Here is a 278,554-nt window from a genome sequence, read left to right on the forward strand (position 1 = left end):
GGTGGTTCGGGCATCTGACAAGGATGCCTCCTGGGTGAGGTGTTCCGGGCATGTCCCACCGGGAGGAGGCCCTGGGGATGACCCAGGACACGCTGGAGAGATTATATTTCTTGGCTGGCCTAAGAACGCCTTGGTGTTCCCCAGGATAAGCTGGAGGAGGTGGCTGAGGAGAGGGAGGTCTGGGCTTCTCTGCTTGGGCTGCTGCCCCCGCAACCCGGTCCCGGATAAAGTGGAAGATGAATGGATCATTTTAGAGGAGAGGGTGACTTTGCCTATAAACATAAAAGTGTGTACAGTCAGGAGTTAAAGAGGGGCTTTATCAGGTGGGGAACTTTAAAATCGGTTGTAATGGCTCAGTGTGGGAAAAGAATCATATGTCACAATAATTTCTACTGAGAGCTCGAGTAGATTTTCTTAGTTTACAGGCTGTGATGAGCTGACCTACCGCTCTCTGTGCATGTACACAACTTAATTCAGCCAGATGTGAGCAGATGCTTCATGTGTTGTCCTGGCTGATTTCCATCCTCTACACTGACAGTACACCGTTTATGTTGGGTTTTTTCTAGAACATATAAAGTTGGTATGAAGTCAATGGATCTAAGCATCATCAGCTAAAATCTATATGAATCTCTGCTACTGTTCATGTAACCTAACTCTGTTCTTTACTTTAAGCATCACAGTACAGCAAACTAACCTGTTTATACTGCACTAACCTCCTGAGGATTTTCATGCAGCCTTTAGATAACACATCAGTCTACCTCAGTTTGTTTTGCAGCAGATTTCACAACATAAAAAACAGACCCAATCTTGATTTATAAACATGAGGACTTAGAGCTTACTTAGTGCCTTACTTATGTAAGCTTAGCTTAAATTTTCTAGTTAATCAAACACCACTGATCAGTCCTTATCTTTAAATCTAACCTCCTCTTCCTCTCCTGCCGCCTTTCTTATCTTTCTCCATCTCTGACTGAAGTTAGTTCTCTGTCTTTTCTCTCCCTGTGAAATACAGCAGCTAGACCTTCAGCTAGCAACACACTGAGACAAACCACACAGTTTATGTGTTTTCTGATGTTTGTTGATTTCTATGTCGCACATAGAATTGTAACATTTGAAATTACACTTGAAACAAGTAATCAGAAAAAACACTACTCAAGTACAGATACCTGAAAACTGCACTTAAGATCAGTAAATATTTGTAATTCATTACTTCCCACCTCTGTTCCTTGGTTGGTTACAAGTGGTTATTTGAGTTACTATTTCCTTATTGTCAACTCAAAGCAGTCTGGCCATTCTCCACTGAGGGTCTTTTTCCAGTACTTAAAACACCTCTCCTCCCCACTCTGATGCTTGGTATCAACTTCAGCAGGTGATCTTAACCATGTCTGCACACCTAAATCCATTGGGTTGCTGCTATGTGTTTGGCTGATGTTAATGAGCACTTGTACAACTGTGAATATCAAAATGTAGTTTTAATGACACAGGAGAGCTTTGATAGGTGCATCTGATTTTCTTTTTTTCAAAGCTCTCAACAATAACGATGTAGAACAAAATATAAATCATACAAGCAACAGTACAAATTCTCAGAAAGTACATAAGTAATAAGTAAATAAAAACTATATAATAAACCTTTCAGTCAGAGGTGAAGCTGATACATGTATCTGTGTACAGCTTTAACACTGCAAGGTTTTTTGGACCCCAGGAAGAATAATGCTGAGTTTAACTAATATGATTACATGTACATTTTCCACGAAGGTTTGAAAAACGTTAAATTTAATGGAATCTGGTCAAATGAAATTTACCTGATTGGTAAGTTTATACCAGGCATACCAATCCTTTGATTTTCTATATTTCAGGTTTTTGTTTTGTTTTTAGCCTAATAAACTAACCACATATGCCGTGCTGCCACGAAGCGGTCAAACGGCATGATTGCAAAAAAAATCCGCTCACATTCTATTGGTTAATTAAACGTGACGTAACCCGGTAAAAACGGAAGTGTTGACGAAGTAACTGACAGCTTTTGTTTTCTGTTCCTTCAATAGGCAAGTGTGGCTCTTTTACTTGGTAGTTTTAACAGGTAAGCTTTGTGTTACTTCTCCGCAATTTTATGTAATGACAGTGCAGCATTACAAGATGTTTATAGGCACACTGCGAAGGCAGCGATGTCATAAAAGAGAGACACGACAGTCAACCAGCACTGAACTGGAGTAATCCTGTAGAAGTAAAGATGCTGATAAAATGATATCTCGCAGTGGGGCTTTAAAACCAAAGTCACCGAACATTTTCAGAGGTTTTGACTGTTTAGTGCTGTTTATTTTTTCTGTGTTGACGAACTTTACAACCTCGAAATAACTTCCTGGACCCGTTTCGTTAAGGTCGGGGTTGCCAGGTGCAACAGTGACACTGCTCGTCACTAGTTCACTGGAAGCTGTTTCCTTTCCACTCAGCTGTGTGTGTCTCCTCACAGCTACAGATATGAGCGACCTTCCCGTGAACCCTCTGGTTCTGATTGGTATCGGGTCCAGTTTTGCCTTCTCCGGCCTGTTTTATCACCTGTACAAAGAGAAGAAGAGAGAGTTGAAAGCGCTAAAGGCAAGTGACATGTCTGCTGTAAACCTTAAATACAGTCTGACCTTTATCATTCAAGTCAATCTTCTCCATTTTTAGGAAATCCCTGTTTTCAGACCAGATGAAGATTTGGTCAGGGTGCTTAATGCCACTCCCCACAGGCGGCTCCAGTATGTTGCTGTTGAAGGTAGAAATATGTCAACACACTGAATGAGCTCAGTCCTGGAGAGAGAGTTTTAAGAAGACTAATGATTTCCTACATGTCTGGTTTAAGGTCAGGTCCAGGCAGACGGGGAGCCTCTGACCAGCCAGTTCATCCCACGATGCTACGGTGTGATTCAGAAGATTGTTACAGTGGAGCATTGGAAATACTGGGACTCCACTGCTGCGAAATGGTGAATACCACTAAATAATACACCACAAATGTCTTTTTATTAATCTTCTGCTCTGAGAATGCATTCTCTTACAGGAACACCCGGATAGGGTGCAAAAAAGAGAGCAACAACTCTGTGCCCTTCAGTCTGATCAGCCCAGACGCCTACATCTCTGATGCAAGTGTGAGGGTGCACAACCCTTTAGAGGCCTCCGGCTGCTTTCTGGAAAGGGTTTATTACAAAATCAGAAATGCTGAGGAGGACCTTGTGAACTCATTGCTGCAAACCGTGGGTGGGGAGAAACCAGTGTCGAAGGAGGAGACGGAGGAAATGCTGCGCGTGGAGACCACCATGACGGGGTTCGGCGAGGTGGTGCTGGAGCGAGGCCAGGTGATGAGGCTACAGGCCCCAAAGGGTGGCCGCAAATACATCCTGGTGCCCACTGACCACAATAGCTTTTTGGACAGCCACAGGTCGTCAGCCGCCATGTGGAAGGCGCTGTCTGCCTTTACTGGGATAACTGGAACTGTAGTTCTGGCCTGTGTCATTCGTAGCTTGATGGATAAGCGAGACGAACGATCAAATTAGGGCAGAAGACGAAGGGTTTGGTGCAGGTTTTACTGGTTGCTAAAGTTGTGTCACAGCCTTTTCAATGCCTTTGGTGTTCTTTCATAGATTCTTTAAGAAACTCTCAGTGCTGACATAATTCTCTTGCATATTTTGAGTAGTTACAACGCTCACGGGCCGTTTCCTGTCATGTTCCAAGGCAAGCTTAGGGATTTCCAATCATGACCATGGGGGTGAAAAATTAGACACACTGGTGCGAATTAAACTTTTCTTAATACACATAAACAAAACTGTAAATGTAACATCAGTAAAACAAAAAGAAGCCAAATTCATACTAGTTCTGCATTTTAAAATGCATTGGTTTTATATTTTGAAGTATTTTGTCCCTCCCAGCCACCGTACTGAGCTGGATACTTCACAGATCTGCTAAATGAAAATTGTAATAAGTGTTCTCTAAGTTAATTAGATAAAGATTCAGTTCAGAAGTGTGTAAACATGCTTAAAGAGGAGTTAAAGACTGGTTTGGTTAAAGGCAGGCTGAAACCTGTGCGCTACTGTGAATTTTTTGCTTTTTGTGACGTTTCATGTAACATTATCTTAATCAAAACTGACGTTTTATTTTTGTTATAAAATTGTATTTTTCTAATTAATTGAGATTAAATTAAGTGTAATTTTACTCTTGGGTTGTTAACACACACACTATACATTCAAGCTGTTATTTATAATGATTGCAGTTTATGCTTTACTTTTACTGTTGGTGCATTCCTTATGCAAACTCTGTCCACTCCTGACCATGAACTCATTCCACCTCCACCATAAAGAGGCTTCAAGTATCTATAATACAGCTTATGGTCAAAAGTAAAGAAGTGTATCCTTCCATGCATCTTCTACATCCTTGCACAGAGCAGCCAAGATAAGAAGGAAGCATGTTCGCATAAAGAGAAGCGTTCTCTGAATCTGCCCAGAGAATTAATGAAATGTTTCATTTTCGTCAAATGTTGACAGATGAGACAGGAAGGCTTGAAATCTTATTATACTACAGTCTCCTAGCTCTTGGATACTTTCCTTCTGTTCTGTTTTTAAAGTGAACAATCAGTTTCATTAAATAAAAAAAATGACACAGTTGTCTGTTAAAACTTTTATTCCAAGCAGACCACAGGTCCTTTATTTGGATATTGACATTCACACCAGCCTTTACACGGCGTGGCATAATGTGATTAAAATATGTCCCCTTCAGCTACGCAGAGCACGTCCAGATGGTAACTAGATGCAGAAGCGTAAGAGTTCACCTTGTCATAACTTAAACTGCTCATCATTACTCTCCATCCTCCTCCGAAGACTCCTCAGCCTCTTCCAACCACTGGATGAACTTCTGCAGCTGTTTGAGATAAATAGATAAATTGTTGTTAGAAACCATGAAACTGCTGCAGAGGCCGTGAATGTAAAGCTATACTCAGGCTCAAATGTGAGTACATGAGGAAAGAATATATATAGCAGTTTATAGGCTGTTTCTCAAACATACGTACAGCACCCTTTTTTCTGTTTTCTATCCAGATGATCCCACACGGCTTCAATAATGTTAGATCTGGGCTCTGGGAAGGCCAGCCCATCATAATGATAGTGTTTCACTACATGTTTTTGTATCCAGGTGTGTTTTTACTGCTTTGGTCGTGTATTTGGGATCATTATCATGGTGAAAGATGAAGTTGTTGCCAATCAGATGCTACTGTATTAGGAATCAAATCTGAGAGTATTTTGACAAGATCCCCAACACCACTGGGAGCAATGCATCTCCAAACCATGAATGAGCCTCCACACTGTAATACAGATGGTTGCAGACACTGTTGTACCTCCATACATACTGTCAACAACGTGAACCAGAAAGTTTCAAATTTGCATTCATCAGTCTGTAAGATCTGTCACCAATAATTTTCAGAGCACTTCTTGTGTAATTTGGCAAACCTCAGACTTGTCTCCCTGTTTCACTTCCTTAAGAGTGGCTTCTTGACAGCCACTTTCCTACTGACAGTTTCCTATGAGGCTTCATGAACAGTAGATGGATCGACTAAAGGTTCTCTCAGTCACATCTTTGCAGGATATATATATAAATTTAAAATTGGTTCTTTGGTCTGCTATGTGTAAACAGCACTGGTTTATAGTTAGATGCCTTCACAGGTCATAGGTTGGTGTTAAGTGGCTTAACAGACAAAACGAATTCCTCTGAAAAAGATCAGTTACAAGGACTGGACTAAAAGTGAGTGAAAAAGAAGCCAATGTCCAAAGAAAAACTGAAAGAGTTTCAGAAAGCCTGGAGAATTAAAATATTACAGGAATGTCTGGGCCTCTTGGAAACAAAATATAAAAAAAATGGGGGGTAGCTCGACTGTACATTTGCACAGTACTGTAATTCCTTTCTTTACATATACATACATTTACACTAAACCTGTTCATAATGTGAATACTGAGCTTAAACTTTGTTGCTGCTCTGTGCTGTCTCCTGTAGTTCACACTGTACTTACCCCTTGGTTTTTGCGGAGCTGTCTGCTTTTGTCACTGGTGGCTCCCTGAGAGAACCAGCGCAGTATCATTTCCTCCTCCAAGATTTCCAGCTCGTACATATTCATGAGGACCTGAGTTACAAACAAAGCAGCATATTCATCCTCATCCTAACAGGCTGGATAAAGACACAGCAAACAATTCAAACCATTGATTTTAACAATGCAGTTTTGCACGTATAAGTGCTCATTGCTCCTGACCTTGACCATAGCAGCCCAGTGGCTCTCCTGCTCCAGGAAGTGTTCCTCAAAGGCAGACAGGCAGTCTAGATGGTCCTGTGCTCTCTTCACATAATTCTTAAACACTGGCGCCCATTTCTTCAATAGCTGACAGCAGCACAAAGAAAAAGAAAAAAAGAAATGGAAAATAATTAAGTTTTTTGGGTTTTTTCTGAGCTTCTGTTTTGTCATATTAAAAGTAATAGACTTGTATCTTATTCACCGGCAGAAGCAGAGTAACGTATTGTGAAGGGGTGAGATGTGTGCCCTGCTGCTGGAAAGGGTACTCCAGTACCACTCGGGTTAAAATCTGCATCACCTCTTTCAGACTGATATTGTAGGCATACCTGGAAAAGGGAGGTTGGAGGGGGATTGGGAAATGTCAAACTAAGCAACAATCACTGCAAAGACGAGCAACACAGGTGTGAGTCAGTTCCCCCTTACTTTAGAGAGTTGATCTCAAGTACGAGGTTGTCACAGCTGATGTTCTCCTCCAAACCTCTCTGCAGGGTCCCGAGCACCTCCATGTGGAAGACTACATAAGAGAAAAAAACATGTATTAGTATTATTATTCGTTTTGCAGTTTGTGTTGTCATTTTCGGGCCAGGAGGGGGCAGTATGAGAGTTCCACATGCAGGCTAGCTAAATGAGACATGCCCTCTCACCTTTGACATCGTCCATCTCAGGGGAAGGAATCACCGGGTCATCGGGGTCATCAGTGTCGCTGTCTTCACTGTCACTCTCAGGGTCTGGATTCAACACCAAGCCTGGGAACACACAAAAACAAGCATGTTGGGACTTCAGCTGAAGCATCATGGGAAATGCCAGTTCCATGACAATGAACTGCTGCTCTACCCCAGAGACACTGCGACAGCTCCTCTTCCTCTGTGTCATCCAGACTGCTGGCCTTCCAGATGTAGCCTTTTCCTTCTGCTCCAACTTCTGCAGGATTGAAAACTGGAAGACAGGAGAACATTCACATCAAGCAGCTTGATAACATATAAACTGATCTAATACAGACTTAATACACACCTTTCTGTTTGGTTTTGTCCGATCTTTGGCCAACCTCAGCATCATCACTGAGGAATTCATCGTCATCCTCCTCTTCCTCCTCTGGATGGTGCATAGACACCACGGTGCCTTCTGGTAGAGAGATGTTTGGTCCAATTACCACCTGTAAAACAGTTCATAGAAACATTCAAATACGCAGATACTGCAAATCTGACTTTATATCTGATGACGTTTTACAAGACGATCACTGAATGCACGTCCCTGATTTCATGCATTGAACTAAGCGCGTGTACAAATAGCTATATATTTGTACTACTACTGTGGGTAATTACTTTTGCAGCAGGAAGGTGCAAAGGAGCAACAGCCAGCAGACTGTAAGCCAAATCTGAAACCCTGTTTCCAGTTTGATTAAGACTAGTAAAATCATTCTCTTTTAGCGTAAATCAAAGCTACTTTTGGACATAAAAAAAAGAACACAGAAGACTAAATATGAAGGACACAGGCAACCAACTGATTGGCTGAACTTTGCACAGATGCTAAAACCAAAATCCTTCTATCAGTATTGCTCAATATCTGACATAGTGTGGCATTGCAGTGGATATATGTCAGATTATTTTTTGCCCAGATTTGTGGCATCTCTACTAGACTCCAGAGGGTCACAGCTACTACACTAAATCCAGTTAAGAACCAGATATTTGCTGCGGTTATATTTCTGCAATAACAAGCCATTTTAGATCCTTTCACAGTTTTTGAAATCTGCTTATGTTTTCTCTAAAAAGGAGCAAAGAAATGTCAAGAAAAATGGAAAATTTGCCAGTCAAAATGCAATATCTTTAAACGCCTTTAAAATGCAACATCAATTTGCCACCAGACAGAGTTTGCTTTGCAATCGGATATAAAAGATGATGTGGAGCTTACATCATATGCTAGAACACACTGTTTCTTAAGAGTCACGCCCTCTTTGACCTCAGCCTTGTTGCAGATGACAGACTGGATGATCTCCACATTACTGGCAATGTGAACATGATTCCAGATGTAGGCATGATCCAGGACTACATTGTCACCTATTGCAGTGAACCAATAAAAAAAGAAAAATGTTAACTACACTTCTATAACTTAAAAATTGAAGCACTGAGTTTGAGTGGTGCTGGCCAGAGAGCTCACCTATGATGCAGTTGTCACCGATGACACTGTTCGAGATGTAACAGTTGGCACCGATGCTGGTATCACAGCCGATAAGAACGTTCTCCTCCATCTGGCTGCCATGGCCCAGGCTGACACCAGATGCCCTGTAGACATTGTGGCGAGAGTATGTGCAGCTATGTCCCTCCTGGTCTGTGAAGTTGGCTTCGGGGGTCAGGGGATAGACCCACCGCCGCACAAGGTCAGACGACACTGAGTCATACATTAGAAGGTTCGACACTCGGACACCATATCCGTCCTGTGTGACATGCACATGGATCTGGTTGCCCAGAATCTAAACAAAGAAAATGAACAAGGGTCAGAAATGCTCTAAATATTTTTTGTGGCATTATTCAAATTTCAGCATAATAATGCTTCCATAGTACCTCTTCATTGACCAAAAGCCCTCTAACAAAGTCATCTCTAGTTTGGTAGTCAAAATTGTCAGTGAAAAGCTCAGCAACCTGAAAAAATGACATCAAAAACAACAATGTTACTGCAGCCAACAATGACAGTTAAATATTTCCCCTGTGTGGACCAAAACCAACCTGCGGGGAGCAGATACTGATGTGGCTGTCCAGGAGGTCATGTCTGATTTCAAATTCCTCACTTCCACTGTGGAAAATATTCTGCAAGTACGACAAAGACTCAAAAAGTCAATCGAACCCCAAAATGCATCAAAGATATAACAGACTGCCAAAGATACAACTGTTTACCATTGGAAACTGTAGCTTCTTGAGCCCTTGTGTCTTCTGATAGTGTAAAATCTGCTGGCTCTTGCTGTCCACTGCCACAATGACGTCGTCTTCCTCACAACGAGACCTGTGACCCGGCGACGATTCTTTAAAGATCATGGTCATCACTGAGATGTTCTTGTCCATCTTTCGGCGATGCCTTAAGTGCACAAAAACACAGCCTTGTGGAAACACTTAGATCAACACCATTTCTCATGTAGAAAAAGGCTGGCCGGTGGACTTTTACCTGTGCTCCTGCAGAGCCTGGCTGATATCAATATTGGATACCACATCTCCGTAAACCAATATAAAGTCTGAGCGCACCAGGGACTTTGCATCAACATCCCGTAGCACATCCCCAAGGGAGCGGTACAGGTCCGAAGTAATGATGTGGACTGTGTTTGGAGAACTGGGTCGACACCACTTTGATTTCCTGTCAGACACAATATTCATAAGTTTTAATACAATAAGCTTCAGAAAACAAAAGCTCACACACACAGTAGCAGGGAAACTCACTGCAAGTGCGCCTTGATTTTACTGGCCATCCAGCAGCAGAATACAAATGTTTCCTGCACTCCAGTAGAAGTGAGGAACTCCAAGGTGTAGTCGATCATGGCAACGTTACCCAGCGGCAGCAGCGCCTGTCATCAATGAAAATCTGACAGTTAAGTGGAGCTAAACAATCCCGAGACTCGCGTGATTCTCTCATTTTAGCAACTACTGTACAGACAGCAACAAGCACGAGTTCAAATTTTGTTTGATTAAATGCTTTCATCATCCGTATGAGTGATGCCCTGTCACTGTTTACAGCATGGACACAAGCTAGCCTCCATTAGCATTTTGGTTAGCTTAGCTCACTGCCTACCCGCGGCTGGTCTTTGGTCACTGGGAAAAACCTCCGGTTGAAGCTGTCAGCGACTAAAACCGCCTGCAGCGGCTGTTCCTCTTCCTCCTGGTCTCCTGCACCTTTTCTACATGAAAGACCAGACGCCGACCGACTTTGTTTCCCCCCCTTACTAGCCATGTTTGACTCCCAGGTAGTAAGTACCAAACGCTTTCGTCAGACACAGCTACGGCAGCTGTAGCGGGACAATTCTGTGGTAGACAATCCCCGCGAGAGCGCGTGTGTGAAGAAAATTACAGTTTAATTTTCGTGGGTCACATACACATGTGGCCGCACATGTATGAATAACGCATGTATGATAACAGTGCCAAACAGCAAAGTTGAAACAACACCACTTCTATATATATATATATATATATATATATATATATATATATATATATATATATATATATATATATATATATATATATTTCCTTACTGATTTCACTCAGGCCTGTCCACGGTGCTCACCGCTTCTCGCCCTAAGGTAGCAGAGTTCCGTTGATGGAACCAGATGTGCAGCCTACCAGTTCCAGATGCAGTAATGCACCCTCATAGACCTGATTGGAAAATCAGGTTTGTGAACTGAGTACTGATGTTTTCTTTTCCAAAAAGAACTTCGAAATCTCGATTAGTCTGACCACAAAACAGTTTTTTTTTTCACTATGTCTCACTCAATTTCAAAAGAGCTGTGGCCGCAAGAAGATGATCGCATTTTCACCTGAGTTTGTGGATGGCAGTGATTTCCATGACAGAATCATGCCTGTTTTTAATGCAGTGCCACTGGCTCAGAGTGCAGTCCCACAATTCTCTGTTTCTTGATATTATGTGTTGTAGATGATTCAAAGCCATTGGGATGAAAATTATTATGAAACTGTTTCACAATTTATAGTTTTTTTTTTTTTTACATAGTGGTGAACCTCTGCCCACCTTTACTTGAGAAGCTTTGCCCCTCTAAGATGCTCTTTTTATTTCCAGTCCTGTTAATGACCTGTTCCCAGCTAACTTAATTAGTTCCAAAATGTTCCTCTACCCGTTTCTTTTCAGTGCCACCTACTTTTCCAGTCTTTTGTTGTCCTCATGCCTACCCTTTTTTGAGACATGCTGCGGTCATCAAATTTAAAACCTTATTTTTGTCTTATAATGGCACATCCTCTCAGTTTAAACATTTCATATGTTCTCTGTGTTCTGTGAATAAAATGTGGGTTTATGCAGTTTTCAAATCAGTGCATTCTGTGTTTAATTACATTTCACACAGCGTCCTGTTTTATTAACTAATTTGGTGTGGTTATAGATTTTAAAAGAGATTACAAAATATTCATCTGGTGTAAATGAAATCCACGCTCGAGCTGCTGAAATTTTTTAAATTACATAAAAGAAAAATGTGACCTCCATGTGGAACATGGAATCTCAGTACACTCATACAATCAGCTCCTGTTAATGTTTTATTAATTTTATGATACTGGCACTGGAAGGCTAAGTACAGCAGTTTATTTCAGCTTCAAAGGAAATTTTCATTCAATACTAAAAGGAAAGACAGATGTGTGAGTTATAAAAGCACACTGTAAAATAAATAAAGGAAGGTATTATTTGTCTTTTTATTGATGGCCTTTACATCTCTGATGTGCTTGCTGAAGTTTATGGGCTCTTCATACAACTTGTGGCTTTACATAAATGCAGTATTGGATATTGGAAAAACATCATTTGCAAAAACTGTGGTGCATGGACTCTTTTTCTCTAAACTCCTATATTTTGTGTTGGACCACAAATCGCACTGTCAATATGAATAATGCTTAAATGACACGTATGTAGTCCAGAAATAGTAATTTAAATAGTAATTCATTTTTAAAATAATGATGATCTTTACCATATCTTCTCACAGAACATGTGAACAACCTGTTTTACTTTAACAGAAACAAAAACATCTGGCTCCTGCCATCCAGACATTTAAACAGGAACCATCATTCGCTGTTCTGTCAAAGCTCGACAGTTTGTCACACCGTTCTCTCTAAGCCTTCTTAAAAGGCATTACGCCGACAGGTGTTTGGTTATCTTCTTGGTATGCTCCAACACCAAGTCGTATTGCAGGGTCTTGGACTTCCAGGACTCCGGGATTCCCTCAAGTCCGACCTAGAAAAATGAGAACAGAACATTTCATAAATCAAACTTAAAATATGTGCACGTGAATATATTAGATTAGCAGACAGCCCCACCTGAGCCCCAAGACAGGCTCCTATGAAGGATCCTCTGCTGCAGGTGCATCCCCCGCAGCTCATGGTGTCTCTGACAGCCGTCTCATAGCGAGTGGCTGTCAGGACTCCGTGCAGCGCGGCTTGGAACGCACCGGGCAAACCTGAAACATCAGAGGCAGATGTGAATGGCATGAAGGCATTTTTCCTGGTTTGTCTCACAGCTATCCAAATTACACATACCGCTTTTTTACCACGTTACTGTTAAGGACTACACTGATGGCAGAGGTTGAAGGAGCTTATCAAAGATACCTCATGCATTTGTGAAGACAGAGGGGATCAGCTCTTGCGGAGTTTTGGATAAATTCTCCTTCACCTGGTGGATGTGTCCTGAAATCAGGCAGAGAGGGTGCAGTAGTGAGTCACACATAAGATAAGATATTAACTAAAATACTAAACATAACTCTCTGCATATCTCTTTATCCTATAATCGTTATGTCGCATTGGAACTGAACCTTCAGAGAATAAGGTAAAATAAACTCTTTGATCACATGAGTCGGTCTCATGACTTTAACACAGGGAAGGAAATATGCTGCTGGCCTCACGTACCGATGACTGCTTTGTCTAAATCTTGAGGCTGCTTTCTGTTTGGGTCATTCAGCTGATTGAGCACCGCGTCCAAGGCTTTTGGATCTGGACCATTCAGGATGAAATGTTCCAGAAACCTGGGAAAAGAAGTCAGTGTGGAGCATTTCCGTTTTATGTTTTTCTTTATACATCTTTGTAGAACAGTATTAAATATGTGTTCTGATTTTGCCTCACTACAGAGAAAGGTGTAATCAACCATGCAGCCAAACTGGAATGATCTTTAGAGACACTCAGCTTTCATGTGGCTGATCAGTTTATTAAAATGTGAAATGTGTTCTCTTCCCTATTTTTATACTCTCTGCTCCAAATACTTCTTATTATGCCCAATTTTAATTACCAGATCTAATAGTCTATTGTGGTTTCCAGGTTAAAAACTAAGTTTTATTATTAACCCTTAAATAGCCAATTCTAATCCAACATGTGTAAATAAGTGAAACTGGTGTGCTGGAAGATGTCCTGACCTCGCTGCTGCTAGAGTCTCTGCCACACATTCATCATTGTTCTGGGTGACACGGATGGCCTGTTCCACCTTCTCCAGCATATCGGGCTGTCCTGCATAAAAAGCCACTATAGGAGCCAGTTTGGCTATTCCATCAATCTGACAGTCGTTCTCACAACCTGAAGGAAACCAGCACATATTTAGGTTAGAGATGTTTGTCTTCATAACGTCAAACTGTGAATAATTTCAGAAGCTTTACCCGTCTCCTCTTTGCCTGCATCCACATTCTTCAGGAAGCTCTTTAAACTTGCATGTCTCCACGGCCCATCGATAGGCAGCTGAGGTCTTGGCCCTGCAGAAGTCCAAATTGCATATTTTGTCAAAAAGGTAACGGACCTCAGGGATATCTCCAAGATTTCTCTTACCTCCCCTCTCTCTGTAAGGATCATTGACGGGCGTGTCATACTCTGATCCTGGCCCAAAAACTTTCAGTGTGCGCTGCTTCAGGTCATCAATGTTTAGACCTGGTCAGAGAGATCAGGCATCTTAGACAGTGTGTGAAAATTCCCTACACACTGCACGAACTGAGTCCCTGCATGTAGACTATGTGGCTCTAGAGTAATGCGTAATATTTCTTTGAGGACAGCCCACTTTCTTCTATTTTCCTTATATCACTTGTACAGATATGAGGCAATTTCATGTGTCCAGTTCTAGTTAATCCCTTTATGTTGGACCAAGTGCTACTTCTGGTAGAATTTAAAGCAAATCCATCCATGAATTTATCAATAATTCTACTGACAAACAGAAAAAACAAACTGAATCAACTGCATAACTTCGCTTGCTGTAGATAGTAGTAATCTGAAACCTACTATGACCTATAGAAATGTAAGTTTAGTTTAATTTTAGGGATAAAGTCAGCAGCACTACCTCCACATTCAGACAGGGACTCCAGCAGGACATATGCCTGGTCTCCATAGCAACTCTGCTTGCCAGTCTCCCTCCTGTAAAAAGGGTTAGCGGACTCAGGGTGGAATTCTGGGTTTGGATTCAGAGCCAGGATCCCCTTTAACTTCTGGAGGTCGTACACCCAGTGGAGAGGCTGTGCTGCAAGAGACAAGATAATTACACTCTGAACCTTGACATTACTCAAAACCTAAGGAGATGTGTTTAAAAAAAAAAAAAGGACTGAAAATCCACTTCTACTTGTACAACCTGAAGATCTGAGTACTCAACTCAAACCAGGAAGCTCTCAGCTCAGCTGAAAGATACCTGCTAACCTTATGGCAGCTCAAAAGTTATAGTCTTGACAGATTTGACAGGCGACAGAGTTTATCAGTCTCTCACATTGTTGTGGAAGAAATCTGGCCCACTCTTCTTTACAAAATTGATTTAGTTCATTGATGTCTGTTTTCATTTATGCACAGTTCTCTTAAGGTCCCATAATCGAATTGCAATCAGGGTGAGGTCTGGACTTTGACAGGCCCATCGCAACACGTGGATTCTTTTATTTTTCCAGCGATTTTTTTTTTTTTTTTTTTAAAGAGATTTGCTGCTGTCCTTGGATCATTGTCTTGTTGCATGATCCAATTTTGAGGTGCCTGAGGTGCTCACACTTGTGATGATCAATTAATCAGGTGCACCACTAAACTAACCCTGCCATGGAAGTAGTATGGTGATATTGAGTGTTTCACAGAACAGCATTTTAGTCCCCTATAAAAACTGTCTTTCCAGTTATTAAACACAAGCATGATTACTTTCATAGATCATCAATGTAAAACAAGTGTGACACTATTAATACCTGCAGCATCTGCCACTGCTGATCCCGTGATGGCTCCTATTGCCCTGTTTGCCAGAGCTGAAGCCATCTGCAAAAATGTACAAAGAATTAAATACATTTAAAAAAAAAGAAATTTTAAATGAAATGAACAGTTAATTTCATTATTTTGGCAGAGTGGACTGTTTAAATTTTCTTAAAATTAACATTTTCTGTTTCCCGCTTTAGTAATGTGGCTAAAAATTATTTTCTATTGCTCACTATTTTATAATGACAAACCATTAATCCGGTATTCAAAAGCTTAAGCTTTGAGCAAACATAAGAGAGTTAGTGACAGTGACAGGGCATTTCTCTTATTATATTTCCCAGCAGTCGGTTTTCTACTGTAACAAAACTCTCCAGCTGATAAGCGGTCATATCGATTTCATCTGCGCTCGACTACCTTTCCTAATCACCTGACAAATCGAGCACAGCTTGGCGGAGCTTTCACCAACTTGTAGCCTGCTAAATGATTAGAAGCTTGGTAGCTACTCACAGAAATATAGCACTTGCTGTTTGTACTCGTTCAAGCTACAGCTAGCAACCACGACAGCAGAGTGCTAGCTAACATACTCTTAGCTAGCATAAACTAGCGAGTTGCTGAGGCATAAATAAAGTTCATAAAGAAAAGTCTGACCTTAGCCTGCGTTATATGTAGCCCACAGCGTACCGTAATTCGTTTAAAACCTTTTACACCAGCAGTACGAGCACCAGCACCACAACACACTTTGATTCTGAAACTTGTTACGAAAGCTTCGGCACCGCCCACAATGAAATGTCTCAATTACCCGGGCCCTCCTCCGGCGAGGAGAGGAACTGTGGTCCTGCATGAGGAAGTCAGAAGTAAAAGAGAAGAGTGTGAGGGTGATGAAAGACATGAATGATGACAGCAAGACAGTAGTGAGGTCTGTGGTAGCAGCTACTGGTAGAAGGTTTAGGCATGATGTGTCATTACATAAGGTGCCCTGAGCCCCTTCTTGTTTGCAGTGGTGATGGACAGATTCCTGGTCTGGCAGGAGTCTTGATAGTCTATGATGAGAAGAAGCATGAAGGTCAATAAAAACCAGACAGAATATGTGTATTTTGTGGTTTTAATGCTTAAAAAAACATTAATTCACCAGCTTATATAAATGAAGATGGATAACTGAAATTCATAATGACAATTCATAATGGTCTTTTTGCATTTAATGATAGTTTTTCAATGTGCTTTTCACTGTTAGCAGAGCCAATGTTGTGTCAAAAAGGGATTGCTGTCCAAAAAGTGATTTACAGTATTTAAAGGTATCAAGTATTAGTCTTGGAAGAACACAGCTCTTTACCATTAGGCTTCCTGCTGTTGTGTAATGAAAAATTCTGGGTGCAAGTGTAACCCAGGTTATGTTCCTAAGTATGAGTTTGTGATCATTTGGCAGGCATTGAACGCATCACAGTGCTGTGAGCATAGGAGCCTAATGGTGTGTTCTTCCAAGCTAGCTGACTTACTACTGGTGTAAAAGGTTTTAAACAAATTACAGTGCTATATATCTGTGTGTAGCTACCGAGCTTCTAATCATTTAGCATTATACAGTCATTGAGTTATACCCAGGCAAAAAATGTGTTCTCATTTGTGCCCAAGATGAATGTTCACTGCTGTTTAAAACGCATTTAAATCGTTCTTATAGTACTTCTTGGGATGATACATGTAATGTTCAAAATCCACATCCACTGAACATGGATCCCAGTTGAAATTAATTTCAGAGTGCAATATGATTCAAAGTGAAACGAATCATCTGCTTTATATGAGCAAGTTCCAGTAAATGACACTTTCATTTATGTACCTATTTTGAAAGAGTTGATTTTCAAAAATGCAGAAGTTTCACAACACATGAATAAACCAGCTACTGTATGTGATGGCAGATGTTAGCGACATCAACCATTAGTCTCAAAATCCAATGGCGCACTGCAAATTTAAGTTAACTGTCAACACAGGTGCACTGCACTGTGAGCTATTCCAAACTGCTACAAACCTTCCAGGGCACAAGAAAGATTGAGGGGACTGGCAGTAATTAGTATTAACAACAAAGTTGGCCATCACATTTCTTGTAATGATGTAATAAATGATTTTGCCTCTAGAGCAAGGGAAAGCTCTAAGCTGGGAAACAAAGGTGTTAAGATGGAGTGTTGAGGAAAAACAAAAAAGTCAAATGTTTGGAGTCCAATCATTCATTTTGAAATGTAGTTCTTCCTATTTTTAGCCAAGTGTTTACACATTTTTACAGTTTTCAGAACAAATTATTCAACTTTGGATTTGATTTATAAATCCCTTGTTTCACCTACCTCTATTAATTTACAATATTTAAACATTTCTCTGATATTTTTTATTTTATTTAATACTTTGTTTTGTAGATTTTCATTTATTTTCACTTACAACATATTAACTAGGTAATGTTTTATTTAAGGAGTTTTTGTTGTATTTCTATTTTTTGTAGTACTTCATTGTTGCACATTACTCTTACAGTTTATTTAAAACTAGAAATAATAAAGCAGTTGAGGTGTTTCAGCCTGTGACATTCAGTATCTGTTGGTGCTTCAGCTGTTTGAATAAGTGTAAGTCAACGCCAGGCCACGCTTCCAGCTGAGTCTTTAAGTAGTGTGTAACACCATGAATGAGGAACAGTAAATGTCAATAACTGATCAAGAGTAAGTTTTTCTTAGTCTTTCAATGAAACACATGGACAGGCACCTAGGATTAAATCTTTTGATTCGTCATCCACAGCTCTCATCATGAATGACTTCTCCTGTAACACAGAGCGCTTCAACACTTTCATCACTTCTGACAACAAGAGATTTCTGTGTGTAAAACCAGGCAGTTATGCAATTGCTCAGAAATGATCTGTCCATAGACAAGGACGCAGGTGCCCACCTATGACCTGGTTTATTAATACTAAGCTAAAGAAGAAATGATCTCACTGTAGTTCTCACAGCTCAGGACAAGCAGACACCTGATGACTACTGAATGGAACTAAAACAAGAATTCATAATTATGTTTGTCTATGTTTGATAAAACTCTGCATATGCAGTCAGGAGACTGATGACCTGTGAAATGAGCTGTTAGAAATGTGCAGATATGTGTAAACATTATATGTAGCAAAACTTCTGACCTACAGGAAATGATGACATCGGATATGATGGCTGCTATAAAACAAAAAATCATTCATATGATAAAAATGAACAAGTTGTGTTTCCAACTTTAAAACATCTTAGTGTCTGCTGCACTTTAATTCAAGAGTAATCTCATTAAATGTATGAGAACATTTAATCACATGGCCCCATAACAGCTGGGATGGCTCCAACCTTGAAATGAACAAGCAGAAGGAAGTTGATGGATGGATAATCCAATGGGGAACATTAAAGACCCTCTCACCAGCTTTCATTTATTAAATTTGTATTTACTGAACGATTTCTGCTGTGTATTTGCATTGATACTCAGACAACAACTCACATGTCCTCTTTCTGTTTGTGGTGCATGATTCAGGCAAACACATATTACATATATAGATTGTTATGCTATGACACAGTTTCACATTTAATGCTCTATGATAATGATGAGGTCCAGTTTAATAGTACTGCTAGTGTCTAATGAAATGAATTGAACACATGTGATTTTGGGGTCCAGCAAAGTGAATATTTTTCACTGTGGATAAAATACATGGAAAGGTTTAATGAGTCATCAGCTACTTCACTACAAAGATGATGTGATTAAAGGTTCTCATACATTTAATGAGATTCATCTTGAATTAAAGTGCAGCAGACACTAAGATGTTTTAAAGTTGGAAACACAACTTGTTCATTTTTATCATATGGATGATTTTTTGTTTTATAGCAGCCATGATATCCGATGTCGTCATTTCCTGTAGGTCAGAAGTTTTGCTACATATAATGTTTACACATATCTGAACATTTCTAACAGCTCATTTCACAGGTCATCAGTCTCCTGACTGCATATGCAGAGTTTTATCATCATGTGTTCATGAGAGACAAACATAATTATGAATTCTGAACATTATGAAAACTGTTACTTCAGTTTGTTTCTGGTTTGTTGTAAGGAAAAGAATTCTGCCAGTGGAACAACTAAATTTACTTGCAAAGTTATAAAATTAGAGAATGATTCATCATAACCAAGAATTGAGTTCAAACCTCACTTGTCACCAGTTACTTGTGCAATCATGCCATAGACAAGGTGTTCATTCAATGACACTTTCATAGCACTGTTTTCTAATACCCAACATCATCAGCAAACGGAGTGAGTATTTTGTCAGCGCCATGTTTCTTTGTATTTTGGGAATGAAGCAAAGAAATGAGATGAATGTTCATCAACGAGGAATTCAGACTTGGTGGTAAATTGCACACATCCAGACATCCAAGCTTCTGGAGGCTTTGTCAAGACCCTAGGGGGATTTGATGTTTCAAAGTCCTCATAAAAAACTTAAATTTGCAGTGCGCCATTGGATTTTGAGACTAATGGTTGATGTCTGTAACATCTGCCGTCACATAAAGCCTCACACATTGCTGGTTTATTCATGTGTTGTGAAACTTCTGCATTTTTGAAAATCAACTCTAAAGTTTTTAAAAAGAGGTACATAAATGAAAATGTCATTTACTGAAACTTGCTCGTATAAAGCAGATGATTCACTTCTCTTTGAATCATATCACACCCAAATGAATTTCAACTGGGATCCATGTTCAGTAACACCTGACTGATGTGCGTTTTGAACATTACATGTATCATCCCCAGAAGTACTATGAGAACAATTTAAATGCGTTCTAAAACCTGCAATAACCTTAAACAGCAGTGAACCTTCATCTTGGGCACAAATGAGAACACATTTTTTGCCTGGGTATAACTCAATGACTGTATAATGCTAAATGATTAGAAGCTCGGTAGCTACACACAGATACATAGCACTGTAATTTGTTTAAAACCTTTTACACCAGCAGTACGAGCAGCACCACGACACACTTTGATTCTGAAACTTGTTACGAAAGCTTCGGCACCGCCCACAATGAAATGTCTCAATTACCCGGGCCCTCCTCCTGCGGACTGAGTGGAGATTATGTGGAGATTGCAAAAATGAAATAAAACATTTCTTTTTAGTGTAACAGTAATAATTGTGCTGCATATTTTAATACTCTATAGAGATTTGATGTTTGCTTCGAGACTGTGGCTGTAGAAGTATAGAGAAGGTCAGAAGGAGTTGCACTGTGTCATTGTGGATTCAGAGAAAGCGTATGAGAGGAACTGTGGTCCTGCATGAGGAAGTCAGAAGTAGAAGAGAAGAATGTGAGGGTGATGAAAGACACGAATGATGACAGCAAGACAATAGTGAGGTCTGTGGTAGCAGCTACTGACAGAAAGTTCAGCCACGATGTGTCATTACATAAGGTGCCCTGAGCCCCTTCTTGTTTGCAGTGGTGATGGACAAATGAGGAAATGAGGATCACAGGTTAAAGGTGAGTTTGGGGCAGATGATCTGCTGAGGTGACCTCTAACAGTCACAGGCAAAAGAAAGAGATTAAATATTCTTACGGTTTGAGGAATCTATCCAGAAACTGGAAGCTGCAGACTCTACAGTACACAATCTGTAGTTACAGTAGATCAGAGAGTGCCATCTCCTGGCCAGCAGCGGTAACTGCTGCAGACATGAAGAAACTGGATGAACGTCATTCTCCCTCTGTCAAAATATTACATTATTCGTATTAGAAATGTTCTATTACAAATTAGCCTGCAATCATGGGTATAAATGCAAAATAGCAAATAGTAATTCAGAAAAAGAAAAAAACACCAGCTAGCTATTGTTTGGACTGCAAACAAATAAACAACAAGTAAAAGTCTTTATTTAACCAGGTTCCAGGAGACCAGCACAGAACAGAAGAAGCTTAATTATTTAGCAGTATGCCTAAAGTCCACGAGACAGTGTATTATACACACTGTATACATCAGTTCTACAGTAGATAAACTAGAAGTTTCAAAACTTACAAGTTATAAGCTTTTGATTGCATATGTGTGTCATAAAATGAATAGTCGTATGAATTTAACAGTCTTGCATGTGTCCTGTCCATCAAAGGATAAATGATCTATAAAATAGAGGACTAAATGATAGCAAATTGGTTTTGCTTTTTCGAGCATACCTTAATCCAGGATTGGGCAATTCATTTTCCCAAGGGGCTACATAAGAAACTGGAACACACAGGCACAGCACCACAGTTCCAGTTTCTCATGTGGCCTCCTGGGAAAATTAATGTTCCAACCCTGCCTTAATCAGTGCTGGCACAGTGCATGCTCTTATCACCATTGTCAATAAAAGACTGAATGTGATATCACTGACTGAATTATGGCCAGAGGAGTGAGATGCTGAAAGCAGAGGTGCAGAGTTTGTGGATGAAGAACTTAATGACAGTTATGTGCTGTGAAGCAAAGTAGTTTGTAGGCTGAGTTGACACTAGTAACCATAGGCATACAGCACATTTTATGCCTCTGTTCACAGGTGTGGATGTGGAGTAGGGCCCACAAAATTAGTTGAGATCTAAGCAGGGCACCTGCTTAGATCTCAACTTAATGTGCTCAAACATTAGACGCACCCATTGCGCTTCTCATTCAATCAAGCCACGCATGCTCGAGCTGACTGTCACTTTTTCACGTTTAAGGCTATTAATGTAATCAGGACTTCAAACTGTTATGCAAGCTGTCGCTGCATGGTTTGCAAAGGAAGCACACTTGAAACCAACCCTCGCATATCCTTTTATTAGGTGTTTACAGTAACACAGCTGACCACAGTTCAGCTCCATGTTCTACAGTTAAGCCACACGCAGACGCGCATGGTGCACCTTTTAAGCCGTTTGCTTAGACAAAAAAAAATGTCTGCGTTAATGCTGTAAGCTTGCATGTCTTGTTACAGAAAAGAAGGGGTGTGTTGAGAGCTGGATGAAGTATTACGATAGCCTGTATTTATTTATAGCTTACCTCTTCCCTTTCAATTCGTAAAGTAATATGACAGGCAACCATCTCAAGCATACATGCAAACGCTGCACAGGACACATGTGTTCAGTGTGTATCAGGGTCAGATTCACAAGGATTCCAATAAAGCTTCCACATGCATGCCCAGCCCCTGTAAAACATTATGTTTCACTTTCTTCTTGAGTCAGGGCTAAGTGACCCCTGTGCTCCTCAGCAAGTGCACCGCCCTCTCCTTTCCTCATCTCCTCTCCTCTCTCTCACTCCAGCTTCATGTCCCCGAGTGACCCAGCTTCACATTCTAGCACTGCACGGGTGCCAGCAGAAGCAAATTAGACACCAGCACCCCCTCCTGATATGTACTTCTCTGTCCTACATCCATTATTTTTAGCTGGGATCCAAGCCTTCATCTTCACTTAATAAGGGAAAAGAATCCCTCATATTTGTACCCACCCCTAAATCCATCATATCAAAGTTCTTCATCACAAAACGGACACACTCACACACCTATGTCCTATTCTATATGATGCCTTCTCTCTTTGCTCACACACCTCCTTCCATCTCCACAGCTGTCTGTGTATGTTCTGTGTTGCATGCAGAGAGCAGGTTGGTCATCTCCCCCTCACTCCACCCTCTTTCACTGGTTCCTAACATACACTCAAGCACGCACACACACACAGAAAGCTGTCACCCCAGCCCTGCCTCATCTTCTCCATGCTTAATTACGTGCCACATAGGACCACGGTCACACCTATGTCAGACTAAGCCCAACCCCTCTTGCACCCTGAGCCCACTGCCAGTTGCCCATGTGGGGTTTTTAATAAGGTGGATGCAGGAGGCTGTCTTGCTCTCTTCTGGGTGACGCGGATTGGAAGGGGTTCTCCATACTTTCACCAAACTTTTTTTTTCAATATTTTTCGCCCCTTTCATTTACTTTCTGAAACTGTAAATACATCCACATTAGAGAGGAGTCATGAAGTGGACCTGGGTGCTTGTAGTAGTCTTGCTGTCCTTTGGGAGCATTTCACTGGGCAAGGAGAGCTTGGACTTCCCTGAGTACGATGGCAAGGACCGCGTTCACGACCTCAACGCCAAGAACTATAAGTCCGTGATGAAGAAGTATGACATTATGGTGGTGTACTACCATGACCATCCCGGATCCAGCCGCGCCGCCCAGAGACAGTTCGATATCGAGGAGTTGGCCCTTGAGGTGGGTTAAGATAAGAACTGTGGATAGATGGTGATGAGGAAGCTGTAATATTGGTATTTTATTCATGAGCACATAGATGCTTTCAGCATATTTAACTGCGGTTTTAAAAAAATGGACTGAATAAACTCATCTCCTGTCAGTGACTTGCAAAGAGGAAGTTATTATGGAGAACAGGAGATAAGGCGGTAGAAAATAGCTTTGCTGGATTGAGAAATGCTGAGAAGTGAAGTCCCAAAAATGTGTCACAAGCCTACGGTGTGTCGTCATGTCGACCACCCCGAGGCAAAGAGCTGAGCTGTGAGGACCCAAGGTATCATTTATTTTGGCAAAGGCTGAGCCTGTGTAGAGGATGTGTGTCTGTTTGTGTGCGTCTTTGTGTGATACTGTGTGTGAGGCGAGCAGTTGATGCACTTAACACTCCCTCATCTGATTGCTCATCAGGCCTCACGCCAGCCTGGTTCACATTCCCATAAAAACACACTACATCCCTTTCCACACAAACCTTTCCACTTGTTTACTGTAAGTAAACAACTGTAAGTAAACAAGTGAAAACCACATTCCATTTTCCAAGAAAAGTTCAATTTATCACTTCAAGCAGCTGACTCCATGTTTGCAGACATGCTGATTATTTATACAGAGAGCAAAATTCATTTTTACACTATAACGATCACAGACACAATGCAGAAGTAAGAGGTGCCCAGAGAGCATTTGAAGACACACTTGATATTGTTTAAAGAAGCAGTTATTTGAGAACTGCACTGAACATTGCAGTTCTGAGAAACCAGGTTGATTTCTGATTTATGGCCTGCACTAGATCACGTAGCAACAGTATTTTATGGCATTTGGCATGGCTAATGTACAGTGTAATGTCAAGGCTGCTACCCCATATGCTTGTTGCATTATTGTAATTTGCAAGCCTGGTTTGTTGACTCCTGTTTAAATTTTTTTTATTTTTATGACAACTCTAGGCCAAAAAGGATCATATAAGGAACTCTCAACAGCCCCTAAAAATAAAAATTGTGACAAATATTCTGACTTTGCCTAAACAAATATAGCAGAAATTGTGTGCAACGGATCTCATCAGTAACCAAATCTCATGTGAACAAGACAAAGGAAAAAGGATGAAGGGCTAAAAAAAAACTAGTAATAAATAGCAGTAATGAGGAAAATATTAATAACAAATCAGACAGAGAGAGCAGGAGAGTGAGAGATACGAGAGAGGCTGCTCTCCTTGGCGAATCACATCAAGACCCTCTGGTGTCTGCGTATAGGGCACTGTTGCTCAGCCTTGGGGCTCCAGGCCAGCGCTTGAGATACTGGCTCCAGTAGTGCCAGCTCAGCTCTGCGCTGTGATTGACACATGCAGTACTGTACTTGTCAGCGGATCCCAGAGTATTGAGCATCATTGCCATCTCACCAAAATAGTCCCTGGGGCTGGTGTGGCTTCTGGTGCTATATTTATCCTGAGCTGCTTTTGTGGTGGGTTGAGCTCCGATGGCTTGTGTTTCTCCTTCTGAATGTATTTTGATTTACATTTAATGAAGCTTTATTTATAGTAAGAGGCAACTGCAAAAGGTGCAAACATTTCAGAGGTCAAGGAGCCCTGTGGGGGTTAGTGAAAGTCAAATGAAACATGACATTGTGATGGTGATAATTAAGTGCTTTCGTCCATGCCATTTGAACTTGGTTGATTTTGTTATTAAAGTGACCTCTCAGGTCTGTTACGAATGCTTTGTCAAGGGAAGCGCTGTAGACCAATGTAAGGAAAAGCACCTGCATTCTCCAGACAGATTGCAGGTGCTTTTACACTTCAACACTGAATGGCACACATGAAGGTGTACATGTCTTTCTTTGTTACTCTGCTCATCAAAATGAGCAGATACAGTCAGGTGCTGCACCAGCTGAATATCACTACAGTTCGTAACATCTCAGCCAAGAACAAAAACTGAAAGAAATGTACAGCTGCAGTGCACGCAGACATGAAGCTATGAAATCCCACCCCAGATACTGAGCCTGCTGGTTTAACTTTACATGTAGTTGGGGAGGTTCAATTACTCTGAGCAAATGATCTCATCCATGTCACATCAAATACACATTCAGAACACCCAAGTTCCAAAAACAACTTTGCAGGTTTCAGACTAGGAGGAGCAGGCAGACATAGTTTGCTTTTGCTTTACATACTTTAACTGAAAGACATTTGCAAAAACAATTTATCTGGGTAAAAATAATGTGCTTTATTCAAATGGACATTTGGTGAAATTCACTACTAGGTACTACCAAAAAAATGTATACACATATATTTTTTGGGGAGGCTAAATATGTTTATAGACTAAATATAGCCTGTAAATATATGCCACAAAGTAAATGTGATATATACAACCATGAAGCATTAATCCATTTGCCTGTAAGAAGTTTTATTTTAGTCTGTGTAAATGCCAAAAGGGCACAGTCTGCAAAAAAGGTATAGTGCAATGAAGGGAATAAGTCTGTATGATGTGTAACTTAAAACTAAGCTGCAAATTTTAAACTATTTCACTGTGCCCCACTCATCCAAAACTCCAGTCAGGTTAAAAGAAATTCAGAGAATTATCTGCACAACAAACTGCAGGACAGCCTGGTTGGGCTAACTATTTATGCCAGTAAAGCAGCTGCTCAAGATTTCTGACACCAGTGTACATGTATGTGTGTGTGTGTGTGTGTGTGTGTGTGTGTGTGTGTGTGTGTGTGTGTGTGTGTGTGTCTGCAAGAGTTTGTGTGCACTGTTTACCCTTCAAATGCACTGAGACAGCTCTCAAACAACTTCCTCAATGCAGCTGAGCTGCAAGTGTGATGCTGTCATTGGTGGACCCAACTGTCAGTCACAAGGTTCAAGTTTCATACAGATTTAGAAAGTGCATAAGCGGCGCTCTGAAAAGCAGGCTTTTATGGTAATGAAACTACTGAGTGAGACAACTTTGTCAAAAGGTGTAAATAATAGTGTAGGGGTGTAATGGTGTAGCCTTCCAAATGAGTAAAACACACTATCCCACCACCCCACCCTTTTTTGTGTTGAACTAATAAATTGTTTAATTATTTATGTGCAATGTTTTACAGCTTGCAGCCCAGGTCCTGGATGAGTTTGAAGATGAAGATATTGGAGTTGGTCTCATTGATGCAAAGCACGACAAGGCTGTTGCAAAGAAATTAGGTAAATACAGCTGCAGGCAGTTGGTACATGGCTTATTGTGCAAAAGTCAGACTAGCCAAACAATCACAGTTAAGTTACTGTAACAGAAGTTAGCTAAAATATAATCTGAGCTAACCTGTTCAAAAGCCGCATGATTAAACACAAAATGTTCTTTCCCCTTAGGCCTTGACGAGTCTGACAGCATCTTCGTCTTCACAGACGATGAAGTCATAGAATATGATGGCGAGCTTGCAGCTGACACTCTTGTGGAGTTCATCTATGATGTTCGTGAGGATATAATCTCCCAGTTAATAGCCTGCCTTATTTTAGCAATAAAATCTCTAAATACTGATTTTTCTTCCTTTGAAGATGACCCACAGAGCTTTATTCCAGTTTATTCTCCTCTCTGTCATCTCTGTTGTCTCTCCCTTTTCTCCTTTTCCACAGGTTCTCGAGGACCCTGTGGAAATAATTGACAATAGTAAGGAACTAAAAGGCTTTAAAAACATCGAAGAGGACATCAAATTGGTGGGCTACTTTAAGAGTCACAAGTCAGAACGTAAGAATCCTGTGATACTGTAATGTCATGATAGCCTGTATTGTTTTTAGATAATTCCACATCAAGCAAATTAAACAGCATCCTAACTCTAGGATAATTATCAGAATGTTTTCATTGCAGTTGCTACTATTTGATTTAAGTGAGCACACAAAAACACCAGTAATGATGAGAACAAGAAGTCTACATTCTTAGATATTTCATACATATAGCAATCTACTGAAACAACTTGATGGATGCCTTTAAATTTCAGATTTTGAGGCTTATGCTGATGCTGCTGAAGAGTTCCATCCACACATCCTGTTCTATGCCACATTCAGTCCCAAGGTGAGTAATCAAAGTAAGTTACTTGAGGCTACTATGTGATTAGTCTAGTTTCAGCTTTCAGCACAACTGGTAAAGCTAAAGTCTTTTGAGCACTACGGATATGGGGATTGTTTTTGTAAGGATGATCAGACTCAAAAATTTAACTCAAACATAGAAACATTAAAATGAATTTCTTGAAAACTGTATATTTGCTTGCATGTTTTAATTATCTGAAAACATTTTATTTTAAAAAGTGGCAGAGGGCCCAAGATTGAACTCTGAGGCACTCCATATTTTATGTATCCAGTTTTTATGTGCAAATATAAATACAAAAGCTTTCTAAAAAAAAAATCTGAAAAATATTTTAAACAAGAATTTTAGATTGCTCCTCCCCTTTTTTTCCTCCCCATCCCCAGCTGCCTCCCTCTTCCCGCTCCAACACACCCACCCACACAAGTAGGGCATTGGGGTGCGGGCGTGTCACCAGGGTGCAGGGGAGGCATTCCCCCCCCCCCGTCCCCTCCCCGTCCCCTTCTGGCCACCTGTGCCTCAGAGCCGGCGGGCACGCCACTGCAGCCTCCTCTGGCTTCTGCTCCGTGGCTACTGGGTGACCCCTCATCTGGGGCTCTCCTCAGCTCTCCCCAGGAGGGTGGCACGGATGCCCCTCCGGTGGTCCTCCTTGGGCTCTCGCACTCTGGGGCCTCTGGATGTCTGGGGCCTGGATCTCCTCCATGCCTGCTTCATGCCCTGGGGGACAGGGCTATAGATCTCTACATCCTCTAGCACAGCGTTCCCCAACCTTTTTTGCGCCACGGATCGGTTTATGCCCGACAATATTTTCACGGACCGGCCTTTAGGGTGTCGCAGATAAATACAACTAAATAAAACTAGTACCGGTAAAAAAGAAGATTTATTCATAACACACGTGAAAAGACCCAGGAAAACCGAGTTAACGATAAAAATGATAACAAAATAACGCTGAAAACCGATAAAAACCCTGAAAACCATACATTTAACACCTGAGCCTCAACTCTCGCGGCCCGGTACCAAACGACTCACGGACCAGTACCGGTCCAAGGCCCGGGGGTTGGGGACCGCTGCTCTAGCAGACCATTACATGGGGAAACCTTTTGAATACAGTCATGTCTGTCCCGTCTGTAACAACTGAAAATAAAATAAAATAAATAATAACAACAAAGATTGATCAAATGGACCAATGTGGCAAGGCCGTGATGATCCATTTGGCAAAGTAAATCCATTGGGTATCCTTGTTGGTCTTCAGACAACAATTCTGACGGCTAAAGAACCAAATGGGACAGGCAAAAAAAAAAAAAAAAAAAATTTTAGATGGCAAAGGGCAGCCCTAGTGGAGCCCATCACCCACCGGGAACGAGTCCGACTTATTGCTGGCAATGCGAACCAAGCTCTTGCGACGGTCGTATAGGGATCGAATGGCCTGTAGCAATGCGCCAGACACCCCATACTCCCGCAACACCTCCCACAGGACACCCCGAGGGACACGGTCGAATGCCTTCTCCAAGTCCACAAAACACATGTACACTGGTTGGGCAAACTCAAGTATCCTTCAGAGGATAAAGAGCTGGTCCAGTGTTCCTCAACCAGGACGTAAAACCGCATTGTTCCTCCTGTATCCGAGGTTCGACTAACGGACGAACTCTCCTCTCCAGCACCCTGACTGAGACTTTCCCAGGGAGGCTGAGGAGTGTGATCCCCCTGTAGTTGGAACACACCCTCCAGTCCCCCTTCTTAAAGATGGGGACCACCACCCCGGTCTGCCAGTCCAGGGATACTGCCCCTGATCTCCACGCAACATTGTAGAGGTGTGTCAACCAGGACAGCCCTACAACGTCCAGAGCCTTCAGGAACTCGGGCGGACCTCATCAACACCAGGGGCTCTGCCACCAAGGAGTTGTTTAACTGCCTCAGTGACCTCGCCTCCGGAAATTGGCGGATCATCCCCCTCATCCCCAGACTCCGCCTCTTCCTCGGAAGACGTGTCAGTGGGATTAAGGAGGTCCTCGAAGTATTCCTTCCACCGCCTGACAATTTTCTCAATCAAAGTCAGCAGCGCTCCGCCAGCACTATACACAGTGCAGGTAGAGCACCGCTTTCCCCTCCTGAGATGCCTGACGGTTTGCCAGAATCTCTTCGAGGTAGTCCGAAAGTCTTTTTCCATGGCCTCTCCGAACTCCTCCCACACCCGAGTTTTTGCTTCAGCCACTGCCCGAGCCGCATTCCGCTTGGCCTTTCGATACCTGTCAGCTGCCTCCGGAGTCACACAGGCTGACCAAGCCCGATAGGACTCCTTCTTCAGCCTGGTGGCTCCCTTCACCTCTGGTGTCCACCATTTGGTTCGGGGATTAACACCACGGCAGGCACCAACCACCTTGCGGCTGCAGCTCAATGCAGCAGCTTCAGCAATGGAGATGCTGAACATGGTCCATTCGGACTCAATGTCCCCAGTCTCCCTCGGAATGCTGTTGAAGCTCTGCCGGAGGTGTGCGTTGAAGATCTCGCGGACTGGGGCCTCTGCTAGACGTTCCCAGCACACCCTCACTACACGTTTAGGTGCACCAGGTCTGTCCAGCGTCCTCCCCAGGGAGGTCTGGGCCTCTCTGCTTAAGCTGCTGCCCCCGCGACCCAGCCCCGGATAAAGCAGATGAAGATGGATGGATGGATGGAAGAATTTTAGATGCATCTTACATTGCATTGTTTTGAAGATTAAAGTTATGGTTACATTATTATTTGTCCATCATGTGATCATCACGCAAGAAATAAAAACACTGTGTGATTACCAGTATTTGTGAAGCCATTGGATCAGGGGGCGAGCCTTTCCAAGGTATCCTTAATCAATTCATTCAAGTTAGTGAGGCCTAAGTGATCTTTCTTATATCTAAATATCAGACAGATCTTCCACTAAGATGTTAAGTATATGTTAAGTAAAGCATTTTACACTGTTGTTTCTCTTCCACCCATTGTACACTCACAGATCAGTGGTGGTGAAAAGTGCAGAGTAAGGTACTAGCTGAACTGCTAAATGGAGTGACTTAGGCTTGCAGTGTTTTGCTCAAGTACATTTTAACATATGGATTGAAACATCAACCCTGCAATTAGTCACAAACCTTGGCTAACTTACTAAACACAAATATATATTAATAACACTTTCATTTTTCTTAAGCAAAAACAAATAATAAATAATACACCATTAATATATCCTTTATGGTCAGATGAGGGTTTGAGTTCTTTGGCCCTGTCTTACAGGTCGCCAAGGCTCTGGACCTGAAGCTCAATGAGGTGGACTTCTATGAACCATTTATGGATGAACCAGTTGTTGTCCCAGGAAAACCTTACTCTGAGAAGGAACTGGTGAAATTCATTGAAGATCACGACAGGTAAGTCCTATTTTTGCCACATTAGAAGGATCTCGAGAGGTACAAGCTTCATGATCTGAGTTCCAAGTAAAGGGCATTAAGATTTGAGTAATCTTTGCTTGTTAGACCAACCCTGAGGAAGCTGCAGCCCCACAACATGTACGAGATCTGGGTGAGAAATTATAAACTTGAATTATATTTCCTAGACATAACTTTAATAAGATTGTAACCTAATGTTTTACAGTTTCCCTGAAATTCCGGCCTTTTTTCCCACAGGAAGATGATGTTGATGGTGAACATATTATTGCCTTTGCAGAGGAGTCTGACCCAGGTAAAGGAATCTTAAATGAAGTATAAAAACATATCTATGAGCATCTGTAATGACAGTTGTTTCTGATCATCCTGTAATGCTGTTTAGTTTTTGTTATTTAGATAGCTGTTTAGCTTAGACTGCGATGTACTTTTCCACTACTCAGATGGTTTCGAGTTCCTGGAGATTCTAAAGCAAGTTGCCGAGGATAACACTGACAACCCCGACCTCAGCATTGTCTGGATCGACCCTGATGACTTCCCTCTGGTAACAATATGAAGCAGTGTAATATGCTCTTTAGAAACAAGAGGCTGTGAGGCACTCTGCACAGTTTTACTGATAGCAGTTGGGTTGATAACAGCAACTAATCTTTTGCTTACTTTCCCCTGCAGCTCCTGCCACACTGGGAAAAGACTTTTGGAATTGACCTGTCGCACCCACAGATTGGTGTTGTTGAAGCTGATGATGTAAGTAATATTTTGAGTATGACCTTATTACCAAATTCAAAACATTTCTTTGTATTGTTCCTCTGATGTACTGTTATACATTCTGTTTATAGTTCAATTCAATTCAGATTGAATTCAGATTTCTTTATACAGCACCAAATCACAATAACTGTTGCCTATTATTAAAGGTGCTTTATATTGTAAGTTAACGACCCTACAGTAATATAGAGAAAACCCCATCAAACCACCCCCTATGAGCAAGCACTTGGCAACAGTGGGAAGAAAAAAACTCCCTTTTAACAGGAAGAAACTTCCAACACCACCAGGGTAGGGGAAGGGCAGCCATCTGCCATGACCAATGAGGAGAGATGAGTTATTAATTATTACATTTGTTCATTTTCAATTTAATATTTTTATTCTTAGGCTACGTCCACACGTACCCGGGTATTTTTGAAAACGCAGATTTTTCTATGCGTTTGCACCTTTCGTCCACACATAAGCTGCGTTTTTGGTCACTGAAAATGGAGATTTTTAAAAACTCCGGCCTGGGTGGATATTTTTGAAAACTCAGTTTTTGCATTTACGTGTGGACAACAAAAACGGAGAAAACGCAGAAAACGCAGCGTCAAAGGTGTGCGCCTTTTTTGACGTCACACTGTGCGCCACGTTATTGTTTCGGTGAAATGAATTTCTACAATACTGTTACTGTTAATTCTACTCTCTGCAGTGTTTAAATGCTTACATATACACACACAGTTACTGTCCCTCCACACAAACGACTCGGTTCTGCTTCTATACCCCAGCTTTGTTTACTATTTCCCACCGAGGCTTCTAGACTTCTGATTGGCCAACATTTCTACACGGTTAGGAATATATCGCCACCTGTTGCTTTCCTTCATTTCTGCATTTACTTGTGGACGGGATTATTTTTTAAAACGAAAACAGAAAATCTCAGTTTTCAAAAATACCCGTGTACGTGTGGACGTAACCTTAGACTCTAGATCATCCTTATGTCAGATACACTTTACTTTCTCAGTTAATGGTGTATCTGATACAAGCTATTTTAGTTTCATTTTTGGAAAAGTTAGTATTTATTAAACCTTTTGACATTAAAAAAATGTATCAACTTATTGCTTTATAATGTTTATTAACGTTTTTTGGGAGAAAATTACAATGATGATGAAGAAGTCTCAAAAATTTTCAAAAACTCACGTATCAAATAAGCTGCACTTGGCATTAAGGCCACCAACTTAAGCTTGCTTTGTTTGGCTCTCACAAAGAGAAAGACCTGAGAGCCAGTGGGAGGGGTTGTGGTCAGAGTCAGTGGTATCTGTCTCAGATAACCAAATAAGCTCTCTTTGACATCACACAGAGCCAAGACTAGAAAGAAATGTCTGAAACTGAGGGTTTGGAGCAGTATGAAGCTGGGATTTTGGCTTACATGGATTACAACGGTCATTTTTATTGTTAGTGTCCACTGTGGCACACCAATGCTAGACCTGACCACATAGTTCACTCAGTACACTTTTTATTAGGTTGGTGGTTCTTTCTGCACACGGCCACAGCTTTTCAGTTGTGTCCCACATACACACAGCAACCCCACCCTCAGGTCCCGGCACTTGTCATGCAGAGGAGGCGTGATGAACTGATGGAGCTCTGGTGTGTCAGCCTCCCCTGCAGCCGCACCACAAACCACGCCCAGCCACATCCACTAATGTAACAGCTTACACTTGACAGAAATAAGGGAGGCATATGGCCATGGTTCATTCAAGTTTAGGCTCATCGTGTCTTTAAAGGTACCCTGAACCTTCACCTTTTCAGAGAATCCACAACAGAGCAGTTACTGTTGGTTTTTTGCCCCCAGGCTGACAGCGTGTGGCTGGACATGGATGACGGTGAGGACCTGCCCTCTGCAGATGAGCTGGAGGACTGGCTCGAGGATGTTCTGTCAGATGAAATCGATCCTGATGACGATGATGACGACGATGACGACGATGACGACGATGATGACGACGATGATGACGACGATGATGACGACGATGATGACGACGATGACGACGACGACGATGATGATGACGATGATGATGACGACGATGATGATGATGACGACGATGATGATGACGACGATGATGACGACGACGACGACGATGATGATGACGACGACGACGATGATGATGACGATGATGATGACGACGACGATGATGACGACGATGACGATGACGACGATGACGATGACGATGACGACGACGATGACGATGACGATTATTAAACAATTAAGTCATAAATTACTTTTCAAGTCTGACCAATGCAGTTTCAAGACTCAGCGTCACTAACTCTGTCATATCATCCTTTCTTGAAACCAGTTATCATGTTGATATCTCATCTTCTCATCACCCTCCCTCTGCATCACATCAGAACATTATTCCAGTAATCATTTGACCCTCTCACCTCCATATCCTCTAATGCTCCATGTAACAAAGTACTAAGAAGCCACAGTGCCTTTATCCCCACATGTAAAAATAAAAAAAAATGATTTGAAACCTTGCAATCTACTTCTATTGATTTTTATACTATTAAAGTGTTTATTTTCCTAATACTGGAAGGGTTGCATTGTTTTATGCATTATGTCTGAATCCATCTGTGGAGTCTGTTGCCGTCTGAATGTGTATTATTTATGTTCACTTAGTTTCTTGTTTTCCCCACAACCGAAACGACTGAGGTCAGATCCTAGGGTGCTAACAAGCTTTTGTTACAGGTCTTGAATATCACCAGCCTACTCTGTAAAATCAATGTAATGCTGTACACTGAATGTGCTGTACATCATATGGATGTTTTCTACGATGATGAAATATGACAACAGCCATATTCTATTTTTGTAACAAGAGGAATTTAACGTACTGTGAAGTCTTAAATAAATGACAGCTTGGACGGAAACCTCACTACTGTATAGTTTTTAAAGATGTGTATGTGTGTGTGCATGTGTGAAATATACACGATAGCAAGTCATGAATTCTCATCCTCATCATGAAAACAATCTGAGGAGTTCTTCATCTCATCAAGTGTGCTTAGACTAAATAGGTACAAAGAAATCACTTTCAGCACTTAAAGCTACAGTGTTAAAATATTACTAAAGAAGATACAGTTTTGATACTTGCCACTTCATTAGGTAAACTTCAATGTTGCCAGGATAGCATCATGCAGTTGCTGCAGATTTGTTGACTGCACATCCATGATCCAAATCTACCACTCCTCTACATTGCAGAGGTGCTCTACTGCAGCGGTCCCCAACCTTTTTTTGCACCACGTTTATGCCCGACAATATTTTCACGGAACGGCCTTTAAGGTGTCGCGGATAAATACAACAAAATAAAACTAGTACCGGTACCGAAAAAAGAAGATTTATTCATAACACATGTGAAAAGACCCAGGAAAACCAAGTTAACGATAAAAACGATAACAAAATAACGCTGAAAACCGATAAAAACCCTGAAAACCATACATTTCAAACCTGAGCCTCAACTCTCACGGCCCGGTACCAAACGACTCACGGACTGGTACCGGTCCGAAACCCAGGGGTTGGGGACCGCTGCTTTACTGTACTGAAATTTAGTGACTGTGGCCATTTGAGTACAATGAACTCACTGTCATGTTTAAAGAACCAGTTTGAAATGACCTGAGCTTTGTGACATGGCACATTATTCTTGAAGCAACCTTCAGATGAGTACACTGTGGTCATAATATGGTTACCACCAATACTCAGCTAGGTTGTCGTGTTTAAATGATTCTCAGCTGGTACCAAGGGGCAGAAAATTTGCCATGATGATACTAGACCTCCCTCTCCCCAGCCACCTCCTCCAGCTTGTCCAGCCGAGAGATATAATCTCACCAGTGTACCCTGGGTCTGCCCAGGACACACTGGTGGTGGGACATGCCCAGAACACCTCACGCAGGAGGCACCCAGGAGGCATCCTTATCAGATGCCCGAACCACCTCAATTGGCTCCTTTTGATGTGGAGGAGCAGCGGCTCTACTCTGAGCCCTTCCTCGATGGCCGAACCTCTCACCCTATCTCTAAGGGAGAGGCCAGCCACCCTTCGGAGCAAGCTCATTTCTGCCTTCGAACGGCCTGTAGCAATGGGCCAGACACCGCATACTACCGAAGCACCTCTCACAGGACACTCCGAGGGACACGGTCGAATATCTTCTTCAAGTCCACAAAACGCATGTACACTGGTCGGGCAATCTCCCATGCACCCTCAAGTATCCTTGAGAGAACAAAGAGCTGGTTCATTGTTCCACAACCAGGACGAAAACCGCATTGTTCCTCCTGTATCCGAGGTTCGACTAACGGATGGATTCTCCTCTCCAGCACCCTGGCTGAGACTTTCCCAGAGAGGCTGAGGATTGTGATCCCTGTATAGTTGGAACACACACTCCAGTCTCCCTTCTTAAAGCTGGTAACCACCACCTGGTCTTCCAATCCAGAGGTACCGACCCTGATCTCGTGTTCAGATCCGAGAGGTCGTTCCTTCCAATCACACCCCTCCAGCTCTCACTGTCATTGCCCACATGAGCATTGAAGTCTCCCAGTAGGACAACAGAGTCCCCGGGCGGAGCACCCTCAAGCACCCTGACCGGGGACTCCAAGAAGGCTGGGTACTCTGAACGGTCACTCGGAGCATAAGCGCAGATGAGAGTCAGGACCCATTCCCCGACCCCAAAGGCACAGGGAACAAATCCTAATAGGAAACAAACCCCAGTGTACAGTCAGTAAGCCGAGGGGATACTAGGATACCCAGCACCTCCAGACTGAGATAGAGTCCCTCCCCTCTCCAGGAGACTGGTTCCAGAGCCCAAGCAGTGTATTGAGGTGACCCCAACTATATCTAGTGGGTACCTCTCGACCTCACGCTCTAACTCGGGCTCCTTCCCCACCAGAGAAGTGACATTCCATGTCCCAATTGCTAGTCTTGGTACCTGGGGATCGCTCTGCCAGGGCCTCCGCTTCTGGCCACTGCCCACCAGACAATGCACCCGACCCCTACGCCGCCTCCTGCGGGTGTTGGGCGCCCGCAGGAGGATGGACCCACAGCCCGAAAAAGGGAGATGAATACTCTCGGGCACCCTCCCCAGGCCCAGCTCCAGGTCGGGGCCCCCGTAAACCCTATCCCAGGCGGCATGAACTGTTCCTTTGATGTTCTACTCATGGGGGTCTTCTGAATCACTCCTTGTCTGGTCCCTCACCCAGGACCAGGACACAGCCCCTGGGATCCCTGGGACACACAAACTCCTCCACCACGATAAGGTAGTGATTTACAGAGGTGGGATAGAAAAATATTTTGGGGGAATTCAAAGGGTTTAGGGGATTAAATTTTCTTTGAGGATTTTCAGCTTGATTCCCTGTGGGAATATTAGAGGTCAAGCTACTGAAAAGATATCTCCAGTGATGAAGAGGTAGACTTGATAAGTTAAATATTGATGGACTCTATTTTGCCCCCTTCTGTTTTGTATTTCCTGTGTGCTTCTGTGCAGAGTCAGTGTGAACTTGAAAAAGCTTTCCTTCAAGAATGAAAACATAGCGTTACTCTGGGATGGTGGCTGTACTAAAAGATAAAACCAGAGTGAATTATGTTTATCATGAGCACTAATTACGCTGTGGCAGCAAACCAGAAACATTGCCATAATATTTTCATACTCCAGCCTACCTGTTTGTGCAAGTGCACAAGGTCTTTAAGAGCATACACCCTGTGTATCCTGTTTTGACTGGTGGGAGGGATAAAGGTGGGACAGAAAAATTACATTTTTGTTTATATGAGAGTCCTGGGTGTGTCTAAAAGCTGTAATAAAACTCTGATTTCAGTTTATTTCTGAAATTCCTCTTACAGGAACACCATGAAGAGCCACTTTAAAACTATAAGCTCTAAGCCACAATGTTATAACCACCTACCAATCAATGTTAAGGTCACTAAAGTGCAGTGAATCCTTTGGACCAGGCTTATTTTATCACATCATTATGGATAGTCACTTTATTAAACACCATCAAAAAGAAGAAGCAAGAAGGTTGGACATATAATATAGAATTAAAAAGAATGAGAGGAATACAGATATAGGAATACAGAATAGATATACCAGGGGAAGATTGCAGTATTTTCACATTACATCCGCAAAAAAGGCAGATGCTCAGATATTTTTAGGGGAAATTGCATATTACAGTTTTCCCCAATTGTTTACACACTTTCCTGAAAGAATGCCTCGTATTGTCAGAGCTCCACACAGAAATAAAAAAAACACACACACAAAACGGGCAAAACCCTTCAATTCTCCTGTAAATGAAACGCTACATTCAAAACGATATAATTTCTTGTCAAAATGGCATTTTGTTTTCAAATGACACACACAAACATCACATGAATAGACATTTATTAGAACCAACTGAACACTGATGTGCTTAATGTAAAACACTATGACCATTCTTCTACCAGTCATCATAATGACTTGCTGTAAGCCTTTTTTTTTGTTCAGAGTATGATTACTGTACAGTGCTGTAATTTATACAGTGCTGAGAGTATGCATCAATTGTGGGATTGTGTGGGACTTACTTGCATATAGTTGCATCGCAATTCTTTGACTCTTTCTGAATTGCGTTCAAATGGCACCCTGGTTGATCCTCAGATTATTTCTGTGCAAGAGATGGTCCAGTGTTGATAAGTTGACCCTATCAATATTTTGAAATATGTTGTTGTCTTCTATTATTTTTCTTTATATTTGTTATGAGGTTTTTTCTAGAAACCATGTTTATCATTTCAGTCTCCTGTTCAGGAGACCACCTCATGTTGGTAAGCTTTCAACTCTGCAATAAAAACAGTATACTGTAAAATACTGCAGCGTGACGTCAACTCCAAAGCCCTATTACTGTACTTGTACTTCAAACACAATGGCTACGACATGTAACTGATGCACTAATCCCCTGAACCAATTCTGCTACACTGCAAGCACGATTCCTACTTTTTTAAAACACACTTAAAAAAAACCAGAAAATACCGTAAAGTATGTGGGAAATGTACTCCTACTTTGTATTCCTACATAGTAGTGTGTAAACAATTGGGAAAAACTAACATAGATTATAGAAGTAGGGCTTCGACAGTAACCACGCTAATCCACAAGGTGGCGGTAATGCACCTTAAAGGTCTTTGCCGGCTGCCAATTAGCAAACTGAAAGAAGAGGAAGGCCATTCCTTTGGCCACTCCTCCCCCACTAGTAGACACACCTCTTCCCTCTGCAAACCATGTGGCTATACGGTTGGTAAATAAATACTTCTTCTAAATTTTAACTTCCTTTACGGTGTGAACTTCTGCACGGCAGGAACAGGCAGCATGTCGACGGTGGTCGTGAGCCTCCAGGCGCAGGTGGAGTCGGTGCTAGGCTCGCTGGTTAAAGCGGCCTCGGTGGAGTTAATCAAACTGTTCGAGAGCAGATACCGAGCATCCGAGGTGGACCTGGGCCGCGGTGAGGACGGGAAGGGAAGTGAAACCTCGGATGTTTTATCGAGCGGGGACACAAAACGGAGCATCGGAGTGCAAGTGGGCGACAGCGCGGAGGAGCCGTCGCTGCTTCATGGTTCGTGTTTCTGAGGCTTTAAACGTCGTTACTTCCTGTTTGTGTTCACAGCTCTGCTGCAGCTCCTGGTACACGAGTGGGGCTTTTAGCTCCAGTAAAAAAATAAATAAAAACATGTTTGAAAGTTATTCCAACAGAGTTCTGTGACGTCGATAAAGAAATAGTTTGATGCATGTTTGCATATCACCAAGCAATCTTGCACGAAGCTGAAGTGTAGTTGCCAGCGTTAACCCTCCCCCTCCTCTACTCCGTAGGGCTCACTTTTGTCTCGGATAGCGATTATGTGAGGGAGTGCAAGGAGGTGGTGATGGAGGGTTGCCTCATTCCGCCAGAAATCCTCTTGGCTGAAGATAATGGGCCTGCTGACCCCGAGTGGTCATCCCTGAAGGATCCGGTCAGTAAGAATTTACAGGGGCTGTAAATCACCTGTGGAATGAAGAACAGGCACTTTATGAAGCCTGGTCTGCTTTTCTCTGTTGCCCGTTTTTTTTATTACTGCGATGCTTCAGGTGCGGTATGCATTGCACTAGTCATGATGCATGCATGCAAATGTGTCTTGTTCCTTCTTTGGTCAGGTTGTGGATACGGTGGAGTTGAGCGTCCTTGGAGCAGAGTCTCCATCTGACTGTGGTGCTCAGACAGAAGTTGATTTGCATGGTAAGAACTTTGTGTTATGCTGACACAGTGGAAGCATGAACACATTATGCATGCTAGACACACACCATGCATACTACATTAAAAAAGTCAGCGTACAATTGATCTGGTTGCATAACTCATTTGTTTTGTTTTGCTTTTTGTTGTTTTCTTTTATCTTGAAAAGGGGCAAGGTACATGAGGCTAGCATCTGAATGTGCGAGGACCCGAAAATTCTGTAAAATAATTCATAAATAATTGATGCAAAGTAGAATGGGCAGTATTCTGATCTACCCTGTGCACAGTTCTGTTTGGAAATGATCCATTCATCATAAGCAATAGGATTAAGTTATTGAAGTTATTTTTTGTAACTTCTTTCATATTCCCTCCACACATCATAGCAACTCTCCCATGCATAATAGGAGAGTTGCTTTGATGCTACTTTCCAATGGACAGTGCCTGCAGGTACATATACACACATACCAGATACAGTGGGGCAAAAAAGTATTTAGTCAGCCACCGATTGTGCAAGTTCCCCCACTTAAAATGATGACAGAGGTCAGTAATTTGCACCAGAGGTACACTTCAACTGTGAGAGACAGAATGTGAAAAAAAAATCCATGAATCCACATGGTAGGATTTGTAAAGAATTTATTCGTAAATTAGGGTGGAAAATAAGTATTTGGTCACCTCAAACATGGAAAATCTCTGGCTCTCACAGACCTGTAACGTCTTCTGTAAGAAGCTTTTCTGTCCCCCACTCGTTACCTGTATGAATGGCACCTGTTTGAACTCATCATCTGTATAAAAGACACCTGTCCACAGCCTCAAACAGTCAGACTCCAAACTCCGCCATGGCCAAGACCAAAGAGCTTTGGAAGGACACCAGGAAAAGTATTGTAGACCTGCACCAGACTGGGAAGAGTGAATCTACAATAGGCAAGCAGCTTGGTGTGAAAAAATCAACTGTGGGAGCAATCATCAGAAAATGGAAGACATACAAGACCACTGATAATCTCCCTCGATCTGGGGCTCCACGCAAGATCTCATCCCGTGGGGTCAAAATGATCATGAGAACGGTGAGCAAAGATCCCAGAACCACACGGGGGGACCTGGTGAATGACCTGCAGAGAGCTGGGACCAAAGTAACAAAGGTCACCATCAGTAACACACTACAACGGCAGGGAATCAAATCCCGCAGTGCCAGACGTGTTCCGCTGCTGAAGCCAGTGCATGTCCAGGCCCGTCTGAAGTTTGCCAGAGAGCACATGGATGATACAGCAGAGGATTGGGAGAATGTCATGTGGTCAGATGAAACCAAAGTAGAACTTTTTGGTATAAACTCAACTCGTCGTGTTTGGAGGAAGAAGAATACTGAGTTGCATCCCAAGAACACCATACCTACTGTGAAGCATGGGGGTGGAAACATCATGCTATGGGGCTGTTTTTCTGCCAAGGGGACAGGACGACTGATCCGTGTTAAGGACAGAATGAATGGGGCCATGTATCGTGAGATTTTGAGCCAAAACCTGCTTCCATCAGTGAGAACTTTGAAGATGAAACGAGGCTGGGTCTTCCAACATGACAATGATCCAAAACACACCGCCCGGGCAACAAAGGAGTGGCTCCGTAAGAAACATTTGAAAGTCCTGGAGTGGCCTAGCCAGTCTCCAGACCTCAACCCCATAGAAAATCTGTGGCGGGAGTTGAAAGTCCGTGTTGCTCGGCGACAGCCCCAAAACATCACTGCTCTCGAGAAGATCTGCATGGAGGAATGGGCCAAAATACCAGCTACTGTGTGTGCAAACCTGGTAAAGACCTATAGTAAACGTTTGACCTCTGTTATTGCCAACAAAGGTTATGTTACAAAGTATTGAGTTGTATTTCTGTTATTGACCAAATACTTATTTTCCACCCTGATTTACGAATAAATTCTTTACAAATCCTACCATGTGGATTCATGGATTTTTTTTTTCTTTTCACATTCTGTCTCTCACAGTTGAAGTGTACCTCTGGTGCAAATTACTGACCTCTGTCATCATTTTAGGTGGGGGAACTTGCACAATCGGTGGCTGACTAAATACTTTTTTGCCCCACTGTAAATACTATGACGAGTACCTGGATTTCTGTCTGATGTTAAGTGTCATCAGTAAAGCTGTGGCTTTTTGCTCCCTCAGACCAGTAAACCACAACATTGAGAAACCTGTGTGTTCCTCTATGATGCAGGATGTGTATCGCACGCAAATATCGATTTTTAGCATCACGCGATAGTTTAATAATGTGGTGGAGCAAGTAGGCTTAGGCTAAATGCTTTTTTTATACACAGAGTAGCAATACAAAAGTTTGACTCAATTTTATTTATACAGCGCCAAATCACAACAACAGTCTCCTCAAGGTGCTTTATATTGTAAGGTAGACCCTACAGTAATACAACAGTGTATCATGAGAGTGTGCTGTGCTAACACTTGGAAACACTTTGTTGTGTTGCTGCCGTGTCGTGCTAACAGCAGCGATACTTGACCATTTCACTTCACAGCTACATGAATTAGCAAGAACACTAGCTCCGCTCGTCACTCACAGCACTCTGTCACCTGTCTTTAATAATTACCGTGGTTAAAGATTGTTAAATTTCAGAACGTTGTGCTTCCATCATTACACTCCCATGAAGCACATCGTGCACTCACTCATGTGATGCAAGAATTCGGACGGGGTAGAGCTGCAAAGTTTGAGTGCCAGTGTCACGCTGTTGCATTTTGTGAGCATTTTTACATTTTATGGTTTCAAATAATGTCAAATTCTTCAGTTGTGGGGATTATTTAACATACATACAAACATACAAAAACAAGGTGAGGACACGTGTAATGACAGTGTTTTAAATACCGTATCTGCCCCTGTTATTTGATGGCTCCTCTTCTATTATTTTGCATGCATAGCATCCACTGAGAGACAGAGACATTTTGTAAGAGAGTGAAGGGGTTTGGGAAGCTTCATGAAAGGATGGTGAAAATGTTCAGTGTCATTAAAGATGTATGTGATCTGTTTCAGTCTCCACAGAGACGTCAGCTGATCAGAAGCTTCTTGTAATTCAGCCTGACACGAACAACTCTGCTTCTGGGGAGAAGGTGAAGTTTGTTTGCCCGCTGATCCTTAAGCTGGAGTCTCCAACACCCAAAGTTGATCAATCGGAGAAGCCTGCTCAAGCCGAGCCTCAGCAGGCCAGTGTCAGCACAGCTAAAGGCACTGCCTACAGTCCATCCCCATCTGATGGCGCTGCGACTCCTGCACACACTGGAGTGTGGGAGTGGGTCCACGCTCAGAAGGAAGCAAAGAACCATCTCCAGATGAAATTGAAACTCACATCTCCAGATCCAAAGCTGCTGCGTCCCTGCGCAGTGCAGCTGGTAAATGTTCTCACGTTGCCTGAATCAGACATTCAGGGCGACGCTGCCAAAGCTCACAGCGTTGACCTCAAAAACGGTTGGCCTGTGCCAAAAGATCTCCGCCGTCATCAAGGTCTTCACACTGGCCATCGCCTGTGCTGCTTCACCAGATGCGCAAATGACATATGGCGCCTCCAAACGGTCATCAGTCGCTCCCGAGATGGATACTCTTGCAGCATCTGCGGGAAAACATTCAGCCGGAGGAAGATCCTCCGGCGGCACAAGCGCTTCCATACCGGAGAAAAGCCGTACTCGTGTTCTGCGTGCTCTAAAACGTTCGCCCTGCGAAAGAGTCTCCGCCGCCACTCGAGGTTCCACACGGGGGAGAGGCCGCACACCTGCACGCAGTGCGGTAAAAGCTTTCGGCTGCGAGACAACCTAAAAGCGCACTTGAGGTTTCACTCCGGAGAGAAGCCTTTCAGCTGTGCCACGTGCGGCAAGACGTTCAGGATCATGAGGAATCTAGAGAAGCACAAAGTGAACCACTGTGAGCTCTTCGTTCCTTCATTCAGAACGATCGCCGGCTTAAAGCTGTAGGAACAGCTGTGAGCAGCCACACGGATGTCTACCTCACACTGAAGACACTATAAACAGAAGCTGTCCCGAGAAACTTAAAGAAGAGAAGTGAAAGTCATAAGATTGCTTATGTTGATTGTTTATTTGGAGTTGTCCTAAAATAACTGGGGTTGTAATTGGATCTTAGGAGCTTGAGAAAAGAAGGCAGCTGGACTTCTTTAGGTTTGGAAAGACGTTTCGCATCCAAGAAGATGTCCCGGGTATTGACACCATAGTCGCTGACGTGGGACATTAAGGGTGAAACCACCTCCCAGGGCCAATAACCCCAATATGGTTTACCTGAGGCTCTCCACCTTCTTGTTTTTGAAACCAAAGCATCTTTCTAAACTTAAAGAAGTTCAGCTGCCTTCTTTTTTTTTCTTCTGTCCCACCTCCTATGACGACCAATGACCTGAATGACTGCCATTTTTTGGGGGGGAGTTGTACTACAAAATTTTTTTTTTTGGGGGGGGTTCTGCTGTAATTTGTGTGTTTAGTTCATGCCATAGTTTTTGTGATTGTGGGTTATTAATGGGGCTGCAAGACTGCGACTACTACACATGTTTTGGCATTAAACCTCCTGAGAAACGCACAATCAAATTGCAGGGAAACCCACCCGCCACTGCACAGTTAACCAGCTTACAAATGCTCTGGTGCTCCTTGGAGATGGAGATGTTATAAATGTCTTGAAACACAGCATTAATGGGTAGACCTGAGATATCTGGTGGTTGTCTGTATTGGAAAGCCTACGGTTCTCCACCTCTCAACATTTCATGTTAAATGATGTGCTTTTATACACTCTTATCTTTTATAGATTTGTTTTTCAAGTCTTTGTTTTTGTTTTAATTAACACTTATGTCACTTATTACTGACTCTTTGACTTTGTAGCACGTTACGATTATTCGCCGTCTGTAGATGTCTTGCTCTCCATGACCTGTATGTTTCATGGTGACTTTATAAGTTAAAACGTAACAAATATGCTCTCGTCTTCATTTAAGGGACGGGGGGTTTTTTTGTTTTTTTTTTTAACTACATGTGCATTGAATAACATCTTGTTTTCAGTGTTTTTAATAACTTTTTCTGATGAACATTTGTCTCTTGTATCAATAAAAAAAAATTTTTTTAAAGTTTATTTTGTGTGTGAAGATCAAAGCATTCAAACCAATGTAAATACAAAATGCAGCTTTTAATGCTGATTTCATTTATTATTGGGAAAGGCGGCTATTTAAACCCACTTTATGAAAAACTAATTGCCCCATAAACCTAATAACTAGTTGTTCCACTCTGGGCAGCAAGAACTGCAATCAAGCCTTTGTGATAGCAGGCAATGAGGTTTTTAGATGGCAGTGAAAGAACTCTTGTTTGTATAATTAATTTAATTCAGCCACATTGGAGGAGTTTTGAGTATGAAGAGCCTGCAAACTGATGCTTTTTAATATTTGGGTCATTCAGAGGTGGACTTGCTAGGGGCGATCGTGGCTCAAAAGTTGGGAGTTCGCGTTGTAATCGGAAGGTTGCCGGTTCAAGCCCCAGCTTGGACAGTCGGTCGTTGTGTCCTTGGGCAAGACACTTCACCCGTTGCCTACTGGTGGTGGTCAGTGGTGCCAGTGTCCAGGAGCCTCGCCTCTGTCAGTGCCCCCCAGGGTGGCTGTGGCTACAATGTAGCTGCCATCACCAGTGTGTGAATGTGTGAATGACAGGTTGTGTAAAGCGCTTTGGGGTCTTTAGGGACTAGAAAAGCGCTATACAAATACAGGCCATTTTTTTTGTTGATGTGTTTTCCTGGTAGAGAGCAGATATTATTGTTCCAAAGCAAAGCAGCCCCAGACCGTCACACTACCACCACCATGTTTGGTATGATGTTATCTTTATGATGTCCTGTGCTGGTTTTATGCTAGATGTAAAGGGACTTAAACCTTCCAAAAACTCTTGTCAGTCCACAGAATTTTTTGCTGTTGACAGATGTAAGACGATACTTTGTGTTCTTTTCAGTCAGCAGTGGTTTTCTCCTTGGAGCTCTCCAATGGATGCCATTTTTGCCTTGTCTGTTTCTTATTATTGCATCGTGATCACTGACCTGCACTGATACTGTAATTCTCTCATCACCCACAATCAGTCATGACACATGGTCGCCCCTCCCTGAGCCTGGATCTGCTGGAGGTTTCTTCCTGTTAAATTCAAGTTTTTCTTTCCCACTGTTGCCAAGTGCCTGCTCATAGGGTTGTTTTTTTATTTATTTATTGTTGAGGTCTCTATTATCTGAGGGTCTTACAATATAAAGTGCCTTAAGGTGACCTGTGATTTGGCAGTACATAAATAGAATAGAATGGAGCTCAATGAAAGTGAGGTTTGCAGTTCTTTTTGTGTTTTTTGTGACCACCTGGAAAAGTCATTGATGTGTTTTTGGAGTAATTTTGGAGTCCAAGTTTTCTCCATTTGTGGATGTCTCTCACCCTGATTCACTGGAGTCCCAAAGCATTAGAAACCGCTTTGTAACCCTTTCCAGACTTATTGTCACTGAGTTGGCTTCTCAGAAAAAAAAAAAAAAAATAAAAAGTGTGAAATTTCTTTTTCCACCGCATCTTATCTCAGTTATAAGACACTTTTCGGTCGCAGGGTTATTACTCGGAGAGGTTATCTGCGTGTTTAACCGGCATGTTCTCTACAGAGTTCCTCTGAAAACAACTGAAGTTTTCCTGACAGCGGAGGACAAGCGCTGACATGAAAACTGGACGAGCAGAACAAAGTGGAGGAAGGACATGGCTTTCAAAGAGAGCACCAGGACCCTGCCCTTCAGTATTATATACTCCCTTTTATTAATCAGTTAGAGATAACGTGAAATTACCGATGACCACTATTTGAGTTCATTCAGAGGGTTTAGTTAGTAAAATGTACCATTTTCTTTATTTTCTTGTTCGTGCTTTTTTTCTAAGTGTCGGTAATTAACTGAGTCAGCACAACTGACTGACGCTTTTAGTTTGACTGGGTTGATTATCTGAAAAGTGTAAAAACACAATGGTAAGTTAGGGATAAGTACGCACAGTACCTGGAAATCTTTGACTGACAGTTTAAAATCTAGCACCGACATTAACAGAGTGTGACTCGGTATTTTAAAAAATAAGGCTACGTTGACGCAACCGGAAACACGTAACGAATAGTCCACGTAAGCCCCGCCCACCAGGAAGTATGAAACATAACACTGAGGTGCTTTCACTTTTAGCAATGTATGTAGCGAAGACAGAAAACGAATAATCCCGACAAGCCTCCGACACCTTTTGGATAACGAGGTAGGCATTAAATCTTCGAGTGCCTTCATGCTGAGGTTGATGGTTTATTCAAAGCAAACTCAACAGGAAGTGTTTAGACCCACAGTAGTGTGATGCTGGAAAAAGTTTGCATGTCACGCCTTCCTTCTTGCTCTTTCCACGCTCGCTGTCACTCGTATTTTTTATTTTCAGAGATGGAAGATGCAGAGGAAAGCCGGATGGAGGAGATGCTCATGTGTCCAGTGTGCCAGGACATATTCAAGGATCCTCGGCAGCTGCCCTGTGGACACAGCATGTGTATGACATGCCTGGAAGGCCTGATGGATCACTCCTCAGACGTCCCATTCAAGTGTCCAGACTGCAGGGCGCATTTTGGTCAGGTTGTTACTGTGCAGAAGAGCTACGCGCTGGCCAGCATCGCAGAGGACTTCAGGCTGAGCAGGAGGACCAGGGTGCCCACTAGATGCACTTTTTAGAATCTCAAATCTGTTTGGCAGTCTTAAAAAGTGTAAACAACTCTGCGGGACTGCAATACATCATTCTTCATGTCAATATCTGACATTTTCTCCCCAGGAAAAGCAGACAAAATGTGTGTACTGCGACTACTGCCCAGAGAAAAACATCTTGGCTGTCAAGACATGTACAAAGTGTGAGGTGTCGCTGTGCAAAGAGCACGTCAAGGACCACCAGAAGCTGCCAGTGTTCACTGGGCACCCTCTGGTGGGACCGCTGAGCGACCTCGCAGAGAGGAGGTGCCCACAGCATGAGGATGAGGTGCTGAGGTACTACTGCAAGTCATCCAGACGCTACATCTGCAGCATTTGCACACTGGAGGGCAAGCAGCTTAATGTGGCCACTGAGACCTCCACTGTCCTACGGAGACAACTTACCGTGAGTTTAATAACCATCTTGGACTCAATGTTGCACAATCAGGTTATCTTGATTCATTCATTGACCTCTTAAAATCCACCTGGTCACGGGCAACCAGTCTAGGGTTAGGGGTAGGATCATTTCAGCTGTACTGCTAAAATGAATGTATGAGACTAACAACTTCATATCTGCAAATATATCTGTTTAATATGTGAGTAAAACAAAATGAAAATCTGAATCGCAGCCTAAGACTGATTGCTATTTATAGATGTTAAGGCAATTTAAGGTAATATTGTGTGTGCATTTGACAGGAATACATGGACCAGCACTTTAAAACGCTCATGGATCAAATCACAGAATCCAGCAACACTGTAAGAAAACTGCAAGAAGACATTCATCATAACGTGAGTCCTGTTTCCTGACATCTTAATATCTCATTTCAAGGTGTTTACAGTTTGTTCCTGTGGCTAATGTCCTTTTCTTTGAACCCAGAAACAGAAAATGAACTCCATCAACGGTGTCACCATAGTCCTGCTCTTACTCTGGTTCATAGTTCTCTATTACGGTAATAGAACCCCGAGCCCCTTGTTCTTGTGTTTCTTTTGTGTCTATGTGTAAACTCACTCACGTCTGCCTTTTCTTTCTTTCAACCAGCCTACAACTTCTCTGTGGAGAACCAGACGCTGACAGAAGCGCTGGACGAGCAACAGAACCGCGTGCATGACATCTATTCCACGATCGCAGGTAAGGAGGGTTCAAGTGTCCATTTCACTGATGGAGTTATGCAGTGCAAATCTTTCTTTGTCAGCCCTGCATTGTTTGCTGGGTGCTAATCTAGACGCTACCCCTGCTTCCAGTCTTTATACTAAGCCAGGCTAACGTTCTTCTGAGTCTTTTTTATGTATCACACAGCAGCTTTCATATCCATCTCCTGGCAAGATAGTGAATACCGTATTTCTTAAAGTCAAAATGTTCATGTCTGTGTGGTAATGCAGGGCTGAACAAACCTTTTATCTGCTTTTTTGTAAACTATAATTACTAAACTCTAATTCTGTTCCACTCAGAAGTCTGAATAACATTTATGTATCCCTCCATAGAAAGTTTGGTTTATCATTCCATGAAAAGCTACAGACCTAAAGAAACAGAAGATCAAGGTAGGACTGGCATGAGGTTATTTTTTTTGGTAGCATTTGCGTGTGTGTGATTCTGTCTGTTAAGCTTGATAGCTTGAAAAGTTTTGAATGAATTCTGGTAAAGCTTTGCAGGGGTGTACAATTTGTTTGGCTTACATCCATCAAGGTTTTCAGGGTCAACTGATTTAATGGATGAAAACTGACAAAACGTGTTATAACTTAGAAACTGTTTTAAAATGTGGTGTGTATTCTCAAGATATATAAAGTACCATATAATGATTTAAAGTCATTCAATTCAGTTTCACTTATATGGTGCAAAATCACAACACCTGTCACATTTGACCTCTGACCTCACTTTTACATTTGCACTGTATTGCTTGTGTTGAGACAACTGTGAGTGTGGCAGAATTAGGAGAAACAAGAATATTGAGATTGAGTGATTGAAAGTAAGACTGCAACATTTATTGAACGGAAAACAAGATTGAGAATTAGGAAAAGCGCAGGTAGGTCATCTGGTGACCTCCTAATGGTTAGCTACGGTAGCTTTAGCTACAAAGCTAAGGTAATTGCTTTAAAGTCTTAATAGACTTTGATTTTGTCTTATTTGTTCTGTAAAGTGTTTTGAAAGGCACTTCTAAATAAAATGTATTATTATTATTTTAAAACTGGGGTAGCAACAAAACACTGTATGTAAATGTACTTATAGTCGTGTGTCTGTTTGTCAGGAGCTCTCATGTTGGACCTCAACACTGTCAATCACGTTCTTGGAGTGTCTGCTGATCTCAAAACAGCTGAGAGAGTGAACGCAAAGCTGGATTATCCCAACAGTAACAGCCGTTTCGATGAAGCCCCGCAGGTCCTCTCCTCCCAGTGCTTCTCCTCTGGTGTCCATGTCTGGGAGGTGGAGGCTGAGGGGCACTGGGACATTGCTGTATCCTACAAGAGCATCCAACGAAAGTGCAAGGAAACCAGCGCCTTCGGAAACAACACAGAGTCCTGGAGTCTTGTGCACAAAGGCAAAGGGAACCTGTTTGCCTGCCATAACAAAACCAAAACTCCTGTATCTCGTGCCTTGCAGAGCAGCCGAATAGCAGTGGTGGTTAATTTCGAGGAGGGCAGCATCTCATTCAGTGCTGTAGATTCCACCGTCACACAGCTGCATGAATTCAAGGCTGAACTGAGTCAGCCAGTGTGTCTGGGTTTGGGGCTTCATCACGTGGATCCACCCAGCCGAGTGTCCATTGTCAAAGCTTCCTGAATAATACCGCACACTGTCCCAACATTCAGACAACACTGTGTGCACACTGCCTCAAGTTCAGTGGCCTGAACCAAAGAGAAGATGCTTCAAAGCCAAATCACACCTCAGGAATTTATTTTTATATTGTGAAGCTTTATATGACATGCAAAGTGTGTTAAATACTTGATTTTCTGGTTGTAGATACTTATTTTTAATATAAATCTTCTTACAAGTCTTGAATAGCTTCCAGATATACAAATTGTAAGAATTTTAACATCTGACAATTCATCGTGCCACTTTTGCAACAAATATGCACCTTAACCCCGTCAGTTTTATTTAAGTACTGGATTATCGCTATATTTAAAAATACACTAAATTAAAGCAAAAATAGCTGCAAGAATATGATTTAAAACCTTTGAACTGATTACTTGTAAAATGCAGTTTGATCCATATCTGAGAGATATATGGGAACCAGAATAGATGACTTCTGAGACAACTGCAAGAAATCCATAAGTTTCGATCTCAGCTTTCCTTCTCTTCACGTCAAACGTGAGCTGACACATTTGACGTGGCTGAACATGCACGATGAAGAGTTTGCAGCTTTTTTGAGAAAATGAGCTCAGAACAACCTGAATCTGTAACCTTTTCTGAATAAAAGCCATGACAGGATAACTGTGAAAGCCAAAATGTAGTTTTGTCTCGGCACAATTAGATCAGAGTGAAAAGTCAATAAATTCACTTGGCATTTAAAGATTTGCCAACACAAGCTAGAACAGTCAAGTTAGGGCAACAGCACCAAAAACTGCATGTGTGTCTAAGTCAGCTGTGTATTTTTGCCTGCTCCCTTTAGGGGTCGCCACAGCAGATCACCTGCCTCCATCTCACCCTTTCCCTAGCATCCTTACCTGCCACACCACATCCATGAAGCTCCTCTGAGGTCTTCCTCTTTTCCTCCTGCCCTGCAGCCATGGTGTGTAATTTACAAGCAGGAGAGTTAAAAAGCCTTTGTAAGCTGGCATTGGGGGAAAAGATGGACAGAAACAGAAGTTTGAGCAATTTGTCTCATTTATTAACAAAACATGGAGGTTGAGCATTCTTGAACAACTGTCTGATTATTTTTGAAGAAAAAGGCAACAATCAGTCTGGCAGGCCTCCGTACAAAACAGGTTATTACAGTGATACAAACGTTCTCTGCTAACAAAACAAGAGTCCATTCAGTTACAGTTTCTCTCTCTTCATACAAAAGGAATTAACACTTAAAAATGCCAAACCATTGATTTTAAACCTTGATGTAGAAAATCAGTGAGCACCGAACGAGTTGCTTTTGTCCTCTTTTGATCGTCAACAACTTGTAATAAACAACTAGAAACTAAGAGAGAGAATATTATTGTCTTGATCATATCTCACACTAGCTGCCGTAAGGCCCCTTGGTGCCTCACTAAAAATGGCACACATACTCATATCATTACACATTTATCTACACTGCATACATGCCTTTAGTAACAAGGTTAACACTACTGGGCTGTTCCATTACAGCAATACCAGCTGTCCTGAAAAACAACTGTGTTTCGTGTACAAATCGTGAAATGTATTTCTCTAACGCACCAGTTCTGCATCCACCCTACAGCTATCAACACATTCCTTGCGAAAACGAAGAAGTCTGTTGATGTGATGGACCGCAGCAGCTGTGTTACTTCACTGTTCCCATGTTCTGATTCTTTATGGAGCACCACGCCCTAAATACATCTCTGAAAGACAGAAAATATCATGTAAAAGAAAGTTTCTCTACATGTTGCTGAAAACAAAACAACTTCAGCTTTCACCTCTACACACCTGCAGTGAGTGGCCACACATTCATTACTGCAGTATTCTTTGTCCCAGTCTTCACTCTCTACTGCTGGGTTGTTGCAGCCTGCCCTTACGCACACAGTCTTCACTGCAGCGGTGTCCCGCGACGCACTCACCTCCATCTCCTGAAGAAAAAAGGGATTAATATCAGCAGATTTTACACAAGTCTAGGTTTGCCGCAGCTGTTTTTTCTCCATGTTACAATATGTTAAAATCAGAAGTGAGAATATATCTTTAATTTTGTTAGTTTTATTAAGAAAACTCTTGTGTCAAAGTCAGCAAACTCGCTGATATACACTACCAGTCAAAAGTTCTCATTTAATGGTTTTTCTTTCTTTTCATGACTATTTACATTGTACATTCTCTCTGAAGGCATCAAAAACTATGAATGAACACATAGGATGCTGTGGTAGCCATGCTGGTCTAGTTTTGAATAAATCCCCAACAAAGCACCCCCACACCATCACACCTCCTCCTCCATGCTTCACAGTGGAAACCATGAAGTATGGAGACCATCCATTCACCTTTTCTGTATCGTGGGCAGAACCAATGATCTCAGATTTGGACTCATCAGACCAAAGCACAGATTCCCACTGGTCAAATGCCCATCCCTTGTGTTTCTTGGCCCAAACAAATCCCGTCTGCTTGTTGCTTTTCCTTAATAGTGGTTTCTTAGCAGCTGTCTGATCATAAAGGCCTGATTTGCGCAGTCTCCTCTGAACAGTTGATGTAGAGATGTGCCTGCTACTGGAGCTCTGTGTGCCATTTATCTGGGCTCTAATCTGAGGATGTTAACTTCACTGGCTGGTGACTTGGATGAATTTATCCTCAGCAGCAGAGGTGACTCTTGCTATTCCTTTCCTGGGACGGTCCTCATGTGAGCCAGTTTCGTCATAGCGCTTGATGGTTTTTGTGCCCATTCGTAGTTTTAGCAATTTTCCAGACTGACTGACCTTCAGTTCTAAAACTAATGGTGTACTGTTGTTTCTCTTTACTTAGCTGGTTGTTTTTTGCCATGATATGAATTCTAACAGTTGTCAAATAGTGCTGTCAGCTGTGTACTAAACTGACTTCTGCACAACACAACTGATGGTCTCAACCCCATTAAGAAGGCAAGAAACTCCACAAATGAACCCTGATAAGGATCACCTGTGAAGTGAAAACCATCTCAGGTGACTACATCATGAAACTCATCGAGTTGGTTTTTAAGAAATATAAAATATAAGACATATTTAGAGTTATCATTTTTTCTTGCTTCATAATTCCATATATCTTGCTTCATACATTTGATGTAGATACACACACCCCCGACCAATTTTATGAAATTACTCAAGCAATGCAAATCTGCATAGACTGATAAATCAAACAGGAATTTGTACTTTCCCCAAGTTGTGTATGTTATATTACAGAGGAGGTGAAAATCAGCAAACAGTTGTTGAACAGTCTTCCACTGTTCTTCTCCAAATATGGAGGGGAACGCTCCATTATTTACATTTTTCATTCATTCATTTAAAAATATGTCCAACTCAATTTCTGTGTGAAACACTCTGTGGAGTTTTAATTATTTTTGGAATTCCCTGCATTTTGTCGGGTATTTCCATCAATTTGTAATAATAATAATAATAATAATAATAATGGATATTTAATCAGAGTAAAAAAGGGCAAAAACCTATGATGAAATCTCTGCTGTCTGCTGAAACAATAGGCAGAATAAATGATTGTTAGAATATTTGATATTAAAACATTAATTACAGTATTTGTTCTTCATTGGAATGAACTATACTCACTGAAGGGATATTATACCCTTAAAAAACTGAAACATACCTGTTAATTAAATCAACACAATTAGTCAGATGTGCTAACACCTGTAAAAGAGGATAAACCCCAAGTTTACTGAACCTTAAAAAGATCTAGCTTTACCTCTTCTGAAGGCAGCACTTCTGTAACATCGTCGTCGTCATCGTCGTCTGCATGGCCTGACGTCTCAGCAGAATCGTCTTCTTGCAGCAGTGACACGACAGGTGGAGCCTGGGCAGGTGTGGTTTCAGTAGATGATGAGGCTGCTGTGCTAGGGACAATAATTGGCAGCGCCTGTTTTCCCTGAATGGGGGCAGGAACAATTTTTATCTGAAGTGGAGGAGGCGGTGTAGCTGTGACGGACACAGGGTGGCCTGGTGTTCCCTCGCGGGGTTTGGCCTGTAAAGGTGGGGGCGCTGGTGCCATCTGCTGGAGCCGAGGTGGAGGCGGGGCATTCTGCATCTGCAGCAATGGAGGCGGCTGACGCGAGGCGTTCGATACCACGAGGGTAGGCTGCAAGGCACGGACCCCTCCAGGCAACACGGTCACCACCTGCCCGCCTCCCTGCAGAATGTGCTTGGGGATTATGATCTTGGTGATGGTCTGGGTCGGAGCGACTGAAGCTGCTGGAGCAGAAACTTTGTTTGCCCCCGTGCGGGAACGTGTGGTCACCTCTGGGACGTCCAGGATGATGTTGGAGGCACAGATGTTAGTAATGGTGTTCTCTTCCATGGTGCTGTTTGCCACACGGGTTCCCTGGTGACCAGCAGAGGGAAGGGCAGCAGGAGTCGAGTTAACCACAGGTGGAGGTGGCGAGGGGGCAGTTTCCATCTCCTCGGTAACAGGCTAGAATGAGGCCATATTAAATGCACGAGAAAAGTAAGTCCCAAGAAGCACAGCAATGGACTGGTTTTCTTTCAGAGACAACATGACGTTACCTGTGAGAGCTGGTTGGCTCTGTAAGCTGCGAGCGCTTTCAAATACTCTTTTTTGGCTGCTTCTGTCTTTCTCTTGTACACCTTATAAAAAAGAAAAAGAAGTTTGCTTGTGTTATATTGATGCATTTTTTCCTAAATTATTATAATAAATGCTGACATGCTAAAAAGGAGTCATTTTAAAAGGGGGATTCTACATATTCCTTCTTTGTTTGTCAGTGAAGGCATAACTATACGCAAACACCTGTTTCTGTTCCTCAGCCAGGCTGTCCCACATGGAGGCCACGATCTTCGACACCTCCCCGAAAGAAGCATTGGGGTTCTGGCCTTTAATCGCTGCCTGGGTGTCTCTGAAGAAGAGTGCGTACGCTGAAACCGGCTTTTGTGGCTCATTGGGGTCTTTCTTCTTCCTTCCTTTTTTCGCTCCAGCAACCACATTCGCTGATGCTAGTGTGGCAGGTTTACCCCCACCCCTCCGGGCTGTTCCAGGAGAAATGGATGATGGAAGAGCCAGGTGAGACGAAATGTTGGGGAGACCAGAGGAAGAGGAGAGAGACAATGGAGAGTCCACCAGAACACTCTTCTGAGAAGGGAGAGATTCAGTTGGTGAGATGGGAGAGCAGGCATTAGCTTCATCATCTCCAACACAGCAGTGACTGTTATTCACAGTGCAGGTAAAGTTTTCCACCTTCTCTCAATTTCTTCTATTTTCTTCATGTAACTCTTACTATATGTACGGTGTCAGATGTTCAAAGAAATTAAGCGATAAATGTATGTCAAGAAAAAAAACGTACATCACTGAAGCTAAGGAGTAATTGCCAGCCCCCAAACTTATGAGCAAAATGTGGCACATTAAGCATCAACAACAGCAATCAAATGCTTTCAATAACTACAGATCGGTCTGACATTGTTACTCTTCTTTGCATGATCGCATTATTGAAGCCACATTGGAGAGTCTGTCAGTCTGAGCTGCTCTTCTCAGGTCAGAAGCTAACTGTAGGTATTGTTCCTGTGTGAAACCAGTATATAAATAATTAATTTAGCATTACCTATTATTTTCAATCTTAAAGAAAATCAGATGGAGTTTGTTCAGGTTAAAAGTAAATTGGAAAAAATATATATTAGTCACGTTTAAGAAGATTTGATTTCCATTAAAACACAACTTTCCACAACATCCTCCTGAGAACCAAGGAAAAAAAGAATATTCCCATTGAACTTTTTTTTGTGATTTCCTTCCTCTTTGGTGCTGAAAGAGGCCCCCCAAACATATGACATACCAATGGAAGCCCAGGATGTCCTCTACTTAGTATATCAGGACTTAAATGGGGGCTGAAATAAATATGGACCAAAAAACCGAGGAGATAAATGATTGGGCTGGTTCTCAGGAGGATATAACAAGCCTCTCTGGCAGATGAACTTCTCTTACGTACGGTCTTTTTGCAAAGTTGTGAAGCCATAGCATCATTAAAAGGTGATCGGTTCATTCCAAGAATGGTCCTGAAGCAGTACTGATTATAATTGTTTATGTTACCAACAGGCCAAGATCACATTTTGCACCCCCTTCTTATCCTGGAGTGCTACTAGCAACATCTGCTTCTGGAAACAGATGAATCAAGTGCTAGGCCGGCCTGGGTGTTTTTATTCTAGCTGCAACCAATTATCTCAACATCTTTTTGTTTATTAGGACTTATTAATGGGACACTTTTTGTTCTTTTAAACTGGACGCAGTGTTTACTCAAGTTACCTTGTTTGATTTTGTGTTAACATAACCACAAAATTTTATATGTTTACTTCACTGTAAAAGTTGGATTATAACTAATATGCAAATAGTTTGTAATCTAAACTACAGTTCCAATACTACGTTGAAAAACGATCCAGGTGTTTCTTATTACCTTGAAGTCATCCATGTCCTCGTCCTGTAAGGAACCTGCTGGGGATGGTGTTGCTGACAGAGGCTGCTTGGGCGCCTCTGAAGGGTGGCCAATGTTTTCACCTCCCAGGCCCAGTGAAAGCTCAGACTGGTTAATAGTAGTAAGGTGACCACTTCCCAAAAGACTATGACCAATGTCACAGAGCTGAACATCAATGGTCATGGGGGAAGAACTGCTGAAATGAGAACCACCAGAGTTGCCCAGTTCCTGTGGAGACACAAAATACAAACTGTAAATAAACCTTTACAGCCCTCAACAAACAGTATCGTGTGTGCGAGTCCACAGGTGAGGTACTTACCAGGGCTGAAGAGCTCAGCAGGGCTCCTCCTCCTGACTGGCCCATTCCCCCGAGGCTCTGCTGCTCCAGGCCTTGAGAACCAGAGTTTACAAAGGTGGAAGCAAAGGAAGGGTCATTGGCTTCTACCACAAGGTTGCTAACAAGGCTACGGGAGCCCGAAGGTCCCCCGGTTCCCTCTGACAGCTCAAAGTGGGCCACCGCATCACTGATACCCAGCGATGGATCTGGATCAAGGGAAATCGGGGGGATCTCGAAAACTTCATCCCCCAGACTAGGAGTATGAAATGTCTGCTGTATGTGCAGGAGAAGAGGTAATGAGTTAGTAACTAATGGACTGACGAAGGTTCGGTATAAGCAAAACGTGTGACACTGTACCATCATGCAGTTTCATGCAACCCACTCACCTCTGAAGACAAAAAGGGGTGTCCTGCTCCACTGATGGTGAGATAACTGTCACTGCCTTCCGAAAACTTAAAAAACAAACAAGCCAAAAAAAACCCCACAGATAGTTAGCTGTAAACTGCCGGTTCGATACCGTTAGTCTAAGAGACCTTTCATAAAAACACCGGTGTCGGTGAGTTACCTTATTTCCTTGGGAGTATCCACCATATGCTTGGGAGTCCAAAAACTCTGAGTCAACATTTTGAGCACAACCATCCGAGAGCTCAGAGTAGAAATTGAGATCCATTGTGAAATAAATTATTAGGTAAGACTACCCCACACACTGTTCAATTTGTTTAAAATGGGATATTTTTTTAAACACACACCAATTTAGAGCAGCTACGCGTGTAGTAACTAAAGGTGCTAGTCGCTAGCTAGCTAAACACTGCTGACTACCATCACGTTGAGTTCGAAGAGATGTACCTTCGTCGTGAAGCTCGGGGGAAACTAGGATAAGGGGAGTGATTCAAAGTTCATAGGAACCAAAAACTCGCATATTAGTTAAATATTATGTGTTATATTATAGCCTCGCAAGGCAGAGTTTACCGGAGGCCCAAAACACACCCATTCAAACACCGGAGACCTACTGCTACTGCTGTGACTAGCGCCCCCTCCTAACCGACAGCAGTATGTCGTGCTAGATTCACGGGCCGTGGGAAAAATTGTAACTGTCACGTGTAGCGGTGCCTGTGTTCTGTTTTGTTTTGTTGCAATCTGACAGCTATGAACGAATACCACATGAGCTTGTTTAGAAAACGAAAGAACAGGTGTTTCGCTTTTTTTGTTCTGCGTATAGATTTTTTTGGTCTAGAGGAAAGCACTCAAATGTCCAATGAGTCTTTAACCATACCTCACACCCGATGTCCCTAATCAGACTATTCCAATATAAAAATGATATATCAGGATTATTATAAGGTAGTATTTTGTAGGTATTACATGTAGTGATTTAAAATTAGTTCAAAAGTCACTTCCAAACAACCAGTGATCCCCTTCATTAACTAGTTCAGTGCTTGTTTGCTTTCATTTTATTGGCTCGGTTGTAATATTCATGAGCCCTTTATTTCATCTTATTTTTTAGAAATGCAATTGTCTGCTCTAAACACAAAACCTACATTTACTGTCTTGGTGCTATTGCTCATCTTTAATTCTTTGTGAATATCAATATACTTCTCAATTCTAGCCTACTTATAAAACTATGGTACATATCCCAACATAATGGACAGTAACAGCAATTTGAGAAATGCAGGAAGTTTTAATCACCCCTCACCTATTTTGTAGTTTTTCCTCAAAGTCAGTAGCAACAACTTGAAAGATCCCCATTAACCACTTTAAACATTACTGACGTTTGCTAAACTTATGTGATTTCTATATGCAAAAAAATATGTCCTTAAAGCAGCTAATCAAATTTGGATATTTGCTTGATTCCAAGTTCTTTTATGGTGGTGTGAGTCATAGAGGTGGGAATCACCAGACAGCCCACAATATGATATCACAACATGTAACTCAGGATACAATATCGCAGTTGTTAACATTTTGCAATATGCCAAGTGTTGCGCTAACATATATTGCAATCTATCACTTTTTTTGAAATTGCAAATTATGTCCTCAAAGTTAAACTTTGTCAGTATCTATTTTATCCACTAGGATAAATTTCAGTTATTTTTTTGACTGTCAAATGTTCCAACACTGTCACTAAAACCGGCCATAAACGTTGCCATAAGCCAGAGTCAGCCTGCAGTTAGAGCGGCAATTACATGCAATCTGTTTCTGATAATACAACAATTAACTGTGAGAAATCAAGGAAATATTACAGTTGTCTAAATAGACAGAAATTTACATTTAACCACTACATTTGTACTCAGCAACCTTCCTGTTTTATAGAAATATAACCAGTGAGTTGAGTTCCCTTGAGTTGTCCTTGTTGACAAAGACTCATTCAGACTGATGGCAACACGTTGGCAATCAGTCTGCATTTATCAAATCAAACAGTAATTATGTGCAATCCTTTAACAATCTGAGTGTGACAGTAGCCAGTGCAAATCACACTGTGACCGTTTGCATAAACGTTGCATCCGATCAGGCGACATGAGGCCTCGTTTGTAATGTTCCCAGAGTATTTTAATGTATTTTACAAAACATTACCGTATTGATACAATATTACGATACCACGCTGTATTGACTCTTTTCCCTTCCACCAGTGAATAGTATGTACGATCACGCTACGGGGACCAAAAAAAAAAAACCCCAACTTAACCATTAATCTCTCTTTCCACCACTATCAGCATTTACTGAATGCAATTATTCCCCTTTTAGCGAAGGATTTTAATGAACCAATTTTATCAAATCCGAGTTATTTCTCAGGCTTCCTGTCCCAACTTAAGGATTTCCTCACGCTGCTCTGTTATGTAAACCTTAATCGCAGCCCAATCCTCAGGAACACCTGTATCCTAAAAACACACTAAGCTCAAGTTGCACCAAATATAGTGTTTGCACATCCGTGTTACATCATTATTTTCACACATTTAGCCTCGAGACAGAGTAAACTTCACAATAAATACTACTTTAGTTTCCAATATAGCTTAATAACTGCATAACATATCTCGGTTCAGGGGAAACGGGAATAATTGGAGCTCTTATACATCATCGTCTGCTGTAATCAGGGCATGACTATTAAACAGGAGGACATTATGTGTACAGACAGCAAACTTCCTTATTGCTTCAGCTGAGTGGAAATCGCAATAACACACACAAACGTGCTTTCACTGTAGATTGCTGTTATTCATATCACAGATACAGTCAGGTCATAAAACAAGAATAGTAACTCAATGCCGTCATCTTTGCACCATAGTACACAATTGACCAGCTCTACATTGTACAATACACCCATCCTCCTATTACGTTTCAGTAACTAATAACGCCACTTTCCCCTCTCCCTCCCTCCCTCTCTACCCCTAACCCTCCCATAGAGTGAAAACACTAACAGTACATCCATAAACTGGATCCCCTTTAAAGTTCACAGACTCGTTTGGACAAAACGAGACCCAGGGGAGATTGTGGGATCTGGCTCTGCTCAGTACACGTCCAGTTTCATGTAGCGCTAGAGGACCAGCTTTGAGGTTCTTAGATAAGAAAAGTGTATCTGTACAGCAGGGGTCCCCTTTTGGTCACGGCTGGGAATGTGATGGGAATTCGTAGGTTTTAGAAGGAAGTAGAGGACAAGGACCAGTTGACAGGTAAGAAAGCTCAGCTTTTTGCCGTTTTATCAGAGGTTAGAGAGGAAGATTGAGGAGAATAAGGACCAGACACGATTGTGAGGGGGGGAAAAAAAACCAAACAAACAAAAAATAAATTGAAGGGTGCAAATCTGCTCCTCACATGGAAAAAAAAAATCCTATGTAAAACAAATGAAAAGATGTAGCAACAAATAAACCCTGAAACAAATTCATCCATAATTTGATACATAATGATAAAAATAAATGATTAGGAATAACATGATTTGTTTTGGAAAAGGGGACTAAGTCAGATGTGTTTGGAGAGGAGGGTTCAGTCAATCCTCTGAGCTTGATGAGGAGTCAGAGTCTTTCTGTGCTATGATAACATCGTCCAATAGCGCTTCCTGATCCGAGCTGTCATAGTCCCCCTGTGAAAGGCTGTCTCCTCCTTCCATTTTAACATCAAAGTCTGGACTGGTGAGGAAGTGATGAGAGGACTCCAGGTCCTCCTCGTCCATCATGTAGGCTCCATCTGACACCAGAGTCTCCTCTTCAACTCCGTCCAGGTTGGGGTCATCGGGGGTAGGCTCTGGAGTGTGGTGATGGTGGTGGTGGTGGTGGTGGTGATGGTGGTGATGATGACGGCGACGGCTTTTCTTCGGGATCTCCGAGTGCTCCGTTAGCAGTCGGTGGAACAGGGTCTCCGGCAGAAAGCCCTGTGAGAAAAAGCAAAGAATCAATATTATCTGAATTAATATGAATAATTCATCGAGTCGGCACAAAAATCAGAGTGAAAAATGATCTGATTCATTGAAATTTATCATACAACTGTTGTGAGAGGCAATTTACTGCCATCTGGGTCATCATCTGACGCCGTCATTTGTGCTTAATTATAGCATCAAGATCATTTTAAGCACAGCACCGCTGCGAGTGTGGTGCAAAAGCTTTGGCTTTGTCCTGAAGGTGGTCAGCAAAATCAAATGTGCATGCTTTAGCCTTAGACTGCTTTATTTCCGACAAGCTGTGCCTGTGATGCTAGTAGATGACTCGCACTCTCTGGTTTTCTCATTTGCAGTGCTCTTCATAGGTTACATTTGTTATTACTCTAACAAAATGACTGAATTCATCTTCATAAATTGGCACAATGAGCACAGAGCTTTCCACCTCCATTGGTGCCTCTTTGCAATTGCAGCGTCACAATTGCGCCCTACTTTGTTATGAATAATTAATAATGACGTCGACCCAATGAAGTATTAGAATTATCAATAAAGATGTAATCTAATCACAAGAGTCATGTAAAATTATAGCATCTTTAATACATACAGAATTCCGAACAGTTTCGGACCACTCCGGTGCTACAGCGTTGTCGGGATTCTCCTCCAGATATTCTCTCAGTTCTTGCAACATTGGACAGAAAGCAGCTCCAACCTACAGAGAAACATTTGCATGCTTGTTAGCGAGGGGCATCATAAAGCCTAAACGTAAACATCACCAGTCTACGCTTGTGTGCAACTGCGCCCCACCTTCTTCCCTGTCCTCATGTTGATGAGTTTGACCTTCTCATTGCCTGTGATGGCTTTATCTGCCCTCCTCCTTCTCTTCCTCTTGCTCCGGTTCACAAGAAGCTGAAGAAACAAGATATGATGAAGCATAGTCCCGTACCCGTTTCGCCACAAACTGTCACCAGGGTTTGTTTATGAACCAGGACATGAATAAGAGTCATGAATTTACCTCCAGCATGTCTCCCTCCACTTCATAATCTGGGTTTTCCTTCAGCCACGTGGGCGGGTCCCTGCGACGAGGCATCCGCTCCAACGGATCGTGGAGTCCATCCATGTCAGAAAACTAAAAAGAAAGGAAGAGATATGATGATAAGATTATGAAGTGATATCAAACACTGCTTGGTTTCTGTTGCAGAGGAACATGTAAACCTGACTCTTGTACCTCTTGGTCCTTGCGCTTCTTCCGGCCACTGGCTTCTCCTCCTGACCCATTGGGCATCAAGGCCTGCTTGGAGAATGTGAGCTTCAGGCCCTCCTCCTGGCAGAGTGAGAGGAGGTGGTTTGTATTTTTAAACACAGACTACACATCACAGTCAACAATATTTTAGCAACTTGCATTAACAGTCAACAGACTGCTTCAGGTAAGCTGAACAGAATTTGCCGGTGTACCCCTACAACAATTCTAATGTCTCAACCTTATTCTCACCTTGAGGAGTTTTACAGTAAATTCGCCATCTTCTCCATCTGCCCCTGGGACGGCAGGCATGATGGGGGGTTTACGCATCACCCGTGTGTAAGCCATCTCATCTCCCACCAGCTCCGAGTTCGGGTTGAGCTGAGCTTCAGACACGTAACGCCGGCCCGAGGGCCACTGACCGGTCAGCACGAGGGTGCACAAACTGTCCAGGCGGTTGATCAACACACGGTCCTGAAACAAAAATAATCCCATGAGTGAGTCTTTTACCGTGACAAAACCCCACACATGTATGGATTAAGCGGGCATAAATTACCTTGGGCCAGTCAACTCTGAGGGGATCAGGAGGAGGAATGCCATCCTGAGACGTAGTCATGGAGAGTAAACTATTATCTTCATCCACATCGCACACCTTCATTCCTGTATAGATTGAAAAGAGTAACTTAGCACACAGGTCATTTCTATCTCCCGCCCCACTCAGCATTTTTTCTTTTAACTACCAGCTCACCTCCTTCTACCTCCGCCTCACTCTCTCCACTATCATCGCTGCTACTCGATCGATCTGAGGACGACGAGCCCGAATCAGAGTCTGAATCCGAGTCAGACGCTCCCTCCCCCTTCCTTCCCCCTTCCGTTTTCTCTCCCCGCACCTTGCTCCTCTTGAAGCTCCAGCCCTGACCTCGCATTTTGCCGTCATGGTGACTCAAGGGCGTACTCTGCAATCCAGCGGCGATTTCACCTGCGAGCAACCCAATATTCTCATCGGTTCCCTCCTCTTTCACCCCAAGCATGTGCTCCTCAGTCTTGGGCTGGCTGAGTGTCATGATGGGTGGTGCCTGGGGTGGTGGAGGTGGAGGAGGAGGGGGAGGTGGAGGAGGTGGGGCCTGCTGGTTCTGGATGAACTCATCACGGGCCTGGCTGAAAGTGAACTGTGGGTCTGCGAAGATGGAGAGCTCAGTGCGGCTGACGCCGTGCAGTGATGCGCCCAGCATTAGCTGGCGATCGTGCTCTGGAATATTCCACCAAGCAGGGAGCTCGGAGGTGGATGGAGCCAGAGCGAGACGTTCCTCCAGGCAGGGGTGGGGGAGGACTCGCTCACGAAGGCGACGCAGGAGGCTGATACGGTAAAGAGTACGGGAAGCGCGTTCTTCAGTGATGGGAGCCACAGTCTGGGTAACCTCTGCTGGATCTGAATAAGGTGAGCGTGAAATATGTTAAATCATGTGGTAGATATAGTAGGACACTGACTACAACATACGGGGGGGGGGGGGAAGAAGAAGCCAAGCATCAATCAATTAGTAATTACCTTCACGGCCTGGACGCAGGTGGCACACCCTCCGGCACATGGCGACAAAGGAACGGAAGTATCGACTGAGGCTCTCATCGGTTTTTTTATCTAGACGGGCAAAAGTACGGAAACGGGTCCAGTCAAATTCTGGCTCTCCTCCTTCAGGAAGACCGGGCTCCTTTTTGATCTTCTCCACACCGAAAGTTGACACCACGCGGTAGAAATCACATTCTTCCCTACGTGTCCACCTGGAAGAAACAGAAGAGAAAGGGGTCAGAATGAGGACGGTATTTTGTATAACTGATTCTGAACTAAAATGGAAAATACTTAAATCTCTTTACGTGTTTATAATGTGACATGGTAACTCAGCATTTCACCTGTAAAAGGTAATATTTCCAAAATCTTAAGCAAGATTTACAAAATAGTGATTTGGTGGGATTAAAGCTTTTACTACTGTGTGTTGAGACAGTAATATAGCAGAAGTATACCTTTGCTGTCGCTCCTGCCGTGCAATCTCCTTCAGCTTGCTGGCCTGTTCGCACCGCCTGCGCCTGCGGTCACCCTTCGCTTCGGCTTCAATCTTCAGCTGCTCTTGTCTGTAGCTGCGCTGGTAAGCTGTGATCAACCGCCGCAGCCGTGCTGTGAGCGATGAGCTTGAGGGCCATTCGCAGACACCGCTATGGCTAGCTGAATTTTCTATGATCACTGGTGGAGGTGCCTTATCTTCCACAGAAATCTCCTCGTCCACATTCATGGACTGGAGGACAAAATAAAAATTTGTTAGTGCTATCATCCAAATCTATGACATTAGAACAGTGCTGCCACATCCAAATGTGATGGGTCTGATATGTACCTCCTCAAAAAGATCTTTGGTGTGTCTTGATGCAGGCTTAAATTCTGGGTCTTCTGAGTACTTATCATAGTCACCCCTGCATTTAAAAAAACAACAACAAAAAAACAAAAAGAAGGAAAAAGTAAACAATGCAATTATGCAGTAATCTAATTTAACTTAAACACAGACATTTGAAACTTTCAAAACTGACAGAAATGTGAAACTGTAAAAGCTCACAGTTAATTTGAAAATCTGCTACAAATCTATAAGCAAATAACTTCTAAAATCGGCCCAGTTTGCCAACGACACTCACTCGTCTCCCAGTTCAGCATCACCAGTGTGCTGCTCGGCATCAATGGCCTTGTCATCAGGCCGGCCGACTCTCTCCAGGAAGCAGAGGCAAGGATCAGCGCGCATGGTCGTGTACATCTCATAACCTAAGAGCAGGGAAAAGTCGAGGCTGTTAAACGCTAAATCTTTGACCACCAACACAGAGCAAGAACTGAGCCTGTCTTTAAACCACAATAAGATCCTCACACTGAACCCACCGTGCTTGAATACACCAGCCAGCAGTGAGCGGTCTGCGTCAGAGTCCCACCATCCTGCGGGCACCTCTTGCTGCTCCATCTCAGGCATCCAGATATCAACATCCCTGTGAAGAAAAAGAAAACAATGTATGATATATGGCCAGGACTGGCTGCTGTTTGTGTGCGCACTTGTCTATATATATATATTAGATACCTGATATCAGCTCCTTTCAGGACAGAATCAGAATGTTCACCAATAACTTCCTGTTTCAGGTAGTATAGCATACGCACCCTCAGCAACACCCTGACATGGGAGAATAGAGGTTTATATCCATGGTGAATAATCTATACAAATATACATACACACAGCTGACTGGTTCACTAACTTGTTGCACTGATGCTTGAGGTGCTTGCGGTAGCTGTCGTCAAGCAGCAGGGTATCAGGGTTGTACTTGCGGATCCACTCCACCTTCTGTACATCAAATGTACTCTGGGCTTTTACCCTCTTGCCCTTTCTGCCTCTAGGGACAGGAATAGAAAGGCCTAGACACACAAAAAAAGAATAAATACTGCTATTCAGCTTTTACACAGATTAACAGATTTGCTCTTTAACAAGCTAGGAACCACAGTTAGGTCCATAAATATTTTATACAGAGAACTTTGTTCTAAATTTGGTTCTGTTCATTACAACAATGATGAAACGACTCAGATTCAGGTGAAGTGCTTCTGAGTTGTAGTTTAGCTTTAATTCAGTGAACAAAAAGATTGCATAAAAATGTGAGGAGCTAAAGCATTTTTTTAATAACACAATCCCTTCATTTCAGTAAAAAGTAATGGGCAAATTAAATAATTGCAAATAAAATGTTCATTTCTAATAATTGGTTGAAACGCTTTGTTGGCAATGACAGCCTGAAGTCCTGAACTCATGGACATGACCAGATGCTGGGTTTCCTCTTTTTTAATACTCCACCAGGCCTTTACTGAAGCAGCTTTCAGTTGCTGTTTGTTTGCTTTCTGTCTCAAGTTCAGTCTTCAGCAAGTGAAATGCACGTTCAATTGGGTTGAGGCCAGGTGAGTGACTTGTACATTCGAGAATATTCCACTTCTTTGCTTAAATAAACTCCTGGGTTACTTTGGCTGTATGTTTTGGGTAATTGCCCACTTATATTATAAAGTACCACACAATTAATTTGACAGCATTTAGCTGGATTTGAGCGGACAGTAAGTCTTTGAACACCTCAGAATTCATTCAGCTACACCAGCGCCTTCTTTCTCTCTCAGGATGTACTAAACTGTAGAATCTTCCATTTGTAATATTGTATCAACGTCTCTGATGTTTTTTTTTCCCCAGCAGCTTTAGGATAGTTCATTTCTCCTGCACGGAGAGCTTCTTTGACTTCATGTTGTCTGTTCACAGCAAAATCTTCCAAATGCAAGCGCCACGCCTCAAATCAACTCCAGGCCTTTTATTGATAATGATTTAATGAAGGAGTTGCCCAAACCTGCTCATGAAACAGTCTTTGAGTCAATTGTCCAATGACTTTTTGTCCCTTTAAAAAGAGGGCGCATGTTAAGGAGCTAAACTCCTAAACCCTTGTGGATATCCTCAAATGAAAGTTGAGTCTACACATTATGTCTATTATATACTATAACTGGAATATGTTTCAATAAATGGGTAAAAAACAAAAACAAACCCTGTGTCAGTGGTCAAATATATATGCACCTAACTGTATGAGGGATAAATGGGAATGCTAAGTGCAGCTCCATACCCGAGTGGTTGAGTAGCGTTTGTGGTTCACGCCCATTCTCTGGCGGCGTGATGAGCTCCCAGATGAAACTCTTGATGTTCTCGTCTCCACGATAGTGAAGCAGACAGAAGACCAGAATAACGCGACAGATCGTCTCCACATCACGCTCGCTCAGACGCCGCTTACACCTGGCATGGGATAAGATGTCCCTCCAGCGACCCCAACTAAAAAAGACGAACACAGGTAAAAGAGTGAAAATAAAGGACAAAACCCCATTAAAAAGAAAAAAATATATATTTATACAGGAAATGCACTCTTCGCACCCATAGACGAGAAGGTGTTTCTCCACCCGGAAACAGTCAGTGCGGCCGTAACCACCTCCGCTGTGGCGGTCAGACCGCCGAGAAGCACGCGAGTGTCTGGAATTGGACGGTGGGTACTCTTCATCACTGTCTAGATCGGACAGGTCTCCACCTTCACCTCGTAGACTGGAGAACTGACGGGTCTGCTTACGAACTCTTGGAGTGTCGATCACAAGAGTGTTCTGTGAAGAGAAACACGTTATATTAAGATGAACACAATAAACAACTCAAACTTGGTGTATGAGAGGATAGGTGCTTTTAAATAAATCTAATACAAGTTGACACCATTTAGCTCTACAATTCTCATATGAATTTCTTTACCAAAAAAATAAAACAGCATAGCTTTACCTTCCTATTGATTGTGTCCATGTCTATGTCTGCTTTCTTGGCCCACTTCTGCCAGAACTCAGGGTCATCGAGGGCGATGTCAGTACGGTTCTCAGAGGCCACAAAGCTGGCTTTGGAGAAAGTGGAACCTTTTCCCTCGCTCTCAATGGTGATGGTAGTGGCTCTTCGCTGAAGGATCTGGTCAATATCTTCCTCACAGAACCGACTACCCTCGTCGTTCTCATCCATGATGGCAGCATAAGCCCCCTTCCTAAGCAGATCTTCTATCTCCTTCTTGGAGAACTGCTGGATCTGTCGAAAGGCATCGAATTTACAAATTACCCAGACTGGATTTCAAAAGGCTAGTTTTGAAACAAACAAAAATATACTACAACTGATCAATAATGTGGCACGGCAGTCTGAGTCTGTGACTTTTCTTACCCCATTGACGTTGCTGTCTTTGTTACCACTCATGCTTTGCAGGACTGCACGGTCTAGGCCTAGCTTCAGACTTGCTTTATCAAGCATCTCCCGCTCATAGGAATTTCTAGTGATGAGTCGGTAGACCTTGACAGCCTTTGACTGGCCAATACGATGACATCGGGCTTGGGCCTAAAATAGCCATTTAAAAAACAAATTAAAAAAACAACACAAACAAAGGGGTCAAGAGAGCAGAACTTGCACAAAATGAGGAGAAAGTACAAAGTTTGAACCAAATATTTTAAGATTGTTTGATCTTTTGGTTATATTCATGCCACTTTATGTCTTGTACCTGCAGGTCATTTTGAGGGTTCCAGTCAGAGTCAAATATAACACAAGTGTCAGCAGCAGTTAGGTTAATACCCAAGCCACCAGCGCGGGTACACAGCAGGAAGACAAAGCGGTCTGAGTCAGGTTTGCTGAAACGATCGATGGCAGCCTGTCGCAAGTTCCCACGCACTCTACCATCAATTCGCTCATAAAGGTATCTGTAAAAGCAAGTTACATTAACCTACCACACAGCATTCTGCAAGCACTAACAAATATTTCAAAAAGATTTTTAATGATCGCTGACTTAGCATCATTTGACATTTATTTATCATTTTAGAAAAACTGCAACATATACACTGCGGTCATCATACCTCTTGTTGATGAGGTAGTCCTCCAGAATGTCTAAGCAGCGCACCATCTGGGAGAAGATGAGCACTTTGTGGCCACCAGCCTTGAGGCGAGGCAGCAGCTTGTCCAGTAGCACCAGCTTTCCAGCCGACCGAATCAGAGCCTGCAAATGGAAGTCAGGGGCCAGGGGGTCATACACCTCCCGCAACTCTGCTACGATCTTCTCCTCCGCACCTGAACATAACAACGAGAACATATTGGTTTTAAATAAATATGATACCTGCTGGCAAAACCTGCAGTGCTGCCGCTGTATTTTAGAAACATCACATGTTAATAACATCTGCCAAATATCAAATGATTATATGAACTACATGGCACAGTTTAGGTCTGTGAGCCTGAGTGTACCAAAGGTACAAAGAGCTAAAAAAAACTTCGACCTAATGTTGTTTATCAATGCCAGAGGGTGAACTCTGATAAATAAGCTGTCTCCACTAGAGGGGAAAAAAAACAAAAAAAAACTCGTTAAGAGTCATGTAATACCATTGATGAGGTAGGGGTGGTTGCAGCACTTGCGGAGCTCCATCATAGTGTTGAGCAGGTTGGGGACATTGCTGTTACTGCTTGCTCCTAAACTGAGGAAACTGAAGTTTCTCTCCAGAATGGCCCGGTAGTACTTCTTCTGGATATCTGTCAGCTCAACCTGAGAGGAAACAATTGCACGTTATGTTTTTTCTCCCTTTAAGCTCACCAGTGATGTTATGGCAATCATCAATTGAGATCCTTGGTTTTTTTTTTTCTTTCTTTTTTTTGGTGAAAAGAAAAGGTCTTGCATTAAGATTTTATTCCATCTAACCTCAATGATGGTCTCCTGTTTGGGTGCCAAGTTCTTCTCTACATCCTCCTTGAGCCTTCGAAGCATCATGGGTTTCAAGATTGCTTGTAGCTTCTGAACCTAAAGGACCAAAACAAATAATCAGCTCAATAGCGGGCAAGGGAGCCGATGCGTATATGTAACGACGACAAACAGAATAAGGTTATCGATGCTAACGCCAATATTTAGGCATGTCGCACCTGTTCCTCTGTTTTCAAGTCTCCAAAGTCTCTGAGAAATTCAGTTTCAGAGGGGAACTGGGCAGGCTCCAGGAAATGAAGCAGACTAAAGAGCTCCTCCACAGTGTTCTGGAGGGGAGTGCCAGTCAACAACACTTTGTGTTCCTGAAAGAACCACAAGACACAAATTGTGAGATGGAAGAAAAAAGAAGGGCGAGTGTAAAACCGTGTGGTGATAAATCAGGGACGATGCAGAAGGAACAAGATCCCAAAAAAACGGATTAGCTGAAGTCTGAAAGTTTTTTAAAACCATTTGGGGTGCACTTCTGTGTAAATGAAAACAATTTTAATTCAATTAAAACTGTGCTGGACACCATTATGTCAGTATTCCTGTTATTCAGCAACATTAGCTGTGGTCCACTCACCAGGTCCAGCATCTTTAAGCTATCCAAAAGCTTGCAATTACGATTTTTGAGACGGTGAGCCTCGTCAATGATGACGCAACGCCAGGCGATCTCCCTCAACTCGGGGCAGTCAGATAGCACCATCTCAAAGGTTGTGATGAGAGCATCGAACTTGTACGCACCCGGGATTAAATGCTCCTGCACACAAAATCATGATTTTCATTATACATGTGATGAACACATTACAAAAAACACACAAAACAAATCGCTGGCGATCATAACCAATAACTTTACCTTCTCATCTTTGCAGTACATCTCATACTGCTGTATCATCTGTCGGCTGGCCAGGCTGCCGTGATAGACGATGGCATTCATGTTGGTCCACGTAGAGAACTCCCGCTCCCAGTTGGTGATGGTGGAGAGGGGAGCAATGACCAGAAAGGGGCCCTGGACACCAGCAGCATAAACCTCAGATAGGAGTGCAATAGACTGGATGGTCTTCCCCAGACCCATCTCATCTGCCAGGATACAGTTCTGCCTAAAATAAAGAAACATCATTTGAGTGCAAAGTGCGGTGGTATGTTCACACTGTCTGAAACTAGTTTGAAGGTTAAAATATGTTTCTGACCATGGTGTTAAGCAAGAGAGTGTGTGGGATAAATACCTGTTGTACCAGTTAAAGAGCAGCCAGTTGACTCCTTCCAGCTGGTACTCTCTGAGTGTGTTACCATTCTTGTACTCTCTGGTCTCCTCCAACTTTTTCCAAGAACTAGCAGGAGGCCGTGCCTAAATAGAAGAGAAAAAATAGATGAAAAACTCACAAGAAACATCGTTGTTCCCTTACGTAAGTTCTCATTTTTTCCATTAAGCCAAGTTTTGAAGGAAGGAAGGAGACAAAAGTAAAAAAAAAAGAAAGAAAGAAAGAAACTCAAAGAAGCATTTCTGCATCTTGATGCAGAGCAGATTAGTCCTGTTGGAACAACTGGGGATTTTCTAAAGTTTGGTTCACAGTGAATGGTAACCTGCACTGAACATGTTTGATTTGTGCACTGGGGGTTGTGTCAGTTTGTTTCTGTTACACACAAAGTGTCTCTCTAAACTGTTTACGTTAAACATTTAACAGAGAAACACAGGGACAAACTTAAAGTTACAGCTTCCTCCCACCATTGTTTAATTTAACTGTAGTTTGGGATTCTAAAACACGGATGCTGGATACACATCTTCATCCAAGCCAGCGTCTTCACAATCACGTGCTCTTCCAAATTTACAGTCACCAATAGTATTTCTGGACTTATGGCCTGACAATTTCACATCAGTGGCTGTGGTCATCACTGTAATGTTGTGTTGAAAAGAATACAGGGTTGTACTATCAGACGTCACAACATAAATACACACAGATACATTACTATATCTTTTACATGACTGCTCACCGCTCTCTTAAGGCGAGGTTGTCTGTTTTGGATCTTGCTGAATTCTTCAACCTTGCCTTCGTCCACATCCTCCTTCAGCTCCCAAGTAGCATCTTCATATGGCAGAGAGCACCACTTCACCAAGTAGTAGATAACAGGCTGACAGGATGAGAGAGAATGGGAATTAACACAAGCAATTTGCAATTTTGCAAAGGGAGGTCAAAAGAACCATGTCCAAAATTAGGCCACATAGCCAAAGGTTAATGCCTCATCTCTCACCTCGCCGTTGTCCTTGTCCACACTGTGGGACACATCCAGGATCCTGTCCACCTCCACGTAGTCTGGATTAAAAGGCTCCTCGTCCTAAAGAAAACAATAGCATTAGCCACAGACAGCATAAGGATAAGTGCATCTAACTGAGATACACCCAAGCTGACAGGTTTCAGCGTGTGCTTCCCGCTCACCTCCTGGAACAAGTGCCTCATCTGAGCTTGCTTGGTCTTGAACCTCTTAATCTTTTGATGGATCCTCTTGTCTTTCTCCAGCTGCTCCAAAGTGGCCCACTCGCAGTGCAAGTATGAACTGAAAACAAGAGTGTGCAGTTGTACTCATTTTTACTCACTCACCCATCCCCTCAAACAATAAAAAAAAAAAAAAAAAAAAAAAAAAGGTGTCACGTGCCAGAGTCAAAGATGCTCAGAGAGACACTGCAACTTACTAGTTTTTGTATTTCACAAAGAATTCTTCTATATTTGTATACTGGCCTGGAAACACCTTAAAAACAAAAGAGCAAATTTGAAGCCATTACGCCCGCAACAACTTAAACTATATTAAGTAATTTAGTAATTATAATTAATTAAGTGAACGTACTTCCTTCTTGGTTAATCTCATGGAGAGAATTTTGTCTACAATGGCAGCATCTTCTTCACTTGGGTTTTCCTGTAAAATAAACACGTGTCAAAAACTCACACTACAAACATCACAAATAGCCACACATAAATGTGAATAAAAACAAACACCCCAAAATACACACAACCAGCATCCGTCTCATCGTGACAATAAGAAGAAATGATATTGTTCCACACTCACCACAAAGAACTGCATACTGGGCAATCCATCACCATCCAGCTCCACTTCCTGTTTGAGCTGCACTGGTGCCCCACTGCTGATGGAAGCCACAGCTGCCGCGGTTGTAGTAACATCTACGTCTTCCTGCTCGTCCTCATCATCCGTTATCTTGATATCTAGATCCTCAGTGTACTTCTTTCTCTTCACCACACGATTGGAGCGTCTCTTCTGAGGAGAGAGGGGCGCAATTTAAACGTGTGTATTCTGTGCAGCAGGAGCTGAGTGTTATTAGACCGTTTTTATTTAGAATTCATTATATTTCTGTGGTATCTTGACTTATATGCCCCCTTTTTCCAAATCGGTTCATAACTGGGACGTCCCAGCACATAACTGGATGTGTGTCAACCACCTGAGACAGGAAGGGAGGCTACTCATCTGCAACTACCAGGTGGTTTTATTAGGACAAGTCTTTACTGTGGAAGTACTCCACATACTCTTAATCTTCTGTTTATTTTATGTCGCAATTATTATCACAAAGACATCAAATCAGGGCAATGTACTGTCAACAATTGCTACCAACAAACAGTACGATTATGAAGTGTTCACAGTGGGGCAAAAAAAGAAAAGAAAGGATGGCTCAACACTATTTGTTGCGTCTACTTGTATGATTTTATGAGCATGCATGTGCTTGTACCGTAATCATGTCATCCTCCAGCGCAGCAGGTGACGCAGGACTCAACTCCCCGTCAGAGTGGTCTGAGGACGCGTTTCTCTTTCTTTTCTTTGCTCCAACTAGAGTGATAGTACTGTAGAGTGGGGTGGGGGGTGGGGGGGGGGGGGGGGGGGGGGGTTAAATATGGTTTTCTTCAAAGCTGCATTTCTAAATGTACAGAAATAAGCTGTGCATTTAAATGAGACATCTTCATTTGCTTACTTCGCCTTAGCTTTGCTTTTGCTCTTGTTCGCAGCACTGGGTATTACTGTGCCTCCTGCCACTATAGTTGTTCCTCCCGGTGCCTTGACTTTTCCCTTTTTGTCAGGCCCTCCTGCGGTTTTGGGTGCCGTTCCTCCAGATACAGGGCTTTTCTTCTTACTTCCTCCACCGCTGGTTTTCTTCTTAGCACTAGACACCACCGTCACGGTACCCCCCATTTCTGGGGAAGACTGCGTAGCTGGAAGCTCATCCTGGTTAAGGACTCTGGGTAGGTTCTTCTCACCACGAGCTTTGGCCCGAGCTATAGCCTCAGCCACTATACGGTTAGCTTTCTCTTGCTTGCAGAGAATCTCCACTCGCCGCACAGAGGCAGGCTCTCCGGGCGCCTTGGTAATGCGGATGGCCTGGGATGGAGTGGTAGTTGTAGAAGACGGTCCTGCTGCTGAAGTGTTGATGACCTTCACAACAGAGACGGTGCCGCCAGCCGACGAGGCTGCGCTTGTCTGAGTTAAAGAGAAGGTTAAAAATACATAACATTTTTACAAAATTACAATACATTCTTCCCTGTAATTTCTCTCAGTTCACATTAAAAGCCCCACTCTAATGTAGAGAATAAATAAAATCTGCAGATTAGAGGTCTACCTGTGGCTGCAGAAGCATTTTGAGTGGTACTGCCACTCGCTGCCCTCCTTGGCCTTGGGATATTTGCAACACCTGAGGGCTGCCGGTATTCCCAGCTCCTGAAACCAGCTGGTACTGCACACATGAAAGAGACACATCAAGTTACAGATTGATCAGATTGATAAAAAAAAAAAAAAGTATTAGTTTAAAAAAAAAAAAAAAAAAAACCATAACAAGCCTTGTCTGAGGGACTTCCTAAAAATTAACAAGAAATTTTTTTTTTTTTTAAATGCAAGTTTCCGAGAATAAGTTGTATTAACAAGTTTTTAAAACTGGATGGCATACGACTTGTAAAAGCAGCCTGTAGCACATGGATGAGACTTCCTTCTGACTCCAAAATTTGCTTTAAACTAGGTGGTGTTCCCACCCATACTGACTTTGAGTGGGCTACATCATAAATACACGCACACACGCCTGAAAAATAAAAATGAATAAACAATGTCTTTATGTTATCAGTTTACTAGTAGACAGTTTGCACTGTTTTATTGTGAAAGTTCAAATGCTTGAAATAAACTAGCATGAGTCCTTCCTGTTTCATGGTTTGCCTGTTGGGTTGCTACTGTAGTTATCGTTCACACTGCCCCCCCCCCCACACACACACACACAGCAAAGGTATTTCAAAATTTTGTTGTCATGTTGCTTTAAACTGGTTTTAAAAAACCAAACATAAAAACCCCACAATGACCATGTAAAATTGTTATTAACTTGACAGAAAGACGAACACATTGATTAGACACACATGTGTCTAATCTGATTATTTGGAGTAATAATAAACTTAACATTCCTATTAAAAGACTTAAATTTGCTGGTTTTTCAACCTGAAGCCATTAAATATCACGTAACAAAGACACGGAGAGAATGTCAATATATTTAAAATGCACCGTCCTTTATCTCCAAGCTTGCCAGTCCCTCCACATCACATACCACAAAGTGCGTTTCAAAACAATCAATGCTCTTCAGCTGATCAGAGAAACTACCTCTGAATACTAACTGATACCGGTCAGTGGAGCCAAGATGGTGATTAAGCTGGTCTGATCTGTCCTGGCTAAAAGACGTTGTCAAAGCCAAGGTGTTTTGCCATGTCACCTCATATTACATTTGTACATCTGAAGCACTGTGTACTCTGGTACACATGTTGAACTAAAATATTAGTTACACAGTGACACCTTTGAGGAGGAGCAAACTTTCACAGATTTTAGAACTATAGTACTTGCGAATGGTGGAAATTAAAAGCAGACCGGTATTCAAGATGATTGACAAGGGAACAACAACAACAACAACAAGACTTTCAAGGCCCCACTTACTTGAAACAACAGAAATTAAGAGCAATTTGAATGATTTTGACAAAAACATGCCATCAAAACTCAATGTAACTTATTAACACTGTTAAACAAGCCGAGACCTCCAACTCCTACAGCACTCGTTTCTCACCTTTACACCACCTTGCTGATTGGGCTGTTGTTGCACCTGTAGCTGAATTGTGAGAACTTTGGGCTGCCCTCCAGCCTGGCCTGCTGCTCGTGCCTGGGTCAGGGCTGCTAGCTGGCTCCCCTGGAGCACCAGTTTCCCCCCGGGGAGCTGCCCCAGAACCAGTTTAGTTGGGGCCTGGGTCTGCTGAGGTTGGCCTCCTTGTGCTGTCTGAACCTGCTGGACTTGGGTGACCTGCTGTTGGGCTGCAAGAGCTTGACCTGCTTGAGTTGCAGAGCCAGCCTGGGATGGCTGCTGAAGAACCAAGGTGATGCGTTTTGCTTCTCCACCCTAGAATGAGAAATGCAGAAGGACATTTATAACTGAACTAATTAAAAAACATGAAATCAGCAGTTATCCTGATGGTATAACAAATGTCACCTGCTGACACTTTGTGGTCTGCTTACCTGCGTCTGGGCCTGCATAGCTGGCTGGAGCTGCACTTGGCCCTGTGCCTGGACCTGGATCTGAGCAGCTTGGTTTTGGAGCTGCACTTGGCCCTGTGCCTGAACCTGGATCTGGGCAGCCTGGGTTTGAGTTATCTGTGCTGTTGCTGGAATCTGCACTTGAACTGACTGGCCTTGTGTCTGCTGCACCTGCTGGGGCATGGACGTGAGCAACACCTGTTTCACTGGTCCATTAGGAGACTGCAGCAGCCTCTGCACTCCTGCACCACCCACCTTCACTTGTGTTTGTCCTGGGCCTGCCTGATTCAATACTGTTCCGCCCTGCAGGATGGACATGCCAGGTTTGAGTGGTGTGCCAGACACTACACGGATGACCTTTCCACCAGTCTGACCCGTGGCTCCTGATAAAGTCTGTAGCACCTGTGCTTGACCCTGGGGACCTTTGAGAATGACGATTTTGCCACCAGCCTGTTGTGTAATGGCAGCTAACTGCTGGGGAGTAAGCTGGTGGGTTATCTGTGTGAGCTGCTGGGTGGTGGCGGTGGTTGTAGCTGGAGAGCTAGAAACAGTCAGAGGCGAGCTCAACAGGACAGTGCTACTGGTGGCCCCACTGGCATTGCTGGCAATTGGTATGGTGGTCTGGGCCTGTATCTGATTCACAGTATCAGTAGGGGCAGGGGTCACATGAGGCGCTACAGCTATGGAAATGGTCTGAGGAGTTGCCACTTGCACTGGCTGCTGTGTGGGGACTTGAACAGGGGCTGGATCCGGAACGGCTGGAGCTTCTACAGGAATACAGAGGCTCGTGTTAGACGCGAGCTCAGGAGCAGGCTCAGACTCTGGTGTTGGATCCACCTGGCCCAGAGCAAGCTTGAACGCTTCCTCAACCGGGTCCGAGGAACCCTGAGAAAAGGAGTCGTCCTGTAGGGCATCCAAGTTAAACAGGGGTGTGTCCTCAAAGAGGTCCATAATGGGATCTGCCATCTTGCCCACTCCACACAGGGAGATGGGCACAATGTTAAAAAGACTCCGAGATGGAAGCTAAATAGTTGTTGTCCAGTTCTTCTCAATTTTTAGATAATCAGCTGTGAAGGGAAAGGAAACAACAGTTAGACACAATTTTCTTACTGACTTTGTTCAAAGAAATGCTGCACTATCACAGCATAACGTCGCTCAGACCTGTACATCAAACTGTGACGTGACAGCTCTAATGGTTAGTACAAGAGTGCTTAAGTTAAGGAAGGGAGAAGCAGAGAAAGGTAATCATTGTAGTTTTGATTATGGTTTTCTGGTGGCTATGAAGATCATATTCAGTGGAAATGTCTTAAGGGTTAAAAGGACATGAAGTTTACTAAAACAAGGATCACTTTATGTAAACACGCTTTTATTTATCTTAGTGGCTGTGGTGGAAATTATCCGGTTAATACAGTTAATGGGCCGCATAAAAAATAAAATAATGCTAGAAGGATGTAGCAGCTTGTAAACTAGAGACGAAACATTAAAAGTATAGTTTTTGAATTCATCCTCCAACTTGTGGCCACACCGTCCAGAAACGCTTTCAAAGTGAAATTAAAAGCTTTGAAAACACACAAAAACAGTGCTCGTCGGCTTAAGTGTTAACATATAAAGAGAAAGTACGCGGATAACATTTAGTGAATGAGAATAACGAGCAGTGAAGTCATACGATTAGGTGAGTGATGCTGGAAAGACGGGATGCTTTCCTCTCAGGTCGTATTGCAGTCTTTCTCTCAAAACCGTCGGCTAGCATTAGCTTCTACCGCTACAAAAATGTGCCTGTTACAAAGGCGTGTGTGGCACCGTAAACACATTTAGACTCAAAAACACGATGAACTGTGTCCTCTTCGCCGTCAGTTCGCTTTCCAGTCATTTACTATCAACCATTCAGTCCACCGGACTCCTTCGATATCGTCAACAAACCGGACCAAACCAAAGCAACGTGCCACAATAACCATTGCCCGTCAACGTTCAGACACAGGTTAGGCCGCATTGCTGTTTCGGCTGGCCTGCGTCTATTTTCGGCAAAAATACGTGAAAATAACCATCATATCTACTGCCCCAACTCTCACAGTAATAATTTCAGGGTGCTAAATTTACCTTTGCGTCGACACACATGGCTTTCTGAGTCTCACAACACTGTACGATTACAGGAAACGGCCAGGAGAGAGCAGGAACTAACATTCTTGCCAGAGAAAGCTCAGAAAGCTTGCCCCTCTGGTGCCGTGAAACGATCATTGGTTAGCCTCCTCCCAAGCCGGCAGCATACGGCAATTTCATTGGCTCGACTAGCTGTCCATCAGACGTACTGCCGCTACCGGGCGGGATGAGAGTCATAGTTTGGTTGAAGTAACACTAAATGCGGCCTAGTTGGGATCGTTTGGCTCGGTGATCTTCAACATTGCTGTCTCGCTGTTGTAGATGCTCGAAATAGGAAGCGCAGCAGTTTTAGAGCTGGCTGGAAAAAAATAGATATTGTTTTAATAAACTGAAGTGTTCATGGACTGCACGGCCAAAAGACCTGTTTCTGAATGGCACACCATCAATTTTTTCAGCGGTTTATTACACTGGCCATAGCCCAGAAATCAGCCTACATCATTAAATGAATGAAGACCTGTTGTCATATCGGTCTATTAGTTTCTAGATGTATATAACCAGACGACGAGGGCGTATTATATATTTCCCAAGGTTACTGGTACACCTGGAACATTAATATTAGCTTCCTCTGGGTATTAATGTAATGGTCTGGCGCTTTCATATGCGATTCAGTTTTTTAATTAGGCTTTGGTGCCCTCTAGTGGCCTAATATTAAAATATAATTACTAGCTTTCAGTCTGTTATGTATGCAGTTTTCAGGGCACTGGGACAGAAAAGGGCTCTTATTGCCCCAGATTCATTTTTTCGTTTTCTTTTTTCTTTTGGTCAGTTTCCTTAATCACAAATTAATTAGACCATATAAGTGTAAACTAATCTTAAATAATCTCATACTTAGATTTCTACATAGGGCCCTCTGAGGTCAGATCACAGGAATGCCACACCCTGTCAGATACAATTGTATTTGAGTGGAGCAAATCTTGAAGTAAATAAACTGCCAATGGCTTTGAAGTTTGTTGTATTTGCAGGTCCTTGTGGGGCTCGGGGCAAAACGGAGGTTACTCACTCTACGTGGCTGAAGAGTGAACCAATCAGTACAGTGGCACTTAGGTGTAAAGTATAAAAAAGAAAAACATTTTAACATTTGTGCGAACACTGCAAGATTTCATTGTGTGGACTTGAGGTTAATTTAATAAGATATTCTTCTTTGGGAGCATTAATATGACAGCGTGAATTCATATCTAGGCTTTTTCCATTTTTATGAATTTTTTACTTATCATCCTAATTTCATAAATGTATAATTCTGGTAACAGAAGGATGAAAATGACAAAGGAAGTCAGAGAGAGAGAGAGAGAGAGAGAGAGAGGAAGATGGTGGGCATGAACCACGGAAGCGTAAGTGACTACATGTGACAGCACACCACACTTTATCCACGGCAGCCCTGCAGAGATGAACCTGCCTGTTCGACAGAGCCTCCATCTGTCTGCGGCCCTGTAAGGAGCATCCACCGTACACCACACTTCATACCGGGTCCCACGCTGGTCCCTTCGGTCCATGCCAATGCCAGCTCTGCTGGTGGGATCTATATTTACAAACAGCTGCCATGGCACTAGGTAGGGTACAATGGAAGGGATGAGAAATACTGCCTTGTATAAGCAGATTAAACAGTCGCGGTCTTGGTGATTCATCAGATATTGTCTGAAATCAATCTCGCTCGCATACTCAAAGTGAAATACTGAGCCAGATTTAGACTATTTTATTTGGTCTTTGATAGAAATTTCTTTGTAAATAAACATTTGTTATATTATACTAACAGGCATATAGAGGAACAGCAGTCATACAGCACACTAGAATAAAGAGATTTTTTAAACATAGACAGGATGGCATGTGGAGCACAGCAGTGTTGAAACACTTAAGAACAGAAGCTTTTAGGTACTCTAGCACAGAAGCCCATGTTTTAAATGGCTACTTTAGAATTTTGCCACAAAGTATCTCCTATAACAAGCATTTAGACATAAAAAAAAAAACCCAAACAAAACAGAGCAAATGAATTCCTCAGAGAAATTATGTTTGCCATCTACTCTCATTTTCTTTTTGGTCCATTTGAACAATCATCTCATTTTTGCATAAAAGCCATCTTTTCATGCACTATATAAGGTTACAGATTGAAGCCTTTCTTTTCTCCCACCACCTCTTCCCCTTTTTTCTCTCAATCATTCTCACTTTGCGGCGCTTCAACCCTCTATCTTTCTCACAAGGGGAAAACCAGGAAGCCTGAGAATGTGGAGTACTTCCAGCCTCCCATCAGGTTGCCTCTCTCCAGTCTGAGGTAGGCCTTGTCGCCCTTCTCCATAATCACCAGGCCGGCATTGGTGGCGGCTTCTCTGGTCACGTCCTGGTCCCCGGCGAATGCCGAAATCATTGGCCAGCCGTTCACCATCAGGCTAACCTAAGAGATGGGAACCAGCGAGATTAAGAGAGTGATCCACTGGAACCACAGCTATGAGTCACAGAGTTGAGTGGGCGTACCTGAATAGTTTGTCTATTGTAGGCCTTCACCACATGGAAGTTGAAGCTGTACACCCCCCTCCTTGGTGCCAGGAACACACTACTTTCTTGGTCAAAATGAGTGCCCACGTTAACCAAAATCTGAACAGACAGCAGGAAAAAGACGGGGGATGATAAAGTCACGACATGGGTCATTCTTTTCGTCTGTTCAGATTGCTTACTTCCAAACTACTGAGACCTATTTTAATACATCCCTCCCTCCCTCTAAAATGTCCATGGACATGCAGCTTGTGCAGCATAATCCAACCATGTTTTCATTATGTGGCTTCACTACAAGTTCAAAAGTTTAGCAATCAGCTCATTATCACACCCAATGGGAGAAGACACCTGACTACAAAATGATAGCACAGAGCCTTTTGTGTGTTTGCCCATTCTGTACTGTAAAAAATAAACCTGTCACAATTTGCCACAGTATGCTACAAATGGGCATAATAAACATAGATATCTGATAACTCACATTATCAAAGTAGATGATCATGGTGCGGTTGCTCATGTCTGTCGGCTCGTGGTTGGTCTGGCGGCTGGCAGAGAAGGCCACCCGACCCGAGCCAGAGCGCACCGACATGCCCAGGGCGTTTCCGGCGGGCTCGGACGAAGGCGTGGAGTCACACACTACCAAACATTTCCCCTCAAGGATGATGGGCTCTGTGTCATTCTGGCCCCTGGATCCCAAAGGTCCCCACAACAGGAGCATGCCCAGGAGGAGCAGGATGTCAGGGTGGACTGACCCGAGGTGCATGACTGAACCTGAGATTTTTTTTTTTTTTAAGTCAAATATCTCTAATTTCTAAGGACAATAGTCACTCTGGGCAATCTGCAAAATAAATAAACATGCTACGGCTAAAGAAACACTCTATATCAGAACAGAAAGAGAAAGAAAACCTGTTTGTTTTTTTAATTTAGTCTATGTTTTCCAGGCAGTTTTGACTCAGATTGGTTTGCTGGTCATATCTGTCAGTCTTTTCTGTCGAGTTTCCCCCTTTTTGACCCCCAGACAAATCCCCAAATCTCTTCAGTGTCCTTTGTGCTGTGTCAACAGGGTCCAGAATGACACTCAGAAAAAAATCTCTTGATATTTTCAAGTTGATGTCGTCAGCAAAAAATAAGCAGAGATGTAGCTGAGGAGGGGAAGAGAGGGAGAGACAGAGAAAAGATAAGGGGCGGCACGGTGAGTGAAGATCCAAGTCCGGGCTTAACGGATGAAGACGAGGACGGAAAAGGTGTGGAAGAGAGGGGAAAAAAAAGATGAGGTAAGACTTTGGAGAGGTGACAAGGGAGAGGATGTAGGACCCAGAAGGGAATCAGAGAGAGAGAGATGGGGAACAACTCCACTGAGTGACCATCTGTCTGCCACACACGCTCGCTGTTTCTCCCACTTGTGCCTCTTGTTGCGCACACTCACACACGCTGTAGCCGCACGTACACACATTCATCTTCTCTGCAGGTTCGAAAGACTTTCTGTTGGTTCAGCTCACTGAAATGAGTAAAATGCAAAGCCCCCTCCCCCCCCCCCCCCCCCCACGCCTCCAATGCCATTTCAAAGTGTAGAATTTTTTAAATATCATCCATTTATCTGTGCAAAATCAGCAACAGGGTGAAAACATTTGCATCATGCTTCCTCATTCAAGGAATTACACAATTCATTGTGTTATTCATCAACAGTGACTAAACATGATCTGACTACAAAATTATGAGATTGTGAGAATAATAAAAGTAATAAACAGAGGATCACCTGTTCCCATGCAAAGGATCGTGTATTCCATATCTGAAGGACTGAAATATCCTTGTTGTCCCGCTCCTCTGTCACATTAATTCACAGCATGGCTGATCACAACCAAGATAGAGACTGCTCTGATCTCTCTGTCTATCTCCCTGTTCTTTCCCTTCTCTCTCTCTCTCTCCCTCCTTTCCATCTGCTTCGTTCTCACCCTTTATGCTGCATCCGCCCACTCACGTTTACAGTAATATAAAAGATAAATAAGTGTGAGCAGCTTCAAAGAGCAAAGTTAGCAAGTGAGTGGCAGTTTTCTCCCCTTCCCCCCCTGTAATTCCCAAACAAAACATTGATCTCCTCACAAGAATCAAAAGATCCTTCGCCATCTTCAAGACAGCGAGATTTATTTCCAGGTCTTTATGCATGTGGTAAATAGAGCTGGATTCCTCGATCCGCAGCACCGTTTGATCCATAAAGATGCTGCTTTTGTGCTTTTCTTTGATCATGCACTTAATGTCTAGACACTCCTAGATACAGACAGGAAATCCCAAAACAGAGGTAGAGCTTCAGAGATGTTTAAGAAAGGCTGGAGTGAGAAAAAAGTTCAAGTTTATCATATTAATATCAGCCAAACAAATTTCCAGCTTTTCTATAACTACATTACTTTATAAACAAAGGCCATCCTTATTTCTAATTGCTGTGGAATCAAGGTGCTGAACAATGTAACTAAAGTAACTAATTACTTTTAGAATATTTTAACTCAGTTACTAACTCAGTTACTTTTTTGAAGTAACTAGTAACTATAATTAATTACTTTTTCAAAGTAACTTGCCCAACACTGGAAATGAACATAATTGGTCCCCTTTAAAATGAGCCTTTCCATCTAGTGTTTAGGGAAGTATCAAATTCCCTTTGGGTGTCTTCTGGAAATGTTTTCACATGCCAGCTGATCGCAGCTTTAGAAGACACAGTTTTGTCTCTTTGGTGAGGAAGAGCTAAAGCTCTGTTTTAGAGCAGGAAGCAGAGAAACAGCAGCTCATGGCAAAGACTCCAACAGAGGTTTGCGTAAGTTACACAGACGGGGAAAAAACAACAGCACTTTATTTTGGAATGGCCAAAACAGCACAGAGTTCATCATCATCATCCTCCTAGCTGTCCTCTTCATCACATCAGACTTTAACAATAGTGATCCGACTGTTGAGCTCAGCTTTGTAGAGTCCAAAGCCCAGGCACACCGGCTGAGTAAAGGTGGTGGAGAAAGTGTGGAGGTGGATCAGGTTGTTAGACGGTCCCACCTCTGAGTAGGTGATGGTGCCTGAGCTGTAGTCCACGGCTACAGCAACGCGGTTCCCAGTCATTTGGTATGTGAGGCGGGTCTTCCTGCGGTTGTGCCAGGCGGCTAGCTTTTTATCGTGCTGCTGTGTCAAGCTCCATGAAACCTACAAGGGGTTTAATCAAGGAAGATGTTTTCATTTCAGCTGAAACTTTACTATCAAACAATTACTGATGTGGGGGAAATTGATCTGGCGATAATTTTAGTAACTGATATATATTTTAAGTTGAGCAAAAATCACTGCAGCGTTCCAAGGAAGTATTGGCTATATCTTAAATTGCATGTGGTTGACAAGGAAGGTATCACTGTAAATGTTCTCATCCTTCTGCAAAATGTGCTTCGATCATTGACGGTTAAATCAGGGCAGTGATTTTAGTAAAAAACCTAAACATAAAATTAAATGTACACAAAAGAATAGACTAGGAAAGAATAGAACTGGAATACAATTGTTGAACTGCTTTAGTGCACCAGAGGAAAATAGAAAGAAGGTTCACTTTTTTTCAAGGCCAAATTTACTGTTTCACTCTGACTGAATGAATGATGAGATGTTCGAAGGAAAAAATCTTTTTCACTGATGCCAAACAGACTGAGAGATGTCAGGGACAGGCATCAAACAGAGGCTCCTGCTCATTCTATTAGTTAGCAAAGAAAACACAAAATCTAACACTGGAACGAGTGTGATTAACCACTCTGGCTCTGCGGCACACTTGTACCTTGTTGTTCCCAAATGCATTGCCTTCTTTGCCCTTCCGTCCAATACTTCGGTAGCAGATGCCCACATCCCAGAATCCCTCGGCTTCCAGCTCCCAGTAGTGAGTCCCAGAGGAGAAGGTCTGGACGGTGAGGACCTGCGGCCAGTGGTCGAAACGTTCGGGATGAGCAGCGCAAGGCAGGCGGTTTTTAACTCGTGCAACTGAGCGCAGGTCATCCGAGATGCTCAACAGAGGATGAGCTGTGTTTGTGTCCAGACTCAAGGGACTGGTTACTGCAAGGAGAGAGATAAATTTTAGTTACTTTCCTCGTAGTACTTAAACTTGTTCGCCCATTTCTATGGAGCAAAACAGAACTTTTAAAATGCAAAACAGAGATTTATAAATATATGCTTTTGAGCCACACCTACATCCTCAATTGCTGTCACCTTCATTTTGTCCCCACTGCGTTACATCTGAATAAATATATTTAAACTTAAACGTTACAAACATGTATATGCATAATTCAGGTCATTAAACTCGTGCTTTTTAACATAAACATCATCTCCTATTTATTCAACACATTCATAGATGGTTCATCATGGTTTTAACTCCATTGATGATGCTTTCTTTATTTAGCTCAAGGCAAACATATTTAGAGTTGAACTGACTCTGATTTGCTATTCTGGACTCAAAACTGAGTTTCTCTTCTTGGGATTAGAGGTCAGCGTTAGACTCAGAGTTTGTTAAACAGATTGCTGGTGTATTCAGCTTCATGTCTCTACCTTTGTATTTGTCTGTGCTCCTCTGTTCCCCGCCTTTGTTGATCACTATGTTTGTCTTCCTGTTTTTAGTGCCAGCTTAGATTTTGTGTCCTTATTTGGGGTTTTGATGTCTGCTGCTTTTGAATTTGCGTAGACTCTTGTAAGTTACCAGCAGCATCTTATTAAAGCTTTTGTTTTGTTTGCTCAAGCTGTCAGTCTCTGAGTGTCGGCAAGTGTGTCCTCCAGTGAACCATAGAAACCAACTGAGAAATATTTGCTAATGACATCTACGTGTTAATGAAAACCCACAAACACATTCTTTAGGTTTTATCAAACATGAACTCCAAACAATGTCAAGAAAAATCAGGTCATTGACTACAGAGGTGTTACATAGTTACATACATAGAAGACTGCTTACAGTCCATCATACCAAAGGTGCCATTGGTCCTATCTATCTATCTATCTATCTATCTATCTATCTATCTATCTATCTATCTATCTATCTATCTATCTATCTATCTATCTATCTATCTATCTATCTATCTATCTATCTATCTATCTATCTATCTATCTATCTATCTATCTATCTATCTATCTAGCTGACCTTTCACTTCTAAATTGAATATGTAAATGACTGCACTCTGGAGCCTCACCTTAAGACCAACTGAGCATTATTTAAATGCCATGTAATTTATGATGTCTGCTTACAGCAGGATGATGTACCATGTCACTCAGAACTCAGATCATCTCAAACTGGTTTCTTGAACATTACACTGGAATTCAAATGGCCTCTACAGTCACCAGATCTCAGTCTAACAGAGCACCTCTGACATGTGGGTTAAGTTCTGAGGTTCAACAAGAAAGCTAACAAGCTTCATTCCCCAAAATGTCTAGCTATTCCGTTAAAATCATTAGCGGGGCAGGTAAGTGTCACACATTCATTCCACTCACAGAGTTCCCTCTTGAGGTCACTGAGACAGCGGAGGGTAGCAGTGATGAACTCGCGGTACTTGTGCTCGATGTCCTCCAGAATGTGCTTCCTGTCTGCGCTGATGGGATCAGGGATGTAAAGTGGACTGTTCAGCTCAGCTAATAACCTACAAATCAAAAGCACAAATGAAATAACGCCTTTATTATTTTGTGTTTTTCATTGTTTCTCTATCTCTCTTTTCTCTCGAGCTTCCACTGTAATAACACTCCCTAACATGACAACCCAAACACACGTCAACATAACACAGCTCAGGACGAGTCCTAATTCAGTCTAACTGGTTTGTTCTGGACTTACTTTGTGTCATCTGACTGAAAGGCCTGCGAAAAGAAAAGTCAAGGACAGCTGAGAAAAATGCACCAACAGAATGAAAAGCAGCTGTCTGTGTGAATGTGAATGTGCTCAGGTAGATTTTTTTTCTATAAATTCCTACATTTCTACATTTTTGCATTTTCAAATCGCCCTAATATGTAGCCATGCTAAATGTGTGATCTGCTGTAAAGCTTCACTCTCTGGCCACTGTATATATGTGTAGGGTATTGCAGCATATTCCAGTCAGGACTACAGTGGTGGATTTCCTTGGCTAAAAATGATATTCTGCAGTCGTCCAACAGTTAATCTCCCAATCAGAGATTGGACTGGATCGTTACTGGAAACTGGTGCATCCTGTCTTAAGCTATAATTTAGTTTCGTTTGCATGACCTAGTTCTGGAAAAACTTAATGCTACACTCACCCAGATGAGCAGGAAAGGGTCTGTCTCTGACAGCAGTAAGGCCAGATAGTGCTGGATTCTTAGGGTGTGGTGCATGTGGTCCCTCACTTTGGAGCAGTCTTCATGCACACGATCCATGACCTGCTGCCTCTCCTTCTTGGTGATGTCTCTCAGTGCCACCACCAGCTTGTTGACCTGGACCTGCAGGTCTGAGCCCAGCTGCTCCACCTGGGCATCGTCCTGCCTCAGAGAATCCTGGAACCAATGAGGACAGAATACTGGATTGCTGGCAGATCAGTGATTGAGACACAATCAAACCACATGACTTGTGATTTTGGTACGAACAGCTTTATGAGTCATTAGATTTCCTTTGCACAGATAAATATGTGTACTCACTACCATGGTGGAATCGATGTTCTCACGCTCTTTGAGGATTCGCTCTCCATCTTTCAGTTTTTCCTCTGCTTTTATAAGCAGTGTCTGAAGGATGACCTGCAAAAATCACCCAGTAGGTATTACAGCAACCACACGTTAACATAAAAACATACATTAATTGATTATCCATCCAGCACACCTTCAGATCATCCTCCACGTGCCTCAGTGCTTTCACTTTGTGCTGAGCGTGGCCTCCTTCCAGCAGACAGTCGCCACACACGTACACTCTCTCATCAGCACAGTAGTAGCGGAACAGCTCTGTGTGCGCCGGGCACCTTCGCTGGGACAGATCGCCCAGCGGATCCACCAAAAGGTGGGTGCTAAACACCGGTCTCTCAAGATGAGGCCGGAGATGTTCGGCACACAGCGACACTTCACACCTCAGGCAGGTCTTAACTGCCAATGGCGGTTGTCCTTTCTCTGCCTCGGGAGGGCAGCAGTCGCACAGCACTTCGCCGTGCTCCTCCTGACACTGGGGACAGGTGAAGCGACCTTTTCCTTCACCCTGGCTGCTCCAGGCCTCCCGGACACAGGCAGGACAGAAGCTGTGACCACAGGGCAGGGGCTGGGATTGGCTGAAGGTGTCTCGGCACACAGAGCAGGTCAGCTCTTCATCCATGGAGGCCATCGTGACAAGGATACTATAAACACTGGTTTCATACAACAGGACGAAAACAAATAAGCACATTGATTAAGCGGCAAACACACAAAACGTACAAATATCAACAACTGTACAGACTAACATGTTTGTGTGATGTATAAGAAAGACTAACACAAGACAGAACCACACACAGGCAGCGCTGGAATGGTGACAAGCTGGGAATGCTTGTTTCACTCCAACTGTGCACTCAGACCAGTAATCCTGTCTACTGGGCTTTTGCCTACTGTGCTCTATGAATAGATACTTCACAAAGTAAGCGGTTTTACTGAGAAAACATGCTGAAAGTGTACAAAAATATCAGAAAGGCCTCATCCACTTTTGTCAGGGAATATATCAGCACAACTAAAAGTGCTAGAAATGACATAGAATACCAAAAAAACCCTTCTTCTTCTTCTTCTTCTTCTTTACAATAATATATACTATCAGATATTTAAAACATTATCAAATGAAACAAAGCAATTATCTAATAAACCCAGGTGTAATATATGGTGGTTCCTTTGCTTTAAAATAGTAGCAAAGGTGTTGTAACACTGACTGTAGACGAGCATTAACTGCACTTAGACTGAAGCTGTTGCAGTGGAGGGATCAGGAGATCATCTGACACAGATGGCTGGCTCAGTTTCCTTTACATGTGCTCTTCTTTTCTGTATTTCCCCCAAAACTTTAATGCTTTAACTAACAACTATGTATCATTAGAAATTACTAAAAAAGCCACAGAAGTGTCATTCCTTACCCGTTAGCTTCTTAGTGTTTGCAGACTAAAGCCATCTGTGAGTGCGTGAGTTGTGTGCAATCAGACTGCCGATTGGAGGCTAATCCCAACAGATTCACTGCACTCAGAGAGGTCAGCTGATCCTGAGATGGGAGGAAGGGCAAAAGTGGGGGGAGTGGGGCAGGGAAATTGATTAGGTAACTCTGAAGATACAAGGTTTAGGGTTAGAGTTTACATCATGTCCCTGCACAATTTAAAACATGTCAGCGTCACATAAAGCGTTTCCTCTCTAGCTGTCCTACACCATGTGTGTCCCACATGTCCAACGCTTTCCATACGTTTGTTTTTGTCATTCAGAAACATGACTGCAGCTTTCAGCAAGCTTAGCTTTACCTGACTTTGTTGGGCCAGTGAACTTATAACAGAGGTTTGGTTTTTTTGTTGAAACACACATGGGGGTGCTTACTGGGGTCAGCGGGGGAGCTGGCCCCAGGGAGGGGTCACTTGCCCCTCCCTTCCTTCCCTCCCCATCTCCAGCTGCCTCCCTCTTCCCGCTCCACCACAACCACCCACACATGCAGGGACTTGGAGTAGGGGTATGTCACCAGGGTGCAGAGGAGGCTACCCCCCCCCCCCCCCCTCTGTCCCCTTCTGGCTGCCTCTGCCTCAATTTTATCCCACAACTTAGACATTCACATTACTCACACTCTCATTACACATACATATAGGATCTTGGGGGTGGGCACGATACACGGAGTCCAAAGTACCATCAGGGTGTACACCCCACCCCTGGCATCGTTGCCCACCTCTCAATTTTAAATACACGTAGACATTGAGGGCTAGCAGGAGGGACCATGCGCTTACCTGCTGCTCTCTGGCAGGTAGCTCCATGCCCTCCTGGGTTTTAAATGCACCTTAGAACACACATGCATCAACATTACAATGAGCGGGTGGAGGGAGGTTTGGAGTCTTCTCTCACCCCCATTCTCTGCGACCTGCTGGAGCAGGGGGGCTAGGACTAGGAGGAGGAGTTGGCCGTCCGACTGCGGTCTGGAGTGTGGAGCCTTCCTGCTGCTGCGGAGTCGGGGCGGTCTGCCTCTCCCCACCGCAGGGAAAAGGGAAACACCACCTGGGTCTGGGTGCAGTTCCCCCCTCCAGGGGCGGGGGCACCTAGACCCGGTTTGTAGAGTACGCTTGGGGAGTGTGATCGTGTGTACAACGTCTCTTTATGTCTGTCTCCACGTTGGTTGAGTGTGGAGTAAGTGCATATGAGAGCATGAGGGTGGGAATGGATGTTTGTATCTGTGTGTGCCTGTATGTCTGTGTCTATATGTCAGGTTGGGTGTCAGGCGCCACCTCTCTGGGGACATCTCAGGCCCTCCAAGGTTTGGAGGCCTATCTCCCCCTACCACCACTTCCCCTGCCAGTGGCGGACCCCCTCAGACATCGGTGCGTTGGTGGTTCTTTGTGTCCGGGGATGGGCGTCCAGGTACACACCGGCTCACTCCTTGGCGGCCGCTTATCGGGGCCTGGAGCCTGGGGCTTGCTCGGGCCACTTCGGAGGTGGGGTGCCCCCGGCCTCTCGGCCTGGGGCTCGGTCACTCAGGCGCAGCTGGCTGCCGGCGGAGCTCACGGGCGCGTCACTGCAACTCCCCCTGGCTTCTGCGCCGCGGCTGCTGAGTGAGCCCTTATCTGGGACTCTCCTCAGCTCTTTCCGGGACAGTGGCGCAGCTGCCCCTCTGTTGGTCTTCCATGGTCTCTTGTGTTCTGGGGGCCTCTGGATGTCTGGAGTTTTGATCTCCTCCACACCTGCTTCACGCCCTGGAGGACGGGGCTGTGGCCCCCCCACACCCTCTAGCAGATTATTACATGAAGGAACCTTTTAAAAAACAAAAAACAAGCACGTCCATGCTCACAGGTGTACACACGGGTGGTCACACCCACAAACTACACCCTTTTTGGCTCCTACCTCAAAGCACACTGTGTTCTGTTGATCTTATGTGCTGCACAATAATGTTTAACATTTAGTATTTACTGTCATATTCCCATATATCATTGTGATGTTGTTTATTCTATTACTCTTGTTCTCTTCTGCTTGTTTTCTTTTTTCTTTCTCAGCAGGTGACCCAGGTGATTGATATATGCTTTTTTTTTTCTCTGCCCGTTCTGTTGGTTTTTGTTTTTTGCCCTTCTCCCCCGTCCCTCTTCTCAGCTGTTTCTCTTTCCCTCTTTCTTTCTCCCCTTCTTTCCCCCAGTCAAGTCTGTCCCGTATTCAGTAAGTGAAAATAAAATAAACAATAAAAGGTGAATCAAATGGACCATTACGGCAAGGCTGGGATGGTCAGTTTGGTAAAGTAAATCCGTTGGGCATCTTTCTTTGCCTTTAGACAACAATTCTGATGGCAAAAGAGCCAAACGGGACAGGCAAAAAAAAAGAAAAAGAAAAAAAAAAAAAAAAACACATGCATACTACTGTATTTTCCCATCACAAAAACTATCAACGTGAACCATTCAGTCAGTGATACTGGGGACAAAACAAACAACATATGCAGCAAGCTCAGTAGGGCGAGGTATTTACCTCTATATTTAATTTTTCTTTTTGTCTTAAGGAATACAAATATATGTGCGTTATTTGCTCTCAAACACAGGTCTTCAGCTTTATACAAAGTAATTTTGTTTTATTTCTGCCAACATTTCCATGCACAGACATGAGAAAGAAGACCTTGGGGTTTTTTCTTCTTTTCTTCCCCAAGCCTTTTTTACAATTAAAAACACGACCTTCAGAATATTCAGTATAGAAATGGATTGGGTTGGATTTCGGCACAAAGATGCGGTGCACAAGGTTGCACACAGAAAAGCAAATAATCACAGAACTTTTGTCAAGGGAACATTTTTGCAATTTTTCTCCTGGCATCTCTGATGAAAAATCTAAAAATTTGGAGGAAGCATCCTGTATTGAGGTCTTACTGTAATTTTCATGCTTTAATAGACACCTCTAAGAAATGTGAACTTACGAGAGCTGATGACATCCATTTTTTCATTATAATAAAGGTTCAAAATTTCAAAGACCTGCCACATCCATTCAAGAAACACCAATTAGCTCCTGAAATATTCAAATGTTATTGTTTTTTTTAATGACAATGTAACTTCATAGAATTAGGCATGAAGCTAAGCGTTAATAAATAACAAAAAAAACCTCTTTTGTTATTTATTAACTGACTTAACAGTATGAGTAATTTGAATGTACAATATCCTGGACTCTTCAATCAGTAATGTTTCCTAAAGTCATAGGATGTTTTGGGTCTTAAAACCATCAGACGGGTGATAATGCTCGTGCCCATGTGGTGCTACCATAACTGCGACTATTCTCTGGACCCTTGGTTTAAACAAATTCTGGCCTCAGTGATATCCAGCATGTAGTAGGTTCTGAGCAGCAGAGGCCTTAAACCTCCTCTAATAAGTCTGAGTTCTCTGCTGGTTGCCGGGATGGATAGTGTGTCTCTCAGGCTGCAAACACTTTTCCTTCACTGGTTTGTGGTTTGAAACTGGCTGTAGGTGTGAATGTGAGCCTGAATGGTTGTCTATCTATTGGGTTAGCCTTGTGATAGACTGGTGGCCCATTGGGGTGTACCCTGCTTTTCATCCACTGCCAGGTAGGATAATTTTTAGCGCCCTGGAAAAGTGGTTAGGATGGATGGATGGATGGATGGATGGATGGATGGATGGATGGATCATAAAGGAGTCTTTATTCACTAGACTCTTAAGAGTAAAATGGTGCATCCAAAACTCACTTTTTTAACGTAAGTCTCAACAACAAGGCAAGAGGATCAGAATGAGGTTGTTAGAGTAGTCAAGCATAATCCCTGAACCATAGTAGCACTCACTGTCTCTTTACCTTTATTTGAGTAAGGACATGTAGGTATTTACGAGATCCAGTCAGACCACCATTGTCCCATTTTCCTTCTTTTTGGAGAGTGGTATGAATGTAAAGGTGTCAGGACGGTGCTCAATTGGGCCCCTAACAACAATAAAAACAAATATCTTCCCCTTAACACTGAGTACTGCGCTCACTTTACAATCTAAGGTATAATGCAATCTAGATAACAGGAAGTGATGTGAGCAACACAAGGCAATGTGAAGCAAATGAAATTTGATGTTTCTATTTTTCAACTTTGTATCATTCAAGACACTGGAACAGTGAATGCCTGCAGATGTTGAACTAGAAAAATGAAATATTTGCAGCATGTGCAGCACTGTCATTGTTATAAAATGTAAGCCGTACAGGTGTGGACTTTCGCTAGCAGAGGTTGCAACAAAGCAGAGAACTGTCATTAACGAGCTTCATTAGAACAGATAGAATAGAATAATCATTTAATTGTCCCACAGGGGGGAATTTGGTTGTACAGACAATTACAGACAAGAACAAATTATATATCATAATATATCACACTGACTAATAATCTAATCCTCCTCGTGTGTGTTTTTAATACCAACATGATATCTAGCTGTAGACAAGTGGAGGAAAGAAAATGCAGCAGATATTCACTTTGCCCTTCCGTTGTGACCACTAACAGCTACCGTGTATGGTCTTTTGTTGAGTTTGATTTCCAGAATTTATTCCTGCTCCACAGCTAAACATGCATACAATAACACATAACATAATTCCAAATATGCATTTTGTATTTAAGTTTTTATTAAATGCTTTGTATGTTTTCATTGAAAAAGATAAACCACGGATGCACAGGTGAGTAATTCAATGAAATAAATGGACCCTCTTTATAAGTTTGTACAACAGATCCTCAGCTTGTGTTTTGTCACTTAAACCTAAATCATATCACAGCTGTACTTACTGGACTTTTATGGATATTTCTCTTACTATTTAGTTAATTTCTTGGTGTAATAGTAGGATTTTGACTCTGCAGGTAACTCATTTATGTTTTGGGGGGATTTTTTTGGATTTTCTCAGGCGTCACACTCTACAATACGTGAGATGCGCTGCCTGAAAGCTTCATGGCCTGCCATGCCTGCTTGTGTCTAATAAAAAAAGAAGACATAGCAGTTCTGATCTTTCCCATAAAACTGCTCCTGTCAGATGTCATTCAGGTCAGGACCACAACTGTCTTAATCATAAGCAGAATTTTTAATAGCGCACACTGATCTGACCTCCAATGTGGTTTTCGCGCTACTGATTTCTGCAGAGAAGTATTTCTGGTATCCTGGTATCCACCCTCATCTCATTTTCCATTTGGATACTTTCACTGGTCTACGTGACTCTGGATCATGCCTTCTTGACCAAACCAGATTCTAGTTGTCACCATCCTCTGTTATCTGCCTTGCAGGCTTATTTGTAGCCAGATAGAAAGTCTTTGACAGAAGTGAAGCCATAGGGGGTCATAGGTTTGGTGGTGGCAGCAGCCACAATTCTGTTCTTTGCCTACCATTTCACAATCTTCTACTACTCTCACAAAGGGGACACAGCCTCAGAATCAATAGGCTATGTGAATTATTCCTCTGGTGGTCTGACCTGCACTCCACTCAATCTAGTGAGCAGTGCTTGGTTTCCTCCACACACGAGGCTGGTGTAACTAAGGTCCTTCTACCCCAGTTGCTCAGATTGGCCAGGCAGCCAGCTCTATGAAGAGTCTTGGTGGTTCCCAACTTCTTCCATTTACAGATGATAGAGGCCACAGTGCTCACTGGGACCTCCTGCTGCAGATCTACCCTTCCCCAAATCTTTGCCTCAATACAATCCTGTCTTGAAGATCCACAGACAATTCTTTGGACGTCATGGTTCAGATTGAGCTCTGACGTGCACTGTCAACTGTAGGACCTTATATAGATGTGTCCAATCAACTGATTAAAAAGATATTGTAAACTCGTTCAGTATCTAATTACGTAGCACTGGTATTCTTTTTTAACATGTCTTTGAGAGACACCTAGTGGCTTTATTGCTGTAGCACACAAGCCACCGCACCTGTCTGCTTATAGGGAGACATTCTTATGAGTTAAGATAAGACAATAATCAATATCATGACAGTAATACAAATAAAAAATGAGGCTGCTGGCACAACTACATCATTAGCTGACAAAATAAGCGTTGTAATGCACAAAGAAACTCACAGCAGAAGCTTTTTACACTGTTTAACACTAATATAAGCGGTGCATGAACATGAATCATTCATATTTTCTCATAGGGGTCACCAAAGAAAGATAAATTGCCTGTAAATACTCTGGAGGAGACTAGAATTTTTCTTTATATCATCACTTACTTCTACTGATTTTCACATTATTGTCTCCAAAATGAACGAAATATAATGATAGAGTGGCTCAAGTGGGCTGCTCACTTTTTCTTTTTTTTGATAATTCAATACAACATCAGTCTGTGGACTACATCTACAGAGATATCTAACCTTAAAAAAGAAAAAGAAAAAAAGAAATCATTATCCTCCTAAGACCCGAACTCTTCCACGGCATGCATTTTTAATTTCTCTTTGATATTTGGGCTGATTGGGACCCGATGATTGTAAAAACAAAGAATTACCAGATTTTCATTTTTTTTACCTGATTTTTGTTTCTAAGAAAAACGAGAGCCACATGAGGATATTCGTTTGAAATTTCGATAGAACAGTAACAGTATAATGTCCTCGTAAGTGGATATCAGGCCCCTGTAGAGCAAAATTGAGTATTTTGGTCTAAATAACCCAAAATGTGATGTCCACATATATGTGGACGCCAGGTCCTAGGAGGGTAATAATATGACTCAGTAGTGGTTGTTATTTTTATCAATGGGAACCTCTGTCACTTAAATCCTACATGGATTCATGTCTGCATCAGAGGTGTGCGCGCTCCCGGGCCTGCACTCTTATGTGACATGCACACTGAGAGCCAATGTGGAGGTAACCGTGGTCACAGTTTCCCTAAGGACCGTCTGGCGGCGAGGGCCATTAATTATAAGAGACAGGGAGACAGACACCGAGCCAGCTTAGCAGACAGACAGACAGTACCGCAGCTAGCGCAGACAGGCCGGACAGGAGCAGGCCCCGACAAATACAAAGAGGGGAGGAAGAGCGACACGTAATCTACGGCCAAGGGGGGGAAAAACATAATCCTCCCCTTGTAGCGAGCAGGCTACGGCTATCTGCACCGGTCCTGCTTTCGCTCCTGACCCTGGACTCTGGGTGAACACACTCAGGCATAATAACCCTTTTGTCATAAGAGAAAGAACGCGGTTTTCTACGGAGATAAATAATTGAAAAAAATGCGGCTGTGTGACTGCGCATCCCTGGCAGTGAATAGGAAAATGCTGCGCCAGTGTCCCGGCTGAGAGACGGAGCCGATCTTTCCCAACACAAGCTCCCCGGCTTCCCCACTCTCTCTCTCTCTCCCTCTCTCTCTCCTGTCATTACACAATATCGCTGCCAAAAATTCATCGTTTCGAACATGGTAAGTTTTCTTTGTGTTATATTTAACGGGCTTGTGTCGGCGACGCGCGGCCTGTGGGGGAAATGCACATCCGGGACTGCATTTTTTTCCGGAGAAGTCATAATATTTATGAATCATAACTTGTTATGATGTAGGAACGCGCGTGGCGTGCAACAGGTCGCCGTACAGTAGCGGGGACGCGCATCTCAGGGCCAGATTTTGAGCTTGGTTTCCAAACACTGGTGCTCACATACACACACGGGCGCGCGTTCAGCCTTTGTATACGCGATCAAACTGGCGAGATGGCACGAAAATCATACTAATATTAAGAAGAATAAGAAGGCCTTGTTGGAATGATGGAGACCAGGTTAAAAGGGATGATATTATCCGCTTCGACTGTTTGTCTGCTATTAGAGTAATGGCTTTATTCTCTTTTACAAGACACCAGCGATTACACAATGACACGTAGGTTATTAGCCAAATGATTTCCTTTTTAATCCCTACAATATTCCGAAATAACTGCCTGGTTTGGACAGAAAGCCTTTTTCCCAATATAATCTTGCTGTTAAGAACGTCAGATTAGTGGATGGTTATTACCCGTATTAATTACTGATTTAGAATTTTGGCTCCATTATTATTCTGCCCAAGCCCCAGTAAGAGAGGGAAGAAGGTGGATGCTTTTTGGGTGGGGGACTGTCACGGGGCCCAAGTGGAAAATGTATTTTTCTCCTCACCATGGCTGTGTTTTTTTCCAACTCCACGTGCTAAGCAGCCGTGATGAGGTTTGAAAAGGGAGCATTGTGTCTCCAGTCAGTGGCCTTATGTGTTGGAGAGGCTCGGAGAGGGTGATGTTCACTCAGCTGAGCTCCCTCGACGTCATTGTTGCAAATTTCACCTGATTTCAGGCGCTCTGTTTCACCGAGCTCACGCAGGAGGCTGTTTGTGGAGGTGTCGGGAGGGGGGAACACAGCCCACGCACACTTTGAAGTGTCGGTGTTCGACAACACGCCCCGTGACAGGATGCGTTTGATTTATAGTCTCGGGAAACAAGGTTTTAGCGGATACGGATTTCTTCCTTCCTTGCGCACTATTAGCTTTTACGTTTTAACAATCGACTGCTCGGGGAGGACTCATAATGTGATGAACTTGTGCGTAAATGTGTAAGGGTTTACCGAACAGAAGCAGTGGACTCTCGGCTCAAAAGATGGGGTGTTCACTCGCCATTTGAATGCAAAGTAGTGGATGAACAAGTGAGCTGTGTGTATGCGTGTGTGCGAGTGTGTGTGTGTCCAGAGAAGGAGGGCCAACGCCGTGTTTTCAGAATAGAAAGACTTGTTGAGAGAAACTGTCACACATGCCTCTTTGGTTCTTGTATTCCCCCCCTCTTCTCCACAATGCCACAAACGTGGAGCCACTTTATTAAGTCTAATCGAACCGGATCACCCGGTGTCAGATTTTTGGAAACCATACTGTAGTTTGTCTTTATTTATTTAATTCTTTTTTCTTTCATTTTTTTTTGTCTAAGTAATTTAGTTACCTGCTTTTTTCAGTGCGCAGGGAGACAGAGTAAAAGTTGTGTGTTGGCCAATGCGCCCCTGCGTCGGTCCCATCCTGTTGAAGCATGTCCCGTCGGAAACAGAAACGACCCCAGCAGCTTATGAGCCTGACCCTGGGTGCCTGTCGGAAACTTGAGCATGGTGAGACATAGACTATATAAATCAATAGAACAATGATCAATAATAAGTAAGACGATATTCACATTGGATGCCGTAGTATAGGAGACTTAGCCTTTTCTTAGTATGCGCTTTGTGCCTTTTACACAAGTACATTAAAATGTAGTGCTTATTTAGGATGTACATTTACAGTTTAAATTAAAATGACTATTAGCTCCTTTGGGACTTCAAATATGTTTTTACTGTTTATATTTTAAGCTTTGTTGACTGAGATGTAATCATTTACTCTTAATCAGCCTTTTATTAATTCAATTTAAGTGTTTCAATTGAGTTCATTTGCGCTAAAAGTTTAACCAAAGTTAAATGTGCATGTTATAGCATTGTGCTAAGAAAATGGCTTGCTGGAATAATTTGAGTGCAGACGCTTTAATTCCTTCTGTGCAGGTTTAAGCCTTAAGCTGCTTCCTTGGCCCTATTAAACCCAAGTATCTTCACTCCTCTCACACTGCCAGTTTCAAACACACAGACCACCCATATTTCAGAAAAACACAATAAATCAAAAGCAGTATCACTGAAAAACAATGCAAGGTGAACCTGAAGGCGTGTGCTATGAAAAGGGTTAGGGTTTGAAGCAAAGACGTGAGCACGAGAAGGTCAAGGAAAAAGAAACTTTGTGGGGCACTGTATAAGGTGTTCTAACTGCAACAGCCCATTGTCCCCATTCAGCTTTGTTGCTAGCCACTGAAGCATGAACATGCCCACAAAGACGTGTGTGTGAAGGCGTGCGCGTGTGTGTGTGTGTGTACACACAGTTGTGTGTATTTGTGTCCGCTTGTCCACTTCAGTTACAGGAATAGGGACCCCATTGTGTCACAAAATTGTAGCTGTTGAGCTAACAGCAGGAAGTTCTGTATGCATTTGGGTGCACGTGAGTATACAAAGTGTTACGGAGTTTGCTTGCAGAACATATTTGCTGAGTCGTCATGTCATGTTTTGCTTGCACGACAAACTCTTCCTCTGGCTGGCCTATCAGGAATGGGACCCCCAACTGTTTAAAGTCAGTTTTACTAGCCAGTCAGATACCCTGCAAAGTGTTCAGTACTTGACTAAGAACTAACTCTTGACACCCCTACTGGGCCAGTGGGGGATGGGCTCTTCAGTAAGACAGACTGAATGGAGGAAGAAAGAAAGAAAGAAAGAAAGGCATAGATGAAAGATTGCCTTAGGATGCGTCTTATTTTATTTTAGGGAAGTGGAGGTCTTGTGTGTGTTTCCCTGGAAACAAGGTGGTCTCCTCTGCGGGTGAGTAGTATATTCTGAGTGCATGTGTGTGTTTGTGTGCAAGCATGTGTGTCTGTGTGCAGACAGCAGTAAAGAAGCAGCACAAAGAGAACAGGAAAAAACATTTAGTTTAGTTGGCTGGAAATTAACCCCTGAGGCCAAAATTCACCTCCTACAGACCATTTGTTTTTTCATACCCTTCACGTGAAGTAGCCACCTAAATTTCTTTTCCTTTTTTTTTCAATACCTGCAGATGACACCTCGGCACTGAAGTCACACTTCTTTTCATTTATCACGGATTCTACTTTGTGCTCTTTGTCTTCTCCTCAAAGCTCCCAGCTGCCCCATACACTCTGTTCATCTCTCAAGGGCTCTCAGATCGCCTCTCAACTTACTGAGGGTCAATCCCTACCTTGTTCACCGATAAAGCCCCACCAGCAGCCTCTCAAAGACCTACAGCCCTCCCTTTCATCAGACTTCCCTTACTCCCCTCTCACATCCCACATACAATTCTCACCTGGCTTCAAGTTGTTTGCCAGCAATTCCGCAGCTTTCGTAAGTGCTGTTACCTACCCTCCCAGAAGCTCACAAATGGCCTCTCCCAAGCTGGGACTATCAGCCACCACCACAACCTCTTCTTCCTCCTCCTCATCCTCTGCTTCTCTATGTCCTCCACCACACCCTGGAAGCCCCAGTCGTGTGCCCGAAGGCCCTCCGAGTCCTGTTACACCTACCCCAAGCCCTGGAGTGTCATCTGCTTCGGGTGCACCTTCTAGGACCCAGCTGAGCATAGCTTTGATCCTGGAGGAGCTTCGGGTGTTGCAGCAAAGACAAATTCACCAGATGCAGATAACAGAGGAGATCTGTAGACAGGTCCTGCGCCTTGGTGGAGCCTCCTATAGCATAGACACACCTGCCCAACATCTTCTCCCTTCTGTACCTCAGCTCTGCCTGGAAGGCAGTAAAAGGGCATCTAGTCCAATAACCCAGCCAACTGCATCTCAGCCTTCCACCTCTATGGCTCCTCTTCTAGCATGTTTCTCCTCCCTGCTTCCCTCCCAAGCAGTCAACAAGCCCACACAGCAATGCACCTCCTTGTCTCAAATCCTGCAGCCTAACAAGGTGCAGATGGAGGAAACAGGTGGGGCAGCTGGTGCTCATGGTCTCACAAGGGTGAGCTCTCGCTCATCAGCTCCCTTGAATTCTTCCTCTGTTGCCACCACAGTGGCTTCCTCCACCTATCCGCTAGCACTGTCATTAGCTCTACCCAGTCGGTATCTTCATGAGAAGTCTCCAAATACTACTTCAGTGAGCGGGCACAGTGGTCTCTCCTTCCTTAACACACCCCTCCCCACATCAGTACCTATAGTCCCAAACTCACAACATGCTCTGCAATCTGCTTCTAACGGAGGAGAATCTTCTTCTGCATCCAGTTCCAACAACACTGTCGGCCGTCTCCAGCATGCCTGTCGCTTTTGTGGAAAAATGTTCAGCAGTGATTCAGCCCTGCAGATACATCTCCGCTCACACACGGGGGAACGACCCTACCAGTGCCCAGTTTGCCTCAGCCGCTTCACTACACGAGGTAACCTCAAAGTTCATTTCCTACGGCACAGAGAACAAAACCCCGAGCTTTCGCTGTCACTTCTGCCACCGTCTTTGTTTGGGATTGCATTAGGGACTACTGCGGGATCGGATATGGGACAAAACATGAGCAGCGGTAGCAGTACTAGTGCCATGAATACGATACAGAAGAAGCGAAAAAATAGGGCTGAGGATGAAACATCTGGAGACAGTTTGGAAATCAGTGGTTCTAGTACTGGGCTACCACTAGGGGCTTCTGGAGGGTCGACCCCATCTTCCCTACCCCTGCCCCCGAGTGTTGATCTAGCGTTGATTTCCCACTCTCTCCTGCAATTTAACAGAGCTGCAGTGGTAGCTGCTGCAGCATCTATCACAACTGGCTCATCCAACTCATCCTCCTCATCGTCTTCCTCCACCTCATCTCTCGCAACCTCCCTTCTCTCAAACCCTTCCTTGTCCTCATCTTCTGCCATCACAGGATTATTCAAGGGTGCCAAGCAGCATCACTTTGATGAAAACACTCCTCCCCATGCCCCAGTGCTTTCCCCTGCTGCCTATTCCCAGCTAGCCCACCTACCTAAGCTTCTTTTCCCAACTGTCTCCACACCTTCTTCTACCCCAGCTGCACACTCATCCCTCTACAACCATCCAGCTTTGGGCTTGCTCCGCACCCCTCTACCTTCTGCTCCAGGCTCCCACCAACATGCTTCTTCAAGCCATTCCCAGCTTTCCTTTCCCTTCTCTTCTTTTCCTAAAGTCACAGGTCCACCCACAACTACCAATGCATCTTCCCTGCCTTCCTCCATAGCCCCCACTCCTACATCGGAAACCTCTAAGCTGCAAAGGCTGGTCGAGAAGCTAGAGAAGGCCCCTCGACCTTCCTCTTCTCCATGGAGTTCTTCCAATACTTCCAATTCTGTGATGGAAATGTTATCTGGCAGTACCACTACCTCTTTAGCAACTTCAGCAAACAGTAGTTTCACAAATGCCAGCAATTCTACCACATATGTCATGGCATCTCCACTGTCTTCTAGCCTTGTTACTACTTCGGTTTCAAACTTCACTCGCGAAATGGTAGCTGCCCTAGGCATGGGTGCCAATGGAGCAAGTGCCATGGCAGGAGGCATGTTACCATCACTGATTACAGATCCAGCTGGTAACCTTACATCCAATCAGTGTGGGGTGTGTCTACGAGTGCTGAGCTGCCCCAGAGCATTGCGGCTGCACCAGGCCACACACCTCGGAGAACGGCCTTTTCCATGTAAGATATGTGGACGATCCTTCTCTACCAAAGGCAGTCTGCGATCCCATATTGCCACCCATCATGCCCGGCCCCCCAATGCACGTGTACAGAACTCTTGCCCACTGTGCCAACGTAAGTTCACTAATGCTCTCGTGCTTCAGCACCACATCCGTATGCACCTTGGTGGACAATTGCCTCCAGATGGCACAGAGGATTCTGCACATGAGATGCCAGCTGAATCTAAAGCCATATCCTTGGTACAATCTCAGTCCCAGTGCACTGACCCAAATGCTACTTCAAGTAATACACCTCCCCTCGCAGGCCATTCAAAGAGTATGGTTCCAACTCAACAAGTTAATACTGCAACAGTTGCCTCTGTCCCTGCCTCTGACAGTATGAAATCAGCTGAGTTCACTCAAAATCCAGGCAAGTCTGCACCCTCCAGCCCAGACCACATTCCCCCCTCTGACCTAAGCCCTGACCCCTTTATGAATCCCACCACACAGACTTCACCACCAGGCAGTGCAGACCCCCCTGTGCTTACTGTCAGTGTCCCTTTGCCTGCATCCCAGCAGACAGATCAAGCTTCACCAACTGGCGAAGACAACCAAGTTCCACAAGCCACTGTTGGTTTCAATCTTCCAAAATCTACCCCTTCACCATTTACTTCCAGTGTTACCAAAACCACAGAATCACCTACTGCTACTGAGATGGACTGTGGAGAGGATGAAGTATCTACCTCTTCCGATGCCTTCCTTGGCTCTAAATCAAACGTAGAGGACTTGCAAAGCACACCTGCTCTCGATGATCCCTTTTCCTACACCTGTCCCAGCACCACCTCTAACCCCAATCTTTGTGACGGTAATACAACAACAACCTTGGAATCAGACCCAGTCTCTCCAAGGCCCCAATCACCAGAGCCCATAAATAAAGATAAAGAGCTCTCATCTCCACCCACAACACCAAAGCAAGACCAAGCAACTGTGCCAGAAGGAGAACCTAAGCTGACGTCAGCTTTGGAGGATACAGACAACACTGGAGCTGAAGTAAGAGGCGAACCCCAGAAAACAGCCACTTTTGTAAGAGAGACACGTCAAAGCTTTCATTTTAGTTCATATGGGAGGGAAGAACGGGCAGATGGCATAAGTGGATTCGGCTCAAGTTCAATACTGGATGCTTCTGGCCCCATCAACCTTGCTCCAACCCTCCCGTCTCCGATGTCTCGTCCTGAGAAGAAGACCTACTGCTGTGCTGAGTGTGGAAAAGAGTACGCCAGTCGCAGTGGGCTGAAGGTAAGGAACAAGTTCCATCATTTATATCAATAAGATGTGTAGTTATGTTTGCACAATTACTGTGTTGAACAGAGCATTTTGTCCTACACAAAAGAGAGTTTTTCATTCCCACTGTCACCAAGTGCTTTACTGTACAATGTAAAGCACACTGAGGTGACTGGTGTTGTGATTTGGCACTAAATAAATTGAATTAAACTGAATTGAATTAAGCTGGACTCTAAAATTACCTCTGCTGTGCAATTTTAGCCTACCCAAATTCTATTAAGATTTGTCTTTACAAGATGATGATTATAAATAAAAATCTTTCAAATCTATTCAATTTTAGGGGCACATGAAGCATCACGGCGTGGTATCCAAAACATCACGTCCGTCAGCCCGGAGTCGCCGTTCCTCCACTGACCAACTTCCTTCTTCTACATCTATGACTTCCTCAAACATTCCAGCCACTAGGAGCTCAGCAGGCTTCTGGAACCAGTATCAAGCATTCCTCAACACCAGCGCTGAGCCAACTGATGACCCAACCACTGCAGGCCGAGGAGAAAACGAATCATCAAAATCTCCTGTTTTGTCACAGATGGATCCAAGAGCCCACGAGGAAGCTGGGGAAGAGTCCAGCGAAGGGTCATAACTCGCATAGCCGTAACTGGCTGGTAAATGTTACGGTGTTTTTGATTGTTGTTTACGTCTTGGTGTAACTGTACGGGCATATCATTAGTACTGCTTCCTTAACACATTTCAGGTTGCCTGTCAATGATAGTCAGAATAATATGTTTGTATATTTAAAGTTGTGAGTCAATCAGCTTGGTCCTGTTGTATTAAAAAAGAGACAGCTGTAGTGCAAATAAAAAAAAAGTGTGTATTCAAAGTAACAAAATTAGCCCAGTTATAGCTGGATTTGTTAAAAAGTGAAACTACCATTGTCTGTCTGACGTTCTTAACAGAGTAAAATTTGAAATGTTTGGTTATTAAAAAAGAGAATGGGTCATAATTCATATTACGTTTAAACATCCCAACAGGCTCAGATAGATAAATCTGATATTACTGGCTTTGAGTCATAGGAAATGAAGCTACAATAACCAGTTTAAACCATTTTTGGTAGTGTTGTAAACATGTAGACACTTTTGTTCTGTTGTGGCATGTACCAAATCTCATCCATCTGACACCAAAGGAGACTCGAGCCAACCAAAAGAAAATATTTTGGAAAATACTACAGCAAACTCATGTGTGTTTCATATGAAGAGAATTCTTTTGCTGATAGGGATGAGTAAACAAATTATTGGATCTAAAACTACATCTTGCTTTGTAAAAGTCAACAAGGTGAACAATATGAATGTGTTACTGGGGGGAGGGGGGGGTGTATATGGAGTCTTTTGTCCCCGTCCTGTGGCTCTTAAAACTACTTGCTCCTGCTGTGATTTCCTTTTCACTACCTTGTCCCGTCAAACCAGAAGCACACCTGCAGTTTTTGTGAGCCCAGTGAGGGCGCGATCCTTTGTGTGACCCTTGCCCTTCAGCTTTGTGAGTATTATGATTGTCGTTTAGTCCAAAAGTACTATCTGTAAAACCCTTTCAGTTGCTAAAGTTACTAAAACTTTAAGTTTGTGTATAGAATGTATAAGAAATCTGTCTGTTTGTTGTACGCTGTTATTTCAGTATCTCCACATTAAAAACTAATTTGGGAAAAAATATATATTGTTCAGTCTTGTTCTTCCCCCAAAGGGAGGGAGTATGTAGTCGGTTCAGTTTGTTTGTTTGTTAGCACTCTAGCATCCACAGTCTTCAACATGTTATTTTCAGACTTTGTATGATGCTAGAGATCAATAAAATCTCCAGCTGATTTAATTTAGGGGAAAACTGAGTCAAAGTCAACTTCACATTAAATGTTGAAAATCAGTAAAAACTCTATAAAACACAACTTTTTATGGATCATCTTCAAACTTCACAACAATATATTAGGCCATGGGGGACATGAGAACCTAGGTTGGCTAAGCATTTGACCTTCACCTTCATTTCTAGCACCCAAGGTCAAAGTTAACCTTGAAAATAAATTTCAAGAATCCATATTGAGTAATATACGATATGAAAGGGCATGGATAGAGCTGTACAACACACTTTATATTTTTTCAATTCCTACAACGTCACAGTGACGCCATAATGTTTCATGCACTATATCATAAAATTTCAGGTCTTTACAGCTTTTAGAAGCCAAAGATTTCAGCCAGTTCTGCGTCAGTCATGAGGAAAAAGATAACAAAATACACCATTTTAGTATGTAATGCTTCATGGTCATAGGTCAAAGGTCAGGGTCACATGAATTAGGAAAACACTTCAGTTTCCATAGGATCATTTCCAAACTTTAAAGCAATATATTAACTACAAGCACTTTCTTTGTTTGAGCTCTTTAAAACTTTATATTTACAGCACAATGTTACACGTTTTACAATGACACAAAATGCTTTATATGCGATTTATATTAAAAATACTGACATCAGCACAAATGATCTGTGAAACAATACAGATGGCATTATTGGGGATTTCCATATTACCAGTGCTGACATCAGCCTAAAACATCAACGTTTTAGTAAAGCCCTTAATCCATCGGAGTGCTCCTGTTTAATTATTGTATCTTATATGAACGCCAAGAAAAAACAGAGGAATTTAACACATGCACACTAAACAAGACTGCAGTTATGAAAGGAAACAAATGCAACACTCACAGAGGACAAAGAAAAAGAAATGAGAAGCATGCAAGACAAAAGGCACACATTTGGATGTGTACAAGTAGCGCACTGGAGGGCGCAATTCCCCCCTTTTTTTAGCACAGTTTGCTGCTTCGTGTAGCTAAATTATTATATGATGTTTACAGTGCATTTGAGCACTTTTTGAACACCCTTTATAAAAATCTGCGAAAATTAATATGTTAAAGATCAGAAGACTTAAAAAGCAGCAACATAATAGTCTACCATCTTCGGCTTGAAACGAGGTTTTAGGGAAAAGGCTGATTTTGGCTGAAGAGATGGCAGATGGCAGATATAGATGATCGGTTATTATCACATATGGAAGCGAAGTAGATGACTGTACTGACAGATCACACTAAAATAACTAAAATCTTGAATACATTCCCAGATAAACTTTTGCATTTTGTCCTTATTTGGAACAGATTGAGCTGCTCGCTTCTGCAAACAACAAGGTTCCTACAGTTTAGGGCGCATTAACGCTTTAGTCCCAGTGAGGAGCCGTGCCAAGTCCGATGGGTCATCCGGTTGATTCTGAAGGGGCGGGCTTATTTCGGAGGGGGGTGGTTCACGTCGCTTTACTTTCCAACTAAAGTAGGCTATCAACTACCACGTCTGCAGAGGAGAGAGGGGGTCAAAATAAACCGACAAGAAAGATAGGACAGGAGGAGTAAGGACGGTTCCATCAAAGTCGGCTGCAACATCGGGAGCAGACCGCAAGCTGAATTTGGACATAAAGTACGCACCGCTTGCGGCTCCAGAGCCCCTTTACACAGTTCTCGTTTCAAGTAACGTCCGATTGTAATCTTGCCAATTCACCAAAACACGAGAAGAATGTACATGTTGGAGACACACGTCTACTAGTTTAAATCGTCCTGGCAACCACAGGGAAACAGTTTTTGTGTGTTTTGCGCGAAGTCCAAAGTTTTGCGCATGGGATGCTTCCCTCCCCCACACAGATAATGTTCTGACAAAAGAGAGAGAGAGAGAGAGAGAGAGAGAGAGAGAGAGAGAGAGAGAGAATCGAGCAACCTTCCCGAGGACATCTTCGTTTGTTAAATTTTTTGAGAATTGACTGATGGCACCTAAGCTGAAATCGGTAGCCCGGCTGCTGCTGCTGGCGGTGGTGTGGGAGCTGAGCGCGCAGGGAGCGACGGAGCGACAATTCAATCCAGAGGTGAGGAAAACATGCAGAATGCAGAACTAAAACCACATAAAGTTTTAAATGCGCATTAAACGATTAAAGTTGGATAAATATAAACTGGATTAAAACTGGATGAATACTCCATAAAGGCATAGATATTGTACACTTGGAACATGTATATCGCCAATAAATGCACTCAGTTAAAACAGTTAATAATGTTAGACAGTTGTGACATATAATTAAAGTTAAGGAGATCTTTTTCTATCTATGAGTTAATAATACATAGCAATTTTTTTGTTTATTATTATATTCATCTTTCAAATTTGTGTGGAGCTTGTTTTTTTTATGACTCCTATGCAGAATTTTTTTAGAACTTTGCATCCTGATAATAATTTCTGCAGCTGACTGTTGTTGGCACAGGGATATGGGAAATGGGCTCTGACCCTGGGTTAGAGGAAGCAGCCCTTAATGATGATAACGCTCGTGAAAACACAGAAATGCTGAGAGGGCAAAAGCAGCGGAGCCAGAGCAAAAGAAATGCATTCAATTGTATTGTGGTCGCTGCAGAGACTGAGGCAATTTTTGTGGGAACGGACTGAGGGATGGGGAGATGTAATTGTTGACATCTGTCCTGAGTTATGTCTGAGTACAGCACCAAAGGGGGGGTTACAGAAAGAAAGAGGTTCTGCAGCATCTCACCCTTTCTCATCTGTGGAAAAATACAACAGACTGAGCACTAAAAGTTTTCTAATATCTTCCAATAACAGCGCTGGCTACTATCAAGGCAGATACAGCTGAGATTTTTTCCCCTGCTGTTCACATCTGTTCCTTTCTCATCTTCTTCTGTATTGTTCTGATCTCATTTGTCTGTTTAGGTCTGTTCTTCTTGCAGAATCAGCAGCTCTCAAATCCCATAACCAGAGCAAAGTTAGGAACTTCTGTGTTAATGTTCCAGGAAGTGACTTTGTGATGATACTCCTACACACCTGCTTCCTTCAGTGCCATTAGAAAAAATAGGGCAAGGTCTTGCTCACACAGGACATCAAAGAATTCATATTTTTTTACATACAGTAGCGCCTGGAGTATCCTGCCTGTGACCAATGCAGTTATAGCTCAGCTTTATGCCAGTGGAAGAAAATGGAGCAAAGTTACTCAATTGACCTACATTTAGACCAGAGACTGCAAAGCGCCATCTGCTAAAAATGTAAACAATGTGTCGCCTACATAATTCATAATTTCGCTTTCACTCCACACACGCACGCTGTGCAGCAGTAAATCTAAGTGATTAATATTTTCTTATTCTGGGAAAGATTTGATTACATTTTGTCAAGATGGGCTTGTGGTTAAGTCAACTCCTTTTAGGCAAGCAGATTTCAAGGAATTTTTTCATATCAGCACATTTTAACAGCCAATACTCTACGGTGCAGAATTTTCTCATAAAAAAGTGCATTAGCTACCGGTGTGAACCACAAGTACGATAAAGGCCAGATATAAAGTGGATATTTGACCTGATAATTTCAAAATACTAGTATGAAGGTTGATTTCCTATTGTTACTTTGCACGACTGCAAGTTTAAAATAATTCACATTCTCAATCTTATTTGTCACCCAGTTCATCTGCTTGCTGAAAAAACGTCACTTTTAGCTCCAAGGACTCTGTTCTGTTCAGTCAGCTTTCTTCTGATTGACTAACTTTTTCAGGCAGAGCTGTGTATCTGAAATGCCCATATTAGGGATATCCCCTGGCAATTACATCATAAAGAACCATGAGGAGAAAACAGATTTGAAACCCAGTATTTACAGCAGTCTGAGCTTTTGCTCAACTGGGATTACCTGTGTAAACACTGACCTCATCATTTGAAACTTTGGCCTTGTTAAATATGAGTATGCACTGCTATAACAGGATAAAATAAATAAATAAGGAAGAGCATAATAAGCCTCTTTAATTAAAGCGAGTAATGCTGCAGATCATCTGGGCTTCGGTGAAGAACTTCAATTAATTAGATGAACATGTCTTGCCTATTTTATTTCTTTGGAAAATAATAAGTCATGCAACCCCCCCCAAAAAACCCCTTTCTGTCATCACATTCATCACGAATAGCATCAGTCAACAGTGTGCAATCAAATAAGGAAGTTAATGAGGATGATAAACGTGAAATGTCTGCACCGCAGGAAGCGGGCCTTTCCATCGCTAGTTAAGTTATGGTCAAAAAGTGCTTTTTTTTCTTTTCTTTTCTTTTTTTAACATAAGACCAAACTCTCCGTACAGTTGAGGAAATCTGACCTCATATGCTGCCTCCACAAACCCACAAGTCAGCGGGATTTTTTAAATTAATTTTTTTATTGACAATGAATAAAATTAGATCAGTGGTTACGTGTTGGTCAGTGGGTCTGTTTTGTGATATAGAGGTTGTGTGGACACAATTCATTTCCTGTGGCGTGTGGTAGAGACAGGAAGTGGGCAGCTTGGTGTGTCAGCAACCACCTGCCTATCACACACACACATCTTTTTTTTCCCCCCTGTGCTCGAATCTGCAGAAATGGCTGCAAGCCGAGGTCATTCAGTACAAAGAATGACTTCAGCTCGTAGCTAATTGTCATGAAATTGTCATGAAATGAGATGATGAAAGCGAGGCAGGGAGGACACTGAGGAGCCTGTCGCAGACCAGAAAGGGGGCTATTGTGGAGATGGGAGTGATGCAATCTTTTTTGGAAAAGACGGAAAATGAAGCAACTGTCCAACTGTACGAGACAGGATAAAGATCATAGTTGTCATGCACACATCCTGTGTGAGTGTACTGGATGTCACACTCCCTCTGTTCCCAAAGAGAACAATTACACAGGTAACTTGATACTAGTCCCATGCTGGACTAGTCTTGTTAGTCGTTTAGAGGAAGCAGTTGATGTGCAGTTAATAAGTGCAATACATATTTATACTGGAAAAGAAAATCGTGAGAGAATTGTGATCTCAATTCTAAGCCAAAAAATCGTGATTCTCATTTTATGCAAAATCGTGCAGCCCTAGCAGGAGTGCATCGTTTCCAGGAAGCCATTGTTTTAATAATCAGCAGTGGGTGGTCTTTCCTTGGGGAAAGGTGTTAACTGAAAATAAGGTAATGTTCAAAGTCATCATGTCATTTCCTGTAACTAAAACAAAGAGGCCAAATTTTTTTTAGGATAAAATTCTTCCTTTTTCCTGGGATTGACTGACTCCTCAAATGACACTGGCAGAGATGAATTTTTCCACTCTTGTGTCATCGGCTCTTTCTGGTGTTGGCTAGAGAGAGGTTGTTTAATAGACACCAGCTGGGGGATTACACACAACCAAAGGGGTTTCTGCTTGTGTGTGCTCAGGAGCTGTTGGCCAGAGGGGTCAGAGAGGTTGTAAATGCCCTCCTGAGCCAAGAGCATAGCAGGAAAATGCCTATAAAGTAGAGGAAAAAAAAAAAGTTAATAAAGTTACCTACCCACAATAAACTCCCTGAAGTACACACGGGCGCCATAACCTGCTGTTGCACATAAAGTGGGAGTCATAATTTCATACATTTAAGACATGTGACAGAATATCACAGCTTTCTGGATGGAGTGGGTGGATATGTAATGATGAGCTCTCTTGCCCTGTGTGTCCGCTTTATACTGAGCATGCCTCAGTTGGACTCCCATCGCTGTTGACCAGAGTTTCTTTCCATTGGCCTTCAGCAAATGGAACAACTGACTAACTATGCCTTCTTCTTCTCCTCCTCATCCTATGCAAAATGAGCACACTGCCTAGAAACATCCACAGCAAACATTGTCTGCTTCTTGTAGGTCTTCCATTAAACAATAAAGTCAATCGCTGCACATGAGTGAGCTTTACATCAAAGTGCTGGACTGGCAAGGTTCCTTTGCTTCCTACTCCCTCTGTGCATGGGTAAATATCAAGGGGTGATGACTACATTTAACACAAGTGCTTCCAGGCATCAGTTTAAAGTGTTGCTCATTACTCAAATTGTAGTAAAAATCTAGTAAAATGGACAGCCTAACACTAAGTCAGTTGTCACACCTCCATGTTTTTCCACAAACATGTAAAGGAACAGGAAACATGATATCATTTGAGCTTTGAAATCATTGGTAGTAAATAAGTTGATGTGTGTGTGTGTGTGTGTGGGGGGGGCGGGGGGGGTGGGGCAGTTGGAAACCACTGCTTCACATCAAAAGACTGTATTAGTTTAGACTATCCTTTCTTATTCTTCTCTAAATACTCACCACTTCCTCTTCCTGCTGCTGCTTTAGTTGCTCCAGTTATTACCGTGGGCAAAAATAGCATGGTGCGACAGTGAATAAGACTTTGTCAGAGTCACCTGTGGGACCTATGAATGGGGCGTGGGAGCCTTAAAGTTAAAACAAGTGTTCGGTGTCATTCAACAGAAGTCTTTTGACTGAGCCGAGGGCAAAATTGGGCCTTTTGTAGAAAAGAAAACAGGGAATGTGTGAACTGGAAGAATATGGTTTCGAGCTCAAATCAGGCCTTAAAATCTCTTACATTTGTGGCAAATTATCCAAGTTGCTAATGGTTGTATTTGACTCTGGTACAAGCAAAACCTTTATTTGTTTATCCCAGCAAACTGCAGGCGTTTCATTATGACCGTTAATTACAACCTCTAAATCCCACTAGCCTTCATCTTTCCTTCCTTGTGCTCCTCTTTTTCCCGCTCATGCAGCCGCGCTGTAACAGTGACTCTTTATGTGTCCACTGGAGCTCCATGGGTGAGTCAAGACGAGAAAGGGCTCATTCAGGAGTAAAGTCTAAACACGTAGACCTCCATGTCTCTCTAGGACAGACAGAGAGGCAGAGATTAGACTTGCAACGTCCTCCAAAGTTGCCATTCAGCTCAGGGCCAAACAGTTAAGCTGAATGAACATCAGGAGCATCAATACTGACCTAAAGCCCAGAGTCGGACAACCACGTCAGCACATTCACTTACTGTACATTTTCAGTGGAAAACTCTAAAATAAGCGAGTTGATTTATTTAGCTTTAACTGTGTTTAACATCCATTAGCAGCAGCAGATAGGCATTAACAACAATAATCGAGCGGCTCAGGGTGTGGTTGTTCATGAGTATTTACCCTCAAGTCTGTGGGTTTTCCATAAGAGAGGGATGAGGCAGAGGAGAAGGGGTGGAGTGAAGAGGCGAAGACAGAGACATGAACGTGGGGGGAAGAGTTTGACTTTGAGGTTTGGATGCGACGAGGAAGAAATTCCCAGTTAAATTACTGACTGACTTTACTGCTTGACTGGAGACCTCGACTGAGGTTGCCCAAGGCCTGAGTCTCACCCTGGGACACTCCCTATCTTTTTCTCTTCTGTTTTCCCAATGTCCTTCTCTGCACATACTCTACAGCAACTGCGCCTATAATTCTGAATCCAGTTGAAATAATAGATCCCGCTAAGCTGCAAAGTCACGTCAGGCTCTGCCAAACAAAGACAAAAGTCATTAGCAGCTCCAAACCATAAAACGCTTCCTGAACGTGCCACGACAAGCTCACAAAGTCACTGTACAGGAGAATATCAGAGCGGTCTTGGTTTCCACCACGCTCACAATAGCCTCAGTGTTATTTTTCGTCTCTTGCTTGAGAGGGAAGGAGTTCAGGAGAAGCTGTGTGGGAGAGGTGCGTAGCAGAGCTGTCGGCACCGGTCCAAATGTCAAACCAGCACCGCAGGCAAATGGGTTTCCAGGGGAAAATAAGGTCAAGTTTAGCTGAGAGTGAGGGATTTGGAGCACCAGAGAACTCGGTGACCATCATAATATGCTCTCCAAATGCTTTAAAAAAACGCTTTCATTTATGAATTGTACAAACTCGATGACTTTAGCTAGAACTGATGTAGGTACAGACTAACATGAGTTTTAAACTTTAACTGTGTCCTCATTCAGTGTCTGTGTCAGGGTTTTGGATGAAACCTGAGCCGTCCTTGTCTTAAGCTTTTTTTGGCTCCTCAGGCCAGTTCTACTTTCAGTCCACACATACTGGAGAGTCCAGTGTTGATGGTTGAATAGCTTTTGTGTTTAGTCACGACATGGAGACGTGCCAGTTGCTTGAAAGTGATGTTGCTCCCTCTGGCTACGAGATACAAAAACACAGAAAGAAGTTATTTAAGAGCTTATTCTTGCTGTCGGCGTGGAATGTGTTTTCATCGCAGTCGCAGGAAAACATCCTGTTCTCATATTCCGAGTAACCAATGATCAACATTTTCAGGTGACGTGCGGAGTGTTTTTGTGTCTGTTTTTCATTTTTGTTTCTTTGCTAAAAGTGGAATTTCCTCACTATATTGTGCAAGACTTCTCATCATGTTTTCCTTTTTTATCCTGTTTTCCACTGCAGTCATGGCTACAACAGTATGGGTACCTTCCCCCAGGGGACTTGAGAACCCATGCCCTTCGCTCCCCAAACTCCATCTCCTCCGCCATCGCTGCCATGCAGAGGTTCTACGGCCTCACTGTCAGTGGTACCTTTGACGCAGACACCGTCAAGTGAGTATCACGCAGTGTCGTTTTTTTCAAGCACATTTAAGCGTACGTTGTCATGAGCGCGGTGTGTCTTACTGTCTGGCAGGGCCATGAAGCGACCGCGCTGTGGTGTCCCTGATAAGTTTGGTGCTGAGCTCAAGAGCAACCTGAGGAGGAAGCGGTACGCCATCCAGGGCCTGAAGTGGCCCAAGACAGAGATCACTTTCTCGTAAGTCACAGAGTTATGAAATAAACATGAAGCAGCCTGCAATTATGTCTCTGTAAAAAGGAATTAACTGTCTCGCCTTTTTAACACACTGTTTAGTATACAGAACTACACCCCAAAGGTGGGTGAGTATGAGACCTACGAGGCCATCAGGAAGGCCTTCAAGGTGTGGGAGGGCGTCACCCCGCTTCGCTTCCGGGAAATTCCCTACAGCTACATACGGGACAAAGTGGAGGAGTTTGCTGACATCATGATATTCTTTGCTGAGGGTTTCCACGGTGACAGCAGCCCATTTGATGGCGAGGGGGGATTCCTGGCACACGCCTATTTTCCTGGCATTGGCATCGGTGGAGACACTCACTTTGATTCGGCTGAGCCGTGGACAGTTGGAAACCGGGACCTGTTAGGTAAAGTTTCATGTTGAAACTGAAATTTCAATAGATGACTAATTCCCCAAAACCTGACACAAGAAAAACTTAAATGTTGGGAGGGGACCTCTCTGACTCTGTTTTGCTGTCAAAAGCAAAACCTAAGCCGCGACAGGCCCCAGCTTGTGCTTGTGCACTTCAGGCAGTGAATACCTGTGTGCGAAAATGCAGCAGACACAAACTGCAGCGTCAGCTCCTCGAGTCTAACACATCTTCACATGAGCTGCTGATGATTTTATTTTTAACTACTTGGTGTCTAGTTGTGTGCTTCTGAGTCACTTGAAAATAAGGAAACAGCACTTTTTCCTCATTCTCCTTTAGGACTCTGTCTCAAAATCCTCCCACTTTATGTCTAACACTTTGGCCTAATTTTTAAAAAGTTGCTGTAATTTTTCTTGTTGATGTTGTTTCAGGGAATGATATTTTCCTCGTTGCTGTGCATGAACTTGGTCACGCCATGGGTCTCGAGCACTCTAACGACCCCTCAGCCATCATGGCTCCGTTCTACCAGTGGATGGACACTGAGAACTTCCAGCTCCCAGATGATGACCGCAGAGGCATACAGCAGCTTTATGGTTTGTACAAATCACAATTAATCATTATCATTCTACACTAGGGATTAAAGACTAACCCGAAAAATTACATTGTAAATTACAGCATGAGTAATTTCTGTTTTTATCCATCCAAAGATGGATAAAAACAGATTATTTTGCTGCTTTTAAGTTAAGGCTTTGCTGTTTAAAGAAATGTTCGATGTCCTTACTCACAAAGGGTCAGGCTCAGGTCCACAGCCCCCACCTGTAACACCGCGTTCACCTTACAACCCCCCCGATCCCCCACATTCACCTGACAAGCCTCACTTCGGCCCCAACATCTGCGATGGGCACTTTGACACCATCGCCATCCTCAGGGGAGAAATGTTTGTGTTCAAGGTAAAAAGCTGCTGGAGAAAGTTTGGGCCATTTATAGCGATATCATTTATAGATTGTTATCTTGTTGTCTATGTCATCTTGTAAGTTTCTGAGAATTTTCTTTCTTTTTTTCCCCCTATCAGGATAAGTGGTTTTGGCGGGTGCGTAATAACCACGTGTTGGATGGATACCCAATGCCAATTGGTCACTTTTGGAGGGGCTTGCCCACTCATATTAATGCTGCATTTGAAAGGGATGATGGGAAATTTGCTTTCTTTAAAGGTAAGTCTGGCTTTAACATATTGCAAAGAAATTATTTTACTATTATTATGAAATTAAAAAAACTTCTCTCGGGTCCTCGGTTTTATTGCTCTACAGGAGACAGGTACTGGGTGTTCACCGAATCAATTCTTGACTCTGGCTACCCCAGGAGTCTTAAAGAGATGGGCACAGGGCTTCCCAAAGATCGAATAGACGCTGCTCTCTACTACACCCCCACTGGACAGACATATTTCTTCAGAGGAAACAAGTTAGTCATTGTCCGTTTTGTGTGTGCGTGTGTTTATCATATGCAGAAGTTTCAAAAGTAGGTGATTACAAGGAAACTCCCCCTGACATCACCGCCAGTAAAATATATGTTTTGACCATATGAGGTTAAAACATGTAAACTCAAACACTTACCATCCAATCCAAATCTGCCTCTCAGTTAAACAAGAAAATTCACCTTGAGGGAACTGTTACGGTTGCTGAGCTTTTCCATGGGTATAAAAAGTGGATGACATGTGGCAGTTGAATTGTAGCAGTCGGATTATAAAGTGAATATAGCTACTATAGTTACTATAGTTACTGCACTTTTCCTAAGACCTCAGCTCGCGGTCGTTTTGGTTCTAGAAGAGTTCGTGGTAGTTGAGCGGCAGTGTCTGCAGAGACAACACTGACTGTGGCTGTGCAGTTTTTACATTAGAAAGCAAGTCAAGAAAGTTAGTTAAGGTCTGTAAGGACAGTTCTTAAGTTAAGTCAAGTCACTCTACACAAGTCAACTACAAATGGTCTACACCAGTTTGAAGACTAATGCCTAGCTTCAAGTCCTGTAGGCACAAACAGGTCTATCAACACCAAGTTCTGAACCATTTAAAGCAAAGAAAACTCAAGTTCTGAGTAATCTGTGGCAGGTTCAATTTAATTGAACTAGTTTAAAGCTATCCAAAACTAAACCCAAGTCTATGTCTGTTCTCAACTCCAACCGAGTCGTGTATTTAGTTTGAGACAAGTCCAAGATAAGTGTAATGTCAGGTCTTTTAGGAAAAACCAGAGTCCATCCACAACTGTTTATGTGGGTAAAGAGGAGAGTTTCTAGCTCTGGCCGAATCATCAGTTCACCATATCTCTTTTTTTTCTCCTCTCGTTTCCTGTTTAGCTATTACCGTTTCAATGAAGCGTCCCAGACAGTTGACGATGGCTATCCGAAATCTATTAGCGTGTGGCAGGGCGTTCCTGATAACATCAAGTCAGCCTTCATGAGCAAAGATCAAGGTAAGGGTGGCATGTGTCAGATTATCTAGATTATTCATCACATCTTACTGTGACTGGATAGTTATTGGTACATGTTGTTTTTTACTTACACGTCTTTCTTCCACCCTTCAGCGTACACCTACTTCTACAAAGCCAACAAATACTGGAAGTTCAACAACCAGGTGATGCGAGTGGAGCCTGGATATCCCAAATCAGCCCTTCGTGACTGGATGGGCTGCCCCAATGAAGACCCCAAGACAGATGGAGGAAGAGGCGGAGGTGGACATGACAAGGACAAGGAAAGGGAGAAGGAAAGGGAGAGAGAGAGGGAGCGAGAGAGGGAGAGAGAGAGGGAGAGAGAGAGGGAGAGAGAGAGGGAGAGAGAGAGGGAAGACAGAGACAGAACTAGAGATAGAGAGAAGGATAGAGAGAGGGAGAAGGTGATTGAGAGGGAGGAGGAAATTGATGTGAAAGTTATTGAGACAGATAGTGGCAGCGGGGCAGCGGCGTTTGTTGTGCCGCTGTTTCTGGTAGTGTGTGTGATCGCAACGTTGGCAGCCTTGCTGTTTTTCCGTCGTTACGGTACCCCCCGCCGACTCCTCTACTGCCAACGATCTCTATTGGACAAGGTGTAGTTAGAGATGGAGGGGCAGAAGAGAGGAGAGAAAGAAGGCGAGAGAAGAAGAAGAAAACGCGGTGGAGAACGTTCGACGCAGATAAGGGAGCAGGACAGAAAGAGACGGAACAGGAGAAAGAGCCGAAGGAAAACTGTCAGACTTGCATTTTCAACTCTTCTTACCACTTCCAGATTCCTTTGACTCTATCTCTCAACCACTCAGCTCTTTCCAATTTTCTCCTTTCTGACTCTGCCTCTCTTCTCGCGGTTACTGACGCCAGCTCATTGCTGTTTGTTTTAGCCTTTTTCAATGTCATATTTTTAGTTTTTGTCAGTGGTCAGTGTTTGTGTTCTCGTGAATTTTCCACTTCGAACCTGCGTCTTCATGACATCCATTTCAGCATGTTTCTGTGCGTAAGCAGACGCCGTTGTTTCATCGCTCGGCCAAGTGCCCTTTTTTTTTTTAATTTGCACACCCTCACTTAAACACAAAATCCTGGAAACCACGGCGGCACAGTCATCTGTGTTTCTTAATCTTCCAGTAAAGCAACATTTCAGGAGCCAGCAGGGACAATAAAAGGGAAACATTAGCTTGCATCCTTATGAAGCATGAGATACACTCCTATCAGAGTAAAGCAGTAAATGCAACAGTGTATTTTCTTTTTTTTTTTAAATGTCTTTATTGTTATTATTATAAATGATGTTGTCATTACTATTATGACTATTACTATTATTGTTGTTGTCGTCCACCATGTAAAGAATGTTTTTTTTTTGTATATTGTCATTAAAAAGTCCTGCTGGACAGTGACATACAGTTTTGAAAGTGGCCTTAATTTTATACATGTGGGAACAGTGAATGGGGAAATGGGGTTATGTATTCTTGAAACTTGATTGTTTTTTTTTTTTATACCTTGAATCCATCTCAAATGAAAATAAATTGAAGACCTGAAAATGACTCCTTTTTGTCATCGTACTTACTTTTGTACAGTTTTTCGAATCATGGTGCTACATTGCTAGTCAGGGGTTAGATTAACAACAATAATAATAATAACATTAGTGACAGTGATAATGATGACCATCTAGCCTTCTCAATCAGAACTGTGTGTGTGTGTACTCACTTATAAGCTTTTCGTACAAAAATAAAGTAATTTCAAAAGGCTTCATGTGCTTTGATCTTCACTTAGTCTTTGATCAACTTTGATAAAATCTTTCTCTCGCCTGCCTTGTTCACCTTTACTGATCATATTGGTCGTTGCTGTTTTACATCTGGCCTTCCCCAGTCTCCCCGGACCTCCAGGTTTCTTGTTCCCCGACCGCACCACTCTGCTCTGCTTTACTGGGGCTCGGAAACTGGCAAGCCAGAAACTGGGTTGGAAAACACGGACTGGATCCAGAGCTTAAGTAGAAACAGAGATGAAGATGACTGTATAAACCCGTTGCTGCACAGCAGGAAAACATATCTTAACTATATAGCTAGAGGGAGAGGGTGTGCATGCGTGTGTGTTCTTGGGTATATTTCTATTCTTATGAGGACCACATAGCCTCTGCAAGTATAAGATGACAAGGGAAAGCGTGCAAAGTCCCCCAAACTATCAAACTATTATCAAGACTTTGAAGTTGGAAAAGTAGTTTCACAATTTGATTAATGTAGGTCCTGACAAACACATTGGCACAAACAAGCACTCGTGCATGTTCTGAAAAACTGTAAATGCCTGTACTTGTGTGTTATCCACTGTGTTTGTGTGCACCCCCGTCCAACACGAGCCAATAAACGCTCAAACACCAAGCCTAGGCGTCTCCCCACTCCTTAATGATTCCACTAATGAACAACTGGCATACAGACACGAGACATGCCGTAAAGACGACTGACTGCAACAGAACAAGAGTGGGTGAGGGTGGAAGCCGGGAAGGCAGCGCTTCTATGATTTGCTATGATAACACCGACGGGGTTTTGTGCACTTTTGCTCTGTTCCTATTGTGTTTAAGAGATTCTGGGCGCCCATTCTTCTCCACTTCTCGCTGCAGTGTTTTGAAGACTTGGAGCTTAAGAGAGAAGTCACGAGGATTGCTGTGGGAGGAGATGAAGGAGGAGTGAGGATGGTTAAGTCACATTTGGAAGCCAGATATGGAGCAGAATTCCATGCACAACATCTGGAATTCCAACTGCATCATGTGAGCCAGACACACAGCAGGACACGGCAATGAGGGAATGGGGGATGGGATTTTTTCTTTTTTAGGATGTGTTTCATTCATTTTAATTTAACTTTATCTAGGTGAAAGACATTAAAAACACAATAAACATGAAAAAGTGTTATTTGTTTGTTTGTTTGTGTTTAAGATTAGTTTCCTCTAATGGATTTTTAGTGTAATATCTTTATACACACTGTTTTACTTGCTCTGCTTATCTCTGGGGTCCTCTTCACAAGTCAGACCCTGAGCTGTGGGTCAACATTTGATGTTTTCTCTCTTTACCCAGCTGACACTGCAGACTGCAAGAGAAAAGAAATGCTTCAGCATAATTCTTCCCCACAGTCCTCTTTTCTGTGTGTGTAACCGGAGAGCTTTTCTTCACTGTCTGCAAAATGACTTCACAAAGCCCAACAAAAGACCACACCACAATGCCCCGGCCTCTTCCAGCCTTCTCCCATCCTCCAGTGCTCACATTTCACCCATATAAATGCAAAGGTAATTCCTGCATCTGATTCCACTTTGTCTTTTTTTTAAAGGCTGATTGACAAATTCTTCTATCCACCCCCCCATGCCATGTACTATTTTAATCTCCTTCTTTAATTCAATCAAGTTTTTAAGTCAGCAGGTTTCAATAACAAGCTGGCTTTATGTTTTATATTTCTCTGAGCTGGACACTTCCTGTCCTTCTGTCAGCTGTGTGGCCTGTAGGCTGATGAATGCAGAAAAACTCCCAAAGAGGGGAAGTCCTGCTTGGACCTATTGTGTTCCATAATAGCCATTACACCATAATTGCGAGTTCCCCGCTGAATGACAAAGAACGATGAGCAACAGCATTCTGCCTGGTAACAAGGATGTGGGCAGAAAGGTGGCAGCTGGTGAGTGTCTATATAGGTTACACATGGTTTTCATTTGCATCAGTTGAAGCTCAGTCACATGCTGCACTTCTCTTATTCGCACACAAACACACAAGGATTACACAAACAGACACATGGTGGCAATCGCGTCGCTTCTGATCACCACGTCCTTCGCCAAAACTCGTCTAAGAATAAAACATCCTGCATTTCCTATTATGTAATCTCCCTGCATCTTATAGGCCTCAGTCACGTAGGGCTAAAGACCCCACTGTGACCCGATACCAGGAAAAATGTGCATAACAGGTCTGCAGCAAATGGACGGAGGTTTTTGCACGCAGCATCGTACACTTCTTTAAGATCAGCTTCACCTTGCGACTGCCACCAAGCTTTTGCAGACTCGCTGGGGAATACTTATTTTTCCCTAGAAACCAGCGGTTGCCAGATGGTCACCAGCCTGTGTGCCTGGGATGTTAGAAAACAATTTTATTGTTTGGAAGATGCCTGTGGCTGCCAGAATGTAACAGAGGTCTAGTCTAAGTTTAGGCCAACTCCAAGCTTTATTGAGTTGCATGTAGGCAAATGCAGACAGAGCACCTCAGTCGAGCAGCTTCTTTAGTTTTAAAGCCATGCCTGTTCAGTACCAGTCCCATTCAATCCAGCTGAAATAGTGTGAATAGAGAGCAGTCATTGTTGAGGTTATCTACTAAACCTGTGTGCTTCTGGCCAAAAATGTGCTAAAAACGTCCCTTGGTGCTGTTATCTTTGCTTTCCATTCAATTGCTTTCTTGTATAGTTTTATCACACAAAATATGTTGACCTTTAAATAAGGCGCTCCGCAGTATTCCCAAGCGGTCGTGCACACAGTTTATTTGTGGCGTACGGGAAGAGAGATTAATACCTTATGCTTCTTTTTTTCCCATTTCAACTCCATATTAATATTCCATTTAGCTACACATGGAGCTATGCATGGAAAAAACTTCCCTTTAAACATATTTTGGCGTTGCGTCAGGCATTCGCTTTAACGATCTTCGTTTACTTGATCGCGCAGTTTTGCCAGACTCTGGCCCATCGGTGCTTCAACACGTCTGTTTGTATTACACTTATCACAACATCTGCACTTTGAAATGGGTGGTTCAAGTCACTCCGGACTTTCTGTTTTTTTATGTCAGAGTGAGGTGCTGTATGAGTGAAAAAAAGGAAGTTGAATAATCAACATTTTAATGCACTTCTTATTCTCATGTGGCGTGGTTTTCCCAAGCACTGCAGGAAAACACCTACATCATAGAAGATGCTGATTCAGGCTCTACAAAACCAGACTACCCTCGCCCCGACCCAGCTATAGCCACAAGGACACCCCCCCCCCCCCCCCCCCAAACACACACACACACACTTTCCCATGACACTCAAATGTGCATACATTTGCTATCTGAGCTCTTTAAATCACCAAAGTGAAGCAGCAAAACAACCACAACTCCTTATTCTTCCTCAGTCTCCCACATCTCCTGCAGCGTGCTAATGAACTAGCATACAAACTCATGCTTAGTTTTTTTTAACTCACTGCCTCCTCCATCACAACAGGCCACATCTGGTTTCCATAAGCATATACAGTACATGTCATCGTACAGAAGAGGAGGGGGCTGAAAGGAGGTAAGGACTTGAAGAGGAGGGGGAAGGGTTGTGTGGATCTATACTGAGGGAATTTTGTTCTTCAAGGAGTGTTAAAACTCTCACAAACCTCTTCTCGCATGATATGAGGTGGCCGGGGTCAGCTTCCTGTCAATAAAGAATACAAGGAAACTGCCATCAGCAAGTACACACGTGCAAAAGACAGTAAGGATGAGGAAACCAGGGGAACGGGATAAAAAAGCAAGAAATGCTCTTTGAGAAGAGTCAGTGAATCACGCAGAGATCAGAGAGGCCACATCAGACATCGCCTTTGAAAGGGGAGCCTGGCATTTCTTTGTGCCAAGATCCTAACAGCGGTGGATACGAATACCTTATGTGGTTACAGTGACGAGGGGAGGAGAAGGGCAGTCAGGGGGACTGCTTACAGAGCGAAAACATATTGTTCTTACTGCCTGTTAAACACCGGTAAGAGCGGACTCACTCAGCTGACAGGGTTTTACCAGTGACCCGACCTCTACTGTGGTCCTCCAGCTGCTGTTAGCAGCTTTGCAAAAGACCCACAGCTGTAGAAACATTGTTTTGAGTCATCTCTACATATGTGGACACTGCACAGTCCAGCCACTTCACTTCAGATCTGCTGGCTAAAGTTATGAAGCCACGACTTAAACTCAGAGATCTCTGTTCAACTTAGGTTAAAGCAACATTCAGTGGCTTAGCTGCTGATGGCCTAAAATGGCAGTAAAATAGGATTTTTTTAGGGTATAGTACTCCATTCCAGCAGACAGGTTGTGGATGAAGTAAAGATGTTCAGCTCAGTTTGGTGATGCCAGTTTTCTGGACAGATCCATACACTGGTTACTGTATAAGCTTTCAGTGGAGAGGTAATATTAAAGTGTGTTTAATCAATCAGTATTTTCTATCAACAGTACAAGAGTGAATGTAAACCGTAGACTTAAAATAAATGTCTCCCCACAGTTTACAGGTACTGTATTTTTCAGATTATAAGGCGCATTAAGCGAAACCAAACAGTCAGATAAGTCAAACTTTACTCAGCTCATTCTTCTTGCTTCCGCCACCTGCGTACCACCAGTGTTGGGACTAACGCGTTATTAAGTAACGCATTACAGTAACTACGTTATTATTGTGGTAATGAGCACGGTAACTAGTTATTTTGCCAAAACCAGGAACACGTTACTCGTTACTGGGATTTAGATAGGCGCGTTATTCGTTACTTCGTGTGGTGGCTATCGCGGAGCTTCCACAGATTCAGTAACATTAGCAAGTGGTGGAAGCCAGCAGGTGGATGAAGGAAAAGGGAGGCAAGAGGAGAGACCCGAAGCGGCCGCTGGTCCGAGAGTGTCAGGTGAACTGAACTTCAGGTAAGAAGTTATGACCTGCAGTCCATCTGGGTCAGATATGAACCAAGTTTAGGCGGAGTTTATTTTCATTATGCTGACTTTTTCGTACTGCGTGCTAGCTCGCATGACGGACTTTCTATACAGCTGGGTGGGTGCTATGAAGTTAATGATGTTGAACTTTATTTTGTTCATACGGTTAATTATTAGAGTTGCCAACCGTCCCGTAAAAAACGGAATCGTCTTGTATTCAGAGAAAATATTACGCGTTTCGTATTTAGGTGAAAAGGAACACAGTTTGTCCCGGACTTCAGCTACAATGAAAAAGACACAAAGCTGGAGTTATTCTGTGTTTACACTGCACAGCTGCCTCTTCTTCTCTCATTCTCTCCCCCCTCCCTCTCCTGTTTCTACTTCAATCATGAAACTGATCAATGATCAGCTGATTGGCTTTTCTCTCTTGTTTTTTTATCGCCCACTTTGCGCCAGAAAGAGGAAACCAGCGGATGTCGCGGTAAACAACAGCAGCACGTTTAAGCTTGATCAGCTGTTGTTAGAATTTATTTAATATTAATTTCAAGTATCAGCTGATGTTTGCTGGAGCCACAGCTGTAAAAGCTGCTGGTCATGATATCAGTTTGGTTATGTGGTGAGAGGGAAACATGAAGATGAAACCAGGAGATGTCCTTACTGGATCATCAGAGCTGAACAGGTGATGGAGAAACAGGTTTACCTTTTAGTTAACATGAATGAGTTGAAGGGAAGTTATGAACTGTTTCTGAGAGACAAATAACCCCAGGATCCTTTTTTAGGTAGCTGACAGCTGGTAACTGTGCAGGGGCGGGTCTAGCAAAGTGTTGCCAGGGGTCCATGTAGGGCATTAAAAGGGAAAGGGGGGCACAAAGAAATACTTTCTTATTCTCATTTAAAATGTCTCACTTTTAAAAAAAATAATTATCTGAGTCTTACAACAAACAATTGATAGATTAATACATATATACCATCAGAACAGTGTACATCACTGTCACAACAGTGTTTATTTTCATTCAAAGGCTTTATGATTTTTCCTATAATGGCGAGCCGGTCTCTAGTCAAAATGCCCGGGACTATTTTTTTGTCCCAGTCCAGCTCTGTATGCAGCTCATCTCGTCTGGTGTTACCTACATCTTCCTATTCAGAAGGCAGAATTTCCGAGTTCTGAGTACAATCGAAAGCACCACAACTGCAGTTTTTGTGTTGGATGTAAAAAGCAGGCTAGGATAGAATCAGGTGTGGGATTTCTCTCGTGGAAATGTGCACATTATTTTTTCCTTTCTATTGGTAGGTGGCACAGTGCACTTGTGGCAAGTAAGCAAGCTAGAAGACTGGCAATCTTGCTGGGTATCCAGTTACGGAAGCAACACATTAACAAGAGAATTCTGAGTAAAACCAAAGTTACTTTCCCTAGTAACTAGTTACTCTGAAAGTAACGAGTAACTTGAAGTAACTGAGTTACTTTTGATAGAAGTAACTAGTAATGTAACTAAGTTACTAATTTAAAGTAACTTACCCAACACTGCGTACCACTGATTCATTAATGCTGAACTCTCTGGCAGCGACTCTATTCCCATGTTGTTGCAGTATATTGATGACTAGCGTTGTATTGTGAATGGATTATCTCAGTTGTTCTCCTGACTGACCTTTAATCCGTTTACAGCATCCTGCCATGCGATTGTATTTGTCCCTGACCATCGGGAACCCTCACATTAACTTTTATCGAGTGGAAAAAAGTTAACATTCATCCTCCAGTTGCACTGTTTATGTTATGCTAACATAGCTGTGTTGCTAGCGATCACGTAGCACATCATTATATACCAGCTAGTCCAACTTCAGTAACCCCAGAAAAGTAACTGCTGTTTAGTTTTCTGTCTTCATTTATGTTGGAAGTGATAGCAGAGCTGTAGGTTTTAATTTTTTCAGAAATCTCTCGGTCAGAACATGGTATATCATGTTTAGGTGTAAACTAGCGAGCTTAACTTCCTGCTAACTTCTAACTCCGTTAAATTTAATAGATTCTGTTTTCATAGATGCCTGGATGTTAAACTTAATTGTTACACCTGGTAAAGGAGCAACGCTAATCATTTTATTAAAGATGACAGAATTTAGACAGTTTCTAACGCTCAGTGACACCGCAGTGCTCATTTGACTTTGGGACCTGAATCAGACAGAGTTTTGGACCCAGATCCAGTGTTGCCAACGCCTCAGTAAGGAAAATCGCTATTGGTTGTCCTAAAAGTTGCTAAATGACATCATCGCCTAATTTGCATAATTTGTCACCAGTGGTTCCCAAACTTTTTTTGCTAGGCCCCCCTTTGTTTTACAGGAAAAATGTTCGCACACGCACACATTCTCCAACCACACAAATCCATATTTTGCTCGTTTGCGGTTTATTTCACACCTCAAACATTTAGTAAACAATTAAGCAAATACAAGTAATCTGCAATAAATGACAGGTAGTAATAAAATAAACTACTAACTCTTTTATGCTACGTCTGCACGGGTATTTTTGAAAACCCAGCTGTTTGTCCACACATAAACGGCGTTTCGAATCACCGAAAACTGAGATTTCTTTAAAACTCTTTTTTTGCGTTTACGTTTGGACGAGAAATACAGAGTTCGTCATGCAACGTCAAAGGTATGCCTTTTTTAACAGGCAGTGCGCCACGTTATTGCTTACATGAGAGGAATTGCAGAATGACAGATAGAGACGAAATACTGTTACTGTTAATCTGACTATCTTCAGTTTTTACACGCTTACATATACACACGCAGTTACTGTCCCTCTTTAGAAAGGCAGAGGCTATTTACGTGTAGTTGTTTGTTTTTTTTCCTGTGTAATAATATTCAACATTGCTATCAATACATTTTTCAAAAAAATGCCTCTCTTTGCAAAATGGGTTTAAAAACATAAACAACTATGGGACAATGTTTGCACGTGATTTGAGGGAACAAATTGTGGCAGGATCAGCCTGATATTATTTGTATCCCACTGTAACTTTACTGTATAAAGAGCTAACTTCTCCAAAATGTCAGTAGTTAGTCATTACAACAAGTGTTTGTGAACTAAAAATCAAGAATCTGGGATACTGTTTGCCCGTGATTTGAAAAGTCCAGCACGTGCTCCTGACGAAGGAAAGACCAATTCTGCAGGGGAGACCATCACCATATTTTCTAGTCTTTGGCTTAGAATGAAGTTGGTTTGGAAACATATTCAGTTATGCTTCAGCTCCTGCTTTGCGTTTCTGTGGCCGCCCGTGCTAGCAGTGTCCAAGCGTTTTGTTAGCGTTTAAACCTTGTGATCCACAAAACAGCATAAGAGTAAAAGAAGAACTGACTGCGTTACAGTCAGTGCGGAAGCAGCGGCTTCGCTCATGCGCGATTCATTTGCTGTTTGGACGCATAGGTGTGAACATCTTCTGCCCTGATAGCGCTCTGCCCGTGAGCGCTTTGGAACGGGCGAAGTGCCCATGGCAGCACCCGTTGCTTGTTGAGAGTAAAAGCGATATGCGCTTTCACGTCAAAAAGTCGTCATAAATAAGTCTCCAATAACACCAGAAAAAGTCGCCAGATTTGTTGCTGGTAGCTGAGGGGGTCTGAAAACTCGCTAAATATAGCGACAAAGTCGCTAAGTTGGTGACACTGCCCAGATCACTCCGCGAGGCTCCTGACTACGGTAGCCGTAATGCTCCGACAATCAACTCCAAAGCACTATCAAACTATAATTGCTTACCAAAGTCGTACTAAAACATTTTTTGACAGATTTTTGAGTGTACCACCACATAAAATTGGTTCGAGGTCAGTAAGCACAACCAGAATTCATACATATGGCCACCGGATTAAAAAAGCACTGTCGATTATTTTTTTTCAGAAAATTAAAGGATTTTAAGTTCACCTTATGGTGCGAAAAATACAGTATATTATTTAATCCAGGGTTCAAAAGGCTGACATGATTTTTTTTATATTTTGGCCAGTACTGCAGACCCACCCCTGAGCTGGTATGGTGATGTGAAGCTCCTAGTTTGAAGCCCAGCTGAGGCCATTCTGTGTGGAGTTTGCATGTTCACCCTGTGTCTGTGTGGGGGTTCTCCCACAATCCAAACACATGCATGTTAGATTAAGTGGAGATTCCAAATTGGACAAGGATGATCTGTAAATGATTTAGAAGTTGCTGTGTGAATGGATGGTTAAATATCCAACCTGCAGTCATAAGTGCTTTGAGTGATCAGTAAGACTATGCAAGTGCCACGTAAATAAAATGTCATTATACTTAAATATAAACTACTATATACTGAACTGTTTGATGTTTATGAGCTGTCTTGTGTGAGAGAGGGGTGGAATTTGAAAAGTGAAATGTCATCATTACAGATGAAACTCTTTGTCAATCCAGCTTTGCTGCCCCAGTTAGAACTTTGCTCTTGGTCTGCCAGAGATGCCAGCTCAAGCGATTTGCTGGTCCTCGCAGAGTCCAGCCACACTGAGTTGTATCAGGGCAAAAAAATGTTATGCTCAGCGACCATAAGGCTGTAATTACATAGGAGCAGTGCTGAGCTCTGCAGGATAAACGTCAAGACCCAGAGAGATGGCACAAAGCAACTGAAGAGGGGAAATGTGGACACATTTACAATAAAGACAAAGAAAGTCAGGGCGACACAAAGACAGCTAGTAAATTGAGTAAACTGTAACAACTAAGAAAGCAGGTAAAAGTTAATAATCTGAGTCACCCAATAGCATTAGATCATTCTCATTCCAAAGTGATACATGAGTTGAGCCACAGCATGGTGTGACTGACACCTTGTGGATTCCAAGGATAACTGCTGAAGTCACATATTCCTAGTATTGCATCTCTACAGTACTTTTAACTGTTATCACAGAGAAACAAAATTGACTTCAAACTCAATCAGCATGGAGAGCGGAAAGAAACGTCACAGTCGTTTCAAACTTCAATTTTTATTATTTGTACATTCACCACTGATAGGCGTACTCAAGAAGAAATTAAAAAAACAAAAACAAAAAACAAATCTTTGTAAATGATAAAGATACAAAAAAAAAAAAAAATTAAAACCATTGGTGAGAAAACTCATAATGCAACCTCCCCTCTCAGGCCTGTACTGACTACAGGGTCAGAGTACTGGAGGAAGAGGAGGAAAGGGAGAAGAGGAGAATCAATAAGGACATAAACATAATCTGTGTCAGCTGTGACAGACAGATTCTCTCCCACAGAGAATAAACTCATCTCTTAACAGAGACAGAGGAACACTGCATTGCCTTAGTAGTTATTCCACGCTTGTTTAAAAATACCCCAGAGCTGCCTCATTTAAAGACTTGATTTGAAGTAATCTTAAGTCTGTACAAAAAGCCAAACACACCTATTTCAGTATTGTCTGATTTATGCAGTCCTCTCGGCAGAGGACCGAGTCTTCTCTTTAGGCAGGACTGGCAGGAGGAGCCTTGTACTACATGCAGCAACAAAAGGATTCCTCATCCAAATTGTTAAACACAGAGGCGACAACAAGTGACTGCAAATCATAATTGGCACCCACACTATGAGGCAAATGGGGCACGTTGGGCTAAATAATCAAAATTACCCAGTGAGTCAAACAGCTATGCTGTCAAGACAAAAACTGAAGAAAAAGAGGCAAATGTAGAAAGAAAAATATCAAACCTTGACAGTAACGCCACGGACAGCGCTCTGAAAAACAACACTGCAAAAAAAAGATCATGGTCCCCTTAAAGCATAAATGTGTGTAGGTGTAAATGTGCTTTAAAATAAAAAAAGAAGATGACAATTTGAGAGATGGTAGCGACATCGGTTGGTCCTCTGTTGGGTCTTAGTTGTAACAAAGTACATGTAGTGAAAGGCAAATGGAGGAGGGCGGTCTCTAGGACAGTTCCATCAGTTGATTGGCCATTAGCGCCGCCTTTCTCGTGGTTCGCTGCGGCTGCGTGAGCGTCGGCCTCCGCCCGCCCCGCTGCCCCCGGGCCTACGGTAGCCATCCCTGCGTTTGTCGTTCTCCCTTTCCCTCTCTCTCTCCCTGTCTCTATCTCGACCTCTGTCTCTCTCTCTGTCCTTGTCTTTCTCACCCTCACTGCGTTCTGTTGTGCCTCCTCCAGTTTTCACCCTCTCCTTGCGCTCCTCTTCCCTTTTTTTCTCCTCCTCTTCTTGCTCCTTTCGCCGTTTCTCACGTTCTTTTGCCCGTTCTGCTCTGGCAGCTTCCCGCTGGGCAAACTACAATGAAAATGTAAAAAAAAAAAATGCTTTTTAAAAAAAAACCCAAAACCCCCAAAAGGTATGAAGTGGTTTGTTTCATCACCTGTTCATCTGTAAGTGGAAGCCAGTATATGCAAGGGGCAGCTTTAGTCTTGCGGAACAAGTCATCAAGCAGCTTTGCAGGGGGATCCTCGGCTATTTTCTCTGACAGAGAATACACACAACATTAGACAAGAGAACAGGCCTCTGGCAGCGGACCCGGTACACTGAGTCTAAATCCACGTCTTACCTTTCTTCTCCTTGCTCTTTCCCCTCTCCTTGCGTCGCCTCTCTCTTGATCGCGACCTTCGAGGACCTCCCTCCTTCTCTTCTCCGTGTTTTCCAAACTCTCTAACCTTGTCGCGATCCCACTCCCGCTCTGCTCGAGCTCGCTCCCTGCGTTCCATTTCGCGTTCCCGTTCAGCCCACTGATCTCGCTCAGGAAGGAGAGAGGGCAAGCCCGATGTTCGACCACGGCCGGAGCCAGGACCATGTTCCTCTGCTCCAGGTTTGTCACCTGCACCCAAACCTTTGTGGAAGTCCAACTACAGGGCAGAGACATGTTCAGATTACAGATAGCCAAACATTTAACACTTATGGAGGGGAAAAAAAACTCAAAACAAAAATATTCTTACTTCATCCTGCTGGCAGAAGTCAACAGTGAGAACTTTTGGGTTGCTCTGTGGCCATTTCACGCCATGAAGAGCTGCTCGTGTGGCGACTGCCTCCTCTACACTTGAATACTAGACACGGAAAGTATAGTGGAGGACCCGTGAGAGAGAGAAAATACTTCCAATGTCTAAAAGCAGTCTGAGCTGCAGATATATAACTCAATGCTTTTAATAACTTACAGTGACATAGCAGTGGGACTTGATTTTGTCAATCCAGAAGCCCTCCTCCATCAGACTGCCAGTTCTGCTGAGCAGTTCCTTAAGCTGTCCCAGAGTGAATGGCCTCACCTGAACAGTGTCACAGACTCCATTACAATATGAATAAAGTGCGACTACTAACAATTTACACACTGCAAACAAGATAAACACAGTGGAACAATTAAATAAAAACACATGCAATAAGAAGTCAGCAAGATTACAAGAGGAAAAACTGAAACCTTTCCATACAATTATTCTTTTAACTTAATTGTTTTGATTTATTATAAATTAACTGGGTCTATGACAGTAGAAGACAATATATTGTGGAAGTTTTATACCTCAACAAAAAAAATGAAATAAAAAAAATAAAAATCTAAAATCAACCCCAAAAGAAAGAAAACAAAAATCCATGTCCTATAGCTCATATTTTAGAAATTTGAGCCCAACATGGGTTTGTTCATGGGTCCTATTCTCTCACCAGGTTGCAGATGTGAACAATAGTGGAGACTTTTCCGCGAGGTGGTGAGGGCTGCTTGGCCGTGCGAACAGGGTCATCAATTGTGATGGAAACACTTGTTTTCTGCTGGCTGATGGAGCGACGGATGAGGGTATCGCTGGGGGTCACTAGAATGAAAAACAGTGAGCAAAGTGTCTCCATTACATCACTGTCTTTGTAGTTCTTATAATAGAACATATTTTCCTTTACCGAGACAAGAGATCTGTATCAAGTGTCAAATAATTAAACTATTTGAATTGCTACACCCAAGATGGCATGCCAGAAATCAGCACCGACTGAAAATAGTTGTTTGAATCCATATAAAGAATCATTCAAGTCTTTCTGTCAGCCTTTCTGTTATGCACCCATTTGACTTTCTTAAACATAAGGTAATATGAAAATTAGATTTCAGGAATACATTAATTAATTCTGATGAATTTATTTCTGCAGAGAAGCCATCTTACGGTGGATATCTTACCAGTGTTGATTTCTACATCATGGCTGGTATGTGTTGGTGAATGAGTTTCAACAGCTACAGGAATAGAGGTATCCATCTGCTCTTCATGAGCCTTTGTCCTTTCTTGGTCTACCTGTAGATCATCTTCCTCTGCCTCCTCTTGCCTGCTCCTCTTTGCTTCTCTTTGCCCATTCTCCTGGCTTTCTGAATGCACCACCTTAAATACAAGATATCACACCAAGCAATCAACTGAGAGATAACCTCGAACAATCTTAAAGAGCACTTTACACTTAATGAAAGTGAAGATACTAGCGTCAGGTTAATCAGTAGTTAAACACTAACAACAGTAACCTGTGTAACTGTGCGTCTAATCTGAAGGTCCTGATCAGAGCGCTCCCTGTCTTCATCATCAGCCCCAGAGAGGACAGCTTCCTCTGGATGCAAGTCAACTACTGCTTCCTGTCCTAGACATGGCCTGATGTCTGGGATCAGAGACTACAGGCAAAGCGTGAGGAAACAACATGGTTAAGCTTTCTACGAGACAGTGTTTACAATGCATCTGTGAGAATTACTGTTAACTACAATGTAAAACAAATTATGCTTTGCTGCAAATACCTTGAGTGAGTCAGTGGTGATGCTGATGGAAGGTTTCTTGGCAGTGACAGCTGTGCTGGAGCCCCACCTCCTCTTGCGACCAGCCACTGTCCCAGACTCCTGTTCACCCTCTGCACTGCTGGTGCCCGGGGATGATTTACTGCCTGGGAAGTAATGGAATCAATACAATGCTCGACGTTTATGCAACACATCAACTGGAAATATATACAGACAATGGTCTTTTGAATGATTACTGAATTATATATTCTGTTGAATAACCAAATTTAAGAATTTTTTAACGCTGCTGTGTTCTCAAACCTTAGCGTATCAATGCTGCACCTCCCCTATCAAAAATATTTGTAAACTAGATAAATACAAATATGAGGAGAAAAAGCCACAATATCAACATGAATAATCAAATGTTAGTAAAGAATGGAACAAGGTGAAAGGTTGTACTCACTGCTAAGAGAGATCTTACGAGCTGAGAAGGCCTTTGATTTCTGAAACACAAGAAGATAGAAACAACCCGATATACATGGGAGAGGTGAGACGCCGACACCATGGAATGAGACAAATGGTCAAGTTGAAGAAAATGTGGAATAAAAACAAGAAGTGGGTAAAGAGAACTGAAAACAACACCTCGCCTTAAAACTCGTTGTTTATTGATGGCAAGCTATGTTGCGTTTGTTTATGTTTATGATGTGTTCTCCTAACTTTTGAAGCTCTACACCTGTAGATTTTTGAAAATATTTCTTACTTTTAAAGATTGAACTTCTCAAACTTGAACTTTCTAAAAAAACAAAACAAAAAAACAAACAAACAAAAAAAACAAAACCCAAAACAAGCCCCCCCCCCCCCCAAAAAAAAACCCAAAAAACAAAAAACAAGGACCTAGTGGAAACTGTAATGTTTCAATTTAAGCACTAAAATGTTTTGTTTTTTTAAATGTTTGTAGACAAACTCCAACTAGTTCAACAAAACTAATATTTAACTACTTTAGTCAGCTAAAAGTAAACTAATACACAAGATCACCAAATAGGGGTTTAGAAATATTTTTGTTAAACTGCAGGAGGCACAATTAAAAATCCAAAGCTCATTCTCCATCAGTGATTAAAAAGAATATAAATTAATATTAAACACATTCAAAATAAGCTATGAAATACAGCACTGAGTAGACATCTACTTATTCCCTGACACCTGATCCTTACTGTTTTGGATATGGCCCAATCACGACTGCATGTACTGTATTTAGGGAACAAAAGGTCCAATCAATGGTGGCTGGATGAAAATCTGAAATCTTGCTGGCTGGTAGGTTGGGCTCAATAGTTCATTTGGGTTTGGGCTTTCAAATGTTCTTGGCCAAAGCAGTCGTCTTCAGATGTTAGTCCTTTTAAAGATGTGGCAGACTTTTATACTGGCAGAAGAGAGTGATCAGTCCACTTAAATTGAGACCAGATAATGAATGCTGTCAACAGTCACTGTGGAACAACTCCATAAGTTTGACTTAAAAGTTCTGCTGTATTTAAGAAGCAGTCACATAGTAGCAAAACTCTGGCAACAAATGGCAAGTCCTTTTTCAGGAGAAAACATTCCCAGCCTCTTGCAGTCCAGATATTTGCTTTAAGCTATCTGAAAAAGTGTCCAAGCAGCAGATCTCTCTTCCAACAGATACACAAAAACTCGAAATGTCCTTCATACCATTCTCCAGGTCATAATCCACAATGCCCACTTTCTTTGATCGTTATGAGATTTAAAAAAATGTCTTTGATAATAATAATAAAAAAAAAAAACTTCTTTAAACTTGTTCACAGCAGCCTTGAACTTGGCTTAAGTGAGCAAGCTTCTTTCCTCATGCTCTCGATGTAGACTTTAAGGGTGTGGGGCTAGATTGGTAAAAATCAGGCTGCAAGATGTGGGCAACATTGACTAGCCAACCCCCTTTTTAAAACTTCTGGTCCAATTAATAGTTTCTGTCAGCCATATCGGTGAAAATGAGGCAGACTTTGTTGCCAGGGGTGTCCCTCTGTAGTGCAGACTTTGGGGCTTATCTGTGGTCAACTCTGGATTCTTGGGGACAGTGGAACAGGTGCAGCAGTAGCAGTAGTGCCAGAGGTAGTACGCAGGTACCAATAGGGGCAATGGAAGAAGCATGAGCACCTTTATAACAAAGGAATCATTTGGGGTTTAAACATCAGCCACAGTGAGAAAACACCCTTGCTGTTTGTTCCTATGACAGTACCCAAGGTTAACATACTACCAAGTTTGAAAATGGCCCATTAAACCTTCTAATGACCCTTTCTTGTTGTTTAAAAACAAAACAAAAATCTAAATACTTACAGTAAAATGTAACATGTTTAAAAACTAGGAATAATTCAAAAAGTGCACTAAAAAAAATCTAACTATTATGGATGCCTGTGACTAATTGACTAGACGTTTAAACACGGCTGCCAGTTAAATGTATTATTATGTTATTACTATACAACAGCAGTTGCCATTTCAAAGATGCTGCTGGCCACTCATGTTGCCTGCAGCGCTAACACCAGCTATGCCTCCGTCTCTCTACCTATCTCTGTGGAGGAAAGTAACGAGCGAGGGGGGGAAAGTAAACCGATGACAGCCGAGACAGCGAACCATCGCTGTTCTTCAGCACTGTTTAAAAATAAATAAATATCGTTTGTGTCAGAATAAACTGGAACTAAACCCCCAAGTAATCACACTGCACTGTGGTGCAGGACATTGTTACAGTTCATACTATAGTTCATATAGTTCCACAAACACACATGCAATACCTTTTGGGCCAATGTTGAAATTTGTCGATCAATTTGTGTCCAGTTTTTAATATAGTCAGAGTTTTCTGTCTTTTCAAGTAGATGAATAGCTAAGCTTTCTCTCTTGTTTAAACAACTAGTAAATTAGTCACGAGGAACATCCCTAAAAACTGCATCTCCCCTGCAAAGTACTTAATTAATGAAAGCCTTCAGAACTGAAATTATTTGGGATTCTCCAGGTGCCTTACCTCCTCACTGGTTTCTTGAAATTTCTCTGGATCTGCCATGGTAGTCTCCTTCATCTGCCTGCATATTGTTAAAAATAAATACACATCAAAGAAAAGAGGTAAAAAAGGAAAAAAGATCATCAGTATGAAGAAAGAAAACTCACTCATAAGATGTTAAAAATATTAAATTAATAGCTTAACACAAGCAATCAAAACACTATGTAAATGTTTAACAAAAACAAAACATGTCAAATCTAAAGTATTAAAAATATTCCTAGCAATAGGAACAAAAGGATTAAAATCAGAAACTTAATTGCTTCCTAAATTAAAACTGATTTAAAATGGATATGCCTTTGTAAATATTGCCAGTAGCTGGGCAGTGCATGCAAAATTAATACTTTAGTCCTTTAAATGTCATTACACTGCAATCATAATTCAAAAATTCACGTTTTCTCAAACACGTGTCAAGGAACCACAACACAGCATAAAAACGCGTTAAAATCTCAGCAAGTGGACCCACTCCAATGTAATGCACAAACAGCAACCAGCAGATGCTAAAATTACTGCGCCTTCACCGCATCACACGTTGGTGACCACATCAAATGCGCTGCTATCGTCCCCCTCAGGGTTAAAGAACTGAGCCGAGGCGAGAAAAATAAAACAGAAATTAAACGCAGTTACCACACTCCTTATTTAGCCAAGCTGCGCCCGTCCAGATCCGACACGCACCACAGCTACACGGTACCTGACGAATGAGCGTACGCCTCACGTCGTCACACCATCCTCGTGAAAGCACACGCGAACAAGTCCACTCATTGCGACTGAAATCAACTTGGGGAACTTCACACCACTGAGACCACGCCGTGCTCGCTCCACACGCAGCACACAGACTGCGACTGCCGTTAAAACGACTGCGTCGCAACGAACCGCTTCTCTTCCCTCCCTGCTGTCTTCCTCTCTCCGAACACTACTCCTCTGTGAATACGTCCATGACCGCAGCGGCTGTCAACCGGAACCTGCAGCGGACAAAGTGTCGCCTGCTGTCTAGCTGAGCCGCGGTGTGGAGAGCCAAAGGCCGGCATAGGCTGCTAAACCCGCCGACTGAGCACAGCCATGTTGCAACGAATAAAGAAAAAAAAGATCTTGTATTAAAAAAAAGAAAAAGGACCCACATCTTTTCTAGCACGCCGGATTTAAGGTAGTCTCATCAATCGCCTGATGGGAAATTCAATGCCCAGCCTTTTTTCTTACACCGTTTTTATCAGGTCTTCATTATAATGACATCATGGAAGCGTTAAAGTGAACACATCAGTATGTCATTTCATAAAACAATGTCCACGGAACTGGCTTTTTTTCACGTGCTTTTTCCACAATATGTAAATAGCGATGTGCAAAATAATTACTCCACTCTTACCGTTGAGGAGTTGTTGTTTTTTTAAGTAGAAATATTTATGAAATAATGAGATTTAAAAAAAGAAGAAAAAAAAGAAGAAGCTTTCGGTCATTTCACTAGCTTTGCGCCTAAAGGACAGTTTAAGCACAATAAAGCTACATTATATTTTGTAGGAGAAACAACCTGAAATCTTACTATGATGATCGTAGGCCTCTCTTTTACACTGATCATCCATCTTGATGAAACTTACAATAAAAACTGCCTAGAGTACTAGCATTAACATCTTACTTACTTCTTACTTAATTTAGTAATTACATTATAGTTACAATTATGTCGTTGTTATGTTAAAAAATATTCTTTAGTTATCTGCATGCTGCAATAGAAAGAAAAATGCATATCTGTAAATAAGAGTTAATCAAAGACTGATGCTAATAAGTGATTATGCATAATCTGTGAATGGAAAAAGTTTGGAACCACCAGGTCTCTTCCTAGAGCTGGCCACCCAGCCGATCTGAGCAATTAGGGTAAAAGGGTCTTAGTCAGGAAGGTGACCAAGAACCCGATGGTCACTCTGACAGAGCTCCAGTGTTGCTCTGTTGAGAGAGGAGAACTTTCCAGGAGGACACCCATTTCAGCACCACTCCAGCAATTAGACAGAAGCCACTCCTCAGTAAAAGGCACAAACGGCCCACCTAGAGTTTGTCAAAAGGCACCCGAAGGACTCTCAGACCACGAGAAACAAAATTCTCTGGTCTGATGGAAAAAAAAAGCCAAGCCTCTTGTGTGTGGAGGAAACCAAGCATGACTCATCAACTGGCCACTACCATCCCTACAGTGAAGCATGGTGGTGGCAACATCATGCTGTTGGGATGTTTTTTGACACCTGGGACCTTGTCAGGGTCAAGGAATGATGAACGCAGCAATGCACAAAGACATCCTTCATAACCTGCTCCAGAGCATTCTGTACATCTGATTAATCTTCAGATTCATCACATTCATCTTTCAACTGGACAACGACTCCAAGCACACAGCCAAGATAACCACACAGTGGCTTTGTGACCGCTCTAAATGTCCTTGAATGGCCCACCCAGACCCAGACTTGAACCTGCTTGTACATCTCAGGAAAGATCTGAAAAACGTCTGTGCACTGACACGCCCCACCTAATCTGATGGCGCTTTAGAGGATCTGCAAAGAAGAATGAGAGAAACTGCCCAAAAATAGGTGCGGCAAGCTTACTTTAAAAAACAAAACAAAACAAAACTTGACGCTATAATTGCTACCAAACGTGCTTAAACAAAATATTGAGCAAAGGCTGTGAATACTTATCTACATGTTAAAAAATGTTATTATTAAATTTTCCAGTTTTACAAGCAACCTTTTTTTTTTCCACTTTGTCATAATGGGGTATTGTGTGAAAATGAATTTATTCCATGTTGGAATAAGGCTGCGTTCTGACAACTTGAGGGTGCATGGGAGTTTGCCCAACCAGTCTACATGTGTTTTGTGGACTTGGAGAAGGCATTCGACCGTGTCCCTCGGGGCGTCCTGTGGGAGGTGTTGCGGGAATATGGGGTGTCTGGCCCATTGCTACGGGCCATTCGATCCCTATATAACCGTTGCAAGAGCTTGGTTCGCATTGCCGGCAATAAGTCGGACTCGTTCCCGGTGGGTGATGGGCTCCGCCAGGGCTGCCCTTTGTCTCCGGTTCTGTTCATAATTTTTATGGACAGGATTTCTAGGCGCAGCCAAGTGGCGGAGGGCTTTCGCTTTGGTGGCCTCAGAATCTCATCTCTGATTTTTGCAGACGATGTGGTTCTGTTGGCTTCATCGGGTGAGGGCCTCCAGCTCGCACTGGAACGGTTCGCAGCCGAGTGTGAAGCAGCGGGAATGAGGATCAGCACCTCCAAATCTGAGGCCATGGTTCTCAGCCGGAAAAGGGTGGAGTGCCCACTCCGGGTCGGGGATGAGTTCCTGCCCCAAGTGGAGGAGTTCAAGTATCTCGGGGTCTTGTTCTCGAGTGATGGGAGAAGGGAGCCGGAGATCGACAGACGGATTGGGGCTGCAGCTGCAGTAATGCGGACGCTGCACCGGTCCGTCGTGGTGAAGAGGGAGCTGAGTGTAAAAGCGAAGCTCTCAATTTACCGGTCGATCTACGTCCCTACCCTCACCTATGGCCACGAGCTGTGGGTAGTGACCGAAAGAACGAGATCGCGGATACAAGCGGCAGAAATGAGCTTCCTCCGAAGGGTGGCTGGCCTCTCCCTTAGAGATAGGGTGAGAAGTTTGGCCATCCGGGAGGGGCTCAGAGTAGAGCAGCTGCTGCTCCACATCGAAAGGAGCCAGCTGAGGTGGTTCGGGCATCTGACAAGGATGCCCCCTGGGCGCCTCCTGGGTGAGGTGTTCCAGGCATGTCCCACCGGGAGGAGGCCCCGGGGCAGTAATTTTATTAGTAGCTTTGTATGTTTGGAGTGGTGAATGTGTTGACCTATGTGGAGTTAATCCAGTGTTTTATTACAATTTGTTTTGTTTTTTAAATTTTTTAAACTTTTTTATTTTATTTTTAAATCTGCCAAAAACATGTTTCTATCATTTTGTTTTTGTATTTTTTTTGTAATAAGAAGAGACATCTTAAAAGGTCCTTAAGAAGAAGGTAAAACAAAAGGGTAAAGCAAGCACTGGAATGTGAAAAAGGTTTCCTACCCAATGTTGCTCATCTATCATATTGTTTTTCTATGATGCTTTTCATTTGTATTTGTGGATTTTGGGACAAACTGTGTTACTTGACACTTTTGACATACAAAATCAGGCAGCAATTTCCTCTACAGACTCAAGTCTGATTTTACTCCAGTGCCACCGGAGGGGCTGAAGATCAAGGCTATTCACAAATTTGGTCTTGTCCCTAGTTTAGATTTAAGAACCTTAACTGACATAATATATCATAGGAGATGAAACTTCTTTGCCATTGTTATCCATTGTTTGTTTTTTCAGAAAGTGGAAAACCTCTACACAGCAATGTAATCAATTCATGTTTCAAGAAATGTTTATTTTGACTGTATTGACAATTAAGGAACTATCAGTCCAAATTTTTCCAGTTCTGAGAGTTATAATGCCATCACTTCAGGTACAGAGAACATCATACATGAAATAAATACAACTCCTATATTTATTTGTAAATAAAATGATAAATGGCTTCAGGACCAAAATACATTTTTTAAATTTTATATTTGTTATTCACCTAATTAGCTGCACTAGTCTCATTTCAGCTTACTGTGGGCATCAGCCTGACGCCTACGGCTGTCATTTACTGTCCCACTAGCTTCTTCTTTCCAGCTCTTTACTCCAAGTGCATCTACTGTCACACGGGCACATGTGGAATGGAGCTGAAGAGACTGGTGAAATGAAAACTATAAATCTAGCTGACAACAACACTTTCTAAAGTAAAAATAAAATATATCTTTCCAACCAGTTTTAAACTGAATATAAAGAGGGGGAGGGGAGGGAGAGAGACCCCCTAAACAACTGAGCCTTTGCTGTAGCTCTTCAATTAGCAGCGAGTGCATTAGTGTTTGGTGTGTTGTGTGGTATACAGAGCAACAAAGCTAATTTGAACAGACTGGCCCACCGTCCACCTAACAGGGCCAAACTGGCAAATCCCCACTCATGATGCAGAAGAGGTCAAATAGTTACTGAGCATTGTTAACAGCCTCTATACTTGCATGTTAATAAGAGCACAAATACACTGATCCCAGTGAGTAAATCTGACACACAAACAAACTATAAGATATGTTTCAGAAAACTGGGACTGAAAACCAGACCTTTGTTTGTCCTTTTCCTCCTCTTCCTCACTGTCTGTTCTCTTCCCATGTTTTTCTTCTCCAGTCGGTGCTTTGGAAAACTGTGCCTGGGAATTTTAAAGGGCAGGGAATAAGATGAAGAGCAGACAGTGTGGTTCATTTATGGCAAATCTGTTTTATTATCAAAGACCTGCCCATTCTGACACAGATATTGTGACAAGGTGAATCTTCTGGGGAACTTATTCTAAGCAACTTACCACGTTGTGACTGTCTCCATCTGCAGTTGTGTTAGCCTTCTCTGCAGACGTCTCTCTTTTGCAGGTAGAGGTTTTTGAGGATTTCCTTACATCCTCATGCTGAGCCGCCATGTGCTGTGTTGAGGAATCTCTTTTAGATGTCTCCTCCTTGAAGGAAAAAAAGAGAGCAGTTCAATATTTTATTTTATTTTTTTTTGCATTGGAGCAAAAATATATAAAGTCTACTTTGAATTTATTTTTACAAAATAGGCATGGTAAGTTTTTTTTAAAAAATAAACATTTTCAGTTTAAATAATATGATTTATAATAATATGATTATTCAGAAATGGTAAATGGCAATTAATCTTTTTATTCTATTCATTAAAAATCAATGGAAACAATAAATGACAACCTTTATTGCTAGCTGCTTTTGTCTGCTCCTTTATTCAGCACGGGTCACAGGATATAGCTCTGTATATATTTGATTTAGCAAAATCTCCTTGGAAGCCCTTTTCCAAGGGTTCTGCACCTACTTATGCTAACCACTATGCTAAGGGCTAGTCATGCAAGTACTCACAGTTACATATACAGTTTTAATAATACGTGGCAGTATAAAGAGATGGACACCATTCCACCTGCTTTCCTCAGTGGTTGTTAATCCTTTTCATGTATTAATAATTAATTATCAGGAAAAAAATATTTCACCATGTGTGCACAACTAAAATCTTTTTCATTTATTGTTTCATTTTTTTTAAAGAAGCAAAAATTTTGGCTTTATCAGAGTTAGCAGAATTGAGGACTATATAGCAAAACAGCAAAGGAAATAGCTTGATTTTAAAACTCTGTCCTTGATAAAGGCTGTTATCCCCCCTAAAAACACAGGAAAAAACTGTCGACTTCATGAAAGAATGTTTATGATATTTTCACAATCTACAGACACAAACTGAAAAAAAAAAAAAAGAAAAGAAAAAAAAGAAACGAGGGGCCCCAGTGATGTACAGAACAGGGCATCTGAGTCGCTGGTTTGTTAAACAAAATTAGCAGCGCCTCTAAAAAGAGCCGCCCGCAGAACCACCCCCACCCACAGTCTCAACATCAATGAAATCCAAGATGCTGATCATTACTAGAGTTGGTAAGTAAAGCTATATCTGAGAGCGGCCAATAAAAGGAAAAGATTAAGATGGCAAGGCAAGCACAGCTACTGAAGAATTACAAAATAAGAAAAGCTTTTGAACATAAAGTTCCAAGTTTGAGGTGACTGGGTAGAAAAAAACACAGAAGAACATCTGTAAAAGAACCTGAAGGGGTGTTTGATGCCACCTGTCATGACGGATAAAACGGATGAATTTGGGTGCTCTGGCATTGGTAAAATAAGAGTTTTGCACAGGATGAAATAGTTGTAGAACAAGGACAGCCATCACTCCATTTTTGCAAAACTGCGTGAGCCATTGCCTTTGACTGGAGCCAATTGCCTTACAGGACAATGACCCAAGACACAGCTCCAAACTATAGAAAACTATTAGAGAAGAAGCAGTAAGCTACTATTCACAACGGAGTGGTTAGCATTCTCCAGGTATCTTAACTGTACTGAGCAGGTGAGAGAGTAGTTTAACTGTTAAGACACTGATCCACATTAATGGTGATGTTTCAGGCAACACAGAGTGAAATGTTACCCCAGCAAATAAACAAATAGACTACTAAATGGGTGTGAGGCTGTGACTGATGCAAATGGAAGTTCTCTTTTTTCTTTTTGCAAAAACAAAGTTTGACGAGGAAAAAAAACCAATACTATACCAAATAAAAATTGGTTACTAGCCTAGTCAACAGAGTCTTGAGTTACCTTTTATTCTTATTTACCTTGCAACTCACATGATGATTAAACATTGATAAAATTAGTACAGGGATACAAATGTTGTCATCTGACTTGTGCTATTTATGCATCAAGCACAACTTTGGATTTAGCCCCACAAGTATTAAACTACCGTATTTTCACAACCATAAGGCGCACTTAAAAGTCTTAGATTTTCTTCAAAAAGTACGGCACACCCTATAGCGCAGTGTTGTAAGGAGGACGTAGTAGAGAACACCATGAGAGCGCTAAAGGGTGAAGTGTGGGCGTTGATTGTATATACCGGGACAATCGCACATACCTGTTCTTTTATACAGGTATGTGCATTATGCAGGACATCGTTGTTTTAACAACCCTGAAAATGGCAAAGAGACACGCTTACGAAGCACAGTTTAAACTGAAGGCCATCAGCTACGCGGAGGAACATGGAAATCGAGCAGCGGCGAGAGAATTTAAGATTAACGAATCGATGGTTCGCAAATGGAGGAAGCTAGAAAACAAGCTCCGGCAGGTCAAGAAAACGCAGCTGAGTTTCCACGGACATAAGGCGAGGTGGCCTGAGTTGGAGGAAAGACTCGAGCGGTGGATCATCGAGCAAAGAACGAGCGGGAGAAGCGTTTCGACGGTCACCATTCGACTAAAAGCAGTTTCACTAGCTGAAGAGATGAACATTGAACATTTCCAAGGAGGTCCGTCTGGTGCTTTCGTTTTATGAAACTGTGCCATTTTTCCATCCAGACCAGGACTACGGTAGCGCAGCAACTTCCAGCGGATTATAATGAAAAGCTGGCCATCTTCTGCTCCTACTGCAGCAAACACATCGCCGACAAACACATCCAGCCCAGCCACATCACAAACATGGATGAGGTCCCGCTCACTTTTGACATCCCGGTGAGTCACACTGTGGAGAAGAAGGGGACCAGCACGGTAGCGATACGCACAACGGGGCACGAAAAGTCTTCTTTTACTGTTGTGCTTGCCGCCTATGGTGATTTTTAAGCGAAAGACTTTGCCTAAAGAGAAGTTTCCAGCAGGAATCATCATTAAGGCAAATGAAAAGGGCTGGATGGATGAGGAAATGATGAAAGACTGGCTGAGGGAGGTGTATGTAAGGAGACCAGGTGGTTTTTTTCCACGCATCACCATCCATCGCTCTTAATCTGTGACTCTATGCGTGCCCATCTCACAGCCGATGTGAAAAAACTAGTGAAACAAATGAACTGTGAGCTTGCTGTCATTCCGGGAGGCCTGACAAAGGAACTCCAACCGCTGGACATCGGTGTGAACCGCCCATTCAAAGTAAGGCTGCGAGCGGCCTGGGAGCGATGGATGACCGATGGAGACCACAGTTTCACCAAGAGTGGAAGGCAGCGCCGGGCGAGTTACGCCACAATTTGCCAATGGATTGTAGATGCTTGGGCTAACATGTCTGCTGGCACTGTTGTTCGAGCTTTCGCAAACGCCGGCATCATTTCCGAGGAGCCGCACGGCACGGAAAGTGACTCTGACAGTGAAGAAAGTGAACCTGGAATGTTTGATGGAGATTTAGCAGACACAGAGGATGAGGACTTCCATGGGTTTGATTGATGATAAAAATGTGAGTACCAAACTTTGTTTTGCTCCTGCTTTATTTTTAAATACGCACACTTGTATGCTTGTGTGTTGTTGATGATGATGATTACCGGTAATAGAAATGTGAGTAAGGTACCGAACTCAGGTTTGCTCCCGCTTTATTTTTAAATACGCATACGGTACTTGTATGCGCCCTATAATCCAGTGTGCCTTATGTGTGTGTTAAATACAGTAATGGCACACATAACTGAGACTGCGCCTTTTAGTACAGTGCGTCTTATGGTCGTGAAAATACGGTAAGGAACTATAGCCAACAGCATCTTAAACGCAAACCAGACAGTTTTAACAGATAAAAAAAAATTAAATTGAAAAATTGTACCCACTCGCTTGTATTCAGAGATACTGCCAGAAAACACCTGCTGTGATCAGAGACTAATACCACTCTGCTGAGAGCCCACTACACCCAATGAATACAGATCCCTTTAAAAGTAAAGTAGCCTTCTTTTTAAATGATTAAAAAATAATAATTTTAGCATAAAGAATTCAGCAGACTGTGGAGAAATGCAATCTGAGCAACAATATGATTTAAGATAAATAAATTGGTATATTATACAACTTTATAGTCACAAGTGTGACACAAATAAATAGTCAAGCATCTATACCATTGCCAAATCATGATTAATGACTGCAAATGTGTATGGTGCCATTGTTCAAGCTCTATGTAAATTCAGAATATGTCCAACTGCTGGAAACAACACAGGTGGATTTTATACCTTGATTATTAAGGTGATGGATATTTATCCAAATATGTTCATTTTGGAACTAATTTAGTTTGGTTTATATAGATTTAATACAACTTTGCATTAATGCCAAAGACAGACAGATCATTTATTCTTACCTTTGTAACTCTGGAGGTGGAGTTCTTTTTCTCTTGAGAGGACGAGGATGAACCGGATGATTGAGAAGATGAGGACCCAGAGTCCGATTCTGAGGAAGAGGAATCGGATGATGATCTTTGTCTTGTTCGTATCCTTTCCTTCTTTGAATCTCTTCCTCTCTGCTCCGCTCCACTCACTGAGCTTGACAAACCCTTGCTTTCATCAGCTTCTTTTACTTTTTTGATGGACTCCTTGGCAACCTGTTCAGTCTTTCCTGAAGCTGCCTGTTCTTTATCCTCCAACACTAGCCTTGTGGCTCTTTCTTCTTTGGGACCCATTTCAGTAATAACAGCAGTGTCCTCCTCAGACTGGATCCTCACAGATCCCGGTGGTGCAGCAGCAACCTGCTGATTTGTCCGTAGCTCTGAATCTTCCTGTTTAACTGAGGGCCTATGTCCTTCAGACTGTCCTTTCCCAACAGTGGTGGGATAAGTGACAGGTGAGGTGCGAGGCTGTGGGCTATCAGAAAATGTACGGGGCCGCTTAATAACCATAGACGTGGATGAGGGTTGTGCTCGGTCCATTACGAACCGGAATTTTTTAAATGACGAGTGTGGTGAAAGAGATGTTGTTGAAATGGTTGCACTACACTCTGCTGCTTGGCCTTCGCTCTGGGGTTCTGGAGCACGGATTTGTTCCCGGTCTCCTGCCTCTGCTGACGAGTTTATAGCGGGTCCTGTGGAGAGGGGGTGAGGAGTTGGCAGGGGTGTGAGACCAGCCTCAAGGCCACATTTGGATGGAGAAAGGTGACTCTCACTCTCCTTTTCAGCCACCCCAGTTTTATCTTTCTCCAGCTCCAGCTTCCTCTCCCGCTCCTCCTTTTCTTTCTGCACTGCTTTCTCATTCTCCAGCCTTTCATGTTCAAGAGCTTTTTCCCTTTCTTGCTCCAGAGCTCTCTCCATCTCTTTTCTTGCCCTTTCTAGTTCTTCTTGCTGTAGGGCTCTCTCTAGCTTTTCCTTTCTCTCTTTCTCAATTCTCTCCTGTTCAAGAGCCGCCCGTCTCTCTGCCCTCTCTTTTTCCACCCTCTCTCGTTCCAAGGCCTTTTCCCTCTCTATCCTCTCTCGCTCTAAAGCTTTCTCTCTTTCAACTCGTTCTCTTTCTCTTCGCTCTAACTCCAAGGCCTTCTCCCTCTCCAGCCTTTCTAGCTCTAAAGCTTTTTCTCTTTCTCTTCTCTCCAACTCCAAGGCCTTCTCCCTCTCCAACCTTTCTAGCTCTAGAGCCTTTTCTCTCTCGATCCTCTCTTGCTCTAAGGCTTTTTCACGTTCTATCCTCTCCTGCTCCAAAGCCTTTTCCTTCTCTAACCTTTCCCGTTCCAGAGCCTCTTCTCTCTCAATCCTCTCAGCCTCCAGAGCTCTTTCTCTTTCTAGCCTTTCTCGCTCACGCTCCAAAGCTGCTCTCTCCATTTCTTCTCTCTCGCGCTTTTCCCTCTCCTCCCTTTCTCTCTGCAGCCGTTCTTGCTCCAGAAGTTTAAGTCTTTGAAGCTCAGCCTGCCTTTCAAGCTCCAAGGCCCTCATTTGCTCTTCCCTCTCTTTAGCCAAAGCTTGCTCCCTCTCCTGTCTCTCTTTTTCTAGAGCAAGTTCCTTCTCCTTCTGCAAAGCCTTCTCTCTCTCTTCCTTTTCTAAGGCCTGCTGTTGCTCAAACCTCTCTCTCTCCAAAGCTTGCTCTCTTTCTCGCTCCAGTGCTAGGGCTCTCTCTCGCTCTTCCGCCGCGGTACGTTCTTGCCGACGTTTTCTCAGCTTCTCTTGTCTTTCTAGGTCAGACTCCATCTCTCTGACCCTCTCGTCAGGCACAGTGGGCTCAAGTGTACTCACAGGTACTTGAATATGAGCTGAATGTGCTCCTGTAACACCCTGATTGGTGCCTGGCATTATTGGAAATGGTACATGCTCTGCAGTGTTAGAGGTGTGAGTGGTGGCAGATACCAGGCTCTCTGGTGGTCCTCTGCCAGGAAATGATGTAGCTGAGGATGAATTGCTTTCTTGCCTATCAGCTTCGCCATCAGTGCCATGCCATCCTCCTCCGGAGAAAGCACCTTCTGACTCCATTTTACGTGCCAGAAGGGTTAGTGGGCCAGGCCTGCGTTCAGCATGTCCACTCCTTTGTGGCTCAGGGCTGCTACTACGGCTACCACCGCTGGAGGAACCAGAGCTGGAAGAACTGGGGGAACGCCTGGCTTGGGGAACATCTGGACTAGGTGGACTCTGTTTAGGGGTGTCAGGCAAAGGGAATGATAATTCTGGTGGAGGGGAAGGAGGCGGTGTTGGCTGGCGGAGTTGAGGTGACAAAAGAGAAGGGATGTGTTGCTGCTGCGGTTGACGGGACGCTGCAGACCTCTCCCTTGTTGTGGGTCCCCTGGCTGGCTCTCTGAAGTTTCTCCTTCGAGCGCTGCTGTCCCAGTCGTCATCGTCACCGTCCTCGTCACCATCCTCGCTGTCGTCATCGTCGCTGTCACCTGGGACTTCACTTGATGCAGAGCCTCTCTCTGGCCTTTGCTCAGCGGCAGGAACACGCATGGGCACAGAGCCAGAAGCAGGTGGACTGGACATGTCAGCCTCCTGGTTTCTGTTTGCTTGGCCCTCATTTACCGCACCCAACAATCCCTCTTCACCAGAGGTGCCAGCTGGCTTGTGCTGCTCAGGTAATGCTGGTGTGACATCCTGACAAGAACAGAAAGGGAGTGCAGATTTATTTATTATCCCCTCCCACAAGTTTAATCAGAAAGTTACTTTTACACCTAACACTTAAGAAGAGAAAGTACAATCTAACCTGGGCTGGAGGAGGACACGGTGTACTATTGTTGACTTCTGCGTGCTCCTCTTGCTCTGTTCACAAAAGAGAAATAAACATAAAAATCACAAGATTTTACAATAACCATCCATAATGTGTACAGTATTTTATTCAACACAACTTGCCATTTGTATCATATGCTTCACGAGCCTCTCTCTCCAGACGCTGCCTCAGTAGCTCCTGTTGCTTAGCCAGATACTGCTTTATAAAGCTGTTCTGGCTCATTTCCTCACCAATCTAAACACACAGAGAAATTTTGAAATACAATGCAAGATCTCAAGGCTAATAACGCATACTTTTTGCAGACATTTATGAGGTTGTGTAAATGCACGGTTTGCCATATATACATAAAAGGCCATCACTTATCAAGACACTTCAGCCTTTTATATGAAACTAAAACTATCTTTGAGATTCACACCTGAGAGTTTGGCTGTAGTCCAATATGAGCTGTGGAGGTCCTCTGCAAGTTCTCCAGCATGAGAGCCTGTTAGTGAGATAAGAGATGTTTTTAGAAAAAAGGAGAACACTCTTTCATGGGCAACCTTGTAGCTGCACTCTATTCAGTAGTATGTTTTATCACATCCGCTGATATTTCCGCCCTTGACAAAATATAATGAGTTTCTATGTACTAAATGTAACAAATATCCTTAAGCATCGCTGCTCCTCTTTTATAATAATGTTAGACTTGGAGAATTTTGTCTTTGATACTTTTTTTAGAAAGCCTGCGGTTGTGAGAAACTACAAAACTTGTTGACAAACGAAGGAGGATGATATGCAACAATGTTCCCATGTAAGATGGTAAAGGACATGGGAGTCTGTCAAACAATAATTGACAAGGTTACTCTAAAGCTGTGGTCAAACACCAACCAGTGATCAACTTATCTTAAATTTCATTGATCACCAATGAAACACCTTGTATAAATCTATGCACTATTACTACTACTTTATTCATGATCTATTACTTTGCACGTAGACATAGTTGATCTTTTACATTGCTATTATGTCCATTATAATGTCACTGTCATTATCAGATGCTGGTAGGACGAAACTGTTAATAACCCAATGGCTTTATATGAGCTTTGCAAGTACGTTAGCTGGTAACTACTAAAATAATCAACATATTCTGGGTTTTGTGAGAAAAGAACCACTGTCTGGCGTAATATAGGTTATATAAACGCAACGCAAACAAACAGTAAAGCGTTGATGGCTCAGTGAAATAATGCAATCGGGACTGCCCAGTAACAAAAAGAAAAGAACGCCTTAGCTATCTTAATAAGGTTTGACGATCTGTCGCAATGAAAAACAAACAAGCTCAAGACCAACGGCAGCTCACGGGCCTGCTGCAGATTTTGAGGGAAACTACTCCTAAAACTAGCCAATGCGTTTACCAACAAAAACGGCAAGAACGTTAATTAAAAATTGCGGGTTAGCCGCTAAAAGTTGTCGATTTTCTCATTAACTCTAAGTGGTGAAATGTTAATCTGCTGGACAAACTCACAAGAGCAGTGTACACATCGTTAAAAGCAGCATACACAGCAGCAAGCGAGTCGCTAAGGCCACTGATCAACTCATAGCGTTAGCCAGGAGAGCTAACGAGCTAACGGGACAACATCAACCCGAGACACAGTTTAGGATTAGCCGATAAGTTGAGTGAAGTGCCAGTCTTTCCGTAGCTGGAACATTTCTACAGGGCCACAGCACTGCATAACCACAGCGCTGACAAAATAAAGACATTTACAGCTGGTGAATGAGCTTTAACCTCGATAACTCTACTACGCTCAGCAGTAACGATACTCAGTTGTCGGCCCTCGAGAGAGCATCAGCCCGTCTCTTCGTTAACGTTAGCTTGCAGCGACCGTGGCACCATATATCGCAGTAAAACTCACCCCCTTGAGTCTTTTGATGAGAGTATTCTTCTGGCCGCTCTTCGACAGCCCCCTCTCCTCGAGAGCGGCCTTTAAGTCCGCTACTCGAAGGGACTGGAGCGGTCTCCCGTCCAGCGTAACGTCTTCAAGGTCCGCCATTTTCCGTTCCTCTTGTCAGTTCCCAGCGAGAGCGACGATCAACGCCTTCATCGACGTCACGTCATCGCCGACGACTTCCCCCCGAAATCAAATATCAAATAAAATAAAACGTTTATAAATATTTTAAATCCCAGACTAAACCAAAATTACTTTCATAAGCCAAATGTATTACTTGAAATGGCATCGTTAAAAAATTATGGTATTTATATTTAGATGTTGTATGCGCCACATCTTGCGCAACATCTGCGCAAACCTGACTTCCTACACAGCACAACTAGTTAACTGCACCCCCGCTTCCTGTTAGCAGCTCTGGATTTACGTGACTGTCGTTCGGCTTCTCTGCACCTCGACTATGTCGGTAGTGAGTTGATATACGTTTTAAAATAATGGGGAGTCACAACTCCATATCTTAAAGGTAGTTATTAGCTAGCAATAGCGACTTTAAAGTCAGAGCCCGCCCGTTTGTGCTCCTTAAACAAAACGTTAAGCTAAGCTAAATGGATTATTGAGCTGTTTAAGATGTCGTGGTTTAATTATGTCAGTCAAAGCTCAAGTCAACACCAGCCCACTGACAATCAAGGAATTGCAGGCATCCTGTGCAGTTCTCCCAACCCAGTGTTCACGTGCCCTGTAAGTTTCCCTTCTCCCAGCTTGGGTGAATTTCCCCCAGCTCCTCAAGGTGTAGTCAGCCCTCCCAGCCTCGAGAAGCTGTCCTGCGCTTCTCCGAGTGCAGGTCAAGTTAGAGAGCCCGAACCCATCTCCTACGTAACCTTCCAGGAGCAGCGGTGTGTCCTGAGCTGGTTCCAGAGCTGGACTCCCGTTCAGAGGGAGCGGTTTCTCCAGGACCTTCTGGGGAAAGCTGTGCCGGGGAAAGTGTGCACCCTCCTAGACTCACTCAGCACTCTCCAGGTACTTTATGCAAACTTGCAAACACATGGTCTGGAGAGGAGTGCCATTTCTAGTAAATAACTGGCGCTTTCTTCCTCTGTGTAGGTTAAAGACAAACTTCCAAACATCTTTGAATGCCAGCTCCGCCTGTGGACGCAGTGGTTTGAGTCTTGGGGAGAAGAGGAGAGGAATCATTTCCTACACATGCTGGAAGAGCGGGACCCGGATTTTGTTACCCACTTTTACAGGAGTGTAGCGGGTACAGCAGGAAGAGACTGAGCAATGTTTGCATTGTGATAGAAAAGCAAGTAATAAAGGGGTGATGTGTGGTGTGGAAAACACATTCTCTGAGTCTCTTTGTAGAAAATTTAGCCTTCTTGTAGATCGTAGTGTTCGTATACGTTTTGTAAATAAAATTCTGCATGCCTGCTCCGCCGGGTTTTTTTTAAAGTTTTTAATTGATTGACACGAATTTGTAAATAAACAGGTTTAACATCTAGCTGTGGGTTAATATCTAAACAGGCTTAGCTCTTCTGTGAGGCAATTAACACATCTGGAATAACATGGACAAGAAACACTTTTTTTTGATAACGAGAATAAACAAAATATTTTAGTAATGAATTTTATTAATAGGCACCTGCTGAGACACTCAGGGACACCTTACATAGAATCAAATATCAAAATCACAGTATTGATAAAAATAACAGCTGGTAAAAACCATAGAGTTAACAGCATGATTCAAATCAAAGAGAGTAGGCAGACTTAAGGTTGGCTTTAAAGACAGGGAGAGAATGCTGCAAGCATGGTATATTTGTTTTACTGTCTGAAGCATTTAATAGCAACAGTAGCAGAAATATGTGCACTTATTCTTCAGTTATTTTATTTCCCATACTCGTAAATGTCACACATTTTGACATGGGTGCGGACAGAACTTCTCGTGACCCTTATTTTATCCAGTCAGTTGCTCCAGGAGTAATTAAAACTACTGGATTTGGAGCGCTGCCATCTTCTACACAGAAATTGACAAATGGATAAATTTTTCCTGTGAAGCGCTGACCTACAAAAGAATACATATGAGTTCTGGACCCTGAATCATAAAACGAGATGGTTCCCTTTTTGTAATCTAGCAGGATACCCAGGGTAACTGGTTGTATCTCAGTAGGAATGGGAACCGTTCTCCTCTGCTCTATAGCTCTGTACTGACCCTGTTTGTCCAGGACTATAGTCCAGTAATCATTGTTTGGACTGAAGGGTATTGATCCCTTTCTTCGAGAAGATTCACTGGTCATCCCAAGGTGGTAACAGGTCTTTCCAGCTACTGAAACCTCCCAGTAATGCTTGCCAGATGAGAAGCCAGTGGCACCTAGGGCCCCCAGAATCACATCAAACCGTCTTGGATTGTTGGGGACGTCTTGTATAAAATCTGCAGTGGACATCTCGGTTTCATCATCAGATAAAACTATTCTTGGGTGCGCTGTGTCTGGATCGAAGGTCATCTTTGCTGTTAAAAGAAACACCATCTGAAATCAGCATGCAGTGAAACAACCCTGATAACACAGATGGCATAATTTAACCTTAATGTGAAAAATGTAAGGGTGTGCTTTAAAGTTATATAGACGTTTTCACACAACAGGCTGTTGTATGCAGCGTGAGTAGTCGTGTATTTTTTTTCATGGCATCTGTGCAGCTTTATTAGCTTTAAACAAAAGTGCAAAGAAAAAGAAAAAAGAAACAAACTTTCGTGTGTGACTCACAGGTATGGATGGTCTTTTCTTCTATATCACCTAGTTCCCTTTGAAGCCCTGAGGGCAGAGTAAGAAGAGAATGTCTGTCAGAGGATTTTGTGTCATAACAGTTTACTCTTTGTATGTTTCTGGGCTAAACTAGAAGTTCTACAATTTCCTGAGGTTTGTTTTTCTCAGCTTGCAGGTCTAACAAGAAGATTAAATTATCCAATTAAGAATCTCACATTCACTACTACCCACTTTCCCATATTATACTGAATCTGCTCATTCTGTGGCTTGAACATACTGTCAATATTATTCTGCAGTTTGTTATTCTCCCTGTTCTGTCTTTGTAACTCCTGCTCCAACTGGTTGAGCTTGGCATCCTTCTGATGTAGCTCCTGCAGCTGGCGGTCTGCATCATCATGGCACTGCTGCAAATCTCTTCGCAAGTCTGTTTGATGAAATACATACTTCAGAACCTCAAGGAGTGCATCTGTACAATATATCCACACAATAATAATGTGGTCACATTGGGAATCTTACCTTCACACTCCTCTGGCGGTTGAGAGCAGCACATCTTCAGCTCTGTGACTTCCTGCTTTAGGTCTGACAGAGGGAGAGAGATTAAACATGAACCAGCTAAATGAGAGTCACATTTGGATAGTTTTGGATGTTTTGAGAAATGCATTTATTTGTCCTTGTTTAATTTTAGATGAAAAGATGTCAGAAAGTAAAGTCTATTTATTAAGCACTTTTCATAGACAGACAGTCGCAACATGCTCCAAAGAAAGTACACTCTCTGTCAGTTCCAAGGTTTGATGTTTCCAGACATAAAGAAAATCTGGTTCTTATCATACCAGACAGAAATTAAGTAAATACAACCTCAGATGGACAAAAAGTAGTTCAAAAACAAGAAGCAGTGTGTGGAAAATGAACTACACCATTAGTGAACTACACCACTCTTTCAATGATGAGGATGTAACATCCTGGACAGGGAGGAACGGTGATTTGAGCGTGGAGTCAAGGAGGCCATTTAAGTGAAAAGGGAAAATCATCTCTGAATCGAGAAGGGGGCCTAAGGGTACATCTTTTGCCATCTTACAATGCTGTGATTGCAGCCATTCCCCAACTCTCTGTGAATGGGACTCATGGCCATTGGTCAGTGGTCTTTGATCAGTGGTGGTTGATCAATGGTCATGAGAATTTGCATAATTAAGATTAAGGAACTGACCTCCCAGCCCATTGTTCCTCAGTGGGCTGGTTTCAGTCATTATGCAAATGTACTGTTTATAAGATTGGGGAGACCTGCAGTCAGCTGAGACTGAAGAAGTCACTTGGATGAGTGACGAAACGTTTCTCCCACTAAAAAAAAAACAAACAAAAAACGCCACATCCAGATGAACAGAATCAACTTTGGGAGAACTACACCCTTATTGCTTCCATAGGAATTAGGAGGGTAAGTGGCAGGGTTGAAAGGCCATTTCCAAAAAAAAAAAAAAAAGTCCCTAATTCTACAGTGAGAGAATCGCGAAAGTGGAAAATATTCAAGACAGTGGCTAGGATATTGCAGCAAATTTATCATGCTATACTCAGAGAAACTGGGGCAAAAAGTGCTACATCTGAGACTCTATAAGCCTCAGTTCACATGTTAAATGTTAAAGTTCATGACAGTAAAACTAGAAAAAGACCGAAAAAGTTGTTTGGAGAAGACTCAAGTGAGAGAGTTTTATTGTGAAATACGGGACAGCCTGATAATCTGTCTAAGGGCCGAGAACAGAGTATCGTTACTGCCGAGCGTAGTAAGAGTTATCAAGGTTAACGTTCATTCACCAGCTATAAAAGCCCCTATTTGTTTACTGCAGCCACAGGACCCGGGCACCTCACAGTCACTGAGTCACTCATAAATGCATCTGTTTTTCCATACAGTGCTTCTGCCTTTTGGTTTAGGTTTTGTTAGGTAAACAATGGCGGTGTAATATATCATGTTTTGCAGTTCATCTGTGCTTGTATTTAAGACCCAATACTTTCTTTTTACACTGACTGATTGTATTGCCACTAGCTAGTTAGCTTAACATAAAGACTGCAAAAAAAGGGAAAACAGCTTGCCCGCCTCTATTTCTGCTCAGCAATTTGTCTAATCCATACATGACAAACATCGAGTTAGAAAATAGTCGAGTACATAACAAGTAGAGAAAGCCAGGTTAGCTGTTGCCCATAATTTTCAGTTCCTGTTAGCTAAATGAATGCATTATACTATAAGAGTTAAACAGATGTTTAAATCCAACCCTGATACATGTTTGCGACAAAATATCAAATTAATTTTGTGACTACCTGCAATATAAAATACAAACCTTTGTTTGCAGCTTCAAGTTTTTTATTCTTTGTTTCTTGTGTTTTTAGTTTCTTCTCCACGTCTGACAAAGAAAGTAAAAAAGTACTTTTAAACAGGATTTAAGATCAAGCAGAAATGTGTTGCAGGTCTTCAAAATATTAATGAGATTGACTCTACATGCACTAAATTGTTAAATGACTGACCTTTGATTTTGTCAGATGTCTGCGTTTCAGCCTCTTTCAGTTTCGCCCTCAGATCAGCAATCTCCATCACTAGTGGAAATACAAAAAACTGGAATATTATATCGTACTAAAAGGACATGAACAGCATGACACCAAAAAGCAAATTCAACAATATTCATACCATATTTAAAATTCTCTGCATCTATATGCTCAAGTTGACTTTCAGTGTCATCCAACTGCCTCTCTTTCAACTTTAGTCTCCTTTGAAGGTCTGAAAATGCGTCGAGATTAATAAACACAACCATTAGCTTAATATACAGGTTACTTCATGCAAAATATAGATTTCAAAGTTTGTTCTGTACCTGCAAGGCTCTTAGTATGAGCCTCTTTGAGGGCTGCTATGTTATTTTCCAGTGGTTTAATTTGCTCGTGAAGCTCCATAATCTGAGCAGCTAAAACAAAACACAAACATTATGGACTCTGATGCTGTTTGATATTTCATCCTTGTTGCTGACTGAACCAGAGCAAAATACTTACACAGATTAGCAATATTTATATCTTTTCTATCCAGCAGGTCTGTCTTTTGTTGTATCTCATTCCTGATGGCCTCCAGTTGATCTTCCAGATCTACAAAAACAGGCAAAAGTGATGTTTTATGTCCTTAAAATATCTGTAGTATTACTATGATCACATCTGAGGAAAGCCCACTGCATCCCACCTTTAATTTGTGCTTCTTGTGTCTCATTCTTCCTGTTTTGTTGCTTCTTCAGTCTTGCTATTTCATCTTGCTGATTCAAGATCTGAAATGCTATTAAAAAAGAAAATCATCTTCATGCATGATCAGTGCATCCAGGTAAGGAAATCCCCGAAAAATTAAGTCTGTTCATCCGGACGTAGCGTTTTCAGTGGGAGAAATGTTCCGTCACTTGAAAACACTCACTGAAAGCACTACATTCAGATAAACAGACTTTTTGTGATAAACATACATGTGCATACATATTAAAGACAAAGAAGAAGAGAGCGAGGGAAGTATTTTATTCTGACTGTTACTCACTCAGCTTAATATTTTCATTCTGTTCATCTTTAATTCCCTCTATCAAAGAATTGAGCTCTTCTTGACGTGCTGGAGAAAAGATGAGGAATGACTTTTTTTTTCCCACCGAATGCATGTATTTTATTTTTTAAGAAGTCATTGCTTTACACTATGTGCAGGTAAGATATGTCACTCACCTTTAATCTTCTCGTCATCTGTATTATTTTCAGCCACAGTGACCAGTTTCTCGATTTCTGTTTGTAGTGCAATAATCTGCAGAACTGAAAGAAGGTTGGAACACTGATAAGTATTTGTACCTCAGTTAGTAATCTGGATTCTTTCAGCAGGTTGTTTGTACTCACGTCGTTGTGGTTGAGTGCTTCTCTCTTTCAGCTCTTTTGTTAGTTTGTCCAGCTCCTTGTTCTTTTCATCTATGGCTTTTTGGAGCTCTGCAGATCAGACAAAACTTTGTTATGAGTAAATGTAAATATTTATTTAGCTAATATTAAAGCTGTACAACAACCCTTTAATGTACACCATGTGAATACTGGACCCCAGTAGCGCTGCTTACTTGACTTGACAATGAAACACACTCACCATCAACCTTGGATTTGGACACAGAGTTGTTCATTTGTGCTTTCAGTTGCTCCACTTGCTGAGTTAATGTAGAAATTTGTAGAGCTGAAAGAATCAGTCAGAATAAACATCAGCGTTCACTGTTCTCATCTAAGACACATGAAAATGTGCACAACATCTGCGAATAGTAAAACATTGAGAATGTGGAGAAAGAAATCATGGCAATATATTTTTTTTGACATATTAAGATATATTCAGATATTTTAATATTCAGATAGTATGATGTCATCATATCACATAGCAACCACCCAGTAAAGGGCTAAAAAGTTCCTTTTCTTATCAATTATGCTCCTATAAAAACATAAATGTATTTTTATTGCACAACATTAACATCTACTTTAAATTCAAAAAGTCTGATTGACACCATCCTATTGCAAAAACCTAGCAAGTGGCTAAAAATGACATTTTTTGCCTTTATGCACCTACATGCACCTCCTTTTATTTGGATATTATCTTATTATGAGGCAGCTAGTTTTATTTATATTCACAAAGTTGAATTACACATGCCTACCAACCACCTAGGACCTTGTGAGATTACCCCAACCCCCAATGTGATTAAGTATATCAATCAGCCAGCTGCACAAATAGGCCAAACACTACAGTGGCACTACTGTAGCGTGGGCATGCCATGTAGTAGTAATTATAATAAATAATGCAGTACATTTGCAGCTCTTGCTTGACCATGAGTGACTCAGGCGTTCCCCTAATAACTACAAAATTGCATCATCATGAATTAAACCTTTTTTGTTGAAGGTGATAAAAAGTTAAGTAAAATATGATTTACAGCTTCTAAAATCTTCACTTTTAAATCAATATCATAGGGAAAAAAATGAATATATTATGATGAATTTGACAGCTTAGAAAGTTTTTTATTCAGAGATTCAACACTCACCAAGTGAAGTAACAGAGCTCGATTTGGACTGCAGCTCCTTGATTTTGTCATTCAGGTTTTGCTGCAGATCTGCACAGAGACATTTATTATGGGTGCTGATCACAGACAACAGTTTTCTGTATTTAGCAAGAACAGCAAGTCAAAGATTACACTCACCTGTAATTTTCTGCTTATCATCTGAACATCTTTCTGTCTCGTTCAGTTTTTCCTGCAAGTCTAAGAGAAAGGTTACATTACTAAGCAATAGTCTAGGCATTATTTTTTGATACAGGTCAGCATGAAAGCTCATATTGTTATATTTTGTTGGCTTTCAGTGGGTTTTGACTATGAGTTTGTAAAACTATTAATTCCAGGTTTCTCCAATAATTCAGTTCAGTTCACTTTTATTTATACAGTGCCAAATCACAACAACAGTTGCCTCAAGGCGCTGTGCTTTGGTGACAGAGGGAAGGAAAAACTCCCTTTTAACAGGAACAAATCTCTGGCAGAACCAGGGAGGGGCAGCAATCTGCGGAGACCGGCCGAAACTTGCAAGCATCTTAAAATCAACTTAATCCTTCTTGTTGCAGAAACTTAAACATGCCACGGATGAACTTACCGAGGATCACTTCCTGATCACGAGAATGCTCCAACTCTTTAACCTTCAGTTGTTTTCTGAGATCTAACAAAATGTTAAGTTAGCTTCAGGTGAAGAAGGTATCAGAGGTGATACTTGCTTTTAGAGATCAAAAGAAAAATACTTACTAGAAATTGTAGCAGCACTTTCTTTATCCTCAGCTGTCTTAACTTTTTCAAGGTTTTCAAGTTGGCTTTGCAGATCAGTGATGTTCAAAACTGAGGAACAGAGGAAGAAAGAATCAAAGCAGAACTTTTTTCCTTCATCATTTCTGCAGACACTGCAGTCTTTCTTGACTTACTCAGGTTGGCATTTTCCTGGTTCTTCTGTTTCAGCTCATTGACATGTTTCTCCAGCTCTCCCTTCTTGGCTGCAAGCTCATTTGTGATCTCTGAGGTCATTTTAAAGAAGTTAAAACAGGTTTATTGGTCAGACACGAGAGATCATCGTACACGTTTTGTACTGTGAATTACAAAAGCTACCAAGTTTCTTTATCTCTCACACTTATTTTGTTTTTTCTACAAGGATGGGGAAAACTAAAACTCTCACTTGCCCCACATCTGACTCCTCTGTGCTTCTGCCTGCTCACTTGTATTTGTCACACTCTTATCACTAGAGGAAAAGCACAATGGGAGATACTTACCAGTTAGCTTACTGGTTTGTAGAGTCTCGCGGTTTGACAGCAGATTCTGCAGGTGCTTCACCTGACTCTGCAGATTCAGGATTTTCAGTGCTAAAGCACAAAGAAGCAAAAAGAGTAGTTTGCTATAAGACATGCTGTGAGAGAATTACTTCATGAGAGGGAAAAAGGCAAAAAGAAAGAAAATTCAACTTGTCAGTGAACCTTTGTGCTCACAGTTACTTCATACTCACTCAGTTTGGTGTTATCTCGATCACTGCTGCCTATTTGAGCCATGAGTGTGTCTATTCTGTTTTGTAGCGCTGCAAAAAACAGTGAATTGTATTAATAACATTTAGTCATCTACTATGACTTTGTGTCACCCTCAATCAGCACCTTAAACCTTAAAGTACCTTTTATCTGGTCACCAGCTGTCCCATTCACATCCTTGTTCTGCAGGTCCCATATCTCATTCTGGAGCTCAATGATTTGTAAAACTGAAACAAACAAACATCTGATGAATGACAGGTAAGGTTTGGTTGTGAAATGTTCCTTTTTGACAAAGTTTATAGTTAGGGCTGGATCAAATGACTCTGAGCAGTTACACTGCAACATGCTGAAGCTGCTAGTGTTTCATCTTCACTAACCCGAATCACCTTTTTGCTCTCTGTGCTTATATCCCACTTTGCATTTAATGATTAGTTATTGTTCTGTCTCCCTCTCCTTATCCTCATCCGGTAATGGCAGATGATTTCCCCTCTGCCTGATTCAGCCAGGGGTTTCTTCCTGTTAAAAGGAAGTTTTTCCTTTCCACCATCACCAAGTGCTGTTTTCTGATTGTTCATATACTGTGCTTAGACAGTATTTTGAGACAGATGCGACAGGTGAGCAAATTCTTTATGAAACCATTAAAAAGTATCCCAGTTTTTCAACTGTGATGCTTCTTAAGACACAGCAGTTAACATGTCCAAACCAAGGGACTACATGTATTTTCAGTCAGGATGGGTAAATAATGGCATCGTGTGGGAGCTGAAGAACAATAAATTTATTTTTAAAGCAAAGGTAAGTGCTATATAGCTAGCTTAAACAAAGTACCATGCGTAAATCTTATGTTTTGTTGACCTGGACATTTACAGTGTAGAGCCAGAAAAGTTCTAGTAGTATTAATATGTCATATTATTGTCATAATATAACATTAAAGTTAACAAAGTAGTTTTCCAGTGTCAGGTAAATCATTCCTCTTAAATGACTGCCAATGACAGTCCGGATTTCAGTGGAGAAGCAGGGATTTGTGTGATTTGGACTGTGAGGTGTGGTTAGGAGAGGTGTGCTCACGTTTTGCTGCATTTTGGCTAAGTTAAATTTGAAGATAATCAAAGGATGGCTGGAGGGCAAAGGGCCACTGTACTGTTTTGTCCACCAGGTGGGCATGTCCCAGTAGCTCTGACATCACATGGAAACTATGGTTTGGACCAAATGTTGTCAATTGCCCCCAGAGGCTTAGTGTTGCAATAATAGGCAGCGGGTTGTCAGACTGTTTAAACAGTGTTGATCACAGAGTACAGCAGTGCACTCACCCACTCTCGGGTTGGCAAGCAATTCCTCCATTTCTGCAGTCTTAGTAATCAGTTCATCTTGCTTCTTCTCCAGTTGCATCTGCAGCTCTGTGGGGAATCAGAGAGAAACAGATATATGACTTGAGGTCATATTTGTTTCACATTTTTCCTCCAGGAAGTGTGCTGACTATGACAGCTGATACTCACGTGAGATGATTTCTGGATCTTTTGAGTTTGAGATCTGCTCCTTCAAAGCCCTCACTTCAGCCTTCATGTCGATCACATTCAGGACTAACAGAGACAAACGTGAGCAGATATGACGGCACAGATTAGTTCTGAAATATAATGTGAGGATGTGAGCAAAAAAAAAAAAAAGAGAGACTTTAACTGCACCGCACTCACGCAGAGCAGTTTTGAAGTCTTTCGTTTTGTTCAGTTCTGCAATCTTATCTTCAACTTCAGTCTTCAGCTCTGATTAAAAAAAGAAAAAAAGAAAAAACAGTCATATCAAAAACTCAGGCTCAGAAACTTTCAGGTTGAAGTCAGATTTACAACTTACGGTTTCGTTGTTGCTCGAGTCCAGAGCATTCTTGAGTTTTTAATTGCAGTTTTTTCTCCAACTCTGAATCAAAAGAAACAAACAACTAAAATTGGATCTCTGCACAAAACTCTTTAATATGATGGATATATTCAGAAAAAAACCCCTGATTTGTGTCTTTGTCTTTTTAAAAAAAGAGATCTGGAGGACTTACTCAAAACAAATTAAAAGGACTGAAAGCGCCTTTTCCATTAGTCTCTACTGGGATGGGCTCGCCATGACTGCAGGTAATTAAGCTAATGGAAAACTCTGAAAACCGTGGCAAGTTGATCCGAGTAGATACCGGTACTATAAGGGGCTAAAGATTATGTTGTAAATTTTTATCTCAAGATATAAAATGCTATATAATGTGAATGTTAGCTTACCATAAAGATTGGAAAGAAGGGGAAACAGCTAGCCTCCCTAAAGCTAACTACATGATTCCTAAAGACAAATTAACATGTTTTACTTTATTTGTTTAATCTACAGCAAAAGCCTTGCAAAGGAATTACATGTCACACTTATTCTGCTCATGTTCAACAATTACTGTAATCCATATGTGCCAAACAGAGTTGGAAAATAGAAGTAAGCAGATAAATCCAGGCGAGCTGTTGCTCATTAAGAGGATGTGTATTGTTAGCTTAGCCACTGAAGCTAATTTAAGGAAGTCAGACTTGAATTTTGAAATGAAATTATACCAAACTTTTTTTTAGAGAATTTGGCTATATTCCATTCAACACAGTGCAAATAGCTTGTAACTGAAAAACTAAAATGTACAAAAATGGTCCCAGGGCCTCAGAAGGGTTTTAATTGTAGTCTGTGTGCTAAGCTAAGCTAATGAGCTGTTGCATTATACTATAAGAGTTAAATAATAATAATGGATTGGATTTATATAGCGCTTTTCAAGTCACCCAAAGCGCTTTACAATGCCACTATTCATTCACTCTCACATTCACACACTGGTGGAGGCAGCTACAGTTGTAGCCACAGCTGCCCTGGGGCAGACTGACAGAAGCGAGGCTGCCATATCGTGCCATCTGCCACTCTGGCCAACACTAGTAGGCGGTAGGGTAAAGTGTCTTGCCCAAGGACACAACGACCAGGACAGAGAACCCGGAGATCGAACCGGCGACCTTCCGGTTACAGATACGCTTCCCACGGTCGCCCAACAAAAATAAAATACAAACCTTTGTTTGCAGCTTCAAGTTTTTTATTCTCAGCTTCTTGTGTTTTTAGTTTCTTCTCCACGTCTGACAAAGAAAGTAAAAAAGTACTTTTAAACAGGATTTAAGATCAAGCAGAAATGTGTTGCAGGTCTTCAAAATATTTATGAGACTGACTCTACATGCACTAAATTGTTAAATGACTGCAAAAATCTCAAACCTTTGATTTTTTTGTCAGATGTCTGCGTCACCGCCTTTTTCAGTTTCACCCTCAGATCAGCAATCTCCATCACTAGTGGAAATACAAAAAACTGGAATATTATATCGTACTAAAAGGACATGAACAGCATGACACCAAAAAGCAAATTCAACAATATTCATACCATATTTAAAATTCTCTGCATCTATATGCTCAAGTTGACTTTCAGTGTCATCCAGCTGCCTCTCTTTCAACTTTAGTCTCCTTTGAAGGTCTGAAAGTGAGTTGAGATTAATAAACACAACCATTAGCTTAATATACAGGTTACTTCATGCAATATACATTTCAAAGTTTCTTCTGTACCTGCAAGGCTCTCAGTATGAGCCTCTTTGAGGGCTGCTATGTTATCTTCCAGTTCTTTAATTTGCACTTCAAGCTCCATAATCTGAGCAGCTAAAACAAAACACAAACGTTATGGACTCGGATGCTGTTTGATATTTCACTCCTTGTTGCTGACTGAACCAGAACTCATGACTGAACTCATACCACTTCTTGTGTTTCTCTGATTTCTCATGGCCTCCAGTTGATCTTCCAGATCTACAAAAATAGGCAAAAGTGATGTTTTATGTCCTTAAATATTTGTAGTATTACTATGATCGCATTTGAGGAGAGCCCACCTTTAATTTTTGCTTCTTGTGCCTGATTCTTCTTTTCTTCTTCCTTCTTCAGTCTTGCTATTTCAGCTTGCTGATTCAAGATCTGAAATGCTACAAAAAAGGTTTATGCATATATAACAAGAAGAGAGTGAGGGAAGTATTTTACTCTGACTGTTACTCACTCAGCTTAATGTTTTCACCCTGTTCATCTTTAACTCCATCAATCAAATAAGTGAGCTTTCCTTGAAGTACTGGGAAAAAAAGATGATTTTTTCAAGAAGAAAAAACAAAACAGAAATGATCCTATTTTTGCTTTACACTTGTTACTTTACGCAGGTAAGATATGTCACTCACCTTTAATCTTCTCCTCATCTCTATCATTTTCCGCCACAGTGTCCAGTTTCTCGATTTCTGTTTGCAGTGCAATAATCTGCAGAACTGAAAGAAGGTTGGAACACTTATAAGTATTTGTACTTGAGTAAGTAATCTGGATTCTTTCAGCAGGTTGTTTGTACTCACGTCTACGTGGTTGAGTGCTTCTCTCTTTCAGCTCTTTTGTTAGTTTGTCCAGCTCCTCGTTCTTTTCATCTATGGCTTTTTGGAGCTCTGCAGATCAGACAAAACTTTGTTTGGGGGGGATTTATGCGTAAATGTAAATATTTATTTAGCTAATATTAAAGCTGTACAACAACCCTTTAATGTACACCATGTGAATACTGGACCCCAGTAGCGCTGCTTACTTGACTTGACAATGAAACACACTCACCATCAACCTTGGATTTGGACACAGAGTTGTTCATTTGTGCTTTCAGTTGCTCCACTTGCTGAGTTAATGTAGAAATTTGTAGAGCTGAAAGAATCAGTCAGAATAAACATCAGCGTTCACTGTTCTCATCTAAGACACATGAAAATGTGCACAACATCTGTGCATGTGCCCAATGTAAGTTGTGTTTTTAGCAAAGGCTCTGATTTTAACAACTATGATCCATATAAGAAATTTTGTGAATACCAGCTAGGACACTTTCTATTTGGACAGGCTGAGCATGGGGCAAATTAGCTGGATCACCTGCTGAGGCATGTGTGTGTCCAGAGGTGGCCTATCAGCTGTCTAAACACCTATTAAAAGGAAGCTAGCTGGATACTGGAGGAGAGAGGCCCCAGATATAAGGAGGAACGCGCGAAGGCCAGGAGAAAAAGAGGGACCCGCTGGTTGATCGTGGGGGTGCGGTGCCTCATCTGGAGACGGACCAGTCAGCATGACATGGCAACCCAGTCCCGACAGCAGGAACGGCGACAGTAGGAGACAACGTGTGTGATTAGTAGCAGGGGAGAGGTATACCTCTGCCTACATTTGTGAGTAGTGTCTCCACTGTCATTCACTGGGTGCAGCCGTGTTGGCAGAGGGTTGCCATGGCTATAAGCCAAGGCCGCTTCCGGGACGATGGTTCTAGCACCTATTTGTTTATTTACAGGGCGATGACGCAAGTGGAGCCGCGGTGGTATCGAGCGACGGACGCCAGTGTGTGATGGGCCCAGTGAGAGGACGAGAGGGGGATAGACCCATATGGAAAAGATATGTATAAATCTTATAAAGTTTGCATCTGTCTTGTGTGAAACTTGTATGAAAAGCATACAAGAGTAAAAACAGATGTAAGATCCCTTGAAAAATTATATAAATGAAACTTGTATGTTTTGGATACTTACTAAAACAATATATGAAAGTGGCCACTTTCATGAGTAAATCTTATAAGCCTTATATGATTCACTATATGAAGTAGGCCACATCTTATGCAAGTCTTTTATAAGTTTTTACTATTTCTTTTCCATATGGGGAGGCTCCTCCCCGTCAGCCTGGGACGAGGCTGGCGTGGACCCCCCTCCGCAAAGGGAATTTCTGTCCAGCTCATGAACACCTAACAAACATTCATCCTGGACTGTGGACAGTTACATCAGGGAACCGAATGGGATTTTAGTGCATGCAGAGAATTATATTTTTAGCAGTTTTTGAAGTGGGTTTTTTTTTTATTCCTGGGGGATTTTAGTATATTAATAACATTTTATTGTATACTTTTTTCTTATTAGTATTTGGGTTGTTTTATTCCTACTGTCCGTCTCGGGAATAAACTGTTTCTGATCAGGCCTGCTTCATCATTGTGCCCGGGGTTTCTGATTCGCTCCCCCCCCCTGTATTTAAAAGAACCATCCTCTTTAGTATGACATTCTTGCTCACCGGCTTTAGTGTCTACATTACATCTCTCTCAGGTTGGCTTCACCACAAACTCATTAACTGTGAGGAAGTATAATAAAACACTGAGAGTGTGATGAAACAAGTCAGGGAGACAGTTTATATTAGTGACACATTATTAAAACCTTTTTTTTTTAATATATTAAAATGCTCTGTCTGTCTGTGTGTTTGTTTCTTTGACTGCAAACTAGACCATCTGGAACTAAGCATTAAAAATTAGCATACAAATACATCTCAAGCTCCTGAAGGTTCTAACTTATCAGATATTTTGGCCTCATCATATTGCCAATCAACCACCTAGCAAAGGACTTATGTGTCCCTTTCTTTGCAATTATGCACCTGTAAGACCACATAAAAGCATTTTTATTACACAACATTAAAATCTGCAAACAACCCTGCAATGGGCTAAAATGACCTGTTTTTAGGTTTTATGCAGCTTTAACACCTTGTGAAAACATCCTTATTTCCATTCCAGAATAATAGCATGTCTCTATAATAATTGCACAAATGCCGTCATATCAATCATTAACATCTATATATGTTTTTAAAGAAAACATTCAAATTATTTGGATTTCCATATGTATTATATTTCTTCCATTTCCCACCCCAATATCACGTTTTCCATTTGCATTTGTTTCACCTGCCTCTTTCTGTGTATGTCACCCGTACGTCACTCAGAGGTCATGAAAATTTGTTCAAGTCACCACTACACGAGGAATGAATAATTAGAAATAAAATCCTTAAAAATCAGCATGAGCAGACAATGGTAATGCTGAAGACATTTGACCATGAGGACTGCAGGAACCATAGCACCATTACTGCTAAATATTATGAAAAACTACATTTTTAGTTTAAAATGTTTTGTGGCTGTTGTTAATCATTCCTGCTGTAGTGTACATTGTATATTACAATTTGGATCTTACATTTTTTTGACCAAAGATATCAATACATTTGCTATACTCCTTAAGTCTCTCTTTTAAAGCTACAGTTTTCACGTGTACGTTTTTGTGATAGTCAGGGGCCATGCCAATATTACAGCAGTCCACGTAAATGTCAAACCCAAGCTTTACAGGTCAGGTTTTGTTTGTTTTTAAAACTGAACGTACTATGTACACCGAATAATCATCCAACTCATCATCTCAAAACAATGTAAGAGCTTACTTTTTTACTTAATAATTTAGGGCAACTTATTCATTGACTATGTTGTCTCCAAAGAATACAAATATCATTTTTAATGGTATATTATGTTTATATTTTTTTTGCTCTTTGTAAGAATTTTTTAGAAACCAAATATGACTATATAGTCACATAACAAAAATGTTAAGAATGATGAGAAACTAACCACACATCTCTGTGCCATACATGAGCAAAGCAAAAAGCACGTTAGCATTATTTAGCCACAGAGCTGAATTAGGCATGCCTGCCAACCACCAAGCATTAAAAGAGAAAACTTTGCTCAATATGATTATATCTGTTGGCCAAGTGCACAAACATGGCAAACATTAATATAGCACTATCATTGTGTACTATTAGGCATGCACCACTAATGATGATACACAATGCAGTAAATATCTTGGTGTTATTCTTATGGTCTTTCAGGGTTTTTAATCAGTAAATATACCTACATGTATCATGATGTATTATTTATTATTGTCCTGTAATGTATCAAGTGTTGCAACACTGTGAGCTTCTTAACGGCTTCTAATATCTTCCCTTTTAAAATAATTTCACCGAGATCAGAAATAAATTGGTTAAATATGATCAACTGGATGGTGGAAGATGGAGCATATTAATACAGTACAGCTAACAGATTCAACACTCACCAAGTGAAGTAACAGAGCTCGATTTGGACTGCAGCTCCTTGATTTTGTCATTCAGGTTTTGCTGCAGATCTGCACAGAGACATTTATTATGGGTGCTGATCACAGACAACAGTTTTCTATATTGAGAAAGAACAGCAAGTCAAAGATTACACTCACCTGTAATTGTCTGCTCATAATCTGAACAGCTTTCTGTCTCGTTCAGTTTTTCCTGCAAGTCTAAGAGAAAGGTTACATTACTAAGCAATAGTCTAGGCATTATTTTTTGATACAGGTCAGCATGAAAGCTCATATTGTTATATTTTGTTGGCTTTCAGTGGGTTTTGACTATGAGTTTGTAAAACTATTAATTCCAGGTTTCTCCAATAATTCAGTTCAGTTCACTTTTATTTATACAGTGCCAAATCACAACAACAGTTGCCTCAAGGCGCTGTGCTTTGGTGACAGAGGGAAGGAAAAACTCCCTTTTAACAGGAACAAATCTCTGGCAGAACCAGGGAGGGGCAGCAATCTGCGGAGACCGGCCGAAACTTGCAAGCATCTTAAAATCAACTTAATCCTTCTTGTTGCAGAAACTTAAACATGCCACGGATGAACTTACCGAGGATCACTTCCTGATCACGAGAATGCTCCAACTCTTTAACCTTCAGTTGTTTTCTGAGATCTAACAAAATGTAAAGTTAGCTTCAGGTGAAGAAGGTATCAGAGGTGATACTTGCTTTTAGAGATCAAAAGAAAAATACTTACTAGAAATTGTAGCAGCACTTTCTTTATCCTCAGCTGTCTTAACTTTTTCAAGGTTTTCAAGTTGGCTTTGCAGATCAGTGATGTTCAAAACTGAGGAACAGAGGAAGAAAGAATCAAAGCAGAACTTTTTTCCTTCATCATTTCTGCAGACACTGCAGTCTTTCTTGACTTACTCAGGTTGGCATTTTCCTGGTTCTTCTGTTTCAGCTCATTGACATGTTTCTCCAGCTCTCCCTTCTTGGCTGCAAGCTCATTTGTGATCTCTGAGGTCATTTTAAAGAAGTTAAAACAGGTTTATTGGTCAGACACGAGAGATCATCGTACACGTTTTGTACTGTGAATTACAAAAGCTACCAAGTTTCTTTATCTCTCACACTTATTTTGTTTTTTCTACAAGGATGGGGAAAACTAAAACTCTCACTTGCCCCACATCTGACTCCTCTGTGCTTCTGCCTGCTCACTTGTATTTGTCACACTCTTATCACTAGAGGAAAAGCACAATGGGAGATACTTACCAGTTAGCTCACTGGTTTGTTGAGATTCGCGGTTTGACAGCAGATTCTGCAGGTGCTTCACCTGACTCTGCAGATTCAGGATTTTCAGTGCTAAAGCACAAAGAAGCAAAAAGAGTAGTTTGCTATAAGACATGCTGTGAGAGAATTACTTCATGAGAGGGAAAAAGGTAAAAAGAAAGAAAATTCAACTTGTCAGTGAACCTTTGTGCTCACAGTTACTTCATACTCACTCAGTTTGGTGTTATCTCGATCACTGCTGCCTATTTGAGCCATGAGTGTGTCTATTCTGTTTTGTAGCGCTGCAAAAAACAGTGAATTGTATTAATAACATTTAGTCATCTACTATGACTTTGTGTCACCCTCAATCAGCACCTTAAACCTTAAAGTACCTTTTATCTGGTCACCAGCTGTCCCATTCACATCCTTGTTCTGCAGGTCCCATATCTCATTCTGGAGCTCAATGATTTGTAAAACTGAAACAAACAAACATCTGATGAATGACAGGTAAGGTTTGGTTGTGTCATTTAGAGGGATATTTTAAATGGAAATGTGTGTCAGTGCAACTAAATTGCAAAAACATGACAGAAACACATTCTTTTCCCAGTATGATGGTGATTTTACAAATCTTAGCTTCTTCTAAAATTATGCAAAGTTACACCCATCAAGATCATTTGTTCTTTAACACCATGCAGACATTAAGCTAACTGATTTATAGGCCTTTTCCAAGTAGAGAAGGTCCCCATGTGAAAAGTATCCACTGCACAGAACGCACAGAGCAGGAAATCCTGGCCCCCAAATGTTGTCAATTGCCCCCAGAGGCTTAGTATTGCAATAATAGGCAGCGGGTTGTCAGACTGTTTAAACAGTGTTGATCACAGAGTACAGCAGTGCACTCACCCACTCTCGGGTTGGCAAGCAATTCCTCCATTTCTGCAGTCTTAGTAATCAGTTCATCTTGCTTCTTCTCCAGTTGCATCTGCAGCTCTGTGGGGAATCAGAGAGAAACAGATATATGACTTGAGGTCATATTTGTTTCACATTTTTCCTCCAGGAAGTGTGCTGACTATGACAGCTGATACTCACGTGAGATGATTTCTGGATCTTTTGAGTTTGAGATCTGCTCCTTCAAAGCCCTCACTTCAGCCTTCGTGTTGATCACATTCAGGACTAACAGAGACAAACGTGAGCAGATATGACGGCACAGATTAGTTCTGAAATATAATGTGAGGATGTGAGCAAAAAAAAAAAAAGGAGAGACTTTAACTGCACCGCACTCACGCAGAGCAGTTTTGAAGTCTTTTGTCTTGTTCAGTTCTGCAATCTTATCTTCAACTTCAGTCTTCAGCTCTGACAAAAAATAAATCAGTCACATCAAAACTCAGTCTCAGACACTCTGAGGTCAAAGTCAGATTCGCAACTTACGGTTTCGTTGTTGCTCGAGTCCAGAGCACTCATGTGTCTTTAACAGCAGTTGCCTCTCCAACTCTGCTCAGTGAAAAAGGAAATCCAAGTTAACAAAAACTGTCTCTGACACAAACTGTTAGTTATGGATCTATTCAGAAAAACAAAATCAACTCACCTGCGAATTTATCCTTCATAAGAGCATATTCCCTGTTTTTGTTTTGAAGAAACATCTGAAGGACTTTAAAAGAAAAGAAATGGACTGAAACACTATGGTGCAAATTAGCAACATGAACATCCTGCAGCAAACAGCTTTCGATCTCAGGCATGTGGCATGAATGTTGTTCCGTTCGCTCTATGAAAGCCCATTTTGCTTGAAGTGATACAGTGATTGTAGGACATACTTACGAGTTAATGTTAAAGAGGATTCTGCGTTATCGTCACGATTTTCTCTTTCAATTCTTTTGAGATGTTTGTAGAATTCAGCGATAACCAGAACTACAGAAAATACAAAAGTCAGGGTGTACAGAATTATGTTTTAGGCTACTTCACAACAATCAAGATTGATCCAAGTGTTTTTCTGGACTTACTTAATCTGGCATTAGCTGGATTCTTGTTATTCAGCTCATTGATATATTTCTGTAGCTCGGCTCTCTTCAGTGTAAGCTTATCTGTTAGAGTGTTCCTTATGATCACCATGCTTGGAGCTGAAAGTGACACACATGTCAAGTTGCTACAGTAACATTATGACACTCTATGCTAACATGAGGTCTTGGGTGAGATACTTACAGTTTGAATTGTAGGTTTGTGACAGCAGCGTCTCCAGGTGCTCCAGCTGACTTTGCAGACTGATGATTTTCAGAACTGAAAAAAAGGTTAAAAAAAATGTAGCTGACTGCAAAAGATACGACTGCAGAGAGTTTTAGAGTTTCTCACAAGACTCACTCAGTTTTGTGTTTTCACCGGCTCTGTTGTTGATTTCATCGATGAAGCCGTCAAGTCTGTCCTGTAAGTCTGAGGAAAAGGAAAGTATGTATTTAGATTATATTTTGCAGGTTCTATCTTGACTTTAAACAACACTAACCCTCTTCTCGATCGCTTGTGGTTCCATTGGTGGCTTTGTTCCGAAGGGTCCATAACTCATGTTGCAGTTCAAGGATCTTTAAAACTAAAGCAAAGCAACGTGCAGTCTTTAAGTTAGAAAATGAATCTTACTGCAACAATGTCTACCAATTTTTTGCTTTTTGTAAGCAACTCAGAATCTCATTGGTTCCCTTCTTTCCCTGTGCCACTCCAACAAGTCTCTACTTTACACTCTTTTGAACTAATGATTGATAAAACATAAACCCCCAAAACATCCAGCATATCAAGCAAAGCCTCTCACAACATTATTCTTTCACTCTGCTGTTAATTCATTTTCTTTAATCTTGGTTTTTGCAGGTTTACATGTGACCTGAGTTAGATTTAACCATAAAAGCCATGATATGTGACAGTCCAGGTCTCATCTGTATTCAGTTTGTGTTTGACTAGCTTGTGATTTAATAGCACGACAGCTGAAAGCACAAGGACCTAGCAGGGCGACTATTGGTGGATTTGTCTAAAACAAGGATCAGAAAGTCGTCGTGCATTTCAGCCGTTTATTAGCAGCTTCACATTAAATGATTATACTTTACAATCCTTAACTCTGCTGGCCACTAGAAAGGAAGCAGTTTAAGGTTCTTCCACACTAGTTTTCCCTTTAAAACTGGATGTTATGTCCCTTTTTAATATGCACTTTATGTACATAACTGTGAATGTCAGTTTGAGTTTAGCTTAAAAACAATGGTTAGCGTTCAAACAATAATTCTGGTTCACATAAAGTAAAGTCAAGAAACTCACTTGCTCCTGGGCTAGAAGTCAGACGTTCTATGTCTGCAATTCCTGAGCTCAGTTCTTCTTGTTTTCTCTCCAGTTGTTTCCGTAGCTCTGTTGGACAGAAATAGGGGTTATTAAGAGATGTTAAAAATATCAGAGAAATTCCCAGTTTTCCCAAGGAAAATGTAAAGATGTAATTTAATTGTCTCAAGCGCAAAACTGTTTAAAAATTGCTTTAAAAAAAATCCACTTAATTAATAGAATAAAAACAAAGGTATGGTATATATCTGTGGCCTCTGTCCCTCACCGGAGGTCAAGTCTTTGTCTTCTGAGAGAGAGATCTGATCCTTCAAAGCCTTGAGTTCATCATGCAGGCTCATCAGCTTTACAACTGGAGCAGAAAGCAACAGAAACATCACTACACAGATTACAAATTCAACACAACGAGATTACAAGCCGAGCGAGAGACACCGCTGGACACTGCGTACGGCAACGTGACTCACTGAGAGCTGGTTGGAAGTCCTCGGTTCTCTTCAGTTCAGCAATCTTGCGGTCAAAGTCGATCTTCACCTCTAACAGAAACGAGACACATGCTTTAAAATCAAGCAGGAATAATCAGAGGTTGTAGCTGAAAGCCATTTTAAAAACTTACGCTCATATCTTTTCACAAATTTGGAATCTAATTCAGTCTTCAGTCGCAGTTTCCTCTGCAGCTCTTTTGTATAAAAGGATAAAATCAGGTACTTGAAGCTCTTATCAGACAGTTTTCAAAATTTCTAAAAAAACAAAACAAAAAACAAACTACACACCGAGCACTCACCTCTTATTTTGGCCTGAGCTTCGATGTATTCTTTTTCTGTAACTCCACGCACAGCTGCAGATTTAAAGTATCATAATGTAAGATCGCAATCTTAATGTCAAGGATTAAGAAAGTATTCTCTGCTCAGAAAACAAATGATGTTAAATGTTTTTCTGAATTTAACACTAAAGTTAGTGCAGGTGGACTTACTGGTGCGCTGGCCTGTCAGGTGCTGCTTTTTCATTTCTTCTATTAGGCTGATGACTTGCACGACTGTTCAAAGACAAAGAAAACACCATTGTCTTGAGTGTTGGGCCTTAGCAGCACATTTATACGTGGTGAGGTTGGTGAGGTGATCATTCCGCCTCTCCTTTATACTTACTCTGCTGTGCCTTAACATACTCCACTGCTTCCAGTTGCCTCTGTAAAACGTCATGCCTTTGCTTCTCTCTGTCCAACAAAACGCGGAACCCTGGGATGAATAAACAGCTATTAATGTTTCTACTGCAATTAGCAGATCATTTGGTAGTTCCAAATAAGACAAGTACATATGTGACTTGACTTCGTAGTGTAAAGTTTCAAAGATTTGTGCTGCCATTTACCTTGAATTTGGGAATCAGTGATGTTTTTGGCGTTTCTCATCAGCTGGTCAAAATGTAGCACCTCGGCCTGCACTCTCATAATTTGCAAGGCTGTTGAAAGAATCAAGAGGGTGTCGAGTTGATGGCGCAATAACTACACAAAGGACGTGCTCGACGCTGAATGTTCACTTACTTAGTTCCTTGTTGTTCTCGTCATCTTTCAGCTGTATAATCAGCTTTCTGAGGAGAGCAGTCTTTTGCATCCATTGCTTCCTGGCATCTGAATTTAAAAAAATTAAATAAATAAAGTAAAAAAAAGAATAAACGTGTGCTGCTCCACAAAGGAGAGACGGGATCTACAACTCACCAGCGGCGAAGGTTTTGGATTTCTCAATAGCATCGATGATCATCCTCTTCAACTCTGCAATCTTCGTGCGCACATAAATCAGCTCCAGCACTGGACAGCCAGCAGAGAACGAAGTGTTGGGAAATGTTGAAAGACAAGCCTTTAACGTTATTACTCACACAAGAAATGCAGGCCTGTTTAGAAAGATTCACTTACAATTAGCAGAGTAGCCACCTCCTTTTTCTTGCAGCAGAACAATCTTCCTGTTGAGCTGTTCTTTCACTGAGCAGCAGAAGAAAATGGTCAGGATACAGAAATATAATAACATAATAAAATGAAAGAAGATGACCTTTTCTCCCAGTTTAGCATTATATTAATCTGAAATCTAAATAATTATTAAATATTTCATAACACCTATTGTAAATTCCTTAAGATTCTTTTTTTTTTACGGAATATGCAGCCATGCATTAGATCAATTTCAGCAACCATCACTTCTTTGCTCCATTTTGTCCTGAGCAACCAAAAAGTTACCAAAAAACTAAATGGATTTCATATAACAGGGTGTTATGCAACCTTCACGCAGAAACCGACTGTGACCAAGAAAGAAGGAAGTGGGAGACCACAGTGCACAGCTATGCATATTTAGGAGTTAAAATGGTACCACAGGAAAAAAGCCACACTTGAGCTGTGGCTTCAAAAATGAACCGACTCCCAGAGATTGCCACATTGATGACACTTCTGCTGCATCTTTTTTTCCAAAGAGGTAGCCATCAGCTCCAGATCAATATGTTTGAATTACTACAGATACCAGACACAACCCTTTATCTCAACTTGGAGCTAGTACTAGAAATACTCTACGTTGTAACCCCATAATGCGAGGTTTATATCCTCTCCTGGATCTTTTGCGTGGGGGTAAATGTATTAGCCACTAACCACAGTGCCACTCGCTACAGTAGCTACATTACAGCATTAAAAAGCATAGTTTCAGGTGCTGCTTTAGTTTAGTGTAGTTGACTGGGTGACCACTTGCTACAAGGCCAAATAAAGTTGCTTACCTTCAACTCTGTACCCAAGGCCTCTTGTTGTCTAACAAATGTTAGCCTGAACCTTCCTGCTGTTATACTGCAATGGGCCTAGCTTCACTCATGTTTTTTTTTTAAATTCTTTGTGTTTATACACTACTTTGCATTTAATGACGAGTTATTATTAATCTATGGACCCATCTCCAACCAGTCACGGCAGACGGCTGCCCCTTCCTGAGCCTGGTTCTATTAAAAGGGAGTTTTTTCTTCCCACTATCGCCAAGTGCTTGCTCATAAGGGGTTATTTGATTGTTGGGGTTTTCTCGCTATTATTGTACTGGAATATGCTCTTTGTTATTTACAACATGTCTGATGTTATATGAAGACAAACACTTTTTCATGAATAACTGACATTTAAAGGGTAAGAACATTTACGTTTTAATTGCAATTTATTTAGACAAAATACTAAGCTGTTGTTAGCAGCACTAATAGAAAATGTGAAATGAAGTTTAAAAAATTAGCCACCAAGGAATGGTATAGTTACTGAACAATGTGTCAATTTTTCTGCCTGAACTGTGGACAAGCAATTTTCACATAATAAGCAAAAGTTTTTTTAGTTAAATCAAAGAGCCCGCAGTTTACCCAGAGTCATGCCAATTGAACTCCCAGAGTTTGGTTTTCCCCCTCTTGTTTCTGCCTCTTGTAAATCCCAGAGCTGATTCTGCAGGGAGATTATCTGAAGTACTAAAAGAAGAGAAAAAAAGAAAGAAAGCAATGAGCCATTTCCTTCTGCTTATATATGCATTCGCACAACACCAGCGCCTTCGGTTGACCTTCCGTTCCTCAAATGTGGTTCAAAAATACACTTACTGAGAGTTGCATTTGAAAGGCTTTCTTCAGCTTCCTGTATCTGATCTTTGAGTTCAGCCGTCGTCTTGTCCAGTTCTTTCTGCAGCTCTGCAGGAAACCAGTTTAGAAATGAAACATCTTCATTCAGTTTCTGTGGCTCCAACCAGAAGAATAGCGCTCAAGTGGAGGCAAATTCAAACATTTCTCAGTACTGCAAGATAAGCACATCATGCTAACGATAAAATAGCTCACCTGCGATTTCGTCTGCAGTTCTGTTAGAATTAGTAGCAAGCTTGATCTTCTCCTGCAAAGTGCTCACCTCCCCGGTGAGTGTCATTATTTTAAAAACTGAAAGAAAGAAAACACTTTTACATAAAAGCTGAACTGTGCAGCGTCATATGATTAAAATTTAATTAATTATGATTAAATCGTGACCTGTGCGAGAGATTTTACTGTATTTCCAAAAAACTTACGGAGAAGTGTGTCACCATCAAGCTTCTCCAGCACCTGCTTCATTTTGAGCTGCAGATTGGGTTGGTACGCTGTCAGGAAATCACACATGCATTTTAACTTTTGCTGATATAAATTGTTTCCAACTGTTACATATGTGCAAGGAAAGGCTTACTGCCAGATGTAGACGATGCTGTTGACATGCATGCAGCAAGTTCCACTTTCAGCTGTATGACCTCTGTCCTCAGCCCAAAGGCCTCGTCACCTGTAAGAAAGTGTACAGGTTGCAACAAACCAAAGCAAAAGTAGGCCTACTTAAACTCTTCGCTGGATGTATGCTCACCGAGTTGGTTGTAACGGTGATTCGCCTGCTGAAGTTTCCTTTGTAACACCTCCAAAGTTTCTTTCACACCTGATAAGGAAATGTTAGGGTGACACGAATGAGGACCCACACACACAGCTTTCACCTTAATTGTTCGGTACTTTTCACCAACACTGTCCCAGCTTTGCAGCTGCCACCCACACACAACACCCCACCATCTTTTATAGGGGAGACATGATCAGATGATGGAGCTCAGGTGTGTGTCAGCCTCCCCTGACACCGTAACCTGAACCCACTGCTCCACCCCTCCCCTGCAGCTGAGCCACAAACCCCACCCTGCCACTGTTAGCAATGCCACATATTAAAGCAGCAAGATAAACAGTCTCACTGCTCACCCACTGTTTGAAACTAAGTATTTCAGCTCCTCCCCTCCTGTCTCTTTAAGACTAATTTCTTCTGACTGGCTGCGCTTTGCAAACAGAAGATTTGAACAGAAGGTAAGTAGCGCATGTCTGCTCACAGCCAGAGCTCCACCTGAGAAGGCCAAATGTGGGCAACTGGCTAAAACAGAGGGCTTAGAGCAGTCTGAAGTTTTTGGCTCATTTGAAATAACTTCTCTATAAGCTGACCTCTTTTTTTTTTCTTACTTTGACCATGTTTAATGTATTAAATATGTATGTATTGATTGATTGAATCAAACACAAATTTTTTATGTAAATTTAAGAAGTTCATCCAATATCCTTAAAAGTTGCAGAGGTAATATAACAACAACAACAATAATAATAATAATAATAATAATAATAATAATAATAATAATAATAATAATAATAATAATAATAATAATAATAATAATAATAATAATAATAAGCAGACATCTGCCAAGGCAGCTCACTTTCTGTGCAGTATTTACTCTTAAGGGAAATTGTATTGTATTTTATATATATTTAATTTCTTTGTACTTTTTAAATGTACTTTAAGAAGTTAGTAGCGCAGTAAAAACAAGAGCAACGTGCAGCCTTTTGTTATTCGCCCTGCTGAAACCCATTTTAATATACTCAACATGATTCTGTTTATAATTAGTTTTACACAATTATATATTATATATAGTTACTTATAATTATTTTTTTATGTGGCTATAGCATGTGTGCAACATTAATTTCAGTAAAATTTGTTTAAATATTTAGTAAATAAATATCAAGTGGAAAAGAGCTTTTGCACACGAGTTGATTTTGTTTTCAAAAAAGTATTCGGGAACATTGTACTTGTATTCAAATGGTTATAAACTGTTAAAAATCCCCATACTGGGGTGGCTGTAGCTCAGGTGGCAGAGCAGGTCAGCCACTAACCAGAAGGTCGGTGGTTCGATCCCAGGCTGCCTCCTGGCTGCATGCCAAATATCCTTGGGCAAGATACTAACCCCATGTTTGCCTACTGGTGGTGGTCAGAGGGCCCCGTGGCGCCAGTGTCCGGCAGCCTCGCCTCTGTCAGTGCGCCCCAGGGTGGCTGTGGCTACAATGTAGCTTGCCGTCACCAGTGCGTGAATGTGTGTGTGAATGACTGAATGTAGTGTAAAGCGCTTTGGGGTCCTTAGGGACTGAGTAAAGCGCTATACAAATGCAGGCCATTTACCATACTGTATATCATTTCCTACACGCCTATAGAAAGTAGTAAGAAACCTAGTTTTAAAGAGCTCTATATAGGAATATTATCAAGTCAATCTATTGACCTTAAAGTTGGGGTTAGAGGTCAAATGTGACAGGAGGTAAACATTTAAATGTAAGATTTTAGATTTAGTTTTTCAAATCTTTATTTATCTGACTAATAATGTAGAGACAACACTAAGACACTCGCTCAGCTAAATACTGGCATCACATTTTGAATCTGTGCAATGCACGCTCAATAATCCAGTTATTAAATCCCAGAAACTTGGTTCTGTTCATGTGGATGCAGCATATTCAGTGGGAAACATTTTTTACATCACTTATCCGAGTGATTTGGACGTCGCTTGGATGAGTGAATAAAACATTCCAGATTAGCAGAAGCAGCTTACTGGGAACATGTTTTTGGATTGTAGTGTATTGTTAAATAAAATAGATGTAAAAAAATAAATAAATAAAAATCACTTACCGGTGCAAGTTTTGATGACAATTGACTGTAATAAAACATTTGATCTTAGATCAGATGAAGATAATATAACAAGTTTCTTATATCTATCGTAAGTAAGTAAGTAAGTAAAACTTTATTTATATAGCACCTTTCTAGATAAAAGATCACAAAGTGCTTCACACAAGGTTAACAAAGCATAAAACAAAACAGACGACAGTTAACAAACAGCAATTCTAAAAAGATGTGTTTTTAGTTGTTTTTTGAAAGAAGCTACTGAGCACAGAGATCTTATGCTCAGTGGGAGATACAGATATACTAAAACTTTTATTGATCACAATATTTATAGAGATAAATCACATGATGTAATAACTATTTAATAATTACTACTTACCGTCACATTTACAGGGCTGTTTTGAAAGTCAGTGGATAGCTAAGGTAAATGCACAAGAAGAAATGTATCATTAGTAGTAGCAGCCAAACTTCTGCTCATCTCTAAACATTTGCTAAGTCACATTTTCTGGGACTTACAAGGATCCTGGAAAGGATTGCGTCCAAGTCGGGATTCCCAGTTCTGACCAACCTGTTGTGGCCTGAAATAAACGAGAAAACATAAATATTTACTTTTTTGTTGTTGTTACAGGTATTTGTTTAATTCAACCCCTATTAACTGACAATAAAAAGGACGATATTATTTCCCCCTACCAGCTCTGGGATCAGAAGTGCAGAGTACACAGGTGAAGAGGAGCGGAATCCAAATGAATTGAGAACCACCAGCCATGGTTTTTCCTTCCAAAACCTTCCTCTGCTGTCAGCAGCAGTCAGCGGGCCTTTTATAAGACTCTGACTGATCAATGTCCAGGGGTAGTGATGACTTCCCAGAAGAGGCGGAATAAATAAATGACTTAATTTGCTGTAAATGGCAAAAGTTAAACACAGCCAACTGTGCACACAAATAATAACAAATAAGCAACCGTGTCTTTAAATTAAATTCCTTGCCAAAAAGGAGAGACCTTATTGTCTGATTTATTTTGACATTTTTATTTGTCTCAAACAAACATTGCGCTAAAGCTCAAATAAAAATCAATCACATTCAAAGTACCAGTACGAGAACTTTTAATCACATACAATGCCTCAAAGTCTGTGAATTGCTTTGGATTTTTCTCAATTTCCACTCTTAGCTTACAACCCCCCCTCCCGAAGATAAAAGATAAACTTATTAAACCTAAATAGATAAACATACAAACGTCATCATCTTTGTTTGAGGAAATGAGTAATGCATATGTGCAAGTAAAGAAAATAGAGGAACCTTTGCTTTATTTTTGCATTTGCAAACATAATTAAAATGATCTTTTTTTCTTTTTTTCCACCCTGTCTTGTCAGGGAGCTTTTGCAATCAGACACATTTTGCTTTTCCGAGATTAGCGCTGCAAACGCTCTATAGGCTCCTCTCATTCATGTGTTTCTGCAATTACACATTTAAGTGTAACTCTGGGCTCGGTTTCCTCATATGAACTGGTCGCTTTCAGATCCTTCCCCAACATTTGAATTGGAAGTTCAGGACGTTGACTTGGCCTTTCAAAAAAACCAAAAAAAACAAGATTCTGTGTAATGGATTTTACGCATTTGTTTCTAAAGCAGAAACGCCTGTAGGTTCAGTTGGAGCTACTTTTATGACCACCAACACGGTGAAGGTGCAGGGTGAAGCATTGAGGTGTGTCTCTGGTCTATGCTGAAATGACAGATGATGTGATTTTTTAAAATTACATTTGTGGTGGAATGCAGGATTTATTGTTCCATCAATAACAGTAAGACATCCGGCCTAACCTGGCACCGTAATGCTGGAATGAAATGCTTTCCTTTCTCTCAACTCATTTGAAGTTAAAAGTCAGATTTTGCTCTCATCCCTCCACAAGACATTGTTCTAACAGTCTTCTGGCTTGATCTTTATTGAACTGCACAGGCAGATGACCTCTTGGAGAAACTGACTCTGTTCCTGCGTACTTTGGTGGGATTCTTCATATGAACTATGCATCAGGTTCATCACCAACATTTCATGGATTAAGGTGAACCAAATGACTGGGTCAATCCAAAACATTAACCTGACTGTGACTATTTGACCTTTCCTTGGTAGAAAAACAACATGTGTTATGTAAGGTGCAAGACTCGCTTCCTCTTATATTGAGATACAAAATGTGCTGACATTTTTGTTATGAAAATGTTGCTATATTTCCAAATGGCCTGACGTTGGTAATGAATGTTTGTGACCTCCTGAACTGCAACACTCCTTACAGTTTGAGTGAACGTTCTTGGTCAACCACTTACCCCCCCAAAAATCCTGGGTATTAGTTGACTCCCTAGTCTTTCTTGGGAAGTGGTTGACAAGGAAGTTTGAAAAAACTTCCTCTATTATCTATGCAACCTGACTGTATATTGGTGTAGTCCAAATGTGTTAACCTTGTGACCTTTTCCAGCCTGATGAGAATCAAAAATGTTAAAGTGTGAAGTTTTCAGGAGTCTTGTGTTTTTGTGCCATAATGCACTTCTGACCAAAACGTGCTGTGAAGATTAAACCCAGATAAATCTGCTCATCCCAGAGTTTAACATACTTCCCTCCCTCAAAGGTAAAATTCCTAAATTTTAAAAAATGACCACAGAAGAGTCAGCATACTTCACTTTCCTCTGGATTGGGTAAGTCTTAAGTGACCCAAGTCCTACGAGATGCTTCTATAACCCTTTATGGCAGCGGTCCCCAACCTTTTTTGCGCCACGGACCAATTTAATGTCAGACGATATTTTCACAGACCGGCCTTTAAGGTGTCGCGGATAAATACAAAAAAATAAAATGATACGACCAAGACAAAAACTGTGTATTTTGTAAATATAATAATAAACGCAAATTCATTGTGTAATTGTGTAACTTTATTGGCAGCGTACTTCTTAAATGTCCCTTAATGCTCTCTGGTCACTATGGTAACGCATAAATATTTCTTTCAAAATAAGACACACAACTAAAACACAGGAAAAGACCCAGGGAAACCGAGTTAATGATAAGAACCCTTAAAACCGCTAAACTTCACACCCGAGCTTCAACTCTCGCGGCCCGGTACCAAACGACACACGGACCGGCACCGGCCCGTGGCCCGGGGGTTGGGGACCGCTGCTTTATGGTGAAGATCAGCAACTCAGAAATAACCTTTGTTCATGCCATGATTCACTTTCACAAACATGCATCGTGTAGATCAGACACTGAGAAATCTTCTTTAAATAAAAACAAGACACTCACTCTCACATCTGTCATCGCTGAAAGCACTAGACTGGGAGTTCGTCTTCATATTAACATGTTTAATTTAATTTAATACAAAGAAAACAGAAAACCCCAACAATCATATGAGGTGAGGGGTGGAAGACAGAACAAGATGCACTATGGAAAAGAGTCCGGGATTAATAATGACTAATAATTAAATGCAGATTGGTGTGTAAAAACATAGAAAGTAGAAAAAGGTGAGTGAAGAACAAACAGTGCAATGTGGGAATCTCCCAGCAGCCTAGGCCTATCGCAGTGTAACTAAGGGAGAATTCAGGGTCACCTGATCCAGTCCTTTATCAAAAAGGAAAGTTTTATGGCTAAATTTAAAAGTAGAGAGGATGCCTCTCTCCCAAATCCAAAGTGAGAGCTGGATCCACATAAGAGAGGCCTGGAAGCTGAACAACTAATCCCAAAGGTTCACCTTCTAAGGTCAGTAGATCCAACTGACCACTCTGAGGATCCAAAAGCAGAAGCATGAAAACTTACAGCATTGAACTGAAAACAAGCTGTTTATTTAGGCGAGCAACACAAAAAGGGAAACCTAAAACTTGGAGACTCACTAAAATGATCTAAAGAACAAGGGGAGACAGCAACTATATATACAGACAACGAGATAAGGGAAGCAAACACTAAAAGCAAATCAAAGGGAAGGCTAACTCTTTTAGAAATAAAGCAGAAGGTGCAACAACTAAATAATGGATGAACTTAATACAGGAGACTTGGCACAAGGGAACAGAAAGAACACTGAGGGAAGAATTAAACTCAAACATCATACCAAATGTGGCAGGTTTGCAGTTTATTAGGATTAATTTCTGCAATGTAGACATCTATCAGGATGTTCTCCTAAATGCACACGTAGAATGAGGAATGGAAGACAATAGAAGCTTGCGACATTTGCCCTGAGGCACTATCAAAGCACGGCCCACTGATGAGAATAGTTTGGCTGATTAAATACAACTTCCAGTCTGAGTTTGGTTATCTCTTCCGCTCAGCTTTTGTAATAATGCCAGTAATCAAGAATCACTGGGTTCATGCCCCACTACCAAGTGACAAAAAGAGCAAAGGTCAACAAACTGTAGACGTAACTTGTGACCATGTCGACCTGTGCGAGTGAGTTCAGGATGATATGTTGTACAACCATGTTTGCAATGAAAAGAGAAAACTTGTGTTTCTGTAGGAAACACTGTGAGTATTTGGGAAATACAGAGTTCAACAGAATGTTTCCCCCATTCTTGTTAGATGGCAAGTTTTTAATGATGCCCCTGATGATTCCAGTGGGCAGTCTGAAGGTCATGATGAAAAGGTATGCCAGATGGGTTTGAAAAGAAGTAAAGCTCAGAGTTTGTAGGAGGGACCCACACAACCTTCAGGATTTCACGACTGTGAGGAAGAATGGACAAAAATCACACCTGAGCAACGCATGCCACTAGTCTATATGCGGGAGGCGTCTTCAAGCTGTCACCAACAAAGACGACCTTGTACAAAGTTAATTTCAATAAGTGCGTTCAATACTTTTGTTCCTGTGTCATTTCTCACTATTACACAAAACTTAATTCATGAACATCTATTCTTTGATTAATTTGCATGTGTGGATTGGATGGGCTGTTACCAACATCTGGTGAGAATTTCATGTCAAGAGGACTTTTAGAAATATATTTACTTACACAATTGTTGACATGTTCAATAAGTACTTACCTGCTGTGCATATTTCAGAAGCTGCAATGTGAAATAAACAAAGACTCTACAAGTAATTAGAATTTTGGCAACGCTGCAAACAGTTTGATAAAAGTAACCCAGTTCAACATGAGAAAATATTCCATAATACTACAAAGTGTAAAGTGTTATTGATAGTGTTTGTGACGATGTTGCTCTTTTTACTACAAACTATTAACTGAAAATAACTGGTTCTTGGTGAAGATATGCTGGGAACTGACAGGTTCTGACAATGATTTACTAGATCTGTTTTAACCAAGGTCATTTTAAGTGAACTGACAACACCTTAGCAAACATTCAGAAACTAAGTGCAAACAGTGTCATCTAGTCCAAAAAACAACTTTGAAATTAAAAACCAATCCAGAGAGATCTTTTTACAGTTTAGCTACTGTAAATGTATTTGGTGATGCAGAAATGAGAACGTATACGAACTCTGAAAGCTTGTGAGTTTATACATACACTGGAATCAACACCAAGGAAAGTTTAAGTAAAAGACATAAAGAAAGCTGAAAAATGCTGGCTCATGAAAAGAGCAGCAACTACAGAGATGATTACCATGATTTGATAACAAATTAATATCATCTCAATGAGGCTGACAATCAATTGTACACAGACACCAATATTTCTCCTTTTAAAAGGACACAAACAATTTCGATAGCAAAAGTCCTTTAATGACACAGTTTTGATTAATGAGCACTCGTTTCTATTTGAATATATTTGTGCTAACAATACCGCTGTTCAGAATGTCTTTTAGCTTTGTCAACTCAGAAATTGGATGGTGTAAGTTTTAGGAGACGAGGGCGCCATGGTGTGGTGTTGTGCGGTAAGAAGAACATTCACCCTGTCTGATCTATCACCAAGTAAACTGTCACCAACTAAACCAGAAATCTACAAATCTATTATTTGACCACAATGGCGCTAGAGTGAGCTGCAGCGTGGCCTTTTTATGTTTCAGATATGCAGTTTTAAGTGTTACCTTAGTTATTTAATTCATTAATTCATTTTAATTTTCTTTACTTATGCTTTTAGCATGTACAGCACTTTGTGAACTCTGGTTTTATGTTAAAGTGCTTTATAAATAAAGGTGGTATGGTATGGTATGGTATGGTATGGTATGGTGTTTACAGCTACCAGCAGCATTTCCTGCAGAAAACTCCTTTCCTTGCAATGTGTCTTGGAGCTAACTTTTGTGAACTTCCATCATAGCATGGAAGGTAAAGGCAAACTTCCATTGTCGATGACTTAACAGCAAACATGCAAATTGAATTATCAAGAGAAAACAAAATGAAACATTAGTATGAATCATTCTAGCTCTTGTGGGTCTAACCACTGAGGGACTTCTCCAGCACACTGATCTAGAGTGGTAAACCAGATAAACCAAAGAAACCACTAGTGAACTGTCTCTGTGTGAGGTTGAAGATAACATAATCTGTGTCTTAGTCAACACGTTCAAAATTAACAAAATAAATCAAAGTATGGATCAAAGTACGGATTACTTTGATTACTTACAGGATTATTGTAAGTATCTGAAAATGAATGGAATGGAATCTGCAGCAGTACAGCACGGCAGAGATAAACGGATATGAACATTCACACCAAAGTAAAAGAAATCTGCAAAACTGCATCTGTGAAAGAGACAAACATCGTTTGAGGTTATTGCTTCCATCGATGTGGTTCACTGATACGGGCGCTTCCCAGAGAAGCGACCAGAGGCCAAAATGGGTGACTGTTACATTTACAAGAGCCTAACTTGTAATTTGAACAAAAGAATTTCATGTTTCTATCATGAACAGAATTAAATCGTGAAGGATCTGCATAAAATTCAACAACTTAATTTATTCTTTCTTTATTCCATCTCCTATGTGGGTATGAGTTTCTGTGAGTTTGACTCTATTTATGTGTTTTGTTGTATGTATATCGTCATAAGTGTTTTGTGAGTGTTGTTGCTCATCACAACAATCAGATAGGCTCATGGAGTTTTTAAAAATTGCAGACCTAATATTGCACTCTCCTTGGCATATCAAAACACTAATATGACAAATATTTTACGTACTGTCCCGTCATATGTACTAAATATACTAAAGTAGTGCGCGGTGAGCGTATTCTGGGGAACCTGGACGATGCTATTCGAACGAAGGCGGAAGTTAGTACCAGTGAATCCTCTTGCATTCGTTTTTTCGTCTGTCATCTTCTCGCGATATTACAGTAGACTGACTCTGGTTATTGCAGAGTTGAGTCTCTACGGCAACATAAAAAAGCAGTGCCGACGAGCTGCGGTACTATCGCTCATACATTTCCTTGTCCTGTTGTTATTGAGACCTGACAAACCAGATCCTGCGCGTGCTGTGTTGGACGGTATCATTTTGTACAGGTGAGCGGCTTCGGTTTATTTATTATTATTATTATTATTATTATTATTATTATTATTATTTTTAACTATGTGCCCTGCTAAATAACTGCACAGGACTGACACTCATTATGATTTGAGATAGCGTGACAGCGAGCGCGTTACATATAATGTTAATGCACGTCAGTTAGAAGCGCTTTGACGTCGTGTTGAACTTTCCTCTGGTAAAATCAACATCAGCTTCGTTGTTAGATTTTTATTGTGCTATCAGGGTAAAGTTCATGTAATCCTTGTGTAAATAGTCTTTTAACTTATTGCAGATATATCAGAGTGATTATCTATTATGATCATCAGTGTTGGTTGTAAACTTCTTATGCAAAATGCTGTGTAACACTGACTGGACCTAAAACACTCATGTAAGGAATGATGTCACTGCTCTTACTTCCAGATAAACTCTGGACAATGGTTCTATTATGCAATCATGTTGCAACGCCTTTTAAAGTTCCAGCTGACTTTTGATCACATGTAACCCTTCATGTTGGGTATTTTGCTCACATGGTGTAATGGATCTCACTGCTGATTGTATATGGTGTTATTACTGCTCCTCCAGACACTGAAGATGTCCCTGTCTGGCTGGGTATGCGTAGTAACTGGTGCCTCCCGGGGCATTGGCAGAGGAATAGCTCTACAGCTGTCTGAAGCAGGAGCCACAGTCTACATCACAGGACGCCAGGAGAAGACTCTGAAGCAAACTGCTGCACAGGTGGGCTTTTAACACTTGGAGTCTTCTAATAATTAGACAGGGAGGCATTTTTAAATGCAGCTTATTGTATCGTGGCTTTCATTTGTGATTAGTGGAGTAAGTTCTGAAGTAAAGCAGATCCTCCCCTCATGTCCCATATCAGTGTTGCAGCTAAAGTGTTGGCTCGTTCTGCTATGTTATTATTTTTTCACTGTTGACACAGGTGACGGAAAGGGGTGGGAACTGTGTACCAGTTATCTGCGATTCCTCAAAGGAGACCGACATTCAAGGACTGTTTGAGCAAATTAGACAGGAACATAACGGCAGACTGGATATACTGGTTAATAATGCCTATTCTGGAGTACAGGTTGGATCACTAATGCTTTATCATTTCCTGGTAGAATTATTTCAGAAGCACCTAATATGGAGTAAATCTGCGTGAATGAAATGACATATGTGCTTTACTTTAACAAAACACGTGGTATTGTTTCAGGATATCTTTGAGAACATGGGTAAGAAGTTCTGGGAAACTGAGCCTTCTATTTGGGATTCCATCAACAACGCAGGCCTCAGGTACTGTGTGCTTGGGTGTTTAATCATGAGATAACTCACTCATTGTGAGCAAACGGCATCCTATCATGTAACAACTGGCCAATACACAGATGCTAGAAAAAAAGTTATATATTAATATTATTAATAATATTTGCAGGTCATTAAATGAAATAAGTATTTGATCCTCAAACAAAACTTGAGTACTTGGTGGAGATATCCTCGTTGGCATGCACAGCAGTAGGATGTTTCTTGTAGGCAAACACCAGGTATACATGCATCTCAGGAGGGATTGTGGCCCACTTCTCTTTACACAAATGACTTCTGTTTGGCAACTCAGAGCTTCAGCTTAGAGATCTGGCGACTAGCTAAGCCACTACATGACCTTAATGAGCTTCTTATTTAGCCGCTCCTTTGTTGGCTTGGTGGTATTTGGATCATTGTCATGCTGGAAGACCCTTCATGACCCATCTCCAGTGTTCTGTCTGAGGGAAGGAGTTTCTCATTCAGGATTTTAAAGTCCACGGTCGTGTCCATTGGCCCCTCATTGCAGTGAAATTGTGTTGCATGTTTAGCAGAACAACAGCCTCAAAACATAATGTTTCCACCTCTGTGTTTTTGACCATTGGTCACCATCTCTTTGGGTCATATTCCTTATATTTCTTCCTCCAAACACAACGAGACCTTAAGTTTTGGTTTCATCTGACTACAGTACTTCCTCCAAGCTTTATTAGACTCATTAAGGGCCTGTTCATGTGCATTCTTGAGAAGGGCAGATTTCAATTCATTACAGCATAGTGTGTTACCATTGGTGTTCTTGGTGTCTTTTGAGATGATCCACTACATGATCCACTACCATACTGTTCAACTCTTTGGAAGTGAGCAAACTTACAAATTCAGCAGGAGATCACATGATGCACACAATCCAACCTAGAAATGTTTTGAAATAAAGTAAATGGTAGAAATATTATATGACTTACTTAAGTTTTTCGACATCTGGCAGGGGGCACTATTTTTTCTCAGTTTACGCAGCCCGGTTGATGGTGGCTCAAGGTCGGGGTTTGATAGTGACCATTTCTTCTTTTGGAGGGATGCGGTACCTCTTCAATGTGCCATATGGTGTTGGTAAAGCTGCTGTAAGTTGTCTTCTTGATCAAGTATAACATGTGTTACTGATATTACTTTCTGATTGTTTTAAAGGCCTTTATTTTTTGTGGTTTGTTCCCAGTGCGACAGACTGGCATCAGACATGGCTATCGAGCTACGCCGCAGAGGTGTAGCTTCTGTCAGCCTGTGGCCAGGAGCGGTAAAAACAGAACTGGTGTCTCAGTTGATACTGGCGAAAGAGTCACCGTCTAAGGTAGATTCCCTGTAATGAAAACTCCTTTTTCTGGTTGCTGCTTCAATTGTAAGCTAAACTTGTGTTTTTTGCTTTTTTTCTCCCCAACAGTTTAAAAACGTTTTTGCTGATGGAGAAACCACAGAACTGAGCGGGAAGTGCATTGTTAACATGGCAAAAGGTACAACTTCAGAAATTGGTGCTCACCTCACAGTGAGACTGTTAAATAGACACCAACACCCCCCTGATGGACATTAAAATGTCTTTCTGGGAGTTATTGTTCCTAAGAAACAGATACCTTAAATGCTGAGGAATTCTCAAGAGTATTTTGAAAATGCTTTTTTAAGTGCACGCAAAGAAACCATATTTTGATTTCCTTTTTGGCCGACAGATAAAAATCTGATGTCACTGACTGGGAAAATACTCATGACTTCTGATCTGGCAAGACGCTATGGAATAAAAGATGTCGATGGTAAATTTGTGATTTCTTTTTTAAGATTTGAATATCTTAAACTTCACTACTTGGCGCTTAACAAATCTATTACGCAAGCTTTATGTCCCAGTTGCTCTAACATATCAGTACTGGTAATAAGCAAAATAATTTTGAATGTATGGTCAATCCACCAGTGTGCACAAGCTCTTTAATCGAAATTATATTTGTAATGCTAAAATATAATTATTGTTGTTGTCCATTAACTTTCAAGTGTACTGTTTTACAAAAATCAGAAAAAAATGTAAAGCACATTATTATTTTTTGATTAACAGGCCAAATTACAGTTATTTACTAACATCCTTAAACGGGAAAATTAGTTTTAGTGGTTGAATGTTATGCTTGATTCATTTCTCAGAGAAACCCAGTGTAGCGGCTCAAATTTGGGAATAAACACGTGAATTATTTTGTTATTTTCTTAATAGATACCATAATTTATTTGTTTTAAGCAAGTTTTAGACAGACTTTTAAATATTGGTGGTCTAATAAAGTTTATTAAGAACCGTACTCTGAACTTATTGTCTGCTTACCCACAGGGCGAAGTGTAGCTGATTACACTTCGATTAAATACCTCCTGTCCCAGGTCCCGTACCTGTCCTGGCTGTCGGTTGCCGTGCCCTCATTCGTACGCGTGCCACGCTTCGTGATGACCCTGGCATTCAGCCGGTTCTAAAGATTTCCTACATAAACTCTCTAATGGCAGTGTTGTCTACAGTTGCCATTTTGTTTACTAACAGTTGAAGGGTGACGAAAGACTTAAGATGAGCACTTTTTTTTAAAGGAATGTTTATCATTTTACATATGTGCACACACACAAACACACACCCCTGTGTAAGTACTTAATGACTGTGATTCTGTGGTGGTGGAGGTAAATGAAGTAAACACAAAGGATGTCCCTGTATAATTTTCCTCAGATGAAGACACAATGTGAAAACCTGAATGTCTTATTATAACTACATATTATGGTTTTCTTATATATTACGAAGCTACGAATGATATTTCAGAAACAAGTGTATTTTGCACTTATTTTTGCATTTTATAAAAACTGTATTACGTATTCTGGACACACAGTACTGCTAATACTGCACCTGGCTGGCTAAATAACAACCAGTTAAATAAATGAGTGCTAACCTGTTGCTGTTTATTTGTTTTGTTTTGTTTTTTCAAAATATCAAAATTGAAAAAAATCTAAATTGAAGATTTTTTATTTGCAGACATTTAAAAGAATGAAGGCTTAAGTTATCTTGGCTTTACTTGTCCGATCTAGTTACAAGGTGAAGTCACAAAACATGAGAGGTGTGAAACGTGACAGCTGTTCAGAGATAAGTGTAGACCATGAACTCAAGAACTTCAAACACGTGTACATCAGTAAGATAAACCCTTACTTCTGTTGTTAGTTTGCGAGTTCACACAGAGCCACTTTAAAAATATATATACCGAAATCAAGTCTGTGCAATGCGAGTTGTTGTGTTTACTAAATATTAAATATTCAGTGAACTGTTCTACTTCATTTCTCTGTGTTTCGTTAACTTGTAAACCCACAGATGGCCAAAGGTAAGGATCCTAAATAGTTTGTAAAACCAGGATCAAAGAGCCGGTTCCTAACGGGAGTTCCTGGAAGAGAAAACAAACAAAAAAAGATGCTGACGAGAAGTACTCCAAGTCAGGCGGGGAGAGTTGATGGATGACCAAATGATCAAATTTACCAACATGACTGTAGTCGGAAATCACATCAAATTTTTGTCGGCCGCTTAGGACAGCGGGAGGGCGGAGGGGAGCTCTGATGGGTGGTTGACGTGAAACTGTTTAGCCTACTGTTAGTGATATATTATACAGGCGTTTCCTCCCTCCAATCCAAGGCCTGCTTTTCATGGACTGGCACACCCACACCCCGCCGTCACTGTTGGAGAGTCAGTTGGGCCTTCTGGTCTTCCTGGTCCTCAGCTCCGCCTCGCCTCGATCTGGCCGGACAGGGGAACCACTTCACAGTTAAAGAACAAAAGCAACAACGGGAGGACCGAGTGGCACGAAATAACGGCGGCTCGGATTGAGAGTCTCACGGATTGGAGCTTTGTGCCGTCTTCGGCAGGAATTAGCCGACGACTGAACTCCTAGAAAACGCGACAAACTTGGTCGCCTCGGATCTTTGTATCCTGACCGTAATCCGTCGAGGTGCTTGATAAATAAGACAAGGGTCAAACAAACGGACGGACGGTATCGTTTCCCAGCTCTGCCTTTAAACTTCGGCCATATAAAGCGAGGTGCCAGGGGGGAAACCTGATTTTCTTCGCTTTTCCTTTCGCTCAAACGGACCTCGGGAATAAAAAAAAGGGCTTGTTTGGCATTTTTTGGTAAGTTTATTTTTATGTTTCACTGAAGCGTGTCTGACGACGAAGTGCGCCTGTGCAGTGTGAAGCGTTTTAGTTAGTACGCCATAAAGAGGGGGGGGAGACGCTGGACTGCTATTGTAGCTGACACGGTCAACATTTTTGAACTTTTGGAGCTTTTTCTTCCGCGAAAACAAAAACATGGTGTCTAAACTCCCAACGGTTTAGCGGGTAGGGGGATGAGTAAGACATGAAATATATATTTAAAAAAAAAAAAAGATTGTGGGGGTCGCCACATGATCTCATCCCCGTGGGTTTAGTCTACCACCAATGAGTAATTCAGTGATTTCATAATTGTTAGCTAATGTTTGTGTTACACTTCAGCATTTCTTTTGTGGTTCAGGCGACCTAATCGCCGGCAGTGGCTTAACCTCGCAACTAAATGCGCAACTATTGCTCTTCCAAATGAAGATTAGAGCCTTCCAAATTAAGAGTAGCCTTCATATTATGAAACTGTACGTTGTGAGGTGTCTCCACCCCTGATTGATATAATTGAATAAAGACTGCAGTGGGACAAAATGTCAAACAGTGGTCTAGCACTTATACTGAATCACTCTTTCATGTATGTAATAGAAGCTTTTGTGAATAGTTGGAAGCAACACCTGTTGCTTAAAAGCAATTTGATAATAATGGTATTAATCACCTTAGAACTACTTTAACTAGGAATATTTGATTGTTAATAGTGTGTCTGGACTTAGACTCGAGTACGACGATGCAAATGTTTTGGTGGCTGCCTTTGTGAAGAGGCTACACTTATCTCTTCGAACTGAGAACTTGGAAGTGGAACAAAGCCTGAGTGGGAAGGGGCGAGAAAGCAGACTGTGATGGATTGCTCATTCTGCCCCCACCCTTTGCAGCCAGTCCCCCCACTCATACAAAACAAAAGTCAGCCATCACACTCTGGGGGAGGGGAGACCCAGTCTGGATAGAGTGTACCACTAGTTTCATTGAGAGTTCAGAATAAGGAGAGCAGGGTGGGGGTGGCAGCTGTCCCATAATTGACTTTGAGAATGAATGAGAACATGGCGATCTTAAAACATCTGAGTCTGTACTCTTGAGAGGACGTAGGCCTTCCTTTTGCGATAATCTTGTCTTTAGTTTAAACAGTTTGGCAGCTGGGAAAAGCACAATACTAAATTATGGTTTCTGATTCTTTTCTAGGTGAAAGCACACATTTTGATAGCCCAGATGGCTACATACACTGAACATAACGGCAGACATGGACTACCTTTGGACATGAAGGAGATGCTAGAAGAAAAAGTAAAGACAGAATGTGAAGAAAACCTTGAATCCAAATGCTCATCCAAGGATTTGCGTGACTCTCCCTGCTCAGCTGAAAGCAACACAAGTGGGGTGGCTAGTTTCACCACCAACCACAACTCTGTTGTGTGCCTGCCTCTAGTGTCAGAGGGACTGAAACTGGTATGGACACAGTCTGATCAGACCCGTGAACTCGACACCATCCCAGAGCTGGTCAAAGCCTTCAACTTATTTCCCTACCCGTCGTCTCGGGAGGTTAGCGCTCTAGCCCGGGTCTGTGCCTTGCCACTGGACAAAGTTAAAGTGTGGTTTATGGTGCAGAGAATTAAATATGGAATTAGCTGGTCCTCGGAAGAAATTGAGGAGACACGGCGAAAGCTGGCAGTGCCGGAGCTTTGTGATGACTCAATTGAAACAAATGAGGAAGACAAAATGAAAAACAACACAAGTTATGAGGAATTGATAATTGAAGACAAGGATAGTGAAGAAGAGGAGAGTGCTCTTTCTAACTACCCACCTCAGACAAACGGCCCAAAGTGTGAGTCACTAGATTCATACAAGCCAGCCAAATCCAGCACACCGTGTTTCAGCTCAACCCTCCCACCGCCTCAGGATTCGTACTTCTACCACCCACCAGCAGACACGCCAGCAGCCGATGTTTCCTTTGACCTTTCAGACTCTTCTCCACGACAGCACCGCCATGGACGCTACAAAAAGTCTAAAGCTCAGCTTGCTGCCCTTCGCAAAAGTTTTCTAAGAGAGAACTGGCCTGCAGAGGCAGAGCTTAGACGCTTGCAGGAAGAAACGGGGCTGAGCCGTAACGACATTCGTAAATGGTTCAGTGACAGTCGTTACCAGCTGCGCGTCGGTCGAGGAAGCCTGGCAGCAGCCCAGAACTTTTCTCAGCAAGCTGCTGTGGGAAGTAAACATGATCAACAGTCTCAGCCTCTTCCACTTATTACTCAAAAGTCTCGTCAGCTGAATGGGGCGAAAGGCCATGAGCCAGCACGTAGCAATGGGATTAGAAATTCACACTTCTTCCAGACCTTTTTGTCAAATAGCCTGGAGGCATTTGGGGAAAGGGTTCTTGAGGCACAAGGGCACGATGTTATTGAGGATCTTTCAGGGGAAGGAGACACTTTCAAAGATGAGGAACAGTGTGATGAACGACCCTTACAGTTGACAAAGACTTGCAAGATTGAGCCAGATGTTCCCCTGGAACCATTAAGTATATCCAAATACTCTCCTTATTCTTCCCCCTCAGACAGCCCACCATTGTCTGTCTCACCTAACAAACCATTTTCAAATAAAATCACCACATCAAAGAAGCTAGGCCAGTCAGCCAAAACCAGTCCCTCCACATCTACATCCCCTGCCCTCACTCCTGCTGGGCGACCAAGAAAGACCAAGGAGCAGTTGGATGTGTTAAAGCAGCATTTCTTGCGTTGCCAATGGCCTAAGAGTGAAGACTACACTGAACTTGTTAAGCTTACTGGTTTGCCACGGGCAGATGTTATTCAGTGGTTTGGGGACACACGCTATGCTGTCAAAAATGGCCAGCTGCGCTGGGTAAAGGGGGTCCGTGATCAGTTCTTGGCAGAGCTGGCTTCCCAGCAAAGCAGCTGCGGTTTAACAAACGGAAGTGGAACATCCTCTCGGCCCGGGGGTAGCCGTAAACGAAAATCTCAAGCAAATGGAAGGAGTGCAGATTCCCCAGATATCCAGCCGTTGGTTAACTATTACCTTTCAAATGGCACACTACATGAAAAAGACCTTGATTCTCTATGCAAGAAATCGAGAATGAGCTACCAGCAGGTGCGGGATTGGTTTGCAGCTCAGGACGTTGGGGAAACTGAGCAGGAATCTATTGTTGTTACTTAATAACATTTCTACAAGTTGAGGTGCTCTTCAAATAATTTGCACCATGAAGCATAAATATTACTTTGGTTAATATTGCTTTAACTGAGCAGGTTTGTAACATTCAGTCTTCCCACTACAAGCCCAAAGTGAGGTTTGTGTTTTATATGTGCTGCATTCCCTGCTTTCCCTAATATATTTGGACTTGAAATACCATTGTGCTGCCTACATTACTGTAAATAGCGCAGCAACTTGTACACTGGTTTGCTTTATTTTTTGAGCTTATTATTTTTGTTTAGATATCACTACAGAATTTCTAGTATATTATGTAGTTTTATAATTTAAATTGGTTGTACATTTGGTACCTGACTGTAGCAAACAACCTACTGCTCCATAAAATGTCTACATTGACAAATTTGTTGACTGATCACTGTGTGTAACCATTCCTTTATAGCCAACAAGTCCTCATCATGAAAAGCACACTGGACATGTACACTTTAAATTGATGTCTTGCACTTTGGTTTATGATCCTGCTGCCGTTATGTTAATTAAATCCAATTATTTCACAGAACATAAATTCCTAATTGTACAGTGTTGTTCTTGATACTTTTAAACTCCTCACTTTTCTTTTTAAGTTACAGAAAATACAGCTAAATTTAATAGCTACAGCGTATTTTTGAAACACATTCCTCAATATCCATTTAGTCTCTCTGCTGTAATTCTTAGTAAATAAATAGCTTGCATACAAGTGCACCTTTGTGACAGTAACAGTCAACAGTACTAAGAAGCAGCAGACACATCAATGGCATACAAACACCAACCCACTCATTGATTCAGTTTTGGGGTTTTTTTGTTTTTTTCTTTGGTTCCACCCCCCACCCCTATTCTGTCTTAGTAGTTAACTTTCAGGTTTATAATATAGACAAAAACAGTACTGTGTAATCCAAAGAAGTTTTGTTTTTCAGATAACATTATGATTCATAACCCAAGCATTATCAAATTGTCTTATCAGTTTATGTATTTATTAGTTATTTCCTTCATGGCTGTGTTTGAGAGATGAAAAATGTTTTAGTTGACATACCAAGAATGAAGTGGGCTTTAAACAGAGTCCGTTTAGTTTCTTAGAAATGCCTGGACAAAGGCTGGAAATGTTACGAAGCAGTGTGCATCACTTTGTTTTGTCATCCTGTTAGTCAGGAAAAAGCTAATGTGTCATACTTTGGGGAAATGTTCATAACATGTAGTGTCCTCCTTGGTTGATGTTCTCTTTTTTTTTCCCCCCCCCTTGTTGGAAAACTTCTTATTTGCACATTTGTGTCACTGGAAACCAGTAAAGCATTGACCTTTATAACTGTGTGCAAAGTTTTTTGTTGTTGTTGTTCAATGTACTCTATGAATATATCTGACTATTTATTTTTAATCCATGTTAAGTTTTGTTGTGAGTGTGAACCACGTGAAATTAATGCATCAGCAGTGTACTTGCAGAAAGATTACGATGACTCCAACTAAGTTGTCAGTTTAATTCCTTAACAGAACAACATAGTAATATCAACTTCCATTAAAAGTAAAACAATTTATACATGCCTTTTTGTTATCAGGGCAAAACCACACAACAATTTCATAGTCCTAATGCACAAATCTCAACTAATGAACGCATCCAGGGGTGTAAATAGACATTTAATCAGTGCCTAGGTGACTGAACTGATAATCCACTTATGAACTGTAAAAGACCAGGAGTCTGGGTTCTGGGGATGAAAATGAACTGACTCAGTAACGTGAAAATATCAAAAGCTTTTATAAATCTGCTACAATGTTTGATAAAAGTTAGAATTTGTAAGTAGCTGCCAGGTAACTTTTCCCTCACCTGGTAGGTGTGCTTAATGATGTAGGTGTTCCTTTTTAAAACAAAGAGAAAGATTTTGATTGGGGATTGGAGGCGCACAGTATCCAATTTGATACAGCACATTTTCCAGTTTGATCACAGCATCCATGGCAGAGCTAAAAGAGTGTGTTTGCAGCCACACTTACTGTATTCATGAAGAGAACTATGGCTGGAAACTGAAGCAGCTGATCCAGGACTCTGACAAAACACAAGCACAAGAAAGTTTCCTTTGGTTTTTAATTTTGTAACTTCAACATTCTAAATGGAACCTTCAGTAGTTTTAATAGCAAAATACTTGATGTACTTGTTAAAGCTGATTTTTGGTAATGAGTGAAAAAAACTTTCAGGTTTTATATCTCATGGAAGCTCGTTTTTTATCATGGAGGTACCATGAAGGAAAACACCATTCCCTTATTTTATCAGCAACTCAGCCACTTCAACAATTGCGTACAGGTCCATAGACAGACTTATATGTTTACAGGTTTAGTCAAATCTTTAGTAATTTCAAACACATAATCCCCCCCCCCCCCCCCCCCAAAAAAAAACAAACAAACCCCAAAACAATTCAACAACAAACAAACAAGCAAAAACATTTAGATCATTAAGTGTGACTGCCTGGTTTATAGTCGGCTGTGGGCACAGACAGCTGGAGAAACGACAGCCGATTAGACATTCCTGCTTTACATCTGGGCACATGTGTGCCTGGTGCATAGTAATGTAAATTCTCCACAGATGAGTCTCCACAGACACAGAAACCCCCCTCAAAAAACAGACAGGCATGTGGACCCTCGTGCTTACTGTATGTCACAGACACCTAAGCGTCCTTGGACTCAGGGACACAGAAAGTAGAAAACCCGCTTTTAAGCTGTGCCTTTTAGCTTCATAGTTCAACTAACCCTTCCAGGCAGCTCTTATTTGTGTGGTGACAGTAGATGAGACGACACATTAGGTTTATTAACAGTTGTAGCTCAAATCCGTGATGTTTAAACCAAGGAAGGGGGTTAATTTAAGCCCAGCTGGGCTTGAAATACACTTGTGTAAACCCTAAAGATGACGTTGATGATGAAGATGGTAAGTTTATGCCTTGAGAACAGAAACTGCTGCTTGGCAGTTAAAGCTGGAGCCTGAAAATGCTCACAAAGCTGACTGCATTCAACATTATTTACGAAACAGATGAGAACAAATTATTAGCTCTCCTATGAAATTTAACCTACTAGGACCTGGCATCCACATATATAGACATCACATTTTGGGGTGTCTAGACCAGTGGTTCTCAAACTTTTCACAGTGAGTACCACTTCATAAAATATATGGCTCTTGAAGTACCACCCTTACGGCCGAAATTGAAGTACAGTAGTATAGGCCTATTTAACACCACATACAGTTTACACAAGACAATTTTATTTCTTATATGAATGTTATTTATTTTAACTGTCATAAACAGGATGTGACGAGTGATAATAATAACAACTGTACTGTATTAAAACATTCACAGCAGGTGGGATGTCCAATCTTTAAGTGAAGACCTGATGAAACCTGCTTCCGGGTCCAAACTACTCTTCATTTATTATGTCTGCTGTGTTTTTAACATGTTTTAATGCTTTGTATCTTGTTCTATTTAATCTGAACAAGCCCATAAAAAAAGTTATCACTGTTGGCCTCTCTCAGTTTTTATCATCACTATTCATTTTAAAGCTCAGTTTTAAAAAACCTTACGATGTAACAACAGCCCAGCCCATGCAGCAGTATATTAATGACTAGCCTTATATTGCAGTTGTTCTCCTGTCTGAAGTTTGGTCCATTTACTGGAGTTCATCCTCCAGTATTACTGTGTTTATATTATGCTAACCATAGCGGTGTAGCCCACACATCATTATATACCAGCTAGCCCAACTTCAGTAACCTTACAAACACCACTGCTGTTTAGTTTTCTGTCTTCATTTATGTCGGAAGTGATAGCAGAGCTGTATGTCTTAATTTTTGCTGTGGCGGTTAAGCTGCTGAACCTCCTTCGTGGTTCGTGCACGTCAAAGCTCACTTTGCTCTTCGTGGCGTTTCAGCCGACGACACGAAATAGCATCATGTGGTGGCCTCGCTGTCTACCCGCTGTGTGATGACCCTCCTCCAGGATCCGCCCACCCAAGCGAAATACACCGCTCTCAAGGCTCTTCTGGCTCCGGCTCCCAGAAGAGCCTCGGGAACTTTCGTGTCGTCTTTGCATACCTCTACAATGGTATATTATTTAATCTTTAAAAAACTGGGAGATTTCCCACATACCACCAGAGAGAGCCCAAGTACCACTAGTGGTACGCGTACCACAGTTTGAGAACCACTGGTCTAGACCACAATACTAAATTTTGCTCTACAAGGGCCTGATATCCACTTACAAGGACATTATACTGCCACTGTTCTATTGAAATTTAAAACGAATGTCCTCTTATCATTTTTATCAGAAACGACATCAGGTAAAAAGACAATTCTTTATTTTTACATTCATCAGGTGCCAATCAGCCCAAATCGGAAAGAGATATTAAAAATGCATGCCATGAAAGAGTTTGGGTCTTAGGAGCTTAAAGTAACTTTTTCTGAGAATCCTTTTTAAAGGCTTGAAACTTTCCTTTTTGATAGTTTATAGTAAGGGCTGGATTAGGTGACCCAGAATCCTCCCTTCGTTATGCTGCACTGGTGGGCTTCCCATGATGGGCTGAGTGTTTCTTCGTCACTCACCTTTCCCCCTCACTATGTGTTTGCACACCACTCTGCATTTAATTATTAGTCATTATTCCTCTCTGGCTCTCTTCCACAGCGCAATTTTTGCCCCGTCCTTCTCCCCTTATTTCCAATCAGTCGCGGCATATAAAGTGCCTCAAGGTGACTTTTGTAATTTGGTACCATATAAATAAAATACAATTTATCTGAGTAACTGACTATTAGCTATTATAAGGAGAGGTAATAATGCTGATCTGGTAGTTTTTGGTGTCTGTGATGTAATTGTGTTTCTGTGTGCAAAGTAAAATAATGTAGGGATCCTAAATAAAATTAGAAAGTTTGAATAAGCTGTGATAGAAATGCATTTCTTTGTTTAACAGCACTTGGGAAATTATTTTTAAAAAATTGTCAATTTTCATAGGAGAGCAAATAATTATAAAATAATAAATATAATATAATAATAGTTGTATTATATAGGTTTATTATTATTATAATATAATCATAGTTGTCAAACTCAATCTAATACTTTTTACCTTACAGTTATTTTTTAAGACAAACATGTCTTGATATATTTTCACTTTTGATCTGTATTTCCTTCACAAGTGCACTGCGAGCACACATTTATATGAAATTTTAGTCTGATATATTTGGTCATTAAATTTAGGTTCAATAAAATAATACACTGGGTAAAACTGGAGACTTACATTGAGGGAGAGACTAGGACCTCTGTGCATGTTCCACCTCTGGGACTCTGCTGAGCCTATATGACTGACACACATATATCATATTTGAACAGTCACATGATACAAAGAAAGAAATCAACTACAACATGACAATAAGATGCTTACCTCATGGTTCTTGAACGAGGCGTAACTAGAAAAAAAAGAAAAACACAAGCTCAACATGAACATGAACCAGAAACGATTAAACTAAGCATCAGCGGTTAAACTGTAACACTTCAATCAACACAAATCACTGGGGTTACCTGGGGAGGTGACAGCCACAGGGAGGGACATCCTCTGAGTTCTGTAAATGAATGGGTTATTACTGCTTCATTTAAAAACTACAAATGAAGTGAACATGTTAAAATGAAAAAGAACTTTTACCCTTCAGTTTGAAATTGTCCTGGAGAGAGCTGCAGAGCAGAAGAAGATTCATTCAGATGAATCTTTTTGGTACTCTTGTTTTAAAAATTAGGCTTTTGAAGACTTACCCTCCATTGTGAAAGTGGCTTTTTAAATTCCATAGTTTCTTTCTTCACCTCTAAAAGCTGCTTTTTTAAGTCAGCATTCTCTCTTTGCAGGTCTGAGAGTTGCCTTGAAATAACAGAAGAAGAAGAAAATCACTGCAGTTGGATGGTTTTATTTACACTGCCACAGAGGAAATAATAGCAGACATTAAAATCACCTGTAACTCTGCTCGGTGACTTCTTTAAGGCGTCTTTCCAATTCAGCAGACTTGTGCTTGAATTGTGCCATGACTCTCTCCATCTGCATCTGCTGAAAGATGACAATCTGGGAACATGAAGACATTGTTACTAAATGATAATTCTGTGAAAAATGAACAAATCAAGTTTGACTAGTGGGTAATAGCTCCGAGTTTCCCAAATAATCATAGCAGAGAGATGCATTTCATTTTTCAATCTGTAGCTAATGACATACCAAGTTAATAGTAATTGACTGCATACACAGGTATTTAACAACCCGCTATAACAATTAAAAGGCACAGAGGCAATGGGGCTTGAAGTGGCACGATCTGATATCGTCGTGTTGGTGTTGTTCCCACATCATCATAATAAATGTTGTTCCAGGTTCAACATTGCAAGTGACCAATCACATTGTTGTGACGTAATACTTTTGCGGGTTTGGAAAAAACACTGTAAATAAAAATCTACATAACTTGCGAGAAACCGCCTCTGTCCGCCGATCCAGCAATTTGAATTCTTTGCATTTCAGGATGCTGTTCTTTAATAAACGGTAAGCATTATACATATTGTCCTTGCAACATTGGAATTTCATAAATGAATGAATGGCTTGGCTTGCAAAAGTATTACGTCACAACAATGTGATTGGTCACTTGCAATGTTGAACCTGAAACAACATTTATTATGATGATGTGGGAACAACACCAACACGACAATATCAGATCATCCCTTGAAGTGCATGCTGCCTGGCAGGGACAGACCTGACACATGTGCTCTAGCCGTGATTGGATGAGCTTCACTGGGTCGTTGAAAAACATTTTTTCCTGCGGCTTCATCTGAAGCAGAAATACATCCACATGACAAAGAATGTTGGATGTCTGAATTGAAGTCAAACAGTAAGCTGCTCTGATTACGTCAGACTCACCAACCTCATTGATAGCCAGATAGCTGCAGCTGGCCCCACATACAGTGCACGGATCTAAAGCAGATGGGGGGGGGGGGAGGGGGTGTTTAGCAGCCTCAAACTTTGAGTTGCACTGCATCACAGTGGAGACATACTCATGAGGAAGTCTAGTTACAGCTCAGAAGCAAATGAACTCTCTCACTTGATTTAACGCATGCTTCACAGAAAATGTGGCCACAGCTGGACGCGGCAAACGTGGATCCTCTTCTTTTGAAGCACTGGTTACAGTGGAACCAGACCATTTTTGTGTGTTTCCTAAACACACACATACACACAAAACAATCAAACAGACACAAGGTTATTGCCCAGTTTACTGCAGAAGAACTGGCCCTTATTTACCTCCCCTTCTTTTTGAGCCAGAATAAACTGTTGCACACGCACCTGTCTTTAATAGTTTCATGGGACTCTTAAAAAAACAGCTGCGATCTTATTATCTGCAAGACCCCCATCAGTGCAAAATTTTATACCACACTCTTTTTGTACAGCTTTTTTTTTTCCGTCCTCATATTACACACTGGTAGCTGCAGGTAGTCCAACTTAGAAACAGAACTTATGTGTTGTCTTGCACACAACTCAAAATTACTCACATGAAATAATTACATAAAAGCCAAACCAGAGTTCAAAGGTAGGAAGGATAAAAGGTGATGGAAAAGGAGTAGCATGAGAAGAGGAAGCCCAAGAATAGTAATTTCAGATGAAACATGTCCAACTGTGGTAGAGCATGTTTTTCTTCTGGGAGTGGTTGGTTAACAAAACATTTTGAGGGGATTTTTTATTTCCTTCTGTGTATGCTTTAACGTCATTCCTGCGTGTACAGTGGAATCTTTTTTTTTTTAAACTTTATTAATCAAAATACTCAGTCTGCAGAGGCTTTCACGAGAGACGTCAGGATTTTATTCGAGCTTAACAATGCATATTTCAGTCTTTATATTAACTTATCAATTTGTATCCCTTCATTTAAAAAAAAATACTGAACAGAAGTAATTTAAAAATATATTCTCAATGAATCCCTCTCAGTTTCCTCAATTACTCACTACAAAGGTGACTCTGACATTAAGCTAAAAAAATGGCTTTACTCACTGAAAACTAAGTTAAACTCAAACTGTCACAAAGTATTAGCTTGCTAGCTAATTAGCTTAAGTTGTAGAAAACGGCGCTCAATCAGCCAAACAACTGGAAACACTGGACACTGGCAAAACACTAAAAAGAAAGGACCCTCATATTGGCTTCCTTTTTTTTTTTTAGGTGTCTTTCTAACCTTACCTGCTACACGGAGCCGCTGCTTTGACACAGGAGCAGTTAGCTCAGCAGTCCCCGCCTCGGGAACCCGGTCTGTGTTGTGATTGGCTAATGAATGGTGACGTACGTGAAGTCTGTATTACGTACACTTTCTCCGAAGTGGAAACGTTTAGAATAAGACCGTGCTAGGATTTACTATACACAAGTTCTGCTTCTCAAACAGCAGTCAAGGATATCATGCCTACCATCTCCAGTTTAATCACTGTTTGGCTATAAATATTCGGAAGAATTTCCTGTCCGATTAACATAAGACGTGAGGAACACGAGGACGCTGTGAAGCTTGTAAGTGCCCTCTGTTCCCAGGAATCTCTCTAGAAATACACTGCTCAAAAAATAACGGGAACACAAAAATAAGACATCCTAGATCTGAATAAATGAAATATTCTTATTAAATACTTTGTTCTTTACACCGTTGAATATGCTGACAACAAAAATCACAAAAATTTTCAATGGAAATCATATTTAGCAACCCATGGAGGTTTGGATTTGGAGTCACACTCAGTATGAAAGTGGAAAAACACACTACAGGCTGATGCAACTTTAATGTAATGTCCTTAAAACAAGTCAAAATGAGGCTCAGTGTGTGTGGCCTCCACTTGCCTGTATGACCTCCCTACATCGCTTGGGCATGCTCCTGATGAGCTGGCAGATGATCTCCTGAGGAATTCCCCAGACCTGGGCTAAAGTTCCTGCCAACTCATGGACAGTCTGTGGTGCAACGTCGCGTTGGTGGATGGAGCAAGACGTGTCCAAGAGTGCTCAATTGGATTCAGGTCTGGGAACGGGCAGGCCAGTCCATAGCACCAATGCCTTTTTCTTGCAGGAACTGCTGACACTCCAGCCACATGAGGTCTAGCATTGTCTCACATTAGGAGGAACCCAGGGCCAACTGCACCAGCATATGGTCTCCAAAGTGTTCTGATGATCTCCTCTCTGTACCCAATGGCAGTCAGGCTACCTCTGGCGAGCACATGGAGTCCGTTTCTGATTGTTTAAGCAGACACACACACTACCTGAGCCACTTGTGTGGGTTGTAGATGCCATCTCATGCTACCACTAGAGTGAAATCACCTCCAGCATTCAAAAGTGACCAAAGCATAGGTACTGAGAAGTGGTCTGCTGTCACCACCTGCAGAACCTAGGTCTTGCTAATTGCCCATTTCCCACCTTTCGCCTATTCCATTTGCACAACAGCATGTGAAATTGACTGTCAGTGTTGCTTCTTGCGTGGACAGCAGTTCAAGTATGCTGGTGGTATTGCCTAGAATTCATATAGCATATTTAAAAATAAAATTTTACAAGCCTCGTTTATAGTCACTTTTATTCCATGTACTGGAGTCTTTAGTCAACTCCCCTACAGCTTTCTTAGAATTAGTTGTCCCATTAGTTGCAAAATGCATGCCTTTGGATTTTGCTAGTTTGTATTTGAACATTGATCACTCAGTACATTTTTGAATAACTGAATTAAAAGACACCCATGAATTCTTAAAGGAAAGTCATTTATTTACGCAGCTTTGATACAATTGCACAGATCTGAAATGCAAAGAAGCACCGACAGCCTGGAAGTTAAAAACCTCAGTTGAGCCTGAAGTCACATGGATGGAGCCATTCTTGAGAGCCGTCCGAGAAGAGGATGTCTGTACCACTATTTCAAGGAGAAGCTTGCCTTAGTGACTCATTCTAATCTGTGATAGTGAGTGGACCAAGGACTACGTTTTGTACTGCACCATGCTTCCCTGTGGAAAAAACAGTGTTGAGTCCTGTACAGCAAGAGCACAGTTATAAAAGTGTAGAAATGTATACCTGTCACTAGATCCCTCGTCTTTCTGGCCTTGCAGCTGGACTCACAGCAGTCACATAGACTGCTGTGTGAAGGGTCGTCAAGCAACTCCCAACTGAAGTAGGCAGGAAGAAATAATCACTGAGCTTCTGCCGATTCCAGGACAATTTAGTCATAGCTCAGCATTCAAGCTGAACTACAACATATCCAGTACTACAAACTACAGAGTCAAGTATGCGTTTTACCCATAATCTTTGATGTAGTGGCAGGCCTTCTTAGTATTGCCAAGTCCGTTGGGATCCCAAGCCACAAGGCTGCAATGAATAAACACCTGCAGGATGTATAGTATTCCACGATTAACCAACAATCTGCTTCGTTTCCTACATTCAGTTCTTGCAGTTAAAGACATTTACCTCTCCTCCCACAGCAAACTTGAAGGCTTGAAGGGATAGCCGGATCTCTGAAGTCTTTTGCCTGGGTTCAAATTTTGAGCGCGATTTCTTACTGTCGACAAGACATCTGAGGTTCAAGAGAAACAGATTATTTCAAGGTCTAGTCAACAAGAATACCCAAGTCAGTGCTTCTTGATAGCACAAGTTTACCCCTTGTTGGTGATTAATGGGTATAGAGAACTTTCAGGCTGCAACTCAGGTGTGGTGGCAGCGACACATTCATCAATGAGTAGCAGCAATGGCTGATGGGTCTGCTGCTCCACGCTAGCCATGATGGCGATGATTGAGCCCAGAGGGAATCTTGTAGATTCAGCAGGGCCTGAAAAGTTAGCTAGATTTACACAGAACAAGGTGAGTCGCAGGAATGTTTACGACTGCTTCTATTTTCAGGCACTTTCAGATACCCACCATTCATGAGTCCAATATGAAATACTAGTTCTTCTAAACCATAGGTACTAAACACTGGCTCATAAACCAGGGGGTACCAATCTCTGGGCCTGCATGAAACAGGTTAAAAGGTTGCATTTTTTTTTTTTTTTTTTTAATTAAACATACATTTGCTTTTTTGTTCAGCATTCCATGTTACAACATGTCCACTTGCCTCTCAAATTCACAGACAATCAAGTCAATGTACGAAGGGATGACAGAATTAGGTGGGGTAATGTACGTCAGGTCATTGGCGTAGATTAGTCGTTTGCCAGTAACCTGTGGGGAGGAAAGATGAGTCACCAACCTGTAGGGATAGACTGTTCTTTCATGCACATAGTTCTGGGCTACTCACAAGCCTCCTGAAGTTACAGTCATTGAAGTCCACAGTGAAAACAGCTTCCCTGTCTGTGAGGCTTGTGGGAAAGCAGCTGCCCAGACGGAGCAGTGAAGTGTCCATCTGAGATCTACCGTCTGTCCACACCAGTGTCACAAAACCACCTTTACAATCCAGTTTCATGTCTAAGTAGAGAGGGAGGCAGCAAAGGGGATAATTAAAAACATAAAATTCTTACCCTTAAATTCTAAAAAAGAAGCTATTTCTCATTTAGACATTACCTGCATTTACTGAACCTCTTGCCACCAGGCCCAAAACAGCTACACAATACCAAAGGGAGGCCATGATGACTGAACACTTGGTGCTGGTGCCACTGGTGTTTTTATTCTCTTACTACAGGCTAATCAACAAAACCAGGTTCACCTGCTGTGTGTTCGCAGCTACAGGTGCAGCAGCAACAAGGTGTTTGCAATAAAGAGTTCAGTTGATTTTGATGTGATGTGAGTCACATGATGCAAATCTTAATATTTGTCCAGTTTAGTCAGTTTCACATCACATTACGATCATGAAAGCAGTAGTACTGTAGTCTGAGAAGGTAACGAGATGTTCTATCAGTATGAGGCAATTTCAGATCTAGACAGTCAAATTCAGAAAACAAAACCGGAACATTTACAGCCGGCTTGTTTCACGTCATCTCACAGAGAGCTTTAGTATTAAACTCAGACAGAGTCAAATGCCAGGGAATAAAAATAAGTTTTAAATCTAGTTTTAATGTTGGAATGCTGTTCCACAGTGTGGGGGCAAAAAATGTCTGAGTTTAACTCTAGATTGAGGGACAGTCTGAAACATCTGACGGTCTGATTGGAGGGACCTGGAGCATCACAGGGCTCTAAGAGGTCAGAGATGTAGGAAGGAGTTAAACCATGAATGACTAAACAAACAGGAGGATTTTGAAATCAATTCTGAATCTCAGAGAGAAGCTAAAACAGGTGGTTGTGAGGACCCAAGGAAAAGCTGCACAAGCAAGAGACAATAAAGTCAATTGCAGTGTAGTCCAAATGAGAGGGATGCCTCTCAGATGGAAAAGCCTTAATTTTCCAATATGGAGCAGAGGGGTGGGGGTGTGTGCGCATATACAGTCAAATATTATACCAAGACTGATCACCAAGCTCAGAAAAACATCCATCCAGTTTAATTCATGGTTGTAGAGGGGCTGAGCCAGTCAGAGCTAATAGAGAAAGACAACTATTCACACCTGTTAACGCTCACACATTTGAAGTGTGGGAAGAAGCAAGAATATCCACAAGGAAACTGAACACATGCAAGTCAACTTCAGGGGTCCGTTCTTCGTACCTCGCTAAGTAAGTTAGCTGGATTTGATTGTTGACGATTTCGCGTGATCTCCGAAGCTCATCCGGGACTTGCTGTCATAGCAACAGATCCGTAAGCGTAAACCTGCTCGGGAGCAGGCTCACTTTATGTAAACAGGATTAGATCGCGGCCACTCAGGTATGTCCGCTTCATGTATAAGAAAGCAACAGCGATATTTAACCACTGTTTTTCCATAAATAAATATTATCAATGTAACTAAAGATAATGGATTTGATTCTTTTATTGATTCCATACAGATACATACAGGTCATTTCCTAAAAAAAAGGGAAATGTACTATTAATCATTCTATTTCATGTATTTGATTATTTCAGATGTAATTCATATTTTAGAGTTGTAATTGTAAATTACTTCGTGTAATCAAGATGAGAGACCACGGCTATAAAAGCGAAGGTGGATTTGGGAAGTCTGCCGCAGCCATGTCCTGTCCGTATACGCGAGCAGCCCATTGCGGAAGGTGCAAGATTGATAAGGAGAGTCCTCAGAATTCAGCGTATATTGCGGGACAGACAGGATCCTTTAGCTCAGCGCGACAGTGTGCTCATTGAGAGATATCGATTTTCCCGTGAGGGTATTATTTACTTAACCAACTTGTTGACGAGGGGGTGCAGGACCACCACCTGTCTTTTTTTGCTCTGCCCTTTTCTTGGTTGCTGTTATAAACAAACAGATTATTTCAGGGACTCTTTTCAAGAGACTAAAAGCAATACAAGTGATAAATATTACCATTCTGTAGAATATTATATTTCACTTTTACTTGTTCCCATGTTCTAGTGGGTCCTGTCGTGGCTCTAATGTGAAAGAGGATATAATGTAATATAATATAATATAGTGTAATATAATAAATTTACCCTACCGCCTACTGGTGTTGGCCAGAGGGGCCGATGGCGCGATATGGCAGCCTCGCTTCTATCAGTCTGCCCCAGGGCAGCTGTGGCTACAACCGTAGCTGCCTCCACCAGTGTGTGAATGTGAGAGTGAATGAATAGTGGCATTGTAAAGCGCTTTGGGTGCCTTGAAAAGCGCTATATAAATCCAATCCATTATTATTTTTATTATTATTAAATGACTTACTAGTTTAATTTGTCAGCAACTTTCTGCCAGCCCTCTCTCCTTGCTTTTGCAGTGTTCCCTTGCGTTTTAATTAAACTCTGAAACTCCTGAAATCCCTCAATCAAGAGTTCTTGCTCTGCTGCCGAAAAATACTGAGCGCGCTCCTTCGACATTTTCGCCGACCAATCAAAGGGTTGCCGATCAATGTTTCTACTATCGATGCGTAGCCCCTGTTAAGCCACCCAGTGATCTCACATTACTTCATCCAGCTGTACTAATCGTCAACAACAGGTGTGTTCGCTCAAAGTTAGCGCGATGATTTGATCTTGGATGTAGTAAGCGAGGTACGAAGAACGGACCCCAGTAAAGCCCCAGCTTATTGTTTTGACCCAAGGACCTTCTTGCTCCGAGGCAATAGTGATACACCAAATGAGGTTTTGAAAATACAAGTATCTGAAGAGCACACACTGTCAGTTTATACAGAATAGTCATTTATTGGATTCAAATGCAATTCCAGAAATGTGACTTTTACATTTAGAAGGCATTTGACAGTAGGGCCCACCTTCCTACTGATGCACAGCATCTCTGAAAAGCAGCAGTATCACATAAAAATGGCTGGTGTTTGACAGAACAAGTAAGAGTTTACAATGTTTTAGTTATATCAAGAACAAGTATCATTTTACAGCAAAAACCCCAGAATAATGAATACGAAAAAAAAACAAAAAAAAAACAAAACAAAAAAAAACACACACAATCGTGACGTCCTCGGAGGTTATCCGCCATCAGATCCTTCAGTCATACTGCAGTCGATATCCGTTTTGACCAAGCTTCGTCGCACAGCTTATTTGAGCTGTGGGTCAGCTGTAGTGGCAGACTCCATCATTGTGTCACTGTCCCTCAAGTCAGATTGGTCCACAATGATTAGGGGTCCCAACACAGAATTGTGACTCGGACCGTCTGATGCTGCAAGGAGAGTTGAATTCATGAGTGGTGAAGCACAGCCCGCTTCTTTAAAGCAGATGTCATTTGAATCCCTTTGAAAGTACAGGTCTGATAGCATGCAGTCACATTAAAGACACATGAGGTTACCCCATTCAACACCCCTCCTGGACCGAGACTTGCAGCTCAAGTCACAGCAGTTACAGAGGGAGCTTCGGGATGGGTCATCAAGCAGCTCCCATCTGGAGATGGGGACAAAAAGAAAAGCAGTCATGTGGAGCATAACTTCCATATTCAGCAAGCAGTGTTCAGCCTGTTAAATGAAGAATTAAAACACAAAACCCTGTAGTTCAGCAGTATGAAATACAGTTAAGTACAATTTTGCTCAAGAACACTTGAACACTTTAAGTAAATCTCTTTAAGAGTTCCGATGCTAAAAAGCTTATTAAATGAGTGTAACAGTAATGTCATTTCCATTTATCCAGAGACTGAGGAAAAAAGGTAAAAGACTTGTGAAGTACAAGTTGTTGAACTCAATAATCACCTGTTAGTTCCCTTTATATAATGACAGGCCTTCTTGCTTTCGGCAAAATTTTGAGGATCCCACACAGCCAGTTTACAGTGGATGTACACCTGAGGAACACAGGGCTCGAATTAAAGTTCCTTTAAATATTTATTCTTGAAATAATTTAACCTGTTCTCACCTCTCTAAAACCAAAGTTGAAGGACTGGAGGTAGAGGATGATTGAAGACGAGTGGTACCGAGGCAGAAACATCGAATTTTCTTTTTTGCTTTCTAAAAGACACCTGGAGAAATTGGTAAGTCAGATTACCAATACGCATCGTTTCCACTACACTGAGTACAAAGTCTGAACAGTACTGGAACCCTACCCCTTGTTTCCAATGATTGGGTAAACCTGGCTGCCGGGCCGCAGCTCAGCTGTGGGGGCTGCGACACATTCCTCCATGAGCAACAGCAGTGGCTGATGAGACTTCTGCTCCACTGCTGCCCATATTGGCATGGGGGAGCCCAGAGGAATGATGTTCGTCTTTGCTATGCTTGATAGCTCCTCTGTGGAAAAGTAAATGCTAAGTAGTGTGCGTTTTAACACGTGCTTGTAATTTGGCATGGTGAGAAGTTACCATTGAGAAGTGCCATGTGGAAGACCAGCCTGCCGTGACCCTCGGAAACCACATATCCAGGGTTCACGAATCGGGGAATCCAATCCTTGGGTCTGAAATAAAAAAAATATTAAGAATGGCAAGATTCTACATTTCATACAATTTCAGTTTGAGAAAAAAATACAAGTGTCACAAACCTTCTGTAAACACATTCAATGGGATGCACAAAATCTGGAGGGTTTGGCTTTGTCTGTGGCCTGTAGCTCATTTCATTCTGATAGAATATGCGTTTTCCCTTTACCTGCAAGACGGGAAAGCAAACAAGCGATTAAATTAGAGCTCACAAGTGAGTGGAAGCTACTGAAGTTGCATCTCTCAGAGTACAGTACCATTTTAGTAAACTTGCACTCGGAAAACGTATAGTTAAACTGTGCTTCCCCCTCTCCAGAGGGCAGAACCTTCCACTGAGATGCCATGCAGTTTCCAAGAAACAGTCGAGCTGCATACGGCACCAGCTCCGCATTCACCCTCCATGTCACCCTCACGGAGTTGTTTGCACAGACCACGTTGATGTCTGGAAAAATAAAACAAAATCACAGTCATCTTTTATGTGGACAGAAACACTTAAAAATATGCATTTGTGTCTATATGTCTGAAATCCTCCCCCAAAAAGAATATATATACCTGCATTGGCAACAGTCATTGCAAAAACAGCCAGGACAAGCAAATCTAGGTAGAGATGAGTCCCCATGACTAAACAATCCTGTACACATTGGGACCAACATGCTTTATGAACTTCTTGCTTAATGACCTCAACCATCAACACCTGTGTGAAAGCAGAGCCCACGAATCACAGACTCAGAGTGCTCTATGAGCTCATCACTGTGTGATCGGGTGGACCTTGAATGAGTGGTATCTTTACTTTTACATTTCTTTTTCTTACTACATTTGCTTGACAGAATTTAAGTTTAACGCATTTCCTTCCTCTTAATCAGCATCTTTCTTCATCATGAGAAAAGATTAATGTTAGACTTGTTTTTTCTAGTTATCTTTGGAAATGCCCAGTCTTACAGAAGAAAGTGACACGTGTCATATCATAGGCCACTGAAACTTAGAGTATTACTTTCCATAAAGCTTACAAACTCTATGTGGATCAGTAACTTGACAAGCTTATTTGAGTTTACTTTTGTTGACATACATGCAAGACTTGGAAGAAATATCCTAGAAAGCATTAATCAGGTAAACTTACATGTGCACGTTTAGTTGGCAGTTGTCTAAAATTTTATTTTTGCACCAACAACATAATTCCCAAAGAAAGCTGAAAAGTTTTAGCACAGTGGGCAGTGTCCTTAATGAACAGCTAGAGCACAAGAGAAGAAGAGGGAGGACTAAAAGATTATCTACAGCTGGTATTCAGTACCTGAAAGTCATTTCCTTAGGAAGGGTGGCCGTCAACAAGCCATTCTTAAGGAAGGAAGAAAGGGGTGAGGTATACCAAATTGCTCAACAACTGGACTGAAAATCAATGAAACAGGTCTTGGAGTGATGAGTCATTCTGACTGGAATTATGGTCTGTATGTATGGAGGAGGTTAGGAGAGAGGTGAAATAGTGAGTGTCTATATGGTGGAGGCTCTGTCATTGTTTGGGTCAGTATTTCAGCCACTGCTGTTGGGGATCCTGACAAAACCATTAATGCAGAAAAGTGCCATCAGACTTTAATCCACCATGGGAAAACATCTGAATGGCAACAGTTTTATTTTTCAACACACACGCTGACAATGCAGTAAGAGCATATGTGAAGCAGTGTGGGATCACCATGACAGAGAATGGGACAAAAGGCAGGCGACATCCAGAGAAGAGCTTTGACTGTTCTTCAACTTAAAGGCTACCTGAAGAAATGACAAAAAAGCCGCCTAAGAGAGTTCAGACTGTGATAAAGAATAAAGATGGTCATACCAAATATTAACTTTCAAGCTCATTAGAATTGTACAAACTGTTTTTGCCTTATATTCTGCATTTATGTGTATTTTGTGTGCTTCAATAAATCACATTTTCCTGGGAAATTATGCGGAAATGACGAGTGATTCAAGACTTTTGCACATAAGGACTACTGTTTATATTTGTTCTTTTTGCAGTTCAAAATAAAGTATAGATGAGTACAATTCAGCTGTCGGAGGCAATATTTTTATATGATGTTGCATCACTACTGAAAATCGATTACATAAATCTATAATGGTATAGCTTTTTGGAAGTTTCCTTTTATTTAGCTGCCATGATTTTACTTACCAAAGCTTTTGTACATATGGGGTATAATTCAAGCCGTACAAAAGTACATTCTTTTGTTCACGTGAAATCTGCCTGCGACTTTAGAAATAGATGTATTGAAATAACAGATATATTGAAATAACTGATCTTGTATTTAGAAGTTAATACGTCAGAGAGGAACAAAAATGCTGGTGTGTTGTGACGGCGTCATGTCCGGAATGTTAGCCCGTGACACAGGAAGTAAAGTCCGGTTAGCAGAAGAAGTAGATTGTTATTCGGCAATTTGCTGTTTAGTTCACCAAGCTGTTCATAAAATTTGTTAGTATTATTTTCTTCATTCAGCATGTTGATCAAAGTCAAGGTAAGAACATTACTTTCTTTGATTCTAGCCCGGGCTCCATGGGTGGTGTTCAGTCCCGTCTCTGTTTCTCGATATCCCGCTAATATCACAGAGCCGGTTCGCTCATTTATTTCAGGGCCTGGGGCAACAGAAAACCCAACTTACACCCGACATGCTGTGAAACAGATCAGTGTTAAGCACCCGATCATTCAAGCGAAACTGCTCTTTCTTCACTAAGTTGCTATTGTTTGACGTTTGCTAACACTCATCGTTGCTAACATCTAGTTTTGGTGACTGAAAACAGGTTAGCCCGTGCTGTACTACAACCAGTGAATACTTTATAGTTGTGACAAAGCAAAAAGGGCAAAAAATGTTTAGGGTTTACGCTACCGATGACACGAGACTTCATTGTGTACTTGCGACCGAAATGTTGACGTGTTTCTAAAGTTTAACAGAGTCTATAAACAGAGATATGGCGACTTGGCTAGTAGTGAAAATAATCAGTTTTTCCATTAACCGACACGGGCATCCTTTTCGAAACCGCTGTATGCAAATCCAGAGTTCAAATCATCTGGCAAAATTACATCAAATTTTGGATCAAAAATTTCCAAAAAAGTCCCAAGACATTTATTTTAACCGTAACTGTGTGACAGTGTTTATGTACAATAGTATAGTAGCTGAAATTCCCTGGCAGCTTGGCTCGAGCCCAGAGAAAATCCTTGGTGAATTCCTCCTTCTTCTTAACCATTTAGGATTGTGAAAGTTCAGTGTTTCTATAATCGTTTTGTTATGTTTCAGACTCTCACTGGAAAAGAAATAGAGATTGACATAGAGCCCACAGATAAGGTAACATCTTGTGATAAATAGTCCTTGTTATATGCAGCTGCTAGATTTTGTTGCTTAATCTCTTGTTTTTGCTCAAATCAAGGTGGAGCGGATTAAAGAAAGAGTGGAAGAGAAGGAAGGGATCCCACCGCAGCAACAGAGACTTATCTACAGTGGAAAACAGATGTGAGGCATTTTGCTCTGCAGCTATCTGCATATGATCTCCAGGTGTTCTCCTGCGAACTCTAATCATCTCCTGTGTTGTCTTGTGAACCTCAGGAATGATGAGAAGACGGCAGCAGACTACAAGATCCAGGGAGGCTCAGTGCTCCATCTTGTGTTGGCGCTAAGAGGAGGATCAACAAACCACAGTTGCTGCTTACCCCTGTCCTCCACGTCATGAGTCGCTGTCATCATGGGAAGCCGGCCGAGTGCCAACGCTTTAGGTGTCTGTCATCGTCTAACCATGTTTCAACGCAGAAATCTGAAATCCTCCGTTTCCAGGCCGACGGAAACGAGAAAACAAAACAAAACAAAAATCAACCGGAAACATTAAAAAGAAAAAAGGACGTTCTAATTCCTTTGTACTTGTTTTTGAAATCCCACACTGGCTTTCTGAGTTTGACCAGTTAATGCAGGCACCCATGAAGAGACAGTTTGACAACACTGTGGTCTTTTTGCTTGTGAATAAATGATGAAGTTGATCTAAGTGTTGTCCTCTGATATATATACACATATATATATATATACACACACACACTGAAATCAAGTCACAGCTGAGGATTCTGGAAACAGTTTTTAATTAGAAAATGACATGAAATTGAAGATTGAAAGACAATCCAAACTGCTGTCAAATGATTCCTTCTGTGTCTATAATTTAGTTAAGGTAGTGATACAAACAGTCTGGTAAAGACTCCAGTGAAATCCATGTAGAGCACCGTTGCTGACATCCAGTACGCGGAGTGGTTTTAAAAGGGGTTAAGATGAGTTATCAAAGTCATATGCTGGCTTTGTTTACAGTCATAAAACTCTTGTGCTTATACTTTGAATATCTAAAATATACATTTTCCAGACAGCATCATGCGTGTTTTTCCTTTTGCGTCACCATACACTTACATCAGAAAATAACTCATTTTGGTAAACAACAGACAAAGAATAGCATTAAGGAAAATCCTTGTATGGGAGTGATTAAAAAAACAAAACAACTCAAAGTTAAATAATCTTGGCCTCAAAAGCTAAATATTACATTTTAAGAGAGGATGAAAGGCACAGGAATGGTTCAGGACATGGATATTGCTGATCAGGTGAATAAAGGGGGAAAAAAAAGATGAAGGACTCAAGGTTGTGTTTAAAAGCTTCCTTTCATCCAAATTTCATATATTTGCATTTCCTAATAAAATGATGTGTATCTGATATAATAAATTAGTTGTAGTAGCTCATTAATTAGTGTTTGCCTCCTCGCAATCAGTGTAAAGACAAATTTATTAAAAGCATGCATAAACTGCTGTGTGTGTGTGTGTGTTGATCTGGTGGATGACTGACAGAAGCCCCTCAAAGTTTATATTACTGTGGAGTGAAACACTGAATACAATCAGCTGTAGCAGCTTGTAAACAAAAACCCTGAATGATATCTAATAGACAGTTGTCGATGCAACATTTAAAAAAAGTATTTTATGTTTTTCCATTTTGTACCTGCATATTCCAGTGTCCACTCCAATAATCTCCTTGATCTATTCCTGAGGAATGGACAGATGCAACTCCATACACGAGGCTTCTGAGAGAACCGTGTTTCTTACACATAGAAACAAGAGATCAGGGTAACCGAGGACCGGCAGTGTGTAGGGTGTGTCAGTAGAAAGGCTGCGTCAGAGAGAAACGACGCCCGCTCATTCACCCACAGACTGGTGTCTCAGTCCTGTTGCATTGATTGGCTGAGATCACTGACCGAGTCCAGGGAAGGAGTCGATCTGGACCGTATCCTGAACAGCTGATCCTTGGCTGGTGTAAGAGATGCGGAGCCTCATTTTTAGATTGACCTGAAAGGAGAAGCAGGACTTAGATACACACTACTACACTGAGCACTACGTCTCCTGTGATTAGAATACAATAAGCCTGACGTGGGGCACATATTGCAATGATCATGTCAAATACAAGATATTTGTTCAAGATGAGAAAACACCTCGTATTTTAGCATTGACACAGAAAGATTGCAGATACAGTCATGCAAAAAGTAAGTGCAACCACTGAACCTGTTGGCTTTTTGACAGAATTTAGGAAGCAAAAATTTGGATCTCTTTAAAAAGTGCCTGATATAAAAACACATTTTTGTTGTCGTGCTCATGATTTAAATGAAAAACACCTTCAGTAAATACACCTCTGCATTAATCACACCTAAAATGTGAAAAAAATGAATATGACCCAGTATTTCCAGATGAGTTGCCAGTAACTGGTTTCTCTTTAGGAAGTCACAGGTGAAACCTTTGTTTCGTAAACCTCTGACATGTCGGCTCTGGTTTTCTCTTTGTCCTTGAAAGTGAGCATGAGTATAAGAGCATAGGAGATTCTTTGAAATAAATCACATGACTATAAGGAAACTCATGTACAAATGGCATAGATGCGAGTAAACCCCAATTTGAAGTCCAATGAATATAAGGACAAAAATCAGGCCTTTTGAAACAACTTGCTCTGGAGAGAAAGTTGAAACAGGGTGCTGGAAATGTTATGGTTTGGAGTTTTTGCTTCTGGTTCCTGTCTTCTTGCACACACCATCCATCCATTCTCTTCTGATTATCCAATTCAAGGTCAGAGGGGGTTGGAACTATACCTGCTGTCAAAGACTGGGAAGTAAGGTGCACCCTGGACTGGTTGCCAGTCTGTTTCAGGGTTAATACAAAGGAACAAACAACCAATCACACTAGCATTCACACTCATACCGGCCAATTTACACTCACCAACTGCATGTCTTTGGCCTGTGGGAGGAACCCGGAGAAAATCCACACAAACACAGGGAGAACATGCAAACCCCACACAGCCTAGCTGGCCAGTGGATTCAAACCCAAGATGGCTGTGTTGTCACGTGACATTACAGGTGCTGCCCACTGAGAATCAAAAAGGTTCGCACCAAGCACACTTGATCTAAACTGATTGGAAGCTAAGCAAGGCCGGGCCTGTTTAGTCCTTTGATGTTCAAGGCTGATTAAAGCAAATCTGAGCCTCTGTCTAAAAGCCGTGAACGTTTTTAACATGATGAGCCCAAGCACACTGGCAAAGTCACTAAGGACTGCCTCAGGAAGAGGAATTGTAGCAGCTTAGGCAAGATAGAAATTCCACATTTGAATCATGTTGAAATGTTACAGGTGATTTGAAGCAAGCAGTACAAACCCTCAGATATTTTGGGAGCCGAAGGTGAATACCAGCTTTATTTGTGTGTGTGTTTACACCACCTTATTGGGGTTGTTGAGGACCACCATCTGGGTCACTTTAGCTGTGCCTCTTGCAGGAAGAGAGTCCCCGCTGGGGGCCTTCATGTGTAACTGGACACTCTGGAAGGAGGATCAAATGAAGCTTTGAAGTTGAAAGCACCCAAACCCACACACGTTGTTCAAATCCATTTGCTGCACTGGTGTTTACCAATGAGACGTGACAGGGGCTAAAAGTGACACCTATCAGTAGGGCTGTAGGGCAGGACATTAGAAATGCAGAGGTCCTGCTTCTAAAGGTTTTACTAAACAAGCTGCACAAAAAAAATCTCAGAGCCTCAGAAACAGTAATCTCACAGCAGCCACTGCGCTCCTGCTATAATCCGCACATACTGGTTAAATGTGTGGCAGACGGTGGCTCTTGAACAGCAGTTTAATCATCTATCAGTGAATGATTAGCAGGATTTTATTGCTGGTACTGATACAAACCTTGGGCACTGCAGCCTGCAGGGTGAAGCCTCTGATGTCTGACTCAGTGGAGTTGGAGGCGGTGAGTGTGACGGTCAGGCCTGAATCGGACTGTTTCTCACAACTCAGTGTTACAGTCACACCGTCCTTCTCATACACAGTCACTGTGGCAACTATGGAAAATACAGTGTAGAAGGCTGCATTAGCTTAAAATCAGTATTTAGCCACGGAGAGTGCATCAGTCCCTTAAAGAGCAAACTTCAATTCAACCCTATCCACCTGGTTTCTTCTAATTATCGTGACATTCCAGAGATTATCCAGTGACCCGATTCAACCAATTCTCTAGCTGTGTGCCTAAAAATCACGCCCTGTTTCCTGTTTCTGTAGTTCGTTGTGTGTATATGTGAAGGTCAGACCTGGCGTGATGGGAGTGGGCTCTAACCCTCCAAGCAGATCCAGGAGGTCTCCTCCAACAGTGTTGGGTGCGCTGACAGGAATGGGAGGAGCTGCGCTGCCTAATGCCGGGCTGGGCTGCAGAGGCTGCTCAGAGCCACCCAGCAGGTCCAACAGATCACACACCTGAGAGACACCACAGAGGGGAGGAGATAATCCAGCTGACTGCACATTATTATTATATGCAAAAGACAGCTTAACAGAATAAACTTTATCTAAAAACAGCTCTGGAAAAATGTCCAAAATACTACGATAAACATGAAAGTGGCTGAATGAATAAGACCCACCCATTTTGTTTCAATCCTTATTCTTAACACCCGACCACAGCTGTTAAACTTAGCTTTACTGGAATTTGATTTGCATAATAAAACAGACAAGAGAAAAGCCCGCAAACATACCAATATAGCAAAGGATCTGAGAACACAACCACTAATGTTCATAAAGCGTTGTGGAGTTAATGTGAAACCAATATTTTTAATCACAGCCCATTACAGAATGACAAGCTAAAATGAAGTAAAGCCTACCCTATCACATGTGCAATTTTATGTTAGCTTATTGCTTTGGTCAAGTATTAACTTAAGTTTGAAATCTAAACTAAAACAATAAATTCTCCAGAGGGGCGATCTCTCTAAAAAGGAGGTCAGACCCAGACACTGGGATTGATCTATTCAACAGGCTAAAGTGTGACCCTAACTGAATTTTTCCCATCACCTTGTACCTGGTTAGCAGGCTGCTGTGGCTCTCCTGGCTTGACTTTGACTGTTTGACTCTCCTTGATGGTCTCCCCGTTGGTGTGACCCTGTGAATTCTTTTCAATCACAGGCATCCTCTCAAGCACTGCTGCCCTGTGAAAAGAAGGACTATTTCAGCTCTTTTGGTCAGAAAAAAACATTTTTATTCAGTAAATTCCTCAGTGGTTATAATGACAATATATAAAAGGCCTAAAACAGCTCCACATCTCATTTTCTAGAAAATGTTGACCTAACCACTCCCTTCAGTACCTCATGTGGTCATATTTTTTGAAAAGAGCGTTGTATTCAACTGCCCTCTGCTGGAGCTCCACGTCTATACAGCTGCCGTAGATGCTGACGATGCTTCTGATTCGACTGTCGGGAGTAGAGTTATGAAGAGAAAGAGGCGCAGTTAGGGGATTCACAGGGTCACAGTCACTGTTTGCTGCTACACAAGAGTTTCTTACTCCACATTCTCAGTGATGCGCGTGCTGAGTTTCATTGTAGCGGTCAGAGCAAAGCCCCTTGTTGACGGGGACGACATGTGGGACTGTAGCACTGTTTCCAAGACGTCCAGGACGTAGTCCTCTGTGACCTGAACAACAGACATGTAAGTGCAAGGTTTGACAGCTGGCAGCACATTTTTTAATCTAAAAAAGAAACGCAGTGCTCGTAATTTCAGCTGAATTTATTTATTTAGCAAACAGAGAAGATTATCAGAAGACACAGTCAGTAACTAAGTAATGTTGTACTAACACTTTTTTCAGTCTTTTTAGATCAGCGATGTTACACTTGCTACTGAAAAAGTTGTGGTCACTTGTTTTATTGCTATACAATAGAGACGCGTTACAAAACAGATCATCAGAGAGACACATGTCGGCATATGTGTCCCCGTACTGGCTGACTGACTCAAGCATTAGCCAGAGTCAAATGTCACCTGATAGGTTGACCTCTGTAACCACTTTACTGATGAGTTTATGAGGGAAATCACTTATTTTGGGACAAAATGAATGAAATATGAAGCCCATTTTGTAAATTTTGTTCATTCAAAGTATCCTTTGAGTAAAAAAATGCTTGTGCTCATTGGCTAATATGGTGCAATTGACAAGTTGTCCAGTGAGCGTGAGACTTTTCAGTCAGATCCATCCTTTACTCGTCACATCTGGTTTTAAAGCACTGAAAACGCCGATCTTCAGGCTTTTATTTGAAAATTCACAAGCCACTTGATGTCACTGTGGCTACGTCCATGCAACAGTGCACAACAATGCAGTTTTACAGTGAAAAGTGCTTCATTAAAAAAATCAATGGACTTTATCAGCTTTTTTTCTGCATGTTGGAATGTGTGTAATTATGGGTTTATGAAGCATTTGATCAAGGAGATCTATTTTGAAGACCATCCAATGACATGAACTACTAAAATATTCAGGGGATGAATATTTAATGAGATTTGAACAAAAAAAAAAAAAGGCTCCTGTCATTATCACCATTGCTAATTTTCAGAAGAATTTCAAATTTGAATTTCTGCTAATGCTGCTCCTTCCTTCTTCCCTGCTCGTGCCGACTACCTATTTATTCCCAGCTCAGAGCTGTAGCTGTGACTGCAAATTACACTGTTATCTTTGTGCCGGAGAATTTTTACATGGAAAAACCTAAAAGATAACGTGTATTTAAAATGACATCATCTGACAAAAAATTTGGATTGCTAATTTATTGCAGCAGTGAGCAGCAGAGAGCAACAAGCATGAATTAAATAAAAACCTAAACCAGTGTTTGCTGTGCTCTGTGTACCTGCACAGGTTCGGTCTCCTGACATTCTCCTGTCAGCAGCAGGTCTCCATACTCTCCGATACACCAGCACGCCACCTGGACCAGAGGTTGCTGCACATACAAATATTACATAAATATTACAGAGCACATAAAATATGTGATGTTGCCAGACTGGCCTGCATTGCGGTTTGAAATATCATAGCCATTTTCCCCAGATGCTGGAAAAATAGGAAACAGTGCTGGGCTGCAGATACGTAAATACTCATCCAGCTTGGATCTGAAAATAAAGCCGTCTGCATCAGCCAATTTCAAACTGAAAGCAAAGCAGTAAAGCCAAAGCAGCTCTGTCTGACTCAGGACTATTACAGCCCTTTCTCTTAAGAGGGAAATTTATCAAAAAATTCTAATTAACTTTAAACTCTATGAACACACAAAATTATGACCATCTCTCATCAGTGAGGCTGTGGACTGAGACCCACTTTCACTGACTCAAGTCTGATCATTATCCTCATGTTTAACGACACCACATCTGCAGTCAGAGCTGCTTTTTTTTCACGAGTTTATTGTTTGATACGCTCAGACCGTAACGATTTTATATTATATATCAAACAGGAGACCAATTTCCGTGTTTGAATTCTCAGAATTCTGAAATGATCTTCTGAGAACAGAAACCATCCAGACTCACAGACCTGCGAGATGTCACTGAGCAGAGCCCGGTAGAGCTTGTGAACGGTGTAACAGTGGAGCTCTGAAGTGTTGGTAATGAGCTGAATCAGGTTGGGCACCGTTTCGTCTCTCACGTCGCCCCCTGCCTGGCAGAATGGGTATCAAACACAAAACACCATACTAGAAAATAAACAAAACAGCTAATTTGGGGGTAACCTACATTATTCCTTCAGAGACAACAACCTCCCTTATGGGGAGATTTTCATAGCAATAAATACACATTATGAACCTTTAATTCTTCCTAGTTATGCTCTTCCAAGCACTTTTTCTATCCTGCATCATTTTGTCTGCACAGGACTAGTTTACACTTAACTATTCTCTTAGATCGGTGTAACATTTAAAGCTTTGTTATCTAAAAGCTTGAGAGATGAGGTACACACAATCTAGAAGTCTAATGTATTAAAAACATATTTTAACACAATCATAATGCATTCACAAAGAGTTATGAAAGAGGACCCTGTAAAAGAGGCAGCATTTACCGTGGTGAGGACATGCAGGATGGTGTCAATGTGCCAGCGCTGGGAGGGAGCATACCTGACAGAGACAGAGACACACACAGCTAACTCAGTGGTACACACACACACACACACACACACACACACACACACACACACACACACACACACACACACACACACACACACACACACACACACACACACACACGCTACTGCATCTAGCACACATCGAAAAAGAGAAGTGCCTCAAGTTGTTGAATGATACACAGTAGAAACGCTGCAGGCTATTCACAGTCGCGGTGCCACTTAGACAGGAATATCAGTGTATGTGGAGACGGACACTGAGAGAGAGATGGGTGCATACAGCGTAGACACAGGCACTTTTCTTGTTACAGCTTCAAGGCTTACACAGCTGCATCACCGCATTTTGTCATACGCATGAATATACAGTGTATGTGCTCGCATGCATGCAGTGGTGATGAAAAGCCTGTGAATCCATCAGATTTTTTTTTATAACTCTGGCTAAATGTGACATAAAAAATCATCAGGTTTTTAAAAGAAAGATGAAGAAAACGCATGACACAGGTAAGAAATGATCATATCTGGTTATGAACTTATTGAGATGAAATGAAGGTGAATAAGAAGCTTTCATTTAGTGGGAGTACAGTGACTTGTGAGTGGGCGTTCTGTTTATATTTAAAGATTGGAGATCCCTCACACTCTGATGTTCACACTCAAAGCACAAACAAAGGACTCTGGGATGACTTCTAACTCCACCAATCAACAGACAGACAAAAAGAGGAAATTAAAAATCAGTGCTCGCTCAAAATGAGGCCTGTAATAGTCAGGACGCAAGGCAGCAAGGACAAAAAGTCCCTGCTGCACATCTGCAGTGTACTACAGATCACCAAGACAAATGAGAAGGCTGCAGGTATGCTATGGTGGTGGTAGCATCATGGTTTGGGCTGGTCTTGGTAGGACTAGCCTTTAATTGTGGGTGGTTTGCAAAGAAAAACTGTCAGAACTTTTGTTTGTAAAATGCTATTAGGTCATGCAGCAGCACAATAACCCTCAGCACACAAGTAGTTCAACCATAGAATGGTTAAATAATATTGTTAATGTTTTTTTAAACAGCCAAGTCAAAGTCCTGAACACAATCTAAAAGAAAAGCTGGAGCTGAAGTGACCAGTTCATAAGTAAACCATCAACAATCCAGAGTTGAAGCTGTTTTGTATAAAGGAAGCAGCTAAAACGGACATTTAATAACAATTTTTCTGACCCCAGAGTGACCAGATATTATATTGTTGTCTCATTTGAAATATACAAACTTCTAAAGGGTTCACAAACCTTGAAGCAGCGCTGCAGATACACTTTGTGTATGAAGTATATTACACTGTCTTCTCTGCAGCATTTCACCTACCTTTCAGCAGCATTGAATATACCGCTGGCAGTTTGAGACCTGAGCTCGGGGGGGCAGGAGGAGAGGAAGCTGAGCAGTTCCTTCATCATAGAGCGGATGTTGGAGGCTGACACCAGAGCCAAAGAAAGCTCCAAAGCACGGCTGGATGGATCGGAAAAGAGAAACAACGCTGATAATGCTGGATATACAAGCTGATCCTTCTGTGCTGTTACAGCTCAGGTCAAAACGTTCTGAGCTGATAAGATGTTTGCTTGCTCAAACTCTCCGTGTCCATCAACATTTACAAGTTTGCTGAAAATCCCTTTAGCAACACTCTGATCTGTCTGTAACACAACTCACTGGTTGGATCAAAATACATGGAGGAACTCTTCAACTAGAAAACATATCACCAAGGAGAAATAGTCCCAGAGCAGCATTACAGTTTTGAGTATACAGACTGGATGTGCAAACTTTTCTGATATTAGTCAGCAAAATATGCTTTTTTTAACTACTATATACTAGTTTGCAATATATTAATATTAATTGTATATGAACATATATATTAATTATTTTGTTTTTCTTACAGCACAATAAAATCTGTTTGGCTACATGATGAAACTAGAGATGGTAGTTAGCATCAAGCTTTAGTGTGAGGTTCAGACTGTTAGTGAGTAGCACAGTGGGAAGCTACACCTGCCAAAAATACAGAATGTTAATGTTGCCAGGTCAGTGGCACTGTTACGTCGTTTTATTGTTATTTCATCTATAAAAAGCAATCACTACTTAATGTGAGCCAATTAAAAAGTATCAAAAACATAACAGGAAATCAAATACTTCTAGAATCATTTTAACAGAACATCTACAGATGTTGAACAGCTGTGCTAGGCAAAAAGAAAAAAAGAAAATCACCGCTTAACAGAAGCATCCTGGTCTTTCAGGCAGTCTACTATAGTCCCTCGGTGGCGCTGCACTGCATTGTGGTCTGTCCCAACAATCTTCTGAAGAGAGGTCATGGCGATATAGCTAAACAGACATACACGAAAGCCAAAAATAATGAATGTTTTGAAAGTTTTAAGTATCATTCTCTATTATAATGAAGCCGAATTCGCTACACCAAGGTCATCTAAAGTGACTGTGTGTGGAAACGCATCCAGTGGATAAATTATTAAAATGTGATTTCAAAAAATGTTCAACCTGACAATAAAGATCAACAACAAAAGAAAATCTTAATTTTCTCAGCTTGCAAGCATGAATAATTCATCACTTCACTTCAAATAACTCATGGACTGATCAAGTATTTATGTGGACGCAGGAGAGACGCTACCTAGTCAGGCAGGTCTTGCAGGAATAAACCTGTCACTCTGCAACAGAGAGATTCAGAGGACCTGAGGGTAGAAACTAGACAGACCTGTCTGCCCACAGGGCCCTTATGGGGACGAACCCAGAAAAAGATTGTAACACAATAAAACCCTCAGGAAACCGCAGCAGCGCCTGCTGGAAAATAACATGGTCTGAAATTGAGAGCTCAGCATGAGCAGTGAGCAGCGTGACCTTCTGGTGTGGCTGTAGAGTAATGGCTCTAGAGAAAGTAATTAGTCAGCTCAGACGATAAGAGCCTGTTGGGAGATTTCGCTCTTTGGCTGTAGTGAGTTTTCCGTTAGCCTGAAAAGGTGAAATCACCCTGAGAGATAAGAAAGGGAGAAGGAATGCATACAGGGGAGGATTAGACAGGGAAGAGGAACAAAGATCTGAGGAAAATAGAACTAACCGAATGTTTCTGTCATTGTTCAGAAGAAATCTTCCCAGAATGTTCACAGCCAGAACCTGCAGCATGAGTAAAGGGAAGTGTATGTCTATGAATTAATAATTTGATCAGTCAGCAATATGTTCAATGTATTCACATCACTAAACACAGTCTCTTACTCTGAGGCCACTCTCTGACTTGATGTCCAGCACAGTGAGAACAGTCTCATACAACACAGCATTGCCCACAGTCTTTGTACTGTCTGTGTTGGTCGCCACCTGTATGGTAAACACAAACAGGCAGACACACAGCTAGTACAGTGCCAATTAGATAAGAGTATAGTTAAAAACTAGGGTATTTTTAACTACAATTATCAGATAAACAAAGACGACAGCTACATATCTGAAAACGTGTCTGCACTGGTAGCTCTTTAACTCTTCACCCTGTGAAGCTGAACTGAGCAGTTTCTGTCAAGTTTCCGACCGACTTATAGAACAAAATGACTGAGTTTACATCAGACGTTAGTGAGGGTGGTCTCTGCCTACGCAGCTACCTTTGAAAAAACACTAGAAACTACTCTAATGCTTATCAAACCACGTCTTTACTGATATATACGGGGGTACCAAATTCATTAATAAAGGTAGAGGAGGCGTCAACGGGCGCTGTCTTTATGGAGGAAAGAGTTTAAAAAAAACTGCTCTGCAGAAAGGCCAGATTTTGGGTTGCAGCTTTTCTCAAGAATTAGTCACACATGCAACATGAGTGAGTGACTAATGCCATTTGCCACAGGAAACCATAGATATTAATAAATAAGATAGTTACACATGCTTCAACTCTATCTCTATGAGAAACAGTTTCAGTTTTGAGAAGAACTTTCTGGCTGGCTCTCATGTATCATAAAAATGCATTTCAGGTAAACTTTCAGGGTCATGTAAACAACAGGAGACGGGTGACTGGTCAAATGAAATGTTTGCTCATTCTGAAATGGCTGACATGTGGAAACTTTTTCAGATCTGACTGATGTGAACTGAGCCAAACAAAAACTTTTTTTGGTGAACGTGAACACTATACCTGAGCTAGGAGGTCGTTCATGGCATCGCTCGCTGCTTCATTGTTGCGACCAAGGATTCTCAGCAACCTTAAGATGCGTACCTGTGTTTGGAGACGCGACAGAAGGAACACGTGGATGGGAGGTGATTTTGGGAGGTGACAATAATCTAGTGTTTGTATTAGTAACACAGAATTAAACTACATTAATTGAAGATTTCGAGCCATGAAGCAGCACATAGTAGTAAAAATAAGTCCTGCTAGCCGACTCTGACTTTACACAAAGTGTAGCTGGGATGTGCAAGGGGTTAGTGGAATGAAATCCGACCTGTAGGAAGGGATCGCTGATTCCTGCCACATCGTGGTCTGGAGAATAACCCGAAATGACGAGACCTTTCATGATCTGAACCAGATCTGGTACCGTCTGGAATACACACAGCACAACCACATTGCGACACACATGTAGGAATACAGACAACATCTGATCAAGAGTAATCTGTGTGTGTCCCTCATACCTTCCTGAAGCGCTCAAGTGTTTCTGAGTTCCGCTCACACAGCTCAGTAATGAGCACCACAGCGCCGTGTACGACGCCTGAAGACAAATGAAAACCAAAAACAATAAGAAATAAACTGAAAATAGTATTCACAGCATGACGAGTTCACTGTGTACATCATAAAAGTATATTAACCGTGGTTCTTCTCAGTGAGCAGCGAGCGAGCGGCTTTGGTAAAGAGCTCTCCCAGATCGTGGACTTTTCTCACGATGTGAACAGCGCACAAAGCAGCCTGAAAGAACAGCGGAACAAGTCATCAGCAGCGTTACATCACACGTCCACTAAGCACATGACGGTGGGATGTTACAAGTTTTACAGCTCATGAAGGATTTGAAGTCCTATAGGGAACAGTACGCATCCTAAAAAGTTGTACTACGTCACACTAGATGATTATGATGAATATTTAACAATCAACCTGCACAAATGGATCCTACATACATAATACATTATCCCTGACATTAACATGCTTAGGTCAGTGTTTTGAGTATAACATACAGCTTGCCAAATCACACACAACACAATACAGATTTGCTTTTAAACTGCCACCTCACTGGTAGTAATATTAATATTGGTAAAAGCTGCTGGATGAATAATTGATTCCTCGCAGAAGTCCTCACCTTCTTTTTAATGTAGGAGTTGGAAGCTCGGAGCAGCCTGTCAATCTCTGGCGCCAGATCCCTGCACATCTCAGCTGACCCCATGCAGGCTAGTGTGCAGAGAGCTAGAGACTGTATGTACTGGTTACTGTTTGACAGATCACTGAAAAACACAAAAAGATAAAAATATTCAGTGTTTTATTTAAATCATCATTATTTCAGTAAACCTTCCAAGATGTACAATTACACATTAAGGAATCTGTCATTAACTGCACCACCTTATATGAATGACAACAGCATCGAGTTTGGGTTATTCTTACTTCTTAATAGAGTTGGTGATGAGCAGGCTGGCGTCCTGCTTCTCATCCAGCAGCATCATGGCTCCCAGGTATCCTACGCGTTTTTCACTGTAGCGCGGGCTAGCAATCATCCGAACGCACTCCATCTAGTATGAACAGCAAAAGCTCTTTTAAAAGTGAAAGTGAAGTAATGCCCCCGGGAAAGTTCCCTACCATTTAACCACTCAACTGGAGGTCAGTCTCAGCTCCAGAGCAGCAGGGAGGGCCTCAGTGGCCCAGTTCCAGTGTCCACCCTCGTAGACACGAGGGCTTTCGCAGACTTTGCTTGAGGGCATTAACAACAATTCACAGTGCTCTAGTAACGGTAAAAGTACAAGCTTAACAAAGCACATACCAGCAACATTGCTAGCAATACAAGGGAGCATTTCCGTGCCTAACTTCACTGTGTGCTCATTCCTTGTAAGATGCACGTGCTGGACATTACGACTTCACGGCTGATATGGTGTGACGAAGTGAGCCCAGACCCTCCAGCTACTGTGACGGCTTCTCACCTCCCCTGGCTCATTTAACCCGAAGAAACCCCATGACAGGCATTAGCCAAATCCCCTCACCTGACCAAAGTGAGCTGGGTAGCCCAGCATGTGCACGTAGAGCAGCTTGGCCAGGTTGTGCGATCGCCCTCCGTTGTCGGCTTGTCTGAACTGTGCCCGGATGGCCGCGCACTCCCTCTGAATGACCCCCCGCTCCTCACACTGCGTCCTGGCTGACCTGATGGCCCGGATCATCTCCTGCAGGGGCACTGATGGAGACATGGCTGTGTGTGTGTGTGTGTGTGTGTGTGTGTGTGGGTGTGTGGGAGGGTAGGTGGGTGGGGGTGAATGGTGAGATGTGTTAGTATGCGTTGTTTTGTGAAGGAAAGAGCATGATATGTTATTAACAGAAAACAAGAGTGTCACAACACTACATATGATTTCATTTCCTGTAACAACATCTCCAGGCGTTTATTAAAGCCGTCACTACACCGCAGGAAGCAGTAATAAAAAACACTCAGATGGGCTAATTCAAAAACAACTTAAACAACAGCTAGTGTTTTCCTTTCTTTTTTTCTTTGGTGACAGGCTGATGGAGCACAAATAAACAGAAAGTTACTGTCATCTACCAATACTTTTATGAATTAGACTTGGGGAAATATACTTAAATGAACAGGCTAACTAACAAAATTAGCATGACTCTTCCGTGGTCGGTAATGCATGTCAGAGAAACGAGCCAGAGGCTAGCGCACTGACCGATCCGAGCTAACCTTGCAGATGCTGTCAAGCCTGGCATGGAGGAAAGAGTCGAGCTACTGAGCTAGCCACGCTAGCATAACAGTCTGCTTGTGTATGTGTTTTAAAGCGCCAAAATAACAACATACCTCTACAGTTCACAGAGTTGCCAGGTTTTGAAAAGTAAAGCCGTTCAACCGACGCCCCTCCAATACACGTCGGCAGTCAGTTGGTTGGAAACCCAATTACTGTATCCATACAGTTAGCGTGAAAATAGCAGGAGTTAACATTGTATTTCCTGTCACAACTTTCAAATTAAAGGTCAATTTGATAGTTATAACAAAAACAGTGAAACAAAATTAAATAGCACTCGAAACACAGTTAAATAAATACATATTTAATAATCCTATCAGTAATGAAGTGAGAAGAATTTCTTAAAGCTATTGTATATTTGAACTTTTAATCAATTAAAAAAAATATAAAACTATTTTCTAGCACAAACTCACACGCACACGTGACATACAATAGAGATTTTACCTCTATATATCTCTGTTTATCACTATATAAATCTCCATAAAAGTATAAATCGCCTCGAGAACATATGCAGTCTCATCATCAACCATCAATTCTATTTAAAAGGGTTTTGTTTTTCAGCGTTTTGTTTTTTGGGGTTGTTTTTTTTTTTTTTTTTTTTTTTTTGTATTTTTAAAGAAAGTCCCAAAATTCGCAATGTTACAAACGACACACAGGATCCGGTTACAACATGCAAACTTTAGCAGCCAGTTTATAACACAAATGTCAGACTGCCAAATACACCAAGTACGCCACTGACTTACATGCAGGCACAGGTCACCAAAAAGCTGTAGACTGGATCTAGGTCTGGATAAAAGACAGTCAAGCTGAAAATTACACGCGAATAATAACATATGTCAGCTTCTGGCTCATCAAAAAAAAATCAAACAAAAACAAACAAACAAACAAACAAACAAACAAAAGGCATGCAGTATTTGAATGGGGCATGGGATCAAGCTTTTATTGTGAAGGCAGAAGTACTTTTCCTCTTTAGCTTCGATGATGTGACATTTGACCCACCTCAGCTTACCGTACCTGTCCACTACTTCCGCAATTTGATCAGTCATTGTGGGTGGACTCCACCTAGTCTACGTCAGGCGTTTCAACAGGTGGATGAAACATTGATGAGAATGTGCAGCAGGCAGAGCAATACAAATGGCGTGCAGCGTGTGCTATAAAGACTTAACAGAGACTTTATGAAGACATCAGCACATCCCATTTTCAAGCACCATCAAAATGTGATAATTATTCAAGTTTTATTAACATACATCAAATTTACAAGATGAAAAAAAAGGAAATCGTCTATAATGTGGCAGAAAATATATACATGTAATAAAATAATTATAAAGTGCAAAGACTTGTTTTTGTTACTATAGTGGGGTGATAGTGCCAGCACATAATGCTATAAACAATACATTGTTTCACACACCCTCACAGGGACACAAGGGAGAAGTTTAAAAATGTTAAGGTAAAAAAAAAAAATGGCACTGAATATGCATAAAGATGATATTGCGCCATTCAGTGTAGCAAAAGAGCTCTGGACTAAGCCTTTTGACGCCAGCAGTGCAGAACACTATGAGGTGTTTCCTCTTTCTAGGAATTATCTTCCAGGAATGATTTCTTCACACCAATGTGTTTACAGTCGTGTCAAAAAGTTAGGACACAATTTGTGTTTGTGACTCTTTTTATGTGTTTCTACATAAAAATAGTTTCTAGTGATGAATAACCACAAGGATTTCATTGGCAAATAAAGAAAAACTTAGGGGAACAAAGTTGATTAAAAACACATTTCATCAGGTGTTAATTCTTTTGTAGCCCCAGGTTCTCCTTCATTAGCGGGTATGCCACCACGTTTTTACAACAGATTAGTCATTTTCCTGGAACAAATTGTGAGGAAAAACCAGACCAGTATTAATATAATAACATTTGTTGTCACCTCTTGACCCCTGTATTTAATACTCTACCACACAAGCCTTACATGTTGTTTGTGCTTTCAGGCATCTCAGAGGTGAAATGCCAAACATGAAAAGATTCACTGTAAGAATCAGTTTATTCAGTCAGTTTATCGGTTCATTTTAGAGGAAATGCAACCATCTGAGTGTGTGGTGATGGGAAAAGGTTGTGGTGAGCACACAGGCCAAAAGCAATAAATAAAGGCAGCAGGCGTGGTAGACGGGCTTCTGTTGCACCGGCAAAACACAGCCTGAAAGCAGAACCAAAGACATAACATCCTGGGAACAGGAGCAGATGGTGTTTGCTTAACATGTGGACTTACCACTGGAGGAACAGTTCAGAAAATGGAGTACAACAAGACCAAGTAAAGAAAGTAATCACAGAGCACCACAGGCCATTATACCAGAGTAAGACGTTCTTGTAAACAAATATAATCATAGATTTCAGGTCTTCTCCATTTGACTCAAAAAATAAAGCTTAGCTTCTTATTTGCACCCTGGTTTTTTGTGCAGAATCCACAGATATTGATCCAAAATCATCATGGAAAAATATGAATTAAAGCACAGCAATTCCAGCTATAATGAAACAGGCAGGAAACGGAGGGGGGCAAACTGACTGCGACACTGTGAAGGCAGAGACGCTGACCCCTACGTAGGTGGAGAAATCCACAGAGATTGGCAATACTCACAGTAATTTTCTTCCAAGTGTCTCAAAGAAAGATTAGAAGCATTGTGATTATATACTCAGATATCACCAAACTACTAATTACATCATGCTTTTTGAACCACACACGAAACCAGACCACCACTGCCATGACATCCCAGGCCAGTAGAGGGCAGCAGACAAACACAACCTTGCTGCTACTATTTGAGTATCGATTTTGTTTACAACTCATTTTTTGTAATAGACATCTGTTCATCAGTTTGACATTTAGTTTTTCATTTACATTTTTTAAAATAAAAAACTATATATGAATATATGCCACAATAGCCTATGAAAGTTGCTTATTTTACAGACTCCCACATAAACACTTCACTGATGTCAGATATAATTAATACGTTCCTGTTAACCATCAAAGCCTTAACATTCTCATAAATAGTCAGTATTAATCAAAGCCAGTTCACAATAACTCTGGACAAAAAGAGACAAATTAGTCTTTCATCCCACACAAAGCATTAAGGGGCATTAACATGAATGAGTTGGTTTGTTGGATTGGCCAGTGCGTGGATGTGGATTAGAAGTGGGATGAAGAGCTATGAGGGACTGTAATCCCTCTTTCATGCTTGCTAGGATAATAAATCTTGTGAGAAACAAGGGGACTAAATAACGGCGGTGCCTTCAAAAACAGCATTTCTCTATTTTAGCATCAGGCGTTTACAAAAATAATTTACAAACTGACGGTCTGAGAATGGCTTATAAAATGTTTTATTACCAGTAAAACAGTCAGTTGGTAACTCCACTGGTAATGCCACTGGCACCGATCCTACCTCAGCTTTAAAAGGCTGTAAGACAAAAATATAAAAAACAAAAAGCAGCCACAGCCTTGTGAGGAACACGAACATAAATGAACTAAACAAACTGTCGGCAGAGATGCTGCAACTAGACAATGAAAGCACAGCAAATACTACCAAAGCACATTTGGATAACACCCATGATCATGATGAGGCCAAAAGCTGCAGTGAAGACATCTTGGCTACACTGTGAAGCGATTCACGCATGTAAGCATCAAGGACAGGGACACACTGCGCCAAGTTAGAGGCCATTTGTTTGGTCTTCGGGCAGCACAGAGAAAGAGACACTTTATTATCGCATCTTAAGACAAATGAAAGCAGACTTTTTGTAAAAAGGAAAAAAAATTTTTTTAAATTGAGCTGTAAATGAATGTGAGTGCGTTCTTAATTATAATCGTGCACGATGGCTGTGCAGGATATCGTTTTGTGTTTAATATTAAATATGTTCTGCCTTGAGCCTTTTTCACGTTAATTATGATTTCATGATTTGATTCAATAATTCAACTTATCGGCACAGCACCTGTGTGCTGCTCTGGGATTCTCACTAACGCTCAGCGCTGTGGCCTTTATAGCCTCACGGTGGAAGTTTGGGGGACGTGCCCACCGTGTTACACGGCAGGATGTCAAACCGACGAGGATGTCATTGAAACGGCTGGGGACAAGAAGGCTGTTTGAATTCTGTTATTTGTTTGGTAACTCACACTTCCAATTATTAATTAACAACTCTTTTTTATTGTCCTAACTATAACTCTACAGGCCACTGAGTGCGACACAAAAGCGATGCACTCATTTGTTTGTTTCTCGATTTAAACAAATGGCAATAATAATTTAAAAAAAGATGGACACAGAAAATGTCTGCATTTATTACACATTCAAATCATTTCTTGGGTGAACTTCTCTCTTTCTCCTTTCATAGAGGAAAAGAATAAGGAAGCACTGAGGCACATTTCCTGAGTATTCAGAGAAATCAGCCAGCTCTTATTGTAGCTGCCAAGCAGATACTTCTAAGTCACTTTTCTCAGTTTACAATCATCCTGATTCTTGTCCCTGCTCTCAAAGAGCCAATCAGCAGTCAAATCGGAAACATGCACCATGTGTTGGAAGTGTATAAAGTGTGGGAGGAAAACAATTCTTAAAACTTATTTTGGGGGAAAAGTCGCCGAAACTTTTTAACCCATTGTTGACTGGATTTAACTTTCTCTCTATGTTCTTTTATATGGTGGACTCATAATAACATAATAACTCATAATAATAACGTGGAAATGACTTGATCTTAAAGCCAAGTCTAGTATGGATGCATGCGAACTGTTTGGGTCTTGTGAGTAAATTATGGGTATTTTTGCACATGCAGCTTGCTTTTTTCCCCCTCCATAGACGACAATAAACAAAGGGGGGATAAAGCAGGTGGTTTAACTTAAATGATAGTTGCAAAAAAGTTGCAAACAGCATTTTTAGAATCTGCTTATCTGACGTTCAATGTGCCTTCGCTGAGAGTCATCCACTGACCCTGACACCCCCCCGGTGAAAGGCAGCTCTTTCGTTCACTGATGGTTTAGAACAATGAGCAGAAGACAGCTCTTGAGAAAATAAGCTTATAATCACCAAGCCTGAAATTACCCATTGTGGATGGTATTACCATGCTGCCCCCATTATCTGCATCTGTTAATTCACTGATGCAGCGCAATAATCTTCAATTGTGTTTGAGGACTCACACAGGGAGACGGCAGCCAGCAGGCGGAGGCCAGTGCCAGGGGGAAGGCAGCAGTGGAAGAGAAGCTCCAGGATGTAATTGGAGAGAGTGAGAGCCATCATAATATGAGTGGTAGGGCAGCTAACCAACACTGAAATCCACAGACGCAAGGTGTGCAGTAAATAAAACGGGGGGAAATTTTCTTCTTTTTTTTACAATAGCCTATTAGCTAAAAGCACAGCAGTAATGTTATGCACTACAGTGCACCTAAGATTGCTTTTGATTGATTATTCCTTCTATATCTATTATTATTTAATGGAGCATTTTGTTTTAATCTTTCTGTTACTGTGCAAAATAAACTGTTTAGGTCATTACGGATGAAAACATCCATCCACTTTGAGGGTATATTATAACACGCTAATTAAATTAGACTGGGACATCAACTTCAGACAAAATATGATTGGTGTGCCATCTAGTTATTTCTATTTGACGGTATAACTGTTCTGGGTCCACTTCCATGCAAACACGTGGAAGGCTCCACATGGACAGAGGAGCCCAAAGAACAAGACCATGATCTGACCAGAGGTGGGGTCCAGGTGGGTTGTAAAGTGACTTGCAGAGGCCACAGCAACTTTATGTAGGCTGAAGTGACTTAAATAGCTCACACCTTACCAGATTTACCAAACGGATAGGCGAAACAGATCGGCTGATTTGCCAGGATTGCAGCTGATCTCGCCTCCTTCGCCTGCCAAACTAATTTGTTCAAGCCAATTTCTGCAGAGTATTTTGGGGATTTGGGGTCCTTTAAAAGATTGTAACATTTGCACATCGTGTTATTTAATCTTAATCTTCCAAATTGGTTTTAATCTTAGCCTGATATCAATCCAAAGTACCCCGGTTGGTGAAAACAATACACTTGTTCTCACCCAACTCATTACACCATTAATGACCCAGTGAGCCTGTATTCTACAGTACCTCCTTTAGGACTCACAAAATCTGACAATGTTTCCTAAGTGAGCAAAAGACAAACAGAACATTTAAGAATTGATACTTTGAAGATAAAAATGACAAAGTTTACCATTTCAATTAACATAAAAATGTGATTCTAAAATTAAAAAAAACAAAACAGATTCAGCATCTTCTATGAAACAGCATCACTCTGTTGACATACTGCATTTATGCTTGTATTCTTTCTTGACTTCACGTTGAAGACTTCATTTAGAAAACTGGAGCCAAAAAATGAAAAGAGGACATAAAATGAGGAGGCAACAGTGCTTTCGCTAATTTGTGCTCCTTGGAATTGATCTAAAAGCTGGCACAGGGTCTCTGCAGGTGCACCAACTGTGTTATTTGTTTTTTCAAGTCTAAGCAGATTTTCTGGGGGAACAAAAGCAGTTAATTTTCTTTACTGGCTTGAGTTTACAATAGTCAGGCCATGTGTGCTCACTGTGTGTCCCCATGCTCTTACTATTCAGCACTGGGACATAATATGGATTTCTCATGGACGCTGAGCCTGCACTTGATCTTGTTAAGCACATCTCCCTGACGAAAAGCCCACACCAGGGGAAACTGTAGGTTTATTTGAAATAAAGTTTACCTTGTCACGGCGACACTGAAAACTCCAGCTGAGTTATGTTTTGCATTTCACTTATAATAACTACTATAGTTGTGGAGGACTGCTGGAGCCCATGGAAATGTTATGAGTAACTATACTTTTCAGACACATAAGGTGTAACACCAGTCTTTAAAATGTTTTTTTTTTTAAGTCTGTGCAGCCTGACTTAGCTGTTTTCCCTTCATCAGTAAAAGTGTTGGAGGTGAAGTGATTAACTGTTGCAAGTGTATCTCTCCAAACATCTAACAACAACTAGCCTGACCCCAGCACTACAACCGTGAGGACTTGAGAGAATTTCTTGTTAGGGCAAAATGAATTGAAACAGTGCACTTGTACCTTCATTTGTAAAAAGAATCAGGATTGCTTAGGGTCAAGGTCAAGAAAGGGTGACATCTACAGGAAAAATCACCTCCTTGCAGATCAGATCATCATTTAATTTCAACAGATTAAAATACAGGAACGGTGCTTAAACTGCCTTTAAAAAAAACAACTAAAATCTATCATTTTAACAATTTAACATGTGACTCAAAAACATTCAAGCTTCAAACAAAAAGGGCACGGTATGTAGAGAACACTACAGTGTGGTCTTTATTGACACGGTTCGAACAAAACAAAGGTATGAACAAACAGCCCCAAATGTCATGGTATGCAACCTGAAAAGCAGTTCCTTCTTCTTATCTTCTCATGTTGAGCAGAAGGGTTTAAATATGCAAATATTGTGTATGGAATGTGTGTTTGATAAGGCATAAGTCCAGGATTGAGTGTAAATCGCTGTGTTGAACTGTAGTTCAGAACAATAAGGACAAGTAAAAAAGGATAGCATGACGACGCGGTGTTAACGTTTGACCTAATCTGAATGAGCCAGTCTCACAGCAACAGTACACTTTGGGTTCAGGTGAGAGTGGTGAATGTGGCACGAGATTTAAAAACAAGAAAAGGTTCAAATTTGGTTTATCCGATCTATTCTTCCTAAACTGCAAAGTGCCCACCACCGCGGACTTTCAAGGGCTTGCACAAGTCCAGGTTTTTAACTGTGTCACGACACCCGTTCTTCCACTGCCACAGAGTCTGACAGAAACACAGGAGTCTGCCAACTTGTGCCGACGCGTCTTCTTCACAGGCCGATGGTGTAGGAACGGCCTGCGGGGTTGTGAATGGCAGAGCAGGAGGGCTCCGTCACAGCCCATTCATACCAAACCTTCTTCCCGTTGTTGCAGCGCCAGAATCGCACTGTGACATCATCGTCCTGGGATATGGAGATGGGTTGCTGTTGGCAAGAAGGAGCACGGTGACTTATCTATTCACTCTCATTTTTCAACTTTAGCATTTAACTCAGTACCGACTAAGGAACTTACTTTAAGAGGGAAGAGGATGGGGAACCAGGAGAACATTCCGGGTGAGTGTGTTTCTGGTTTTATACCTGCCAACAAAGAAGACTTTAAATGACAGTTCAACCAAAAGGAAAAAGAAAATACTTCTAGTATTCTGGACTGTAGATTGTAGAGATATTACACCTGCCTTTTTTTTTTCCTTCTTTTTTTTTTTTTTAAAAAACACGATGGAAGTAGCTAGCGATGCTCAAAGCACCTGATTTTTCAGAAATCATGATCGAAACGCTCCAAAACAAAAATGTGAACATTTTCATGGACAAACTATTTGCTTTCTGCACAACTACACCCACCAACGCATCATTCTGAAACATTAATGAAGCCCTGCTGGGCTGTAATGGTAACAAGCTGCACTCTTGATTCTGTTGCTGGATGTAGACTGACAGAAAACAGGTCCTAACTTCTGCATTCATTTGAAGCAACTAGGTCATGATTTTTTTTATATGAACGTGCAAAGACTGAGTGCTAAAAGTAGGGCTGTGCGACATGTGGGGAAAGAAAAATAAATCTTATAATAATTTTTTTTACCAGTTTTCAGTTGATCGATATATTTCACAATATAAAATGAAGCATTAGTTATTAGCTTAAATGTTTCTTTCCATTCCTAACTGAAGATATGAGGTCAATTTTGATTTAAATATAATTTTCTAATTTCAAGCTCATGTAAAATAAATAACATAGGTATACAGAACAAACAAACATTTTAATTCTCTAATTTAACTCTGCTTGATGACATCGTGTCTTTTATATGAAGCTGTCTGTTGCATTCATTGACCTCTCTTTCCAACAATGTCCTCGCCTTTTGAGCCTTGGGCTGTGTGTGTTTGGGGGGCATGTTTGGTAATGCTGGCACGTTATCAGTTTTTATTTTCTCTTTCATCTTTCTCACACTGCTAACATACTGGCGTTTATGTCTGCGGTAGCCCAAACATTAACATTTCCAACTGTGTACATCAACCTAACCTGACGCAGCTCTAACTCTCTTCGAGCCACATGATTGGTTTGGCGTAGCACCATTCTGTTTGGTTTTTCATGCCATTTTCAGGCATTTATCAACACATGGCTGGAATGAATCTACTAACTTTACATTACTCTGTTGAGGAAAAGTTATTTTGCTGTGATAATCTTCATGGTTTTACCATCCAGCCCAAATTGCAAGGACGATGACAGATTCTAAAACTGGGGAACTCGTAAAAAAACCTGATGAATAAAAAACAAAATAGGCCAAAGGACAAATGGATCTGGATCTGCTGACTTACTGAGTGTGACATCCTTGTAGAGAGTGGTCTCAAAGTAGCCAGCAAAGCCATGGAGCACAGAGTTACAACCCACTGTGAATCTGAGGCACTGATACCGGTTATTGTTCATATCTGAAACAGACGGAGGGAGAGGTGGTGAGCACATGCTCTACAAGCTTATTAGAGGGATTTTAAGCGATTCCATCTACCTGTTGAGGGGTGTGTGAAGGTGAAGCAGGGTTTGGGATCAGCCAACTGGTGGAAGTTATGAAGGCGCACAACATAGGGCGTCTCAAAATGGGACTCTGGATCCTTGTCTCGTTCGCGGCATCCTCGTACTTCGTTGTAAAGCTTAGAGGATGACAGAGGAGCCAAGTAGGACGTGTACGAGCAGGGAATGCTCACGCCATCATCTGAAGGTGAGATGATATAAACAAAGGGGAAAATGAAAGTAATTAGAGTCAGGAAGCATTAAAAGGTGACGCTTTCAATATGGCTTGGTGTGGAAAAATGACCTCTGATGACTCTGCAGTGTCTACATGTGTAATTAAGTCTTCATTAAAATCCTGAAATACCTTTGAGAAAATGCTGTGCTCCATCTAAGCACTCTGGGGAGAGTTCATTGTCGCCAAATGATCCGAGCAGCTCGCTGACAATGATGTCAGCTTTCTCTGGTGCGGCCCACTCCCGCATGTCACATGACACCACCGTCACCTGATCCCCCCACTCCTCAAAGCGCCAATTCTCTAGCCTAGAGAACACACATCAATAAAATAAGCGTTGAAAGTTTCAGGCTTCACTTCAATCCCCTCCTCACTCACTATAAATTCAGACAAAATCAAAGGCCAAGCTTTTATCCAATCTATAGACTCATTCAGGTAGCGCAATTGATCTGTTGCATGCGATAATATTTTTGCTTGTACGCTGTGAAACATGGAACATTTGAAAGCATTATTTTACTCACGTCACTACAGCATTGGGATTTTTCTCCACAGCATACACCCTCAGTCTCCTGTCTGCCTGCCTGGCAGCACGCAGGGATGCATTGACCAGAGGACCCCTACCTGCTCCCAACACCATCAACACCCTGTGGAAAAAACATATCATTTTAGACAAGGCTGCTACCCTGGTGGTTACCACTGAAGTTTAAACAGTCAGTGTATGTTATCCTGCTCTACTTCCAGTGAGACTTATAGGAGTATATTATAGACTGCCATGATATTGAGGTATTAATCAATATCTGGATACAGTTCCTACTCCACAATCCTCACTTGTGACTCTTTATACAATAATTTTAGATATAGATACTTACTGAACATTAGTGTCCTTCTGCTCCTCTGGAACTCTGTCTAGCAAACATTTATATACAGCCTGCACACACAAAGAAAAGACCAAAAACAAAATGGTGTTAAATACATTTTGCCTCAAACTCTTACAGACCATTTAAACCCCTTTATTAACACCAAACACCTAAATGTCAGTGTTTTTCAAATGCTACATGAGTGACAGTCTGATTTATGTGGATAAGCTCTACATACACAGACAAATATCTAGGCGTATCTTCACATTCAGGCTGAACAGAGGCCAAAGCAAATGATAATGATTATGGGCAACAGTGTGGTGCGGTGGTGAACACAGTTGCTTCACAGTAAGAATGTTCTGGGTCCAAGTCCACTGGCTGGATCAGGGCTTTCCAAGAAAATGGACAGATGGATAATAATTACAAGCTCATAGGTAAAAAGCAACTGACCAATATTGAAAACTGATACCATCCACTAAGGAAACATGAGCCAGGAACTGAATTTTCAAAATAAGCGCAAAGGGACTGTCCACTAATAAAATTAATCACAGCTAGCCGTGTTCTCTGTGATGCATAAAAACAAATGCACTTGCATATCTGAACAGTCTGCCCAAGTAAAGTCTGTGTAGGGGAAACAATTTTACTGCATTTGTATGTCTACTGGACAAGCAAAGACCTCTCTGTAACATCTGTGCCATGCCTCCTCATACCCCAAAAAATGTCTGACTGTCTTACTTGTTGGTACTGTGAATACTTAATAGGATCCTTCTCGAACACTTCGTATGTCTGAGACTCCAAGTTGTCCATCAGAGGCTAAACAAAGAAAGCAAAACATGACGTTAAAAGGTCCTGATTAGGAGGAAAAAGCAAAACAGCCTCACAGTTTTACAATTCTACCAAACAGTGAAACTGCAGTTTCCATTCATATCTCTCGACTATGTCATCACTTCATTACTTTATATTATTAGACATGTGTACAATATGTCACAATTAACAGATTAATTCTTGACTTAAAATGTATAGTTTGCAAGGTCATTGCATTTGACCATCAAAATCTAATCTGATGTTCCTTCAGTGATCCAACCAGACATAACTATACATCTAGCTATGGCTTCAGGTTGCACAGAGGCATACAAACGTGAGCATGAAAGGGTACTTCCTCACCTGTAGAGGTGACTGCAGGTAGTCTTCATAACCCTTAGCAAAGAGCTCGTAGGCATTGGGTGCAGGCCTGTTCTGGTTGAGGTACTCCAGGTACTGCAGGTAGGATCGGAAGTCCTTGTCAGTGTGCCGACTGGTGCCTGTGAAGATGAACTGGGCCTCCAACTAAAAAAGGAGATCATTTTAATTTAAAGATTTATTTTTTCAAAAGTAGACAAAAAAACAAAAACAAAAAAACAACCTTTTTGTATTTGATTGCAGATTGTTTGATTTTAACAGAACTCAATCTATGAATGTTATTTTATACCTTGAAGAGTCGAAAGATTATTCTCTGATGGGCTTTCGACAAAACAGGGAAGCCCTTCTTATTGGTTAGGAAGATGCTGGTGGGGAGAATGGCTGCTTTGATAGGTTCTCCGAGCCATTTATCAATCACAGTGTCTGATGGCATATCTGGTCCAATGTCAACCGCTTTAGGAATACAAACGAAGCACAATCTCAGTAACAGACAGGAGCATAATTATTTCTCAATGCCCGAAGTTTGCCCCAGGTTGCTGCTTCACAGTGTGTTCTCTCACCAAGACAGATTCTCTTGTTGTAGTCACAAAGGGTTCTGAATGAGTTCCACCTATGAAAAAAAAATGAGGTAAGTAAACAAAGAGAGACAGTGTTTTAAAGGAAATCAATAGTAACCGTTTCAGCATGCAGACGGCACTCAGTTGCTCAGGAAGTGCCGTGGCATGAAACTAACCAGCTCCAAGTCTTCTCATCAACGCTTGTGTCATCAGTACAAGAGATCGGTTCATTCTCAGTCAGATCTTCCCGCATGTCCTCTGACGCCATCAGTGGGACGCGTATCCAGAACTAATCAACAAAGAGGACAGCAGCAGTTAAATGAGCACTTCCACTGTCTTGACTTTTCTGACATCTTAATACAGTCTTTGTGTGCTTGTTGATTCCTGATGTGCTGCGTCTTACATTTGAGGTGTGATGTCCAGTGTGGATGTGATTTAGCAGCACTCGGGCTAGATTGGCATTACTGAGGCCCTTCAGAGGGATCATGAAGACAGGCAGGCCCAGGTAGGCGGAGAAGTTTAGCTCCTGGGCAAGAGCCTGGAGAGGAACATGGGAAAACAGATAAGATAAGCATTAAAAAGATGACACGATAACCTCACTCATATCTCAAGATCAAAGAACCCTCACAAGCACCATCAAACTCAAAGAACTTACAGCCTCTGAGTTTCTGCGTTCTGTCTCGATTTCTGAATCTGCATCGATCCATGGAGAGAGCTTCCCAACGATTAGAGTATTCCAATCTAGACAGAACAAAAGGACGGTTTAGAGAAAGCATCAAACACCTAACCATTTTACCTTTATGCTAAAATCACATTCTTCTGATGATGAGTATTTAATACAAAATATGAAAATGATTAGAATTAGTGTCTTAACATCTACTTTCCTTCTTAGGCTGGGCTTTAGCAGAACAAATGGTATTTTTAGGATTGGTCTTTCAGCACAACCTACCTACTTTCTGATGAGATTTAGTTTGCAGACAGATGTCCTGACATAAAGACTTCATTGCTCCATTAATTTTTGGCAAACTCCCCTGCTTCAGATGCAGCAAAACAGGCCCTGACCATGATAATACCACCACGCTTTTATGCTTTAATGCGGTGTTTTCCTTACTCCAAACAGTCTTTTAAACGTAAACTAGCAAGTTCTATTTTGGTCTCAGAAGCCCACATAAGATTGTTCAAATGCTCAGTATTCTTTTTGCAGAGTAGCTGCTCTCTTTTTAGTGCCCTGCTATGAACAACACGTTGTTCAGATTCTGTAACCCTTTCCATCCCGTTGAACATCAGCAGTTCCTTCCTGAATCTTTCTAAAAATCTCATTTATGCCATGACACACTTACACAAACGTATGTCGTCAAACTTTGATAAATTTATGTTCTATGAATAAAAAGTAATTTACTGAGAATTGTAAAGGTTGCAGTGTTTTTGGTTTAACAGACCTAATAAGAAGTTAATTTCCACTTTTAGGACTGTAAAAACTGACTATGCTTAAATTTATTTAATATTACATTTAAATAGAATTTAAAGTGACCTTGACCCCCCCCCCCCCCCTCCCAATAAATAAAGGGCACCAGTAGACCCCACCATGCCCAAAAATACCCTGCACAGAATAACACACTCAGTGTTTCCTCTCACTTTAGGGGGACTGATGATTTAATAGCTAGTAATGCCTCAGGCTGCAAAAGACAAAGGGGCAGGGAAACTGACCTCTGCCACATAACAGCAGGTCCGACCGGGTCTGGGCTCCAGGTCGGGATTTAGCGGGCTCCAGCTCATATTCCCTCCTGAACCTCGGGTGGAAGAGAGGCATGCACAGGAAGTCGAACCTGGATACCAGAGGAGGGAAGCACTTCAGTTAACATTCAAAATATTTATAATATCAGCACGAAGTAAAACACAAACTTGTTTTCTAAGTAATCCTCCACACAGCTCAAATATACTATGGGAGTAGGCAGAGCCTGTGTACTGCACACTTCACTACAGTGTCAAGCATCATTGTGATTCGGGCACGTGCTGGTAATTCACCGGCTAGCTTAGCAACCATCATGCACTGAGAACGTGCTAGCAAAGCAGCGCGTTCTGCTCATAAGCTCATTTCAGCTAAACAAAAATTACATGTAGAATCGAAAAACCATCTTACCCAAGTTTGGCGACCGCGGATAACGTGTCGGCTATCTCTGGCACACAATTCAAATCTCTCCCGCAGGACACCCTGCTCCCTGTGCTGGCAGACGCCATGACTTTAGCCGACTGAATGAATTGATTTCTCGGACTTTCACATTGCTCTGCCTTTAGAAGAAACTGGCGCCATCTTGGCTCCTAAGGATTACAATGCTTGCTGGCTAACAAACGTGAGACAGAACCAAGATGGCTAATGAGTGCACAAGTTGCATATCGCGTACATTGTCGCGATAATTGTGCACCGAGCGTTGTTTAAACGTTGCCATTTGATGTTTCACGGCGACTTCTTTTTCCAAGACGAACAGCTTGCTGTACTTTGATAGAGAAAATAAAAACCAGAAACCAGATTTGAAAAATAAAAACCCGGCAAGCCCTTCCTCCACTGTACAAATACAAAAAATTATTTACTACTAGCTGATAATGGGGACAATTTTTTATTTTTTATTATATTTAATTTTATGCTATGTTATTTTATTTTTTTAATATACAGATGAAAACGTATTGTTTTGTGCTGCCTGTCTGTTACTCTTTTAAATGTGCTGACAGCCTCCCGCAGCTCGCTGCACTCTACAGTACATGGACGTCTTGCTTCTGCACACATTGTTAACTATTGTATAGTTAAACAAACATTGACCAGAAATTATTTAGATAGAGACTTTTTTAGACCCACTCATTAAGAAGCAATAAAACACCACAAAAACACTTCCCTACTCATAAAATTGGTTTATTTGGCAATTTGTTCATAAATAACTAAAATTAAAAAATATTTTTTCAGCAGAAAATTCAGTGTTATGTGAAATAACATTACTGCTGAAGATGTTTTATCCTCAGATCATTTTAAAAATGGCATGCTTTATTTAATCATCAGTAATTTGTGATATTCTTTAAAAGTATGTCTGTAGTTGCTGCTGGCCAAGGTGGTCAGTCAGATAAAAACTTGTCTGTTATGATGATATATCACAGAAGCTCCTCTATTTGCCAATTCTGGTTGTGTTTTCACATGCGAACACAACGAGAAAACGGTGCAGGTCTCTGACACTGACATATGTGAAACGGAAACACCTACAGTTTCCATTGGGATCCAGGCAGGCGTGCTTTGTGGAAAGTACAATAGCCAGTTGCAGCCTACCGATGACAGTGTTGTAAAAGATGGATGAAAACAAGCAACAAAGTTTTATGACAGAATGCTGTTTGAGATGAAAGGCAAAAGATCACTTTCACTTTGGTACGTTTTGATTGATTTCTATTTATAGATTCAACTAGGCAGCACCGCTTGCTTTGCTTGTCCTTACTGAACTCCACTTGTAGGACTTGCAGAAAGTGGCTTCTGCGGATATCAGGTTCACAGCATGTAGGCTAAAATATCACTTACATAAACCATAAATGGTTTTGGATATGGAACACGGCGTGTGTATATGTGTGTGTTTTTCTACCAGCTGTCACACCTGCATGAGCTATAAAAGCGCAAGAACTCAGAAGCAGATGAGAAAGAGTAGCAGCATCCGCCCTCTACAAACCAGATCTGTTTTTTTGACACTTAAGATTGTGTTTGATCAGCTTTTCAGTGGATAGACTGTGTTTGAGAACAACTTTTGTTTACTTTTCAACAGAAAAGATGTTCTGATTTTGTGATCAAGTATCTGTGTCTACACCATCATGGCTTTGGAAGATGTTTGCAGCTTCAAAGAAAGGCCGGTGCAACATAAATGGTTTTCTTTTTCATCTCTGGGGGACGCAGCAATTCCATTTCCTACGAGTGACTGTTACAACCTAAGATACTCAAGACTGGAAACATCTGAAAACAACTGTGGAGTTCCACTGCATTTTTTTATACCACCTCTTCCACATTCCTCCTCTTTCATCAACAGACCGTTGTCATCCTTCTGCCCACCCAAAAATTCAATGACAGTCCAGAAGCCTTTCCGTTTGGCTCATGGAACAACAACCCTGGGTTTCATCTTCCAAGGTGGGGTAATAGCAGCAGCAGACACACGTGCCAGTGCCGGGGGGCTTGTTGCCTGTCCGGCTGTTCATAAGATCACCCCTATTCACTCTCATCTAGTGGTCACATCTTCTGGTAGTGGTGCAGATTGCATGCTGTGGGAGAGAATTCTGATTAGAGAGATCAGACTGTACCAGTTACGGCATGGACATCGCCTTTCAATACGTGCCACAGCTAAGCTCCTTTCATCTATGCTCCATCCTTTTAAAGGTACTGAAATGTGTGTTGCTCTTACACTGTGTGGTTGGGATAAGCAAGAGGGTGCCGTTGACTGTGCAACAAGTTTGGAAGACTCACCCTGGATGACTGATGATAGCTCCTTGGCTGTTTTTAGTAACCAAAACATTACTGCAACAACTTCTCCAAACAGCGGTCCAAAGCTTATATATGTGTGCAGTGACGGAGCCCGACTGCAGGGAGATGTCTTCTCTGTGGGCTCAGGCTCACCTTATGCTTATGGAGTCTTGGACAGAGAGCTGAGGTGGAGCCTGAGTAAAGGAGAAGCCATCTCATTGGCAAGAGAAGCAGTGTTCAGGGCCACTCACAGGGATGCCTACTCGGGGAACAATGTGGATCTTTTCCACATCACAGCACAAGGATGGAGCCAGAGAAAGAGAGAGGACTTGAAAGAAGAATATTACAGAGATAAAGAAAAGAAGGGAAAGAAAAAGAATGACAAACTCAAATAATACTCAATAATCAAAAGCATTTATGTGTGGGAGGAAATTATGATGTTATATTTATCATTGAAAAGTAAATTTAATAATAATCACACACATTTACACTCTGATGGATGGATCGGAGAGTAACTTGGGGTTAGTATCTTGCCCAAGGATTCTTGACATGCAGACTGGAGGAGCCTGGGAACAAACCACCAACCTTCTGATCAGTGGGTGACCTGCTCTACCTCCTAAGCTACTAATGGGCAAGCACAGTGGCTTGAGGTTAGCGCTGTTGCCGTACAGCAAGAAGGTCCTGAGTTCGATTCCACCATCTTTCTGGGGTCTTCCGGGGTCTTTCTGTGTGGAGTTTGCATGTTCTCCCTGTGTTTGCGTGGGTTCCCTCCAGGCACTCCGGCTTCCTCCCACTGTCCAAAGACATGCAGTTTGTGGGGATAGGTTAATTGATTAATCTAAATTGCCCATAGGTGTGAATGTGGGAGTGAATGTGAGCGCAAATGGTTGTCTGTCTTTGTGTGTTAGCCCTGCGACAGACTGGCGGCCTGTCCAGGGTGTACCCCGCCTCTTGCCCTATGACAGCTGGGATAGGCTCCAGCGCCCCCCGCGACCCTGAAAAGGATAAGCGGAAGTGAATGGATGGATGGATAATAATAATAATAATAATGATAATAATAATAGCTGTGGAATAAAAGGTATTTCCTTTACCTCACACTTTTTTTAACCAATACACCGCCACAGACACAGGGGGCGCTGTTTGATTTTGTTACCGTGACAGAATAAAAAAAACTACCGCGGCGGATGTTGCTTGTTCATCATACATTTTCAAAGATGGCCCTTGCTAGTGTGTTGAGCGGTGATTCTGCGGATTTTTCGTTTGATAGTAGCCAGTCCTTTGCTTTTGGTGGCGGACCCGGACCAAGAGGTCTGGGGTTAGAAGGCACGCCCGAGGACAGCCTCAGTTTTTCCGTTAAAAACCCGCTGTGTGTCGGAGACGATGATGGCGTCGAAAGGAAAATAGAGTTTCTGCATGGAACCACCACCTTAGCATTCAAAGTAAGTTAACGGTCCAGTTATTGTAGCTATATGGTATAAGAAACCCCAGTAGCAGTTGTATACCTGTCTAAACTAGACGTTTGATAAATTTTGACTTTACATATCATACGCTAGGGTTTCCGGTATAAATTGTCTCTGATGTTAGCATGCTAGCGTGGCTACAAATCGCTTTCTCATGACAGATGTGCATGGTACACGAGATAGGTGATGTGCACTTAAGTAAACGTAAACAAGTAATCTCTCTAATATGTTTACTATGTATAGTATTAAGACAAATCGTGAATTACGTAGGCTTACGTTGACGTTTCTCAGTCAATTTAAAAGCAAAAATGTGGGTGTTTTAATAACATAGTCACGTGAATTTATATAGTAGGAAATCTGACGTGTTCTTCCGTAAAAAGTGCAGCAAGTACACACTTTTTGATGGTTACAACTTAAAAGAGCTACCTAAACGTGTGTTATTTCCAAAGTGATTTGTGCTGAGTATGTAAATGTATTTCATCCATAGGAGAGCCTAACCGACACAGGATATTTTGGCTGATAGTATACATTTTTAAGGGTTTTAAAATAAACTCGTGCCTTTTATATACTTGAAATATGTTCAGTTATATACTGAAAAGGCAAAATGGATGAAAATAGTGCGTTCCTCACAAACTAATCGCCTACCACCTCTTCAACTTGAACCCCAACTTTTAGACATTGTGTAGCGTGTTGTAAACAACAGAAGCAGCCCCAGGTGTTGGGGAAAGTACACGGAGAGACCATTTCTCACTTATCTCGAGTATCGTTTTATATATTTTGCTCCGAGGAACGTACACATATCGAGAAATATAGTAAAATAAAAATGTAGTTGACCTGTCTTTAAAAAAAAAAAAAAAAATTGTAATTGATACTGGCCAACTATGTATTAATCAAAAACAATTTACTATCAAAAGAATATTACATCATTGCTACCTTTTTGTTAAGACAATTTGCAACACATTTCTGTCAATATTAATTAAATGCATACATGAATGAAATTTGCAAGTCCATATCTTTACATCACATCATGTTAGGGGTTAAAATGTGATGATCTTTCATTATTATGTCATTACTATGTTCAGTGACGTTGCAGTAGGAAGGAGAAAAGCACAAAGGCCCTTTAATAAGATTCCTGTTAATTGTATTCAGATATATACATGTATAATGTGTTGAATGAATTAAAGTCACACTTTCTGTGAGTCTTCTTTTCAACTGTGAGTTCTCCATACCTGCTTTTCTAAATGTTATTGTTAAAACACACATGAAGTTTTGATGGAAGAAGACGTGTATTCGATTAGTCATGACTGTGATGCGCACAATAAAAACAAACTTGCATGCTCACGAAAAGAAGCCAAGAAATCTCTAGAAAGTGGAAATGTTCTTTTTGATGTTGTACATCAAAGTAGAAAATCTAAAAGGGGGGAAAATAAATCTTGATTTCTAGAAAGTTTAAGGCTTGCTGTTGTTTTTTTGTGCTGTAAAGATTTAAGCAGTGTCTCTGAGGATACATTTATTTGTAATTAACAATCCTTCCCTAAAAAACCACCAAGATTCCATTGACAGGCTTATAAACTGGCATGTACAATTGGCGATGCATAAATACATTCTGCCTGTGTGCCGTAGAAACCCCCGATTGAAAACATTTAAAACAGCATGAAAGAGCCTTGCTGTTGATTTGTCATCACAATTGAAAACAGCCATTGTAGTCTTCTCCCTCAGTTTGTCAAACGCTGTGGAGCAGTGTAAATACAGAACCCTGCTGATGGCTTTTGTCTCTTCAGGGGATTTGTTGATACAAGTAAAAGATAAAAATAACGCCATCCTTATCCCTTAATCCCTTAATGAAAACATCCCCCACAGACATCTCCCTCTGACTGGCCAAATCTGTTGTCTACTATACTTGCTTCTGTGACTGTCAGTTCGCTGATAGAGGATTTTGGAAGGAAGAGCAAAAGTCTTTCCTCTTATCCAGCAGCTTTCTGCTAGAGCCGAACCGTATATTGCACCTCTCTGACAGCTGTAGAGCAGCAGCTCTTTTTTTTTTTTTTTGGCCTCATTTAGGCAGAACTGCTGCAAGCGATCTCTTACTTAAATTTAGAGCAAGTGACTCTATTCTGTTAAAAGAAGTGGATGTAGGGGAGGGCATTAAAATGTATTATGCACTGGTAAGTAGTGTAGCTGTTTAAGAGAGAGGGGCACTGATTGCAAAGTTCTGGGCCACTGCTAATGTTTAAAATGACAATTTGGCTGCGAGCCAGTTCCAGTTGATTTTAACTGTTTAACCCAACAGATCGATCGATCACTGACATCGGTAAATGCCATCTTTGTGTCTTTTCTTAATCAATGTACTGATATCAGTCTATATATCTAGTACTTTAAACATATGGTTTTGTGAGGAACTTGTGGAAATGTGGGCTACCCGACCCATTTTTTGACTGCTGTTTCCCCTCTCAGTTCCAGCATGGAGTTATCGTTGCAGTGGACTCTCGAGCCACAGCGGGCTCCTACATCGCGTCACAGACGGTCAAGAAGGTGATTGAGATCAACCCCTACCTACTGGGTACTATGGCTGGAGGAGCTGCAGACTGTAGCTTCTGGGAGCGCCTGCTGGCCCGCCAGTGTCGCATCTACGAGCTTCGCAACAAGGAGCGCATCTCAGTGGCAGCCGCCTCCAAGTTGCTTGCTAACATGGTGTACCAGTACAAAGGCATGGGACTTAGTATGGGAACCATGGTCTGTGGCTGGGACAAGAGAGGACCAGGTAACATCAACAGTTATATCTGACATGGACATGTCATTTTGTCTGGTTATAAACTGATCTAGATAGAATTTGTACTACTTTAAACTGTACCAGTATCAAGATATGCAGTGCTTCCTTGAACTGATTGTAGGACAATTTGTATAGTGTCAAATCAAAACAACATTTTCCTTGAGGCACTTTCTAGTGTAAGGTAAAGACCTTACAGTAATACAGAAAACCTATAATGGTACAGTAATAAACATATTTTAGCTAACATTCACCCACATTCTGTCTACAATGAATATATCAGAAACAGCTTGGGATTCAGTGTCTTGCCCACAGATGCTTTGGCATGGAGACTGGAGCAGTCAGGGATTGAATTACCAACCTTCCAAGTAGTAGATGACCTGTTCTACTTCCTGAGCTCCATTATCTCCCCTAATGGGGAGATAAAACTGGCAATCTGGAATCAAGTTGACCTCATGAAAAACTATGCAGTCTGTGAAAATTGTTCTTGAAAATGGTAAATTTGGAGAAAGAGCAGCAGAACGACATCCAGCAAAGTACAGCTGGCCTGGAAACCAAATGTGGACTTAGTGACTGAGTCCAACACTTGTCTGCCTGCTGCTGGTTCTCCTAAGAGTGGCCTTCCAGCTTGGAGTAGATCTCTGAAGCAGAGCAAGGGGCACAAGTTGAAGTGTGTATGAATACAGGGAAAGAGGCTTTCTGGAGATGGAGCTGAATGTGTAGCCAAATTAGCCTCCTGTCAAAACAGGAGAGTCCAGGTGGTTAGCAGCTAAACTTTAAAAATATAAAAGAGGGGATTGTGAACTGGTGAATGTATGCTGATTTTGTCTTACTCAAAAAAAAGTCCCTAATATTCTTGTATGGGATATAAATGTTTAATCTCTTTGTTGCCGTTTGTGATTCAGCTTTTAAGTAATGCACTTAAATCTACTCAACACACATCAGCTTTTCTCTCTTGACATATGCTAATGGGTCTGTTTTTATGTGAAAGATTATTTTGGCAGCTTAATCATGCATCGGTTTTGTTTCTCAGTGTTGTCAAAGATCCTTAGTCCCAGGCAAATTTCAAAGCGGCTTCATTATTCATTCATTCTTCATTATTTTTTAAGCATGAGTTTGGACATGAGTGGTTAGCTGTTTATTATTTAAATGAAATATACTACAGCTGGGCTGTGCGGATAATTATCATTTAAGAAAAAAACAAACATATGCATTACTCCGGGTTAGCCACTAGGTGTCACTGCAGCCTTTCTTTTGCTCTGTCTGTTTTAGTACCTTAAGCTGTGGCTTTTGAATACCACACAGTGTGAGGCTGTACATCACAGAAGGTGTGCTTAAAGAGGCCGCCACGGTGACACAGTAATGGGAAATCGATGAGGCTGGGACTGCAGGCCAGTGAGAGCACGGTGGGATGATGGACATTGGGTCTCAGCCCTGGACAACTGGGTCGTATGCATAATGGCCATACACGTGCTGAGATCGATGGTGGCTTTGTATGGAAAGCCAAGAGGTCTCTGTGAACAATGACAGCCCGCTGGTATGCCAACAAACGCAAATGACACGTGTTAAATCCCGGGCAATCAATTGGGGAAATAATGATCCCTGTATAAGTTCAATATGTATGCGGGCTTTGCCATGGTTCCCACAATGCCAGTGATTGAACGGAGAGGTAAATGTCATGTAAATTAAATCAATCACGATTAGGTGGGAAGCTCATTAACCAGCTACAATCATGTCAGGCACTTATTCCCCTGATGAAGTGTCTTAAGCTCCATGCAGACTAAATTGAATAAAAGCGACATTGAGGAGCTTGACAAATATGGCTCAATGTAATAACATTGCATGTTATGACACTCACATAATCAGGGCACGGTTAATGCTTGATAGCTGGATAGCGGCTTTGGCTTTGACAGAGGAAAAAGTGATTGTACCTTGCGTGGCACCCCCCCAGTGCTCTCTCTAAAGACATCAAGGCTTCGTAATGAGCTGATATGTGATCCACTGAAATGTAGCGTCATGGCGACAAAGCCGAGCAATGTTTGATACGAGTCCTCATCAAAGAAGACCCATGTGGCTGTCGGTTTCGAGCAGGTCCCAAGGGAATGATGTAATCGCTTTTTCTCCTCTGTACAACTGCTGCTGTCTTTTTACTCCTGAGCCAGTCATGAATTCTAGGGGGGGAAGGACAGATGACAGACACTGACCTATTTGAGGCTACCCACCCATACATCCTTACTTACACTGTAATACTGTCATTCCATCCAGCTGCACTGGCTGCTGTTTTTAAAAAAAAAAGAAAAGAAAAAAGGCTCTTCGAGCACCTGTCAGCTGATTGATGGAGTAGAAGGAGCCTCTCCTGGCTGCAGAGCTCCACCATCCAAACGACACTTCCGCTCTGATGTGTGCCTTGCAAATTTTAACCTCCCTCTTCCACCCCCCCACCCCCCTTCCCCTCGCCCTTGGTTTTCTGAGCACTCCTCATCGGCTGCATGTGTTTCAGACTGTTAAGTGATAAGTGATTGCATTGGGCGCTACAAAGATCCCAGGTGTGAGGGTTTTTTTTGGGTTTTTTTTTAATGGATGTGGGAAGTGTCTTTTGGGTGCCGCTCTGCTGCTATACTTGGACCTCCTAAAGAGTCCTCATCCACCTCCGTCAACTGTGCTACTCAACACAAGAGGCTGCCTTTACAACTCTCTCTGCCTGCCCATTATGTTTTTAACGAGTCCCTCACAGTTTTCAAGAGGAACAGGCAGGTCTTGGAATGGCAAATTACCCCCGTGCATAGGCAGGCACTGGATGATTATCATGGCAAGCTAACGACAGGCTGAGGAAGCTGCAATTTGCCAGTTGAAAGCAATGGTAAGCTCCCCCCAAAAAGCAAGTGGCTCTCTATCCCTAATAGACTGTCACTAGTTTAGCTGCGAATCTCTGCAAGCGAGGGTGTGCAGTGTGAGGGCATTTTGAAGTGTTTTTTAATGTGGGAGATGAGAGATAGCGGTGGATATTAGGTAATTTTCCATGCATGTGTTCCTGCGTTTGTCTGTGCATCATTTTCACAGGTTTGAATTTGTGAAAGCAGTATGAAAAAACATGCCTTTTCGCAGGCTGTCTTTTTACCATCTGCAGGCTGACTGTGGGCGAGCTCACAGGCTGGTGCTAGTCACCCGTTCCACGTCACTCCGGGATGAGGCCTAGCGAATGTGTCATAGCGCGGAACAAAATGTCTCGCATGTGTCCACGAAGCGTGGTGTGGAGCAAACTGTCCCTCACAGGTCCATCAGAGCATTGTGAGTCTGCGGTGCACATAAGATTACATGTTTGGGGTGGAGGCAGAGCTTGTGCCTCCATGTGATGCTCAAGTGTGTAAAGGTTAAAGAAATGTGTGTGTTTGTGTGGAAGAAGTGCGCTGTACTTGTTTGACGTCTACAGGATGTGAGCGCGATGTTGTTCTTTGCCCTCCCTGGCGAGGTGCGAGATGCTGTTACCTGCGAAGCTCAGGTTGTGGGTCGATAGTTAATTTTTGGCCTGTTTGCGGGGATCAATAAGATCCAGAGCAGGGCCCCTGGGCGGACGGCGATGTGGCCCCCGCCTTGTCAGCAGGTTCTGCGGCCGGCTTCGTTTTACTTGAAGAGGGTGCAGCTGTTCATATCTGCCAGCCTTACTTCACTTGGAGAGGTTGCAGCTGTTCATATTCTCTCTCTCTCTCTCTGGAGGACATGCCGTGCGTGAGCGTTTCCAAGATCGCGTGTGTGTGTGTTTGTTTGTGGGAGCACTGCGGTGTTAGATGTACACCATCTCAGTTTTCCTGTCAAAGCGCAACATCTAGAGAAATACAACTCCCTTTACACGGTTTCTCTGTCCTCTTTGCCTTCCTGTCCTATTGACCCACCCGTTGTCCTTTCTGTTCCTTTTTTTTGCTTTTCAGGATTGTACTACGTCGACTCAGAGGGGAACCGGGTGTGCGGCGACTTGTTTGCGGTGGGGTCAGGCTCCATGTATGCCTACGGTGTGATGGACAGCGGCGTGAGACACGACCTAACGGTGGAGGAGGCCTGCGAGCTTGGCCGTCGCGCCATCTACCAGGCCACGTACCGCGACGCCTACAGTGGAGGGCAGGTCAACCTGTACCACGTCCACAGCGAGGGCTGGACCAGGATCTCCCAGGACGACGTGCTCGTGTTGCACCACCAGTACAAAGATCAGGCGTAGTTATAGAAAACAACATAACGTAGAGCCGGGTGAGGGTTGGGAGAGATGAGGGAAGGGGTAGGAACTTATTCTAGTATCCAATGTTTAGCTGTTCTGAAATGCCAGAAAGGGTTGACACATAATAAAAAGGACTCATCTGCAGATTGACTGCGACTCACATTTCTTCTGTGACTTGTTGCTAGCTTCAAGCCTTTATACTGTACATTTTTAACAATGCCAGTGAGCTCCACTCGCCCTCCACACAGTATGATTTGAGGGGTTGCAGAGACAGGCCCGATGACTCAAACATGCTTTAATACAGTGTGGGAGTAGTGTGGTGCTTGCCCTACATACATTTCATTTGGATCGTACTCTTAGAAACTGCATCGCCTTCTTCAATAAAACCTGTGATGTTCTCTCTTTTTTTTTCCAAGAGTCTTGCTTTTGTTATTTTGTGGGAGGGCCAATTCCATCTTTGGGTCACAAGATAGTGAATTGTATTTCTTAGAATTTCCTATTTATGCAAATGTTTAACGGGATCGCTTCCTTTTCCTTTTGATGTAGTCGTTTTGCCGCTCGTTGTGTTTACATTTCAGTCATCTGTTTCCCTCCACAGATGTGGGGATTTTGGAGGTACATCCAAAATCTGTGTAGTCTCCTCTATACGTTGTGTTTATTAGTGGGGAGTAGTGCTGTCTAAATAGCACTATTTAATTGCGTACCACCAGCCTCAGTAATTGTGCCTCCTGAGTTGTAACAGTATGTTTTCTTCCCCTCATTGATAATGTTCCCTTCCTCCGCTCACGTTGCACAAATGCGCCTTTTAATTGGAAGGGGAAATTTATTCTTTAATTCCTCCCTGACACCCTTAGCTTCTCAGCGTGCAGTGTTGTGTGCCACCCTGCCATGGTGTTTTACAATGTAACGACCTGCGCTAGCGGTGTGTCCCCCTCCAGCGGTTTTTATGGCCCGGAATAAACACTAATAAAGGCGATGGGGTAGACAGCCGGAGCCGGCGCACTTTCAAACCGTGGTTAAAAACTAGTTTCACAGGTGACTAGTTAGCAGATGGAATAGAAATGGGATTTCGATAAATGGAAATGAGTGAGTCTCGTCTGCGATGCTGCTTCTGTTAAATGAAGTGATGGGGAATTGCAGCGTCAATAGAAGCAGATACTGAAAGAGTGATGACGCATGCGTCCGTGGAGAGATGCTAAAATGGAGCAGATGTGTTAAACTTTGTATTCAAATTTTGAGAAAACTGTAACCACACATGTCCTCCCTGGCTGGCTTCAGGAGTTGGAGGATGGATTTTTTTTCCCTCAGAAATGAGTTGAATATGACTCAGAATGGTGGATAAAGACTAGGTCCTCCAGTGCCATTAAGTATCCAGTGCACTGCATTGTCATCTAAGTAGGAAGGCTTTTCTTGATAAAAATAGCCGGCTTTTAGAGGCCGTGGTTTTTGTCCATAATTGCTTGTTGAGATATCATTCAAACAAAAGCACAGTGGAATGTGTGTGTGTGTGTACATGGAAACATTGACCAATTGTACTCCCAGATAGCAAGACGACATTGAATTGATGTTGATTTTTCATCTGATCCGTTGTTATGATCAGGGTTGAAATGCCACTGTTGTAACAACATTGAAATACTGTGGTAAACCGACGGTCTTACTATAGGGACGTTGAAATAATGTTGATTTACCGTTGTTTTTTTGTCATTGATATTTGATCTATTTGTAGTCGACCAGGTGACGACAACAACAACGTCGAGAAAACGTCTACTTATAGTTGACCATCATTCGGCGCCGGTCACCATCAAAAAGCCATCGATTTGTAGTTGAGCGTTAAATTGCATTGCAACTGAGCGGGTTCAAGCTTGAACCCAGCATCCAAACAGAATATTACTGAAGTACCCTAATCAGCCAGATGTAGTTAAAAAATATTTACCAGTATTAAATCTTTCTCTGGTGACGTCAAGTTTTTTTTTCTTTACTAAAATAGCAAAAGAGAAAGAATACTCTGTTAAAAAACACTTTGCCATGGTGGATGAAGTATATTTTTTGAGATTTGCCTACAGCTACCTAGTCTTACAATAGCAGTCTTGTCAAGCGGGGATAACAGGAACAGTTTGAGGAGTATGTGGAAAAAAATAAATTGAAAAATCATAGATGTAACCTTAGGGTGTAATCAAAGAATGACACCCAAGTTTCCAACAATGGTTACAGATCGTGACCGTGAATTTGAAAAGAATAATTGCACCGCCCCGACCACTGATCGCTATCTCTGTCATACCTTTGTGTAAAAGGAGGGGAAATTGTAAGACATTCGTATTATGATATAAATATAAAGGAATAAAAAGATGTAGGGATATTGGCACTCTTTGGTTCTTTAGGGTTACAGATTTGTGATAAAAGCTGTCGGTGTGTTTTAAATAAAATTCTTTTACATTTACCAAAATTGGAACAATCCGATAAGCACGTCACCTTGGCTCGGAATGAATTCATGGTTCCTGCAGGAAGGATCCTTGGATGATCCCGCTCTTTATCCAATGCCACACAGTGAATATTAGCAGTGAAAAAACAACAGCGGATTGCTCTCTGGGTTAATTATAATCACTTTAATGATTTCAAGGACCATCGTGAGTTGAGAACTGAAATTTGTCCAATAACTGCTTTAGGAGAAAATATCTGCAAAATCAGATTAGCTCTTTTAAAAAGGCTTATCAACATTCTTAACTTATCTCGTGAACTCAGTAAGTATGCCTGATAATAATTAGCATCTTAGATTGCTGACTTTGGTTTTTATAGTGTCACTGGGCCTGAGATTCATCTTTTAGTCAAATAAGTGCAAGTATCTGCGCATTATGATGTTCACAGATCTGTAGACTAGTGAGAGTATGGAACATGTGGAGGAGTGGTGGAGGTATGCACTGAAGAAAGAAGGGATGAAAGTCAGTAGAAACAAGGCAGAATACATGTGTCTGAATGAGAGCGAGAGTGGAGGTAGTGAGATTAGATGAGTTTAAAGAACTGGGGTCAGAAATCCTAAGCCATAGACCAGGGGTGCCCAATCCCGGTCCTCGAGAGCTACCGTCCTGCAGCTTTTAGATGCATCCCTACTCCAACACAGCTGAATCAAATGGTTTGATTACCTCTTCAGCATGCCATCGTGTTTGGCAAAGGCCTGATAACAAGCCATTCATTTGATTCAGCTGTGTTGGAGTAGGGATGCATCTAAAAGCTGCAGGATAGTAGCTCTCGAGGACTGGGATTGGGCAGCCCTGCCATAGACAGTGCACAAGAGAGGTGAAGATGAGAGTCCAGGGAGGGTGGAGGCGGAGGCTGGTTTACAAGGTGCTAGTGAGACCTGCTGTGGTGCATGGTTTGGAGACTTTGGCATTGACAAAAAGACAGGAGGCTGTACTGGGTGCGGCAGAGCTGAAGATGTTCTGATTTTTGCTACGAGGGACCGGGACAAGATTAGAAATGAGTTTGTGAGAGGGTTTGGGTACAAAGTCAGAGAAGGAAGGCTGAGATGGTTTGGACGTGTGTAGAGGAGGGAGAGAGGATATACTGGAAAGAATGTTGAGTATGGATGAGGCATGGGTACAGGAGGAAGACCACAGAGAAGATCCATGGATGTGGTGAAGGAGCACATGCAGAGGGTCGGCGTGACAGATGTGGCCAAATGTGCAAATAATGCGGTCAGGGTATATAAAAGTAATCTGTTGTCTTTAGGGCAGTCTGAAGCTCAGACTTGGTTTCCATGTTTGTTTTTTCTACTCATGTCTCAACCTGATGTCAGCTAGGGACACATTTCTTTATATAGTCATGTCAGACACAAGCAACGCCACAGCCTCAAAGGATCACGGAAATAAAATGGCTTCTTTCAGACAGATGATAAACCAAGGTGCTGCAGAGAAGGCGAATATAAAATAAATATATTGTATGTATTTGAATTAGAATTGAAGAAAAAACTGTAAATCAAGCAAAGATACTCTAGTGAAATCCAAAACTTCAAATATGGTTCTTTTAAAGCAGGGTTGTCGAAGTCATTTTACGTCACGGGCCACATACAGCCTACGTTAATCTCAGTGGGACGGACCAGTGAAACTCTTCTTTCTGTCAGTGTAAAGAAGTTGAATTATACATTTAATTCTCAAGACATCTTAATATAGGATAAAGAAGTACGATTTCAACAGTGTGTCTCGGTTTTTTCTACACGATAAAGAAATACTGCTCAGTATTTCAGTAAATGAAAGAAATCTTTCACCATGACTCTTAAAGTGTAAGATTACATAGAGAGTATATCCATGTGTACAACTGATAGTGTGGAGTGAATACACACTGCATTCAAATGGGACTAGATTGCTTTGCCAGGCCAATTCTGGCCCCCGGGCCTTTTGTTTGGCACCTAAACTTTAAAGCGTGGATGCTGTATTTCAGATTACCTCCTAAGTGACATGACAAAGTATAAAACAGTTGCAACTATCGTACTTTATGAACTGCCGTCACTCATTACCCTTCAAAATGCATGAATGTATTACTCACACAGGACTTTGTGGATCATATTTCATTGTCTCACTGGTACCTTAAACAAAACGTTCCCGTTCACACTTGGATTTTCTTTTTGGTCTAATCCTCACTGACAGAGCAGCTAGTTTGGCCACGCAGACTAATGTGCGTATACGTGACTGCAACATAATGAATGCTCTAAAAAGAGACTGTCCGAAATATATGCTCGTGGTCACTTTATTAGGAACGCCTTGCTTGTATGGGCTGGATTCCTGTTTCCTTTCAGAGCTGTCGTAATTCTTCATGGCACAGATTGAACAAGATGCTGGAAGCATTCCTCAGAGACCTTGGTCCATATTGACGTGATTGCATCACACAGTTGCTGCAGATTTGTCAGCTGCACATGCAAAATGGCAATCTCACCAAATCCCAAAGATGCTCCGTTAGATTGAGATCTGGTGATTGTGAAGGCCACTTCAGTACAGTGAACTCACTGTCAAGTTCAAGAAACCAGTTTGACTGGCTGTGGCATTTAAATGATGCTCAGTAAGTCCTAAGGACCCCAAAATGTGCCAAGAAAATGGACCCCACATTAATACATCACCACCAGCCTGAATCATCGATAAGTTTAGATCCGTCCTTTCATGCTGTTTCACCAAATTCTGACCCTACCATCTGAACGTCCAAAAATGAGACTCATAGGATCAGGCGTTTTGCCAATCTTGTACTGTCAAATTTTAGCAAGTCTGTATGAATTGCAGTCTCAGTTTCTCATTCTTAGCTGCTCCTCTGCATGCCTTGGGTGCAGTGAGTGGTTATTTGAAATATTGTTGACTTCAGCTAGAAGCAGTTTGGCCGTTCTTCGTTCTCCTCTGACCTGTGGCATCAACAAGGTATTTTCTCCCAGAGAACCGCTGCTCACTAGATATTTTCACTTTTTTGGACCATTCTCTGTAAACTCCAGAGATGGTGCAGGAAAATCCCAGCACATCAGCAGTTTTTAAATTACTTAGACTAGCCTGCCTAGCGCCAACAACCATGCTATGTTGAAATTCTGACGCTCGATTTGAGCTTCAGCTGTGTTGATCACGTCTACGTGCCTGAATACTCTGAATTTCTGTAAGGCGATTGGCCGATTAGACATTTACATGAATGAGCAGTTGAACAAGTGTACCTAACAAATTGGCGGGTTATCTATAGATATATTACTGACCACATATGACCTAGGTCACTGGAAACATGCTGAATCCTTTTTGTGTGTGCCATTTTGTTTACAGCTTTAGGTCCATAAACGTGGTTAGCGGGGAGCATGTTTCTATCTGCCCTTTGCCCTGACTTGTCCTGTATGGAGGAAACACCTCTAGCCTCTTGTGGTTTTTTACTATGTTTGTACTGATCCACCCTGTCTGTGTGTGACCTTGGCACTGGACCAGCAGAAGGCAGGCAGCATGCGGTGCCACTGTAGAAAGTCATCTCTGTCTGGCACAAAGATTGCGGGTTGTCAACAGGTATTTTCAGAATAGCTGCTATTATCTGTACCAGCTTTCAGAATATTTTCACAAAGCTTTACGCTCAGGAAAAGATGGTGACACTCTGGGAAGGCATGACAAAATTAAGAAAATAGATTTTTTTCTTCTTATTTTTGCCTAAATTAGACTGAATGCTATGAAAAGGACCAGCTGGCGATATTGAGGGATGCCAGGACTATGATTTTCACACTGTCAGAAAAATAACCCCTGTGCCCACATTATGCCATCTGTCAGGTGGCCATATATGATTTCACTTCCAGACACCAGATCGCATCTGAACGCAGTCCTGTGGGGAGATCACCACAGACACCTCCTGTACGAGACGTTATTTCCTATGCTTTGACGCTCGGACTTAGTAATTGGATCTTCAAAAGAAAAAACACCCGCTGTAAGAGTGCACGCCTTTAGTGATTGAGTATCTCGCAGCCATTGTTTATTCCTGTTGATGCTTCACCCTGATGGAAAAAACAAATGAGAAGTCTATTTGGCTTGGGTAATGACTCCCGGCTGGCTTCCTCTTGTCCACCCCGAAGGCTCTCCGGGTGTCATATAATCAGTACACCCAAGTCCTTAAATGCATGCCAATTCTGACAAACAACAAAGCTGGCATGAAGATAATTGTGTTTGTGGGCTCTGCGCATCCCTTTCCCTCGCTGGCCCAAGAGGCAGCCGCTGCCTCGCCTCGTTTGAGAGGTGCTGTTTTTCATCCCTTGCAATGACAGCCGCACTCTTGTCATTCCCGCCGCATGCTTGCCATGGCTGCCTCGCTCTCCTCGAGATGGTTCTTTTTTTTCCTCCTTCTTCTTCTTCGCCCCCCAACCCTCCAACCCCTCCTCTTCTTTTTTTTTTCTCTAGCAATGTTTTTGGCAATTTCTTTTCTTCTTCTTCTGTTTTTTTCTTGACTCGATTAATTCAGTGACATGAATGAAAGCAGCCCGGCAAAGTAAACAGTGGAGCTCTTGAGTTCTGTCCAATCTGAGTCAGTACTTGTTCGCTTCCCAGCAGGCACTTAGGAGCTTCTGCCAACACCGCTATTGCCGCTCTTGATGATGATGACGACGAGGGTGATGGTGAAGATGAGGAGGATTATAGCCCCCTACCATTAGTGCAGACTGTGCCTCGAGAGGCCCGAAGCGGTCGGCTGTTTATCCCTTGTCATGACACCTGACTGTATAAATGGGACCTGTCTGTTTGTTTTATCGTCAACAGCACCAGGCCTCGCCTTCCAGGCAAAGAGAGACAGGGTCAGGGAGACTACAGCTAAAGACTTGGCATTAAGAGCAATGGTGGCTGCCACGGTCACTCCACTTACTCCCATGTGGCTTCTGGCTTTTTTTCTCTCTCTCTCTTTTTTTTATTATTGCACTACGTCCTTTAATACATGGTGACTATACGTCCCTCAGGGCAAGAGAAGTGAATTGCGGATTCTGCTGTTTCACAGTATCAGTGGGGGTTTTTTTCTTAGCTTCTTGCTATTTCAGTGGTGCTTCAGTTCTTACATTTGTTAAGGTGACGCACCATTACTGCTGCTGTGTTTTCCTATTGACTGACCTTGTAAAGTGGTTGAAATGCTATAATTTGCTCCTGTAATCTTTACTTGCTGAGAGTTTGAATTGTGGCTCTTCCATGTATAAATCATTAACAAGTACAGTGTCCAAATCCATCCATCCATCCACTTTTTTTCTACCACTGATCCAATTGAGGATTGCGTCTGATTCACACTCACATTCATACCTACGGGCAAGTTAGAATCGCCAACCAGCCTAACCTCACTATCTGCATGTCTTTGGAGCAGAGTACCTGCAGAGAAGCGATGCAGACATAGGCGAAGCATGCAAACTCCACACAGAAAGATGGTAGAGACAACATTGCGGCACCATGCTGCTTATAGTAAGTTGTATGAAATGCAGCTTTGGGTTGCACATTCTTTTTTCACTCTGGAAAACGTTTCTGCTTTACAATTCTGATGGAGAACAAAACTACAGTGTGTGTGTTTTATGGGTTTGAAGTGTCATTCAGAGCTGCAGGCTTTTTGACAGAATAGCCAGCCCCAGCGGAAGACCCATCTCAAGAGGAACAACTTTGCCAGGCTTGAAGCCCCTGCCTTCCCTTCTTATTCTCCTCTCATTCTTCTCCACCTCTTCATCCATCCATCCTCTTTTTTCTGTTCTACATTTTGACTTAATCCTCCCCGCAGTGCCTTCAGCCTGTCGCCACTTCCCCTCCGGCCTGATCCTGCTCTGATCGATGCCACCTTGCTCCCTACTAGAAACCCAATGGGGAAATGGAAGCATTAATTACCCACCCCAGAGCTCGTTACCCTGGCTCAGCCCTTTCAGCTTCCTGGCTCTTCACCGACTTTGCAATTGTAATTCAGCTGGGGGCCCAGGACGTGAGGGTAATAACAGAGGGTACCCGTCCAAACGGACGATCGCCCACTGATAAATGATCTGCTGGGCCGGACGTGATGGAACTGATGCGAAGGGCCCCGGGAGTGACTCTGAAAGTGATTGACACACAGCTCTGGCACGGGGATTTTTGTGTGAGAGAAATAATTTATGGCTTTCTCTTCCGGAGCTGAGACGAATGCCAGAAATGAGTAATGACCTCTTGGAAGTTCAGCTTCTCTGATCGCAAACAATAGCCCAGGTTGTCAGTGTGGTGGAAATGACAGAATTGATGGCGTTATGAGAATGAGAAGCTAATGGACTAAATCATGGAAATGGCAGTTTAATTAAATATCAGGGCCCAACTATGAACAACATATTACCATTAGAGACGTCCTCACCGATAAATATTGCCCCTAGATGTGGTAAAATGAAAATGAAGGTAAATTGCCCTTTCTTTGGCTAACTGCTTCTGTTTTCTTAATCTTCTCTTCTTGTTACCCTTTTGTGTGACGGCTTGAGTACCTAACTGTTGAAGCACCCAGCAGTTGGCCTCCTCTGTGCTACTCAGCGTCTGATGTTTTCATGTAAGCGCCATGGCGAAAACACACACACACACACACACACACACACACACACACACACACACACACACACACACACACACACACACACACACACACACACACACACACAATAATGTTTATTTGCTTAGCTACCGTCTCTCCTCAAGCATCCCCAGCTCTTTGCCATAGCCCTAAATCCATTTACAGCCTATGCCTCTATCAGCAACTTTTCCCCTTATCCTCCCATGCTATATTCTGTCTTCCTCCCTCTCCCTTTTCTCCCTTTTTTCCACCCCACTGCTTTCACCATTAACCCTCTCCTCCTTCTTTCTACTTTCCCCATGTGCCCTCCTTCTCTCTCCTTCTCCCTCTCCTCCCCTTGCCCTTCTTTTCCCCCTTTCTTTCTTTCTTTCTTTCTTTCTTTCTTTCTTTCTTTCTTTCTTTCTTTCTTTCTTTCTTTCTTTCTTTCTTTCTTTCTTTCTTTCTTTCTTTCTTTCTTTCTTTTTCTCTGTTAAAGACCGATCTAGTCTCATTACACTGATGGCCCTGATGATTCACTTGAATGGTGCACTCTCTCCCCGGTGCCTCTCCAATGGTTCCTCTGCAGCCTCCGCATGCAGCGGCACTCAGCAGTAACAGCAGTCTCTCTTGCTCTTTCTCCCCGGCCACAATGACAGCGTGGCACCTGCTACTCAGCCGCATGACCTCTTGATATTATCATATAGGTCACAGAGACATTTGCACACTGAAGTATTTCTTATTTAACAAGTACTCTCCCACATGTAAATGTTGTGGATGGAAGAAGAAGATAGAGCAAACACCCGGAGATGATGGGAGGAACAGGGAGGGGGTGGGAATCAGATGTGTGAAAGAGTGTGTGCAGCTAGACAAAGTGTATATTTAGCCTGCTTGTGTCTTTTACACCGAACCAGAGTTCAGGTGTGACACTTCCCTTTGATCTTGGGACTATGACTGTGAGCGCCGCACGCAGACTTAACCACAACCACCTTCCATTATTCATCTCTAATGGAGCATTTTTCACACATTGGGAATTACCTGCAGTGCAGAATCTGGTTTGCCTTCAGTCTCGCTCTCACTGGCACCACTGCATTTTGCTGAGAGGAAAATGGTGCAAGCTAAGGCTTTGTCCCATTTCTTCCTTGCACCTTCGCTCTTGAGGTTTCCCTACCTGACTGCACAGTCATGTGAATGTAATGTTACTCCATGAATGGTCGTAGTTGTAGCTTGACCATAAACTTGCCAAGATTGTTTAGCATAGTTTCACAGCTCAGATCACAATATTCTCATGTCGAGCTGCACTGTATTGCCAAACGTATTCCTATGAACTATATGAACTTGAGTGACATCCCATTCTTAATCCATAGGGTTTAATATGATGTCGGAAAGGAGCATGTTTATGGGAATTTTTGACCATTCTAGAAGTGTATTTGTGAGGTCAGACATGCTAATGTTGGACGAGATGGCCTGGCTCCACTCGATTTCTGGTCTGGACTCTGTGCAGGCCAGTCAAGTTCTTCCACACCAAACTCTCTCATGCATGACTTTATGGACCTTCCTTTGCACACAGGATGGGGCCATCCCCAAACTGTTCCCACAAAGTTGGAAACACAAAATTGTCCGAAATATCTTGGTATGCTGAAGCATTAAGAGTCCCTTTCACACCAACTCTGCCTTCAGTAACATCACCTTTAACATCACGTTCATCAAACTTGACACTCTTCCCCATGAAACTGCAAAAGGTTTCACGCAAACACAACAAACTTCCCGGTTTCTGTAAACTCGTGTAATACAAACTGGTTCAATTAACATGGAGAATATTTGTAGGATTGTAATTGGTTTTAAAAGCCCAAACAAAAGAACATGCTTCTTTATCAGAACAAATGTAACAGATTTCAGAGGGGAGCAAATGTTTTCATAAACTGATCAGGAAAACGTTTGCACCATTATTATTTTGTAAATGACTCAACTTAATTACTTTCTGGCTGTTTTCCTGTGCATGACCTCTGTAGATGTAACTCCAGAGAGATGTACATTTTCCAACATTCTCAGCAACGGCAGCTTCCAAACCGTGCACCTCCATGGAGAGTTTGATTTCAATCCAAACTATTAAAGAATTAGGAAGTAAAACAACCACCAAATCTGTTGCGCTGACAAGAACGTAGCTTTCTCTTTTGGGAGGGGCTGTGGCCGAGGATCACACATCCATCATTTTTACACTTTGCTGTACTATTGCGTTTTGAGGCGGTGCAGCTAAAACCTCATACCTCACCTAAGCAACCGACTCAACCTTTTCGGGGAAGGTCTTGGTTATTTCAACAAGCTCTTTACCAAGTCAGATTTTACATACTTCACAAGCCCAAAAGAGACTGGATGCTAAACTGGCCTATCTGAAGTCCAGACCTCTCACCCTCTGAGAACATTTGGAGCATTATAAAACAAAACACATAACAAAAATCCTGCAAGAGAAGTCCTGGGAAGTTAAGATGCTGAGTTCAGGTACTGTAAACAAGAATGGCAGAGGTTGGTTTGTTATTTTGCTTTTGAAACACCAGCACTGGGCCTCCTCGGTTCCTAAATGTTTGCAGAGTGTGGGTGAAAAGAAGAGTTGATGCAATACAGTTGTAAGCATTGCACCTGCCCAGTGTTTTAGAACTGTGCTGCTGGCATTCAAAATTAGCATATATTTAAAAAATAACCTGAGTAAATACAATTTCTTCACTTATACTAATAAATATAGGGTTTAGCTGATTTATAAATGACATTTCATATTTTCTTTTTAGGAAACAGAGTTGTGTGTGTGATCATTTTTTCCCCAGTGAGACTCAGTAAGTGAACTACCCAGAGAGTCAACTATTTATCAGGGTCATGTTCCCTCTAGTACACCTGATCTGACGGCCAACTGAGTAAAACCACACAATGGACTGCAAAAAAAACCCCAGCGAGCATTGTTTGGACATGACAGCCGTAGCAGCACTTGAAGCAAGCCTTTTCACAGTGTGATATGAAGAGTGCATTGGCACAGCGTAAAAAAAAAATTCTCATGATATCTTGTTAGAACAGGGGAAGTTTTTTCTATCTTAATGAATTCAAGATTCTTATTGCTCTATCCCACAGTTATTGAAGAGAATGGGGAAACTACGCTACTGGCTCAAAGTTGGGCGGATGAACAAAGGTTGAGAGAACAGACTGTCCCATAAGAAACAAAGCAGCCATCTGAATGGTAGCTCTGCTGGACAGAAAAATGTCCGTGCAGTGAGGTTTTAGATAAGACACTATTTCACGTACTACACTCTCACAGTGACAGCCTGTGCACATTGCTTATTAAAAGCCCCATTTCATAGTGTGCTTTAATTCTTCAAATGATGGCTTTATTACATAATCAGCCACTCCTTTGTCTCTCCTGTGGCAACATTGCTCGTACTTCTTTCTCATTAAAGGCTACAAAATGTGCAATATGGCACGCGACGAGGCCGGCTCCACACTGCTGTTTAAAGAACAGGTGCATGTAAATAAGGGACAACATGTAAGCCGGGTTTAGGTGAGAGACGCTAATCATAAAAATGCAATCAGGCCTAGATTGATTAATGTAATTATCTGCAGCTGTTTTCTTCAAAAATAACAGCTCTGTGAAAATGGGACTTTGAGAAATCAATGTAAGCACTGTTCAGCCTTCACTCGCTGCATAATTTGGCCCTTTTTCTTTTGCTTTATATGCCACTACTATCTGACTAAACATTGTTTGTGCTGTTGACAACTTAAATGTTTATACTCCAGACCAAGGTGACTTTAAAAGAGACTTGCAAGGAGATAACACACAGAGATATGTTCGATAGCGGGAGAGGCCAACAATACGCCGTGGAGAGCCAAGACTGTGGATTTTCATTCCAAAGCATCGCTTCAGCGGGTGACAGTGCTGATGAGTTCTTCCCTTCTACCTGACAGACTGCTAATTAGTGGATGTCTGGATGGAAAGCAGGCAGCCGGCTATCCCTGTTCTACACTATCCTGCTTTTACAGTTATAATGGAAAACCAACAGTCTGTAGCTTCACTACTGACAGTTAGCTAAAGGAGAAAGCAACTTTAACAGTTTGTTTAGCGTGAATCTCTCAGAGGTCTCTGCATGATCTCTGACTTGTTTTCTGCTTCTTCGCCAGCTGTGAGCAGATTCTTTTGTGTCCCTCTGCAGCACGCTGAAAAGAAAAATCAACCAAATTTAATTTATGCAAACAGATAACTGTCGTTATACATAATTTATTCTTTCAGTGCGAAAGCAGTGCAAACTCAGTGCTTTGTTAGAACAGAATTGGCACAAAACACATGGCACATACGTATTTACACAAAAATCTGATGAATGTTAAGAAATAGTTTTACCCTCAGTGTGATTCATTGTTGTGCAAAAATGTTCAATGCCTAAGATATGTCAGTATGATTCTCTAGCATGACAAATGTTCCTAAAGTTGGACAGCAAGACTAGGTGCTTGCTTTATGAACCTGTGGCACCTGAATTAAAAGGTTAAACGGTGAGGCCCAATGCTGTTGCTCATATAGAGAAATAGACTTTACTATGTTATCCCCAAAATGTAGAAATTTTGTCACAGCTGCAAACAACAACTATGAATACAAAAAAAGTTAAATTAAGTGATTCAACAGTATGGAAGCTTAGTTTTGCCAGTGGCAAAAAAAGAGAAAGGAAATAAGAAAAATATTTTTTGGCATTATGTCAATTTCAATATCTGAAAATTTCAAATTTCTTAAGTTGAAAATTTGAGATAAATAACTCTGGATATTAAGTCAAAGTTTCTATATCTTTAAAACTCTATGAAGAGAAAAGTCAATAAACTGGAAAAGAACAAGTACCTCAAAAAGTATACATGCTTAAAGGGCAGTTTGAAGGGCAGCAACCTGTCTCCGAACAGTTGGGGATGGACTGGTCCAGACTGTAGTCACTCTCGCACAGATTGCCATCGTTTCCAAATAACTGCTGTCTAATTTAGAAATGTAGACAGATTGCTAACCAGCTGCAATCAATCAGTCAGTTTGCACCCATGTTCACCACTCATCTAGTCGCTAGGACACTAGACTCAACTGGTTGCCAACTCGTTGTATTCTGGTTACATTGCAATGTTTTCTATATTGCATGGTTTCTGAGGACTTCTATCATTTTGCAGCTGTAACTGCGGCCTTGCAGCAACAATTTTTGAGTTTCTTTTTCAATGCACAAGTGCATGCACAAATGAATTTCTATTTAATGTGAATTACTGCGTATATAATCATCATATTATCACCAACAAAATGTGCATATAGTTGCCAACTGAACCCAATTCTGTCACGGGGCCGAGTGGCCTGTACTGAACAGGACTCAGGTGCAGAAACCCAGAGCAGAGACAGCAGATGATGTAACAATTTATTAGGTTTAAGTGCAAAAAAGAAAACGTAGCAAAGACAAAAAAAACAATAAGACGTGGAGTTTGACGAGGCGTGGCCTGGGGAACGTGGCTAGGGCTAGGGAATGAGGCCTGAGATGCGGAGTGGAGCTGAGCAGGGAACAGTCACACTGAAGAGAGAAGATAGAGTTAGGGAGGTAGTGGAGGCAGCTCTGAAGTGGCCAGTTGTAAGAGTAGCAATTCTTACTGGCAGTAGGGGACATGGAGTGTTGAGAGGGGGGTGATGAGAATCCAGGGGAGGCTGAGTGGCGTGGAAAGGCTGGCCTGAGATCCGGGGCTTCAGATGGAGTGTGATGGCAGGAGGGCAGGCAGGTGAGGCACAGAGAGATTTTCAGAATGATTGCTTGGTATCCTGAGTCCGGAGGTGGAGCGTGAGCCAAGGTGAATACAGCAACTGCAGCACAAGAGAGTCGTGTTAACAAGATAGCTCACAGCAAGAACTTGAAGTATAAGGCCTGTTACCAACATGTGTTGATGACGAACTGGCAGTGAATGACCATCAACGTGTGGTTTAAATCCCTCTGGCTTGATTGCCTGCAATAGGCTCCAGGTGTGCAGGAGCTGGAGTTGGCCCTGCCCAGGGGCGGATCCCAGGTCAGTTCAGGAGCCTTATGGAAATTCCAGCCACCCACCGCAGACCATGACAAATTCGTCGCAAATTGATAGCAGACTACTGGCGTGCACCGAAGTTGCTTTGAAGATGGCAACTGAGTATGAGTTATTGCAGACCTAGTCCCCATCTTATTACCCCAAGGTAATAAAGGCATTCTTTTTAATTGCCAGCAGGGTCAGCTTCTCTGGTTGCAAACAAATTTCTTGCTATTTAGAAGTCTATGGAAAACTAATGGCTCTTGGTCATTTATTGGATCATTTATGGGATCAGTTGCTGGTTTCAGGAATTAGGAAAATGCAGGCCATTTACCATTTACACAACATTAAGCTCGTTTTGTGACTTACTGCCATTACTACAGTACCGCGGTCCTCACTGGGTTCAAAACACCAAGATGACAATGTCAAAAACTCTCTGATTCTGATTCCCACTACCCAGTGGGTGATGTGATGGCAGCCACCTCCATCTTTTATATACAGCTTATGGTATTACATGACTGCATGAGGATAGCGAATGATATTGGCTGATCCTGAGAGATGCAGCACAGGTAAAAGTAATAACATAATTAATATCTCTGTCCTATTTAGACACATCAGTATACCACGAGAGAGCCAACACGCACAACCGCAGAGCCCTGGAACACCCAAGTGGCATGCAGCTGTCATTAAAGTTAGCAGCGGTGGCTGTGTGTGACACTTTAAAGAGCCCACTGCGAGAAGGGTTCTGTAGGCCAATATTCTGACATGTCAAAGCAGGGGAAGCACAGGTGTGACTAATAACATTAATAACCATTCAGGCGTGCCAGTTCCAGGGCGCTGATATTGTGCGTGCTGACTCGCTGCCAGTAACTTACTGGGACACTTCAGTGGAACAGAGCCATCATTAATGTGATTAGTTCCACCTGTGTTTCTGCTGCTCTGACAAGTCGGGATATTTGCAGTGACAAAAAGAGCCTGTTTGCAAACGTCCTCCTGTTTTTCTTGCTTCTGCTGAAAAGTGGCCAAAGCTGGATAAGAAGTAGGAAAAAAAAACCCACAAACAGCAAATCTGTATCAGTGAAAGTAAAAACACAATTTTGATGTCAGTCCCTCAGAATCAGAGTTTTTGCATCTGTTGGGGCTCACTGTTTTACACTGACATGTAGCTATTACACAGGTACAATCCTATCACAGGAGACCCAAAGATACCAATTACTCCACCAACAGCAGCCTCGATAGACACAACTCAAACTGTAGCTGTCTAATTGGGTACTTTTCCTTCACAGTTTATCACAGTCTTTAACAGAATCTAAAATTTCTTGCTGTGTCAAGCCAGCTTTGGTACTTTGTTCTTTTTTTTTTCTCATCTTAAAACATATCAGAATAAGCCGAGTCATTCCACTGCCTTTGCCTCTAATCCTGGCAGTGCTTCTAACTACAACACCCGCCATCTACCTATTCACACGTGGGTTTCTTATTGCTTTTGGGAGGGTCTACCGGGGGACTGATGCTTGTTGTGGATATTTACTACAGCATCTGCTGCGTATTGTTGTTCTTCAACTCAACCTTGTAAAACTGCTCAGGTATATTTATACAGTGTCTCTTCCACAGTAAGCCGTGCCACTGCTGTCCCAGAACATAAAACATTAAAGTGTTTTTCTCACCTCTCGGAATTGCAGCATGCTTTGTTTTTCTTCATATCCCCTTTCCACTCATAAATATATCTTATTTCAAGGCCCATTATCTATTGTCAGACAGATATAAACCCTTTTATTATCTACTTCTTTATCCTAACCTTTAGATTGTTGTTGCAGCCTGTCTTGTTCCTGTAAATAAAGGAAAGCTCTCTGAAAAAAATCAGTTAAGGAAAAAACAAAAAGCAGACACACACACAAAGATGTGTCTGACTTACTCCACTTCTAATTTTCTATCCCTCCCCTCAATCTGCATTTGATATCACAATAATGCGAGACTCTAAATTTAATTTGTTTGTTTGCTTGTCTTTCTTCTCACCTGAGTCTTCATAATCTCCACTCTGAGCCTGTGAACTGATGGCCCTGCTCTGGAGCTGGCTTTCATCCTGCCTAATTGCTTCTGATGGCCTCTGCGGGGAATTTCAGGAGGGAGATGCTCCAGAGCTCAGCAAGCACGCACGACGAGGGGTTAAAATACACCGTGTGGGATTAATGGAGGGTTATCGCAGCAGATGAGAGGAGAGGGGAGGCAGGAGGTCCGTGTAACCCAACTGCTCCTCTATCCTCTCCTGTCTGTTGCCAAGACCCGGGGCAGTAGCCAAGAGGAGACAGTGGCGTTTGTAGGGGTGAGGTGGGGGAGGAACACGGTGGAGCATTACGATGCTTGTCGACATGTGGGTTGCACTTTTGCTCGCTCGACTTCGCCTGTGGTGGTTTCTCTAATTTGTTTGTGTCTGGTAGATGTGCGAATATCTGAGCGTGCGGGGTAGCATCTGTGCATGCTGCTCGGGCACAAACGGATGGCATCAAGGCCACAGTTTCCCATTTTCCATGTGGTTTCATCTCGTCCGTCGGGGAATGGTCTTCCACTTGAATACACTTGGCTTGGTGCCTGTGGCAACCCTCCTGACCTCCTTGTTTCTCTCCCTTTTGTCCACCACACCTGAGATCTCCGAGGCAGACGGTGCCTGTAACACCAACCGAGAAACTTGCAGATGCACACAAAGCCTTGGGTCTGTCTACTGTCCGCAAAGCTGCGTATCTACACGAGTAACAGTGAATGATTCTTATCCCGGGCCTGTGTCTCACAGTGTTTTCTGTCCTTTATTGAATATTTGAACAAGAAGAACATCTGAAAGAGAGTCCCGTCACCACACTCTGTATTCCCTCTCCTCTCCCTCAGAGGGCTCTGATCACATTTGTGACATAACTCCTCTATCTCCAAACCAAATATCACTGTCTCCACATCTGAAACATCCAGGCTTTGTTCTGTTGAAGGTTATGTAGGTGTCTGTGATTTATTTTTTTAAATGTCAAAATTCTGTTTGTTTTTCTTTTACATCCTCTCTGTGCTTTCTGCTCAGATATTCATGTCAGGGTGGCTTGCATAGCAAATATCGGTCTGCCTGCCTGTCAGTCATTTTGCCCATCTGTGCATCTGTATGACCGTCCAGCATCCCTGTCAGCTTTGCCACAACCCCCACCCTCCCGTTATTCTTCTCGTATACTGTGTCTGGAGCAATCAGTCCCCTCCTCGGGCTTATGCCGTTTATCTCCCTCTGTGCCTGAATTTGTCTCATGGCTCCTCCTGTGTGTGCTTACATAGTTTTTTTTCTTTGTGCCTGTCCATTCACCTGTTGGCTTAGTATATGTGCGCATCCGCTTGTTTGCACGTCAATCTGTGTGTTTGTCTGAGGCTTCAGAGCTTCAGAGAGCTCACCTGTCAGTCAGACGTCTCTCAGCTGGGTATTAGCTATGTGTAAAGACAAGGTCATGGTGACTCAGGCACGCAGAAGCAGGTAGAGCAACCCCCGAGCCTTCAAGGCACCAGCACAGTGCGCTTCATTCTTTTTACTGATAGAAGAAGCCTTAAAGGGCAAGCAACACAAGCAGCAGTAGAAGGATCTGATGGAAAAATGTGAAAATAAAAAAAGTTATTTGGAAGAGAAAATCAGCCCAAGTGTTAAAATATTACCCACAATGCCGGGTGTAAGAATCCATCATTTTGCCAGCATAATAAAGGATTGCTGCCAACTGAAATGACTGATTATAAAGCTCTGCAACTGGATGTTAAATTGAAACATATTATTTGTAAAGTAATAGAAAATTCTGTTCTTGAAGCCTTTGCACATACACTGCTGTATAAGATATGTGTAGCATTAAAAAATGTTTTAGACTGAGTAATAATGCAGAAGACTGTTAAACAGGTATATTCATGCATGCTCAAGGAAATCCTTACCTGTGTGCAACAAAAGCAGATTTCTGGGTAATTGATGCTTCCTCAGATTTGATATTGAAAACGTTAATGTTGACAGCTGGTAAACTACCTTAACTTTATATGTGACCATGAAAACTGGTCGTGGTTCAGTATGATCCCAAATACTTTACCAAAGACAGACATTCAAGCTGTTCCATTGTTTTACAGATGCCCAGTCAGGCCATCCCAGCAGACAACCGCTTAACATCTAATCCACAGTAGTACACATACTACTATCCGGTTATTAAGTGATGACGTATGAAACCTGCATCTGGGTCCAAACTACTCTGCGTTTATTAAGGCTGTTGTGTTTTTAACATGCTTTAATGCTTTGTATCTTATTCTATTTAACACAATCCCCTAAAAAAGTCAGTGATCACCGTCGACCTCTCTTGGTTTTTATTACCACTATTCATTTTAAAGCTCAGTTTTTAAAACCTTACGATGTAACTACAGCCCAGCCCATGCAGCAGTATATTAATGACTAACCTCATAATGTGGATGGATTATCTCAGTTTGAAGTTTGGTCCATTTACAGCATCATACCATGCGATTGCATTTGTCCCTAAACATCTGGAGCCGTCACGTTAACTTTTATTGAGTGGAAAAAAGTTAGCGTTCATTCTCCAGCTTCACTGTGCTAATGTGTTTATATTATGCTAACCATAGCTCTGTATCTAACCACCACATAGCACATCATTATATACCAGCTAGCCCAACTTCAGTAACCCTACAAACGTTACTACCGTTTAGTTTTCTGTCTTTATTTATTTTGGAAGTGATAGAAGAGCTGTACATTTTAATTTTTCAGAAATTCCTCAGTCAGAACATGGTGTGTTATCTTTAGATGGAAACTAGCGCGCTAACTCCCAGCTAAATTTCATAAATTCTGATGTTAACCTTAATTACACAGTTAGTTGTTAATTGTTAGGCTACGTTCACACTGCAGGTGTTAATGCTCAATTCCGATTTTTTTGTCTGCTTGTTCACACTACAAATAAAATGCAACAGCAAACGCGCTCTAGTGTGAACGCTCAAAGCGGCCCACATGCGCAAAAGAAGACGTCACACACAACTCGCTCTGTTTAGACCCAGACCAAACAATATTGTTTGACTGATGGCCCTTAATATAAAAACTTCGGACTTTATGTTTCCCAATTTTTGCTTTAAGTTATTTTGTCATTTACATAATAATGTAAATAACCTAATAATTATCCTAATCCTTATTAATTATCATTCGCGATGTCTTCTCCGGCGCTGATAATTAGCATCTGTCTTGTGTCAGTGACGTAAAAGACGGATTTAATGCGACCTGACCATTCAAACAGCAGTTGCTTTCTAAAACATTGGATATGTATCGGATTCAGTACCACATACGAAAGTATGTGATCGGATTTGAAAATATCGGATTTGTGCCGTTCACACTGTCATACCATGATCGGATATGGGTTGCATAGGGTCAAAAAAATCAGATTTGATGCGCTTTCGCCTGCAATGTGAACGTAGCCTTAGACAGTTTGTAACTCTCAGTGATGCCGCAGTGTTCGTTTGACTTTGGGACCAGAAGCGGAGTTTGGACCCGGACACGGCTAATGACGTCAGAGTTAAAGACCAGATTGCAGGAGTCTCTTCTGTTTTATTTTCTTTGTAGCACTTTTAAGCCATTTATGTTTCTCTCCATCTAAATGATGTCTTATGTGTTACATGTTGAAATGAACATATGCAAATGGTCACAACTATCGCTTGTCTGACCACAATGCACTATAAACCGGTGATGCAGGTAATTAGCAGTCAGTTAGCTCAGTAGGATGAGAAACAGGCAGGAGGTCTGTAGTTCAACTCTGTCTTATGGTTATATACCCTTTTCCCATGTTTTCCCTTCAACACTGTTAATTACCCTGTGTCTGAACATAGATATGAGTCTCTATGCTACGCTATGCTGACCTATAAAGGGTACTGGTTTTATGTATTTGCTCATGAACACTAGAGAACAAAGAAAAACATGATTTAAATATAGTCACCTCTGGATCACTTTCAGCATTTCTGCTAGTTGTTCCCTGGCAAGCTACCTCTCCTTATGTTAAAACAGTGACCCTTGGAATTGTTTTAATGGGAAGAGGACAGAGAGCCAGATACGGCAAGTAGTGTAGCTGATGAGCGATGATTATGTTTTTTTTGGCCAGAAAGCTGCATTGTTTTCAATGCTGTGCGTGCTGGCACTGCATATCACAATGGCATGGCAGCATACACCACTGTACAGGTGGCTGGTGTCTGAATATTATCTCAGGGGGGTTACAGTACAAGTCCCTACTGAGAGTCCAGCCCTGGGGATGAATTCTTGATGTACAATATAGAAAAAAAAGCTCCTCATCTGATGTCTAGCTTTCAGGCGTGAACACTTTGCTCTTCTAGTGGGGATTCTTGGTGAATGAGTCAGATATAGCAGAAGTGCTGGAAGCAGTCCAGATGTGCACAAGGAGAAAGGTTGAAGGGGAATCAGCCAAATATAAATCGGTTAGGTTCACACTTATGTGTTGACTTCACTACAGTTTGATTGCACCTCATATTCATTTTACAGCATGGGAGTGGTGTTCATCACCTGATCCACTGCTTGGCAGGGAAGGCAATATGCATATTTCACAATATGTCAAACGACTAATTTGAGCAATGGTCAAGGAAACAATAGCTGCATAGAAATATGAATCAATGCTAACAGAAACATCACACGTACACTTTGCACTAAGGCAAGGCACATTTCAGTCTATAATCAGACAAACCACCACCAAACGGCGAAATACTGTAACAGATGGTGGGTGTGCTGAGTACACTCACACACACACACACACACACACGCACACACGCACACACACACACACACACACACACACACACACACACACACACACACACACACACACACACACACACACACACACACCAATTTGGCTACCTAAGCAGATGTGTACTCAAACACCAACACACAGACACAAGGAAAACACATGAGTTTGAAGAAGAACCGGCATCAGAAATGGTTTCAAAACATGGGCATAGGCACAGAGAATCTGTCAACCGAACAGATGCGCACAAACACGCAATCATTGCAAGAGGGGAGCGAGTCACCCCCGTTGAGCACACAAGCGTCAGAGGGAACTGAGGGTCCTGTGTGTACAGAACTTGGATGTCTACCACAAGAAGCACAGAGCAGTGGGGAAGAGAGCGGGAGAGAGAGCGATAGAGAGATGGATGGAGGTGGAGAGCGAGGGAAAGAGAGAGGGAGCAGATGGGTCAGCCATCTGGTGAATGGAGGAAAAGCGAGGGAGATGAAAAGAAGGGGAAGGGTGCATTGGAGAGAAAAAGAGAGAGAGACTTGGAGAGATGTGTGCTGGGGTGGGGAGTTCATAAGAAATATCTATGTGTGTGTGCGAATGGCGTAGGAGTGAGTGTGTTGCGTTTGTGCGGGACTTTTAATGTGTGCAGCAGGGCTGGTCAGCCGAGACTCAGGTGCCAGTGGACAGCGCTCTGAGTCACTCTGGTAGGCCGAACAGTTATGTCACACACAGACAGTATATTGGGGCCTAGTGACACAAATGATTTCTTACTAATAACAATATGCACATGATCTAGTATCGGCTGTTATAACTTCTTCACATAGCCATGCAGCAATTCTTAACCATTAATTCTATTTGCAGCCGATATGGAGTCAGAACCTGTTATATCTTCTTTTTCTAACAGATAGCTCCATTAAGCAAAAAGCCATCAGAACACAGCAATGAGTTACACTGCTGCAGCTGGTGACATGTTCTTTACGAGCACGACCAATGCAACAGTTGCCTATTATTACTCAGTCCTACATACGTCAGGCAGCAAACAGAAATACTCTTTAGAGCACCAAAAATATAAATTCTAAGAGAAATAGCTCCCAACCAAAGCACTATTTAGTTCTATTTACCTGACATGGTGGCTGATGATAAAACCACACATTATAGTATACCACCCACATTACAGCGTCATGTACTGTGAATAAGTATGTTATTTCTTCTTGAAAACTTAAAGAGGCTTGCATTATTAATTCAGCTCTTGGCTGTGGTTCGGTAAGGTTAATGTGGCTTTATGCTCAAGAGACTGTAACTCTGTTGTTCCCAAAAGCAATCTGAGCAATGACAAGTATTTCAGCTTTTATAGACGTCTTATTTGTAACAAAGCTAAATTCATTGTTCATTCTTTTCAGACCTTAAACCTGCGTCTCACTTGAGCAGCAGTGTACGAGGGAAACTCTTGCGATAGCGTCACACAGCCATGTGGAACTGATGAGAAAACTCATGCAAGGTGAGTTTATTAATTTAGCAAATTTACAAAGTTTTTGCTCAGGCATTAATAAGTCACTCCTCTCCAAATTCTCCTGAACCAGAATTGCTGGTTGACATATAAATGCTGAAACCTTATAGCTTTCTTACTTTATATTATGCCAGGATGATGTATTGAATTAATCAGTTTCATTAAATTTTTCAGTTTACTGAGGAATATGCATAAATCACATTCTCAGTGAAATATGAACTATGAACTGAGATCAGGTTAATCCTTGGCTGTTTGATAAACATTCTAATTGCTTCATTGTGACAGTAACAACTTCATAAGATGAGAAGGACTGATTTTCATTCATCTGTCTTTATATTTTTCTTGAAATGGATAATTGCTTATCCAATTCAGCATTGCATTGAGGCTGGCGTGAATGCCAGCCTACAATGAGGAATAGGCAAGCACTGGACATGTTGCCAGTTAACTGATTTTCAATCATCATTAATTTATTTCTCAAGTGGAAACACAATACCCAAGCCTTCAAAACTCCTCTAGGTTTAAAAGAGACTAACCACTGACTATATTTGAAAATAGACATAACCACCATGATGTTGCCCATTGATAATTTAGCTAGGTTTTGAAGCCTGGGGCTGAACATTTTGGCCATCACATTCTTGGTGCTTTCAATATGGATTCATCAGCTGAGGTAAAGATCTGGCTGAGAAACACTGCACTCTTGCAAAGCACCAACTTTATTGTCTCTGTTTCTCAGAGTGGGATTTTATCTTACAAAATGAACACCATGTCACTATGTTAAATAAAAAGTCTTTAGCACAGCTTTTACGGTGTTCATAAATCACACCCATATTGCAACTACAGGATTTGCCCCCTATTGGCCACTAGAAAGAATGCAGGTTTATGGTACTTTATCACTTTTTATACCCAAAAAGCTATGTCCATCTTTTATAAATAGTCTATGGAATTAACTGTGTTGAAAGACTCTAAGAGACTCACAATGAAAAGACCAAATGCATTTACTGCCCCTGATAACATTTACTACCCTAGCAAAATCAAGACATATTCTTTCATAAAAAGCAAACCTCTAACTGTCAATGAATATAGCAAAAGCCCTGACTTTTCAGATCCAATAAATGGGCCAAGCATTGCTGTGTAATAGCATACTGGAGACCTTACTCATCCTGCAACTGAAATAAAACCTATTAGTTTGTTATTATAATAATGAATATTTTTTTCTAAGCATTGCCCACCAGCTATGCTTTATTTTATTGTAAAGTTTTTTTCTTCTTTCTTCCACCCTCGCAACTGCTGCTATTTAGTTATTGTAACACAGCTGGTCCTGTTTTCTCAATTTGTAAGAGCTTAATAGCCTTACTGTGGCAGTTTTATCAGACTTGCAAATTCAACCCAGGGGAAAGATATTCTGAATTGTTGTGAAGGCTGATAACAAATCAAAAT

At 41.8% G+C, this 278,554-nt stretch overlaps 25 protein-coding genes and 3 long non-coding RNA genes across 40 annotated transcripts; 13 read left to right on the top strand and 15 right to left on the bottom strand.

Annotated features, from left to right (window-relative positions):
* The first annotated feature begins 1,939 nt into the window (after positions 1-1,939).
* On the top strand, positions 1,940-4,182 carry mul3 (mitochondrial E3 ubiquitin protein ligase 3). Of its 2 annotated transcripts, none has more exons than XM_026150217.2 (5): positions 1,940-2,039; positions 2,465-2,589; positions 2,665-2,752; positions 2,840-2,960; positions 3,035-4,182. In XM_026150217.2, the coding sequence occupies exons 2-5, from the start codon at positions 2,473-2,475 to the stop codon at positions 3,525-3,527; spliced, it is 819 nt and encodes a 272-aa protein (XP_026006002.1). In that variant the 5' UTR covers positions 1,940-2,039; positions 2,465-2,472; the 3' UTR covers positions 3,528-4,182. The 2 variants fall into 2 exon arrangements, with proteins under 2 accessions (XP_026006002.1, XP_026006001.1); XM_026150216.2 differs by having other exon boundaries at positions 1,958-2,074.
* A 447-nt stretch (positions 4,183-4,629) lies between these two features.
* On the bottom strand, positions 4,630-10,294 carry eif2b5 (eukaryotic translation initiation factor 2B, subunit 5 epsilon). Its single transcript, XM_026150215.2, has 16 exons — positions 10,073-10,294; positions 9,724-9,848; positions 9,455-9,640; positions 9,190-9,367; positions 9,022-9,102; positions 8,860-8,937; positions 8,456-8,768; positions 8,210-8,355; positions 7,313-7,454; positions 7,136-7,237; positions 6,946-7,047; positions 6,725-6,815; positions 6,504-6,627; positions 6,263-6,388; positions 6,026-6,136; positions 4,630-4,884 (listed from the first exon to the last, which is right to left on the bottom strand). Exons 1-16 carry the CDS (start codon positions 10,229-10,231, stop codon positions 4,822-4,824), a joined length of 2,127 nt encoding a protein of 708 aa, XP_026006000.1. The 5' UTR covers positions 10,232-10,294; the 3' UTR covers positions 4,630-4,821.
* Positions 10,295-11,667: 1,373 nt separating this feature from the next.
* LOC113011269 (crystallin J1A-like) lies at positions 11,668-15,984 on the bottom strand. 3 transcript variants are annotated; one of them, XM_026150731.2, is made up of 10 exons: positions 15,820-15,984; positions 15,168-15,234; positions 14,297-14,473; positions 13,795-13,893; positions 13,629-13,721; positions 13,392-13,548; positions 12,892-13,007; positions 12,595-12,672; positions 12,307-12,446; positions 11,668-12,223 (listed from the first exon to the last, which is right to left on the bottom strand). In XM_026150731.2, exons 2-10 carry the CDS (start codon positions 15,232-15,234, stop codon positions 12,122-12,124), a joined length of 1,029 nt encoding a protein of 342 aa, XP_026006516.2. In that variant the 5' UTR covers positions 15,820-15,984; the 3' UTR covers positions 11,668-12,121. The 3 variants fall into 3 exon arrangements, with proteins under 3 accessions (XP_026006516.2, XP_026006517.2, XP_026006518.2); XM_026150732.2 differs by having other exon boundaries at positions 15,853-15,949; XM_026150733.2 differs by lacking the exon at positions 15,820-15,984 and adding an exon at positions 15,679-15,698.
* Positions 15,985-22,968: 6,984 nt separating this feature from the next.
* On the top strand, positions 22,969-34,493 carry casq1a (calsequestrin 1a). The gene is made up of 11 exons (XM_026150524.2): positions 22,969-23,383; positions 26,477-26,570; positions 26,733-26,833; positions 26,997-27,108; positions 27,359-27,432; positions 30,694-30,824; positions 30,930-30,975; positions 31,080-31,134; positions 31,280-31,380; positions 31,506-31,580; positions 33,424-34,493. Exons 1-11 carry the CDS (start codon positions 23,147-23,149, stop codon positions 33,826-33,828), a joined length of 1,431 nt encoding a protein of 476 aa, XP_026006309.2. The 5' UTR covers positions 22,969-23,146; the 3' UTR covers positions 33,829-34,493.
* A 4,304-nt stretch (positions 34,494-38,797) lies between these two features.
* Positions 38,798-43,933, top strand: LOC113011394 (uncharacterized). Its single transcript, XM_026150954.2, has 4 exons — positions 38,798-39,177; positions 39,432-39,571; positions 39,753-39,834; positions 42,856-43,933. The coding sequence occupies exons 1-4, from the start codon at positions 38,934-38,936 to the stop codon at positions 43,785-43,787; spliced, it is 1,398 nt and encodes a 465-aa protein (XP_026006739.2). The 5' UTR covers positions 38,798-38,933; the 3' UTR covers positions 43,788-43,933.
* A 3,019-nt stretch (positions 43,934-46,952) lies between these two features.
* Positions 46,953-51,684, top strand: LOC113009921 (E3 ubiquitin/ISG15 ligase TRIM25-like). The gene is made up of 8 exons (XM_026148579.2): positions 46,953-47,092; positions 47,264-47,523; positions 47,645-47,962; positions 48,253-48,345; positions 48,434-48,506; positions 48,596-48,685; positions 49,039-49,095; positions 49,800-51,684. Exons 2-8 carry the CDS (start codon positions 47,266-47,268, stop codon positions 50,330-50,332), a joined length of 1,422 nt encoding a protein of 473 aa, XP_026004364.1. The 5' UTR covers positions 46,953-47,092; positions 47,264-47,265; the 3' UTR covers positions 50,333-51,684.
* Positions 51,359-58,158, bottom strand: tox4a (TOX high mobility group box family member 4 a). 2 transcript variants are annotated; one of them, XM_026148577.2, is made up of 9 exons: positions 57,704-58,158; positions 57,525-57,590; positions 57,121-57,411; positions 56,784-57,029; positions 55,136-55,474; positions 54,895-54,975; positions 54,080-54,802; positions 52,145-52,284; positions 51,359-52,059 (listed from the first exon to the last, which is right to left on the bottom strand). In XM_026148577.2, exons 1-9 carry the CDS (start codon positions 57,806-57,808, stop codon positions 52,002-52,004), a joined length of 2,049 nt encoding a protein of 682 aa, XP_026004362.1. In that variant the 5' UTR covers positions 57,809-58,158; the 3' UTR covers positions 51,359-52,001. The 2 variants fall into 2 exon arrangements, with proteins under 2 accessions (XP_026004362.1, XP_026004363.1); XM_026148578.2 differs by having other exon boundaries at positions 57,121-57,408; positions 57,704-58,149.
* Positions 57,308-69,443, top strand: LOC145422049 (uncharacterized). The gene is made up of 3 exons (XR_013903432.1): positions 57,308-57,431; positions 68,832-69,017; positions 69,141-69,443. It is a non-coding gene; the product is annotated as an uncharacterized LOC145422049 (long non-coding RNA).
* Positions 60,319-78,826, bottom strand: chd8 (chromodomain helicase DNA binding protein 8). 2 transcript variants are annotated; one of them, XM_026148576.2, is made up of 39 exons: positions 78,687-78,826; positions 76,572-77,656; positions 76,129-76,455; positions 74,659-74,772; positions 74,017-74,519; positions 73,777-73,888; positions 73,104-73,307; positions 72,885-72,953; positions 72,733-72,788; positions 72,479-72,596; positions 72,294-72,377; positions 72,036-72,173; positions 71,270-71,391; positions 70,900-71,143; positions 70,627-70,803; positions 70,223-70,366; positions 70,005-70,103; positions 69,692-69,851; positions 69,175-69,385; positions 68,826-69,021; positions 68,495-68,665; positions 68,075-68,365; positions 67,688-67,908; positions 67,386-67,588; positions 66,003-66,159; positions 65,831-65,920; positions 65,638-65,741; positions 65,403-65,526; positions 65,111-65,186; positions 64,746-65,014; positions 64,276-64,505; positions 63,478-64,158; positions 63,286-63,389; positions 62,982-63,203; positions 62,718-62,813; positions 62,505-62,618; positions 62,297-62,398; positions 62,097-62,201; positions 60,319-61,489 (listed from the first exon to the last, which is right to left on the bottom strand). In XM_026148576.2, the coding sequence occupies exons 2-39, from the start codon at positions 77,553-77,555 to the stop codon at positions 61,109-61,111; spliced, it is 7,803 nt and encodes a 2,600-aa protein (XP_026004361.1). In that variant the 5' UTR covers positions 77,556-77,656; positions 78,687-78,826; the 3' UTR covers positions 60,319-61,108. The 2 variants fall into 2 exon arrangements, with proteins under 2 accessions (XP_026004361.1, XP_026004359.1); XM_026148574.2 differs by having other exon boundaries at positions 73,104-73,310.
* A 1,595-nt stretch (positions 78,827-80,421) lies between these two features.
* Positions 80,422-83,195, bottom strand: cbln12 (cerebellin 12). The gene is made up of 4 exons (XM_026148580.2): positions 82,981-83,195; positions 81,706-82,366; positions 81,210-81,329; positions 80,422-81,129 (listed from the first exon to the last, which is right to left on the bottom strand). Exons 2-4 carry the CDS (start codon positions 81,985-81,987, stop codon positions 80,932-80,934), a joined length of 600 nt encoding a protein of 199 aa, XP_026004365.1. The 5' UTR covers positions 81,988-82,366; positions 82,981-83,195; the 3' UTR covers positions 80,422-80,931.
* Positions 83,196-83,332: 137 nt separating this feature from the next.
* On the bottom strand, positions 83,333-89,393 carry trim110 (tripartite motif containing 110). Of its 2 annotated transcripts, none has more exons than XM_026150250.2 (8): positions 89,279-89,393; positions 88,024-88,534; positions 87,849-87,941; positions 87,471-87,704; positions 87,034-87,056; positions 86,700-86,845; positions 85,009-85,280; positions 83,333-84,401 (listed from the first exon to the last, which is right to left on the bottom strand). In XM_026150250.2, exons 2-8 carry the CDS (start codon positions 88,510-88,512, stop codon positions 84,132-84,134), a joined length of 1,527 nt encoding a protein of 508 aa, XP_026006035.2. In that variant the 5' UTR covers positions 88,513-88,534; positions 89,279-89,393; the 3' UTR covers positions 83,333-84,131. The 2 variants fall into 2 exon arrangements, with proteins under 2 accessions (XP_026006035.2, XP_026006034.2); XM_026150249.2 differs by having other exon boundaries at positions 87,846-87,941.
* A 6,755-nt stretch (positions 89,394-96,148) lies between these two features.
* Positions 96,149-105,438, top strand: sall2 (spalt-like transcription factor 2). Of its 4 annotated transcripts, XM_026150651.2 has the most exons (4): positions 96,149-96,700; positions 98,230-98,376; positions 99,887-103,752; positions 104,078-105,438. In XM_026150651.2, the coding sequence occupies exons 2-4, from the start codon at positions 98,301-98,303 to the stop codon at positions 104,378-104,380; spliced, it is 4,245 nt and encodes a 1,414-aa protein (XP_026006436.1). In that variant the 5' UTR covers positions 96,149-96,700; positions 98,230-98,300; the 3' UTR covers positions 104,381-105,438. The 4 variants fall into 4 exon arrangements, with proteins under 4 accessions (XP_026006436.1, XP_026006437.1, XP_080148560.1 ...); XM_026150652.2 differs by lacking the exon at positions 98,230-98,376 and having other exon boundaries at positions 96,245-96,700; XM_080292434.1 differs by lacking the exon at positions 96,149-96,700 and having other exon boundaries at positions 98,033-98,376.
* Positions 105,439-107,080: 1,642 nt separating this feature from the next.
* Positions 107,081-118,763, top strand: mmp14b (matrix metallopeptidase 14b (membrane-inserted)). The gene is made up of 10 exons (XM_026150255.2): positions 107,081-107,664; positions 113,991-114,139; positions 114,222-114,344; positions 114,441-114,748; positions 115,183-115,344; positions 115,541-115,701; positions 115,824-115,962; positions 116,059-116,209; positions 117,098-117,213; positions 117,325-118,763. The coding sequence occupies exons 1-10, from the start codon at positions 107,566-107,568 to the stop codon at positions 117,825-117,827; spliced, it is 1,911 nt and encodes a 636-aa protein (XP_026006040.1). The 5' UTR covers positions 107,081-107,565; the 3' UTR covers positions 117,828-118,763.
* Positions 118,764-128,803: 10,040 nt separating this feature from the next.
* acin1a (apoptotic chromatin condensation inducer 1a) lies at positions 128,804-150,165 on the bottom strand. The gene is made up of 18 exons (XM_080292437.1): positions 149,987-150,165; positions 148,519-148,584; positions 148,226-148,337; positions 148,080-148,135; positions 145,274-147,970; positions 140,976-141,122; positions 140,740-140,825; positions 135,552-135,609; positions 132,996-133,035; positions 132,557-132,699; positions 132,293-132,436; positions 131,963-132,158; positions 131,467-131,612; positions 130,971-131,078; positions 130,755-130,862; positions 130,370-130,664; positions 130,184-130,284; positions 128,804-130,098 (listed from the first exon to the last, which is right to left on the bottom strand). Exons 1-18 carry the CDS (start codon positions 150,122-150,124, stop codon positions 129,781-129,783), a joined length of 4,959 nt encoding a protein of 1,652 aa, XP_080148563.1. The 5' UTR covers positions 150,125-150,165; the 3' UTR covers positions 128,804-129,780.
* A 202-nt stretch (positions 150,166-150,367) lies between these two features.
* On the top strand, positions 150,368-151,444 carry c18h14orf119 (chromosome 18 C14orf119 homolog). The gene is made up of 2 exons (XM_026150899.2): positions 150,368-151,033; positions 151,118-151,444. The coding sequence occupies exons 1-2, from the start codon at positions 150,644-150,646 to the stop codon at positions 151,289-151,291; spliced, it is 564 nt and encodes a 187-aa protein (XP_026006684.1). The 5' UTR covers positions 150,368-150,643; the 3' UTR covers positions 151,292-151,444.
* Positions 151,445-151,618: 174 nt separating this feature from the next.
* Positions 151,619-179,073, bottom strand: LOC113010840 (uncharacterized). Its single transcript, XM_080292436.1, has 75 exons — positions 178,960-179,073; positions 178,786-178,847; positions 178,649-178,687; positions 178,279-178,303; positions 176,173-176,241; positions 176,005-176,094; positions 175,853-175,921; positions 175,632-175,727; positions 175,401-175,487; positions 175,173-175,274; positions 173,725-173,790; positions 173,530-173,619; positions 173,356-173,442; positions 173,184-173,273; positions 172,964-173,053; positions 172,792-172,854; positions 172,603-172,656; positions 172,435-172,497; positions 172,286-172,354; positions 172,090-172,173; positions 171,807-171,893; positions 171,013-171,096; positions 170,874-170,942; positions 170,718-170,792; positions 170,519-170,635; positions 170,337-170,426; positions 170,107-170,169; positions 169,950-170,012; positions 169,806-169,874; positions 169,611-169,694; positions 169,425-169,511; positions 168,917-169,000; positions 168,758-168,826; positions 168,528-168,617; positions 168,186-168,275; positions 168,013-168,102; positions 167,867-167,929; positions 167,425-167,484; positions 167,269-167,337; positions 163,967-164,050; positions 163,720-163,806; positions 163,555-163,638; positions 163,383-163,451; positions 163,222-163,311; positions 163,091-163,141; positions 162,908-162,997; positions 162,729-162,818; positions 162,566-162,637; positions 162,370-162,432; positions 161,165-161,227; positions 161,008-161,076; positions 160,813-160,896; positions 160,627-160,713; positions 159,463-159,546; positions 159,304-159,372; positions 159,074-159,163; positions 158,732-158,821; positions 158,559-158,648; positions 158,413-158,475; positions 157,971-158,030; positions 157,815-157,883; positions 156,884-156,967; positions 156,649-156,735; positions 156,484-156,567; positions 156,308-156,376; positions 155,972-156,061; positions 155,791-155,880; positions 155,616-155,705; positions 155,435-155,524; positions 155,275-155,343; positions 155,091-155,153; positions 153,283-153,345; positions 153,044-153,190; positions 152,767-152,814; positions 151,619-152,513 (listed from the first exon to the last, which is right to left on the bottom strand). The coding sequence occupies exons 1-75, from the start codon at positions 179,033-179,035 to the stop codon at positions 151,957-151,959; spliced, it is 6,303 nt and encodes a 2,100-aa protein (XP_080148562.1). The 5' UTR covers positions 179,036-179,073; the 3' UTR covers positions 151,619-151,956.
* Positions 179,074-185,460: 6,387 nt separating this feature from the next.
* On the top strand, positions 185,461-189,880 carry dhrs1 (dehydrogenase/reductase (SDR family) member 1). The gene is made up of 9 exons (XM_026149512.2): positions 185,461-185,648; positions 186,235-186,387; positions 186,590-186,733; positions 186,860-186,939; positions 187,919-188,051; positions 188,144-188,275; positions 188,366-188,435; positions 188,646-188,726; positions 189,281-189,880. Exons 2-9 carry the CDS (start codon positions 186,244-186,246, stop codon positions 189,415-189,417), a joined length of 921 nt encoding a protein of 306 aa, XP_026005297.1. The 5' UTR covers positions 185,461-185,648; positions 186,235-186,243; the 3' UTR covers positions 189,418-189,880.
* Positions 189,881-190,640: 760 nt separating this feature from the next.
* Positions 190,641-195,596, top strand: homeza (homeobox and leucine zipper encoding a). Its single transcript, XM_026150262.2, has 2 exons — positions 190,641-191,095; positions 192,293-195,596. Exon 2 carries the CDS (start codon positions 192,320-192,322, stop codon positions 194,270-194,272), a length of 1,953 nt encoding a protein of 650 aa, XP_026006047.2. The 5' UTR covers positions 190,641-191,095; positions 192,293-192,319; the 3' UTR covers positions 194,273-195,596.
* A 152-nt stretch (positions 195,597-195,748) lies between these two features.
* Positions 195,749-202,625, bottom strand: LOC113010960 (E3 ubiquitin-protein ligase RNF212B). Of its 4 annotated transcripts, none has more exons than XR_013903107.1 (13): positions 202,490-202,625; positions 201,369-201,481; positions 201,192-201,241; positions 201,024-201,098; positions 200,247-200,353; positions 200,053-200,155; positions 199,946-199,974; positions 199,825-199,865; positions 199,688-199,712; positions 199,544-199,599; positions 196,277-196,328; positions 196,113-196,143; positions 195,749-195,993 (listed from the first exon to the last, which is right to left on the bottom strand). XR_013903107.1 is itself a non-coding variant. In XM_080292438.1 (13 exons), the coding sequence occupies exons 2-13, from the start codon at positions 201,466-201,468 to the stop codon at positions 195,930-195,932; spliced, it is 726 nt and encodes a 241-aa protein (XP_080148564.1). In that variant the 5' UTR covers positions 201,469-201,481; positions 202,490-202,625; the 3' UTR covers positions 195,749-195,929. The 4 variants fall into 4 exon arrangements, 3 of the variants coding, with proteins under 3 accessions (XP_080148564.1, XP_026006048.1, XP_026006049.1); XM_080292438.1 differs by having other exon boundaries at positions 199,544-199,607; positions 200,247-200,338; XM_026150263.2 differs by having other exon boundaries at positions 199,544-199,607.
* A 1,382-nt stretch (positions 202,626-204,007) lies between these two features.
* LOC113010553 (zona pellucida sperm-binding protein 3-like) lies at positions 204,008-205,958 on the bottom strand. The gene is made up of 9 exons (XM_026149657.2): positions 205,802-205,958; positions 205,539-205,705; positions 205,359-205,462; positions 205,166-205,254; positions 204,908-205,088; positions 204,719-204,824; positions 204,551-204,636; positions 204,329-204,420; positions 204,008-204,261 (listed from the first exon to the last, which is right to left on the bottom strand). Exons 1-9 carry the CDS (start codon positions 205,863-205,865, stop codon positions 204,206-204,208), a joined length of 945 nt encoding a protein of 314 aa, XP_026005442.1. The 5' UTR covers positions 205,866-205,958; the 3' UTR covers positions 204,008-204,205.
* A 2,475-nt stretch (positions 205,959-208,433) lies between these two features.
* LOC113010543 (zona pellucida sperm-binding protein 3-like) lies at positions 208,434-210,867 on the bottom strand. Its single transcript, XM_026149646.2, has 9 exons — positions 210,709-210,867; positions 210,414-210,598; positions 210,222-210,325; positions 210,046-210,137; positions 209,794-209,974; positions 209,607-209,709; positions 209,447-209,535; positions 209,053-209,144; positions 208,434-208,926 (listed from the first exon to the last, which is right to left on the bottom strand). Exons 1-9 carry the CDS (start codon positions 210,842-210,844, stop codon positions 208,805-208,807), a joined length of 1,104 nt encoding a protein of 367 aa, XP_026005431.2. The 5' UTR covers positions 210,845-210,867; the 3' UTR covers positions 208,434-208,804.
* Positions 210,868-212,456: 1,589 nt separating this feature from the next.
* On the top strand, positions 212,457-214,159 carry nedd8l (NEDD8 ubiquitin like modifier, like). Its single transcript, XM_026149593.2, has 4 exons — positions 212,457-212,651; positions 213,429-213,476; positions 213,559-213,641; positions 213,735-214,159. The coding sequence occupies exons 1-4, from the start codon at positions 212,634-212,636 to the stop codon at positions 213,856-213,858; spliced, it is 273 nt and encodes a 90-aa protein (XP_026005378.1). The 5' UTR covers positions 212,457-212,633; the 3' UTR covers positions 213,859-214,159.
* A 79-nt stretch (positions 214,160-214,238) lies between these two features.
* ap1g2 (adaptor related protein complex 1 subunit gamma 2) lies at positions 214,239-228,670 on the bottom strand. Its single transcript, XM_080292439.1, has 22 exons — positions 228,531-228,670; positions 227,728-227,930; positions 227,138-227,262; positions 226,839-226,980; positions 226,357-226,453; positions 226,183-226,259; positions 225,996-226,091; positions 225,692-225,772; positions 224,800-224,898; positions 224,645-224,700; positions 223,786-223,899; positions 222,898-223,038; positions 221,499-221,553; positions 220,983-221,105; positions 220,315-220,404; positions 218,994-219,121; positions 218,797-218,901; positions 218,514-218,640; positions 217,759-217,921; positions 217,364-217,515; positions 216,899-216,997; positions 214,239-215,491 (listed from the first exon to the last, which is right to left on the bottom strand). The coding sequence occupies exons 2-22, from the start codon at positions 227,926-227,928 to the stop codon at positions 215,393-215,395; spliced, it is 2,370 nt and encodes a 789-aa protein (XP_080148565.1). The 5' UTR covers positions 227,929-227,930; positions 228,531-228,670; the 3' UTR covers positions 214,239-215,392.
* Positions 228,671-235,635: 6,965 nt separating this feature from the next.
* On the bottom strand, positions 235,636-243,224 carry prmt5 (protein arginine methyltransferase 5). Its single transcript, XM_026150659.2, has 16 exons — positions 243,025-243,224; positions 242,592-242,710; positions 241,540-241,625; positions 241,288-241,422; positions 241,061-241,173; positions 240,888-240,937; positions 240,617-240,780; positions 240,313-240,474; positions 239,884-239,961; positions 239,161-239,219; positions 238,813-238,935; positions 238,424-238,599; positions 238,058-238,261; positions 237,870-237,980; positions 236,578-236,642; positions 235,636-236,489 (listed from the first exon to the last, which is right to left on the bottom strand). The coding sequence occupies exons 1-16, from the start codon at positions 243,120-243,122 to the stop codon at positions 236,337-236,339; spliced, it is 1,896 nt and encodes a 631-aa protein (XP_026006444.1). The 5' UTR covers positions 243,123-243,224; the 3' UTR covers positions 235,636-236,336.
* A 1,362-nt stretch (positions 243,225-244,586) lies between these two features.
* On the top strand, positions 244,587-246,527 carry psmb11a (proteasome 20S subunit beta 11a). Its single transcript, XM_080292441.1, has one exon. It carries the CDS (start codon positions 244,722-244,724, stop codon positions 245,754-245,756), a length of 1,035 nt encoding a protein of 344 aa, XP_080148567.1. The 5' UTR covers positions 244,587-244,721; the 3' UTR covers positions 245,757-246,527.
* psmb5 (proteasome 20S subunit beta 5) lies at positions 246,491-254,197 on the top strand. The gene is made up of 3 exons (XM_026150318.2): positions 246,491-246,800; positions 249,276-249,582; positions 253,515-254,197. Exons 1-3 carry the CDS (start codon positions 246,546-246,548, stop codon positions 253,796-253,798), a joined length of 846 nt encoding a protein of 281 aa, XP_026006103.1. The 5' UTR covers positions 246,491-246,545; the 3' UTR covers positions 253,799-254,197.
* Positions 254,198-265,826: 11,629 nt separating this feature from the next.
* LOC145422011 (uncharacterized) lies at positions 265,827-267,752 on the bottom strand. The gene is made up of 2 exons (XR_013903379.1): positions 267,657-267,752; positions 265,827-266,989 (listed from the first exon to the last, which is right to left on the bottom strand). It is a non-coding gene; the product is annotated as an uncharacterized LOC145422011 (long non-coding RNA).
* Positions 267,753-268,189: 437 nt separating this feature from the next.
* LOC145422010 (uncharacterized) lies at positions 268,190-268,804 on the bottom strand. Its single transcript, XR_013903378.1, has 2 exons — positions 268,431-268,804; positions 268,190-268,353 (listed from the first exon to the last, which is right to left on the bottom strand). It is a non-coding gene; the product is annotated as an uncharacterized LOC145422010 (long non-coding RNA).
* Positions 268,805-278,554: the final 9,750 nt, after the last annotated feature.

Source organism: Astatotilapia calliptera, chromosome 18, assembly GCF_964374335.1.
Source record: "Astatotilapia calliptera chromosome 18, fAstCal68.1, whole genome shotgun sequence".
NCBI lineage: Eukaryota > Metazoa > Chordata > Actinopteri > Cichliformes > Cichlidae > Astatotilapia > Astatotilapia calliptera.

Excerpts from the sequence above, each read along its gene's own strand:
- mul3 (XM_026150217.2), top strand. The coding sequence starts at position 2,473 with ATGAGCGACCTTCCCGTGAACCCTCTGGTTCTGATTGGTATCGGGTCC. Across the intron at positions 2,590-2,664 it reads GAGAGTTGAAAGCGCTAAAG|GAAATCCCTGTTTTCAGACC; the intron begins GCAAGTGACATG and ends CTCCATTTTTAG. Across the intron at positions 2,961-3,034 it reads GACTCCACTGCTGCGAAATG|GAACACCCGGATAGGGTGCA; the intron begins GTGAATACCACT and ends ATTCTCTTACAG.
- eif2b5 (XM_026150215.2), bottom strand. The coding sequence starts at position 10,231 with ATGGCTAGTAAGGGGGGGAAACAAAGTCGGTCGGCGTCTGGTCTTTCA. Across the intron at positions 9,368-9,454 it reads CAGGCTCTGCAGGAGCACAG|GCATCGCCGAAAGATGGACA; the intron begins GTAAAAGTCCAC and ends TGTGCACTTAAG. Across the intron at positions 8,938-9,021 it reads TCAGTATCTGCTCCCCGCAG|GTTGCTGAGCTTTTCACTGA; the intron begins GTTGGTTTTGGT and ends TCATTTTTTCAG.
- casq1a (XM_026150524.2), top strand. The coding sequence starts at position 23,147 with ATGAAGTGGACCTGGGTGCTTGTAGTAGTCTTGCTGTCCTTTGGGAGC. Across the intron at positions 30,976-31,079 it reads ACAACATGTACGAGATCTGG|GAAGATGATGTTGATGGTGA; the intron begins GTGAGAAATTAT and ends TTTTTCCCACAG. Across the intron at positions 31,135-31,279 it reads TGCAGAGGAGTCTGACCCAG|ATGGTTTCGAGTTCCTGGAG; the intron begins GTAAAGGAATCT and ends TCCACTACTCAG.
- LOC113011394 (XM_026150954.2), top strand. The coding sequence starts at position 38,934 with ATGTCGACGGTGGTCGTGAGCCTCCAGGCGCAGGTGGAGTCGGTGCTA. Across the intron at positions 39,572-39,752 it reads GGTCATCCCTGAAGGATCCG|GTTGTGGATACGGTGGAGTT; the intron begins GTCAGTAAGAAT and ends TTCTTTGGTCAG. Across the intron at positions 39,835-42,855 it reads GACAGAAGTTGATTTGCATG|TCTCCACAGAGACGTCAGCT; the intron begins GTAAGAACTTTG and ends GATCTGTTTCAG.
- LOC113009921 (XM_026148579.2), top strand. The coding sequence starts at position 47,266 with ATGGAAGATGCAGAGGAAAGCCGGATGGAGGAGATGCTCATGTGTCCA. Across the intron at positions 48,507-48,595 it reads GTTCATAGTTCTCTATTACG|CCTACAACTTCTCTGTGGAG; the intron begins GTAATAGAACCC and ends TCTTTCAACCAG. Across the intron at positions 49,096-49,799 it reads TAAAGAAACAGAAGATCAAG|GAGCTCTCATGTTGGACCTC; the intron begins GTAGGACTGGCA and ends TCTGTTTGTCAG.
- tox4a (XM_026148577.2), bottom strand. The coding sequence starts at position 57,808 with ATGGATCTCAATTTCTACTCTGAGCTCTCGGATGGTTGTGCTCAAAAT. Across the intron at positions 54,976-55,135 it reads TGGCTGAGGAACAGAAACAG|GTGTACAAGAGAAAGACAGA; the intron begins GTGTTTGCGTAT and ends CTTTTTTATAAG. Across the intron at positions 54,803-54,894 it reads GAGCCAACCAGCTCTCACAG|CCTGTTACCGAGGAGATGGA; the intron begins GTAACGTCATGT and ends GCCTCATTCTAG.
- chd8 (XM_026148574.2), bottom strand. The coding sequence starts at position 77,555 with ATGGCAGATCCCATTATGGACCTCTTTGAGGACACACCCCTGTTTAAC. Across the intron at positions 73,311-73,776 it reads TGGAGGATGACATGATTACG|AAGAGACGCTCCAATCGTGT; the intron begins GTACAAGCACAT and ends CTCTCTCCTCAG. Across the intron at positions 66,160-67,385 it reads AACGCTACTCAACCACTCGG|GCCTTTCTATTCCTGTCCCT; the intron begins GTATGGAGCTGC and ends TTGTGTGTCTAG.
- cbln12 (XM_026148580.2), bottom strand. The coding sequence starts at position 81,987 with ATGCACCTCGGGTCAGTCCACCCTGACATCCTGCTCCTCCTGGGCATG. Across the intron at positions 81,330-81,705 it reads TGATCATCTACTTTGATAAT|ATTTTGGTTAACGTGGGCAC; the intron begins GTGAGTTATCAG and ends CTGTCTGTTCAG. Across the intron at positions 81,130-81,209 it reads ACAATAGACAAACTATTCAG|GTTAGCCTGATGGTGAACGG; the intron begins GTACGCCCACTC and ends CCCATCTCTTAG.
- trim110 (XM_026150249.2), bottom strand. The coding sequence starts at position 88,512 with ATGGCCTCCATGGATGAAGAGCTGACCTGCTCTGTGTGCCGAGACACC. Across the intron at positions 87,057-87,470 it reads ACCCTTTCCTGCTCATCTGG|GCCTTTCAGTCAGATGACAC; the intron begins GTGAGTGTAGCA and ends TTCTTTTCGCAG. Across the intron at positions 85,281-86,699 it reads TGACCTCAAGAGGGAACTCT|TAACCAGTCCCTTGAGTCTG; the intron begins GTGAGTGGAATG and ends CTCTCCTTGCAG.
- sall2 (XM_026150651.2), top strand. The coding sequence starts at position 98,301 with ATGTCCCGTCGGAAACAGAAACGACCCCAGCAGCTTATGAGCCTGACC. Across the intron at positions 98,377-99,886 it reads CTGTCGGAAACTTGAGCATG|ATGACACCTCGGCACTGAAG; the intron begins GTGAGACATAGA and ends CAATACCTGCAG. Across the intron at positions 103,753-104,077 it reads CCAGTCGCAGTGGGCTGAAG|GGGCACATGAAGCATCACGG; the intron begins GTAAGGAACAAG and ends ATTCAATTTTAG.
- mmp14b (XM_026150255.2), top strand. The coding sequence starts at position 107,566 with ATGGCACCTAAGCTGAAATCGGTAGCCCGGCTGCTGCTGCTGGCGGTG. Across the intron at positions 115,963-116,058 it reads GAAATTTGCTTTCTTTAAAG|GAGACAGGTACTGGGTGTTC; the intron begins GTAAGTCTGGCT and ends ATTGCTCTACAG. Across the intron at positions 117,214-117,324 it reads CTTCATGAGCAAAGATCAAG|CGTACACCTACTTCTACAAA; the intron begins GTAAGGGTGGCA and ends TCCACCCTTCAG.
- acin1a (XM_080292437.1), bottom strand. The coding sequence starts at position 150,124 with ATGGCGGACCTTGAAGACGTTACGCTGGACGGGAGACCGCTCCAGTCC. Across the intron at positions 135,610-140,739 it reads GAGGAAAAGGACAAACAAAG|GCAGATGAAGGAGACTACCA; the intron begins GTCTGGTTTTCA and ends AACAATATGCAG. Across the intron at positions 130,285-130,369 it reads AAAGAGCAAGGAGAAGAAAG|AGAAAATAGCCGAGGATCCC; the intron begins GTAAGACGTGGA and ends ATTCTCTGTCAG.
- c18h14orf119 (XM_026150899.2), top strand. The coding sequence starts at position 150,644 with ATGTCGTGGTTTAATTATGTCAGTCAAAGCTCAAGTCAACACCAGCCC. Across the intron at positions 151,034-151,117 it reads ACTCACTCAGCACTCTCCAG|GTTAAAGACAAACTTCCAAA; the intron begins GTACTTTATGCA and ends TCCTCTGTGTAG.
- LOC113010840 (XM_080292436.1), bottom strand. The coding sequence starts at position 179,035 with ATGGCTGGTGGTTCTCAATTCATTTGGATTCCGCTCCTCTTCACCTGT. Across the intron at positions 169,695-169,805 it reads AGACTTCAAAACTGCTCTGC|TCCTGAATGTGATCAACACG; the intron begins GTGAGTGCGGTG and ends TGTCTCTGTTAG. Across the intron at positions 156,062-156,307 it reads GAATGAAAATATTAAGCTGA|CATTTCAGATCTTGAATCAG; the intron begins GTGAGTAACAGT and ends CTTTTTTAATAG.
- dhrs1 (XM_026149512.2), top strand. The coding sequence starts at position 186,244 with ATGTCCCTGTCTGGCTGGGTATGCGTAGTAACTGGTGCCTCCCGGGGC. Across the intron at positions 186,940-187,918 it reads ATCAACAACGCAGGCCTCAG|GGGGCACTATTTTTTCTCAG; the intron begins GTACTGTGTGCT and ends GACATCTGGCAG. Across the intron at positions 188,276-188,365 it reads CGAAAGAGTCACCGTCTAAG|TTTAAAAACGTTTTTGCTGA; the intron begins GTAGATTCCCTG and ends TCTCCCCAACAG.
- homeza (XM_026150262.2), top strand. The coding sequence starts at position 192,320 with ATGGCTACATACACTGAACATAACGGCAGACATGGACTACCTTTGGAC.
- LOC113010960 (XM_026150263.2), bottom strand. The coding sequence starts at position 201,468 with ATGGTCTGGTTCCACTGTAACCAGTGCTTCAAAAGAAGAGGATCCACG. Across the intron at positions 201,099-201,191 it reads GCTATCTGGCTATCAATGAG|ATGAAGCCGCAGGAAAAAAT; the intron begins GTTGGTGAGTCT and ends TTTCTGCTTCAG. Across the intron at positions 199,713-199,824 it reads TGTGGCTGTCACCTCCCCAG|TTACGCCTCGTTCAAGAACC; the intron begins GTAACCCCAGTG and ends TTTTTTTTCTAG.
- LOC113010553 (XM_026149657.2), bottom strand. The coding sequence starts at position 205,865 with ATGGCCTCCCTTTGGTATTGTGTAGCTGTTTTGGGCCTGGTGGCAAGA. Across the intron at positions 205,089-205,165 it reads TCATATTGGACTCATGAATG|CTAACTTTTCAGGCCCTGCT; the intron begins GTGGGTATCTGA and ends GTGTAAATCTAG. Across the intron at positions 204,262-204,328 it reads GACGAGGGATCTAGTGACAG|GGAAGCATGGTGCAGTACAA; the intron begins GTATACATTTCT and ends TTTTTTCCACAG.
- LOC113010543 (XM_026149646.2), bottom strand. The coding sequence starts at position 210,844 with ATGGTTGAGGTCATTAAGCAAGAAGTTCATAAAGCATGTTGGTCCCAA. Across the intron at positions 209,975-210,045 it reads CCACATGGCACTTCTCAATG|AGGAGCTATCAAGCATAGCA; the intron begins GTAACTTCTCAC and ends ACTTTTCCACAG. Across the intron at positions 209,536-209,606 it reads TCAACTTTGGTTTTAGAGAG|GTGTACATCCACTGTAAACT; the intron begins GTGAGAACAGGT and ends TGTGTTCCTCAG.
- nedd8l (XM_026149593.2), top strand. Across the intron at positions 213,477-213,558 it reads ACATAGAGCCCACAGATAAG|GTGGAGCGGATTAAAGAAAG; the intron begins GTAACATCTTGT and ends GCTCAAATCAAG. Across the intron at positions 213,642-213,734 it reads ATCTACAGTGGAAAACAGAT|GAATGATGAGAAGACGGCAG; the intron begins GTGAGGCATTTT and ends TGTGAACCTCAG.
- ap1g2 (XM_080292439.1), bottom strand. The coding sequence starts at position 227,928 with ATGTCTCCATCAGTGCCCCTGCAGGAGATGATCCGGGCCATCAGGTCA. Across the intron at positions 224,899-225,691 it reads TGAACGACCTCCTAGCTCAG|GTGGCGACCAACACAGACAG; the intron begins GTATAGTGTTCA and ends TTTACCATACAG. Across the intron at positions 219,122-220,314 it reads AGGAGACCGAACCTGTGCAG|GTCACAGAGGACTACGTCCT; the intron begins GTACACAGAGCA and ends TCTGTTGTTCAG.
- prmt5 (XM_026150659.2), bottom strand. The coding sequence starts at position 243,122 with ATGGCGTCTGCCAGCACAGGGAGCAGGGTGTCCTGCGGGAGAGATTTG. Across the intron at positions 239,220-239,883 it reads AGTATTCACAGTACCAACAA|GCTGTATATAAATGTTTGCT; the intron begins GTAAGACAGTCA and ends TTGTGTGTGCAG. Across the intron at positions 237,981-238,057 it reads CTTCACACACCCCTCAACAG|ATATGAACAATAACCGGTAT; the intron begins GTAGATGGAATC and ends CGTCTGTTTCAG.
- psmb11a (XM_080292441.1), top strand. The coding sequence starts at position 244,722 with ATGGCTTTGGAAGATGTTTGCAGCTTCAAAGAAAGGCCGGTGCAACAT.
- psmb5 (XM_026150318.2), top strand. The coding sequence starts at position 246,546 with ATGTTGCTTGTTCATCATACATTTTCAAAGATGGCCCTTGCTAGTGTG. Across the intron at positions 246,801-249,275 it reads CCACCACCTTAGCATTCAAA|TTCCAGCATGGAGTTATCGT; the intron begins GTAAGTTAACGG and ends TTCCCCTCTCAG. Across the intron at positions 249,583-253,514 it reads CTGGGACAAGAGAGGACCAG|GATTGTACTACGTCGACTCA; the intron begins GTAACATCAACA and ends TTTGCTTTTCAG.